This window comes from Callithrix jacchus, chromosome 11 (genome assembly GCF_049354715.1).
Source record: "Callithrix jacchus isolate 240 chromosome 11, calJac240_pri, whole genome shotgun sequence".
Classification (NCBI taxonomy): Eukaryota; Metazoa; Chordata; class Mammalia; order Primates; family Cebidae; genus Callithrix; species Callithrix jacchus.
In genome coordinates this window covers 98831935-99110571 of record NC_133512.1, presented here as the reverse complement: position 1 = coordinate 99110571, position 278637 = coordinate 98831935, and the positions used below count along the sequence as shown (strand labels likewise).

Sequence of the window (278637 nt, the reverse complement as noted above, 5' to 3'; positions counted from 1 at the left end):
CTGCACTCCAGCCTAGTGCCTGGCGACAGAGCAAGACTCTGTCTGGAAAAAAAAAAGTAAATGAAAGTAGAAGGGATGAGGAAGTAGCAAGAAAGGGCACAGATCACCCTCACAACAGTAATCTGCATGTCAGCAGGTACAGTGTAGGAGCCCGAAAAACTAGGTGGCCATACATCAGTCCAGGGTACTCTTTAAAAAGAGTTCACTGAAAATAGAGCATAATGAGATTAAATCGAAAGTCAAGGTTATATTCCTGAAGCCTACCCACAATCCATCAGTCTAAGAGCTACTGTATCTTCATTTTTATTTCAGTGCATGTTTTTTTGTTTGGTTTTTGTTTTTCTTTCTTTTTTTTTTTTTTTGAGACATCATTTCACTCTTGTCGCCTAGGCTGGAGTGCACTGGCATGACCTCAGCTCACTGCCACCTCTGTCTCCCAGGTTCAAGTGATTCATGATTCTCCAGCCTCACCTCCAAGGTAGCTGCAGTTACAGGTACAGGCTACCACACCCAGCTAATTTTTGTATTTTTAGTAAAGATGGGGTTTCACAGTGTTGGCCAGGCTAGTCTTGAACTCCTGACCTCAAGTAGTTCAGCTGCCTCAGCCTCCCAAAGTGCTGGGATTACAGGTGTGAGCCACTGGCCCGGTCCAGTGTGGTTTTGATAATGCATTTCTTGGAAAACACTGACTTAAACAGACCCTTTCCCTGACACTCACTCTACTCATAAAAGCACCTTGATTTGACAGAATGAACTCCTCTTTTAGTTTCTTCTTGTTGAACTGGGCACATGACCAGCTTGAAAAGAGAATCACTTGACTGCAGCTGGGACTGTCAGGGACCTTCCCCCTTGAGACACTGCTGTTAGTCAGATGAGAAAGCACTTGTGGAAGGACGTCCTGGCAGGAGTGATGACCTGCACTGTCCCCTCCTGGCCCACACTGTCCCTTCCTGAGCCACACCATTCCTTCCTGGCCCACATTGTCCCAACCAGGGCCCAGATTCACCAAGTCAGGCTGCCTGCTGGGCTCGACCTGCACCTCCTCCCGCTGCGTCCACTTCCTCACGTGGTTGGTGCTCTTCTTTCTAATTCGGCCCCTTTTTTGGAAACTGTCATATTGAGTGCATAGGAGGGGACATCCTGCCAGTTTCAGATGCAGTTTGGCCACTTCTTTACTCTGTGATAATACTGTATTCGTCAGCAAGGGTTGCCCGGCAAGGTACCACAGACTGCGATTGGGGGATGGGCTTAACCAACAGGCGCACATATCCTCACAGTTCCGAAGGATGGGAATCAGAGACCACGGCATGGGCAGAGCCTTCGGAGGCCCTTTGGCTTGTAGAGAGCCATTCTCTCTGCAGCCTCACATGCACGTCCCTCTGTGTATGTCTGTATCCTAATCTCTTCCTCCTATGAAGAGACCAGTCGCACTGGATTAGGGTCTACTCCTATGACCTTGTGTTAACTTAATTACCTTTTTAAAGGCGCTATCTCCAAATACAGTTGCATTTTGAGGTACTAGGGGTCAGGACTTCAGTATATGAATTTTCGGGAGGCAATTCAGCTGATAATAATTGTATTTGTCTGTTTTCACACTACTCTAAAGAAATCCCCGAGACCTGGTAATTTATAAACGAAAGAGGTTTAATTGTCTGGGTGCGGTGGCTGACTCCTATAATCCCAGCACTTTGGGAAGCTGAGGCGGGCAGATCACCCGAAGTCAGGAGTTCTAAACCAGCCTGGCCAACGTGGTGAAACCTGGTCTCACTAAAAATACAAAAATTAGCTGGGCATGGTAGTGGGCATCTGTAATCTCAGCTACTCGGGAGACTGAGACAGGGAGAATTGCTTGAACCCAGAAGGCAGAGGTTTCAGTGAGCCAAGATTGTGCCATTGCACTCCAGCCTGGGCAACAGAGTGAGACTCTGTCTCCAGAAAAAAAAAGGTTTAATTGACTCACAGTTCTGCATGATTGGGAGGCCTCAGGAAACTTACAATCAAGGCGGAAGGGGAAGCAGACACCTTCTTCACAAGGCCACAGGCAAGAGAGAGCATGCAAAATGAGGTTGTGCCATGCTTTAAAACCATCAGCTCTCAGGAGAACTCACTATCATGAGAACAGCACGGGGGAACCGCCCCCATGATCCAATCACCTCCCTCCCTTGACACATGGGAATTACAGGTCCCTCCCTCAACATGTGAGGATTACAATTAGAAGTAAGATTTGGGTGGGGACACAGAGCCAAACCAAATCAACAGTGACTACATTACGGAATAATAACAACGACAGCTTCCAGAGATAGCTGTGTTGCAGGCACTGTCCCAAGTTCTTACATGTATTATTTCATTAATCTTCTAGGACAACAGTTGTAAAAGAGAGGTCCTGTTTTACAGACCATCCAAAACAGCTTAGGGCCACACACAGCTAGAATGTGGGACTTGAACCCAGGCAAGCTCAAGGCTCTTGGTCAATCCATGAAAGGAGAGAAAGGAAAAAGAAGGGAGGAGGGAGGAGGAAAGGAAGGATACCAGGGACCAGAGAAGAGAAAGGCTGGGTTTCCTGCTGCTAAAGTGGGTGGGGCTCAAACTACCAACTCGAATTCTTTTTTAATTCTAACCATACGCACCAACTCTAAATTAGTAAACTGCTATGTATACATGCCCTTTTGTCCTAGAAAATGGGGTCAAACTGGTTTTTGTTGTTGTTGTTGTTGTTGTTGTTGTTTTTGAGACTGACTCTCACTCTGCCATGCAGGCTGGAGTGCAATGGCACCATCTCAGCTCACTATAACCTCCACCTCCCAGGCTCAAGCGATTCTCCTGCTTCAGTCTCCAGGGTAGCTGGGGTTACAGGCACGCACCAGCACACCCAGCTAAGTTTTGTATTTTTAGTAGAGACAGGGTTTTACCATATTGACCTGTCTGGTCTCAAACTCCTGACTTCAGATGATCCACCCACCTCGGCCTCCCAAAGTGCTGGGATTACAGGTGTGAGCCACAACACCTGTCCTACTACAAACTGTTTTATAACTACATTTTCACTTAACAAGATGTCAGTTTACTTCTATGCCTTTCCTTTGAAACACATTATTTAGTGGCTGCATCATACTCTGCTGTATGGGTGCACCATTATTTATGTAGCCAATCCACATTCATTGGACATTTGTGTTCTTTCCAATTGTGTTATCCATTTCCACATTGCTAATAAAGACATACCCAGGACTGAGTAATTTATAAAGGAAAGAGGTTTAATTGACTCACAGTTCAGCATGGCTGGGGAGTCCTCAGGAAACTTACAATCATGGTGAGAGGGGAAGCAAACACGTCCTTCTTCATATGGTGGCAGGAAGAAGTGCCGAGCAAAAGGAGGAAAAGCCCCTTATAAAACCATCAGCTCTCCTAAGACCTCACTCATTACCACAAGAACAGGATGGGGGAAACCACCGTCATGATTCCGTTATCTCCACCTGGTCCCTCCCACAGCACTTTGGGATTATGGGAACTACAATTCAAGATGAGATTTTGGTGGGGACACAGCCAAACCATATCACCAAAGACCATCATTGTATTTCAGATCTTTAAAGTATCTACAATGCTGATTTCCTTTCAATAAGTTTCTAGATGTAGACTTTTGGGATCTCTGAGAATGCAGATGTCTAAGGTTTTTGCTGTTGTTGAAACCCCTACCTACAGTGGATATGATGAACAAAAGATTTTTAGGATGGAAGAAATTTGCATATTTAATCTCTCAAGCCAATAAGGTGAAGAGGCAGAGATGAAAGATACAGGAGGAGGCTGGGCACAACGGCTCACACCTGTAATCCCAGCACTTTGGGAGGCCAAGATGGGCAGATCACTTGAGCTCAGGAGTTGGAGATCAGTCTGGGCAACATGGTAAAACCCTCTCTAGTAAAAATGCAAAAATTAGCTGGGAGTCAGGGAGGGAGCCTGTAGCCCAGCTACTTGGGAAGCTGAGGTGGGAGGATCTCTTGAGCCCAGAAGATCAAGGCGGCAGTAAGCTAAGATTGCACCACTGCACTCCAGCCTCAGCACAGGGAGTGAGACCCTGTCAAAAGAAAGAGAGAGTGAGAGAAAGAAAGGAAGGAAAAAAGGATGGAAGAAAGGAAAAGAAAGGAAAGAAGAAAGAAAGAAAGAAAGAAAGAAAGAAAGAAAGAAAGAAAGAAAGAAGGAAAGAAAGAAAGAAAGAAAGAAGAGAAAGAAAGGAAGGAGGGAAGGAGGGAGTGAGGGAAGGAGGAAGGGAGGGAAGGAAGGAAGAAAAGGAAGGAAGGAAGGAAAGGAAGGGAAGGAAGGGAGAAAGAAAGAACTCATCCCTTCTGGGGCCCCTGAATGTCAGTAAAGTCCACTTCTGTATCATAAACTTGATAATACCTGTCTATTCCATCTCCTAAAGCCTCAGAAAACATACACACCTGTCTTCCTGAAGCCCTTCCTGGACACCAGAATCCTGGAACCCTACATCCTGCAATATAAGAAGCAGCTCCTTTTCTATCCCCTGAACCTGGTGAAAGCTTCTGTTTCTCAGAATCTGCCATTAACAATTTCCCTGAGTCCTACATTTTGCGATCCTCCAGTTCCCTTGATATTTCAATCTAGCAAGAGGTTTGGACAAATAGTACATACTTTTGGTTAAGTATCTGTTGACGGTGCTATAGAATTTTATTCTACCAAAAAAAGAGAACATCGTTGTACCATTCTCAAAGTTTTTCTGTAGGTTTGAAATTTTTCAAAATAAAAACTTAGTAAATGAGTAATCCAAGATTCTGCCCATATTTTTTTCTTTTTCTTTTTCTTTTTTTTTTTTTTTTTTTTTTGAGACAGAGTTTCACTCTTGTTACCCAGGCTGGAGTGCAATGGCACAATCTCGTCTCACCACAACCTCCACCTCCTGGGTTCAGGCAATTATCCTGCCTCAGCCTCCTGAGTAGCTGGGATTACAGGCACACGCCACCATGCCCAGCTAATTTTTTGTATTTTTAGAAGAGACAGGGTTTCACCATGTTGACCAGGATGGTCTCCATCTCTTGACCTTGTGATCCACCCGCCTCAGCCTCCCAAAGTGCTGGGATTACAGGCTTGAGCCACCGCGCCCAGCTCCATATTCTTTTTCAAAACAAATCAGCTTGGGGTACTATTTCCCCAGATGAAGATTCTTGGCATCTCTCAAGGAGAGGGAGACATCCCTTGGAGCCATCAGTGGCACTCAAGAACAAAACCAAACTCACTTAGCTCTAGGATCTCCCTTAGAGAAACAGAAACTGGGCATGCCAGGAGAGAGAAGTTTCCTTGGTGGATGGGCTGTGATCAGCATCCGCCCTTCCAGCTGCCCCTTTGACTCAAGCACAAGCACTCCACCTCTTTGCTGTTTCCCATGAAACCCCACTGCCACAATAGTTGGCTTCTGCTCTTGTAAGACATGTCAGTAGAGGCTTCCTGGCTGGGATGACTAAGTCTATGTGGTGTTCAGCTGGGTGTTGCCCAGTCTCCTTGTCTGGTTCTCACCTCTGTTGTGTGGTCCAGTCTGCTAGCTGTTCACTCACCTTCCTGCTAACTTACTGCTTTGCCTCATCTGGCCTTGCCCTTTAGTTCCTGGAAAGTCCCTGGCTCCTGACTGTTGTTATCTGATCTTCAACCTGATGTGTCTCTTGATTAACCTTCAGCTTTCTGCCTGCCTGATTTCAACCACTTCCTTGAATCACACACATATTCCTGATATTAAAGCACTGACCGTGCCATTCACCCACTCCTTTGGGTCTGACCAACCCTCAGCACCTCCTTGAGTTATGTCCACCCAGTCTCTCTCCAGTTCTGTTAAATGTGGCATTCATAAATTGTCCAGCCCTGCAGAGCTCACTTAAGCTATCATGTATGCTTGTCACAGCATTTGAACAAACTCAACATTCACAGATTTGGTTCTGAAACACTCTCCCTGACCTTTATCTCACACCCAGTTCTATTTACATCTTTTGTGCCTACTTCATGTGCTGTGACATCTGGTATTTTTTTATTGCATTTTTGGTTTTGGGGTACATGTGAAGAACATGCAAGATTGTTGCATAGGTACACACACATGGCAGTGTGACGTGCTGCCTTCCTCCCCATCACCTGTATCTGGCATTTTTATCCTCCTCCTGTTGTTCAGACTTTCCAGCCCCACCTCCTAGGAGGAAAGAGGGGGGTACAAGTTACATTGGTCACTAGAGGCCAATGACTTAATCAATCATGCCTATGTAATGAAGTTTCTATAAAATCCCAAAAGGAGAGAAGGTAAAATAATTTTTTTAAAAGAATTTAAAAAAAGATAGGTTAATTGAGCTTCCAAATGGCCAAACACATGGAGGTTCCTAGGTAACTGCCCAATGGGTTCGCCTTGTCCACTGCCTAGACAGCGCCAATTTCTCAAGACAGGGGAATTGCAATAGAGAAAGTAGCCACACAGAACCCAGCTGTGTGGGAGAACAGCTTTATTATTCTCAAATCAGTTTCCCTGAGCATTTGGGCATCAGAGGTTTTAACGAAAACTTAGTGGGTGGGAGAAGTCAGTGAGCCAAGAGTACTGATTGATCAGTTCAGAGACAAAATCATAGGGAGTCAAAGCTGTCTTCTTGTGCTGAGTCAGTTCCTGGGTGGGGGCCGCAAGATCAGGTAAGCCAGTTTATTGATCTGGGTGTTGCCAGCTGATCCATCAAGAGCAAGGTCTGCAAAATAGCTCGAGCACTGATCTTAGGAGCAGCTTAAGGAGGGTCAGAATCTTGTAGCCTCCAGCTGTGTGACTCCTAAACCATAATTTCTAATCCTGTGGCTAATGTTAGTCCTACAAAGGCAACGTAGTTCCCAGGCAAGAAGGAGGTCTACTTTGGGAAAGGGCTATTATCATGTTTGTTTTAAACTATAAGCTATAAGTTTCTCCCAAGTTGAGCCTGTGCCCAGGAGTGAACAAGTACAGCTTGGAGATTAGAAGCCAGATGGAATCTGTTAAGGTAGATCTCTTTCACTATCTCAGTCATAATATTGCAAAGGTGGTTTTAACTGGACGGTGGCGCACCCGGAGAGGGCATGGAAGCTCCATGCCCCTCCCACATGCCTTGCCTTATGCATCTCTTTATCTGTATCTTTTGTAATATCTTTTATAATAAACCTGTAAACATAAGTCTTTCCGTGAGGGCTGTGAGCCACTTAGCAAATTAGTCAAACCCAAGGAGCAGGTGGTGGGATCCCCAATTTATAGCTGGTGAGTCAGAAGCACAGGTAAAACAGATGGGGCTTGCGGTTGGTATCAGAAATTGGGGGGCATTCCTGTGAGATCTAAGGCTATGTCCTGGTAGATAGCATCAAAAGTGAATTGAATTAGATGACACCCAGCCAGTGTCCACTGCAGAACTGCTTGTTTGCTTGATGTGGGGGGGAAAACCCCAACACATCTGGTGTCAGAAGTGATCTGTGTTGTGAAAGTATAGGGGAGAAACTGCATTTGTTTTCTCCTATGTATTGTCAGGGGTGTGGGAATGGGGTACATTTTCTATTTCCGAGACCAGGGTTTAAGCCCACTAATGTATAATGAGCAGCTACAAATGATTTTTTAAAAATCAACAACCCAGGCTGGGCGCGATGGCTCATGCCTGTAATCCCAGCACTTTGGGAGGCCGAGGTGGGCGGACCACGAGGTCAGGAGCTAGAGACCATCCTGGCCAACTTGGTGAAACCCTGTCTTTATTAAAAATACAAAAATTAGCTGGGCATGGTGGCGGGCGCCTGTAATTCCAGCTACTCAGGAGGCTGAGGCAGGAGAATCACTTAAACCTGGGAGGTGGAGGTTGCAGTGAGCCAAGATTGTGCCACTGCACTCCAGCCTGGGCAACAGAGTGAGACTCTGTTTCAAAAAAAAAAAAAAGTTCAACAACCCAATAAAAAAGTTGGCAAAGTATAGGTAGGAATGAATGATTTACAAAACAACAAAATACAAACATATAAAAGAGATTCAGCCTCATTCATAAGACATGAATGCCAGTTAACCTACACTGAAACATCGCTTTCACCCATCAAATTGGCAAAAATCTGAGAGCTTGGTAACACTTCCTGTCCCTGAGGCCATCAGAAAACACACCCTCTCACACATTGTTGGTAGAAATGTAAATTGGTCAAACCCCTGTGGCAAGGCAGCAGTATCTATCAAAATTATAAAGCATGTTCTCTTCCAGCAGTCCTGTTACTAGAAATTTATTTTATGAATATTCCCACGTAAGTGTGAAGTGATCAGTGATAAGGTTATTTATTCCAATATGTTTATTAGAGAATATTCAATATTTGATCAAATAAATTTTTAAGTAATTTAATAAAAACCGTTGTATTAAATATTTTATTGTAGTAAGAAGACTTAACATAAGCTCTACCCTCTTAACAAATGTTTCAAGTGCATTACACATTATTGTTGACTAGAAGAAAACTCTTGTTTTTGAAATAATAAAGGAAATAAATTATTAGAAATACCCAGGAGATTCTGAGAGTGAATCCTCAAAACTCCAGCTCTCCATCTGGGTCTGCAGTTTTAAAATGCATTCCCCACAAAAGCCTGAGGGCTGAATGGGAAGCTACGTCTCCAAAAACCCTTGTCCCTCAACAAACAGGCTCAGCCCTGTGGCAAAGCACACCCTCTGCTTTTACTACTTATGCGGAGATGTAGCTTAATTGACAGATGGTGCCGCTGTGAAAATACAGCCACATGGGACAGAAATAAATCAATAAGAAAGAAGCCCGAAACACTCTCTCCAGATTCTTCTTTATTCTAGTGAATGTGATTCAGGATTTTCTAATAAAAATCAAGTTAAAAAAAACGTATGGCAGGTGTGCTCCATATGAGTGGTTTTAGGAAAATATCAAAACTGGCTGTGGCTAGAATAAAAAACATTTTACAGGCTGTTCGTCAAAGCTGGTCACCTCCCAGCCTGGCCAACATAGTGCAACCCTCTCTCGACCAAAAAATACAAAAATTAGCCAGGCATGGTGGTGTGCGGCCTGTGATCCCAGCTACTTCAGAGGCTGAGGCAGGAAAATCATGTGAACCTGGGAGGCAGGGGTTGCAGTGAGCTGAGATCGCACCACGGCACTCCAGCCTGGGTGACAAAGTGAGACTCCGTTTTGAAACAGCCTTCATCCCCCTAACTAGCTTATGTTTTTAGTATGCAGTTAATTTGAAAGCTTTATTAAATGTAAATTGAGTGGATCAGTGTGGAAAGGTAAGTCGATACACAGCAGATTAAAGACAACAAAAAGAAGCAAGTGACCTATATTTTCAGAACATTTCGAGAATGAACGTTTGTTTTGTTTGATCAGTGCTAGAGAAAGAAGTGGCTGGAAGTTGGCAAAAGAACCAGTGGGAAACTGTAAAACGGCCTGTCTGAAATCTGTTCTTTTTTGTGGTTATTTGGGCCGGGCTGGCTCCTCCTTGCCAGCACTTCTCATATCAAGCACCTGGTCCACCACAGATATGCGCATCTCATCACATGCCCTCCAGTGGGTAAGCTTTCTTCACTTTGTCTAAATCTTTTGGAATTACAGAAACCAATTGATTGGATGTAACAGTTTCTGTAATTTTTTATCTAGTGACTGAAAAAAACCTCAACAAAAAAAAATCCACTCAAAAAAGTTGTGAACAAGCATGAAGAGCCTCTCCTGTGTCATAAGCTGATTTTTGTTTTGCACAACACGTTCGCTGGAGACTTTCTAAGAAACGACTGTGCTTAATACCATGCTCATTAAAAAGCTAGAAATTAGTCGAATTGTTTAAAAAATGGCCATTTTTCAATCGTCTAAAGCCAGGATTGCTGTAATGTATGAAAATATTTTTGTAAAGCAGTTAAGATATTATAGAATAATATATGAAAAGAATGTATAGTTATAGATATACTAAGCATAACAGTACCATTTCAACAGGCTAGCTCCAAGTCTCCCCCAGACACTGAAGTTTTCCTCTTTTCACCTTCCTTTCCAACAGCTGGAAGTTGGAAAAGAAACTAAAAATACAGCTTTATTTTACTAAAAGGCAACCAAGATTTTACTTACTATTTTTTTCTTCTGGAATATTCCATTTAATATTGGCAAAATGCATATTTCATAACAAAAAGAGAAACGAGAGAAAATTGTCATGAAAACAATGGCTACATAAAGTTAAAATGCTGCTCCCTTCTAAAACACAATGTACCTGTTTCTTCCCTCTCATAATGCAAGCTTTATTTCAGGCAAACCACCCTCAGCTCCATCTCTCTGTGCCTAAAAGGGCTGGGTTGTCAACGTCAGGGAGGAGAAAAAAAAACCCAAGACAGGTTGAGCTGAGGTCAGGTACTTGGAGACGCCAAAGCCTGGTACAAAGTAGAAAAGCAGATTTAAGGATGGCCTGAGGTCAGAAAATGAGTCAAGAGCCAGATACACCAAGTTCAAACCAGGACAAGCCAAAAACCAGAGCCTTTGTGACAAATCTAAGAACAAATGAGACAGGGGTGTATGAATGGGCAAGTTAAACGAGACTAAGAAGCACATCAAATGGGTGTAGCTGAATCTACACAGACGGGGCAGGACCTCTTCCTCTACCAGCAGGCTTTCACTGGTCTTAAAGGAACAGTATTCTGAAAATATTATGGAAGGGATCAAAACAACTGATACAAGATGGGGACTTGGTTGTGCAAAAATGCACTAGCACTTCAATCCCCAAAAGGAAGGTCTGCAGTGAGCACACAAGCGAAAGATTGACATTGCTATTGGTAGAACAAGAAATTATATGTGACTACTATTTAGCGCCCTTGAACACGCAAAATAAGACTGATGTAATGTTTAGCCCGTAATTTATTCATTCAAAATATTTATTGAATACTTACAGCCAAGCGCTGTGCTGAAAGCTGGGGATAAAAAGTTAAACAAAACATAGTGTGTGTTCTCAAGGAATTCACAAAGAGAAAATAAGGGATTTCAGTACAGTGTAATAAGTACATTGCAAGGAAATAATGGGGTGTTAAGATAGACGGACGAGGCTGGGCATGGTGTTTCACGCCTGTAATTCCAGCACTTTCGGAGGCCAAGGTGGGCAGATCGCCTGAGGTCAGGAGTTTGAGACCAGCCTGACCAACATGGAGAAACCCCATCTCTACTAAAAATACAAAAAAATTAGCCGGGCATGGTGGCACCTGCCTGTGGTCCCAGCTACTCGAGAGGCTGGGGCAGAAGAATCGCTGGAACCCAAGAGGGGGAGGTTGCAGTGAGCTGAGGTCGCGCCACTGCACTCCAGCCTGGATCCTGGTGACAGAGTGAGACTCTGTCTCGGAAAAAAAAAATAAATAAATAAGCCAGGCATGGTGGCGCATGCCTGTAATCCCAGCTACTGAGGAGGCAGAGGCAGGAGAATCGCTTGAGCCTGGAGGCGGAGGTTGCAGTGAGCTGAGATGGTGCCATTGCACTCCAGCCTGGGCAAAAAGAGCGAGACTCTCTCTTAAAAAAAAAAAAAAAAGGAGTACAATGAAAGTTTCCGAAGGAGATGAAATCTAAGCTGAGAACTGAAGGTGACGCAGGAGAGTCGGCAGGAGAAATTCTGTCCTTTATGTTTAATTACTGTCCAGAGCCATGGAGAATTTAGAGAGAACACAAAAGAAGACAATTAAATGAATGAAGTCCCCAAAAATACGACCATCTGCGGGGAGTGAAAGCAGTAGCATGGTTTGATCTTGAGTACTGTTAAAAGTAGAATTTCAAAATGTTAAAACAACATACATACATAAGAGCATATGTCAAGGTTATTTTTAGCTCATTAATGAGGGAACAAACAGAATGACAAAATGATTCAAAGGCAGATACAAGAAAAGAATGTACATATTTTCTATCAAAGAGGAGCAAGCTAGAATAAAATGATTAAATACTAAAACATCAATATTCTACAGAGCAATAAACTATAATCTTTAGGGTTTTTTTCTCTAGTGAACAGAAATAATTGGCATTATTATTAGACTAAAATAAATTTTATCATATCAACTTATTACATATTAACATCTAACTTTGGTTGTAAAATCCCTGGGCCCTATTCATTAGCCAATAGAAAGTCAAATCAAATTGTGTTTGCCAAGAGTTAGGTGACCCTTGCACAGCCTCGTTAAACAAAGCCCTTGCCTGACAATAAGTCACACCAGTATCATTTTTGGCCACCTTCTACGTGTTGGATCATTTTGTTTAGTAACCTCCAAAAACGCTTAGCCTCTGAAACTTACCTAATATGAAGACATCCCACAAGGAGGGTTGTGACCCTCCTCAGTCTCCACAAACAAACAGACTAAAGGTTACAGGAAAATCAATTTCTTCTCTCTGATTCTAAGATGTAAGAATGATACGAACCCCCCACATTCCAAGCACTGTTGTTACACATTTTTCCTCCTTTAATCATCTCACCAGGCTTATGAAGTAGGTTTGACTACACTGAATTTGTATACTTGAGGAAACAAAGGATCACAGAAATTAAGTAACTCGTTCAAATATAAATAAAGGAAGCTATTTGAAAGGGCAGCTTGGCAGCGTCAATCCAAATTTAAAGCATGCATATCCTCTAACCCATTAATTCTTTAGAATCTATCCTAAAGAAATGTTTACTGCTGGGCACAGTGGCTCACGCCTGTGGTCCCTCGGCTACCCTCGCCTACCCAGGAGGCTGAGGCCGAAGGATCACTTGAGCCCAGGAGTTCAAGGCTGCAGTGAGCTAAGATGGCGCCACTGCACTCCAGCCTGGGCAATAAGCAAAACCCTGTATTAGCAAAGGAATAGGAAAACAGGAAGGAAGAAAGGACGACAAATCTGAGTCATCATAAGAGGATATGGTTAAATAAATTAGAATATATCCACATTATGGGATATTTAACGATATTAAAAATGAATGAGATAAATCCATACTTACCTCCAAGATATACTGTTCAGCAAAAGAAGCAACTTTCACAGTAATGCGTACATGTAAACAAAAATATGCTCTAAAAGCTGGAACGAATGTAGTTCAACTGTTAAGGATGGTCACCTCAGGCAAGGGAAGTAGGCACAGGGTGAGCAGGGGAAGGGAAGGATGGGAGGAGTATTTGGTATTTCACTCTATAGTTATATATTTCTAGAACCATTTGTGATGACTGTGTATTACTGACGTAATTTTTTAAATAAGGAATGATATGAGTTGTAAAGGACAATTTGCTGGAGATTACCCGAGTAGTAAAAGCAATTTACATTGGGATTCAAACTCAGGTCTGACTAATCTTTTTTTTTTTTTTTTTTTTTTTTTGAGACGGAGTTTTGCTCTTGTTACCCAGGCTGGAGTGCAATGGCGCGATCTCGGCTCACCGCAACCTCCGCATCCTGGGTTCAGGCAATTTTCCTGCCTCAGCCTCCAGAGTAGCTGGGATTACAGGCACGAACCACCATGCCCAGCTAATTTTTTGTATTTTTGGTAGAGACAGGGTTTCACCATGTTGACCAGGATGGTCTCGATCTCTTGACCTCGTGGTCCACCTGCCTGGGCCTCCCAAAGTGCTGGGATTGCAGGTGTGAGCCACCGCACCCGACCCGGTCTGACTAATCTTAAAAGCTGTAGCCTTTGCAAATTATCGCTTACCTCATTAATCATCCAGGATGGCATTTGCTACGGGAACATTATTGAGGACATGTTTGCCACATATGTCAGGATGAAAATTCCTTCAGCACATCATGTAGCACTTGATGTCAAGGTGTATGAAGATAAGGTGGATGAAGACCAGCTTGACGACGACACCTTGCAAGCGTGGGGCATCATCCTACGTGAGATGCTACGCATCTTCTGTGAGGTGCTGCACATCCTAAATCAGCCAGCATTCTATGTTCCTATGGTCTCGGTAGGTAGAATGCATGGTTCTGGGAACCAAGGGGTAAAAATAGGAGTGGCCCCACTTACCATCACCCCCGATCACCCACTTGAGGAATTTGTATTTCCTGCCCTACGACTTGAAGCACTGTGAACCTTGAAGTCCTCATACCAGTGGTGGTAACACTTCTCCCTGGGAACACAGTTAAATTTCACAGAACGTTAAGCCATGGCTGCTGCCTGGTGGCTTTGGAGTCTTCACGCCAAGAGACCAGCAGACAAGGAAAGGAGTCATCGTCTCAGCAGGAAAATTTGCCTCTAATCATCAGTAGAAAGTAAGTAGGTGGGTCTGCTGCTACACACATGTGCCATATGTCTGGTACTTAGGTGAACCACTGGGACAGCTCTTGGCATACCCAGGCCATGTTTTAAAGGTAAATGGACAAGTAGAGAAGACACAGGCTGAGATGAGCAAGGTAAACAGAGGCTTACACTCTTCAGGGTGAGCATAAGAATTACTTAATTGGGCAAGCCTCATAGATTGGCAGGAATGCCATTCAAGGGAAAGAGAAATCTAGAATGAGTAGCAGAGGAGATGAAGGAGGAATATCAGCTCCAGCCTTGAGATCGACTATAACAGCACGTACTGTAGTTCATCCTGCTAACTCTTCCCTTAGAAGTTCTTCAGGTAACAAGACCAACCAGAATCCTAAAGAAGCTGTTTCTGGATAAGACAAACGTCTACTGTATAAGAAGTAAATGGAGCAGAGCGGCTCAAGGGGTGGACTGTAGTGGACACTGTGGAGCTCACCCAGGTTCCACCTGCAGGACCCATGCATCTATCCTCTAGCTGCCTGAAATAGAAGCTGCTGAAGGCTTCCAGCTGTGTTCCTCATTGGGCGTTGCTCTCAGCCACAGGAAACTGCCTTGTTCAAGGTTGCCATCTCTTCTTGGCCCGTGCCAAAAGTGTAACTGGATTATAGCTATCAGTATTTTAAAAACAGAAAGCTTCTCTTCTTTAAACAATTAAAAAAAAAAAAAGGCCAAGCAGGCACAGTGGCTCACACCTGTAATCCCTACACTTTGGGAGGCCAAGGCAGGTGGATCTCCTGAGGTTGGGAGTTCAAGACCAGTCTGACCAATATGGAGAAACCCCATCTCTACTAAAAATACAAAAAATTATCCGGGTGTGGTGGTGCACACCTATAATCCCAGCTACTCAGGAGGATGAGGCAGGAGAATCAGTTGAACCCTGGAGGCAGAGGTTGCGGTGAGCCGAGATCGCACCATTGCACTCCAGCCTGGTCAACAAGAGCAAAACTTAATCTCAAAAATTAATATATATGTTTTAAAAACCCTTTCAAACAGATTTCTGGGTAGACATTCTCAGGGTTTAATAACGAAGTAGGCTAGTTAGTTGTGGTGTAGAGTAGGGGAAGTGGTTATCTCTGTACCCAAGTTTGACTAGAAAGGCCACACAGGCAGATGTTTCCAGCTTTTTAAGATTCCCGGCCGGGCGCGGTGGCTCACACCTATAATCCCAGCACTTTGGGAGGCTGAGGCGGGTGGATCACGAGGTCAAGAGATGGAGACCATCCTGGTCAACAAGGTGAAACCCCGTCTCTACTAAAAATACAAAAATTAGCTGGGCATGGTGGTGCGCGCCTGTAGTCCCAGCTACTCTGGAGGCTGAGGCAGGAGAATTGCTTGAACCCAGGAGGCGGAGGTTGTGGTGAGCTGAGATGGTGCCATTGCACTCCAGTCTGGGTAACAACAGCGAAACTCCGTCTCAAAAAAAAAAAAAAAAAAAAAAAAGATTCCCTCAATCCACCTCCGCAGGTGCACACCCTCCACCCTAGCTCACCAGCCTTGCTAGTTTGGGTCCTCAAAGCAAGACGTTCTGCCCTCCCTTCCCTTTCATCTCCTCATACCCAAATCCTGGCTCTGAGGGATTGTGTTTGTTTGTTTGTTTGTTTTTAAGACGGAGCCTTTGCTCTTGCTTCCCAGTCTGGAGGGCAATGGCACGATCTCGGCTCACCGCAACCTCCGCCTCCTGGGTTCAAGTGATTCTCCTGCCTCAACCTCCCAAGTAGCTGGGATTACAGGCGTGTGCCACCACCCCAGGCTAATTTTTGTATTTTGACTAGAGATAGGGTTTCATTATATTGGTCAGGCTAATCTCGAACTCCTGACCTCAAGAGATCTGCCTGCCTTGGCCTCCCAAGGTGCAGGGATTACAGGCGTGAACCACCTTGCTCAGCCAGCTCTGAGGGATTTTGATCCTGACCTCATCTTTCTCCTTATTTTAAATTTGGTAACTTCTGCAGTTCGTAAAGTTAGAATCTCTGTTTGCTTGCTCTGTCTTCCAATGCCTTTCTTCTCAGGAGTTAAACATCAAGTGGCTTCTAAATACACCTGGAGTTTAGAGTCCTCCTTCCTTGCTGGAAGAGGGGTTTTGATGACAATGGTAAGGGGGCTAGCATAGCTTTTATCGGTGGCTGGGCTTCTTTTCAAAGCATGTGTGTGGTCCAGCTCCCACAGGTGCACAGCCCTGGGTCTCAAAGTGACAGTGCTCACACCCAGTGTCTGATGAGGCCTGACAGTCTCAGAACTCTCTAAATGCCGTTTTCTTTTCCTATGAATGACTGTTGAACTCAATCTACTGGCATAACATAGGAAACTGAAGAGCCTCAACCTCAGAGAGATAATTATTTAAAGGCTAGAGCTCATTCCATCCTTGGGGTATGAGTCCCTTATCTTTATAGCTTAATTAGCTGGAATCCAATGAGCTTGACTGATATATTAGAAACAGAAAAATAATCACTAATATGATTTATTATAGCTTGAATTGAAAGCCTAACACTGTTCCTTCTAAACCGTAATTAATTTGTATTTGTTGTGAAATATGAGTATATTTTGAGTATATCAAAATACATTAGAGGCTGGGCATGGTGGCTTATGCCTGTAATCCCAACATTTTAGAAGGCTGAGGCAGATGGATCATTTGAGATCAGGAGTTCGGGACCAGCCTGGCCAACATGGTGAAACCCCATCTCTACTAAAAAGACAAAAATTAGCCAGGCATGGTGGCACATACCTGTAATCCCAACTACTCAGGAGACTGAGGAAGGAGAATTGCTTGAATCCAGGAGGTAGAGGTTGCAGTGAGCCTAGATTGTGCCATTGCACTCCAGCCTGGGTGACAGAGTGAGACTCCATCTCAAAAACAAACAAATGGGCCAGGCATGGTGGCTCATGCCTGTAATCCTAGCACTTTGGGAGGCCAAGGAGGGCAGATCAAGAAGTCAGGAGATTGAGACCATTCTGGCCAATGTGGTGAAACCCCGTCTCTACTAAAAATACAAAAATTAGCTGGGTGTGGTGGTGCATGCCTGTAGTCCCAGCTACTCAGGAGGCTGAGGCAGGAGAATTACTTGAACCCAGGAGGCAAAGTTTGCAGTGAGCCGAAATTGTGCCATTATACTCCAGCCTGCGCAACAGAGTGAGACTCCATGTCAAAAACGCACACACACACACACACACTACATTAGCCATCTGAAGACTGCCAGGGGACGCTATTACTTCTGGCTTTGGACAAAACTTTAAATAAATTTTTTTACAGCATAACATCCTGTCTTTTAAGGGTTTTATATTGTATTTGCAGACTTCCCATTTTTTTCTCTTCATCTTCTGTTCATCATTGCCCCATCTTTTCCCACTCCTCTTCACTCTAGAGTACTTCTCTCTTTTTTTAATGTTTATCTTCCTCCTTCCTTAGTAGTTTCTCTCCTCATTTAACCTTTCCCTAAAGCCAGGATGAAACTTGTCCTTTTTGAAATGACATCTGTATTAATTACTGTAAGGTAAGATATACCCAAGGTATCAAGAGAGTACACATGCTGAAGATGATATCCAGCAACATGTACAGAAACCACATTTTCTGGGCCAAAAGTTGGCATATGTGTTCTCATGAGTATGAGGATGCTTTTGAGAGCAGCAGAATAAAATTTTTAAACTGAGACTTAATGCAATAAAAATTCATGTCTCCTAGTCTCGGATGAAGACTATGAAGAAGATCTTAAAGGCACCAGCTCATACACTTAAGAGACTCCTCATATAGCCTGTCATGGTGTTTCTTCACTTCTTGGACCTATGCCTCCTAACATTATGTCCTTCCTCTACGTTATACAATGAAAATAGGTGCATTTTATCTGCAAAGCCCTTATTAAATTGAATACATTTACCTTGGCGAGAAGGGACCTCTCTTGGTTTCCTTATTGGTTCGTTGGCATAAATTGGTTTACAGTGCTCTCTTGGGAGGCTCAGTGAGCATATATAGAGCATGAAACTAATATCTATTAATGGAGGGAACAGAGAAGATGGGGGTACTCAATAGCAGAGAACAAGGCAAGGCCAGGGGGGTGCCTAACCATGAAACCAGGACAGAGGAAAGAAAGATGATGGTGGAGGGGACTGCCCTGGCCCCAGAGACCATGTCAGTGTTTGACTGGCCAAGTAGCAGGAAGAAAGCTATTTGTTTTTCTTTTTTGACCTCTCCATCTCTACCCTCATGTCTTCATCATCCTTCTGTCCGTCTGTCTCTTCTCTCTCTGCCAGATTTGTGTCTTAAAAAATGATGTCATAGATTTAAAGAATGATAAAGATGGAAAGAGAACTCCAGAGTTATCTCCTCCAACCTCTTAAATGAACAAACAATTAAGGAGCCTGGAGCCCAGAGAAGTTCCATAAGTCACCCTGCTCTAAAACAGTAGAGGCACATCTCGAATGTAATCAAACAGTCAAGGCATTTTCATCAACACTGTGCTGCCTCTCTCTGGAATAATTTTTAGGACAGTGAGAAAATAGAAACAAAATATACCCTGTCAGGATTGAGAAAAGGGAAGAAAATGAGTGGCTTATAGAAAAAAAGAAGAGGAAGCCGGGCACGGTGGCTCACACCTGTAATCCCAGCACTCTGGGAGACCGAGGCAGGTGGGTCACAAGGTCAGGAGTTCAAGATGGTGAAACCCCATCACTACTAAAAATATTAAAAAATTAGCTGGGCATGGTAGGGGGGCACCTATAATCCCAGCTACTCAGGATGCTGAGGCAAAGAATCACTTGAACCCGGGAGATGGAGGTTGCAGTGAGCAAAGATCACACTACTGCACTCCAACCTGGATGACAGAGCAAGACTCCATCTCAAAAAAAAAAAAAAGAAGGTAATAGAAGAAAATAGAATAAGAGAAAAGGAGAAAAACAAGATAGAGAGATAGAGGTATGATGCCACCTTCTAGTAAGCCTCTGCTAAACTCTTTAAAATAATGCTATGTAGTCCACTCCTTAGGTATTTACCCCAGAGAAATGAAAACAATATACACAAAAAATATTTGTACAGTTAGGCCAATAACAATTTCATATGTAATATTTAAAAACTGTAAACTGACCAAATGTCCACTAAAAAGAAAATGAACAAATTATATATAATACATCCATACCATGGAATCCTGGCCAGAAATCATACTGATATACCCATGAACATGGATGAATCTCATAGACATTATGCTAAGCAAAGAAAATCAGACCCCAAAGAGTGCATACTCTATGGTTCTATTTATGTGAAGTTCTAGAACAGATGAAGGTAATCTGTAGTGGAAAACAATCAGAGAACAGTAATTGTCTAGAGTAGGTGGAGGATGGTGATCCTGATAGGGTTTAACTGGGAAGAGGCATGAGGAGAACTTTCTGGTGTGATGATAGTGTCCTGTATCTTGATATGGGTTTGGGTGATACACCTGGGTACATTTGTCAAAACTCATGGAAAAATACACTTAAGATCTGTGTATTTCATTGTGTATAAATTTTGTCTCAAGAGAAAAAAAACACAAAAAAACTAAACTCTAGTTAATGGAATGTGTGTTCGCATGTTTAGGGCTGAAGCAACTTACTTTGAAATGCATCCAAAAAATAAGATGGACTGATGGATAGCGAGATGGAAGATATGAGATCAATCAGGCACATAAATTAAAATGTTAGTTTTTTAGTCTAAGTGGTGGCTATGTGGGCATTCATTATAAAATTCTCTCCACTTATCTGTATGTTTGAAATTTTTTATTTTTTATTTTAAAATGACTTTCAGTGCTAAAAAAAAAAAAAAACTTACTGAAGAACACAGTACATGACATGGTTTGGATCTGTGTCCCCACCCAAATCTCACGTTGAATTGTAATCCCTGATGTTGAAGCTGGGGCCTGGTGCGAGGTGATTGGATCATGGGGGCAGTTCCTCATGAATGGCTTAGCGCCATCCACAGTGCTGTTCTCATGATAAAGTTCTCACACCATCTGGTTGTTAAAAGTGTGTGGCACCTCTCCCTTTTCTCTCTCTCTCTCTTTTTTTTTTTTTTTTGAGACAAAGTCTCACTCTTGCCCAGGCTGAAGTACAGTGGTGCAGTCTTGGCTCACTGCAGCCTGCACGTCCTGGTGCTCAAGCAATTCTCATGCCTCAGCCTCCCAAGTAGCTGAGACTACAGGTATGTGCCACCATACCCAGCTAATTTTTGTATTTTTAATAGAGACAGGGTTTCACCATGTTGGCCAAATCGGTCTCAAACTCCTAACTTCAAGTGATCTGCCTCCCTCGGCCTCCCAAAGTGCTGGGATTACAGGCATGAGCCACTGCTCCTGGCCCCACTTTTCTCTTGCTCCTGCTTCTGCTATGTAAGATGTACTTGCTTCCCTTTCACCTTCTGCCATGATTCCAAGTTTCCTGGGGCCTCCCCAGAAGCCGCTATGTTTCCTGTACAGTCTGCAGAACCATGAGCCAATGAAACCTCTTTTCTTCATAAATTACCCAAACTCAGGCATTTATAGCAACGCAAGAACTGACTAATACAACATATAAGATGGAAAAAGAGGTTAAAATGTCATGCATGAGGATTTTTAACTGGAATTGTCCTTAAGATAGATGTGGAGAGAGATAATGAGGATAAGGAAGGGTGGGGCGTCAGAAGATCAGACGCTTCCATCTCACCATTTTATTTCAGCCTGCTCTGTCTGTCTTTTACAAATACACAAACAGCTGGTATTTCCAGAGGAAGCTCTAGAGTTGTCAAGTCAAGCCTCCTAAGCTCCTCCTCCAGTCTTTTTTGCATACCTTCCTGCCCGCCTTTTCTGCCTTTCTCACATTCTCCACTACTCATGGTCACACTGTGATTGGTACGACCTTAATATTTTATCAGTTGTCATAACCATGGATCAGTCACTTTCCAAGCAATCTGTATGCTCTGTTAACTTCTGCTCCAGTCACTGAGTTCTAACAGCTGGTGTAAGAAACAGCTCAGCATGTGGATCTGATCCCGAGCTGGCCCTCGTTGAGTTCTGATGGGCAGAATTACTGTGGTTTGAGCCCTGGGACGTGGGACTTTCAGTGCTAAAACCGCAATGAGTTAGTCATCCTATCATTGGCAGCTGACAACTCACATTCATAACAGTTCAAGTATATTTCTAAATCACGATAGTGAATTAATTCCATGTATTTTACATTTTACTTAGTATTGTATATGATTGTTTTTAATGTGTAAATGTCTGATGATGTTTAAATCCAATTCTGTAGCTAAAATGCCCTGAAACACAGAGTGTCTTACCAAAAATTGGCTGAAAAGCTATAGACATTTATGATATAGTTCACGAGAACTAACACACGTAAATGAAGCAAAAGAATGTGGTCTGGCCTCAGGCATGTGGTCTTCACTTGTGGGAGGCCCCAGGCCCCCACCTGGGATGCCTCAGAGTATGAGCCAAGACTCTATCCTTGGGCTGTTACTGTCCTGCACAGCTCTGCTAAAAAAGAAAATATACCTTTCCTTTAATTGGTAGTTTTCTTTTTCATTGTGAATTAAGGCTGCAATACTGATTTCTAGGAATCAAACGTTTTTCTTTTATTTAAAATCAAAATTTCTGTTATTTAAAATCAAATTTTTTAATTTAAATTTCTTTTATTCAAATTTATTTTATTTAAAATCAAACTCATATAGCTAGTTATGTGTATTGCAAATATTCAATAAATAGTCGCAGGAATGACAACATTCAATGTAAATGGATAGTAGATCTCCCCATTAAATTCCTCTGTCACCCAGGCTGGAGTGCAGTAGTGCGATCTCAGCTCACTGCAACCTCCGCCCCCGGGTTCCAGCAATTCTCCTGCCTCAGCCTCCTGAGTAGCTGAGATTATAGGTTCCCGCCACCACACCCAGAGGATTTTTGTATTTTTAGATGAAACAGGGTTTTGCCATGTTGGCCAGGCTGATCTCAAACTCCTGACCTCAGGTGATCTGCCTGCCTCAGCCTCCCAAAATGCTGGGATTACTGGTGTGAGCCACAGTGCCCGGCCAAAATTCCTATTTGAAACACACCCTACCATCTAATGAAAAAGAATTACTAACTCCATACTAATATAAGACACTTTTTCTATGGCTTATGGTAGCAAGTAGTATTCACATAAAAATATCTGGTCTCCTGGCTTTATTTATTTATTTTTAAGATGACTCTGTCATCCAGGCTGGAATGCAGTGGTGCAATCATGGCTCACTGCAGCCTTGACCTCCTGAGCTCAAGTGATCCTCCCACCTCAGCCTTCCAAGTAGCTGGGACTATAAGCACAGATCAGCACACTCCGCTAATTTTGTATTATTTATAGAGACAAGGTCTTGCCGTGTTGCCCAGGCTGGTCTGAAAATTCTGGGCTCAAGCGATCCACCTGCTTTGGCCTCCCAGAGTGCTGGGATTACAGTGTGAGCTACCATGCCTGCCCAGCCATCTCCTGGCTTTAAATATGGGAAGTGAAATACACTTTGAAGGAATTTGTAGATGCTTTTGTACTTTCCCCAAGCCTGGATGACAGGGATGATTTTTTCCAGTAGAAGACCAATAAAATACTCGGGTATAGAGGACATAAGGCAAATGCCCCAGTACCTGAATGCCGGGTGTGCCTAAGACATCCACCTGCCCTGACTCATTTCACATGGGACAACAGGACTGGAATGTAAATGAGAATCACACAGCGCTTGGCTTGTCGCTCTCCTGAGGAACTTCCCACATTTGGTTTCTCATCCATCACACCCTGAATGTGAGATGTTCCTTTGTGTCTCAGAGTTTGTACATGCTGCACCTTCTTCCTAGAAACCCTGGCCACCCTGCATCTGCTGTGCAAATCCCTACTCATCCTAAAGACTTATCTGGCCAGGCATGGTGGCTCACTCCTGTAATCCCAGCACTTTGGGAGGCTGAAGCAGGCAGATCACAAGGTCAAGAGATTGACCATCCTGGCCAACAGAGTGAAACCCCATCTGTACTGAAATATAAAAAGTACCTGTGTGTGGTCGTGCATGTCTCTGTTCCCAGCTACTCGGGAAGCTGGGGCAAGAGAACTGCTTGAACCCGGGAGGCAGAGGTTGCAGTGAGCCGAGATCGCACCACTGCACTCCAGCCTGGTGCCTGGCAACAGAGCAAGACTGTCTCAAAAAAAAAAAAAAAAAAAGACTTATCTTAAACGTCCTACCTCCTCAGTGAACCCTCCCTAAAGTTTTCAGCTCACACAAGCAGAACGAGGTGCTTTCTCTTCTGCTCCTCTAAGTTTCTTGATCATTCTATTATAGCACATCAATAACACCAAAATTACTGCATACATGCCTTTCTCTGCACTAAACTGTGACTTCATGAATGTGCACGTGGTAGACATCGCGGTCAGAAGCTGCAGGAATGAATGATTATATCTATATCTGTGGGTCCTTTTTCTCCAGTTCCTATTTACAAGCCTCTAGAAGATGGGTAAAAGTTGTTCTTACTCATTTCCTACACCTTGCAAGGTGTAACACACTGTCATGTACATAGGCAAGAATAAAGATTTGAATGAACGAGATGTCGTAGCAATAACCATATCTGCAAAACTGACAAAACCTTATTTCAACTTCTGTGCTATTTTAATCCAGAATTCACAGTATTTTTCACTCCAGGAAGGAAAGTACCAAAGTTCTCAAAATAGAAGGAAAGAATAAAGAAAATAATTATAATAATATAATAAAAGAAATAAAACAAAAAGAAGTAAATGGCAATCACTAAAGAATTTTCCAGATGTGTGTAAGATAAGAGGAGACTAAGATCCAGGCCCCTGATGGCTTTAAAAGTCACACACTCTGTACTGACATACTAGAAGTGTTCGGATGTTCAGGACTTCAGGAACAATTTCGACACCCGGGCTTCTGGCCAGATGAACAGTAGGTGGAGCTTCTCTATGTTATCTCTTCTCCACATCCTGGCCTTCTTTCCCCCACCTCCACTCCCCAGATACAGAGGTGAGGTCAGAAACTGGCAGCCCCACCCACAAACCTGTTTACTTACACAGGGCTTTTATGTTTTTATATTAGCTGCCAATATGGAAAGAGTGAGGGAGTTCGCAAAAACATTCCCAACTTCGATTCCCAACTTCCCTTAGAAAAATCACATCTGGTCACTTCTAGGTCCCCTTTCCCATGTGGCAGTGATCAGCTGAGCTGAGGAACAGTCGTCCCATTCAGTGAGGATGGCCCTTCCAGGGCCCTGGTTGCCTGCTTCGTTAATTCCCTTCATCACCCTCCTCACCCGCTTAGGCAGCTGAGTACGTGCCTTCGTGCATGCAAACCTCAGGCAGACGCCCAGCGTGCAGGGCTAGGGTTGCATATTGATGCAGACTCTGGGCTGCTGTTGACCATCCTAGTCTTCCAGGCCCCATAGGGAACTTGTATAAGTCATTGTCCCTCTCTGGGCCTCAGTTTCCTCATAAGCCAACTGCAGATACACAAAAGAGTGCACCATCATTTATTTATTAAAGTACCAATAAAGTCAAACATTCTGAGCCTCATCCAAATATCTCACCTTGCCCATAAATAAACTTCATGGCTGATGATGCCCCTAAAAGTGTAGGTTTTTAAAAATGTAATCATTATTAATGACATTGACCCTTGTCCCCAAAGCCATGAGGAGGTCACCAGTGATCTCCTAAGTATCTAATGATCCCATTTTTTCTCAATTCTCACCTCTGAAAGCTACCAACATTCTGTACTCCTCTTTTTTTTTTTTTTTTTTTTTTGAGACAGAGTCTTGCTCTGTGGCCCAGGCTGGAGTCTAGTGATGAGATTTTGGCTCACAGCGACCTCCGCCTCCAGGGTTCAAGCAATTCTTCTGCATCAGCCTCCTGAGTAGCTGGGACTACAGGTGTGTGCCACCACAACCCACTAATTTTTGTATGTTTAATAGGGACAAGGTCTGACCTCGTGATCCACCCGCGTCGGCCTACCAAAGTGCAGGATTACAAACGTGAGCCAACACACCCGGCTGATTCCATCCTTCTTGAAACCTTCTCCTTCGCTGGCTTCCATAAATTTCCATTTTCTGGATGGCGTGCCCCTCCCTGACTGCTTCTGTATTTTCTTCCTTTTTTCTTTACCAAATATAGAAATTCCCTAATGTTCAGTCTGTCCTCAAACCTCTTTCCCATGGCTATTTGCTTCTTCAGAAAACGTATCCACCACCATGGCTCTAGTCACAGCCTCTTTGTGAGTAACTTCTCTCTCTTGAGCTCTAAATCCGCATTATCAATGAACTCACACCATTTCCTCCCTGAACTCCATCCTTTACTCAATACTGGCATGTCCAAAAGTACGAGGATGGTGCGAAAGTAATTGCAGTTTTTGCCATTCAGAGTAATTACCTTTGCACCAGCCTAATAAAATATCCAAATCCAAACCCATTGGGGTGAATATCAACTGTTTCTGTCTGCGCAGCATTTCCGTTTTCACTGGAGATCTACCAGACTGTCAATCAGTATTTCCTATTTGGCCTAAATGGGAGAGAACATGAACCAAGCCTTCACCGTCAGTGGTACCCCATCTTCCTGTCCCCAGTGATAGGGTCAAGGAGTAAGCACCTCCCCTAAGTGAGATTTGGCATATGGAGATGAGGGAGTCGTCTTAGATCATGAACTGTGAAGACGATGCTGCGGCCCTCTTCCCTGGCCACATGGAAGCTGCAGAGGGAAGGCACGGTACCCAAAGAAAAGCAAACCGGAGCCCTCGTATGCGCAGGACCAGGAGTATCCAAAGACAGGTGCACGACCCTGGGTCTCATAGTTAGACCAGTACTCAATTCCTTTTGTCCATAAGCGAGTTCAATTGCATGTTTGTCAGTCATCAAGAGCCCTCTTGACCAGGTACAGTAGTTCGCGCTGGTAATCCCAGCATTTTGTGAGGCTGAGGCAGGAAGATTGCTTAAGCCCAGGAGTTTGAGACCAGCCTGAGCAACATAGTGAGACCTGTCTCTACAAAAAATTTAAAAATTAGCCAGGTGTGGTGGTGCACATCTGTAGTCCCAGCTGCTCAGGAAGCTGAGGCAGGAGGATCGCTTGAGCCCAGGAGGTCAAAGCGGCAGGGAGCTATGACTGTGCCACTGCACCCCAGCCTGGGTGACAGAGCAGGGCCCTGTCTCAAAAACTAAAAACAAACAACAAAAAAGAGCCTTCTTTTATTACCCCATTCTCCCCATGTATTAGTCCATTTCGTGCTGCTGTTAAAGACATACCCAAGACTGGGAAGAAAAAGAGGCTTCATGAGATTTACAGTTCCACCCGACTGGGGAGGCCTCAGAATCGTGGTGGGAGGCAAAAGGCACTTCTTACATGGCAGCAGGAAGAGAGAAAGTGAGGAAGAAGCAAAAACAGAAACCCCTGATAAACCCATCAGATCTCATGAGCCTTATTCACCATCACGAGACTAGCATGGGAAAGACAACCAGCCCCCATGATTCACTCACCTCCCGCTGGGCCCCTCCCACAACAAGTGGGAATTCTGGAAGATACAATTCAAGTCGAGATTTGGGTGGGGACACAGCCAAACCGTATCACCGAGTTAACAGGTTATAAAAATCTAAGAAGACTTTAACTCTCTCCTCTCCTTTCCTCCAATATTCAATTTGCAACCGAGCCTTGGAATTCCATTTCTATAATCATTGCCACAATCCTAGTCTCTTCTCAGTCTCATTCCTACTATCCAAGCTAAGAGCCTCATATACCTTTCTAAAGACTTCTGCAGTAGTCTACTAACTGGTCTCCCACCTCCAGACTCTACCCACCCCTGAGACCACTGTTAGACCCATTTTCCTAAATTGTAAGTCTAGTTACCTAATCCCCACTTTAAAAAAGTTTCTATGGGTATCCATTGCATCCAAAATAAGAAAAAAATGCCTGTCTTCATTTGCTGGGGCTGCCATAACAAAGTTCCAAAGACTGGATGACTTAAACAACAGAAACGGATTTTCTCACGTTTCTGGAGGCTAAGGCCAAGGGGTCTGCCGGCTGGTTTCTTCTGTGGCCTCCATCCTTGGCCTGCAGATGGCTGTCTTCTCCCTGTGTGTTTTCACGGCCTTCCTTCTGTATCTGCCTGCGTCCCACTTTCCTCTTCTTAGAAAGATACCGGTCACATGGAATGATAGCCTACCTTAACAACCTCATTTTAACTTAATTACCTCCTTAAAGACCCCATCTCCCAGTGCAGTCTCATTCTGCGGAATTGGGAGCTACAACTTTGGCACATGAATTTGGTGGGGCACTGGGCGTGGCAGAGAGACACAATTAGACCCATAACAATTCCTCGTTCAGATTTTTTTTGTGTGTGTGATGGAGTTTCACTCTGTTTCTCAGGCTGGAGTGCAGTGGTGCAATCTTGGCTCACTGCAACCTCCGCCTCCTGGGTTCAAGCGATTCTCCCTCCCCAGTCTCCATAGTAGCTGGGATTACAGGCACCCACCATCATGCCCGGCTAATTTTTGTATTTTTAGTAGAGATGGGGTTTCACCATGTTGGCCAAGCTGGTCTTGAACTCCTGAACTCAGGTGATCAACCCGCCTCAACCTCCCAAAGTCCTGGGATTACAGGCATGAGCCATTACACCCAGCCTTCTCAGATTTCTTAATATGACTCCAAATCAACATTTTTCAACCCTACCAAATTTATCTGCTTGGAATATGCATTCCCTTCCTATCTCCATCTCATATCTCTGTTCATTCCTATCCTTCAAAGTCCTTGACAAATGCCCTGTCCTCTAAGCTGTCCTGCTTTCTGATGGGACTTTCTCTCCCATTGCTTTTGAGCAGACCATCAGTTGCTTTGTTCAGCCCACATCCCCAAACTGTTGCCTTCCCCTGCCTTGGGAGTACGAATTCTCTCCACTATAGGTCTGGTGAAGCTTCCAGGTAAAAAACCCCTGACCACAAGTGTGAACAAGCTTAGCCAATCATATCCAATCTTCTGGGGATTTGCTCCTGAGTGGAAACACACCAGACAGAAGGTGGCTGTGACTGAGTCATTTGATCATGGCACCCCTGATGGCTCTTGAGCTCTTCTTGCTGCAATCCTTAGTGCTGCCTGGTTCCTGTCATTCTCAAAGCATCTGTTAAGCTTTTTTGCTACTCAGTGAGTTACCCCGAAAGCTTTCAATAAACCCATTATTTTTTTCTGGCTTGAGTTAACCAGTATTCATTTCTTTCACGTACAACGGAAGAGCCCTATTAATATACTGTGAAGCCCCAGAGTGCAATGTTTATTCATCTCATAACACACCCTGTTTCTGCCTTGTGTGGAATCGCTTCCACGATTTTCCCCCACATTACTTCTTTCCCCCTTGCTTTTCTAAAACTGCATTCAGGCAGCTGGTCCACTTTGTTCTCATCGCCTTAGAGGGACGTGAAAGAGCAGAAAAGAGAGAAAAAGAAGTTTCCTAGTAACAGAAATAGCTCACAGCATAGACAACAGATTTGGAAGCAAACATTATTTGTTAATAGTAAGATTCTCTATCTCACCTGCCCAATCTTCCCGGAACAGAGGATTCTCAGAGTTAGAAGTAAGAAGGAAAGATGGAAGCAGATTCAGAGAGCGAAATGCTCGTTGGTCCTTGAAAGAAGCAGCATTTTCTCCTGTGCCCCTGGTAGAACCTTACGGAGGTAGCAAGACTCCATGAGGAAAATTGATGAGGGCTGTGTTTATGCATACTGCAAAGAGACACACTGGTGACATGTAACCCAGAAAGGCCTAGAAGTAGCAGAGAGAATCAAAAGGTAGGTGAAGAGACCTTGCAGAGGGAATCAGTGTGTCCCCACGGCTGCCTGCACGAACAGATAATGCTGAACCACAGGGGCAGTGATGGTTCAGCAGATCGTGCTAACAGATGACATTGAGGACCAAAAAGCACCCCCTGCTGATGGCTTCAGATTATGTAAGCCCCTAGAATTAGTCATGACCCAAAAAATGGCGAGGACCCCAGCTGAGCTTATTCCAACCTGGTAAAAAGTAGAACTCAAAACAGATATTAAGTTGTTAAATAAATAGAGAGAGAAATTGTTCTTTCTTACCTGGGTTGAATACTTAGATGTTTTCCCCCAACATACTTATTTCTGTACCAGTCTTGCCCTTTCTGTTAGACTGTAACCCAGCAAGGACTGTCGCTTTCTTGTCTTTGTATCCCCAATGACTGCTGTCACAGTAATTTATGCAAAGTACACACTCAATGACTGCGTCGTTAAGTCGAGTTTAGTTGAATCAAGTAAAGATTCAAACTTGAAGTTTACAGCAGAGGTGGATTACCAATATCAATGGGATGTTTGTTCTTGGTTTATGGGAAAAGTACTGAATATTTTGCATATTTTTATGAGAAAATGAAAGAGTTGTACCCATGATCTGGAAGCATCAGTGGAATTTGCTTCTCCAGCATAACGGGGATTGCTCGGCCCTAGTATTAGGAGTCGGCGATGTCCCTCACTCATGGTCAGAGAGTGCTTACACATGGCAAAATAGAACCACAGAATTTGAAAACTGGGCAGGATAGTAGCCATCATGTAGCCAACACCTTCACTTATAAGTGGGGAAAAAACTGAAGCCCAAAGGTATAGCAGTTTAGCCAAAGTAACACTCAGTGAGAGAGGTGGGGCAAGTATCCTCCTCACTCCCCACTTTCCCCATCTAGCTGAGAGTCCATGTCCTACCATTCACCCAGTCTCTTGCAGACCCCCAGCTTATTCTTGCTTCATTGTTTTCATTGTCCATCCTCCCAGTCACCTGGCAACACAACTCAGATCCAGCCAAGGTCTCTGATCTCTTTATACACCCGAGCTGCTGGGCTCTGCTTGAGAGTATCAAACAACCTCAGAGACTGTTTCACTAGAAATTCATGAGTGCCAGACTTGACTGGGCCCTAGATGCTGCCAGCAATCTGTGAATCTTTCCCTGTCCACTCTCTCTCAGGGTTTCCACTCTAATTATTTCACAAATTTGTCTACTGTCCTCAAAGTTCCAGCCCCACTCCATCTCCCCTCTTCACTCATTCCTACAAAAATGAAGTCCTCTGATGGGAAAACACTCAGATCCCCGCCACCAAGCCTACATACATATCTGCATTCACACTCACGAGGAACACACCTCCCCTTGCAGTCTGACGGCAGTCCTTCACTGGCACTCTGAATTCCATCTCTGCCCAAAAACCCTTGTCTTGCTTTGTCCCTCTCTCTGCTCCATCTTTCACTTCTGAAGCATTTGCTTATCTTCAGACTTGAGTCAGTGCACACAGATGGTTCCTATTTTAAAAATCAAACACACTTCCGCAGCCCTGTGTTCCCTGCTGTTCTCTTCCACAGCCACCTCACTTCTCCCTCTGGGTTATCCACGCTCATCATCTCCATTGCCCACTACAGCCTGGAGGGTGCCCCTGGTCAGTTGCAGTTGCTCTCACCTGGGACCTCACTGTTGTCTATGGTGAGTGTGTCAGTCCTCACTCTGCTGACAGCACTTGACCCTGTTCAGCAGTCCTCTCACTCTTTTATTTTATTTATTTAGAGATAGAGTCTCACTCTGTTGCCCAGGCTGGAGTACAGTGACATGAACACAGCTCATTGCAGCCTCTCTCTCTCAGGCTTAAGCAGTCTTCCTGTCTCAGCCTCCCCAAGAGCTGGGAGCCGTCGTCCTCTTCTCGTAAATATTCTCCTATTGACTTCTGTGACTCTGCATTCCTCTGATTTTCTCAGACTTCTCCAGCCACATTCTGTCAGCCTCTTTTCAAGTTAGTTTTCTTATATCCATTCCTTAATGGTGTCCCTTGGTGTTCTGTCTTCTCTGATCACCCCAAATACTATACCCAGGCAATTTCATCCACTTCTTGGCTTCGATTACATTCATATTGATAATGTAATCCACACCTGCCAGTCCTGGCCTGGGTCCTGAGTCCTACATCTGTAACACTACTGGACATCTTCAGGTGGCATCTCCAATCCAACAATGCCTAAAACTAGACTCATTTCCATGTCCCTCCACCAAGAAAAACCCCAAATCTTCCCTGTTTTCCTCCCAAAGGCAACATCACCCACTCAGTCATCCTCCTGAACACTTTCTACCCTCATGACTCCCAAATGTGGTCAATCGCTGCATGCTTTCAAGTCAACGCTAAATCTTCCTCAAATCAGCCTGCCCCTGGAGAAAAAACTGTAGTGAAATGGTTAAACATTAAGTTAGACAACAGTGCTTCAAATCCCAGATCTGGCCAGGCACAGTGGCTCACGCCTATAATCCAAATACTTTGGGAGGCCGAGGTGGGAGGATCGCTTCAGCCCAGAAGGTCAAGACCAGCCTGGGTAACATAGTGAGACCTAAATTAGCTTGGCATGGTGCATGCATCTGTAGTCGCAGCTACTCAAGAGGCTGAGGTAGGAGGATCATCTGAGCCCAGGAGGTTGAGGCTGCAGTGAGCCATGTTCATGCCACTGCACTCCAGCCTGGACAACAGAATGAGAACCTGCCAAAACAAACAAAAAAATCCCATATCTCCTTACCTGATGATGCAAGCAACTTAGGCTCTCTATAGCTTCTCTATTTTTAAGACATAGGTGGTGATAATAGAGCCTTCTTCATGTGGATACTACAAGGATTAACTGAGCTTGTGCATAGAAAGCACTTAGAAGAAGGCCAGGCACAGTGGCTGAAGCCTGTAATCCCAGAACTTTGGGAGGCTGAGGCAGGTGGATCACCTGAGGTCAGGAGTTCGAGACCAGCCTGGCCAACATGGCAAAACCCCCTCTCTACTAAAAATACTAAAATTAGCAGGGTGTGGTAGTCGGCACCTTAATCCCAGCTACTCAGGAGGCTGAGACAGGAGAATTGCTTGAACTCGGGAGGAGGTTACAGTGAGCTCAGATCGTGCCATTGCACTCCAGCCTGGGTGACAAGAACAAAACTCTGTCTCACAAAGGAAAAAAAAAAGCAAGCATTTAGAAGAGCACCTGGCACGTGGTCAGTGTTACCTCTCCATATAAGCCTCACTGCCACCCATTAGTAGCAGCCATCCCAGCATCTCTTTCATGGATGACGGAAGCAGCCTGCTGATGGACTTTCTGTCCATGACCTTGCTCCCCTTCCAATCTGATCTTCACACTACCTTCAAAATGTCACTTCCCTACTAGAAACAACACTGACTGCCTATTGCCCTCAAAACAAATTTCAGATTTCTGACGATGCCTTACAAGATTCAGCCTCTGCATGCTTTTCCAGGCTGATCTTCCACCATTTCTCCCAAATTCCTTTTCCAACCACACAGTCATAGTGTGCCCCTTCACACCTGGGCCTTCTTACTTGTGGGTTTTCGCAATGCTGGTCACTCTGCTGCGAACACCGTTTGTTTACCTCATCTCCATCCCTCACCTACCTGGGCTGTGCCAACCCCTCCTTATCCTTCAGGGCTCAGCTAAACACTTGTTTGAGGAAGATAGGCTTTTGCGATGGTTAATATTAAGTGTCAACTTGACTGGACTGAAGGATGCAAAGTATTGTTTCTGAGTGTATCTGGGTGTTTGTGGGTGTTGCCTCTCCACCCTCCATCTGGGTGGGCACTATCCAATCAGCTGCCAGTGCGTCTAGAAAAAAGCAGGCGGAAAGGAGGTAGAAGAACCTGACTTGCTGAGTCTTCCGGCCTTCGTCTTTCTTCCATGCTGGATGCTTCCTGCCCTTGAACATCAGACTCAGATTATTTGGATTTTGGACTCTTGGACTCACACCAGTGGTTTGCCAGGGGCTCTTGGGCCTTTGGGCACAGATTAAAGGCTGCACTGTCCACTTCCCCACTTTTGAGGTTTTGGGACTCGAACTGAGCCACTACTGGCTTCCTTGCTCCTCAGCTTGCAAATGACTTAACGGGGACTTCACCTTGTGGTCGTGTGAGTTCTGTTTCATATCTTCATATATCCTATTAGTTCTGTCCCTCTAGAGAACCCTAACTAATACAGATTTATCCTCCTACTTGGAGAATGCCCCATCCGCTCCCTGTCCATAAAATGTACCACTGGGCTTTGTCATTGTATATTTGTCTGTTTCTCGCTGCACGTGATGAGTTCTGCTATCTTTTATAATTTTTTTATTGCCTGTCTCTACACTAGAGTCTGAGCTATTTGGGAGCAGGGACTTAATTTGGTCCCATCCCCCATTGCATCCCAAGAACCTAGAAGCATGCCTGGCGTAATGAGGACCCGCTCAGTTCATACTTGTTAAATGAACTAAATGATGCCTAGGCTATTATTTTCCCAACGTAGATGTCGGGTTTTTAGGTAGAAACAAATATATTACAATTCATTTTGGAAATTGAACGCCCAGCAAATCTTCTTAAAATAATATCATCTGTTCTTGTTCAGAGACCTCTCACCTTGAGAAACCTTGTACAATCTTCGCAGATGACTTCTCCACACTTGATAATCTCTACTGTAATACATCTTCATGGAATGGGCTCCAGAGACCCTTAACCTTGAAGAAACCTTAGTTCATCTCTCCATAGGAAGATTTTTATATCAGAAAGCCTGTGGGCTACTTTAACATGAAATAATGACCTTAATCACATTTGACAGCCCTTTCCACTTGAAATTATTTATGAGATTCAAGCGAGTCGTTAGGAAATTAATGACAGATCTCACTTTAAATGGTCCTTCCTTCCTAATGGTTTTACTATAATGACTTGCAACATAAGGTTGCCTTTGTTGGTTCTAGAAAGTAAGAAAAAGGCTTTCCTTCAGTTAAAAATGTTATTTTAAAATTTTCTTTCCTTGAGCTAAAACAGATGAGATTCTAAAAGGGCCTATGTCCCTTATTATTATGATCAAGCATTTGTTCTTTTCACATTAATATCTGGGCATCTTTTGGTCACCCAATCCTGATCTCTCTTCTCTTTTTTCTCTTTCCTGCCTGCCACATTTCCTGATGGCAAAGAAAAACAAATAATTCACAAGATAAGGGTCCATAATATACACAGATATACATATGTAGTGAGAGGGATCTTGCAATATAATCATATATGGAGAAAGAAGAATTTGCAGCAATGCAAATATAGCCTATTAGTGTATATGTGCATATATGTATGTTTGTATGTATATGTGTGCATGCACGTGTTTATATGTATATATACTCAGTTTCGACATGCTTTTCAATTTCCAGGCTCATCTTCATAAATGAGTCAAATGTTAACAGATGCACCTGAACACATATGTGTATGTATATATACACACATATATACATGTATAAATATACATATATTGCATATTATGTGTATATAATGCATGTATATATACATATGTATATCATGTGATATATATAATACACATATATTTTATATACATATGTATACTGTGTAATATATGTACAGAAAATACATTTATTTCATATACATATGTACACTATGTATTATATACACATAAAATACATATATACATACGTATATGTATACTATATACATATATTTTATAATACACATATATTTATATATGTGCATTTTATATATGTATATTACATAGTGTACACATGTATATACATGTATTTTATATATACATTTATAAATAATATATACACATTAATACATATTTATATACACACATACATATGTAAACACAATACATATATTAATATATTCATATTATTTTTATATAGATGTTTTTGTTTGTTATCTGTGTATATTATATATATAGAATATGAATATGTGTGTATATATACTCATGTTCACATGCCTCTACAACAATTTTATCCACTTATGAAAATGACCCTATATATTAATAGATGTGCTGAGTAGTTATGCCCTTACCAAACTATACCACCATACACATTAGTTTGAATTTTTAACTCTCAATAACTCCAACCTTTCGGGAAATGTTAGTAAGCTTTTTGTTCGGCCTAAATGTGATACTTTTCCTTTCTTCCCCGAAACTCTCATATTAAGCCAAATCAAATGCCCTCTAGATTTGGGACTAATTCCTTAAAGTCACCTGAAAAACCTGGAGACACCCCGGTATGTTTTTTGTTTGTTTGTTTTATATATTTATTTTTTGAGACAGAGTCTCACTCTGTGGCCCAGGCTGGACTATGGGGACGCAATCTCAGCTCACTGCAACGTCTGCCTCCCAGGTTCGAGTGATTCTCCTGTGTCAGCCTCCTGAGTAGCTGAGACTACAGGCACACACCACCAGCCCAGCTAATTTTTGTATTTTTAGTAGAGAGAGGGTTTCGCCATGTTAGCCAGACCTGTCTCAAACTCCTGACCTCAGGTGATCCACCCGCCTCGGCCTCCCACAGTGCTTTGATTGTCGGCATGAGCCACCCCAGCATGTTTTAAACAGCCCAGAAACCCTGCCGCAGTACATCTTGCGCTTCTTACACTATGTGCTCTCCACTGGTCTGGACAGGTCTCCCTGCGACACTACACTTTGTCCTTGTCCCAGAGGACATATGGCCTGTTCAGAAGCAGCCAAGGTCCTCCTTATTTACCACTGTTGCACAAAGAATTTGAGAGCTTTCTTCTCTGTGAACTTCTGGGCTCCCCTGCTCTTCCAAAGAGTGTGTTTTCACCAAGTCCAAAAGCTGGCAAACTGTCTACTGTGAGTTGTGAGACACAGAATCTGCAGGAGGTGAGGATGGCCATGGCCAAGGCTCTCTGTCATTTTGCTAGAGTTTTCTCTGCTATTCTTGGGAAAGTGATGTGTGAAATGAAAGCAGAACAGCGTATCAGCCAAGCAGGCACTCTACACAGGGTTTTGACAGCCCCTTAGTAGATAATGGAACAAAACCATGGCTCACACTTGTAATTCCCAGCAATTTGGGAGGCCAAGGTGGGAGGATCGCTTGAGTTCAAGATTAACCTGGGCAATATGGCAAGACCCTGTCTCTAGAAAAAATACAAAAATTGGTCGTGTGTGGTGGTGTTCACCTGTGGTCCCAGCTACTCAGGAAGCTGAGGTGAGAGAGTCACCTGAGTCTGGGGGTAGAGGCTGTGGTGAGCCAAGATCATGCCACTGTACTCCAAAGCAAGACACTCTCTCTCTTAAAAAAAAAAAAAAAAAAAAACTATAGCTCTGCTAAGCATAGAAAATGCTCCAGGGAGCACTCGGAGTCAATGTCAACAGAATGTCCATGCCACCTACAAAAACAGTAGATACAGTGATTACAGCACACAGCATATATTCTAAAGCAAGAAAAGCACTTACATATGCCTCTGTGGAAGTGAGCAACAAGGCCATAGGACAATGAATAGCACAAGGCACACACACAAAACCCTTGGGAAACTGATAGAGCAGCAGAATGAACTAAAGAAACCCAGGCCAGGCACGGTGGCTCACTCCTGTAATCCCAGCACTTCGGGAGGCCGATGCAGGTGGATCACGAGGTCAGAAGTTCAAGACCAGCCTGGCCAAGATGGTGAAACCCCATCTCTACTAAAAATACAAAAATTTGCCGGGTGTGGTGGTGCATACCTATAATCCCAGCTACCTGGCAGGCTGAGGTAGAGAACTGCTTGAACTGGAAGGCAGAGGTTGCAGTGAGCTGAGATTGCACCACTGCATTCCAGCCTGGCGACAAAGCAAGACTCTGTCTCAAAAAAATAAAACAAAATAAAGATAAAAAAAGAAATCCAACAATGAATATCGTGTTAATTTGACTTGAACAATGTAATTTTTAAATAAATTAGTAAAACCAGAAAGAGAAAACAAGAAGAAATGGAAAAGTCAGACATCTTATCCTTCCACTTCCTGACGCCCAACTGTCAACAGGCGGCCATCCCGCCACTCCCGTTTCCTGTAAGGGATGCTCTCCCACTGAGTCCAGCTCTTCAGGAGGGAGAGTGGAGGTTTCAAGTGTTTCTGCAAACAGAAGATCTGAGTTTCAACCACATTTTATTATTCATTAGGCATGCTAATTAATCCTAGGCTCATTATTTTCCCTCCCTGTACCTCAATTCCTCTCTGTCGACTAAGAAATTTGGACTAAATTATCTCTCAGCTTCTTTTAACTTGACTGTGGCATGCTAACTTTATGAGTCACCTTTCATAAATGTGGAACTCTAAAGCCACTATTGTTCCAGTTTTGAATCCATTTAGTAAAAACGTTTGACCAGTTTAATTAAAGTATCTTTTCTACTGAATACAAAATGGGAGATGCTAAAAGTAGATTTACCAGTAGTCAATACTGTGGAAGGGGAAGATCTGGCATGTTAATATCCTACTAACTAGATCTTAAGTGGATCTTAAGAAAAAGGAGGCCAGGTATGGTGGCTCACGTCTGTAATCCCAGAACTTGGGATAATCCCAGGGGTCAGGAATTCAAAACAATCCTGGCCAAGATAGTGAAGCCCCGTCTCTACTAAAAATACAAAAATTAGCTGGGCGTGGTGGTAGGCGCCTGTAATCCCAGCTACTTGAGAGGCTGAGGCAGGGAATTGCTCGAACCTGTAAGGAGGAGGTTGCAGTGAGCCAAGATTGCGCCACTGCGCTCCAGGCTGGGAGAAAGAGTGAGACTTGGTCTCAAAAGGAAAAATGAAAAAGGAACCAGGAAGGAAGTTTTCAGAGCAGCTTATTTCACTTTAAGAGTTCTGGAAGCACCAGAAATCACTGTTGACAATTCCTCTTTTCTGGCACAGTGTTTGACTGTTGGGACATTTTGGGAGAGACTAGGAAGGATGAATTATGGAAGACTCTTAATTCTACATTTGTGTGTGTGTGTGTGTGTGTGTGTCTGTGTGTCTGTGTGTGTGTGTGTACTTTTTTTTTTTTAATTTTGAGGTGGAGTCTCATTCTATCACCAAGGCTAGAGTACAGTGCTGTGATTTCGGCTCACTGCAACCTCCATTTCCCAGAATCACGTGATTTTCCTGCCTCAGCCTCCTGAGTAGCTAAGATTACAGGTGTACACCACCACATCCAGCTAATTTTTGTATTTTTAGTAGAGATGGGGTTTCACTATGTTGGCCAGGCTGGTCCCGAACTCCTGACCTCGGGTGATCTGCCGACCGCGGCCTCCCAAAGTGCTGGGATTACAGGTGTGAGCTACCACAACTGGCCTGTGTATCTATATGTGACTTAAGTCACATGTTATCACTGGATTCATTAAAATAAGTTAAATAAAACTGATGAAAGGTAAAATTTACACAACAAATGTTTATCAAACTTCTTGTGGGTTTATTTTACTCAAGGGGGAGCTCTCTAGGGTAATCCTACACCTCTTCTCCCCTGTCCACCCAGAAGAAAGACAAGATCTTAAAGAGATATAATTAAATAAAATATCACAGCTCTATCCCACTCTGCCAAAAAAGAGGGGAAAACCATAATTGTTCCCTCAGGGAGTTTTCTGAGTGTCTCCTCTGCGTTTCCTTCAGTCAGCTTGCTTACTCCATGGAAATTTGCACCTTCCAATAGTGGTCCAGAAAATAGCCATCATCTTACTAAGGTCAGAAATATGACAGAAATTTTCACCTAAGCAAAGTAAGAGTCAGAATGATAAACAAAAGGCATAATTGAAATTCACTAGCTAGCCTTTCAGAGAGCCTTAAACAAACGTGTCCTCCTCTGCCATCTCGCTGATTTTTATAAATTGTTGGCAATCTTGCTTGCCACCAACTGTACTAAAGAGGAAGAGGGGAGGGAAGGACTTGCCAGAGTTAATAGTACTAATATTTCTACTACCTAGCCTAGCAGAAGTTACTAGAGATCTCTATTTTCTTTTTTCTATTATTACCCATTTTCTATAACAGAGGTCAGCCTGTGGGCCAAATCCAGCCCACCACCTGCTTTTGTAAATAAAGTTTTATTGACACTGATATGGGTTGGCTGTATACCCACCCAAATCTCATCTTGAATTGTAGCTCCCATAATTCCTATGGGTTGTGGGAGGAACCTGGTGGGAGATAATTGAATCATGGGGGCAGTTCCCCCACATTGTTCTCATAGTAGTGAATAAGTCTCATGAGATCTGATGGTTTTATAAGGGGAAACTCCTTTTACTTCGCTCTCATTCTCTCATCTGCCACCATGTACGACGTGCCTTTCCCCTTCCACCATGATTGTGCAGCCTCCCCAGCCATGTGGAACTGTGAATCCATTAAACCTTTTTCTTTATAAATGACCCAGTCTCGGGTATTACTTTATCAGCAGCGTGAAAACGCACTCATACAGACACACAACCACAAACATTCATCTGTGTAGGTTCTATGGCTGCCATGTATAGTAACAGCAGGGTTAATACAGAGGCCATGTGCCTCACAAAGCCTAAAATATTTAGTAACTGGCCTTTTACAGGAAAATGATTGCCAACCCTTATTCTTTTTTTTTTTTTTTTTTTTTTTGAGACGGAGTTTCGTTCTTGTTACCCAGGCTGGAATGCAATGGTGCGATCTCGGCTCACCACAACCTCCGCCTCCTGGGTTCAGGCAATTCTCCTGCCTCAGCCTCCTGAGTAGCTGGGATTACAGGCACGTGCCACCATGCCCAGCTAATTTTTTGTATTTTTAGTAGAGACGGGGTTTCACCATGTTGACCAGGATGGTCTCGATATTTTGACCTCGTGATCCACCCGCCTCGGCCTCCCAAAGTGCTGGGATTACAGGCGTGAGCCACCGCGCCCGGCCGCCAACCCTTATTCTATAACCACAGAACACACAACTTTAAGCAAGGCACATAGCTGCCTAGAAGAGAGGACTTACTTCTCCAGCCTCCTTGAAGCCCTGTCTTGTGTCTAAGGATTGCCAATAAGATGTTAGTGGAAACTGTGGGCCAGGCTTGGTGGCTCACACCTGTAATACCAGCACTTTGGGAGGCCGAGGTGGGCGGATCACCTGAGGTCAGGAGTTTAAGACCAGCCTGACCAACATGGAGAAACCCCATCTCTACTAAAAATACAAAAATTAGCCAGGTGTGGTGGTGGGCACCTGTAATCCCAGCTACCTGGGTGGCTGAGGCAGGAAAATCGCTTGAACCTGGGAGGCAGAGGTTGCAGTGAGCCAAGATTGTGCTATTGCACTCCAGCCTGGGTAACAAGAGTGAAACTCTATCTCGAAAAAATAAAAAATAAAAGTAAGTGGAAATTGTGTACAACTTCACCTTGAACCAAAAGATGAGCTTGAGAATTTCAGTCATGCACAGCAGAGAAAGGGGTCGGAGCTGCTTGGTCCCTGACACCGTGGAGCACCGTGTTAAACTTGGACATCCTGCCAGGATTTCTACATGGAGGAAAATAAACTCTTATTTTGGATTTTAAGTCTCTCACAACTAAATAGAATCCTAATATGTTGGGATATGTCCATTTTTAACATAAAATGTAGCTTAAGCTAAAAATATTTTTCATGTATCTTCCTCAAACAAAAACACATAGCATCTGCATTCAAGTCAAAGAGACGTTACCAAGCTGTTTAAAATAATTCCAGCCGGGCGCGGTGGCTCAAGTCTGTAATCCCAGCACTTTGGGAGGTGGAAGCGGGTGGATCACGAGGTCAAAAGATCGAGACCATCCTGGTCAACATGGTGAAACCCCGTCTCTACTAAAAATACAAATATTAGCTGGGCATGGTGGCGTGTACCTGTAATCCCAGCTACTCAGGAGGCTGAGGCAGGAGAATTGCCTGAACCCAGGAGGCAGAGGTTGCGGTGAGCCGAGATCGTGCCATTGCACTCCAGCCTGGGTAACAAAAGCGAAACTCTGTCTCAAAAAAATAAATAAATAAAATAAGATAATTCCAAATAAGTGACCCCCAGACCATTCAGTAAAAGTGTCATTATAGAGAGATGGGTGTGCTCTTCATTTGCATCTAAAATTATGTTTCTACGTGCTATAATTTCTCAGTTTATCAACCTCATCCTTAACTGGGTGAGGACAGCATGTTATTTCTGGGAAGTATAATAACTATTAAACAAAGTTGTCACGCCCTACGTAATTGGGAATGTCAAATTCAGAATGTGTGCTTTCCCAATGTGTCAGGACAAATTAATAGGCATTTGTCAGGGGAGAATCAGGGTCATGTTGGCTATAGTTTGACTTTTCCTTCTTGCTGTTCTTTTCTTTCCGCCTTCATTGTTGATTGGTAAAAACTGTTCCATCACAACAGGCAAGAAACCTGTGCCTGGTGACACAGCAGGTGTGGAGCACGTGTCTTAACAAAATGCCTTTTTATTAACTTAATTAGCACCTGTGATCACAGGCTTGTGATGCAAGAGCTAGAAGCCAAAGCATGCACTCTGCAAAGGCTGCCTTCCCCACAGTAGACATCACTCCAGGACCCATTCTTCTCTGTCTCCCTCCAGTGCAAAGTCATTTGTCACTCACTCCCATTGCCTAATTTCTGTTACATTAAAAAGGTGAAAATATGAGCCTTTCTGGAAACGTGACAATTTGTCGAAATATTTTGTTTTTACTTGATGAGAAAATGTTAGAGAATTCAAGAATAAATAGTAATATAAATGTTTAGAGTAGCATCATAGAATTTAGAATGGTGGAAGATACCCTTGAAATCATTTAGCTTTAGCTCCTCACTCTCTGGAAGAAAACAATGAGGCTCAGAAAGGTGAGGTGTTTGCCCAAAGTTACGGAAAGATCTGGACTAGCAAACTCATTTTTTATTTATAATCTAAGACTCTTTCCTTGAATTGGGCATATTCTCTCTCTCTCTGCTTTTTTTTTTTTTTTTTTTTTTTTTTTGAGACAAGGTCTCACTCTGTCATCCAGGCTACAGTACAGTGGTGTGCTCTTGGCTCACTGCAACCTTCTGAGCTCAAATGATTCTCCTGCCTCAGCCTCCCAAGTAGCTGGGATTACAGGCATGTACCACCATACCTGGTTAATTTTTGTATTTTTAGTAGACACAGGGTTTTTGTCATGTTGACCAGGCTGGTCTTCAATTCCTGATCTCAACTGATCCACCTGCCTCAGCTTCCCAAAGTGCTGGGATTACAAGCATGAGCCATCCCACCTGGCCAAGGCATATTCTTTTAGTGTTGAGCTTTTTCACTTTTTGAGGAAGTGTGACATTGAGTTTGACTAGGTGTGTAATGGGTTTTGCACCGCAAGGAGTGTTTCCCAGGAAACATGGACTTCCTCCTCTTGTGGCATGTTGGGCAAGTTAGGATAGCCACAGTCAAAGCATGGTTGTCAGTGAACAGGTTAAATGTCCAAAGGTCAGCCTATCCAAAGGTAATCAGAAAGACCTAAAAATTTTCCTAACACATGAATGTGGCTCTGCCAAATTCAAAATCTCTTGGATTACCATCACCCCGAGTAATCAACCCATTATCAAACATAGCTTTGCTATTCTTTTCTTGTAATTCAGTGCTAAGTAACAACCCTAAAGAGATTTTTAAAAACCATTTTTATTGGCCAGGTGCAGTGGCTCACGCCTGTAATTCCAACACTTTGGGAAGTTGAAGTGGGTGGATCACCTAAGGTGATGACCTGGCACTTTCCCAGGGGACCCTGGGCTAGAAGTAGAGCTGGGCATCCAGGGCCCAGCACCAGAGGAGGTGCTGCAGGCCTGTAAGCCTGGTTGGCCCAATTACTGCCCTAAGACAGTACAACCACTTGAGGCCAGGAGCTGGAGACCAGGGCAACAAAATAAGACCCCATCTCTGTACAAAAAAATGTTAAACTAGCTGGGTGTGGTGGTGCCCAGCAGTTGTCCCAACTACTCAGGAGGCAGGAGGATTGCTTGGGCCCAGGAAGTGGAAGCTGCGGTGAGCTATAATTATACCACTGCACTCTGGCCTGAGCAACAGAGTGAGACCTTGTCTCAAAAAACAGAAGTTTGTAGAATTTAATGTTAAATAATGACTATGGGTCAGATGTGGTGGCTCACACCTGTAATCTCAGCACTTTGGGAGGCCGAGGCGGGCAGATCACCTGAGCTCAAGAGTTCAAGACCAGCCTGGCCAATATAGTGAAACCTCATCACTACTAAAAATACAAAAAAAATTAGCTGGGCATGGTGGTGCACACCTATAGTCCCAGCTACTTGGGGGGGCTGAGGCAGGAGGATCACTTGAACCCAGGAGGCGGAGGTTGCAGTGAGCCAAGACAGCACCACTGGACTCCAACCTGGGCAACATAGGGAGACTGCATCTCAATAAATAAACAAACAAACAAACAAATAAATCAAATGACAATGTACAGCCAAATTCCTGAAATCTTAACGATTGGCTGTATGAGCTGGTGTGAGCAGAGCTCTCATACTACTGGCAAATGCTGCACAAGGTTTCTGTTGTCAGAAAAAGGGAAAATCAATGCCGAGTAGGCAAAGATAATGGATGTCCCTTATAAGTGAGAGGTATGGTTTCCATGGAAGTTGAAAATTAATACTATTGTAGCATGAGGATATGCAAAAGAAAATTTTAAGTCTTGCCCAAAATCTTTGAGAATAAGGGAGGCATGAAGGCCTCACGTGTGTTTACCCCTTGCAGTGTCAAGAGTAACAGCAGCTCCTGAGCCAGTACTTCTGCTACCTCAGCCCTAAGGGTTGGTGGTTTGGTATGGGACAGCCCCAGCAACCATACCTGAGACACTCAACAGTTACAGAGATGGGGGTAAACACGGAGGACAGCTGGAAACAGAGCTTCTCATATACTGCTCTCGCAGCCTCCAAAAAGTCAATATTAATCATTTAAATTAAATGCAGAAAAGTTCTTGGTATACTGACAGAAGTCTGAGCTGTCATCTTTTGGAAATAACCAAAGTTGCCTTTCTATCCATAGGGCAAACATCCTCTATCAAGGCTGCCCCTCAATAATCCAGAGTTCCTTGATCTCTACCTCTCTGAATTTCTGTAATACTTTTTCTTTTTTTGAGGCAGAGTCTGGCCCTGTCACCCAGGCTGGAGTGCAGTGGCGCAATCTTGGCTCACTACAACCTCTGCCTCCTGGGTTTAAGTGATTCTCCTGCCTCAGCCTCCCTAGTAACTGGGATTACTGGAGCCCACCACCACGCCTGGCTAATTTTTGGTATAAAAATACCAAAGATGGGCCGGGCGCGGTGGCTCACGCCTGTAATCCCAGCACTTTGGGAGGCCGAGGCGGGTGGATCACGAGGTCGAGAGATCGAGACCATCCTGGTCAACATGGTGAAACCCCGTCTCTACTAAAAATACAAAAAATTAGCTGGGCATGGTGGCGCGTGCCTGTAATCCCAGCTACTCGGGAGGCTGAGGCAGGAGAATTGCCTGAACCCAGGAGGCGGAGGTTGCGGTGAGCCGAGATCGCGCCATTGCACTCCAGCCTGGGTAACAAGAGTGAAACTCCGTCTCAAAAAAAAAAAAAAAAAAAAAAATACCAAAGATGGAGTTTCTCCATGTTAGACAGGTTGGTCTTGAACTCCTGACCTCAGGTCATCCACCCACCTTAGCCTCCCAAAGTGCTGAGATTACAGGTTTGAGCCACGATGCCCAGTCTTGAATTTCTGTAATACTTAATCATGACACATGTTAACCCATGGTTATACAGTCAGCCCTCCGTCATCTGTAGGTTTGGTACCAGCAAATTTAACTAAACTCAGATCAAAAATATTTGAAAAAAATAAATAGTAATAATAATAAAACAATAAAAAAATTTTAAAGCACAGTATAAAAACTATTTACATGACATTTACATTGTATTAGGTATGATAAGTAATCTAGAAATGATTTAAAGTATATGGGAGGATACAGCATAGGTTATATTCAAATATCACAAAATTTTATATAAAGGACTTGAGCATTCATGGATTTTAGTATCCGTGGGGGTCTGGAACCAACCCACTGCAGATACTAAGGGATTACTGTATACTCTCATTTAGTTATAAAAATATTTGTGGGCGAAAGTTTTATCCTGCGAAATGCATTATTGGCTCCTTGGTATTTATTTTTAGCTCCAGAAATACTGAATATTGCATTAAGCACATAGAATTTATTCAATGAAAACATGTATTGAGATGAAAGACTGGATGTAGGGTAACACATTACTAGCTACTAACAGAACTTATTTTGTGAAAAGACAATGGTGATTTGGCAACCAGGATAATAAGTTACATTTAAATAGTATTTCTAAATCCTTCAGGGTGCCTGAAAGTTGTTTAATCATTTTGAAATTTCTTTTTTTGAGATAGAGTCTCATTCTGTTGCCCAGGTTGGATTGTAGCAGCTCAATCTCAGCTCACTGCAAACTCCGCCTCCCAGGTTCAAGCAATTCTCCTGCCTCAGCCTCCCGAGTAGCTAGTATTACAGGCACCCACCAACATGCCGACTAATTTTTGTATTTTTAGTAGAGACGGGGTTTTGCCATGTTGGCCAGGTTGGTCTTGAACTCCTAACCTCAGGTGATCTGCCTGCCTCAGCCTCCCAAAGTGCTGGGATTACAGGTATGAGCCACCACACATAGCCTGAAATCTTATTGATAAGGCAGATTTAATTTTTAAATGTTTTTTTACAAAGATAGTATAATGGTAAGATGTAAGTTAGGCCCTGTCCAAATTAACTCAAATTTCATATTAATCAGGGCCAATATATGAGATTTCACTATAAATAAGACTTTACAGTAACATCTGGCTTCATCAGTCCGTTAGTACCATTACCCACAGCAGGAAAGCTGACCAAACTTGAAAAATTCACAGAATTATTAAAAGGACAACTTCAAATTACATGGTCTGACTGAGCCAATGCCTTATGTTGGCTGTTGGAAGACAGATCACCTGTTTCTCAGGACAGAGCCTAAGGTTGGACCTTAATTCCAAGTGGCATTTCCAAGTTGGACGTGGAGGTCAGCACTGAAACTGCTGCAACCATTTTACTTACCTTTAGAAGCAAAGTCATTTTCCTGATAAGAAAATGGAGACAATTATCACTTAATCATCTTAATTGTTCATACCACACGTTAGAAAAAGTCGTAGAGTCTCAAATGCTATAATTACAGTGTCTTATTCAGCCTTTCTACTACAGCTGTTCCATAAACAGCCCCCATCCCTCACTAAAATAGCTTCATGAAATTATGCTGTTCAGCTTTTGGTAAGAGTTCCCTAGTTTAAAGGAGATTTATACCATGTATCTGAAGCCATCTCCTTTTGATTTTTGTTTCTCAGTCTTGTTGGGCCAGCTGCCTTACACAGATGGAAATTTGGTCCCTTAAATAGGCTGTGTCTGTCATGGTACCTGCTGGCACCATTCCTTCCTGTTTCGTGTTGAATTGCATACGTTTTTGCCTCTGGGCCTCTCCAGCCACACTCTATATTATACCTAAATTTAATTTTAATTCCAAAACACAGTCTTTCAGAGCAGCAAATAAAAGCAAGTCATTAGAAGTTTGCAAGTTTGCGATATAACAATAACATAGAGGAACAGAAAAATGATGTAAATGTGGAATTTAAGAACGACCGTGCCAAATTCGCAAATGCTAAATCTCCCTCCCGCCACCACCCAAGAGAGAAACAATATTTTTAATCCGCAGTCAGATTGCCCTGATATCCCAAGGACTTACAGAATGTGATTTAGCATAGCTAACTTTCCAAACCAATTAAACTACTATGCCTTTAAGAATCAAACCTTAATAGCATAACCACTCTCATTTGAATACTTTCCATGATGTAGTGTATTACGTTTTTGTTTGTTTGTTTGACTTTTTTTTTTTTTCTGGTGAGATGGAATCTCGCTCTGTTGCCCAGGCCTGAGAGCAATGGCACAATCTCAGCTCACTGCAACCTCCGCCTGCCAGGTTCAAGCCATTCTCCTGCCTCAGCCTCCCCAATAGCTGGGATTACAGGGCCTGCTACCATACCCAGCTAATTTTTGTATGTTTAGTAGAGATGGGGTTTCACCATGTTAGCCAGGCTGGTCTCGAACTCCTTACCTCACCCAGCTAATTTTTGTATGTTTAGTAGAGATGGGGTTTCACCATGTTAGCCAGGCTGGTCTCGAACTCCTTACCTCAGGTGATCCACCAGTCTCAGCCTCCCAAAGTGCTGGTATTACAGGCATGAGCCACTGCACCTGGCCTGTGTTAAGTTTATAAATATAATTTAATCCACTTCTTAATGACTTGCAGTCATCCTTATGAACATTGTTCCTTGAACTGCATTGTAACAGCACGGAGAGACAAAAATAAGTCTTATGCATTTCCATTCAATTCCACAAACATTTGTTTGCCCTCTCTGTGCCAGATATGATCCTGGGTTCTAAAAATAGACATGAATAAAACCTGGGCCCTGCATCCGGGGTTTCTTATTCTCACTAAGGGAACCTGAGAGCACAGGAAATGTACTGTGAGAGGTGGCAGACAAGTGGCCTTGGACCAGTAAGCAAGAATCAGATCATGAGTGACTTTAGATTTGACCCCGATCAAGTGCAAAGGATCACCCTAAGGCATCAGGAAGAATAAACAGGGTAAGGGCAAAACTGGGGACAATGGGGTAAGTTTGGGGAAGGTTGTTCTAGTACAGACAAGAAAGGCCGCCAACCCGAGTGAAAGTTAAGAAGTGAAACTGACAGGATCTGTGTCCATCTTAATGGGAAAAAAAGAAGGAAGAATATAGAGTGGTTTCTAAGACTCTCACTAAGGCAACATGATGCCATTAGCCAAAATGGGAAATTCAGAAAGAATAGGCCTGGCAGGAAAGATACTGAGTTTGGTTTTTCATTTATTTACTCAACAAGTATTGATTGGACACCTGCTATGAGCCCATCACAAAGGTTAGCAAAAAGAGAGACAATCCCCAATCTCCTGGAGCTCACAGGAGAGAACTGACTGAGTAATCACATAACTATATGTATACATGTCCCCTGTGATGACCACTAGAGAGAAGAACGTGGTGCCATGAGGTTTTGTCATTGCGGGATTTCACCTCCTTGAGGGTTAAGGGAGCTTCCTGAGGAATTAGTGTTAGAGGATTAGTGTCAGATGGGAAAGATGAGTAGGCGTTAGCTAAGTGAAAGAGGGAAGAAAGACATTCACGAAGGAAGCAGAATGTCCAAGGGCCCCTGTAGCGAGTGTGTGGCATTTTCAAGGAACTCAAAGAAAACCAGTGTGGCTGAGCAGGGAGGCCAGGAGACAACACTGGAGAAGTGGACAGATGCCAGACCACAGAAGGCCTTGGAAGCAGGCCTGAGGGGCAGCCCATCTGCACCAGCACGGCCGTCCTGTTTAGACATCACACACGTCCCGCCTGTGGATGAAAAGCTGCTGCCCAGAGCTACCCAAGTGTTCCTCCCAGTACTCCACACACAAATCTAGCTGCCCGATCCCTGTGTGGACTACCCCACAATCTGGCAAATAGAAGAGTAATATCTGGCATGATACGGAGGGAGCAGGTTTTAAATGCTGCTCCAAGATGCTAGTGTGTGTTCTGATGGATCAGTACCCGTGCAATATTGCTTGTTCACTAATTTAACAGGAATAATGAGACATCCTTGAAGTAGGTGACATGATCAGATAAATATTTTGAAAATACCACTTCAGAGGCCAGGCATGGTGGCTCATGCCTGTAATCCCAGTGCTTTGGGAGGCTAAGGCAGATGGATCACCTGACATCAGGAGTTCGAGACCAGCCTGGCCAAAATGGTGAACCCCCATTGCTATTAAATATTTTCTAAAAAAACTAGCTGGGCATGGTGGTGCATGCCTGTAATCCCAGCTACTCAGGAGGCTGAGGCAGAAGAATTGCTTGGACCCAGGAGAGAGCCATGTCAGTGAGCCTAGATGGCACCACTGCGCTCCAGCCTGAGCGACAGAGTGAGACTCCACCTTAAAAAAAAAAAAGAAAGAAAATACCACTTCAATTTACAGGTGAAGAACAGATGAGGGGCCAAAATGAAGACAGATGGACCAGTCAGTGGGCTAGTGGGCTATTGTTCATCTTGGTTTCTATTAGGGTGGTAACTGTGATAAAGACAGAGAGAAACAAACAGATCTAAGAGATAATTCGGGAGAATAAATCTCGATTTTTTGCTTGTTTGTTTTAGAGATGGAGTCTCACTGTGTTGCCCAGGCTAGTTTCAAACTCCTGACCACAAGTGACCCTCCTGCCTCAGCCTCTTGAGTAGCTGGGAATTACAGACGCAAGCTACTGCACCCGGCCCCTAGCAGACTTCCTTAGAGAAATTGGCAAGGTGATTCTGAAATGTATAAAGAAATACAAAAGGTCTAGAATAGCCAAAGTTATTTTTAAAAGGAAAAACAACATTGAAGGACTTATGCTGCCTGATTGCAAAGATCAGTGTCTGCCAGGGGTTAGTGGGCAGGGAAGGATGAATAGGAGTGGGACAGAGGATTTTTGGGGCAGTGAAGCTACTCTGTATGACACTCTAATGGTGGATATGTGTTGTTACATATTTGTCCAAACCCATAGAATGTATGGCACAAGAGTGAGCCTGAATGTAAACTATGGACTTTGGGTGATAATGATGTATCGCAGGGAGTATATGGAAACTCTCTGTACTTTCTGCTCAATTTTTCCGTGAACCTAAGACTCTTCTAAAAATTGTCTATTAAAAATAATAATGATAGAGTCTCTGTGTAGAAAAAGAAAACAGTTTAGGTCATGTAAGACTATCCAAAATAAACGGAAATTCTCCTGCCCCAGCCTGGTCTCCAGAGAGAAGCAGTGTTTGCGGTCAAGTAGCCTCCTTTCCCAAGCCTGTTACTGCAGAAACCAGTCCTGGCCACAGCACACAGAGCTTTGGTTCTTGTAAAAATGCTCTCATACCACGTGCATTGCTCTGCAATTTGCTTTTCTTTCTCCATTTTGGACTGCCTACTTCCTCTTGCTCAGTCTTCTGAATCTCTGTCCAGGGTTTACACGCCTAGGGTGGGTTCCAAGGCCCCTGCCCAGGCTCACGTTCCAGCCCTGCAGTGTTAGGGGCTGAACCTCATCTCTAGGAACAGGGTAGATGCAATAATCAGGGGTAGAGGGTGGGGTCCAGATTTCAGTTTTCTCTTCTACAAATAATGGTAGTGTGTGTGCATTTCTGTAGGAGTATTTTTGTAAAATAAATTCGTTAAAACAGAAAAAAAGTGATAAACTGAATTCCATTTTTTTCTTCAATTGCCATTTTTAAGAAAATGAAATAAAACAAACCGTATACTCAGAAAATACTTGCAAAACATACAGTATCTGATACTTGTATCTTGAATACAGAAGAACTTTTACAGCTCAATAGCAAAAAGACAAACCAATTTTTTAAATAGGCAAGATATCTGAACAGATACTTTGCCTCAGAAGATATACAAATGGCAAATAAGCAAATGAAAGATGCTCAATGCCATTTGTCATTAGGGAAATGCTATCCAAAACCATAATGAGATTCCATGGCACAACTATCAGGATGCTAACATTTAAAAGACTGACCACATCAAGTGCTGGTAAGGACACAGAACAGCTGGGACTCTCACACATTGTCCATGGGAATGCAGAATGGTACAACTGCGTTGGAAAACAGTTTGGCAGTTTTACATACTCTTACCATAAGACCCAGCAATTTCACTCAGAAGATTCACTCAAGAGAAATGAAAATGTATGTCCACACAAAGACTTGGGTTAGCTTTATTTACAAAGCTAACAGACTAAAAGCCACAGACTGAAAACTATCCAAATGTCCAACACCTAGTGAATAGATAAGCAAACTGTGGTATATCTCCACAACAGAACACCACTCAGCAATAAAAAGGAATGAATGGAAAAGTGCAACAACGCAAATTTCGAAAGCATTATGCCAAGTGAAAGAAGCCAGCCATGAAAGACTAATACCATATCATTCTGTTAATTTGGAAATTCTACAAAAAAAAAAAAAAATCAATGGTTGCCAGAAACAGCTGGGATGGGGGAGGAGAATGACTGAAAAGGGGGCACAAGGGAACTTTTTGGAGTGATGGAAAGAAGGAAAGATTATATATATGTGTGTGTTTTTGTTTCTTGTTTTTTGTTTTTTTTTTGAGATGGAGTTTTGCTCTGTCACCCAGGCTGGAGTGCAGTGGTGCAATCTCGGCTCACTACAACCTCCACCTCCTGGGTTCAAGTGATTCTCCTGCCTCAGCCTCTGGAGTAGCTGGGATTACAGATGTGTGCCACCATGCCTGGCTAATTCTTTTTGTATTTTTAGTAGAGACAGGGTTTCACCACGTTGGCCAGGCTGGTCTCAGACTCCTGACTTCAAGTGATCCACCCACCTTGGCCTCCAAAAGTGCTGGGATTATAGGCATGAGCCACCACTCCTGGCCCAGATTCTATATCTTGACTGTAGTAGTGGCTATGTAACTGTGTACATTTATCAAACTTCATTCAACTGTACACTTAAAATTGCCAAATTTTATTGTACCTAAATTATACTCCAATAAAGTTGTTTTTTAAAGGTAAATAGTACTTACAAGTAAAACTTATGGAAGTTGATAAATTCCTACAAAGTGACCTTATGGAGGGAAAGGAACAGGAGTTGTTAAGCAGCTGACTGAATGGCAAAACCAGTGGTTCAAATAATGAATTCTGAAGAACAGAATTTGTAGGGTGAAATCATGAGTCTACTCTGTGTCTGCTGAGTTTAGGAGCCTTTGAGATACCTAAGAAGAACAATCAAGAAAATTGCTTGGTATAGTGGTCTACAGCAAGCTTGCCCAATCCACAGCTCACAGGCCACATGTGGCCCAGGACAGCTTTGAATGCAGCCCTGCACAAATTGGTAAACTTTCTTAAAACATTATGAGATATTGGTCTGGGTGTGGTGGCTCACTCTTATAATCCCAGCAGTTCAGGAGGTAGAGGTGGGTGGACCACCTGAGGTCAGGAGTTTGAGAGCAGCCTGACCAGCATCGAGAAACCCCATCTCTACTAAAAATACAAAATTAGCTGGGTGTGGTGGCGCATGCCTGTAATCCCAGCTATTTGGGAGACTGAGGCAAGAGAATCACTTGAACCCAGGAGACAGAGGTTGCGGTGAGCTGAGATTGCACCATTGCACTCCAGCCTGGGCAACAAAAGTGAAACTCCATCTCCAAAAAACAATTATGAGATATTATTTCTTTTTTTTCCAGCTATTGTTATTGTTAGTGTATTTTATGTGTGACCCAAGACAATTCTTCTTCTTCCAATGTGGCGGCCTGGGGAAGTCAAAAGATGGAACACCCCTGTTCCAGAGCTTTGAAAAAGTCTTAGATTAAGGATATAAGTTTGTGAGTCATCTGCATGTAATTGAAAAAATGTAGGGTGAGAAAAGGGAAAGTCAAGGCCAAGCCTTCTGAGAAACACCAACATTTAAAAGTCAGGGAAAGAAAGATGAGGCTACAAAAGAATCAAAGTGGCTGGCCCTTCCATCAGGTAGCAAAGGGAGAGAGCTTGATGCCCTTGGGGAACAACTGGGTGGAAATGCCAAGAAGACATTTAGAAATGTGAGTAGGAACTTGGAAGAGAGGCCAGTGGAAGAAAAGGAGATTGAGGACTCATTCACACACAGGTAGTGAGCTAAAGCCATGCTGGGAGCCCCTCAACTTGAGGGCGAACAGAGAGACAAGCCTGGAAAACACTAAGTTGTTTTTTGGGTTTTTGTTTATTTGTTTGTTTGTTTGTTTGTTTGTTTTGTTTTGTTTTGAGATGGTGTTTCACTCTTGCTGCCCAGGCTGGAGAGCAACGGCGCCATCTGGGCTCACTGCCACCTCCATCTTTCGGTATCAAGGAGTTTTCCCACCTCAGCTTCCTGAGTAGCTAGGATAACAGGCATGCGCCACTATGCCCTGGCTAATTTTTGTATTTTCAGTAGAAACAGGGTTTCACTGTCTTGGCTAGGGTGGTCTCGAATTGACCTCAGGTCTTCTGCCTGCCTCGGCCTCCCAAAGTGCTCAGATTACAGGTGTGAGCCACCGCACCCTGCAGAAAACACTAAGTGTTAAGGAGTAGTTGGAGGATATAGAGATTTGGAAAAGAATGGTGTTACCAAGATGAAAGGAAGAGATAATTTAAAGAAGGAGGCAAAGGGAAACTGAAAATCTTGAAAAGATCAGCTAGTGTTTAACTGAGAAGTCTCCTCTAGGTAATTAAAATATCATGTTTATATGTTATAGTGTGTTATGTTATATATGTTATGTCATTGATATGATTTGGCTCTGTGGCCCCACCCAAATCTCATCTCAAATTGTAATCCCCAAGTGCATGGGGGGAACCTGGTAGGAGGTGATTGGATCATGAGTGCAGTTTTCCCCATGCTGTTCATGCTGTTCTCATGATAGTGAGGGAGTTCTCACGAGATCTAGTGGTTTTAAAAGGGGCTTCCCCTTTGCTGGCTCTCTCTCCTTCTGCCTTGTGAAGAAGCTGCTTGCTTCCCCTTCTGCCACAATTATAAGTTTCCTGAGGCCTCCACAGCCATGAGGACTGTGAGTCAATTAAACCTCTTTATAAATTACCCAGCCTTGGGTTTTTCTTTACAGCAGGGTAAAAATGGACTAATGCAGTTACGTTATTATTTGGGCGGACATTAGGAGGACAAGTTTTAGTGAAGTGATAGGGTAGAAACTGAACTGAGGAAGGTTGAGGAGTAAATGAGAGACAAGAAGGCGAAGACTTGTAAGGAAGCTCTGAAGTAGACAATAGCTAGGGAGAACACAGGGCAAAGGTTGGTTTTTCTACTTGTCTTTTTGGGTTTTTGACTTTTTGTTTGTTTGTTTATCTATTTATTTATTTATTTTTGAGACAGCATCATACTCCATCACCCAGGCTGGAGTACAGTAGCACAATCTAGGCCTCTGCCTCCTGGGTTCAAGCAATTCTCCTACCTCAGCCTCCTGAGTAGCTGGTATTACAGGAATACACCACTACACCCGGCTAATTTTTTTATTTTTAGTAGAGACAGACTTTCACCATATTGGCCAGGCTAGTCTCGAACTCCTGACCTCAAATGATCCACCTGCCTTGGCCTCCCAAAGTGCTGGGATTACAGGCATGAGCCACCATGCCTGGCCAACTTTTTATTTGTTTTTAAGATGGGGTACATTTACACACATTTCCAAAAAGGCAGAAACAACAGATAGCAAAAGGTTGACCATAGAAAATAGAGAGGGGGACCGTGGGTGGAATGGGAGCCACATGGAGATGAGAGGGAATGAGAGCTGGAGCCCAGATGGATGAATTATCAGTGGTCAGGAAGACGGATGTGCCTGAGGCAAGCCTGGAAGCTGCAGTTTTCCCAAGAAAGTAGAAGACCATCTGCTGAGAGAATAGTGGCAGGAGAGGAAGGCTGCTTTCAGAAGTGTGGCGAGGTTTGGACAGGCCGCCCTGGAAAGGGGAAACTAGAGCGGTCCAAAGACGCACAGGCAGGACAGGTGCCCACAGTGCTCTGCCAAGTCCCCCAGACCCTTCACCATTTCAGTGTTCACAGCCCACAGCCAGCACCTGTGTCTATGAGCCCTAGGGCTGACCCCAGGCTATAGAAGCCCATTTGCCTGGAAAGCTGGAAATGTGGGGGTATTTAAGAATCCCCAGGGGCAGAGGCAGACTGGAAAGGTGGTGATAGGCTGAGGAACAAGTGAGAGTCAGAGCTTTGGTCATTCTTAATGGGATAGTGATTAAGAGTGGGAGCTCAGGAGTCAACTGCTCAGGTCCAAATCCTGGCTCCAACATTGAGCCTGGCAAAGTGGATGACCGTCACTGGCTCTTGGGCAAGATATTTAACCTCTCTGAGTCTTGATTTCCTCACCTGAAAGATGGGGAGAATTTTTTATTGTGGTAAAATATATATAACATAAAATTTACCATTCTTGTTATTTTTAGATACATATTTCAGTGGCATTAAGCACATTCACACTGTTGTTCAACCATCACCACCCTCCATGTCCAGAACTTTTGCATATTCCCAAACTAAAACTCTGTACTCATTAAATACTAACTCCCAATTCTCCCCTTTTCCCCAACCCCTGCCAACCACCATTCTATTATCCCCTCCTCCCTTTTTTTTTGAGACAGTCTCACTCTGTTGCCCAGGCTGGAGTGCAGTAGTGCCATCTCAGCTTAATGCAACCCCCACTTCCCAGGTTTAAGCTATCTTCCCACCTCAGCCTTCCAAGAAGCTTGGATTACAGGCATGCACCACTATACCTGGCTAATTTTTGTATTTTTAGTAGAGACAGGGTTTCACCATCTCGGCCAGGCTGGTCTTGAACTCCTGACCTCAAGTGATCTGCCTGCCTTAGCCTCCCAAAATGCTGGGATTAAAGGTATGAGCCACCCTGCCTGGCCCTCTATTTTCTGTTTCTATAAATTTGCCTATTCTAGATACCTCGTATAAGTGAAATCATACTGTTTTTGTCCTTTTTTATCCGGCTTATTTCATTTAACAAAATATCCTAAACCTAAGATTCCTCTATGTTGTAGCACACATCAGAATTTCCTTCCTTTTTTAAGGTTGACTCATATTCCATTGTATGCATCGGCTGCATTTTGTTCATCGATTCAGCTGTTGACAGACACTTGGGTTGCTTCTTCTGTTGGCTGCTGTGAATCATGCTGCCATAAACTTGGGTGTACAAATGTCTATTCAAATCCCAGCTTTCAATGCTTGTGAGTATGTGCCTGGAAGTAGAATTGCTGGATCATATGGTTATTCTATGCTTAACTTTTTTGTGGAGGGAATAATTTTTTAAACTATTACAAACATATTAAGGACTAGAGCCACTGCTAGTGGTGATGGGGTGTTGTGGGCATGAGGAATGGAATGGCTGGAATGATAGGAAAGTTGTGATGAGCGAGTGGAATCTTGTCCTTTAAACTTTCAGAGGAGGAAGAGTTTTAGACAGTGATGAAGAAAGGTTCAGAGTATGATTATGAGCATGGAGGCAAAGTCACTGGAGTTGAGGCTGAGGGGAGCTCGGGACACTGCATGAGATAAGTCATCTTCCTACACTCTTCAGTTCCCTAGGAAAATAGCAGGATGAAGAGAAATGTTGAGTTTTGGAAAGAAACAAAAAAAAAATAGATGTAGTTGATAAATGTCAGTGATAAGCGAGGAAGGCAGCATAATTATTAAATGAAGAAGACATTGAATGAAGGGCAAAGATAAATGTCTTGGAAATGACAACCCAGAACTAGGATGATACAGAAACCCTTCCTCTCCTGTGGCCAGCACAGCATAGGAGTTTGAAAACTCTGCTCTCAGAGAACTGTAGTGGAAGCAGTGTTCTTAGGGAAGACTCAGGTTTGGTAAAACAAGGAAGTATGAAGGGCCCTCGCCCAACAAGACAAACATGTGGGAAGAGAGGAAATCAGAAGGCCCCTCAGATAGAATAAAGTGGGGTTGGTGGCGTGGTGCTGCTCTGCAAATGGAAGAGACCAGAGAGCCACTTGGATCTGCATTTTGAACCGTGAGCATGGTAGCAGAAAAGTGGCCACTCTGAGATGTCCATGGCTGATCCCTGGACCCAGGAATATGTTACCTTACATGGCAAAGGGGACTTTGCAAATGTGATTAAGCTAAAGATCTTCACTCTTGAGAAGATTATTCCAGATTGCCTGGGTGGGCCCAAGTAATCATAAAATTTCTTCTAAGTGGGAGGCAGGAGGGTGAGAGTCAAAGAAGATGTGATGCCAGAAGGAGAGGTCAGAGTGATGTACGGCAGTGAGCCAAGGAGTGTGGGCCGCCTCCAGAAGCTGGTAAAGACAAGAAAGTGGATTCTCCCACAAAGCCCCCAGAAAGATCATAGCCCTGCAGATAGTGTGTGGACTTCTGACCTCCAAAGCAATAAGATATTACAGTTGTGTTGTCTAAAGTCACTACATTTGTGGCAATTTGTTACAGTAGCAGTAGAACACTGATACAATGGGGAAAGGAATGAGAGCCTTTCTTGGATTGGCTGGCCTCGAGTGCTCCCTCCAGCCCTGACCCAATTCCATGTGGTATTAGAAGTCTGATGAATTCTATAGTCCTGTCATATATTCAAGTAGCATATTAATGAAAAGGCACTTTACCTCAGATGATCTTCTCCTGGTGGACACAGAAAAGGTATTTGTTACTTCCGAGACTGTATCAGTTATCTATTGCTGTGTAACAAATTACCCCAAAGCTTGGCAGCTTAAAACAGCAAACATTTATGATCTTATTTTCTGTGGGTTGGGAATTTCAACACGGCTGATATGAGTGGTTTTGGCTCAGGGTCTTTCTTACAGTTTTGGGCAGGAGGTTAGCAGAGGCTGTAGTCATCTGAAGGCTTGACTGGGGCTGGAGGATTCACTTCTAAGATGGAACCCTTGATGCAGGATTTTTTGCTCCTTAGTTCAGCTAAAATCAGGATTTTTGTCTCACAACCAGGAAAAATTAGTGGAACATCAAAGGTTAAGGAGGCAGATTTATTAGGTGAAAAGAAAGCTCTCGGCAAAGAAAGAGGGGATCCTGCCAATAGGCTGCCACATCACAGATTGAATATCAGGCCACCACATACAAGTTTGAGAGGCCAGGCTCCTCCCTCTGCATAAAGCATGAATTCCTGGTGTGCCACCCCATTCCCCCAGGGCAAGTGGGCCTCCAGTCTGTTGTGGACATGCCCAGGCAAGACCCTGTTCAGGTTCCCTTGTCTGCCTCCTGCATCTATCATCCTCACTTGATAGGCCTTGGTTTCTTACCACACAGGGATCTCCTCACAGTATGGCAGCTAACTTCCCTCAGAGCAAGAAATCCAAGGGTGAGTAAGCAAAGAAGAAACCATACTGCCTTGTGGCAGTATGGTTTCCCAAGTGTCCCAAGACTCACATTCCTACTTCCATTTTATCCTGCTTATTTGAAGCAAGTCACGAATCTAGTGTACTTTCAAGGTAAGAGAAATTTGGTCACATCCGGTAAACGGAGGAGTATAAAAATATTGTGCAACCTGGGCAACATGGCAAAATCCCATCTGCACAAAATATATATATATTTATATAATATATAACATACATTATATAACATACATACAGATATGTATATATTATACATAATACAAAATACAAATACATTTGTGTGCATATGTATTATATATAGTATATAAATATATATATTTGTGTGTGTGTGTGTGTGTGTATATATATATATATACAAAAAATTAGCTGGACATGGTGGCATGTGCCTGTGGTCCCAGCTACTTGGGAGACTGAGGTAGGAGAATTGCTTCTTGAGCCCAAGAGGTGGAGGTTGCAGTGAGTCAAGATCACACCACTGTACTCCAGCCTGGGAGGCAGAATGAGACCCTGTTTTAATAAAGAAAATTACTGTGTACATATATTAAAGCCATAATAAAGAACATTAATTCAAAGGGCTGCTATAATTCAAAGATTGAGGTCTCCATTGACTGGATGAAAGTGATATGCGGCAGATACAATATTATATAATTTTGCATCTACAAATAATGTTTTTAAATGATAACACCTGATTTTGGCAGAGCCCAGATCATTGCTGACATTAAAACTAGACAAATAAGCAAAACTCTTAGTGTTCTTAGTTTCTTTGTCAATACAAATCACAATTTAAAAAATTGATAGGTTTTGAAAATTCATCTCTTGGCTGGGCACAGTGGCTCATGCCTGTAATTCCAGCATTTTGGAAGACCGAGGCAGGCAGATCACCTGAGGTCAGGAGTTTGAGATCAGCCTGGCCAACATGGCAAAACCCTGACTCTACTAAAAATACAAAATTAGCCAGGCATGGCGGCACATGCCTGTAATCCCAGCTACTTGGGAGGCTGAGGCAGGAGAATCGTTTAAACTCAGTAGCTGGAGGTTGCAGTGAGCCAAGATTACACCGCTGTACTCCAGCCTGGACAAAAAGAACAAAACTCTATCTCAAAAAAAAAAAAATCATTTTATAACAAAGTACTATTTTCAAGTAATCCTGTTGAAAATACTTTTAATCTACCTTATATAATGATTGTTAAATTAATCCTAAAGTATTGACTATCACATGATATTTTATATGATACCATATGAATATCATATCCTCCCCAAAGGAATATCATATGGTATCATATAAAATCTGGAGGGTTTTTTTACATTGTTCACTAGCACTTGAACATCCTGCCTATTAAATTGTGCAAAATATAAATATTGGGAACTTTAAAGCTGGGCAAAATTCTCCTCAGAAACTCAGAAATTCTTGAGAAATCTTTCCTGTAACTTTCTTTCATTTTTTTCATTCTTCTTTGACATTAATATGAACCATCAGTTGCAAAGACTGCTTGCTGAGCTCTCACTTGACATCATGCTTTTATTACAATAATTATTCTATACTAGAATGTTTTGGCTAAAAACACTTGATTTGACCCTGTTCTTTCACACACCTACATCCTTAACTATTTCCGTCTAGCTAAACAGCTAGAAATCGTAATTAGATCATGTGAACACAGCAGTTTTTCTTCTATTATATGTAACTTCCCTTTGCTTGTCTTTAAAATAAGGTAGAGAGCAATTATTTTACTGCTCTTGGGAGTATACATGCTAAGGTCTTTTTATGCGCCTGGGTCCAGCATTGTGCCAAGGGGACGGCCTCTGTGGTTTGATTTCAGAAGAAATTCTCCACTGTTCTAAATATTTGAAACGTAATCAGCAGGAGTCATGGTCTTGCATTCCGTAATTTGTCTTAAGGTTAAATAAAACTAGTGACTCTTTTTTGGAACATAATACTGGTCCAAAACATTTGCCATGCATTATCTCATTTTGATCAGCACATCAAAACTGTGAGGTAAGATCATCACAATCATTCTCTTTTGAGGGCTCAATGGATAGTGACTGGACCATGATGGCCCTGACAGTGTTGAAAATATCACTCAACAGTAAAGGCCAAAAATATCCTCTGGGCTTTTTATTCCAAAGTCCTAGATCTTTCCACTGTAACAGGATAATATAATTCATACCAACATGTCAATCACAGTTCTGATATGTGCCTTAGAGCATTGCTGCAGAGGTGAAGAAAGGAGACCAAATATCCCAGGGACACTGACAGATAGATAACTGTGGGGGCTAACCAAGCCTAGAATTTTGGGTCCACTCAAAAGACAGAAGCCACACAATGGAGAGGAAGTGGAGCAAAATAGCCAAATAGAAACTTCTACTGATCATCCTCCCCACAGGAGCACCAAATCAAACAACTATCCACACACAAAAAAGCATCTTTATAAGAACCAAAAATCAGGTGAGTGATCACAGTACCGGGTTTGAACTTCACACCACTGAAAGAGGCACTGAAGAGGGTAGAAAAGAGTCTTGGATTTCTGACACCACCCCTCCCCCACCCCTGGCAGTGGCCACAGGGCAGGGAGACACAATTCTCTGTGCTTGGGGAAGGGAGAGCACAATGATTGTGGGACTTTGCATTGGAACTCATGCAGCAGAAAGCAACACTCAGGACTCAGCTGTTGCTCACAGAGGGAGCAGTTAGGCCAGCCCTACCAAGAGGGGAAATGCACATCCCAGCATCTGGAAACCAAGTTCTGGCAAGCCCTACCACTGCAGGCAAAAGTGATCTGGGGTTCTAAATAAACTTGAAAGCCAGTCTAGGTCACAAGAACCGCAATTCCTCGAGAAGTCCTGGTGCTGTGCGGGGCTTGGAGCCAGTAGACTTGGGGGGCTCTGGGCAGATCGACACCAAGTAGATCCCTGTTTCTGATACCAGTTGGGACAAGTCAAGGGAGTGCTTGCATCACCCCTCCCCCAACCCCAGGCAGCGTAACTCACAGCTCCGAGAGGGACTCCTTCCTTCTGATTGAGGAGAGGGAAGAGTAAAGAAGACTTTGTCTTGCAACTTGGAGACCAGCTCAGCAGGACAGGGCACTGGGTAGAGTCCTGAGGCCTCCATTCCAGGTCCTAACTCCTGGATGACATTTCTAGACACACCCTGGGCCAGAAGGGAACCCACTGCCTTGAAGAATCACCTCAGAAGAACAAAGCTAAGAGTTATTGGTCTTAAAGAGGAAGTAGAAAGATAGGGCTAGAAAGTTTATTCAAAGGGATAATATCAAAGAACTTCCCAAACCTAGAATCCTGCTCAGTCCTGGGAGGATTCACCAATTACTGATCAAAGAGCTCTTGGACCTCAAATAATCAGCAGTGAGGGTGAGACTCAGAGCTATGCCGGCTTCAGGTGTGATCCAGCTTACACACAGCTTTGGTGGCTACGGGGAGTCCTCATGCCTGAGAAGGGAGAGGGAAGAGTAAACGGGCCTTGTCTTACAGTTTAGCCACCAGCTCAGCCACAGTGGGGTAGAGCACCAAGTGAGCTCTTGGGATCCCCGATTCCAGGTGTTGGCTCTTAGACGGCATTTGAGGAAGACCATCGTCCTGAAGGGAGAGTCCCATGCCGGACAGCAGTCACCAAAGGCTGACTGAAGAGACCCTGGACTTTGAGTAAATATCGATAGTAGCCAGGCAGTACTTACCACGGGCCTCAGACAGGGGTGCCCACAAGGAGACACTCCTCTGCTCGTGTAAAGAGGAGGGAAGAGTAGGAAGGACCTTGTCTTGTGGCTTCAGTGCCAGCTCAGCCACAGTAGAATAGAACGCCAAGTAGATTCCCATTTCTGATGCCAGGCCCTGGCTCTAAGATGGCATCTCTGGACTCACCCAGGACTGAGAGGAACTTGCCACCTTGAAGGGAAGGACGCAAGCCTGGCTGGCTTCACCACCTACTGAGTGTAGCACCATAGGGCCTTGGGCAAGCATAGTTGGTAGCCAGGCAGTGATTATTGCAGACCTTGGGCAAGACCCAGTTTGACCCAGCACAGTTCTGGTTTTTGAACACTGCAGCTATATCTGTATTAGGCTGGCCACAGGGGCACTTGTGTCACTCATCTGCCAGCTCCAGCAATTCAGCACGGAGAGAGGGACTCTTATTTGTTTGGGATAAAGTAAGGCAAAAGAACAAGAGTCTCTGCCTGATAATCCAGAGAATTTTTCCTGATCTTACCCAAGACCACCAAGGTGGTAGGTACCCCTATAAATCTGCAAGGGCCTCAGCATTACTGGGCTTGGGGTGCCCCCTAATGCAGATATGGCTGCAGTGACCAAAAACTTACATCACAATACCCAAGTCCCTTCGAATGTCTGGAAAACCTTCCCAATAAGGACAGGTACAAACAAGCCAAGACTGCAAATAAATACCTAACTTTTCAATGCCCAGACACCGATGATCATCCACAAGAATTAAGACCATCCAGGAAAACATGACCTCACCAAATGAACTCAACAAGGCACCAGTGACCAATCATGGAGAGACAGATATGTGACCTTTCAGACAGAGAATTCAAAAGAGCTGTTTTGAGGACACTTAATGAGATTCAAGATAACACAAAGAAGAAATTCAGAATCCTATCAGATAAATTTAACAAAGAGGTTGAAATAATTGAAAAGGATCAAGCAGAAATTCTAGAGTTGAAAAATGCAACTGACATATAAAGAATGCATCAGAGACTCCTAGCAGCAGAATTGATCATGCAGAAGAAAGAGGCAGTGATCTTGAAGACAGGCTAATTGAAAATACAGTCTAGGGCTGGGCAGGGTGGCTCACACCTGTAATCCCAGCACTTTGGGAGGCTGAGGTAGGTCAATCCCTGAGGTCAGATGTTCAAGACCAGCCTGATCAACATGGTAAAACCCCATCTCTACTAAAAATACACAAAAATTAGCCAGGCATGGTGGCACATGCCTGTAATCCCAACTACTTTGGAGACTGAGGCAGGAGAATTGCTTGAACCTGGAAGAGGTTGCAGTGAGCCAAGATCTCACCATTGTACTCCAGCCTGGGCAACAAGAGTGAAAATCTGTCTCAAAAAAAAAAGAAAAGAAAGAAGATACAGTCAAAGAAGTCAAAAGAAAAAGAATGAAGCATGCCTAGAAGATATAGAACATCACCTTAAAAAAGCAAATCTAAGAGTTATTGGCCTTAAAGAGGAAGCAGAGAGACAGATAGGGGTAGAAAGTTTATTTAAAGGGGTAATATCAGAGAACTTCCCAAACCTAGAGGAAGATATCAATATTTAAGTATAAGAAGGTTATAGAACATCAAGAAGATTTAACCCAAATAAGACTACCTCAAGGCACTTAATAATCAAACTCCCAAAAGTCAAGGATAAAGAAAAGAACCTGAGGCTGTGCGTGGTGGCTCACACCTGTAATCCCATACTTTGGGAGGCTGAGGCAGTGGATCACCTGAGGTCAGGAATTCAAGACCAGCCTGGCCAACAGGGTAAAATCCCGTCTCTACTAAAAATACAAAAAATTAGCCAAGCATGCTGGCAGGTGCCTGTAATTCCAGCTACTTGGGAGGCTGAGGCAGCAGAATTACTTGAGCCCAGAAGGCAGAGGTTACAGTGAGCCGAGATCACGCCATTGCACTCCAGCCTGGGTAACAAGAGCAAAACACAGTCTCAAGAAGAAGAAGAAGAAGGAGGAGGAGGAGGAGGAGGAGGAGGAGGAGGAGGAGAAGGAGAAGGAGAGGGAGAGGGAGAGTGGGACGGGGAGTGGGAGGGGGAGGGGGAGGGGGAGGGGGAGGGGGGAGGGGGGGGAGGGGGAGGGGGAGAGGGAGAGGGAGAGGGAGAAGAAGAAGAGAGAGAAAGAAAGAAAAGAAAAGAAAGGAAGGAACCTAAGAGCATCAAGAGAAAAGAAACAAATAACATATGGCCAGCAGCAGACTTCTCCGTGGAAACTTACAGGCCAGGAGAGAGTGGTGTGACTTATTTAAAGTGCTGAAAAAATAAAACTTTCATCCTAGAATAGTATATTGAGTGAAAATATCCTTCAAACATGAAGGAGAAATAAAGATCTTCCTAGACAAACAAAAGCCAAGGAGTTTCATCAACACCAGACTTGTCCTACCAGAAATGCTGAAGGAAGTGTTTTGTTTTTGTTTGTTTGCTGTGTTTTTGTTTTTGTTTTTAGCAAAACAAAAGCTGAGGAATTTTGTCAACATCAGACATGTCCTACAAGAAATGCTGAAGTAAGTTTTTTGTTCTTGTTTGTTGTGTTTTTGCTTTTGTCTTTGTTCTTGTTTGTTGTGTTTTTGTTTTTCCTTTGTTTTTCTCTGTCACCCAGGCTGGAGTGGTGTGATCTCAGCTCACTGGAACCTCCACCTCCCAGGTTCAAGCAATTCTCCTGCCTCAGCCTCCCAAGTAGCTGGGATTACAGGTGCCTGCCACCCTGCCCAGCTAATTTTTTTATTTTTAGTAGAGACAGGGTTTCACCATGTTGGCCAGGCTTGTCTCAAACTCCTGACTTCACGTGATCTGCCCATCTCGGTCTCCCAAAGTGTTGGGATTACAGGCATGAACCACCGCACCCAGGCAAGAAATGCTGAAGGAAGTTTTTCAGTCTGAAAAAACAGGACATTAATGAGCCATGAGAAATCATGTGAAGGTACAAAACTCACTGGTAATAGCAAATACACGGAAGAACACAGAATATTATAAAGAACACAGAATATTATAAAGCTGTAATTACAGTATATAAACTGCATATCTTGAGTAGAAAAACTAAAAGATGAACTGATAAAAAATAACGAAAACATAGGACAAGCTATAAACAGAAACAACAAAAAGTTAAAAAGCAGAAGAGCAAAGTTAGAGTTTTTATTAGCTTTCTCTTTGCTTGTTTTTTTGTTTATGTAATCAGTGTTAAGCCGTTACCAGTTTAATATAATATGTTATGTTATTTGCAAGCCTCATGGTAAGGTAACCTCAAATCAAAAATATACAACAGATACACAAAAAATAAAAAGCAAGAAATTAATATATACCACCAGAGAAAATTACCTTCACTAACAGGAAAACAGGAAGGAAGGAGAGAAGGAGGAGAAGACCAGAAAACAAATTAAAAATAGGTAACATTGAATGTGAATGAATTAAACTGTCTAATCAAAGGACATAGAGTAGTTGAATGGATAAAAAACAAGACCTAACAATCTGTTGCCTACAAGAAACACACTTCACCTATAAAGACACAAAGACTGAAAATAAAGTGATGGAAAAAGATATTCCATGCAAATGGAAACCAAAAAAGACCAAGAGTAGCTATTATGTCAGACAAAATAGACTTCAAGACAAAAACTATAGGACAAGACAAAGAAAGTCACTATATAATGATAAAAGTGTCAAATCAGCAAGAGGATATAACAATTGCAAATATATATGCACCCAATACTGGAACATCCAGATGTATAAGCAAATATTATTAAAGCTAAAGAGATAGACTTCAATACAATAATAGCTGGAGACGTCCAGAGAGAAAATCGACAAAGAACATCAGGCATAATCTACATTACAGACAAATGAACCTAACAGATATTTACAGAACACTTCAGCCAACAGCTGCAGAATACACCTCCTTCACCTCAGCACATGGATCATTCTCAAGGATAGACCATATGTGAGGCCACAAAACAAGTCTTTAAAAATTCAAAAAGACTGACATTATATCAAGTATGTTCTCTAACCTCACACAATGTAATAAAACTAAAATTCAATCACAAGAGGAATTTTTGAAACTATACAAACACATGGAAATTAAACAATATGTTCCTGAATGACCAGTGGCTCAATTAAGAAATTAAGAAGGAAATAAAAAAATTTCTTGAAATCAATGAAAACAGATACACAACATACCAAAACCTATAGGATATAGTGAAAGAAGTACTAAGAAAGAGCTTTATAGCAATCAGCACTACATCTAAATTGTAGAATATTAAATAAACAAGGTAACAATACCTCTAAAATAATTAGAGGCTAGACATGCGGCTTATGCCTGTAATCCCAGCATTTTGGGAGGCTGAGACAGGAGGATCACTTGAGGCCAGGACTTCAAGACCAGCCTGGCCAACATGGTGAAACCTTGTTTCTACTAAAAATACAAAAATTTTACAGGCATGATGGTACACGCCAGTAATCCCAGCAACTCAGGAGGCTGGGGTGGGAGGATGGCTTGAGCCTGGGAGGCAGAGGTCACAGTGAGCCGAGATAGTGCCACTGCACTCCAGCCTGGGCAACAGAGAAAGACTCTGTCTCAAAAAAAAAAGAAAGAAAGAAAGAAAAGAAAAGAAAAAGAACTAGAAAAACAAGAAATTAGAAGAAGAAAAAAATAATAAAGGTTAGAGCAGAAATAAAGAAAATAATACAAAAGATCAATGAACAAAAAGTTGGTTTTTCGAAAAGATAAACAAAATCAACAAGTTTTAGCCCAATTATCAAAGAAGATCTAAATAAATAAACTCAGAGATGAAAAAGGAGACATTACAACTGGTACTACAGAAATTGCAAGGATCATTAGAGACTACTGTGAGCAACTATACACTAATACATTGAACACCTCAAAGAAATGAATAAATTCCTAGATACATACAACCTACAAAGATTGAACCATGAAGAAATTCAAAATCGAAACAGACCAATAACAAGTAACAAGATCAAAGTCATAATAAAAAGTCTCCCAGCAAAGAAAACCTTGGGACCTGATCGCTTCACTACTGAATTTTACCAAACATTTATAAAAACTAAAACCAATCCTACTCAAACTATTCCAGAGAAGGGAGGGAGATAGAATACTTCCAAAGTCATTCTACGAGGCCAGTATTACCCTGATACCAAAACCAAAGACACTTCAAAATAAGAAAACTCCAGGCCAATACCCCTGATGAGTATTGATGCAAAAATCCTGACAAAATACCAGCAAACCAAATTCAACAACACATTAAAAAGATCATCATGACCAAGGGGAATTTATCCCAGGGATGAAAGGATGACTCTATATATGCAAATCAATCAATATGATACCTCGCATCAATAGAATGAAGGACAAAAACCGTAAGATCATTTCAACTGATACTGAAAAAGCACTTTGTAAAATTCAACATTCCTTCATGATAAAAACCCTAAAGAAAACTGGGTATCGAAAGAACATACCTCAACACAGTAAAAGCCATATATGACAAACCCACAGCTAGTATCATATTGAATTGGGAAATACTGAAAGCTTTTCCTCCAAGATCTATAACATGACAAGGATGCCCATTTTCACCTGTTATTCAAAATAATACTGGAAGTCCTAGCTAAAGCAATCAGACAGGAGAAAGAAAGAAAAGGTATTCAAATTAGAAAGGAAGAAGTCAAATTATTCTTGTTATAATCTTATATTTGGAAAAAAACTAAAGACTCCACCAAAAAACTATTGGAACTGATAAACAAATTCAGTAAAGTTGAGGATACAAAATCAACATACAAAAATCAGTAGCATTTCTATATACCAGCAATGAACAAAATGAGAAAGAAATCCCATTTACAATAGCTACAAATAAAATACTTAGGCATTAACATAATCAGAGAAGTAAAAGAGCTCTACAATGAAAACTATAAAACATTGATGAAATAAATTGAAGATGACACCAAAAAAAAAAATGGAAAGATATTCTGTGTTCATGGATTGGAAGAATCAATATTGTTAAAATGTTCATACCACCCAAAGCAACTTATAGATTCAATGTAATCCCTATCAAAATACCAATGTCATTCTTCACAGAAATAGAAAACAACAACCCTAAAATTTATATGGAACTGCAAAAGACTAGCCAAACTATCCTGAGAAAAAAGTAAAACTAGAGGAATCACATTGCCTGCCTTCCAATTATACTACAGAGCTATAGTAACCAAAACAGCATGGTACTGGCATAAAAACAGACACATAGACCAACGGAGCAGAATAGAGAATCCAGAAACAAATCCATACATCTACAATCAACTCATTTTTGACAAAAGTGCCAAGAACATACTTCAGGGGAAAAGGCAGTCTCTTCAATAAATGATGCTGTGAAAACTGGATATCCATATGCAGAAGAATAAAACTAGAACTACCTCTTGCCATATGTAAGCATCAAACCAAAATGGATTAAAAACTTAAATCTAAGACTTCAAACTATGAAATTACTAAAAGAAAACATTGGAGAAACTCTCCAGGAAAATGGACTGAGCAAGGATTTATTGAGTAATACCCCATAAACACAGGCAATCAAAGCAAAAATGGACAAATGAGATCACATCAAGTTAAAAAGCTTCTGCACAGCAAAGGAACCAATCAACAAAGTGAAGGGACAATTCACAGAATGGGAGAAAATATTTGCAAACTACTACCTCACAAGGGCTCAATAACCAGCATATATAAGAAACTCAAACAACTCAATAAAAAAAATCCAATAATCCAACTTAAAAATTGGTAAAAGATCTGAATAGACATTTCTCAAAAGAAGACATACGAATGGCAGATAGATCAATTAAAAGATGCCAACACAATTGATCATCAGAAAAATACAAATCAAAACTACAATGAGATATCATCTCACCCTAGTTAAAATGTCTTTTATCCAAAAGACAGGCAGTAACAAATCCTGGTGAGGATGTAGAGAAAAGGGAACCCTCATATACTGTTGGTGGGAATGTAAATTAGTATAGCCACTATGGAAAACAGTTTGGAGGTTCCTCAAAAAACTAAAAATTGAGCTGCCATAGGATCTAACAATCCCACTGCTAGGTATAATACTCAAAAGAAAAGAAATCAGTATATCAAAGAGATATCTTCATTCCCGTATATTGCAGTAGTATTCACAAGAGCCAAAATTTGGAACCAACTGATCTGTCCATTAGCAGACAAATGGATAAATAAAATGTGGTACATATAAATGATTGGGTACTATTCAGCCACAAAAAAAGAATAAGATCCTGTCATTTGCAACATGATGGAACATGGATGGTCATTATGTTAAGTAAAATAATCCAGGCACAAAAAGACAGACTTTGCATGTTCTCACTTATTTGTGAGAGCTAAAAATTAAAACAACTGAATTCATGGAGGTAGAGTAGAACAGTGGCTCCCAGGGGTTGGGAAGGGTGGTAAGCGTAGAGGAAGCAGGGACGCTTAATGGGTACAAACATATAATTAGGTAGAACAAATAAGATCTAGCACTTGATAGCAAAGCAGGGTGACTATAGTCGACAATAATTTATTGTACATTTTTAAGTAACTAAAAGAGGGCTGGGCAGGGTGGCTCATGCCTGTAATCCCAGCACTTTGGGAATCTGAGGCAGGCAGATCACTTGAGGTCAGGAGTTCAAGACCAGCGTGGCCAACATGGTGAAACCCCCATTTCTACTGAAAATACAAAAATTAACCAGGGGTGGTGGTGCGTGCCTATAATCCCAGCCACTTAGGAGGTTGAGGCAGGAGAATTGCTTGAACCTGGGAGGTGGAGGCTGCAGTGAGCCAAGATCACACCACTGCACTCCGGTTTGGGTGACAGAGAGGCTCCATCTCAAAAAATAAAATAACTAAAAGAGTATAATTGGATTGTCTGTAAAAGAAAGAAAGGAGGTGATAAATATTCCATTACCCAGATGTGATTATTACGCATTGCACGCCCGCATCAAAGCATTCCATGTACCCTATAAATATATACACCTACTATGTACCTACAAGAATTAAAAATTTAAAACACCAATAAAAAAGAAACCACAGGGTAGGTTAAGAAGGAAGCTGAATATAAAGAATTATTAATTATGATGAAAGAGGCTAGGAACAGTGGCTCACACATATAATCCCAGTGCTTTGGGAGGCCGAGGAGAGGATCACTTGAGGCCAGGAGTTCAAGACCAGCCAGGGAAATGTAGCAGGACCCTGTCTCTACAAAAATTTTAAAAATTAGCCAGGCATGGTGGTGCACTCTTGTAATCCCAGCTTCTCGGGAGGCCGAGGTGGGAGGATCACGTGAGCCCAGGAGTTCGAAACTGCAGTGAGCCGTGATCGCGCCACTGCACTACAGTCTTGGCAACTAAGAATCTGTCTGTAAAAAAACTTAAAAATTAAAATGATTTTTAATTTAAAAAATTAAATTCAAGGTTTACTCTAAGTCAGAAGCAAACTCTATTTGTTACCATAGGGCGAGGGAGAGTACCCAAGGAAGGGTAGATCGTGAAGGAGTTCAGAGCTCACTGGCGAAGGTGTGGTTTGGCCTGCAGGAGAGCAGAGAAGTTCGCTGTTTTGGCCAAGCCAGAGCTGCTCGGGAGTTGCTGCACCAGCACTAAGCCACCCTCCAGAACACAAGAGGGCAGCGGGGAATCAACAAGCCATGGTGTGGGTGTGCAGCGGGACTTGGGGCATCAGCAGGCCAGAAGGCCTTGGGAGTGCAGGCTGTGTGAGGGACGGTGAGACTTGCAGAGGGAGCTGCTGCTGAGTGTATGACCCTCCTGGAGGGCAAGAGGCCTCCAGAGTGTGCAGGACGTGTGAGGCTCTAGTTTCTGTGTCAAGAGGCCCAGGGAAAGCTTATCGCCAGTCTGAGGCTACACAGACACAGAGGTCTGACTCTCAAAATTTTAAGAATTAATTCATCAATAATTTAACTCAACATTTATATTTATATTTGTTATTGACTTTTTCTTTCAACAAAAATTTACTGAACACTGACTATGGACCAGCCACTGAGTTAGATGGTGCTATTTGCAAGGCAATATACCAAAAGCACTGTAAAAAGGAAGGCATATGTCTAGTCCTCAAGGCACCTAGAATGTAAACATATAAATCAATGGAATAGAACAGCAAATCCAGAAATAGAAGCCCACAAATATGCTGCACTACATTTTTTTTTTTTTTTTTTTTTTTTTGAGATGGAGTCTCACTCTGTCTCCCAGGCTGGAGTGCAGTGCTGCAATCTCGGCTCACTACAACCTCCACCTCCTGGGTTCAAGCGATCCTCCTGTCTCAGTCTCCCGAGTAGCTAGGATTACAGGTACCTACCACCATGCCTGGATAATTTTTGTATTTTTAGTAGAGATAGGGTTTCACTATGTTGGCCAGGCTGGTCTCAAACTCCTGACCTCAAGTGATCAGCCTGCTTTGGCCTCCCAAAGTGCTGGGATTACAGGTGTGAGCCACCACACCCAGCCTTATGCGGCACTATTTTTTGACAAAATTACAAAAAAGAACCCAATGAAAGAAAGCCTTTTCAGCAAACATTGTTGGAGCAATCAGATGTCCATAAGGAAAAAAAAAAAAATGAACCTAGACCTAAACCTCATACCTCACAGAAAAACTAACTCAAAATGGATCCCACAGTTAAATGCAAACCATAAAACTCTAAAACATTTAGAGAAACACATAGAAGAACATTTTCAGGGCCTACCTAGAGCCAGGTGTAGAGTTCTCAGACTTGACAGCAAAAGCACACAAAAAGAAACACTGATGAATTGCACATGGTCAAAATTAAAACCTTTCACTCTGCGAAAGACCGTATTAACAGGATGAAAAGACAAGGAGCTTAGATTCTGGCACGGTAGAAATACAAACAAGAAGCCATGTGTCTCAAAGAAGCCCAGGCAAACAACCATGAGAACACAAAGGAGAACGAGATGTATTTTAGCCCAAGGACTCTGCAAAGTCTGATGAGATGAGAACTGAAGTGGGATTTGAAAGCTAAATAGGATTGCAATGGATGAACCCGGGAATAAGAAGCACATCCAGTGGAGAATTAGCAAAAGCACCATAGAAGGAAAGTGTAAGGAACACAACGTATGCAGTACATAGGACGTATGCAGATAAAGGAGTGAGAGAGGGCAGGATGGGACATGAGCCTGGAAAGGTGACTGGGGACAATGCGTGGGGACACAGCCCTGCTCCCAAATAGCTTGCAGGTACAAAATGATAAGTACAGTAAGAGATGCAGGTAACTCTGGCAGATATGAACTCTGGGGTTTCAGAAGAATCAGATTGTTTGTTTAGCCAGAGGCTGTCCTGAAAGATGTCCATCCACTCCTTTGGAAGAGCCTAGAGACAGCAGCAGGGAAAAAGCTGGGCTGCCTCTGAGCCTGTGTTTTCCCTCCGCTGCCACTTGTCCAGGCACAGGCTGGGATACCTGAGTCAGTCTTTTCCCGTGGGAGCCTCTCCCTGGCTTCTTCCCACAGTCTTTCTCAGACTGAGGGCAGAACCAGAAAAAGCTCACCTGTAGCACAAATCAAATGGGATTACATCCCGCTCTGTGCAAGGGAAGAGCCAACTTTCCTTCCCTTGTCTGAGAGTAGCTTTTTAGTTACAGAGAAGCTAAAAAGCTTTTTTTCTCGCTACAGGGAAGAAAAACAAAAAGTAGGTCAGTTAGCAAGTGGTTATGAAGTGCTTACTCAAGAAACACCTCGGTAAATGCTTGACTATTTTTCAAACATGTGTGTACCCTGGGATTTAAAAAATCACTTTATTTTGACCATTAGAGTTTTATATTCACTCTTTACATCAACTCACCTTATTCTATCAGGAAAACTTAAGTGTCTTAAGTGTCTGTAGCTCCACATAAATTTCTGTCTATTACATTACCAGCTTCTTCCAGGCTGTCTTGCTGGTACCTACAGAATACAAGTGCCTTTGTCCTGTCCAAGTAGCATTTATTATAAAGGCAATTAAGTTGGCTGTCATAAAATAACCAGGAACTAGATTACTGAATATTTATCCATTTCTAATCCTTCAGTAAAAGGTTAGAGCTGTTGGAAGGAGAGGTAGGGAAAAATAAAAGGAAATATCATTGACAAAAGAATGGGGAGCCGAGCACGATGGCTCATGCCTGTAATCCCAGCACTTTGGGAAGCTGAGGCCAGGAGATTATGAGGTCAGGAGATTGAGACCATCCTGGCCAACATGGTGAAACCCCGTCTCTACTAAAAATACAAAAATTAGCTGGGTGTGGTGGTGCATGCCTGTAATCCCAGCTGCTCAGGAGGCTGAGGCAGGAGAATCACTTGAACCCAGGAGGCGAAGATTGCAGTGAGCCGAGATCACACCACTGCACTCCAGCCTGGCAACAGAGAGAGACTCCCTCTCAAAAAAAAAAAAAAAAAAAAAATGGGGAAAATGGTTGGCTTCTCGAATGGGAGGAAAATATGAGTATTTATCTTGAATATTTAGTTGCCAGCCTCCCACCTATCTTGTCTCTCCTGCTCCGCTACTTAATCATGCAAGAGGAATCTTAGAAATTCTTGTTTTCATGTTGTTATTTCTCCTTGATTTACTGTTAATGTCACAGAAACAGACTTGTAGGCTGATGGAGTCCTCAGAAGAGTCAAAAACCTGGAGTATGAAGCTGTGGTTAATAGCACTAAGTTTCTGGGACATTACCAGCAAAAATAACATACTGCTCTCATTGTTCAGTGAGAGTTTGGTTTCTGAACTTACTCTGTCAGCAGAACTAGCCAGGAGCTGTTAATCCAGGTTTCAACTATAAATTAAACATATATTCTTTAAGGTTGGGCATGGTGGCTCACACCTATGATCCCAGAACTTTGGGAGGCCGAGGTGGGCAGATCACCTGAGGTCAGGAGTTCAAGACCAGCCTGGCCAACATGGCAAAACACCATCACTACTAAAAGCACAAAAACTAGCTGGGTATGGTAGTGTCACCTGTAGTCCCAGCTACTTGGGAGACTGAGGCAGGAGAATCACTTGAACCTGGGAGGCAGAGGTTGCAGTGAGCCGAGATCCCTCCATTGCACTCCAGCCTGGTGACAGAGCGAGACTCCATCTCAAACAGACAAACAAACAAACACATTTATTCTTTTAAAATGGTCAGAAAAATTAGGCAAATTCTTAAGAGGTCTCTTCCCTTGCCATTTCATAGAAAAATTAATAGGTGAAAAAGTAACTTTTCCCATAAAATGGCAGTATAAAATCTTTTCTAAGTTGTTATCTGTTGATTGATGATCCTGGCCTGCTAGTACCTTTAGTTCCATTTTTCCATTCCCAGAGTGAATATCGAGTCAAAAGCAACTGACTCTACAGATCAAGAAAATCAAGCTCTAAGATCACTGAAATATCTTCTCTGTGCACATTCTCTAAATATTATAATTGTTCTTTAAAATGTAACATATAAACAAATGGTGTTGATGGGCTATGCCACGTCCCTGGCATGAATGTAGTATGACCTGGAAAACATACTTCGTCATTCATGACTAGAATGATCTCTCTGATTTACGCCAGTAAAAACCTGGAATTATCCAAGATGTACTTTACAAGTATTACACGAGAGAATGCATGCAAGAATCGTGGCTTAAACATTTAAACCCCATTTTTGGCAATTGAAAAAGAAAGTTCGGGAGGAGGAGTTTGTCAGAGGCCTTTTGCTCAGTGTTTATTAAGAAACACCAGGATACAGCGAGGACAAAGAGTTTGAGGAAGCTTCAGAGAGAAGATGACATTGGATCAGGACCTGGGGAATGACTGAGATTTCTCCAGAGAAAGAAAAAGGAAGGAGGACATTTCCAACAAAGGAAAAACCAGGAGTACCCAAAAGGCCTGGGGAGCATCCGCCTGCTTTCAAGTGTGTCTGCAGCACAAGGTCTAGGAAGAGACTTGGTAAGAACAGACACTGGGAAGAGGGACTGAGGTCTCAACGTGAAGATGATGATATATATTATTTTTTGAGATGGAGTTTTGCTCTTGTTTCTGAGGCTGGAGTGCAATGGCACAATCTTAGCTCACCACAACCGCCGCCTCCCGGGTTCAAGCGATTCTCCTGCCTCAGCCTCCCAAGTAGCTGGGATTACTAACATGTGCCACCAGGCCTGGCTAGCTTTGTATTTTTAGTAGAGACAGGGTTTCTCCATGCTGGTCATGCTGATCTCAAACTCCCAACCTCAGGTGATCCATACACCTCAGCCTCCCAAACTGCTGGGATTACAGGCATAAAAATTATTATTGAATGTCTTGTTCCAATATGTGAAACAACCAAAAGTTTCTTTTCATTTTTTTTTTTTTTTTTTTTTTAAACAGAGTCTCACTCTGTCACCCAGGCTGGGGTGTAGTAATCTCAGATCACTGCAACCTCCACCTCCCGGGTTCAAGCAATTCTCCTGCCTCATGCTCCTGAGTAGCTGGGATTACAGGTGTGCGCCACCACACCTGGCTAGTTTTTGTATTTTTAGAAGAGAGGGGGTTTCACCATGTTGTCCAGGCTGGTCTCGAACTCCTAACCTCAGGTGGTCCACCTGCCTTGGCCTCCCAAAGTGCTGGAATTACAGACATGAGACAACACCCTGGCCCCATCAAAAGTTTTTATAGGAAAGCTATATTAATGCTGATAATAACATACTAATGCTTTCTATGTATCAAATACTCAACACCATGAAATGCTATAATTTATTTGTTAAAATCTCCTGTGAAGTATGAACTATTCCCTATTTTTTCATTTTGTTTTGTTTTGTTGAGACAGAGTCTCACTTTGTCACCCAAGCTGAAGCGCAGTGGCACAATCTCAGCTTACTGCAACCTCCGCCTCTCAGGTTCAAGTGATTCTCGTGCCTCAGCCTCCCATTACGGGTACCCACGACCATGCCCAGCTAGTTTTTTTATATTTTTAGTAGAGATAGTTTTTGCCATGTTGCCCAGGCTGGTCTGAAACTCCTGAGCTCAGGCAATCTGTCCTCTTCTGCCTCCCAAAGTGCTAGGATTACAGTGTGAGCTACCTTGCCTGGCCAGTATTCCCATTTTATAAGTAGGAAATTAAGGCATAGACAGATTAGATAATTTGTCTGAAGTCAAACAGGTAGTAAACAGTAGAGCCAAGATTTAAACCTGGGTGCTAGCTCCAGAGCCCATGCTGTCTTGCTTCTTTTTTTTTTTGAGACGGAGTTTCGCTCTTGTTGCCCAGGCTGGAGTGCAATGGCCTGATCTTGGCTCACTGCAACCTCCGCTTCCTGGGTTCAGGCAATTCTCCTGCCTCAGCCTCCTGAGTAGCTGGGATTACAGGCATGCGCCACCATGCCCAGCTAATTTTTTGTATTTTTAGTAGAGATGGGGTTTCACCATGTTGACCAGGATGGTCTCAATCTCTTTTTTTTTTTAATTTTTTATTGCATTTTAGGTTTTGGGGTACATGGGCAGAACATGCAAGACAGTTGCCTAGGTACACACATGGCAGTGTGTTTTGCTTCCTTTCTCCCCTTCACCCACATTTGGCATTTCTCTCCAGGCTATCCCTCCCCACCTCCCCCTCCCACTGGCCCTCCCCTTTTCCCCCCAATAGACCCCAGTGTTTAGTACTCCCCTCCCTGTGTCCATGTGTTCTCATTTTTCATTACCCACCTATGAGTGAGAATATGCGGTGTTTCATTTCTATTCTTGTGTCAGTTTGCTGAGGATGATGTTCTCCAGATTCATCCATGTCCCTACAAACGACACAAACTCATCATTTCTGATTGCTGCATAATATTCCATGGTATATATGTGCCACATTTTAACCTCGTGATCCACCCGCCTCGGCCTCCCAAAGTGCTGGGATTACAGGCTTGAGCCACCGCGCCCGGCGCTATCTTGCTTCTTGAGGAAGTCATTACCATATTTTAGAAAGACAGCTCCACGGCTGTGTGGGGGATGAATTCGAGGAGACCAGAGGCAGGGAGACAGCAAGGAGGCCCTTGCGGCAGTCCAAATGGAAGCAAATACAGGTACAAACTCAATCAGATCTAATAAATCCAGTGGATATGGAGCAGGGAAAGGACAGAACAGGAAATAACTAAAGCTGCTAACTTAAATAACTGGGTGGATGGTGATGCCAACATCAGAGACAGAAAAACAGAGGAAAAGATATGGGATGGGTCAGGAGAAGAATAAGGTCTTTGAGGCCAAATGGTTTGAAATATGAGAGACGTTCAAGTAGAGGGGTCTGCAAGCAGCTAGAAAATCAGACCTCAAGTGTGGAAGAGGTCAGGCTGAAGACAGAGATGGAGGCAATACTCTTGAAGGTAGCAAACTTTAGCTTCAGCTCTCCTCACCTGCATGGGGTCTTCCAAGCACCTGGCAGGGGCCTTAGCAATGTGTTCGTGTTGTCATGTTTCTTTTTTGCAGAAATTTCAAAAGTAGGTTATTTTTGCTGTGATTGATTAAAACTAAGGCTGTCACCTCTTTCCACCCTAAGTCTCCTGAGTAGCTGGGATTACAGGTGCCTGCCACCCTGCCTGGCTAATTTTTGTATTTTTAGTAGAGACTGCGTTTCACCATGTTGCCCAGTCTGGTCTCAAACTCCTGACTCAAGTGATCTGCCCACTTCAGCCTCCCAAACTGCTGAGATTACAGGTGTGAGCCACGGCGCCCAGCCAAGTATAGATTACTTCTTAAAGAAATAAAATGCATTTGTTATGTCCAGGGTATCCCACTTAGTCTTTGTGGTGTTTAATTTTATGCGTCAACTTGGTTGGATCATGGTGCCTGAATATTTGGTCAAACATCATCCTGGATGTTTCTATGAAGGTGTTTTTTGGATGACATTAATAGTCATTGGTGGACTTTGTTTTATTTTATTTATTTATTTATTTATTTATTTTGAGACAGAATCTCACATCCAGTGAGCATCGGTACCGTCTCAGCTCACTGCAACCTCTGCCTCTCGAGTTCAAGTGATTCTCTTGTCTCAGCCTCCCAAGTAGCTGGGATTACAGGGCTGCACCATCATGCCTGGCTAACTTTTGTATTTTTATAGAGACACGGTTTCACTCTGTTGGCCAGGCTGGTCTCAAAACTCCTGACCTCAAGTGATTCACCCGCCTCCGCCTCCCAAAGTACTGGGATTTCAGCCAAGAGCCACTGTGCCTGGCCTCATTGGTGGACTTTGAATAAAGCAACTTGCTATCCATATGTGGGTGGGCCTCATCAAATCACTTGAAGGCCTTAATAGAGCGAAAGACTGACATTCCCTAAGCAAGCAGAAATTCTGCCAGCCTAATGGCCTTCACACTTGAACTTCAGCACTGAGTCTTCTGTGACTGTCCAGCTTGCCGACCTACCCTGCAGATTTTGGACTTGCCAGTTTCTGTAATTTAATACACTCCTATAAGGATACAAACTTGTTCAAGAATGTCTTTAAGAAGCTTACTCAGTGTGAAAGGAGAAGTGGAATTCACATCAGGTAGAAGAGCAGGAAAGGTGCTGGGCGCGGTGGCTCAATCCTGTAACCCCAGCACTTTGGGAGGCCAAGAAGGGCAGATCACAAGGTCAAGAGATCAAGACCATCCTGGCCAATATGGTGAAACCCCATCTCTACTGAAAAACACAAAAATTAGCTGGGTGTGGTGGCGTGCACCTGTAGTACCAGCTACTCGGGAGGCTAAGGCAGAAGAATTGCTTGAACCTGGGAGGCAGAGGTCGCAGTGAGCCGAGACAGTGCCACTGACAACAGAGCAAGATTCCATCTCAAAAAAAAAAAAAGAAGGTTTTACTAAAGAGATTGCATGTAAGGTAGGCCCAGAAGGATGGGTTACATTTGGGTAAACAGTGACTGGAGAAGAGCAATTTCTGTGGGAGTTACAGCTAGATGAGGAAATGCATGGAGCCCAATTGGGCATTCATAGGAATCTAGTTTGAATCTGGTATGATATGTATAAGAAACCAGAGGGACTGATCCACTAGAGCGAAAGCATAGAGGATGCTTCAATATTAGGAATGAAGTGTTTGAGATTGTTTTAGGAAGCAGAGAACTATGAACATTCTTTGAGGAAGAAAGTGGAATGACTGAATTTCTTAGTACAAACAATTCCAGTTAGTGCATGAGTTAGGTTCCAACCACTTTTAGTATACTATGTGCCACGCACTGTGTTAAATATTGTAGATACAGTGACAAAAGATACAGTGTCTGAATTCGAGGAGCTCAGAATCTCAGAAAGTAGGAGATACAGAGGGAAAATTGTAATGCAATATAATGACTACATAGTACAAAAAAATTACACAAGAAGGACGCCTAATCCAGATGTAGACATGGGGTGGGTTGCTATATGGAGGGTCATAGAAGGCTTCCTGGAAAAAGCAATTCTAGGCCAGGCTCAGGGTAGACAGGGCTCAGGGGTGTATGCCTGTAGTCCCTGCTACTCAGGAGGCTGAAGCAGGGGAGTCACTTGAGCCAAGGAGTTCCAGACCAGCCTGAGCAACATAGCAAGTGTTGGTCTCAAAAAAACAAAAACAAACAACAACAACAAAAAAACCCCACAGAAATAAACAACAACAACAAAGGGAAAAAGAGTAGCTTGAGCAACATTGCATAGAAAAAAAAAGCTGGGCATGGTGGCACATACCTGTGGTCCCAGCTACACAGGAGGCTGAGGTGCGAGGATTACCTGAGCCCAGATGTCAGGGCAGCAGGCTGGGATCAGACCACTGCACTTTCAGCCTGGATGCAAGAGAGAGGGGGGCAGTGGGGACGGAGGAGAGAAGCAAGGAAGGAAGGAAGGGGAAAGGAAAGAAAAGAAACAGAGGAAGGAGGGAAAGAAGAAAGGAAGAAAGGAAGGAAGGAAGGAAGATTTTAGGACACTCTACTTTCTGTGAATAATACCTCATAGAAACTAGGTTGAATCATTGGAGAATACACCGCTATTTCAGGCCAGGTGCAGTGTAATCCCAGCACTTTGGGAGGCCAAGGTGGGTGGATCATGAGGTCAGTAGTTAGAGACCAGCCTGGCCAATATGGTGAAACCCCATCTCTACTACAAATACAAAAATTAGCCAGGTGTGGTGGCATGTGCCTATAGTCCCAACTACTTGGGAAGCTGAGACAGGAGAATCGCTTGAATCCAGGAGGCAGAGGTTGCAGTAAGCCGAGATCGTGCCACTGCACTCCAGTCTGGGCAACAGAGGGAGACTCCATCTCAAAAAAAAAAATTGCTATTTCATGTGATCGAAACTGATACAATGTTATGATGGTGTTTAGGTCTCCCAGGCCAGACTCAAAAGATTCATGACTGTCTTACAGCAGTATTTTCTGGATTCCAAAATAAGAGGCCTAGAACTGGCAATATGCAAGATCTGAAGTTGAACAGGTTAAATTTTTAAATCCTTCCGTCTCCTTTTCTTCATTTTCTTCTTTTGCTTAAGGCTGCTCCTCCCAGAACCTCTGGCCTAAGGTCTAAGGCCTTCCCTGAGGCACTCAGTGTTTTTCTTAAACATAATTTGCCCAAAACTTTCAGAGTTTAGGTGCTACTGATCTGTGTCAAAAAGAAGGCGACCTGGCCAGATGAAGTATGGTAATCGCAGCACATTGGGAGGTCAAGGCAGGAGGATTGCTTGAGCCCAGGAGTTCAAGATCAGCCTGGGCAACATAGCAAGATCCCATTACTACGAAAAATAAAAAAGTTAGCCAGGGATGGTGGCAGGTGCTACTCAGGAGGCTAAGGTGGGAGGATTGTTTGTGTCCAGGAGGTCGAGACTGTAGTGAGCTGTGATCATGTCACTGCATTCCAGCCTAGGCAATAAGAGTGAAACTCTGTATTTAAAAAAAAAAAAATGCAAACTGACTGAAATAGTTAATGCCAATGTGTGAACGACTATCAAGCCCTCCTATCTCTCAGAGCTATTTGAGTCTTTAAGAGATGATACCCAAGAATCTCAGGTGGGGGCAGTGGCTCAAGTCTGTAATCCCAGCACTTTGGGAGGCCGAGCCGGGTGGATCACGAGGTCAAGAGATTGAGACCAACATGGTGAAACTCCGTCTCTACTAAAAATACAAAAAAAATTAGCTGAGCATGGTGGTGCGCGCCTGTAATCCCAGCTACTCAGGAGGCTGAGGCAGGAGGTTCAGTTGCCTGAACCCAGAAGGTGGAGGTTGCGGTGAGCCGAGATCATGCCATTGCACTCCAGCCTGGGTAACAAGAGAGAAACTCAGTCTCAAAAAAAAAAAAAAAAAAAAAAAAATCTTAGGTGGAATAGCAGGCAATAAAAACAAGGCTGTTGTGTATTTGTTTAGATAGGCAAATTACAAGTCAAGAGTTGAGAAGATGAGGTCTACCAATACTGTATTTCCCGTTCAGACAGCTGTGACTTTTGTAAGTAAATTTCTGCATCATATTTTACATCTAGTTACCTCTATTACTAAAATCTTGTTTATTTGGCATTTGATGGACCAAAATTAGCTACAAAATCCTTTCTAGTAAAACCAAAGCAGGGGATTAGGCCAGGTACGACGGCTCATGCCTGTAATCTCAGAACTTTGGGAGGCTGCGGTGGGAGGATCGATTGAGCCCAGGAATCGAAGAACAGCCTGGGAAACAAAGTGAGACTTCATCTCTAGAACCAAAAAAATTAAGAAATTACCTGGTTATGGTGGCACACGCCTGTAGTCCCAGCTACTCAGGAGGCAGGAGAATCACTTGAACCTGGGAGTTGAAGTTTGCAGTGAGCCAAAATCAAGCCATTGCACTCTAGCCTGGGCAAGAGTGAAACTCTGTCTCAAAAAAAAGAAAAAAAAATCTTATTCTGAGGTAAGGTAGAAAAAAAATCATTAAATTACTTCATCTCTTTCCTGGTTCCTTTGAACACTAATCTAGTTTAATTACTCTGCATAGTTATAGCATATTTGTAGCTGCTTTTGTAAACAGAACTAGTTTTTTTTTTTAATAACAAATAATGTATATTTCATGATTTGGATTAAATAAGGTTTACTTTAAAAATTATCACTGTCAGCATAGGTAATATTTATTTAGGATTTAACTTACAACAACCTTATATGAGATACTATTATTATTAATTTATTTATTTTTTGAGACAGAGTCTCATTCTGTCACCTAGGCTGGAGTGCAGTGGTGCAATCTTAGCTCACTGCAACCTTTGCCTCCTGGGTTCAAATGATTCTCTTGCCTCAGCCTCCTGAGTAGCTGGGATTATAGGCATGCCACCACACCAGGCTAATTTTTGTATATTTTGTAGAGACAGGGTTTCACTTTGTTGGCCAGGCTGGTCTCAAACTCCTGATCCCAAGTGATCCACCTGCCTTGGCCTCCCAAAGTGCTGGGATTACAGGTGTGAGCCACTACACATGGCTGAGCTATTATTATTATAATCCCCATGTCACCGATGAAGAACCTGAGGCACAAAGAGGTTAACTTGCTCAAAGTTCCCCAGATAACAAGTAGCGGTGCCAGGAAAGAAACTCTGGCAGTTTCAAGTTCCCTCCCTGCCACTTCCCAGCCAGCTACTTTTGATTCAGTAGATCTGGAATGGGGCCCTTGGAATTAGAAGTTAAGTCCCCGGGTGATTCTGAAGCAAAACCAGGTTTGAGAACCATCCTGTTAATTCACTTTGCACTGGATGGCTAGTTACTTACCTGTGTCTTAGAAATAATCGTTCATATAGTTAGTCAAGTAACACCATACCCTTTCATTTCAGTAGTAAGCAAATTTGCTCGGAATCCGCTTCAGCGTTCTTCAGGCACAGTGCTGAGGGGGCAGATGAACATTACGAAATTGTCTCTGACCCCACAGCACAGACCACCTAGTTTAAAGGCACATGTGAGAAGGCAATCAGGGAGAGGTCACAAAGCTTGAGTAGAAGGTGTAAGGTGGCGGGCTTCCTGGGAGGGGGGTGTGAGCTGGATCTTGAAAAGTGAGCATGAAAAAAAAAAAAAAAGAAAAGTGAGCATGATTTGGAGTTGGAGGAGAGAAGGGGGAACAGTACCTGTTAGAGGAACAACTGAATGGCATTGAGAGTTCCTTTTGGGAAGTAGCAGGAAATAAATTTGGAAAAGCAAGTTAGGACAAGATATGGTAAACCTTAAGTGCCAGGTCCAAATTTGGATTGAACCCTACACACAATATGGAACTACTGAAGTTTGGAAGGACAAAATTATAATGATGAAGGTATCAATTTACAAGGAATAATCTGCCATCAGTCATGACACAAGCGGAAGGATAAAGAAGAGGTAAGAACCAGGAAGAGCATTTAGAAGGTTAAAGAACCAACAAAAGTGTGGGAGAATATCTTAGTAAAGGAGTGGATATATACAGAAGTGAGTCACCGGGTCACATTATGCACTGATCAGGCTGAGCGATTTCACGCAAATTGCCTAACATCTCTGAGCCTTAAGTTTTTTTTAAATGAAAAATGGGTATGATGATAATGACTGACTCAAAACAGGCAAAGGATTTCTCTAGGATGGTGACAGCTCTGGGATACAAGGTGAATGGGCCAGGATTTTGAGTTTGTTTCCAGGTCTGCATGAATTAAAGAATGTGCTATGAATGGCAACAGGCACATTCACTTTGTGGAAGATGAGGGGGGACTAATGGCTGGTGAATGTTCCACGAATTATGAAGAAATTACTCTTTACACTCTTATGATGTAGGTATTTTTATCCCAAATTAACAGTTGACTTAACTAGAGCAAAAATTAGTAATTTGAGTTACTGGATATGACTCAAATTTGAGTAACTGAATATAAACCAAAGCCCACTAAAATCTAAAACTTGGGCTTTTCCAACTAGTACATCATATTGTCGAGTTGAAAGTTGTATTTTATGTCACTGCTTTTGGCCTAATGTTCTAGTCTGTTCAGACTATTTTGAATTTTGATTCTGACATCCATCAAATTAATTATCCCTCCAAACTTTGGGTCATCTGAGAGGGACATCGATTTTGCTGAGCTGGGGGAGAAAGATGGAGGAAGGAGGTTTTAAAGTAGAAAGGGAGCAGCAGGTGGCCTTGACCTGTTAGGCAGGAGGCAAGGTTATCTGCCCAAAGTAAATGCAAATCTGGTTGTTAAGTGGACATAAAAGTCAATGGAATAAATTTGCTGCTAAGAATGATCGTGTAGGCAGGTGAGGGTAAAGAATAGAAAGGAGTTAAGAACCAGGAATCTCGGAGGCAGTGAGAAGAGGGAGGGTGGTGTAGGTGAACCAAATACTCCTATTAAGAAAAAACAGAGGGCAAAGGAAACATACAATAAAGGGAAGGCTGACCCACTCAGCCTTTCTATTAGCTGGAGGAAGTCACAGAATAGGAGGCCAAGAATATTTCCCACCCCAACACCCTGCACAAATGAAAGGATTATGACATACCTAAGTGACAAATGCATTACTATTACAGATACTTAGATGTAGACAAAATACATTTTTTTTTTTGAGACAGTCTTGCCCTGTTGCCCAGGCTGGAGTGCAATGGCATGATCTCGGCTCACTGCAACCTCTGCCTCCCAGGTTTAAGCAATTCTCCTGCCTCAGCCTCCCAAATAGCTGGGACTACAGGTGTCTGCCACCACACCTGGCTAATTTTTTTTATCTTTAGTAGAAACTGGGGGGGGGGGTCACCATGTTGGCCAGGCTGGTCTCGAACTCCTGACCTACGTGATTCGCCCACCTTGGCCTCCCAAAGTGCCGGGATTACAGGCATGAGCCACCGCGCCCGGCCAAGACATTTCGATAGAGGGGATCACATAGACCAGTGGGATGTTTCTTCTGAGACAAACCCATGTTATGCAGTAAACTGTGGACTCTGGGGACAGCCCTCTGCTCTGACTGAGGCCTTCTGTCCCGAGTGGTACTGGAATCTGTGTAGCATTTTAGTTTGGAGGAAACAAAATTACACTCATCACATCTTTTGCCCAGATGACAGAATTCGAAATCCCCCGGGGGTTGTTCGTGGAATGAGCCGCTCGGTGACGTTGTGAGCCGTGCTATTAATCAGCCATCCCTCACTAGGTGCGGGGGGGCCACCACGCTTCCTCCAGCCCGTCACCATAGCAGCAGGTGGCTATTTGTGCTGCCAAAATTAGTATTTAGTGTGAATATTCCAAATAGCCAATTATGACAGTTAATTTCAAATGAGATGACTTCGAACTACACGTGAAAATACTATTTTACATCATGCCTCATGCCATCCCTATATGTAATCAAAGCCTTCTAGTTTTGATTTGTCCTTCCAAAGACCAAGGGTAGAGTAAATGTCAAAATCTGCCAAACAGCAGTTAGTGAAAGAGTCTGAAGAGGGAAAGCCTAGTTAGGTTTGACCTTAGAAGTGATTTTTAAAAAGAGACACATAGATAAAATGTGTCTGGAGCCAAATCCTAAGGCCTGCAGGTGTTAAGGGGGGGGTCGAGAATCAGCTGCACGTTCCTTGGAAGTCCGCGCCGATTCTGGGAGGCACCTGGCCACCTCTGACTTTCTGATCTGTGGTGCATCCCCCAGTCCCGGTCGACAAAAGTGGGGAGTCGAGTTCCAGGCCAGCGGGGGACGGGGGTTGTGCGCACAGGGGAGGGGCAGGAGGACTGCGAGCCCCTCTCCTTTGGGGTGCTTCGGGCCCTTTCTTCAGAGGCTGGTGGTGTCCCCGACCCAAGCAGCTCATTCTCGCTGGCGAGGTCCGAAGTGGCGGGAACGGGTCCTCCGCGGCGGCCCCAAGGCGAGGGAGGCTGTAAAACCTGGCGGAGGATCCAGCGCGCCGGGTCGGGGATGGCTCGGGTGTCAGGGGGCAGGGGCCGTGGGCTCGCAGGTAAAGAGCCCCACGTGAGCGGGGGCCACGGCCACAGAAGGGGCGCCCCCGGGGCGGCGGGCGGGCGGGAGCTTTCCGGGCCCCTCCCGCGTCTCGGGCTGGCGGGGCGATGGCGACGACGGTTTCCCGGCTCCCCCGCCCCGGACGCCGATGGCGGTGCGTTCCGGCCCTCCCCCAACAGCTTCTCCCCCGCGGTCGCCGGAGCCGGTGAGGCCGGGAGGGCGGGGAGCCGTGGAGAGAAGGCGAGAGGGCGGAGGTTGCGTGGTGCAGGCGGCGGCGGCGGCGGCGGGAGGAGGAGGGCCGGGCGGGCAGGGGAGGAGGAGGAGGCGGGCTCCGTGTCGCACGCAGCTCCAGGCGGGGCAGCCCGGGTGGCTGAGGGACGCAGCCAGACCTTGGCGGGACGGGGCTTTCGCCGGGGCCCAGGCCCAGCGACCAGGCGGAGGCGTCGCGGGAGCCTTTTGGGCACTACGGAGATGCGGGTGAGTGTCGGCCGCCGCAGGGCCGAAAGGAGGTGGTGGCGGCGGCGCAGGCCCGGCCCCGAGCCGCGGTGTCGCAGTGACTCGGGCCGCGGTTGCCGAGCCCAGGCGCCGGGCGAGGCCTGAGCCGCCGAAACGCGGCCGGGCAGAATGGCGGCCGGGCCCGGGGGCTCGTGGGCGGAGGACGCCGGGGGCGGCAGGGGAGCGAGCGGGGCTGGGCCCTGAGTCACCCCGGACGGGCCGGGGCGGCCAGGCCCGGACTACGCACTGGGAAAAAGCCCGATTCATCGCGCCCAGAGGCGGCGGCCTGGTGGCGCCGGCCCCTTTCCCCGTCGGGACCGGGCTGGGTCCGCGGAGGCTGGGCCGGCGTATGGCCCCGGGCGACTTGGGCGTTCGCGCCTCGCCTCGTGAGGCGATCTCCGCGGGACACCGGGACCCCATGCCCTTGCCCCTTCTCGCCCTCACGACCACGCTTCTCCTCGGCGCCGCTTTCCGGCCGACGCGTGCCCTCCTGTGAGCCCCGGGCTCGCGCGCGCAACCAGCCGCCAAGCCGGGCTCTCTCGCTTTCCGGTTCCCTGCCCGCGGCTCTCGGGTTCCGCGCCTGCATTATTGCGACCGTGCAGGACGCTATTATTGGCTAACAGCCGTCCTTTTGCCCAGTTGTCCTCGGGGAGCGGGCTGGGCTGGCGCTCAGAGATGGGAGCCCGGCGGCAAAACCGAACGGAGCCCCACGGCGCCCGCCTAGCGCTCGCGAGTCTGGCCGGGCCCTGCGCCGCGGCCTCGGCGCGCCCCCGGCCCCAACGGGAGCGCGCGCCATGACCCTGGAGGTAACCGGGCGAGCGCAAGCTGCGGGGACTTGGGGTCCCCAGGCTCGGGGTTCGTGCGATTTTTGCCCCAAGATCTGAAAGACCCCTGTTTCTGCCACCGGTGCAATATTGTGTAGCGCAGACGTAAGATAATTAAGAAAGAGAGGAATGCTTGTAGACACTGCTTGAAATGAATCCCCAAAGTTAAGGTTTTCTGCCTGGCTGGCTTTGCCAAAAAGAGGATTCTCTTTTCCGACTGGGTCACTCTCGGTTGCTTCTGGTTCGTAGTAGGCGTTCGTGGTAAGTGCACAAATGCTGAATTGCAGTCTTCTTAAATATTTATTTGCTCAGTGTAATTGCTCTTTCCTGTAGTAGCATTAAAATCGTCAAAAGTTCTGAGTGGAGTAAACGATCACACTTTTTGGAATAATCTTAACGAAGCGGCAGAAGAGAAACTAGATTCCTTTTTTACTTCAAGCCAGGAGCTTCTAGGACCTAACGCCTCGCGGAAGTGTGTGCAGTTTTAAGTTTAACACTTCATTTCATGGTGCACCCGAAAATGTACCCAGTTTTTTGAAATCCTGGAGAGTGGATTATGTAGTAAAATATGTAATGACATTTAAAATGTAAAACCAGTCATTTTGTTTGAAAACAATATTTGGCGATGAGATTTTTCTTTGTTTAAAGGAGGTTTTTGGATATTGGAAAATGTTTTACTTCGAGGTTCTATTTGTTGTTTTCCATGGTGAGTCGAAATAGTTGCATTGCATTTCAAATTCCAAAGCATGCAAACACAAGACTGGCTCGCTTTAACTCTATTATGCCCATTTTTGGAGGTTTCAGGAGAGTGTTCCTTAAGCTTGAGAGGGATGGCTGAATTGCTTTCTAAATATGTTAAACTTCTTTCCTCATTGGCTTCATCTTTTAAAAACTGTTTTGTCAGACAACAAACCAACTTTAAATATGCTAGGGTTTTTCACCAATTTGTAAAAGCTTCCTTCCTTGAGAGCCACATGCTCAGGTCCTTCCCCACCCCCCACTCCCAATGTGTGTACCACATCAGAAGACAGACACGCATGCCTGAGCTGATTCTGCATGGTTTCCTTAGATATTATAGTTCATTAGACTCTTGCCACTTACTGAATGTTATCTTCTAGCTGTAATTAACTACAATACAGCCTTATTTCCCATACATTTCCGATTCTGAATTCCTTCAGCGCAGGGGATATTCCCTGTTTATTTTTGCGTCTCCAGAGTAACAACTTGGTTATGGTGGTGCCTCAATTGCTTATTTTTGAATGAGTGAGTTTTCTGGAATAATTCTAACTTAGTGTTTGAAAACATGCCCTGATTGTTGGCTGCAGAAAACACAGTCGTTGCACTTAAGCCGGTTAAGAATGCAAGCTTTATTATACACTTAAGTAAAATCGATTCTCTCATCTCTCCTTTGCCACTCTCCCTTCCCATTTCTCCACTTCGCACCTCCCCACAGCCCCCCAGTATCTAGTACAGGGCCCCAACAGAAAAATGCCCAGGTTTTCTATACCTGTGAAGTCCAGGAAAGTGCCAAGAGAGAACAAGTTGTGAAACTTTAGCTTTCTTTCCCATTAAAACTAGTTTTAAGATGCGGAATTTTTTTTTACTTTTTTTGGAAACACAATCAAACGCGATCAGGATCAGGTCCTCCCACCCCCGGTTGAGTATCCAGCTTTGCCTTTGAAATGAAGCAGTTTGGTAGTTGAGGCGTCTCCTTGTTGGAAAGGTGAGGCCAGCCCCTTGGTTCTGCTGAAGTGGGATAGGAAGTTGCTGTGGGAGGAACCATCCCTGGGTCACTGAGGCCCTTTCATCAGAATATCATTCCTAGTATACCCAGAGGCATTGTGTCTGTCTTTCAGCATGGAAAATTAAAATGAATGTACTTTAAATTGAGGAGTTGTTACTTGCCATTCTTCAAATTAAAAACATTAGGACCATAAGAACTTATGAAGGTGTTTTGGTTTGTTTTGTTTTGCTGTTTCAGCCCTTTGTAGGTCCCAAAGCCATGACCTTGAGTCACTCTGGAATAAAGTGTCTTTGGGGGACTGTCAGGTTCATTTTGAACTTGTTTTAGGTATGTCTGGAGAAAAGAGTTAACCATTTGAAGGGCCAATTCTAAGTTTGTCTTGCTTTTTAAAAATATCTGGGAGTTTATCCGTGTGTTTGCTTTGCAAATGAAGAAATGAACATTAAATGGGAAGTAGATCCAATTTGGGTAAAAGTCTTGTGTTTGCCGAGGACATAATTTCCTCTTTATAGAAGTTTCTTGTTTATAAAATGAACATTGAGTAAGCACACTATAAACAGGATGATAACATTTAATGACTTAAGTTTTTTATTCATGCATGGAGGTATTTCACTTCTAAAAATTCTGTGATGGAGAGATGTAGTCATTTATTTTTGCTTAGGTATAGAGCGTCTTGATTTGGGAGAGAGGACTTGAGTCTAGTTAAAGCTTACCTTTGCAGGGCCAGTATTTGCTCATTTGTGAAATGAGATGGTTTTTTAATTGACATTGTTGATTTCCTTAGGCCCTCAAAGTATGTGGATTCCATGGGAATGCCACAGCTTTGAACATTAACAGCATTTTGGGAAAAACGGTCTCAAAGAACATCAAGTATTGTATTCATGTTTGAAAAGCAGGGTTGTGAAGCCTAAGTTTGATGTATATTTTTTCCCTTGGGAAACATGGACCAAGTAAGCACTGTTCTGCCCTTCCTAGTGTTCCCTGCACGCTTCAGTGCTGTTGCAGTTCCATTCAAGATGTGACTCTTTGCCTTTTCTTTCACTGACGGCTCAGGGAGCCTTCCCTGGGTTCCCGTGGTGTCCTGCCTGTGTCACTATCACAATATTTAACCTTTTGATTGTACTTGGTGGTTTCTCCCACCAAACTGCCCTCCTTTGGGACAGGGAGGCTGTGATAGCATCTGTCCCCAGTGACTAGCGTACTGCATGCGTCAACATTCACGTACAGCCTTCCACTGGAAATCCTTACAGTGCCCACTGAAGTGTAGTCACTATGGTTTAACCCACTTTACAGAATACAGGTGAAGGAGCTGAGACTTTGAGCGGTGAAGGTCAGGGCTAGGAAGGTGGTTAAGCCTGGCTAACTCCAGAGCTCAAGCTTTTAACCAAATGTTCCCTGAGGGTTTGACTGGTTTATAAAAGGTGGAAGAAGACTAGAAGAGACTAAAATGAAAAGCTTTAAAGACTGATATCTGATCATTATGGCAGAATTCATTATGCAGAACTGTGATCTGCTACCAAGAATGAGCTTATTCTTCCTGGTCTTTTTGTAACATTGTGGGAGAGTAATTGGGCACTGATAGCATAGACATGAACAGTTCTGGAACTTTGGGGCTATTGTTAAATTGGGTGTGATGTTATGACTCATTGGCCTTGCAAAAATTTGTAAAACCATTCAAGACAGTTCAAATCTAACAAGCTTGCAATGTTTTTTAAAGGCCTGTGTCAGAAAATACTTTGGAAAAGAGATTGTATGAAATGGATGCAGCCATTTAAAATACACTGTGTATTTTAAATGTATTTTAAAATACATTTAAAATAAAGTGTGTATGTACTAATGAAGATATTTAAAGTAGTAAAAATGGCTGTCATTTTAGGGGGTGAACTTGGGTGCTTTTAAAATATTTTTTTCAAGAAAAAATTTAAAAACCAAAAAACAGCAACATGGTAATCTCAAGATGAAGACCTAGATATAGGAACTATAAAGGAAAAGATTTTATTTAGAATAATACAACTTCTCTGTTAAAATTCCATAAACAGAATTAATAGGTAAATGGCAAACAGAAAAATAATGTAACTTACAAGCAAATGTACTTTCCTTACTGTAAAAAGAGGGCATGTGAACAGCAACAACCCAAGAGGACCCCTCACCCCCATGGAAAAAAATGGGCAAACTGGTAATTTATAAAAAGAGGAGCAGGAAACATGAAAAAACTTTGAACTTCACTAGCAGTACTTGCAGAAATGCAAATCAGTGAGATACTGTTTGTTTAAATTGGCATAGATTACAAATAAGCCACTTATGGCGAGGGTATGGACAAATGAGCTCATACCTTACTAGAAAGTGTAATTTAATATGAATTTTAAAGAGCAAAATATGTAACAAAAGCTTATAAAATATGTATACTTCGCAATAGCCATTCCATTTCTAAGAATTTAGTCTAAGAAAATACAAAAAAAAATGGCTAACAGATTAATATTCTGTCCAGGGTATGCTTTTATTTAATAGCCTCTTAACAAGCATTTGTTTTCTGTTTTTTTTTTTTGTTTTTGCTGTTATTAAGGATGATTATTTTAGCATTTATTTATTATTATTATTATTTTGAGACTGAATCCTCCTGTCACCCAGGCCAGAGTGCAGTGGCACTATCTTGGCTGACTGAAATCGCCCCCTCCTGGGTTCAAGCAGCTCTGCGCCTCAGCCTCTCAAGTAGCTGGGACTACAGGCACAAGCCACCACACCCGGCTAATTTTTGTATTTTTAGTAGAGACGGAGTTTCACCATCTTGGCCAGACTGCTCTTGAACTCCTGACTTTGTAATCCACCTTCTTCGACCTCCCAAAGTGTTGGGATTAAAGGCGCGAGCCATCTTACCTGGCCCTATTTCAGCATTTAGATCAATCTTTCAACTTCCATAATACTGTATTTAATTAACATTAGTCAGTATTAATGATAAAAATATATATAACTTTATAAAACATATGTAAGTAATATCTAAAATTTTGTTTGGTGTGTAAGTATATGTATTTTTTAAAAGGATGAAAACCAAAATATTAACACTTGATTATCTCTGAGCAGTGGGATTATTTTTAATTTCTCTGAGCAGTGGGTTATTTTTAGTTTTGTTTTTTATTTTTTCCTTCAACTTTCTACAGTGCACATGTATTTATAATTCAGTGGATTAATTTATAAAATCAAGAAATCTCAAAACAGTAGAAGCAGGGGAGCTACTTGCAAGAAAGACGTTTCTGCTCAGTTTAATGCTGAAAGCACATCGTATTTGCTGTGTGTTGGTGCACAGGGTTAAATATCTGACTTTTTTTGATCTCTGTTTTCAGCTGTCAGGTTCTCCTTTGCTGGACTAATATTCCCATTTATTTCCTCATATCTTATTCCTTCAAATACTTTAGTCCCCTCATTTAATGTCCTCCATGAAACTGTCCTGATCTCATGAAACTGATTTATGTTTTGATTGTTTATTATAACACTACATTAGGTACTAATGAATTGTCTTTAATGTGGAAGTTTCTTTTTCTTAGTACTAATGTGAACTTTCTATCCGTTTTTGCTTAGTTCACAACTCCTGATGATAGTAGATGCATTTTCAATTAATGTTTAAAGTTAATGTCATTATGCTTAAGAATAAGAATCTGCTAAAAATCAGAAAAAATATTTTGGTTCAGTGGGTACTGTAGCTTGGAAAATTCACAAAGGCTACTATCAATTATTTAAGAAATGTATGCTAAATAATACAAATGCTGGAGGGGGTTCTGGGGTGCCTTTTACTATGTCAAAATTAATTAAACACTAACTAAAATAGTTACGTGTGCCTGATAAGCATCCAAAAGTCGAAAGGAAGGTGGAGGGGAGGAGGCAGAGAGCTCAGACCTTTTCCCAGGGAAGGAAGGAGGCTTTGGTGAGACTGGAAGGAAAGGTTTGAAATTAAAGATGATGTCGATAAACCGACTCTTTGATCCCAGGTGGAATTCAGGGAATAGACATGGGAAATAGTCATTTCCCCCTCCCCAAACTCCAAGTTTATCTTTAGGAACTTGGAGACTTTAGTGTGGGGGATGGTGGAGAAGGAAAATTCCAGACCGATTCTTCTGACTTCTACCATCTTAAATGTTTAAAAGGTTTACTTGCCGTTTTATTTTACATGCAATAATAACCCTTAGTCCAAGTTGAACATCGCTAATTTGAAAATCCTAAATCCTCCAAAATCAAGAACTTTCTGAGTTACCAACATGAGGTGACAAGTGGAACATTTCACCCCGACCTCATGTGATGGGTCACGGTCAACTTGCGAGTGCACAACAGTTCATTCAGCGTCCCCAAGGGGAAAGTAAAATTACCTTCAGCCTATGTGTCTAAGGTGTATACAGAACACCTGAATTCCCCTTTTAGATTTGGATCCCATCCCCAAAGTACCTCAAATCTTCCAAAAGATGAGACAATCCAAAATTCAAATGACTTCTGGACCCAAGCATTTCAGATAAGGGATACTCAACTTGTGTTCAGTGCTTGGTGTGAGCCAAAGACTTTGCCAAGCATGCTCTGTGACTCCGTCGCTGCTTGCCCTCAGCTTCCTGCTGCTTGCAGATGCCTCACATGGGACAGAAGGCTGTCTAATGCAGTCCTGGTTGAGGGTGGACTTTGACACACAGCATAAGAATGTATTATGTCAATCATCAAGTAGAGACTACTGAAATTAGAGTGTCTCCTATTTGATGTGTTGATGAAAGGCTACTTGGGCCCCTATGTAGAGTAGGTCCTACCAACAGGGATCCAAAACACACAGAGGGAAGAAGGGTTCGGAATGCCGAGGACACATACTGTAATTGGCTCTTCAGTGATGCCTTTGTTACATGTTCTGTGTATAGGGGACTTTGCCCTTTGCAGGGATGGGGGTGTGTGTGTGTGTGTGTGTGTGTGTGTGTGTGTGTGTTTGTGTGTTTAATGTCAGCAGTTTAGCAGGGGCTTTACAGGTGAAACATTGTATGTGTGCTCACTTATGACACTATGAAGGTTTTGTTTGTTTTGGTCACTGTTATTTTTATAATGGAGCTCTGCTTTACCACTCTGCTTGTTACCGCATTTTCAGGATTTTTTTTTATTTAGACCAGTATTTTCCTATCTGTGTTCTGTGACTTGTAACGTATGGGAATGGGAGGGAAGCTCTGTGAATAAACCCAGGAGATGCCAGGTGGCATACTGAAGGGCCTGTACAATCTTAATGTGCTTTACTGCTCTTACAGGGAGATATATGTATATATACATACATTCATATGTATTAAAAGGTACACCCCTAATTTAATAAGAAATTACCTTTGAAGGAAGAAAACTCTCCTACCATATTAAAAAACATGTTTTGTAGAACACATACTGATTTTAAAATCATAGAATGTGGTAAATAAGGTGCCTTGCAGTAGAGATTTGATACGGAGTGAATGGATGTGTTTATTTTTTTCTCTTTGGAGAGCACTGATGAGCACCTGGAAATACTTGTGGTTCTTTGTAGTACAGTGTGAGACATGCCATAGAGGCAGGATCCTAATGAGTGTGGTTATAAGTTTAGTGTGTAGGAATAATTTTTGCTTCATTCTAGTCCTTGTTTAAATCCTAAATATTATTAGAGGAATTACATTTAAAAAAATTTTAAGGCAGGCTGGGCGAGGTGGCTCATGCCTGTAATCCCAGCACTTTGGGAGGCTGAGGTGGGTGGATCACGAGGTCAGGAGATCGAGACCATCCTGGCCATCCTGGCTAACACAGTGAAACCCTGTCTCTACTAAAAATACAAACAATTAGCTGGGCATGATGGCGCATACCTGTAATCCCAGCTACTCAGGAGGCTGAGGCAGGAGAATTGCTTGAACCGGGGAGGTGGAGGTTGCATTGAGCCGAGATTGCACCATTGCACTCCAGCCTGGTTTAACTCTGTCTCAAAAAAAAAAAAAAAAAATTTAAGGCATATGGGAGACAACAAAATCAAAGCCTGTGTCATTTATATCTTATTGGTGGTGTCATATGTTGAAAACAGTTTTTTATTATTTTTTTTAATTATTATTTTTTAAGTTCCAGGGTTACATATGCAGGTTTGTTGCGTAGGTAAATGTGTGCCATGGTGGTTCGCTGCACCCGTCAACTCATCACCCAGGTATTAAGCCCCGCATGCATTAGCTCTTTTGCCTGATGCTATGCCCCACACCTTCCCCGACACCCCCAGTGGGTGTTGTTCCCCTTGCTGTGTCCACGGAGAATGCTTCTTAAACCTGTACAATAATGGTTTAACTACAAAGTTGTTTCACATTTTTTCCTTGAGAATCTAAAACTTTCTGGTTTTAAAAGTATCTCAGTACTTCTCTTGAAGGCTCTAGATTTGTGCTTGATTTATTAGATTGGTTCTCTTGCATTTTGAATTCATGATTTCCAGAGGGTGAACGCTGTTTTCATGATGGTCTTGCGTTAGATTAATTTGGGAAACATCACCAGGCCTGTTCTCCAGAGTGTTTGGCCCCTTCTGACCAGAGGCCACGTTACCCATTTCCAAGACTTGTGGACCAGGTTACCCTTCTTTTTTCTTGGGTGACCTCTTGAAGTTAGGGTTCCATGCAGAATATTTGGTGTTCTAGTTCATCTTATCTTCTCTAGCTCTTCATGAGCATTCAGGAGATAGCTTTAACTTGATCCTCTCTTCTGGTGTGTTTTGCTGTGGGGATTCTCAGTTTTATTCAGGTAAGCAATTCTCAGCAACTTCAGCTGAGCGCCTTCCAGTCCTGCTAACAGCCTTCAGGGCTTTTCCACTTGACTAACCTGCCCCTACTTCCGACTTGGCTTGCCCCATCCTCATCTCTTTTTTAGCTCCCTAGACCATATCCGGCGTCTCTATTTCTAGCATTATATCAGAGACAAGTAAAATATTTGTGCGTCTGACTTTACTTTTTTTGTTTGTCCATATTCAGCGATCTACCAAATCTTACTAGTTACTCCCCCATAAACACATGCTGTGTGTTTATACCTTCCTCTTTGGCCCTGCAGTCACCAGCTTCATTCTGCCCTCACACCTGGGGATCCAGCGCGCTGCTGATTGCTGCCTTGTTCAAGACTTGCCGGGCTTCCTCCTGGACAGAGGCTCTCCAGGGCAGGTATTGGGCCGCCAGCATTTGGTAGAGGGAACTTGGCTCCTCGTCTTTGTCAAGCCTTCATCACAGCCTTCCTATCTCATCTTCAAAAGCTTTCAAAAAATCCTGAAGGTCTAGCTCTATGTATAATGCTAACAGGCTTTTTAAAAACACTGGCTCTGCTGCATTTCGCACTTGAAAGTAGCTGGATGTTGGTTCTGGGTACATGTCTCTATTTCAGCTCTTCAAACTGGGAATATAAGTTCTAGTAACAGTGTTTAGCAAAATTTCAACAAAGCAACCAATTTGTGGAAGTTCTGTTAACTTTGAGGTTTTGCCAAAATAAATTATAAATGTTGGAATTTTTCTATTGATAAGGCTAGTTTATGGAAAACTGATTAAAGAATTCACTGCTGATAACAAGCAAACCATATATTACACTAAAGTTTTGTTTCGAAGGTATGGATATTGTGGAAGATGAGTGTCCACATTGCTTTTTATAGTGAACATATAGGTGAGTGTGTATGTATGTAGCTAGGATAGTGATTCCCTTAATAGTTGTAGGAAAAGTGATTCTAAAAAGCGTTCTGATGCCTCTCTTGGTGACAGTGAATGAAACTACAGTTTCACATTAAAAAGAGTACTTTCCCATCAAAAATACAGAGGGGGATTTGCTTTACTGACAATTGAGTACAGGCTAACGTGAGTATGTGCGCATACATACTCTGTGTTCTGTGTGTGTGTGATCTGGCCAAACAAAAAAGGTCCTAAAATGTGCATCTCTTTATTCCGTAGTATTTATATTTTTCAGAAGTTGATTTATTTGCTGTTCTGATGTGTACATTTTATTTCAGGAAACTGAATCAAGTTTGTGGGCTTCATGTCCTTTAAAGTGTTATATGGGGAAAATCTGGATTTTGTAATGTTAGTGTTAGTTCTTTACCTTTTAAAAAATATTAACTGTATTTCCAACTGGGAACATGGATTTATGGTTTTCAAAATAAGCTACTTGAAGTGTAAGCTTAAAAAGCTTGCTTGAGAAAATACACAGGTTAATGAGGTCAATTATCTGAGGTAAAAAATATGGACAACCTAAGTTTAGGGTGGAAAGTCTCAACAGTAGTCTGTCCATATTTTTTATCTCAGATAATTTACCTCATTAACTTGTGTATTTTCTCAAGCAAGTTTTTAAGTTTATACAGCTAGGTTTGTGACAGAAATGAGTAAATCAGTAGCAGTCTTAACATGCAGGATATTCTTTATACTTACTTAAGGTCTGGATTTTGCCAGGCACGGCTGCTTGCACCTGTAATCTTAGCACTTTGGAGGCCAACGCGGCTGGATCACTTGATCTCATGCATTTGAGACTAGCCTGGGTAACATAGCAAAACCCCATCTCTACAAAAAATTAAGATTAGCCGAATGTGGTGGCTCCCACCTGTGGTCCCAGCCACTTGGGAGGATGCAGTGGGAGGATTGCCTAAGCACCAAGAGGGGAATATTGCAGTGAGCCGAGATAGCACATTTCATTCCAGCCTGGGTGACAGAGTAAAAGCCTGTGTCAAAAATAAGTAAAATATAGGTTTAAATTATTGTTGATGCTTTTATGTTTCTGCCCTTTAACAATAACCCCCAAAACCCACCACTCTTATGGTAACAAATAAATACAAGTTGTACAGACCATGAGGGAAATTGACTAGAAACTTTTGTAACTACACAGAAAGGCGAGTCTTGACTAGGGGCATTTCTGTAAAAACTACGAGCAAATGCAAATGTCTAGAGGCTTACCACTGTTTCAGAATAATAAGCAAAGCTGATGCTACAAGTTTTACCACATTTTTTTTTTTTTTTGGATGGGGTTTCACTGTTGTCGCTCAGGCTGGAGTGCAATGGTGCAGCCTCAGCTCACTACAGCATCTACCTCCTGGTTGGTTTTCAAGCAATTCTTCTGCTTCAGCCTCTCCAGTAGCTGGGATTACAGGCACCTGTCACCATGCCTGGCTAATTTTTTTTTTTTTTTTTTTTTTTGTATTTTTAGTAGAGACAGGATTTCACCATGTTGGTCAGGCCAGTCTTGAACTCCTGATCTTGGGTGATCCGCTCACCTTGCCTTCCCAAAGTACTTAGATTACAGGCATGAGCTATGACATCCAGCCCACATTTTCTCCTTTATTATAGGTATGGCCAGACTGTTTTGAGACAGAGTGGGAAGCAAAATTTTAAAAGTACCCTCTGCAAAAGAACCCTGTCTCTTATTGAAAGTTATCGAGTGACAGATTTCTGTGAGCTCAGAAGACATACTCAAATGATTGAGAAACCGTTTTTCCAAATTATTTATTCTTGACTGATTTAAAGCCTGGGTTTAAATATACACTTCTCTGCATATATGTTTCTCCACATACCCTCTTCCCAGTGTTTATAATTTTGGAAAATACTAAAGAGTTCTTAGTACTTGATGTTGTAATAGCTAGTAAGGACATTTTCAACAAGATGCTTTTTAGCAAATGCAACATTGAACATATATGCAGAGAACAGGGGTGCAAATCTGACAGGTGGAATCACAGGTGCAGTGGGTGACATCGATCACTGTGAGCCTTGAGTGGCTCAGGGACCACTGGGGCCGTGTGTCAGGAGCATCTTACCTGAAAGAGGTATCACTTAACTGTGCCCAGTTCCTTTAGCAGGGTGGATAAAGTGGTTGTCTTTAAAACACCAAACATAAAAGCCCTAAATCAAATAAACAGCACGGTAGCACCCTTTGTCCTTTTGAACCAGTTTTTAGTGAAATGGGAGTGTATTTGAAGGTTTGCTCAGCTAGGGAAAGTTGCTGATCAGAATTTTCGACTCAGAGTTAAATTATCTTAGTCGAAAGAAAAATAATGAAAAGCGGTGTTCTTATTGGCGAAAAGATTCATGTTCATTAGTGATAACACTAGCTTCCAAAATCTGCTTATTGAGCAGATACGTATTCAACTGCAGGGCACACCATTCACCACACATGAGAAAAATTTGAAAATTAGTTGAATAGGATTGTGGGAGCTGTGAGTTGGGATTTTTCATTTGACTGGGAGATAATAGCATTTGTAAGTGCATCCTTTACGGAAGTGGTCCTTGTGTGCACGGCTCACTGGAAGAGGGAAAGACCCTCCAGGAGGTACACATCTGGCCTTCTGTGCTTGGTGGCCTGGAGCACCCCTAAAAGGGCAGAATGGCTTGCTCTTTGTATCATTGTATTTGTGTTGGGCTGGCTTCTGAAAATACCATAGTGTCAAGACAGAAGAGAAACTTCTTGGATGCTGATGTGCAGTGAAAGCTCTTCAGTAGGGGCTTTTCCAAAGTCAGTGGATTTCATACTATAGCAGCCCATTCATTCACTAGAAAGAGAGCTAGGAAGCCCTGTCAAGCTGGTGTTTTAAAGTATTCTCTTAGGTATTTCATGTTAGAGTGAAAGATTCATGTGAGTTTTAAGACAGAGTGATATTTCAAGGAAATTTTGAACTCTGTCACAGCTTAGGCTGGATCCCCAGGTCTGTCTCAATACAAAGAAATCCTCCACCCTCTGCTGAAAGATACATTTTGGTGGTAATTTTAGAGAAGCACCACCTCTGTGTCATCAGTTATCAAAGGTATTGTGGACTTTTTAGACAACGTTAATGTACATCATTTTGACTTTAAAAATAAGCATGACTGGTTTAACTTTTAAGGACTATCTTAGGAATTTCATAGATATTAGAAACCCTTTGTAGTAGTGTTAACATGAATAGTAAGTAGCAAATGCTTACCGTGTGTCAGGGACTCTGCTAAGCATTTTATTTTCATGACTCACTTATTCCCCACAGCCACTTTATACAACAGGTACTACAATATTATCCCTAGTACAAATGATGAAATATAGGCCCAGAAGTGAAGGAATCTGACCAAGCTCACACGGCCAGTGACTTGTCCAGCCAGAACTGTGAAGTTTGAGAGACATCACACACATTTCTATATTAGCTGTTTGAAATTTGTCACTGTGCACTGCCAGTCAGTGCCTTTTGAATTGTTTCTTTAGTAAAATGTTTTTTTGTGGGATAACCCGGAACCCATGCAGACATAACTAAAAAAAAAAAATGCACTGAGTCATTTTTCTATTTCATTTTTTAAAAAGTTCCCTTCCCTTTTACTAAGTTAGTTTCGTGATCTACACAATAATGAATTGCAGCCCTCGGTTTGAAATGCATGTGTGATGTAGATGATTATGATCAAATGCAGTACCATTTTTTCTTCTCTTAAAGTGAATGAAAATACATGGAAACAAAATACATGAAAGTACCCATCTAGACCATTGAGTAATTAGGATTCCATGTAGGTAACTGAATAAAAGCGTTGTGCCGAAACTGAGAACTGGAATTCAGTCCTTAGCAGTTCAAACTGGGCAGTCTTTATAACACCTGACAAATATAATGTGATTGTGGCTTTCTGTAAGTTTTCAGGTTTTCTGGAGCAGTTTATGTCAGTGATGTTTGTGGCATCCTACTTGGAAGTCATGTAGTAAAATAGGAAGAATATAGATGTTGACTAAGATTCATTTGTGAATTGAACAATATTTAAGGCATTTAGTGATTGCGTTTGGACTTTTTAGGATTTAAAAGGACCCTCCTCTGTTACTTATTCAAATATCAACTGTAAGAGAACAAAAATTGTTTTCCAATTCCTAAGATGTTTGTAGGAGAAAAATGCTGTACTTAATGGTATCTGAGAATTCTCATAATTATGAAATTGTATGTGTGTGTGTGAGGGAATTAATTAAATTAGCATGTGTGTATATTTTATTTTATATGTGTTTTTTTTTTTGAGACGGAATCTCTGTCACCCAGGCCAGAGTGCAGTGGCGAGATCTCCGCTCACTGCAACCTGCACTCCTGCATTCAAGCGATTCTCCTGCCTCAGCCTCCCAAGTAGCTGGAACTGTCGTAAAACTTTGAGGCTCTACTAATTTATTCTTTATAGCAATTCAAGAAGGTGGTATTTTTGTGTTTAATTTCTACTCCCCACTTTATTAAGGTATAATTGACAAAACATGTATTTACGGTATACAACCTGATTTTTTTATATGTACACTGCACATCATGAAATGATTAAATCAGGTTAATTATATCCGCCACTTCACATACTTAACATTTTTTTAAGATGTACTATAAGCATTTTTTCTCTTTTGTTTTGCTTTTAAGCAATTTTCACATCTGCAGTACATTATTATTAACTGTAGTCACCATGCTGGGTGCTGGATCTCCTGAGCTTATTCCTCCTATCTAACGAAAACTTCATACTTTTGGCCAGTTTCTCCCCATCCCACTCCTTGGTGCTTCATTTTTTAGAGGAAAACTTAAAAACAAATGAACAGAATTAGAATTGGCTTTATAGAAGGAACCAATGTCCCCTTGTGAGAGAATCTGAACAGCAGTACTGGCTGGTTTGGAGTCTGTCTCCTCTGCAGGGATTGGTGTGGTATTTTCTCAGTGCCCTCTGGTGGTGATCTGAGTGGGGGTCATCTTGTTGAGGTTGCCGTTTTAGAGGGCAGTGGAAAGCATGAACACACCTGGGCAGAACATGGTTGTCTTTATGCCAGACTTTGAATCCAGGATTCCATATATCCAGCTGAGAGATGGGCACGGAAGTTCTGTTGTGAGAATGCTGCTGTATTAGAGGTTGTACTTTGTTGTTTTTGTGTGTATTGAGACAGGATCTTGCCTTGTCCCTCAGGATGGAATATGGTCACATGATCACGGTCCACTGCAGCCCGGAACTCCTGGGCACAAGCGTTCCTCCTGCCTCAGCCTCCTGAGTTGTACCTTATTTTTGAATAAGTTGTGTGGTTTTGGAAGACATGATATTTGTCGTGTCCGTTCATTTGCAAGTTTGTTGTAATTATGAGTGTATACTGGCTTTAGAATTTAAAAGGAAATTTTATGTCTCACTCTTATCAGTCATTGTATCATGGTGAATGGGGTAATAAGTCTTCACGCTCTCAGAGTCAGTACTGAGGATCCTCTTGTGACAGCGATGTCTGGAGAGGCAGGTATCTGGTGGTTTCTGCTAGTGACAGAGTCCACCATCCTTTTCTCACCATCATTTTGAGCAAGTCATTTCCATTTCTACTTGGCTGTGACCAGGCCTCATTGCTTTCTACTCTTTCGGAGTTACGTTCTTTTTCTTTTTTGAGATGGAGTTTCGCTCTTGTTATCCAGGCTGGAGTGCAATGGTGCGATCTCGGCTCACTGCAACCTCCGCCTCCTGAGTTCAGGTAATTCTCCTGCCTCAGCCTCCTGAGTAGCTGGGATTACAGGCACGTGCCACCATGCCCAGCTAATTTTTTGTATTTTTAGTAGAGATGGGGTTTCACCATGTTGACCAGGATGGTCTCGATCTGTTGACCTCGTGATCCACCCGCCTCGGCCTCCCAAAGTGTTTCTTTGTTTGTTTGTTTGTTTTTGTTTTTTATGAGAAGGAGTTTCGCTCTTGTTACCCAGGCTGGAGTGCAATGGCGCGATCTCGGCTCACCGCAACCTCTGCCTCCTGGGTTCAGGCAATTCTCCTGCCTCAGCCTCCTGAGTAGCTGGGATTACAGGCACGCGCCACCATGCCCAGCTAACTTTTTTGTATTTTTAGTAGAGACGGCGTTTCACCATGTTGACCAGGATGGTCTCGATCTCTTGACCTCGTGATCCACCTGCCTCGGCCTCCCAAAGTGCTGGGATTGCAGGTGTGAGCCACCGCGCCCAGCCTGGAGTTACGTTCTTGAAGGCTGCATCTCCTGGTACTTACCACGGTGAGTGACTTTTTCATAACAGACCTTTGATTTATCTTCAACTTACACTGTCGGACTAGAAGTTTCATGGCTGAGCCTCCTTTGCCTTGTTTTCTGGCCTCCTTGTTCTCCTGCTTACATATTCTGTCTCTTGCAAGCATTCTCTCTCCTTTTTTTGGGAGGGGTGTGAGGCAAGGGACTACTTTCTTCATGCTTTGAAGATTTTTGTTTGCACTGATGCCAACAATTTTACTTGTCTATTACTAAATTTATTTCTTCAGGTGTGATTCCCTTTGAGCTACAATTTTTAACTGCCTGCTTTTAAAAAAAAATCACTTCACATTCAACTTACCTAAAATTAAGCTCTTCATCTTCTTTCTGGTTTCAGGCTTCTTCTCATAACTTCCCTATTTCTGTTAATCCTCACTTTCTTATATAGGGTTTTTTCTCTCTAAGTTCCTTTACTCCTGGGCTTTTGCCAGCCTGAGAATTTTTAAACCGAGTGTTGAATTTAGTGATATAAAGAATTTCATATAAATATATTTATATGTCTGGATAATCATCCTGTAACCTAGAACTGCCATGATATTTCCTATTTGTGAGTTCATATTTATTTACAATTATATTGTTGCCAGATAATTACCTAAGGCAGAGGCTAGAATTGCTTGAGATCCTGCAGGCCACATATGACTCCAAGATGTTCTAGCTTTTACAGGATAACTTTTTTGCTTTTTTTAAATCATAAAAAGTATCAAAAGTGTAGCAAACATGTCCATTCCTGATAATTACACAGGCTAACACATGGAGACATCTTCCTAGATCTGGTAGTTACAGACTTCATATGTAACTACTATGATTTCAAGGTGTTGATGAGCATAAATGATACTGGCAGTGGCTGGCATGCAGTAATGAAAATCTTTGTGATTTCTCGCTGACAATGTTAGGCATTTTGTTAAACGTACTGCGTCTGTTGCCTGCATTCATAACCAAAGGAATTGTCAAATTTCCATCAGAAGTTAGTAGAAATAAAGACATAATTTTTTTTGCCCCATCTACATTCAGAAGCCCCCTGAAATTCATCCATGGACCCCACTGTAGCCTCACTTCCACCCACCTCCCCCACTGTTTTCTCCTTCCCTCGTGGGTAACCATTTTTTATTAGTGTTCATTTTAGCTTCCCAATTTTTCTTCTGGAAAAAAAAATATATATATCTACACTTTTGTGTTAGTATTTACTCCCCTCACACATAAACAGTGCCTGTTTTCAGTTAAGTATCCACTAAGAATTTACTTTCTTATTAGCATGTGGAGGTCCTTTCTTTCTTAATAGTTTCTTTCTATCTTTGCACAGTGCTCCATTGTCTTAACTTAGTCTTCCTGTCCCCTACTCATGGGTTTGGGGTTGATTTCAAGTCTTTTGCAGCCACACAACTTGAATTTGCCACTTCCTGTGGTTTTGGCTGGCATATTCTGGGAATAGATTACTAGAAGTGGATTGCCAGGTCAAAGGAGAAAGGCATCTGTCATGTTGTTAGACCTAGCAAATTCCTGTTTTTATCATGGAACATTTCTTCAGCAATAGCTATGTTGTTTTCAACTTCGTTTTTTCTTTCGTTTTTTTGAGTTGGAGTCTTGCTCTGTCGCCCAGGCTGGAGTGCAGTGGGGTGATCTCTGCTCACTGCAGCCTCCACTTCCCGGGTTCCAGCAATTCTCCTGCCTCAGCCTCCAAGGTAGCTGGGATTACAGGCACACACCACCACACCTGGCTAATTTTTATATTTTTAGTAGAGATGGGGTTTTACCATGTTAGCCAGGCTGGGTCTCGAACTCCTGACCTCAGGTGATCTGCCCGCCTCAGCCTCCCAAAGTGCTAGGATTACAGGCCACCACATAGGCCTTGTTTTGAATTTTGAAAGCAGTGTCTGTCAAGTTCTGGAATCCAGAAATGAATTGTTGGAAGTTGGAAAGTATAAATTAGAGTCTTTGTCATCCTGAATTCTTTCTTACCTGTCCCACCGCATCCAGTCAGACCAGTTACCATGATAAGTGCTTTGTGTCGCCCATGTCTTGGGCCTCTCCTTTTCCATTGCTGTTGGTCTAAGTTGAGCTGTTATCTTAGTGTAACTTGTCTTCTCTGAAACCTTCCATATCTCTGTCACCTCATGGAATAAAGGCCTTGCATCCTGTTGCCACCAACCCAGCCGCTACCTCTCATGACTCTCACAGATCCTTTACCGGGCTCCTTCGATTGGTTTTCTGCATCATGCTTGCCTTCCGTGGACATCACCGTCCCTGTCCCTCTACTGCTGTTCAATTCCTGCTCGTGCTCTGGGAAACACTCAAAGCACACATTCTGTAAAAGCTTCCTGATAATTGTAGCCTGAAATGACTTCTTTTGCCTATTAACTGGAATTGCAACTTTTGCCTTTATCTTTAATATGGCAGCAAATCATGCGTGCCATATGGCATCTCTTCCAATACCTGCAGGCAAAGCTTTGACATTTGTGTTTTCACCTGGTGATATATTGTTGCGGGAGTGTAAACCCCTCTGTTGGTAATGTTTTACATAGCATTTCTTAAAGCTGATTTTCTGGTAGAATACTCAGTAATGTTGCTAAATTTTAGTGCTGATGCCAAGACCCATATGTACACAGAACCTGGTCGTCTTGCAGAGATGCATTCCTTTCTGGGAATGAACTAAATCTGACCCACAAGATTTACAGCTAGCATGCTTTAAGTTTCTTCTTTTTTTTTCCCTTAACAGCTTTATTGAAGTTTAATTCATGTCCTATAAAATTCACTCATTTAACATGTATAATTCAGTGATTTTTTAGTAAAGTTAGAGTTGTGCAGCCATCACTACAATGCAATTTTAGAACATTTCCATCACACTGAAAAGATCCCTTGTGTCTATTTGCAGTCATTCCCCGTTCCCACCCTCCCGCCCAACCCCAGGCAACTACTAACCTACTTTGTCGCGATAGATTTGCCTATTCTGGACATTTCACGTAATAAATGGAGTCATATGATATGTGGTCTTCTGCATCTGGCATTCACTTCATGTTAATATTTTTGAGGTTCATCTATGCTGCATCAGTCCTTGATTTTTTTTTTTAATTGCCAAATAGTATGACTACGTGGTATTATTGTGTGACTGCCTCACATTTTGCTGATCCTCTCCCTGTTGGTGGACATTTGGGTTGTTCCACTTTGGGGTTATTATAAAGTGCTGTGAATATTCATGGACAAGTCTTTGGGTAGATGGATGTCTTTTTGTTTTTAGGGGGTTGATATCTGGTAGAATTAATAGAGCATGTAACAGATTTATGTTGACTGTACACGGTCTTTTAATGCCCCAGATGTTTAATTATTAGCTTTGAGTAACCACACGAACAAGGCAATGCAAGCATATGTGATAAATTCATGTCTGAGAATTTGACTTGGAATTAGCAAAAGAGCAGAACCCATTTCTTATTTGAGTATGTGTTTATTTCTCTGTCTTTATAGCCAGTGGATTTAAAGGTTTAGAATGGCTTTAAATAAGTAGAGATAAAACTTAGTGCCTCTAGGAAGCCATCTACTAGGGTGTTTATTGAAATTTATTTATGCTACTTGTCAATTTCAGTTGTTTGAATGGGAGTTTCCATAGTTTTATATCGAAAGGGATAGTATACATCTTATAAATGAAGTGCAAATTTTTCAAGCCTTGAATTTCAGTAATGAACTCAATGTAGTCTTATCTAATGTAGTAAATGTCCTTCTTGGTAGATGTGCAGATATTGAATGCACAAGTTCTTGGTCTGTATTTTAGTCCCTGTCCTGGTATCTTTGTTCAAATTTCTTCTTGATTAAAAAACATAAAATAACATTCAAATACTAATGAGTGAAGATCCAAACAAAGTATAATTTTAAATAGTTTTGGGAATGTAAATATAAATAAAAGTCAAGGTCATGAATTTGCTAGTTCTTTCCTGACCTATTCGTTGGCAGCAATTTGGACTTGTCATTACATATTCATATCACAAAGCTTTCACTTGTCTTTTCATGCTTCCTTTTGAAGCCAGGTTGTAACGTCAAATGCAGGAGAGACTCTTGGTAGCACACTTCTTAAGGAGGTGGAATGAGACACTCCTGCCTTCCTAAGGAAATGGCATGGGTAACACCTCTGAGCCTGAGCTTCCTCATTTGTGAAATGTAGCTCGTACATGCAGAGAATATACTTACTCTGAGGAGTAAATCAATTAAAGCTTTTGCAGAGTCTACCGTAGCAGCCTACAGTAAATATTGGTTCCTTTCTTTATGTAGTTAGTAACCTGACATGGAACAGTTCTACTCAGTGGACATTCTGGAGGTGCCATGGGTGTGGGTAAATAAAACATAGCGGATAGAAGAAGGTCCTTGGAGTTCATTTGGTTACAGAGTGAGTGTCTGTGTTTTAGAAATTGTGGGGCAACAATATGGAGGCTGGATTGGAGGGGGTGAGACCAGTGAAGACCCTTTAGTTAGTGAGCCAGATGAGAGGTAATAGTGCCTAGACTCTAGCAGTTGGGAGTGTAAAGAGAAGTAGGATAAGGAGATGGAAATCATAGAACTGAGTTTTCATCAGGGATGAGCATAGAGAGGAATCAAAACCACTGGGAAATACAGAAGGGAAAGTGAGTTTGAAGGGAGAGACACCAGTCGGGAGACTAAGCGTAACTGACCCTCATTTGAAACTCTTGGTAGAGGGAATGGGGAGGAAACATGAGGAAAATAGATAGGATTTGACGTTTGGGCAATTAGAAGAGAAGGTGGTGCTTTCGTAACTCCTAGGATTCCGAGTTGAGCAGCTGAGGCTTCTGTTAACTAAGTTGGGACGAAAGGCAGGGAGAGGGGTTCGATGTTGAACGTGAGTCTGTGGCCTTTGGAAGATCCAGTGGAAGGAGGAGGAAGAGCTGGAGTGAGGAGCCCTTTGGAGCGGTTGTTGAGGGTTGGGCAAAGTAGAAGATGCCACAGCAAATCCAGTGGCTTGTTGCTGATTTTCTTATTCCTGAAATTAACTTGAAACTGTAGAAATGTATTATTAAAATCCTCAACAGAGCTTTTTGTGAAGTGTATATATAACCTGAAGCTTCAGTTTTCTTGCCTACGCAGTTTTACCTAATCTTGGTCGTACACTTAAAACTCAGGTTGGCTGTATTATTACCGTCTTTTTCAGGAATTCCATTTATTTAAAACTTAAAGAGGATTTAATAATTTCTTATGGAATTCAAGAATTTCTGAGCTTGAGCTTTCTAGTCTCAGTTCTGAGTGGCATAGAGTATCCTTCAACCTGCTCAATTGTTTTCTAATGTATGTAGCAAATAGATTACAAGAGAACATAGCATGTTCCATGTTAAGAAGCAAGCTTCCTATGGCAGTGAACACTAGCAAACCCATTTCCCCTCTAAGACAGAATATTTCCAGTACTGCGGAAGCTCCCTGAGTGCTTCTTCCCAAACCCATCGTTACCCCACATTTTAATTGTCTGCCCTTTCCCCAAATGTTTTTGCTTCTGTTTTTACTTATGTTATATGAGTTTGCTGAGTTTTTTGTTAGCTTTTTATTATGGAAAGTAGAAACTTCAGTGTACCTGTCTCTCAGCTGTTTTTCTCTGCAAAATTTTAAAGTAAATCACAGCCATCACAACATTTTAATCACAAAAGTATGTATCTCTAGCTAGTGCTTTTTTTTTTTACATAAGTACAATGAAACCACAGTAGCCAGTGTTTTAAGCAGGTAAATGTGTGTGGTTCATGATGGTGCCTTCCGTTCATGTGAGGGAGAGCTAATCTCTCTTTTCATAGAAGTACTCTTTTAAAATTAATCTTAGATATAAAAGTGATATACTGTTTATATTTCTTTGTTACCTTTATTTCCCACTCAAGACTCCTGAACTTCATCCATGTTGAAGCGTGTAGCTGAAGTTGGCTCATTTTGTGAGGTCTGTTGACTAGTCCCACTGCTTCGTTGGGAATTCTCCTGTGGACATGTGGGTTGTGTCCAGGTTTGTTTGTTTTGCTCTTATAAACAGAGCAGCAAATGCATGTGCTTGCATATTTTGTGGTGTTCATATACAAGAGTTTCTCTAGGTCTAAATTGTTTTACTGTCAGTTTCACACCTTATGTGCCACACTGCAAGTAAAGCTTAAAATTCTTAAAGTTTTAATTTTAAGAAGTTATATTCTGCTCTATTGTATATTTAGGAATTGTCAAAGTAATAATAGATTAGGAGAATACATAAGGTGTAATTGGTTAGATAGGTGGTGAAGAAATGCTTGGCCCTGTCCAATGTTGGGGCCATGGCTGAAAACTGTAAAGCAGAAGCTCCCTGCTCCTGAAGCTGGAGGTTTGAATCCCCAGTGGATCTCCCTATGGTCACTGACTGATGCGGGCCGTCAGGTCGTCTCTCTGTCTTCTGCACTAACAAACACCCTCAGCTGCCTGCTACATCCTCTGACTGGAGCTCCCCACTCCACTCCCCTCACTTCTTTACCCATCTCAGTTCTGCCTGGACCTCCCTAGAGTCCTCATCCATAATGGGAAACTCCTCCATAGCCGCTTCCCATACTACTTCAACCCCATTGCTATTCCATAAAGACTAAGACTCCTTAAAGCCCTCTCTAGGTGTGGCTGTTCCTGTCCTGACATCCTGCAGGCCTCCAGGCGGCAGGTAAGGGTCCACTGCCTCCTTGTGGGCGTTGACAGCCACAGACCCAGAGAAAGACTGGAGTTCCTCTGCTGCACTAGCCATTTCTCTCCCTGCAGTGGTCATCTGCTAACCACCAGAGTTCAGAAATTAATTGGATACTCTGGCACAGCCCAGAAACTTCCTGTCTACTGCTGACACCTATTACCAAAGATGGTTGCAGGCCACCCCAGGCTTCAGCCTCTCGTTTCCTTGAGCTCTGTTTTGTTGCAGTCATTTGCAGGTGGGGCCCTGCTGAGCCTTCTCACCTGGACTGCAGTGCTCCCACAGTCTGCCTTGACTGAGAGCCCCCCACTTCCTAGCCAGAGGCAGGAAGAGGGCAAGGCACGGGAGCCTGTTGGCATCATGCCCTTTCCAGCTTTCTTACTCCTTCACAGCCCACATGCTTAAGGTGGTCTGTCTTGTCCTACCCACCGATTCCAGTTAGGTTTCTGCTCAAGTAATAGTTAGCATCTTTGAAACAGTGTTGCCTTATTTAATCTGTACCACAAACCCGTGAGGCGGGTTAAGAGAGATGAAACACTTACAAGGTCATGGTTTTGTGCAATCACTGCCTTTTCTTCTCCTGGCTTCCAGGCTTGGTTCCTCCTCTTTGTTTTTGGCTATAACTTTGCAGTTACAAACTCTGGGTTTTCCATCATCTAGTCAGTTTTTAAATGTTACTCAGGACTCAGCTTGGGCTGTCTCTCTGCCGCATTCCCCTGAGGAACTGTGGTTCCCAGGATCAGGTGGTAATACACGCCAGAGATCAGCTTTCTGTAGGCCTCCCTTCTCTTCTGTGCTGTGGCCTGTGTCTCCAACTGCCTGGGATGATTAACAGGACCTCAGGTTCACACATCCAAGGGCAGCTGCCCTCCCATAGATATGTTCCTCTCTAATGTTTCCTGTCTCGGTAGATGTTATCATAGTCAATATCGTATTTATCAGATGGGTACATAAAGGTATTAATCACTCACTCGAGTAAGTAAAAAGTAAATACTTATAAGGCTGCTTGTTGCAGTATTATAATTGTTAAGTAAATACTTGAAAGCTTTTTGTAAGGTACTATTATTGATGAATAATGGAATATTATATGACTCACAAAAGAAAATGAGGTATATTTCATTAGTGAAGTGAGGTAATATCATTCTTAAGTGAAAAAAGTTGTCAAACCAATGTATGATTGATCCCCAAAGAGCTGGAAGTCAGTAGGGGTCAGCACAGATTCTTTTTTTTTTTTTTTCATTTTAAAGTCATGTTCCTTGAAATACTGGGATTTTCTTGAAACACTACTGGTCTCGAGATGTATTCACGAAAAAATATTTCGTGGCCAAGTAAGTTTGAGAGAAGATGCTTTATACTGCTTTTCTGATGGAAATGTATAAGATGTTCACTTATCAAGACCTCTGAAGTCTTGTGGCAAAGTATTTAACTTCACTAAAGCTAGTACTTCCCGAATTCCCTTGATGTTCAGTTCAGTTGATGTTCCAATTAGTGTTTAGTGGAAGACTTGTACGTGCTCTTTTTCAGAAGCTCTTTCAGTATGCATGGATGAAACTGAATTACTAATATCAAAGAAGACATATTTTTCAGGATTTTTGCAGGTCGTTTAGTTAGTTCACACTTCTACTCAATGAAGGAATCATATGCACCATTAATCTTGAGAAACAGGCTGTCTGATTAGTTCACAGTTGGGATTGTTAGGGAGCTTGTTTAATATTGATTCTGTTGGCTTTCATCTTCCTTTGGAATCACAGTCTTTTCTGTGAGACAAGTGCTTAAATATATGACTGCCCTTCTTCTGTTAGACCTGTTTATTTTGACTGTTGTGTTCCATTATCTTCTAAGGGTTAGATGAAAGTAAAGTAAAACTGTGGCACGTGTGTGTCTGCGGTAAAAACTCATGTGGGCTCTGTGAGCCAGCAGCTAAGTGAGTGGAGGCACAGCTGGCTCTGCCGTTGCTTCTTGTCCTTGACTAATTGCATTTTGTGCCTTGTTTTCCTGTCAAGAAAATGATAATCCCTCTCTGGGGATTAGCAAGAGTTTGTGAGCATGGTTTGGGCTGGCCACCTAGAGAACACTGAAGTTGTGAGGGGCCCTGTGGCTGCCCCTGCTGTTGGCCTGCTTCACTCACCAGCCAGCTGTGTGTCCAAGCCAGGAGGTGGCACATCAGCAGGTTACACGCCTGAAACTCCTGGATATTCATAACCCCGATGATCTCCTATCCCAGAGTACTTTTGAAAACTACCTGATTTCCTAAGTATATGTATATTTTTTGTTTGTTTCTAATGTCTTTAGGTTTGGGGACCTCCTAAGTTTTCTAGCTATGAGATGTGATTTATGAGGAAATACTTTTACCCCTTACCTAAAAACCATTGGAACCTCTCAGACTTTTATAAAATCTGATTAAGATTGACAGTTTTTGATGGCCTGATTATGAGATGGTGGATATATCCTCACCACCATTTTAATTTAGTTTGTAAATTAAAATTCAACATTAACAGAGAAGCAAGTGTTTTGTAGGCACCTATATTCTATGTTATTGTTCCAGGCAGTTTTACAGTCAGTTTCATTCACCAGACACTTAAGTGATGCTTCAGCAGATTAAGTATGGGCATTCACACTCACATACACACGCACACACACCCTCTAAACTGGAAAACCACTACCTGAGCCTCTTGTATCCATTGGAGCAGGCTGGTAGATACAGAGGTGGCCCACCCAGATGCCCCTTCAAGGAAAGACTTGACTCCCAGCATTAGTGCCATTGAGCCTCAGCTGCAGAGCTGCCTGGTCCGGGCTGTGCCCTTCTCAGCCCAGTGGGAGTTAAAGGCTTGGCCTGCAGCCCATGTGAGACCCACTGGCAATACTTGTTAAAAAGTTCCCTGCCAGGTTGGTGCTGGCTCTATAGGGCCTACATCACAGTTCATCTTTTCAGTGCCCTGTCTGCTTCCTCTGTCATCTCGTGGGTGCCCATCTCTAAGAAGCACCTTCCAACCAAGCTGGGTCTCAGCATCTGCTCCAGAGAGCCCCACCTGGGACCTGCTCACAGTCTCTGTTACTGCCCAGCATGTGTTTAACCTATCTGTCCTTTAAGACAGTTACATGATGTGCTTACTTCTAACATTTCCCTTTAGACTTTGTTTTAGGTTTCTTTGCCGTATTAGTTATTAATGTTTTAAGTACATAGGTGAGGCTCTGTAGGGGATATTGAAAATGTAAGATTAGGTCATCGTCTTTAAACCTGCCCACTTAAGTATGAATTTTTGAAAACCTCAGATCAACTCTGCATGAATTTTAGATACTCAGAGGGAACAACTAGAAGAGGGGAATGGATAGAGAAGAATAAATCACATAACAGCAGGAATAGAAGATTTTGCTAGTTTTTCAGCATATTTGGAATATAAACAGGTGTGATGTGGCATAAAGTTACCATGTGTAGACCTGGACACAGAAAGTGTACAGCAAGTAAACTTGACAGTGTGACAGGAAAAGTTGTATATGATCTCATACATTTATCAGTGAGTGGTTTTTTGTTTGTTTTCGTTTTAGACAGAGTCTCACTTTGTTGCCAGTCTAGAGTTCAGTGGCCCAATATCTCCCAGGTTCAAGTGATTCTCCTGCCTCAGCCTTCCAAGTAGCTGGGATTACAGGTGCATGCTACCACACCCAGCTAATTTTTGTATTATTAGTAGAGACAGGGTTTCACCATTTTGGCTAGGATGGTCTCAGTCTCTGGACCTCATGATCCACCCATCTGGGCCTCGCAAAGTGCTGGGATTACAGACGTGAGCCACCATGCCTGGCCATCAGTGAGTTTTAATAGAGTAAGATCCGTAATTGGAATCAAATGTGATACAAAGAATAGGGAATATGAAACAAACATATTTGATGTGCTTACGCTGAGACAGGAGAATGGAGGTATTAGGGAGAAAAATTCACACTGACACTTTATTTGCTATATTTTAACTTTGCTGGAGGATAACTGGTGTCTCGACTTTATCTTTTATATTGTCCTCAGAGTTGCAGTGTTTATCTTAGTTTTTCAAAAGTCAAACTTTAGGAAAAAAATCGGAGTTTCTTAAATTTCAAAATATTTGAATAGATTTAATACTGCTACCATTAGGACTGACTTGTTAACTCTTTAAAACTATGGGCTCTTTTAATTGGAGATGTTGAGGTTTCCTCATTTAACAAATAGGCAATTGATGGTTGTTTTTTCCTTTGACTCTTTCAGTGGTTTCACTGTTTTGACACCTTGAAAATGGAAGAACCTAGACTGGAGTGTACTAGTTTGTGGTCCTGCTACTTTGTAGCATTAGAATCTTGCCAAGTTTGATTGCTTCTTTGAATTAGTTTCTTCGTCTGAAAAGGAAGGGTCAGAACTATCTTTAAGGTTAACCTTAAAGGGACTATATTTGGCTCTTAAGAACAAATGCTTTTGGTACACAAATGCACAGCACGTAAAGTTTCTGATTTTACAAGTAGGTTACATACCAAAAGTTATGTGTCAGTGTCTTAGATGCACACTTGGCCGGGTGCCCTGTGGCTCACGCCTATAATGCCAACACTTTGGGAGGCTGAGGCTAGACGATTGCTTGAGCTCACGAGTTCAAGACCAGCCTGGGCAACATGGTAAAACCCCATCTCTACACACACACACACACACAAAAATTAAAATTAGCCAGGCGTGGTTGTGCCAACGTGTAGTTCCACTTACTTGGGAGGCTGAGGTGGGAGGATCACCTGAGCCCAGGGGTCGAGGCTGCAGAGAGCTGTGATCCTGCCACTGCACTCCAGCCTGGGTGACAGAGTGTTGCCATATTTAAAAATAAATAAGCACACTTTATTCTATAGCTGTAGCATTATGAAAGTAGACCATGTCTGTTTTGGTTTACTATTAACAGTCAATAATACCTAAGATGGTGCCTGGCATATGGTAGTTTCCTACTAAATATTTGTTAAAACTAAGTAGTCACTAAAATTCTGTAATTTTCAGAAACCTGTTTAAACACTGTTTTGGGGTATGTATACATTTGCAGTGACCAAAATAATATAAAACATGACTAAATGAAACAGGAAGACATAAAGTTTAGCCTAAAATCCAATATTTGAAGGAAAAAGTTTAGACAACAGAAGTTATCATTTTGTAGAGATTCTCAAGAGGGATTTTGAGCAAGTTCAGATGCTTGATGATACTGGTATTTTATTTCTAAATCTTTGAAAAACGTACAGCTTTTCAGTTTCTTAATTTATTCCCTCAATTATTTGTGTGACATATTTGTTGACCTGCATGCCAGGCTCTGTATGAGATTGTTACGAGCCAGTGGTGCTTGCATTCCAGTGAAGTGAGGGAGTTACAATACAGAAACAAGTGCGGGATTACAGCCTAGAGTAAGTGTTAAGAAGGGAAAATCCCACTTAAAGGCAAACCTGAACAGCTTCTGGGACTTCCTAGTAAGTTTCCTTTGAAAGTATGACTGGAAGGCAACTTGAAGTGGGGGTACTCTGCAGGCAGAAGCAGCAGCAGATGCAGAGATCCTCTGGCTGGGAAAGGAGACTGGCATGGCCAGGGAAGGGGACATCCATGCGGCTGAACCCGAGAGGAGGAAGAGGGAGAGTTGAGGTTTTGTTAAGAGGCCAATGAAGAGAGAGAAAAGGATCCGATAGTGCCCTATTCAGGATTTCCCTTCTACAAACACTGCCTTGGCTCTTGGGGTGACAGCCTATTCAGAATCACGATGACACCATTTTAAGATGACAGCAATTTTATGCAGCAAATTGCTATGTCAAGACTGACACAAGCAGATGCAAGGTACTGGAATCTAGTTTAAACAACTAAAATAGTGGCCCAGGTAAGAGATGATGACGATGATGTTTACTAGAGGAGGAAATGGAGGTGAGTGAATGAATTTGAAGTCACTTTAAAAGTGAAAGTCCGGGCCGGGCGTGGTGGCTCAAGCCTGTAATCCCAGCACTTTGGGAGGCCGAGGCGGGTGGATCACGAGGTCAAGATATCGAGACCATCCTGGTCAACATGGTGAAACCCCATCTCTACTAAAGATACAAAAAAATTAGCTGGGCATGGTGGCGCATGCCTGTAATCCCAGGTACTTGGGAGGCTGAGGCAGGAGAATTGCCTGATCCCAGGAGGCGGAGGTTGCGGTGAGCCGAGATCGCGCCATTGCACTCCAGCCTGGGTAACAAGAGCGAAACTCCGTCTCAAAAAAAAAAAAAGTGAAAGTCCGTAGCCCTTGAATATGAAAGATGAGGGCTGTGGCATCAGGCTCGTTCCCAGGTTTCTGACTTGTGGATACATGGGGTGGTGCCACTCACTGACATGGACAACACTGATGGGGAAAGGCATTTGAGGGGCAGAGTAGAACATTTTTTCAGTTGCTGATAGAAATTAGAAGAGAAGGAAAAGTAGTAAAAGAGCATCTAGAGGGATATGAGAAAGCTCATCCAAGATAGAATTAACTGAACTGCAAGTTTAGGGAATTTAAGTGATAATTTCTCCCTAGGGAAAAGTTGAGTAAGTGACGGAAAGTAGGGTGGGTCCAAACAGTCGATCCTATCAGATGGCACCACCAATCCAAACACACTTATTAATATTAAGTGTGCTGTTGACCTTCCCAAAGTAGATGATGAAAGGAAAGCACATGGACACTACACACAGGAAACGTTTGCAGAGTGGTTGCTGAGTTGTTAGTTTCTTAAAACTTGAGTAAGTCCTTGTTTTAAATATTTATATATTCCACATTTGAACGTACCTATTTGAATGTAAGACATAAAATATTTTAGGTTCCGGAATGATGTGGATCCATAAAATACTAAGTTCCGTAGCCCGGAATATAAATACATATTGGAGAATAGGTTTCAGTGGCTCTGATTTACTCCATAGGCGTGGCCTCACAGGGTCCCTAAATGTGCCTTAGATGGCCGGGCGCAGTGACTCACACCTGTAATCCCAGCACTTTGGAAGGCCGAGGCAGGCAGATCACGAGGTCAAGAGATCGAAACCATCATGGCCAACATGGTGAAATCCCATCTCTACTAAAAAATACAAAAAATTAGCTGGGCGTGGTAGCACACGCCTGTAGTCCCAGCTACTTGGGAGGCTGAGACAGAAGAACTGCTTGAACCCGGGATTGCAGTGAGCTGAGATTGCATCACTGCACTCCAATCTGGCGACAGAGCAAGACTCTGTCTAAAAAAAAAAAAGTTTGCCTTAGATTACACAGAACTCTGTAATGCCATTGAGGATAAAGGATGAGCTGACTTACATGACAGGGTAGCTTGGACGTGGGTTTGCAGACCTTGATAACCTAGCCTCCTTGTTCCAGGTCTCGTTTACTTCCCAACAACATTTTACGAAGCCATTAAAATTACTCAATGTTTCTTGATTTGCACTAGAAATACCTATTTAAAACCTTTACGTTTTGATGTGATATACATAGGTAGTCCTTAAATTATGTCTGTGATACTATACATTGAGAAGTACTGATTTGATACAATATTGAATACCTGAGTTACTTTATGGGTCAAGATGCTGAAGCATTATGAATTGTATTTGGCACTAGTTTTATATTCTTAGAAATAATAGCCACTACCATGTATTAAGCATTTGCTGTATGTTAAGTATTTTCTTATACATTATCTTATTTAAACTCTACAACCACCATTGAAGGACAGTGATTGGCCTCCATTTTTAAGACTAGGAAATTAAAGCTTCACGAGGTTCAGAAACTCACCCAGTACCGAATGTACCTGCCTAGTAGGTGTGGCATTGAGCTTCAAACTCAGGTATCTCTAAATTCAGAGTACGTTTCAAATCTTGATAATTCTTGCCAGAATCCTTTCTTAAAAAGAGTGCCTATTTCCTTTCATTTTCAGCCTCACCAACATTTGCATTCTTGCTGAGCTTAAAAGTCATAGGTAACTTGTGAGAGTGAAATGATTTTTCCTATTTATTAGCTGTTTGTGTTTCTGGGATATTCCTGAGCATATCCTTTGCCCTTTTTTCTTTGCACTTGTCTTTCTAATTGTCACCTAAGTCAAGTGATACATATTTTTGATAACTTTAAAAGGCAAAGGCCATAGAGTTAGTTGTGCTTGTGTGAACTTTTACCCAGCCTTTCTCTTGAGTGCTAATACTATCATGATTTTGAACTAAATGTCTAACTAAGCATTTTTTTTTGTACACAGACCATATGATTAATGAGAGTGTTTTTACATAGAGAAATGGTCTCTGGACTACAGTGGGCCCTGCTGATGCCTGGAGACTCAGTGTTTCTATGAGTGTGTGTCACCCTATTATAGCACCCCAGAGAGAATTCACTAATTCTCCTTATTTCTTCCTCAGGTTGCCTGCAATGAGATTGCATTCTCTACATTTAAAGGACATCCTTTCTGAGCCGCTGTGAATAAATTCGGAATGGTACTGTATATTTTCATCTAATGGAGAACTAGCTGTACTTTGAATAAGGATTGCTGCACTGGACGACTTGAGAACATCCCTCACAATGTCATCAACCCGGAGCCAGAACCCCCATGGCCTGAAGCAGATTGGCCTGGACCAGATCTGGGACGACCTCAGAGCCGGCATCCAGCAGGTGTACACACGGCAGAGCATGGCCAAGTCCAGATACATGGAGCTCTACACGTATCCTCCTGCCTAGCGCAGGTTGATTTGATTAGAGTTTTGTTTATTTACTAGTATGACCTATGAATTAGTGTGATTTTATGTCATTTTTCTCCTCCCAATTCATCATGTAAAATAATTGCAGTTCATTTTTAGCCTTAAGTTTTTGAACAGAGTAGAACTGGTTCATTAGTAGTCAAATGCAGTGCTGGTCAGTACAGTCACCACTAGACCCATGTAACTATTTACATTTGAAATATTTTGAAGGTTCCGTTCCTTAGGCGCACTAGCTGTGTTTCCAGTGCTCAGGAGTCAGATAATAAAATATTTCTGTCATTGTAGAAGGTTCCATTGGGCAGCACTGGTCTAAAGCAAGGTCCTGAAGTTCTCAGTAGATCATTTGTTTTACTGTCCATTTGTTTACATATTGTCTATGACTGCCTTGTGTTATGGAAACAGCTGAGTAGTTGTGTTAGAAACAGTTTGGTGTATGAAGCCTGAAATATTTACTGCCTGCCCTTTCACAGGAAAAGTTCTTTGACCTGATCTAAAGGGACAGAACATTGAGCGAAGGTTTTCCTGTTATGGCCCTATTTTTTTGTGTGTTCAAGACAAGGTCCTGCTCTGTCACCCAGGCTGGAGTGCAGTGGCGTGGTCACAGCTCACTGCAGCCTCAACTGCCTGGGCTCAAGCAACCCTCCCATCTCAGCCTCCCAAGTAGCTGGGACCGCAGACACGTGCCGCCACACCTGGCCATTTTTTTTTGTTTGTAGAGACAGAGTCTTGCTATGTTACCCAGGCTATGGCCCTATTTTTTTAAATAACAGTATTTAAAAGGTATTTTATTCCTTTAGTATTTGGTCTGTGATGTGCATGGGGGACTGTGCCGTGTGCTGCAAAGGCAATGAGGGTGGAAAAGAGGCGGCTGCTGCTATTCATGTGGTTGTAGACACGCTGCCTAATTTGGAGGGTTTCTTGATTCCGTACACATACAACGTTGAAATTAGAGTTAAGCTCACTCAGGAGAGAGGAGATTGCTACTGATTCTAGGACTTTAAAGCTGCTGATTCAACAGAGCTTCAGGTTTAAATTTTTAGAATATATCAGTTATGATCAAACTAGGTTTTGTCATATTCTAGTATATTCTTACATAGGTTAATATTTTAGAATCCTAAAAAAAAATTAAGTAGATATAAAACTGTGTCCATCTCTGAATTCACTTAAAATGTATTGTGTGTGTTTGCATTTTTACATATGTATATGCACTTACATATAGGATACTCTTTTAAAATAATAGCTTTATTGAGATATAATTACATACCATAAAATTCACCCTTTTAAAAAGTATACAATGCAGTGGTTTTTAGTAGATTTACAGGTTTACAACTGTCACCACTGTCTAATTTTCGAACATTTTAATCACCCCAGAACGACACCTTGTACCCATTAGCAGTCACTCCTCATGCCCTCTTTCCCCCAAGCCCTGGCAACCACTCATTTACTTGGTCTTTCTGAATTTGCTCATTTGTACACTTTACATAAATAGAATCATATGATGTGTGGGCTGCATGTGTGGCTCTTTGACTTAGCATGCTCACAGGCTTCATCCCCATAGCACGCATCACTGTACATCATTCATTTTTATGACTCAGTTGTATGTCTAGTCTACATTTTGTTTACCCATTGATTAGTGATGGGTATTTGGGTTACTTCTACCTTTTACCTGTTATTAATACCATTGTACACATTGTGTGCGAGTTTTTGAGTGGCTCTATGACTTCTGTTCTCTAGGGTGTGTACCTGGAGTGGGATTGCAGGGTCCTGTGACAGGTAGGATGTTCTTGAAAAAATAGCGTCTTTGCCAACTGAGAGGATATTATGTCACCCAACAGGGTCCTGGCTGCTTAGGTATGACAATTTCTTAATTCATGTAAGAAAGCTGAAGATGGTGGTTCCACTGGTGAGGCAAGACAAGACATTGGTTGGATTTCTGATAAACAGAAAGCAGGAGACACTGCTCCAGAGCCCAGGGAGGTATCATTGCTGATCTATCTCTGGAGAATTTCTTTTTAAAATCCACATTACTGAGTTAGAATTAATATGCCTTGTAAGTCATGCTTTTTTTTCTTTTTGAGATGGTGTCTTGCTCTGTTGCCCAGACTGGAATGCAGTGGCACAATGTCAGCTCACTGCAATCTCCACCTCCAGGGTTCAAGCGATTCATTCCCTGCTTCCGCCTCCTGAGTAGCTGGGACTATAGGCACGTGCTAATTTTTTTGTGTTTTAGTAGAGAAAGGGTTTCACCTCGTAATCCACCCTCTTTGGCCTCCCAAAGTGCTGGGATTGTAGGCATGAGCCACCATGTCCAGCCTTGGGAATTTCTTAATGTGTTCTTTCTTTTTTTTTTTTTTTGAGACAGAGTTTCTCTCTTGTTACCCAGGCTGGAGTGCAATGGCGCGATCTCCGCTCACTGCAACTTCCGCCTCCTGGGTTCAGGCAATTCTCCTGCCTCAGCCTCCTGAGTAGCTGGGATTACAGGCACGCGCCACCATGCCCAGCTAATTTTTTGTATTTTTAATAGAGGCGGGGTTTCACCATGTTGACCAGGGTGGTCTCGATCTCTTGACCTCGTGATCCACCCGCCTTGGCCTCCCAAAGTGCTGGGATTACAGGCGTGAGCCACCACGCCCAGCCCCCTTTTTTTTTTTTTTTCTTTTGAGACGGAGTTTTGCTGTTGTTACCCAGACTGGAGTGCAATGGCACGATCTCGGCTCACCGCAACCTCTGCCTCCTGGGTTCAAGCAATTCTCCTGGCTCGGCCTCCCAAGTAGCTGGGACTACAGGCACGCACCACCATGCCCAGCTAATTTTTGTATTTTTAGTAGAGACGGGGTTTCACCTCATTGACCAGGATAATCTCGATCTCTTGACCTCGTGACCCACCCGCCTCGGCCTCCCAAATTGCTGGGATTATAGGCATGAGTCCAAGCCCGGCCAATGTGTTCTTTCTAACTAAATCCAGTTGGTCCTTTTTCTGATGGATTATTTTTGCTCATAACACAATGAGACTTTGTATGCTAGCAGAAATTTTCGAAATCTTGTTTATACAAATAATTAAATTCATATAATTTGTAGTTGTTCTAATACCTGCAACTTTTTTTTTTCAGGACTACCACTCAAATTCGGTATTTTTTTCCCCCAGTTTTGTCTGAGAATAGATTTCTAAAAATTGGAGAACCTAAACTGAGTCTAAAATAGCTTATTCGAATTCTTTAGACATTATTTATGAAACAACAGCTACAGTTTGAGTTCTCTGTGTCAGGCGTTGTGCGTGGAACTGTCCACGCTTCATTAAGCCTCATCTTGGCAGTTACCTTCCTCTGTGGATAAGCTTCAGGAATCCGGTTGTATAGCAGCCAGTGGTGTTGGTGAGGCGGGTACTAAGGTTCTCAGCGGTCTGAATCTGGAATCGCCTTTAGCCACTCTATAGCATTCAGCTACTGTATTTGAATGAATCATATTTCTCAGAGTATTAAATTTCTGTATTTTCTTTGAGAAGTTGTGGAGATGTATTTTGATTAACTCTTCCATATATTAGAATTGAAGTGAAAGCAGTAGAGTGTATACTTACATTTATTAATTATTGAAAATCATAAAATATGATGTTACCCCCCAACTCTTCACATATATTTTCAGTATCTTTGTGAGAACTGGAAGAATTCTGAGTCGTCTGTTAACATTTTTGTAGCGCCATCTTCACTGTAAGCCATTTACGCATGGTACTTTTTGGAATTGCATATATATTGCCATTACTGCTGTTTTATTCCAGCCCCAGGTTGTATAACAGCAGTTTTTCAAGAAGGTTTCTCTTACTAGTATATATTTGGTCATTTAAAAATAATCTCCTAAAGGCCTGTTCACCGTGACATATAACACTTGCAGTTGTAAGGTTACGTTTCAGGGTAGGAGGTCCTTTGGATCGGGAAAGAAGGAGCTGGCAGTGCATCTCACTGTTCTAGTATCACAGTATCACTTTGCAAAATTAGACATGCCTCATCAGCAGTTGGCAAAGGAAGTGGGTTAGAAAGGAAAACTTGTTGAGAGAAAAAAAGGGATTCTTTTCCTTCGCATAACTCTGGCTAGTACCTAACAGCTAGATTTTTACCCATTGTGTATCCTGGTGGAGCAAATGGACTTGTTTTAGAAAAATAACCTTCTTGGTCTAAAACAAATACTCGGAGCCTTTAGGAACCTGTGACATTTGTGGTTGCAGTAGCAGGGAGGTGGGTCATCATATAGCATAAATATTTATCTCGACTTTCAACTCAAAGTCGTGAAAGAGAGAAGGGAATTTTGGAAAAGCCAAAAAAAAAAAAGAAAAGAAAATGACCAGAAAGAAAGAGCCACTTTAGTTAACTTGGTTTTCAGCCGTTTCACAAAGATTTCATTTTTTTCCTAAACCTTCAGCCTTGAGCCATCACCCTTTACTGTGTGTCTGTCTGGGTTTTGTGGTGGTGGTTTTTTGTTTTTTTTTTTTTTTTTAAGAGACGGGGTCTTGCTATGTTGCCCAGGCTTGAGTGTAGTGGCTATTCACAGGCACAGTCCCACTACTGATCAGCATGGGAGTTTTGACCTGCTCCATTTCAGACCTGGGCTGGTTCACCCCTCCTTAGGCAACCTGGTGGTCCCCCACTCCTGCTCCCGGGAGGTCACCATATTGATGCCAAACTTAGTGTGGACACCTGATCGGCATAGTGCAATACAGCCCAGAACTCCTGGAATCAAGAGATCCTCCAGCCTCAGCCTCCCAAGTAGCTGACACTACAGGCTTGCACCACCACGCCCAGTAAGTCTGACTGTTAAGCACTTCCAAATATTCACTTCTAGTTCTCTATGGTGTCTTACATGTGTATAGTTACAATGCAGCAGTGTGTGTGTGTGTGTGTGTGTGTGTGCGCGCGCGCGCCAGAAATACTCTCTATCACCAAGGTTGGATTGCAGTGGTGTTTTTTTGGTTCACTACAGCCTTCAGCTGGGGTCAAGTGATCATCTTGCCTCAGTCTCCAAGTAGCTGGGATCATAGGCACACAACACTACATCTGTCTTAATTTTTATAGAGACAGGGTTTCACCATGTTGCCCAGGCTGGTGTCGAACTTCTGGACTCAAGTTCTCCACCTGCCTGGGCTTCCCAAAATGCTGGGATTACAGGCATGAAGCCACCATACCTGGCCTCATTTTCTTTTGCAATAAAATACATAGAATAAAGTTCTATGCAGGTGGGTAAATAATACTAGGGTTTTCTTCCTTTTGAATTTGAAGTAGATATTGACATTCCTTAATCAATTTATCGACACCACTATATTTTGCTTGTGCTTAGCTTAGAACACAAACATGAGTCCTGGCTACAGGAGAGGCATTTAAGGGGATGCAGTGAAGTACGAGGGTCTGGTCCAGCTAGTGCAGGTGTCAGGTCACTTGTGGGAGGTTTCTGTTCATTTTTCTGGGCCCTAGACCTTCCTGTGTCTTGTTTCCAGGTCGGGAATCTCAGATTCATAATTTCAGTGTACACTTTCATGTTGATGTCTTTCTCTCTTTTTCTCCCTACCTGAATAAATTCTCATAAACTTTGAAGTTTCTATTTGTTGTCCTGTACAGTGCTGTGGCCTGAATTAGTTTTGTTCTTTAACCGTTTTTTCCCCATCTTCTTTCCCCTCACTAGTACCGTAAGGATCTCATTCATATTTCATGGCCTTGGTTGCTCTCAGTAAGTCATAACATAAGCACATTCAGAATTCACATTTAATTTTCTGTTTTGATGTTTTACGATAAGATTCGTGATTGTTGGGGGTCAGGGCACTTTTTCACCCGAGTCAATCTGCTGAGCCCTTGGAGCCTGCGGCTGTGCTTTGCAGGAACACTGTGCCAGGACATGCTGGTCCCTGCTGCAGCTCAGCACCTGCCCATTGAGCAGTGCCCTTTTCAGGTCCACACTGACCGTCGCCTTCCGTTCCGTAGGAGCTGCAGCAGCAGGAGAGTGCTCAGGTGGCAGCCTTCCTACTTCGCCGGCTTACTGCAAAATTCTCTCCTTTATCAACCAAAATTTCAAAGAACAGCAGATCAAACAGAAGAAATAACAAATCGTCTTCTAAGTAGATTAATGATGATCCATGTCTGTTTTAGAATAACCAGCCAGCCCAACAAATGTGTTTAGACACTTTTCATCTTGCACTCTTCATTTAGGAGTCTTACATTAATCTGATTCTGCTCACCTAGTGAGCATGGCTTACAGCAAATGAACCTAAATACAGAAAGTTTTTCATATTTTTCGGATGTAATCCTTCCTTCTCTTACGTATATATATGTTTATCCATACTTTTAGCTTAAGTCTGTAAAAGGACAGACTGGTTCACAAAAAAGAAGAAATGCAAATAGTAAGCATATGGGGAAATGTTCAATCTTGTAACTGTCAAAGAAATGAAGAATTAGGCCACGCCTTTAATTCCCAGAATTTGGGAGTTTTCAAACTCCTGAGATCAAGTAATCTACCCACCTTGGATCACTTGATCTCAGGAGTTTGAAACCAGTCTGGGCAACATAGCAAAACCTTATCTGTAATTAAAAAAAAAAAAATTAGCCAAGGGTGGTGGTGCGTGCCTGTAGTCCGAACTACTCAGGAGGCTGAGGCAGGAGAATCACTTGCACGTGGGAGGTCAAGGCTGCAGTGAGTTGTGATTGCACTGCTGCACTCCAGCCTGGGCAACAGTGGATCTGTTTTTACCTGTCAGATTGCAAAACCTTGTAAAGAAATGACTACTACAGCCAGTGTTAGCAAGGAGACCAAGCTCTGCAGTGCAGGCAGAAATATTAGTTTGCTATGATCTTTCTGGAGGGAAATTTAGAAATGTATTCTTTTGTTTTGAGATTGGGTCTTGCTCTTTCACTAGGCTGGAGCGCAATGGCATGATCGTAGCTCAGTGCAACCTTCAACTCCTGGACTCAACTGATTCCACCCCGGCCCCCCACCCCACCTCAACCTCCTAAGTAGCTGGGACTGCAGGCGCACACCACCATACCTAACATTTTATTTTTTGCAAACGTGGGTCTTGCTAGGATGCCCAGGCTGGTCTTGAGCTCCTGGGGCCTCAAGCAGTCCTCCCATCTTGGCCTCCCAAAGTTGTGGGGTTATAGGCATGAACCACACAACCCTGGCCTATATATTTCTAGAGACATAAAAATGTACTTTGGTTCAGCAGTTTGTTTATTTTTAAACCAGTTGAGCCACTGCACCCGGCCTAGGAAGTACTGTATTTTTAATACCACTTTTAGTGCAGTCTTTCCACGTGATTTTTATACAAGTTACTTGTTTAAATTTCCATTTTGTAAGTCACATTTGGGAAACAAATGGTAGTACGAGATAATTCTGATATATCCTAAGGAAACAGTTGTATTCACAATTGTGTGCGCAAGGCTCTTCTGCATATTTTGATAATAGGAAACAACCTCAGTCTTCAATATTAAGGATTTGGTATAACTGTAAACGGCCATTAAACATTAAAAATGCAATGAAGACTATTGACATGGAATCATGTTCATGACATATTGCTGTGTGAATTGTGAACCGCCAGCACATGCTCCTGCTTCTGAAAAAGTTTATGTACACCATATTGAAAGGAACTGTCCCTTATAAGGTGGTGGGTTTATAGGTGATTTTTTTTAAATTGCTCTACTTTGCCTTCTAGATTTTCAGTAGAGAGCATGCATTTAAAAGTACAGTTTATTAGTTTGCCTTTTGCAGATGCTAAGTCATTGTTTGCAAAATTCTCTTTACCTTTTATTACTGACCTGGTACTATTAAAATCATTTTTAGGATTGAGAAATTGTTTATCTGTCTTAAAGTAAGACCCTATAGAAATTACCAGATAGCATACTTTGTCACAAGTGATTTTTTCCTTTTTTTGGTTAGTATGACTATGGCACACTCTTCGGCTATTTTTTGAAGTTAGGTATTCATGGTATACATACTCTGAGTACTTTGAACATTATATGACACATTCTTTAGTTCATCATGATCAATTGCAAGTAGTTTTGCTTTTGAAGTATGCTATTAGATATAAATTTATTTGAAATTTATTTGCTTCATATGGGATTTTTTTTTCAGAAATGCATCTACCCACAGACTGGACAGGACTTTATTCTTTTATGACTGCACATGGATTATGCAGCATAGTATAACTTTGCCGTTTGGTACAGATAAACTTGTTAGCATGTGAAGATAGGAAGTACTATCTAGCTATCTAGATATAGATATAGATAGATAGAGATTTTTTTTTTTGAGACGGAGTTTTGCTATTGTTAACCAGGCTGGAGTGCAATGGCGCAATTTCGGCTCACCGCAACCTCCGCCTCCTGGGTTCAGGCAATTCTCCTGCCTCAGCCTCCCGAGTAGCTGGGATTACAGGCACATGCCACCATGCCCAGCTAATTTTCTGTATTTTAAGTAGAGATAGGGTTTCACCATGTTGACCAGGATGGTCTCGATCTCTTGACCTCATGAGCCACTGCGCCTGGCCTATATATTTTTTTAGTTAATTAATTTTATTTGTTTGTTGAGAGGGCACCTTGCTCTGTTGCCCCAGCTGGAGTGCAGTGGTGCAATCTTGGCTCACTGCAACCTCCGCCTCCTGGGTTCAAGGGATTCTCATACCTCAGCTTCCTGAGTGGCTGGGATTACCGGCGCATACCACCATGCCCAGCTAATTTTTGTATTTTTAGTAGACACAGGGTTTCACCATGTTAGCCAGGCTGGTCTTGAGCTCCTGACCTCAAGCAATCTGCCCACCTCAGCTTCCCAAAGTATTGGGATTATAGGGTTGAGCCACTACACCCGGCCTAGGAAGTACTGTATTTTTAATACCACTTTTAGTGCAGTCTTTCCATGTGATTTTTTATAGAAGTTACTTGTTTAAATTTCCACATTTTAAGTCATATTTGGGAAGCAAATGGTAGTAAGAGATAATTCTGTTTAGTTTTGCTGCTTTGATTGAATTGGCTTTTCTTTTAGGTAATGACAGTGTTGGAGTTTGGCAATAACTGAAAGTCAAGGATTGATTCCCCAGATGTGTTTGCTTCAGAAATAAGGCATGGTGCTGTGAGTAACAGAGACATTTGAGAATACGGGCTCTGTCACCCCGCTGCTCACTTTTGATATCACATTAGTGGTAGATGATGAACTCCGGGAAGGCAGTCTGTCAGTGAGGCCTAAGTGGCACACACGATGACTGGCACCGGACAGGTGCCCAGAGAGCGTCTGCCTGCTGAAAGGTGAGGTGCGAAGCTTTGCATCTACTAGGACCCTTTCACGGCGGCTTGCCCCTGCGCATCAGTAGGAAAGCATGCCTTGGCAGACAGCATTTCTAGGATAACAGAAGAGTTGTAGGACCTATTTTGGAGGCTGAACCAGGCTTGGCTCTTGAACATAAACTCCTGTACCACCTTACACCCTTTCCTCACCTGTCTGTGGAGGAGGCCCCAGATACCTGCTTACCTTTTCACCTGCTTTCTGGCCAAGGAAACTCTCAGAGAACCTTCAGAAAAGAACCCCAGAGTTTTAAAAGTCAAGTGTATGGGTTTGTTAGAGTCTATAGCTGCCTTAGTATAAAATAACCTATTGTCTGTTGAATTGTGGATTTTTAATTTTTTATCTCATGTTTTTGCTTGTTCTTATTTCACTTAATTCCTATGTTTAACTTTTCCTTGTGCTGTTTTTTTCTTTGAGAATAACTTTAGATGTGACCATTTTTCTTCTAAAGATTAGTCAAAGTTCGTTTTTCTACTTACTCTTCTAAAGTAAATGATTTATGAACACTAAATTTGTGTGCATGTTGGGGGAACAGGTGGTGAGTGTGGCATTGGTGGGGGTGAGGGGAGTGGGGAGCAGCAGGAACCCAGGCCATAGAGAGCAGCCCGGAGACTCCAGCCCTGTCCTTCACACAGGAGCCATTCAGGGCTCATTCTTTAGGAAAGTGTCACGCCTCATAATTCAGGAATACATCCACTTTACAGTCGTTCCTTGAATATGGGGAATTCTCCCCTTCCAGATAATACACTGGAATTATCCCAATAGCGCTCTTTCCTCCTGTCTCATACCAGTGAGGTATGAGGAGGGGGGCTGGTGCCCTGGACAGAGCTCCCTCACGCAGCTTCTGATCACATGAAGAGTCTGCTCGTTCTGTTTCTGATAACGTTTCTCCATATAGTTCAGTTGATTTAAAGCTGAGATAAAAATACTATGAAGCTAAGACTGTGTGTCATCAGAGCTATATAAGATCTGCTTTCACTCCTGCCTTCGATGACTCAGCCTGGATTTGAAGCACAGTTGATCCTGTTCTTTAGGCAAAGGTGCCCTAAACCAGGAACACCTCTCGGGCTCCATGTCAACTTCGTGTCCATTGAGCACCTTTTTACATGTCCATTAACCATTCGTATGTCATCCATTGTAAAATGTCCGAGTCTTTCACCTGCTTTTTTTTTCCATTTTTGGGATATTTTACTTTTTGTTATTTAGTTTTAGTTCTTTATATGTCAAGGATACCAGTGTTTTGTCTAATATATTTTGCTGATATTTTCTCCAAGTCTGAGGCTTCCTAATCATTTTTCTTAATGGTGTCTTCGGGTGAGCAAATGTTTATTTTGAGGAAACCTACTTTAATTGGTTTTAGTTATTTTTTTTGAAGTTATTGCCTCTGTGATAGAAGAAACCTTTGCCTAGATCTCAAAGATATTTTTGTTTCCCTCTTAAGACTTTATGGATTGGGTAGTTACTCTTAGACCTATGATCCACCTGGAGTTAACCTCTGTATATGGTGTGCAGTAGGGCTTGAGGTTAAATTTCCTGTGTCCAGTTATTCCAGTGTCATTTGTTGAAAAACCTTTTCCTCAATGGACTATCAACTTCTTATCAATTTCTACCCTAAAAGTTGATTGATTGGAATGATACTGAATTTTTTTAAAGGCGGTTTTTTTTTTTGTTTTTTTTTTTTTTTTTGAGATACAGTTTCACTCTTTTTGCCCAGGCCGGAGTGCAGTGGTGCAATCTCGGCTCACTGCAACCTCTACCTCCCAGGTTCAAGTGATTCTTCTGCCTCAGCCACCCAAGTAGCTGAGATTACGGTGCCCGCCACTGTGCCCAGCTAACATTTTTGTATTTTTAATAAAGATAGGGTTTCACCATGTTAACCAGGCTGGTCTTAAACTTCTGACCTCCACTAATCCATCAAGCTTGGCATCCCAAAGTTCTGGGAATATAAACATGAGCCACTGCACCCGGCCTTAATGGCTTTATTGAGATATAATTCGCATGGCATACAGTGTACTCATTTAAAGTGTACATTTCAGTAGTTGTTGGTATATTTACAGATAATGTTCAACTGTCACATCCAATTTTAGAAGATTTTCATCTCAAAAAGAAACCGTGTCCCCTTTAGTTGTTGCTTTCTTCTTACCCCCACCTTCTGTGTTCTTTCTGTCCCTCTAAATTCGCCTATTCTGAATATTTTGTATAAATATAGCTATGTAATACGTGGTGTTATGGATTTAACTGTGCCCTGCTTCCATTCATATCTTGAAACTCTAATGCCTGTGTATTTGGATGGCATTTGGAGGTGAGGCTCTTTGGGGAAATAATTAAGGTTAAATGAGAACATGAGGGTGGGGCCTTACCCTGATAAGATTGGTGTCCTTATAAGAAGAGGAAGAGATACCAGAGAACTCTCTCCCGACATACACACAGAGGAAAGGTGGCCGCCTGCAAGCCCAGAAGAGAACCCTCACCAGAAACCAACCCTGACAGCAGCTTGAGCTCGGACCTCTAGTCTCCAGAACTAAGAGAAAATAAAGTCCTGTTGTCTAAGCTGTCTAGTCTGTGGTATTTTGTTATGGCAGACTAGTACATGTGGTCTTTTGTGACTGGCTTTCTTCTGCTTAGCATAATGCTTTCAAACTTCATCCATGTTGTAGCATGTATCAGTATTTTATGGGTAAAATAAGATTCCATTCTGTGGCTATACCACATTTTGTTTATCCATTTATCAGCTGATGGACAGTTGGGTTGTTTCCACCTTTGACTGTTATGAATAGTGCTGCCGTAAATACTTGTTTGCAGGTCTCTATGTAGACACATGCTTTCATTTCTCTTAGATGCCTACAAGTGTACTTTCTGGGTAAGATGGTAATTCTGTTTAACCATTTGCAGAACTGCCAAATTATTTTCCAAAGTGGCTGCATTATTTTACTTTCCCACCAGCAGTGTATTGTCTCATTGTGGTTTTGATGTGCACCCTTGTTGACAATCAGGTGTCCATAGACTCATGGGTTTATTACTATCATTTTGCAGTAGGTTTTGAAATTGTGATGTTTGAATCCTCCAACATTGTTCTTTCTGAAGATTATTTTGGCTGTTTTGAGTCTCTTGAAATTCCGTATGAATTTTGGAATCAGCTTGTTACTTCCTACAAAAAAGCCAGATAGGGATTACATTGAGTCTGTGGATCAACTTGGGGAGTGTATCTGACTGTTCTCACAAGGCTAATAGAGACATAAACTTGAGACTGGGCAATTTATAAAGGAAAGAGGCTTAATGGACTCACAGTTCCACATGGCTGGGGAGACCTCACAATCATGGTAGAGGGCAAAGGAGAAGCAAAGACAGTCTTACATGGCAGTAGGCAGGGAGCATATGCAGGGAAACTCTCATTTAAAACATCCGATTCTGTGAGACTTATTCACTACCTCAAGAACAATATGGGGGAAACCGCCACCGTGATTCAGTTATCTCCACCTGGCCCTGCTCTTCACACGTGAGGGTTATTAGAATTTAAGGTGCTATGTGGGTGGGGATACAGCCAAACCATGACAGGGAGTATTGCCATTTTAATAAATAATTGTTAAATCTTTCTACCTTTTTTTTTTTTTTTTTTTTTGAGAAGGAGTCTCACTCTGTTGCTCAGGCTGGAGTACAGTGGCACGTTGTTGGCTCACTGTAGTTTCTGCCTCCCAAATATAAGCGATTCTCCTGCCTTAGCCTCTGGGCATGTGCCACCATGGCCAGCTAATTTTTGTATTTTTAGTAGAGACTGGGTGTTTCACCATGTTGGCCAGGCTGGTCTCAAACTCCTGACCTCAAGTGATCCGCCTGCCTCGGCCTCCCAAAGTTCTGGGATTACAGGTATCAGCCACTACACCCAACCCTTCCTACCTTTTCTGATACAAGTATTTAAAAGTATAAATTTCCCTGTAAGGATTTTTAGCCTCATTCTATAAATTTTGATATATTGCATATCTTCATTATCATTTAGTTCAAAACATTTTTTGACCTTTGAATTATATGGAAAGATTTTTTTTTTAAATATTGGATTTTCTCACATTGTTTATTGTTACTAATTCCTAATTGTAATTCTGTTTTGATCAGAGAACGTGCTGTATAATTTCAGTCCTTTTAAATGTATTGAAACATGTTTAATGGCCCAGAAAATAGCCTGTCTTGGTGAACATACCGAGTACTCTTGAACCAAAGAACGTGGCTCTGCAGCTGTTGGCTGTTGGCAGTGACGTGCTGGAGCTGCATCAGATCAGGTTGCGGGAGGTGATTGTGCACGTCTCTCCCCAGCTCCTTGAGTGATGACGTCCTGTTGGTAGCTTGCGTCTGCCATGGTGGGAGCCTTATACAGCGGACATCTACAGAGTCTACAAATTAGGGGTTTTTTTTCTTTTCTCTTTTTTTCCCACAGAAGCCAGTTTATCAGTCTACCACTGGGTGTAGAATGTTATTACTGCCCATTAAGTTGTGACCTAAGGTGATTGATGGTCTTAACAGATCATCCAAGTCATGATTGATATTTTTCCCTTTGGTCTAGTTGCTGAGAGGAATGTTGAATCTCATCCTATGATTGTGAAATTTCCTCCCTTACCCTTTAATTCTGTCAAATTTTCATATATTTTTGGCTGAGGCGTGCAGATCACCTGAGGCTAGGAGTTTGAGACCAGCCTGGCCAACATGGTGAAACTCCATCTCTACTAAAAATGCAAAAATTAGCCAGGTGTGGTGGCAGACGCCTGTAGTCCCAGCTACTCTGGAGACTGAGGCAGGAGAATCGCTCACACCCGGGAGGTGGAGGTTGCAGTGAGCTGAGATCACGCCACTGAACTCCAACCTAGGTGACAGAGCAAGACTTGTCTCAAAAAAAAAAAATGTTTTAAAATATTTTTTGACGCTCTTGACACGTGGGAATTACTTGCAATTTTGTCTTTTAAGTAAACTGACATTTATTATGAAACGTGTCCCTTTTTATCCCTGGTGATAATTTGTTGTCTGATAGTTACAGTTTCTTTAGCCTCTTCTTATGTTTAGTGTTTGTATGATTATCATTTTTCATCCATTTGCTTTCAACCTATGTGTATTTTTATATTTAAATTGTATCCCTCATGCCAACATATAGAGCAGTCTTACTGCTCTGCCTCTTCTGACCATCTCTGTCTTTTAATTGTAGTGTTAGCCTATTAACATTTGTTATAGATTAATTTTAGGCCTACCATTTTGGTTTTTTCTCCCCTTAAAAATTTTCTTTGTTCCTGCTTTCCACCCTTCTTTAGAATTATTTGAAATTTTTTTATAGTTCCTTTTTAATATGTCTGTTGGTTGTTTATGCCTCTGCAGAGAGGATGTGTGTTTGTGTGAGAAAGAGAGAGGAGGAGGAATAAAGAGATTGCTCTAGGGATATAATACACATTTTTCTTGAACATTCTACTTAGAGGTAAGATTGTTTGACATCATAGAAAATGTAGAGGAATTGTTCTTCCATTTATTGTCCCTATCCCTCTCCTTTTATTACCTCTGCACACGTTTTTAAACCCACAAGATGATTCTATACATTTTTGTTTTAAACCATCCTTTGTATTTTAAAGAATTAAGGAAAAAAAGGTATATGTACCCAGATATTTACTGTTTATACTGCTCTTCATGCCCTCCTAAAGATGCAAGATTCTATTTTAGTGTCAGTTTGTTTCCACCCATAATGCAGGTCTGTACTCTTGAATTCCCTTAGTTTTATTTTGCCTGAAAATAGCATTATTTTGCCTTCATTTTTTAAGGTATTTTTACTGGCTATAGAATTACATTGATTTCTGTTTTCTCTTTCAGCCCCCCATACCCACTTTCTTTCCCCCCACCACTAAACATGTTATTGCACTATATTCTGGCCTTTGTAGCTTTTTTTTTTTTTTTTTTGAGACGGAGTTTTGCTCTTGTTACCCAGGTTGGAGTGCAATGGTGCCATATCGGCTCACCGCAACCTCTGCCTCCTGGGTTCAGGCAATTCTCCTGCCTCAGCCTCCCGAGTCGCTGGGACTACAGGTGCGCGCCACCATGCCCAGCTAATTTTTGTATTTTTTAGTAGAGACAGGGTTTCACCATATTGACCAGGATGGTCTCGATCTCTTGACCTCGTGATCCACCCGCCTCGGCCTCCCAAAGTGCTGGGATTACAGGCGTGAGCCACCGCGCCCGGCTTGGCCTTTGTAGCTTTTGATGAGAAGTTACTGGTCATTCGAATTCTTTTTCTGTTACGTTATTTTTCCCTGTCTGCTTTCAGGATTTCCCCCGCTTTGGTGGTTTTCTAGCTGTTTTTATCTTTTTTTCCCTCTCAAAAGGTGATCATTTTTGTTGGTCTATCTTCAAACCCATGACTCTTGTCTTTATTTTGTTGTCAAGACCATCCAATAAGTAATTCATTCTAGATTTCCTGGTATTTCAGTTCCAGTTTTTTTATTTTGTTCTTGTTTTCATGGTTTCTATTTTTGTGCTGCATTGCTGCAACTTTCATTGATTATGAACATATTTTTCTATATCTTTGATTATAATAGTTGCTTTAGAGTCTTTGTCTCCTAATTCCAACATTTGGGTCATCTCCAGCTGGTCTCTGTTACAGATTGTCTTTTGTCTTGAGAGTGGGTGTCACTTTTCTGTTTCTTTAAATCAGCAATGTTGAATTGTGCCATTCCCCTCTTCCAACACTAGGCCACCTTTCAGTATACACCTCCTTGTGGTTGTTCTCTGATACCTTCAAGATCGTCGTTTTAAGATTTTTTCCAGAGTTTATCATTATTTGCCAGAAATGTGGTTAGATGCTTTGGTACTAAAATTGGACTCGTGGTTTAAGTACTTTTAAAGTTTCAAGGGCTCCACAGTGACTATTAGGATGAAGATGGACTGGAGGTAGGGTTAGAAAGGAGATGTGTTCTCTGTTCACAGGAAAGCAGCAATTTACACGAAAGTTGATTGGTCAAAGAACAAAACAAGCATATGATTTAAAGACGTACATATCCAGCTAAAAATGAAGAACTAAGTCTAGAAACAGTTAAAGATGGTTCTCACTGTGGGTGGGGAAGGTTGGATCATAACACTCTGGCTTGTTCTTCAGTTGTTTCGCATTGTTTCATCTCTTTGATTTTGATATAAGTTGAACCTAAATTGTCATAAGCAGGAAATCTCCTAACCGCTGTCATCTAATGCTTTCCATTCCTGATTAGATAACGGTGAGAAGTGGTGCTAATTTGGGAATGAATGTGGTGATAAACTCAATAGAAACTTTAAAACAGCTTTTAAGAGGTGTTCATTTTGTGTAAGTTGTGCCTTTCAATCTGTTTTGTGAGGCCCCTTGCCCGTGTGTGAGTGAAGTCATCTCTGAGGCGTGGGCTTGGAGGAGGAAGTAATGGTGGGGAGGGACGGTGTTCTGGGCACTGAGCTTTCCTCCAAAGGAATACTACTAGGTAAGAAGAAAGGATTCTGTGGCCAAAAGTTTAAAACCCCTAGACGTGCTCTCTAAAAGCAACTGCTACATTGATTCAAGTGCATCCCAAAGTCAGTGCACATAGTACAGTAGCTGACCAGGTACCCGTGATGACCCATCATCATCATTGCATCAGTGCACACTTGCGTGCAGCCTTGTTCTTTCTGTCAGCAAGTCGTTTAAGGACCATTGCAAGAATCTGTCCTAAAGAACAAACCTTTTGATAGCAAGAAAGCTCAGGATCAGACTTACAAAATGGATGGGTGCAGATTAGGAGAAAATCCCGGAATTAGTCTTGGACGACTACTAAGAAGTGTTAACACACTTAATGGCTCAGAAGACAACGTTGTCTGGAAAACACAGACATCCTTAGTAAGAATCATAATGATCCAGAATGGACTCTATGTGAAAACATTTTGGCAATATCCTAGCCAATCTATGTAGCTTTTCTGTATCTACTTACAAGAATGTTAGGATAAATTTGTTAAGTCTGAAACAGATGATTCTTTAGTAAGTAAAAATAAAAATCCCATCTGATAAAATGCATTCTAATTGGCAGCATTGTCTTGTTTTAGTGATACCTAAAGTAGTGTTACATGTTACGATTGATGTCCTTGCTGAAATTTCATAAATGTATTGCAGTCTTTTTAACCACCATCTATTCCGTGACATTGTTAAAAGCTGCATCTCTTATCTTCAGATGGATCGGACAGTGGATTTAACTAATTCCCTTTGTTTGACAAATAGCTTGTTACAAGTTTTTTTTACCGTTAGGAGCAATGCTATGATAGTTTGCTAGCTAAGTATTTGTACACTTCCATGATGATTTCCGTGTGACAAATGCTTATGATATAATTGCTGTATCAAAAGGAATGCACTGTTGAAGGCTTTTGAATGTTTCCAGGTTTTACTCCTTAAACAGTGTCATTGTGTACACTCTTACCTCAAGCATGTGGAAGCTCCCATTTTCCTTTACTTTAGCTATCGTCAGGTTTGTTTTTAAAAAAAACCTTCATTAATTTAGTAGCTGGGAAGCAGTAGATTGCCAAGGAACAGTCAGGTTGAACTAAATAACCTAAAACATCCTGGAACCAAGCACGTAAAATTGAGTGCTGTGGGAAATACAGTGAAGTGTGGAATGCTCTGCACAAAAGTGAGAGGGAATCCCCAGGCATCTGAAGAAGAGAAGAGAGCTAACAGTGAAGGCGCTAACCACTGTGAGCCTCTGTGTGGCAGCATACGGATGTGAGTGAGGTGGGCTGGCAGGTGGGGTCACACAGAAAAGGAAACAAAACCGTGTTCCTGGCTGGGAGCGTGTTGGGAGCTGACATTTCCATGGAAGTATAGAAGACAGAAACCTAAATAGCCTTTAGTGTATAGGCGAAAAAACACCATCATCAACCAGGAAAGCAGCTAGTGAAGTAAGCTGAGCTCCAGATATAAGGAGAGTGGGGAAAGTCTGTCTGTAGAATAAAAGAACAAAACACTGGAAAACAAGTTTTTAAAAGAAAAATTCTGTAAATGTCATATGAAGTCATTAAAATTAAACAGTTAAGTTGGCACAGCTGAAAGAATCACTTAACCCATGGAAGATCCGGAAAAATTAGGAAGTTTGAACAAAGATAAAGTGATAGAAGATGATTGAAGACTTTTAACTGAGATATAGAAGGTAACATGAAAATATCCCACATAACATAATAGAAGAGCTAGCAGAAAATAGAAAGGGGACCAGAAATACTTGAAAAGGTAATAGAATCTTCCAGAATTGTTGTAAGGCAAAGTAGGCCTGTCATATTTTAAGGTAATTATTTAACCATGACAAGAATGTGTAACTCCAAAATAAAATGAGCCATAATGGAACAAGTAAACTACCATTCCAGTAGAAGGGGGAAAAGAGGAAAACCAGAAACAGAAAAAGAATTAAAATAGAAAATACAAAATAGGATGGTAGAAATTAATCCAGATATGTTATTTATGCAAGCGTGTAAAAAATTTATACAAATACGTATTTATACAAATATGTATAAAACAGTTTACCTAAAACCAAACTTGCCTATCAAATAATATTAGACTCCGTTTTTTTTTTTAAGTGAATAAAAAGATGTAGACCAATGGAACAGAACAGAGGCCTCAGAGGCAACACAACATATCTACAAACCCGATCTTTGACAAACCTGACAAAAACAAGCAATGGGGAAAGGATTCCCTGTTTAATAAATGGTGTTGGGAAAACTGGCTAGCCATGTGCAGAAAGCAGAAACTGGATCCCTTCCTGACACCTTACACTAAAATTAACTCCAGATGGATTAAAGACTTAAACATAAGACCTGGCACGATAAAAACCCTAGAAGAAAATCTAGGCAAAACCATTCAGGACATAGGAGTAGGCAAGGACTTCATGACCAAAACACCAAAAGCATTGGCAACAAAAGCCAAAATAGACAAATGGGACCTAATCTAACTCCACAGCTTCTGCACAGCAAAAGAAACAGTCATTAGAGTGAATCAGCAACCAACAGAATGGGAAAAAAATTTTGCAGTTTACCCATCTGACAAAGGGCTGATAGCCAGATTCTACAAAGAACTAAAACAGATTCACAAGAAAAAAACAAGCCCATTCAAAAGTGGGCGAAGGATATGAACAGACACTTTACAAAAGAAGACATACATGAGGCCAAGAAACATGAAAAAAATGCTCATCACTGGTCAGAGAAATGCAAATCAAAACTACATTGAGATACCATCTCACGCCAGTTAGAATGGCAATCATTAAAAAATCTGGAGACAACAGATGCTGGAGAGGATGTGGAGAAATAGGAACACTTAAACAAAAAAAATGAAGTATGCTGTGGTGGTTGACAGTAGACACACCAAGACACAGAAACAAAGGTTGAAAATAAAGGACTGGAACAAAAACATTTAAGGAAAATTCTCACCAAATGGTAGGTGTAATCAGATCAGATATAATAAGTTTCTAAGGCAATATTGTTAGGAATAAACATGGTTACTTCCTAATGATAAAAGGTACAAGTTACCAGGAATATAATTTCAGATATGTGTATTAGTTAACACTGCCTCAAAATATGACAAGTATTTTAGACAATTAGAAATTGGTAAAACCATTATTGGGAGATTTCACTAAAAATTGCTTGGTAATTAATGAGCAGACAAATCAGAAACAATATTGAAGATCTGAAAAATAGAGCTGGCCAGCAGTAACGGGTCCCTGTATCCAACAGTGAGAGATGGGCATTCTTCTTAGGCACATGCGAAATGATGGCCCACCCTGTTCTGGCCCAGGAGAAATTACATACTCAGCAACGAGTCTCATCACATTTTAAAGCAACAGTCAAAAAGATAACATTCTCATGTTTCTGCAATTTAATTTTGAAATGAAATTTTTGAAGGTCGAAAAATACATTTTGGAAATCTGAACTGTTTAACTTTTAGAACGAACAGTGGAAAAGAGAAGATAAAACTGAACGAGAAGGAAAATATAAACACATCAGATTGATGTGATGCAGCCAAAGTGGCATGTAGAAGAAACAGTATATCATATACCTTCTATGTAGTATGGACATTTTAGGAGTATTCAAATGCTTATTTAAAAAAAAAACTACAAAGTTAACCAAAACAAGGATTTATCCAGAGAAAGCATATGTAAGGAAAAAAGTAAATGAAAAGGAACAAATGAAGTAAAGATACAGTAATGAAAATTATTAAAACCCAAAGTAGTTCTTTAAGAAACTAAGAGACAGCCTCTGGCAAAATTAATGGTAAAAAAAATGGTTTTGAGGCGCCACACACTGCACGCACTTAAAACAGCAAATTTAATCGGTTAATGCATGTGTCTGCTCCACCGACTGGCCTTTACCCCGTCTCTCTTTGGCCTCCCCACTCCCTGAGACACACCAATACTGAATTGAACCCCACAATGGCTTCGAAGTGTTCAAGTAAAAGGAAGAGTCGCATGTCTCTCACTTTAAATCAAAAGCTAGCAACGATTAAGCTGAATGAGGAAGGCATATTGAAAGCTGAGCTAGGCCAAAAGCTAGGCCTCTTGTGCTAAACAGCCAAGTTGTAAATGCAAAGGAAACGTTCTTGAAGGAAATTAAAAGCACTGCTCTGGTAAAATGCATAAATGATAAGAAAGCGAAACAGCCATATAGCTGGTAAGTAGAAAGTTTGAGTGGTCTGGGTAGAAGACGAACCAGCCACAGCATTCCCTTAAGCCAGTGCCTAATCCAGAGCAAGGCCCTAACTCTGCAATTCTGTGAAGGCTGAGAGAAGTGAGGAAGCTACAGAAGAAAAGCTGGAAGCTAGCAGAGGTTGGTTCATGCGAGTAAAGGAAAGAAGCCATCTTTTATAACAGTAGTGCAAGGTGAACAGCAAGTCCTGATGGAGAAGCTGCCGCAAGTTAGCCAGAAAATCTAGCTAGGATCATTGATGAAGGTGGCTGCATAAACAACAGATACTCAGTTGAGTCAAAACAGCCTTCTCCTGGAAGGCTGACACCTAGGACTTTCATAGCTAGAGAGGAGAAGTTGATGCCTGGTGTCAAAGCTTCAAAGGACAGGCTGACTCTTTTAGGGATGGATGTAGCTGGTGACTTTGTTGAAGCCAGTGCTCACTTACCCTTCTGAAATCCTAAGGCCCTTAAGAATTATACTGAGTCCAGCCAGTGTGGTGGCATGTGCCTGTATTCTCAGCTTTCCAGGAGCCTAAGGTAGGAGGAGCCCTACAGACCAAGAGTTTGTGGCAGTATTGTACTATGATCATGTCTGTGAACAGCCACTGCACTCCAGCCTGGGCAACATCGTGAGATCCTATCTCTTTACTTAAAAAAACAAAACTGCCTGTTCTGTAGAAAGGGATATTAAAACCATGGTAAACCACAGTACACATGCATGGCCAAGTTGTGGGCAGTGAAAATTCATGCACTACAGGGTGCTGGACAGACACTTTGTAGCACTAAGATGGCAACTGGTAATAAGTTGAAACCATGACTTTGGAAGGCCAGTGCGGGAGGATTGCTTGAGCCCAGGAGTTTGGGACCAGCCTGTGTAATATAGCAAGACCCCATCTCTGCAAAAAAAATTTTTTAAAGGGCCTGGCACAGTGGCTCATATCTGTAATCCTAGCAACTTTGGAAGGTTGAGGCAGGCGGATTACCTGAGATGGAGTTCAAGATCAGCCTGACCAACGTGGTGAAACCCTGAATTTCAGTATTGTCTCTACTGAAAATACAAAAATTAGCCAGGCATGGTGGCAGGCACCTGCAATCCCAGCTACTCTGAAGGCTGAGGCAGGAGAATCATTTGAACCCAGGAGGCAGAGGTTGCAATGAGCCAAGATGACACCACTGTACTCCAGCCTGGGCGACAGAGTAAGACTGTCTCCAAAAAAAAAGTCTTACTCTCTTGTCACCCAGTATTTCTGTGCTCCAGGAAACTTGTACATGTGTGCAAGGAGAACTGCTAGTTTTATTCTTTGCAGCTTTGTTTGTAAATACAAAAAAAAAAAAATGGCACCTGCTAAAAGAATCATTAGCAAGGTCCACCCCCAAGAGAGTTGCTAAAGTACTCTAAATGTGTGCTACACAGTATATTACAGCTGTAGCTATGTCAAACATCATCAAAAACAAATGGTAGCGCAAATGTACATGTTAGTTTGTGTAATTTAACAATGTAGAACATGTGAAATGTATTTGATACATATTTATCCAGTAAAATATAAAAACATTCATAGGAATGATGTGTACCAAATCATGGTGGTATTGCTAGGGTAAGAGGAAGGAGTGTGATTCCAGAGAAGACCACAATGCTTCACTTACAGCCTGTAATATTTTCTCCAAAGTTGGGGGGGCTGTAGGTGGAATATGAGAAGTGTGGGAATGCAAAACTGGGTCATTTATTTTACCTTTCAGATTTTCTGTTGTATGTTTTGTTCATGTTTCCAGAGATTCATTTTTTCATATTGCTTCAAATCACTTTAATTTATTAAAGATAAGGATATTTCTTCTTAATCTACAATTTTGAATTCATTTGTTCGTATGGCCTTACTTAAAAAGGGCCACTCCAACCTGAGAACAGGTAAGTGTTCAAATATAGATTCTGGTTTTGCTGTTTCAGCTTGTATATTTTAAATCTTAATCCATTTACAATATATTTTGGAATTTAATATGGAATATTTAGAAATATCTTGCCCTCATGCCATTTATTAAATAATCTTTTACCCATTGTCTCGAAGTATCTTTGTATAGTAAATTCTTCATTACGCCAGAACATTGTTTTGTTGATCTTTGTGAGTATAAGTGTCTTTCTGTTCATTTTAGTCAAATAATAATACCTGCAGATAAGCTCATCATATTTATAAGGGTAAAACAGAAGCTGGTGGTTCTCTGCCCTGCCCTTCCCCATCTCGTCCTCTGCACTTTCCCTGCAGATGCGGCTGTTGTGCACTCAGCTGTCTGCTGTGATTTACACATCTCTGTATTTCTCAGTAGTGTGCGGATACTGCTGCCGTTGACTGATAAGTTTTAGATGTCTATGACTATTGTAATATAAGGACTTGGCTCTTTAAGTCATTTTAAAATAAAGTGTGTGTGATTTCAGTGTTTAGAATGTGTGCTTCTGAAAAAGTTACAGCTGAGCATCATCATAGACAGTGCTTATTGTTAGCTTTTGGTTTCTCCTGGAGTCGGTAATTGCATTTTTCTTCCGGGACAGTTTTCCACAAGGTCAGTCACATTAGAAAACCCAAAAGGTCTCGATTTGTTTATGGGTAACTTCCCTCCTGGAATGTTCCGTTCTCCTTGGCGGTGTTGCTCTCTAGGCAGTCTTGTGAATGGGGCTTGTCAACTTTTAGCTTTGTGGATAATGTGAATGGGATCTTCGTCCCGCTCGAGTTTTTAACAGGTTTTGGTTGATGTATTGGGAACGTATTGGTAATGAAATGTCAGAAAATATGTTTGTGTTAATGACTTTTAGTGTCTATGATATATGTTGGTTTCCTTAACTTTCCTCCAAGTCATGTGTATAACTACTGTACTAGTGTTCACCAGTCAAACCAAGCACGAGGAGCTGGAGTTCCTCCTTCTAAGTCAAAAAAGGGGCAGACGCCTGGAGGAGCTCAGTTTGTTGGCCTGGAATTATACAAACGACTTAAGGAATTTTTGAAGAATTACTTGACAAATCTTCTTAAGGTAAGATGTTTTACATATGTACTGAGTATTTACAACAGGATGTAAAAAGGGAGTGAAATAATGGTTCTAACTTACTTGTTAAATTTTCACTGTCATCTGTTCATTGTTTTAGACACTAACGTGGGTGACAATGTTTTGCATAGTCTTTTACCTGCTGTGAATATGAAACCATCATAAACTATATTCTGGGGGTTTTGTTCTTTCGAGGCAGAGGTCTCACTATGTTGCCCAGGCTCAATTTGATCTCCTGGGCTCAAGTGATCCTTCCTCTTCCGCCTCCTGAGTAGCTGGGACTCTGCAAATGCTCACCACCGTGCCCAGCTCATTTTGGTTTTTTTTTTTAATTAGAAAGCTTTGATAACCTTTTAGCATAATAGTACTTTCCTTAAATTACCACCATGTTAGATTTGGTTGTTAGAAATGTTGAACTTTTTCATTTAAAGCAAATATGTATTCAAATTACCTGCATTTTATTGTGAACCCAGTGTGTGGTGTTCCCTATCAAAGCGTTATCAACAACTGTAAGGTTATTCCGTGGAAATCATGGTTTTCAAATGTGATCTTGCTTTTTACACATGGTTGTGAAGTACCTTTTTTTTTTTGTTTTAAGACAGGGTCTTGTTCTGTCGCCTAGGCTGGAGTGCAGTGGTGCAATCATAGGTCATTGCAGCCTCTCACTCCTGGGCTCAAACAATCCTCCCGCCTTAACCTTCTGAGTAGCTAGGACTACTGGTGTACACCACCATACCCAGCTCCCAGCTAATTTTTAAATCATTTGTAGAAGCAGGGTCTCTCTGTGTTGCCCAGGGTGGTCTCCCAACTCCTGGGCTCAAGCAGTCCTTCTGCCTCAGCCTCCCAAGTGTTGGGATTACAGGTGTGAGCCACTGTGCCTGGCCATGATGTGTATTTCAAAACTGCTGTGAAATTGTGCTGGTGGCTAGGATGAGTTTCTCTGTGAATATCCATTTCCTTCTAGCATAGGTCTCTCCCACTCCAAGCCTTTGCTTGGGCAGTGGTGGAGGCTTTTCCCCTCATCTCCTGCCTTTTTCTTCCTTGATCTTCATCCTTTGTAGCGAAGGCAGTGTGACTCCTTGTATCCAGCCACAGGATGAGCAACTGGCTCCTTCTTCTGGTTCTATACTGTCATTGAGGGAAGACAGCTGTATTCTCAACCCAGGGAAATTTGCAGGAACCTTCTGTGTATATATTTTAAACATTTTTGATTTATACAGTGTTTCAGAAATGTCCTCGTCGTGCAAAAGTGTTTTACCTAATTTATTTTTACACGCTAATTGAAAACTTAAACATCATGCTAATGACTATACATAGTTGATTGGCCACAAGTTGCATCTAGTGTATTATTTTCATCTTCCCCAAATGGTGTGTTTAAGGTCTGACTGAAGCCACTGTTCTTTTTATTCACAACACATTGTAAAGTGAATGTTGTAATTAATAATTCTTTAGTACTAAAGTAAGAAACAGTGTATTGTGCTATATAAAAATGTTGATGGCCATGCCATCAGTGATACTTTTGCATTTTAAAAAGGTCAAGTACCATCATCCAGAATAGCTTAGCTTTACATTTTAAAGTTCATTTCATATTATTTAAATGTAAATGAACAAAAAGTTGGTTATATCAAGAGATGATCCAGTTTTTCCATGGATTGTTCTGTCACTCGTGTACCTTAAGTGTGTGGAGCTTCAAGTCTGTCGTAGCCATTTAGTTTTCATTGAAGACACTGAGGCTCAGAGAACCCAGTGGGCTCAGCCTAGCCCTTCCTGCAGGGAGGAGCCCCCACCTTTCTCTTTGTGCTTCTCTGCTGCACACAGCTAAACGGCAGTGCCATTAATGTTTTTAAAGGGTAAGGCTTACTTGGTAGATGCCATTAATTCCTAAGAAAAAATTTCAAGTTAGTCTCCTTCAGATAAAAATTTGTGGCTTAAGTTGTGGAAATCTGGATAAAAATTTTGGTAAATGAACATTTTCTTTATGAGGTCTTGTTAAGAAATATTGTTATACCATTGTACCTTATTTTTTACAGATTACCACAAAAAAGTGTTTTCATTATTTTTAAGTAAATTTAAAGAAGGAAGAAGATGCATTTAAAAATTGAATAGTATTAGCCTTGTGGTCGAAATTGCTAATTAGGACATGTTGATTTGATTTTTTTTTTTTTTTTTTTTTTTTGAGGCGGAGTCTGACTCTGTTGCCCAGGCTAGAGTGCAGTGGTGCAATCTTGCCTCACTGCAACCTCTGTCTCCTGGGCTCAAGCGATTGTCCTGCCTCAGTCTCCTGAGTAGCTGGGACTACAGGCATGCACCACCACACCCGGCTAATTTTTGTATTAGCAGAGATGTGGTTTCACCATGTTGGCCAGGCTAGTCTCAAACTCCTGACCTCAAGAGATCTGCCCACCTCCGCTTCCCAAAGTGCTGAGATTATAAGTTTGAGTCACAGCACCCAACCAATTTTTTTTAAACAAAATATCAAAAATACAGATGATTTTGAGGTAAATTTCTTAATAAAAAGGAATTACCTGTATATCCTAATTGTTCAGGGTACTTTTATTTGAGTGTGTGTGCATATTTAATACCATGAAAAATGTTCCAGTTTAATTTGAGATGAAAGAATTCTTTTACTATATTCTTGAGAGAGTTTATTAGCATATTTTATATACAGAATAATTTAAAGAAGCTGTCTAAAATCACATGTATCAATGTATTTTAATGCAGTAGATGTTATTAACTTTTATTTTTAATTTATGATGTGACAAATTAGTCATCTTAAAGCTTTAGTTACCTTGTTTTTAGGATGGAGAAGATTTGATGGATGAGAGTGTACTGAAATTCTACACCCAACAATGGGAAGATTATCGATTTTCAAGCAAAGTGCTGAATGGAATTTGTGCCTACCTCAATAGACATTGGGTTCGCCGTGAATGTGACGAAGGACGAAAAGGAATATATGAAATCTATTCAGTAAGATTTTTATTTTAAAACCTTTTAAATGTATTTTTTAAATGATAAATTATCTTTCAGTAAGAATCTAGGCAAATATTAAGCTTTTTTTTAAATAGTAAACTAATTTTCATTGTTTTATCAATAAATGTCCCTTAAATATTTCTTAGCAAGAAAGAAGAAGAATGGGTAAATTGGAGTTATAAAATGTAGTTTGCCCATTTCTGCATTTGCTTTTTAAATTTTTCTTCTTTAGTTATTTGACCCTATCACCCCAGTTCGCCTGGGACTGCCTGAGTTTTCGCACAGAAAGCCCCGAGTCCTGGCAGCCCCAGGCAGGTCAGGTGCCGAGCGTGAGGCAAGCCCTAAGGATCAATGCTCGTGTGCTTTATAGTCTGAGAAACCCCACTTCAGGGAGAGGACCCTGAATTAATTAATTCCCAAATCACCCTCATTACTATATGTTTCTTCAGTCAGTCAACTGAAGGGTTTTTGTTTTTGTTTTTGTTTTCCCATTGGTTTTCAAAATATGTTCCTGTATTGGTCTGTTTTCATACTGCTGATAAAGACATATTTGAGACTGGGTAATTTATAAAGAAAAAGCAGTTTAATGGGCTCAACAGTTCCATGTGGCTGGGAAGGCCTCACAATCATGGAAGAAGGCACATCATAGATGGCAGCAGCCAAGGCAGAATGAGAGTCAGGTGGAAGCGGACACCCCTTGTAAAGTCATCAGATCTCATGAGACTTACTCATTGCCATGAGAACAGTATGGGGCAACCACCCCCATGATTCAGTTGTCTCCCACTGGTTCTCTCTCACGCCATGTGGGAATTATGGGACCTATAGTTCAAGATGAAATTTGGGTGGGGACACAGCCAAACCACATCAGGTCCCCAAACCTGCTGTGTCAGAATCACTTGGGGACTTGTTAGAAATGCAGAATCTCAGGCCTCATCCTAGACTTGAAGAGAAACTCTGGAGATGGGGCCCAGCAATGTTTTACCAGGCTCTCCAGACAATTCTGATGTATGCTGCAGTTTGAGAACCAGTGTTCTAGAGCAAGTAAGGGAGGACTCATAACAGTCTGTTCATAGGCTGTCAGCTCAACTCAGGCAATGCCCTTTAAAACTAGTTTTGTTAAAATGTCAGATTCTGCATAAAGGAGTTAATCACCATATCCAAGAATGTTGCTATAAAATAGCAATACTTTGTAGCTTCACTTTTGACAAATTTAAAAGAAAAACATAATGCTGTGTGCAGTGGCTCATGCTTGTAATCCTAGCACTTTGGGAGACCAAGGCAGGAGGAGACCAGCCTGGACAACAAAATGAGACCTCTGCAAAGAAAATATCCAGGCATGGTGACTCACCTATAGTCCCAGCCACACAGGAGGCTGCGGTGGGAGGATCGCTTGAGCCCAGGAGGTGGAGGGTGCAGTGAGCCACGATCATACCACTGGACTCTACCTTGACTGACAGAGTGAGATCCTGTCTCAAGGAAAAAAGAAAAGCATAATGTATCCCAGATGCACGACCAGTTTTTATTGTTTGTGTAGCTCCAGTTTCTATACCATACCAAGATTGTGGCTGCTTTATAATGATACTTTGTTATGTAGTTAATCTAGTTCTAACAGAAACTTTCTAGGTTTACTTGTTTGATTTGGGGTTTTTGTACTTCCCCTTTTCTTTAATATTTCACTTTTTTTAACTGACAAAAATATGTACAGCATACGTTTTTAAAATATATGTATATTGTGGGATGGCTCATGGGACTTTTTCTTTTTACATATAAATGCTTTCTTGAGACTGAGTTGTTAGTGTAGGAATCAGGATGATCTTAGTTCGTTTCCTTTTGGAAACCTGCTAGACCTGAAGTGCCATGTGTACAGTAACATCACAGACCCCTAAAAATCATTACGTTTTTCAAACTTATTCCGTACTGTTTTCAACAACAGTTAAAGCGAATATAAATAAAGAAGTTGAGATGACAGGTGTCTGTACTTGGATACTACTTGAAGTCGTTGACACTCTATAGTGGCGGCTTTCTGATTTCATCGTGATAGCATGTTTTGACCAACTTGTAATCTAGAGATTTTGATAAAATAATTTGAAATTTAGGTTATTTCCTATGACTTGAATCTTGGAAAACCACAGTAAAAGTATAAACATTTTGTTCTTTTTTTTCTCCAGCTTGCATTGGTGACTTGGAGAGACTGTCTCTTCAGGCCACTGAATAAACAGGTACCTACTGGTATGAGCGTGTGCGTGTTCCTTTTAAAATCCCTTCGCAGATTCATTGCTTGGTCTTTGTCTCTTCACTCTTTTGGATTTTCCCATCTTACATTGTTAATGGTTGTGAATGTTTAAGGGATATGTAGTAATATGTATCATATTCTGTAACCTGTATCTTATTTTCTACATCCTTTCTAAAGGTAACAAATGCTGTTTTAAAGCTGATTGAAAAGGAAAGAAATGGTGAAACCATCAATACAAGATTGATTAGTGGAGTTGTACAGTCTTACGGTAAATAATTTCCCTTTAGTTTATTCAAAGTTTTCACACCAAATGGCAATTACAACAGTGCTCTAACAGATTTCATTTTTAAAATGGTTTAATATTATAAAGGACATTGTTAGCATTTACAAAGGTACTTATATTTCTTTTTAAGTCAATGTGACTTTGTTTGATTTTACTCATAAAAGCTGTTTGATCCGTGTGCCTTAAGGAAATTTTGATGAAATAGACATTTTAATTATTTTCTTTTCTGGTCTCAGTGAATTCACTGGATATGTTAGAGTGTCAATAATTGAGCTCAATGATAACCAGAAATCTATATCAGCTTGAAAAATTGAGATTGAGAAACTGATGAAGTAATACAATGTCTTAAAAACTTGGGTAGCATTGTATTTCTTTGCAAATTTAAAATTATTTTTATTGCTTTTGGAAGTATAAAAGTTCTCTAAAGGAACTTCATCATGATTTTGAAGCATACCTGGCCATGGGTCAGAATTACTTGCTTTTTATACATCTTGGATTTTTTTCCTTTTTTATTTTATTAAAATAGTGTATTTTAATACTAGTGAGTAAGAGTTACTTATGTCCTGCCATTTCACATTTACCTTTTAAACATATCTTAAACTGAATGCTACACCTAAGTATATTCTGTGAAATATAACCAAAAAAATAGGGTAATTGAAATATAGCTCATATTCGTTTCTAGTGGAATTGGGGCTGAATGAAGATGATGCATTTGCAAAGGGCCCTACGTTAACAGTGTATAAAGAATCCTTTGAATCTCAATTTTTGGCTGACACAGAGAGATTTTATACCAGAGAGAGTACTGAATTCTTGCAGCAGAACCCAGTTACTGAATATATGAAAAAGGTAAGCTTAAATATAGTACTTTAAGTAGACTTAAGTTAAAATCATTGCAACTCAAGTGAATTCTTTTTAGCACATAGAGCTTTCTTTACAAGTCATTTGTTGGGCATTGTTTTCCTAGAGTGTCTTTATCAGGTGCAAGTGCTTCTCCTAATTCTCCAGGAGAAATTGGTAATCATGACTAAGAGTTCTCATTGCTGTTCTAAAGATGTAGCCATAATAGCTATAGGACTTTTTTTTAACTGTTTCTCCTAGAATGTGGATTTATATAATGGACATCACAATCATGTCAATGAGAAAATTTTAAGAAACAAATGTTCTCAGATTTGCAAACTTGAAGTTTTTGCTTTTTTGCTTCTAAAATGCCCCTAAGAATCTATTACATAGCTTTCAGGATTATATAGAGGAGAGGTTCTTCTGCAAGTAGGATTTAAATTCTAATATGAGAGGGTATTCTCCCACTTCAGCCTCCAGAAGTAATGGGACTCAGCTAATTGTTTTTTTTGTTGTTGTTGTTGTGTTGTGGTTTTTTTTTTTTTTTTTGTAGATAGGATCTTGCTATGTTGCCCAGGCTGGTCTCAAACTCTTGGGCTCAAGTGATCCTCCTACCTCAGCCTCCCAGAGTGCTGGGATTACAGATGTGAGTCACCACGCCCAGCTGATAATCAAGATCTAGTGGAATTGCTCTTTGTTTCTCTTTCTTAGAAACATAGATGTCTGGATTTAGGCTCTAAGGAATGACCTAGGTCTGGAGTCAGAGTCAGCAAACTTATCCTGTAAAGGACCGGATAGGAAATACTTTAGGCTTTGTGAGCTATGTGATCTCTTTTGCAGCAGTTCAGCTCTGCCATTGCAGCACTAAAGCAGCCAGTGGGATATGTCCACAAATGAGTGTGGCTGGGTTCCAGTAAAACTTAATTTACAGAAAAAGGCAGGCAGCATTTGGCCTACAGGCTATAGTTTGCTGACCCTTGAGCTAGCTGTGGTAGGACAGCGGTCCCCAACCCTTTTGGCACCACAGACGGCAGGGGAGCGGGGTGTGGAGAAAAGGGGGATGGTTTTGGGAGGAAACTCTTCCACCTCAGATCAAAGGAGCATGCACACAGATCCCTCGCATGTGCAGCTCACAATAGGGTTCGAACTCCTATGAGAATCTAATGCTGCCCCTGATCTGATGGGAGGCAGAGCTTAGGTGTAATGCTCACTCATCTGCTGATCACCTCCTGTTGTGCGGCTTGGTTCCTAACAGGCCACAGACCCATACTGGCCCACAGCCCAGGGGTTGAGGACCCTTACACTAGGAGATCTCCAGGGAATCTGGATCTTTCCAAGCATGACACCTGCTTCCCCTTTATTCCCTGTTTACTTGGAGCATAAATGGACTGCGGAATCCCTTTTCCAAATGCTGAGATGGAAAGTCAATTAAAAGTAACAACTCTGCTCTAACCTCATAGAGAAAGTCATATCTGGCTTGTTTGTGGTGACCTGAATACATTTTCCTATGGGAGATAGTGGTTATAAATGGGCTTAGAAGTTGGAAGTTGAAAGTCCTTGACAAATTTCTGATATCTCAAAATCTAACAAAAATGGAACTATTCAGAGTATTATACTTGGAATATTAATAGTTCCTTGTGTATAATGCTGGGCCAAATTGACTTTTGTATGCTGATCTGGAACCTAACCAGCTCACCCAGAGTTTCAAACAACTGCCTAACAAATGAACTTTTGAAACATCGTCTGTTTTGAATGTTAGCATTGCCTGTTATTTCATTGTTTAATATGACAGTGCTGTTTGCCTAAACATACCTCTTTATTAAACTCTGCTATATATGGTGATTCTTTAGAAACTAGATGTCCCTAAAGACCTCTTATCTAAATGCACATCCACGACAGTGGTACCTATTCTTTTTGAACAGGGTTTATTAGAGAATTGTGGTCATCTCCTTTTGTCCACCGTGATGAATTAGCAGTGGGCTAGGGCAAGGAAACGAGTGTTTTAGGGCAGAGCTACACAAGCACTCCCAGAACAGGTAAATCTGTTTTTAAAACCAGGCCTGACACCAAAGACAGTTGAGGAGCAGGGATTTCCAGTGGCCTGGATGCTTTCAATCTAGCATGAGCCCTGTCTTCAAGGAAGCAGTGTGCTTCCTATATCCTGGTTCCCATAGAGGGGATTCATTTCTAGAGGAGTTAAAGGTTTGGCCCAAATCCACTTAGATCTCACCAAACATGACTTCCATCACATTCTGAAAATTGATAATGCAGAGTCTTTAAGCATAAAATTGGCATTTGACCATGTAATTCTGCTCTCATCCTATAGCCTTGCATCTCAGACTGAGCTATGAGTCCAGTTTTAAATCCCCACCCTGCCACTTACTAGGGGGATGACCTTAAGGCTTCTCTTCCTCAATTTCCCTATCTGCAAAATGAGAATAATAATAGGTAATAGTGAAGATTAAGTGGGCTTTAGTATTTAAAAAGTTTAACATGAGATATTTATTAGTAAAAAGGTGCTTAGAGTAGTGTGTGGCAAAGAGCAAGGCTGATATATTTGGTATTACAAATATGTGTCCCACAGAACCTCCAGTGTATGCCTGGGAGGATGTAAAACCACAGGATAAAGGGTGGCAAATCTTAGTAACTTAGGGAGCATTTATGTTTACATCAAAACAAACATTCTATTAGGAAGTAGAACAGTATTGAGATAAAACATGACCCTTGAAAATATTCTGCAAATTTTAGCCAGTTCAAATTCCCTGGGTCTGTGTTCACTTTTCTCTATTAGGAGTTTTAGTGGAAACATTTGAGAATGTTTGGCTTGTGTTTCCATGGATGGCTTTGAAGAGTGAACCACCTTAGTGTTTCTAAAATATTTTACTGTCTCATGTGATTGAGACTGATCTGAGCTACAGAAACTGTACGACTACTCTAGGTTTCTAATGTCATTTTTTTTTAACTTTAAAAATACACCATAGTTGATTAATTTGCTTGTCTTTTTTGGTTTTTATTTTCCTTTTGTTTTTATTGAGAACCAATCCTAGTTAAATTAGTAAAGACAGTCTTCAATTGCATGCTTTTATGTAGTCATTGGAATTTGACCTTGGTGTTCTAATACAACAGTCTGCCAAATACAGTGATGATCAGGAGCCTATTTGACTTGGAATCAATAGAGAACCTAGCTGGCTGTCCATTCTGAAGCCTGATGACAATGCCTACAACCTTGGTTTCCTTGCCAATATATACAATAAGCTAGTGTTGAGGTCCCTCAGCCATGAATGTTTCTGTAATCACCTAGGTACCTGTTCACTCTTCCTGCCCCCTCAGCCCCTGCAGGAAGGGTCTGTAGAATGCTAAAAGGTGGAGAGCTGTGCCCCTCAGAGGATGAATCAGCAATGGCATCAAAGCCTAATCTTTCAACTGGGAAGGGGTAAAAGTATGTTTTGCTGCCTGAGGTGATTATGTTCTTCCAAGAAAGAGTTAGAACTTAAAACAGAAAAAGTGGTGCTGTTTGGTTTGCATGTTCTGTATTCCACCAGCTCTAGGTTCTTGAGGTATCAGTCTTAGTGAAGCATTAGATATAAAGCAGCATTTATTGTTTTAAAATAGCTTTATAATCAGAAAAACAAAATTACACGTTAACTGTAGACTTTTTGGAAAATACAAATAACATAAACTTACACACCTGGGGCACTGTTCCTGATTATATAAACCAAATTGAGATCATGATATAGATATTTGTAACTTATTCACTAATGATTTTTATTAATAGTTCATGTTTGATATTTCATTAACTGAACATACTATAATTTACCTCTTGTTGGAAATGTAGTAGCTTCAAGCTTTTTTCTGTTTCTTCATTTATGAATTGTCCTTTCTTCCTTGTGTTTTTATTTGTATGTACCCACGGCTTTGATGGCGACAATTACGTGTATTAAGAATATTGATCTTTTGATACATACTACAGATATTTTCCAAGTTTTTTTTTTACATTTAGCTACTTAGAATGTGTAATAAGGTTCTGACTTACATGGTTTAAACAATTGTCCCATTATTATTAGTTCTTGATAGTACCAAATCCTGCCCGATCATTTTTTATTTTGCGTTTTCTTGGCTCTTGATGATTCATTACCAGTTGAATTTTTCCAGATTTCTCCAAAATTATACCAAATTTGAAAATCTGGGCAAGGCAGGGTAGCTGACAGCCTGTAATCCCAGCACTTTGGGAAGCCGAGGCAGAATTGCTTGAAGCCAGGAGTTCAAGACCAGCCTGAGCAACATAGTGAGAACTTGTCTTTAGAAAAAAATTAAAAAGTTAGCCAGGTATGGCTGTGTGCACCTGTAGTCCCAGCTACACAGGAGGCTGAGGCGGGAGGATCACTTGAGCCCAGTAGTTTGAGGCTGCAGTGAGCTGATTATGCCCTTGCACTCTTTCCTAGGAGACAGAGCAAGATCCTGTCTCTGAAAAAAGTATTTTTTTTTTTAAATCATTTTGGAGAGTATTTGGATTTTTATAATTCAAAATATAATTCTCTTTATTTAGATCACCTGAATAATTTACTGAAATGTCTTCCTTGCTTTGATAAGTTAGTAGTATCTCAGTGACACTTTATACCACGTGTATTTCTGGTGATGGTCTGTAAAATATTCTGAATTCTCCTAATTTTGCTGCATTGTTATATTGCATCTTTGCTCTCCCCTCTTCCTCAGGAGGAAATGCAAGAAATTGGGATACATAAATAACTCAGTAGGTTTCAGAGGTGCATATTCAGTGTTTGAAAGAGAAGGCCATGTTTTCCTTTAGATTTTTTAAAAGTCTGATTTCTGATGATTATTTTCATGTGATCAGGGCTTATATTTGTGTGACTCTTGGCTTCAGGTAGTTTTTAATCTAAAGTAGTGCATCTTAGTATCTGCACAGAAGATCCATTCATTTCTTAGAGTGGCAGAGACATTACCTCAAAAAGATAAAATAACCACTCTCTGAGGGATAAAAATGGTGCAAAGACATTTGAACTCTTAATGATGATGATGTTAGGGCACTTAGAAAGGAATTCTGAAATGGAAATAGATCTTACTGAGAAAATGGCACACATCAGTGGCTGTTTAAATATGGTTGTCAATTACCCTAAGAGAAAATAACTTTTTCCTTTCTTTTTTTGAGAGATGGAGTCTTGCTCTGTTGCCCAGGCTGAATGAAATGCAGTGGCAAGATCATAGCTCACCATATCCTTTAACTCCCAGGCTCAAGCCGTCCTCCCGCCTCAGTCTCCTGAGTAGCTAGGAAGGACTACAGGTGCATGCCACACCTGGCTAAATTTTTTTTAGAGACAGGGTCTCTGTGTTGCCCAGGCTAGTCTCAAAATCCTGGCCTCAAGCAATCCTCCTGTCTCCGCCTCCCAAAGTGTTGGGATAATAGGCGTGAGCCATCCTGCGGAGCCCTCCCTTATTTTCTTAATCTAATTTTCTTAGAGCTGGCTTGTGAATTTAATTTGCCATTATTCAACTTCCTTTAATTTACATATTAAAGAATTGCAGCAATTCTTTACCAATGAAACAAAACCATTCACTTGAATTCATTTTCTCCAGGCAGAGGCTCGTCTGCTTGAGGAACAACGAAGAGTTCAGGTTTACCTTCACGAAAGCACACAAGATGAGTTAGCAAGGAAATGTGAGCAAGTCCTCATTGAAAAACACTTGGAAATTTTCCACACAGAATTTCAGAATTTATTGGATGCTGACAAAAATGAAGGTAAGCCACAAGACTCAAAAAATGTAGGTATTTATTATTATCTGCAGTTTTGACATTGCTTGAGATGCTAGACTCTCCGAGTCAACAGCATTACTTGCCCGTGTCAGTCATTTTTAAAAAGATGCATGTGTTTGTACATTGTTATGTACTGATGTCAGATTTCTACAGGGCATTTTGGTATGACTTAGGGCGAAGAGTATTTTTTCAGTTTAATTTAGAATGTGATTTTCTTCTTTTTTTTTTTTTTTTTTTTTTTGAGACGGAGTTTTTGCTTTTTTGTTACCCAGGCTGGAGTGCAATGGCGCGGTCTCGGCTCACCGCAACCTCCACCTCCTGGATTCAGGCAATTCTCCTGCCTCAGCCTCCTGAGTAGCTGGGATTACGGGCACGCACCACCATGCCCAGCTAATTTTTTGTATTTTTAGTAGAGATGGGGTTTTACCATGTTGACCAGGATGGTCTCGATCTCTTGACCTCGTGATCCACCCACCTCAGCCTCCCAAAGTGCTGGGATTACAGGCTTGAGCCACTGTACCCGGCCTAGAATGTGACTTTCTACATACACTTTAGCATTAAATGATGCTACCCTTAAGTTTTTTCTTGACTGTTCTTCCTTTGAAAATTCTCTGAGATGAGAAGACTGTCATCTTAGATTTCCCGTAGCCACTGCCTTGTTTTACTGGGGCATGTTAGGAGCTCAGTAAAAGATTGATGTTTGGATTTTTCTTCTGTGGTCCTCCTAAAGTAACCATATGCCATACATGTCTTAAATGAAGAATTTGGGAGACCTTTTCTCAACTCATTTGTTTTTATAGTTGAGATGGAAATCCATATTCTCCTTAAATATAGTCATTTTATTGATTGATTGATTGATTGATGGAGTTTTGCTCTTGTTGCCCAGGCTGGAATGGAGCAATCGTGGCTCATTGCAACCTTCACCTCCCAGGTTCAAGCGATTCTCCTGCCCCAGCCTTCGGAGTAGCTGGGATTACAGGCATGCGCCACAACGCCTAGCTAATTTTTTGTATTTTTTAGTAGAGACGCGGTTTCACGATGTTGACCAGGCTGGTCTTGAGCTCTTGACCTCAGGTGATCCACCTGTCTCAGCCTCCCAAAGTACTGGGATTATAGGAGTGAGCCGCCGTTCCTGGCCAATATATTAATTATTTTTAAACAAATACTTGAGTGCCTATTATGGCTCAGGCATAAATATTATTTAAATCTTGAGAATTTTTGGAAGCATTAGAATCATTTCTGATAATTTTTTTTTTTTTTGCTTATTCATATGTTAGTGGTTTCTCATAGTAAAGGGAAAAATAAACTTATAAACTCAAAATAGCATAATTTCATTGTTACTTTTAGCTAAACATACATATACCAAATTGGGAGTATTTGGTTATAATTAAATGCTATTGATTATTAAAGTCTAAAAACATGGTTATTTATTGCAGAGTATTTTTCATCTCAGTAGAAATACATAATTAGTAGAATGATAGGCAGAGTTTGTTTCAGTGCATAAAGGGATTTCTTCCTCTTTCAGATTTGGGACGCATGTATAATCTTGTATCTAGAATCCAGGATGGCCTAGGAGAATTGAAAAAACTGTTGGAGACACACATTCATAATCAGGGTCTTGCAGCCATTGAAAAATGTGGAGAAGCTGCTTTAAATGTAAGTAGATTTCATTGACAATCAGTCGGGCTAATCATTTCCACTTGTGAACAGCAAACCTGTGTTATGCATCTCTACTTCCAAATCTAAGTGGTAACATTTTCATTAGAACTCTGAGAACCTTGTTTTGGCTTTTTGAAGTAGATTCACAAACATCTTTGTTTAGTAAATACCTCTGGAAGTTATTCCCTTGCACTTTTTAGGTGTTAATGATGTCATTCTTTTTCCCCTTTCTTCCCTCTGTGAAATTCTTGTACTAAAAGAGAAAAGATGCTTCCATAGAAACAACAGTCTCCTGGAAACTGTTACTGTGCCACCCACAGTCCACAGTTGTGCCTTTCAGGAGCTTTGATCTGGATAGTAGCCTCTGGCTGAAGACCATAGGGCTGTCCTCTGGAGAGGCCCTGCAGTTTATAGCATTTTCCCACAGCCCTCTCCTTCCCCAGGGCTACATAGAGAATTCCTGCTAGGTCATCTGTAATTCAGGTGATAATTTCACATTGGAAATACTCAGTTTCTAAGACACAGATGAGTTACCTTCAGTTTTGCTCCAGTTGTGAACTTCAGTTGTAACTGGGAGAACAATAGAGAAGAATAGCTTCTTTTTTTTGAGGCGGAGTCTTGCTCTGTTGCCCAGGCTGGAGTGCAGTGGTGCCATCTCGGCTCTCTGCAACCTCCACCTCCTAGGTTCAAGCAATTCTCCTGCCTCAGCCTCTTAAGTAGCTGGGATTACAGCCATCTGTCACCATGCCTGGCTAATTTTTGTATTTTTAGTAGAGATGGGGTTTTACCATGTTAGCCAGTCTGGTCTCAAACTTCTGTCCTCAGGTGATTTGCCCGTGTCAGCCTCCCAAAATGCTGGGATTACTGGTGTGAGCCACCGCCCCGGACTGAGAAGAAAAGCTTCTCAAACACATTGGTTCTTATGTCTGAATGCAGAAAACTTCTCTTGCTTTGACTTTATTGCATTTAATGATAAATTACTTTTGATAACTATTTTCAGTAGAATTATCAAAAATAGTATATTTTTCTCCTTATTTTTCTGTTATCTTTGGAGGGCTTCTTTTCCATGTTTAATTTGGGGATTTGCTGCTGGCACTCTGCCACCTCTATGAATTATTAAAGGGTTGAGCATAAAGCCTTCCTTTAAGAAGGCTTCCTTTAGGCTTCCTGTTTTTAGGGGATTGGGAGCGGTTGGTTTTTTGTTTGTTTTGAGACAGAGTCTTGCTCTGTCGCCAGGCTGGAGTAGAGTGCCGTGATCTAGGCTTACTGCACCTCCACCTCCTGGGTTGGAGTGATTCTCCTGCTTCAGCCTCCTGAGTAGCTGGGACTACAGGTACACGCCACTACACTCAGCTAATTTTTGTATTTTTAGTAGAGGCAGCGTTTCACCACATTGGCCAGGATGGTCTCGATCTCTTGACCTCATGATCTGCCCAAGTTGGCCTCCCAAAGTGCTGGGGTTACAGGTGTGAGTCCCCATGCCTGGCCCTCCTTTAGGTTTCTAAGACAATTTTATGCTCACAAGATGGAAGTGAACTGGCTTAGCCATGGATTTTTTGAAAAAGACCTCTAGGTTTTAGTAAAAATGTAAGTATGAAGTCCTCAGTGTCGGCGCATACAGTGTCTTTACCGTGTGGTGATGACGGAGCCTGGCCCAGCTGTCTGCACTCAGATCTCAGCCCCACCGCTCACAGCTGTCTGACCCTCAGCGAGTTACTTCTGTCTCTGTCAGTTGTTATTTATTTATTTTTAGTAGAATGATAGTGCCTATCTCATAGGATATTTGTGAATAAACAGTACACGTGAAGTGCTTAAATCAGGGCACATAAGTGCTCAGCAGTGATGACTGCTTCATATTCTTAGGAGTACAAACAGTTTTTCTAATTTAAAAAAGTCATTTAAAAATTACCCTTCAGTTTTTATGACTTTATTTCCAAGCTGAATGTTCTCTTAAAGGGCCTGATGCACACACACACACCCGCTCACCCCTCTGTGTTTTAGAAGGGGCCAACTTGGTGAAGACATTTTTTCAGTAACATAAGGTGCTTTCCCAGTTGTTGGTTCAAAACTCAATTTACCTATATGGGCAGCAGAGCCAAGTAAATGAGTTAAGTGGGAAGTCTATTATTTCATTAGATATGAATTAGAGTAGGTTAATGAAGCAGCTTTTGCTTTTTTATGTAAACTATTATATACTAGGTATGAGATTGGCCTTAGGGAACTCGTGTTCTATGTGAATGTAGTTAGATTTAAAATAAACATGATAGCTGGATATAGTGGTGTGTACCTACAGTCCCAGCTACTCAGAAGCTTAAGGCAGGAGGGTCACTTGAGCCCAGGGGTTCGGGACCAGCTAGGGCAATGTAGTGAGACCCTGTCTCTTTTTTTTTTTTTTTTTTTAAAGCATTATAAATTACTTTGTCAGTTTTACAGGAAAGAAGGGATACTAATTCTAATGACTATCTTTTCCAAACCAAAGTAAGATTCTACATTGGAGAGCTACTCCGCTATGATTCTCATGTCCCATTGTTTTCTTTCTTTTGGATACAGTCAGCTGCCTCATATTTTGGGCACTGAATAAATGCTGCCTGATTGACTTTGTCATTGAGTCTTGAATCTGATTTTACTGATCTCTTGATCAGTTAAAGCAAAAGTACACCTTCTATGTAAAATCATTTCTCTGAGGAAGCTTCATCTATCAGCTACAGGTGGCACAAATAAACTGTCTTTACCAGCAGTTATATTTTATGAGAAATCAAACTTTTGAACACTGCTCGTGTTACTTAAATCTAAGCCACTCATTAACCTGAATTTAAGAACCAAAGCAAGACTTTTCCCCCATGAAGAATTACAGCTCAGTAAACCCATGTTGCATCTGCCTTCACTCGCAAAAGTCAAATACTAGTTTTTTTAGTAAGTTATTGATTCTATTTGTTATTTACATAAGAACTGTTTCTACATTGAACTCATGAAACTCTGGGTTTTTTTAATTGTTGTGCTTATGAAATAAAATGTTCAGGAAAGCAAATACTTTTCCTGTTTTCTGCAAAAGGAATGTCTTCTAAATTCGAGTTTATTCTTATTTCTAAGCTTGCCATTGGCTCCTTCTGTCGGAATGCTATCCGACTGGTGCATGGGTACCTCGTGCCCTTCCCTGCTCTGGGCTCAACAGTTGCTACATCCATTTGCCAACACTGGGAAAGCCCACAGAATTGAAGCTTAGGGGAAGCATAGGTGCCCCGGCCATAGCCTGGCACACAGTAGGTGCTTGATTACTTATTGCAAGAAAGAATAAACACAGCTGCTAAAAGACAATTCCTTTTTTTTGAGACAGTTTCGATTTTGTTGCCCAGGCTTTAGTGCAGTGGTGCAATCTCGACTCACTGCAACCTCTGCCTCCTGGGTTCAAGCAGATCTCCTGCCTCAGCCTCCCGAGTAGCTGGGATCACAAGCATGTGCCACCACGCCCGAGTAGCTGGGATGACAAACATGTGCCACCACGCCCGGTTAATTTTGTATTTTTAGTAGAGATGGGGTTTCTCCATGTTGATCAGGCTGGTCTCAAACTCCTGACCTCAGGTGATCTGCCCGCGTGGGCCTCCCAAAGTGCTGGGATTACAGGTGTGAGCCACCCTGCTGGCCAAAACAAATACTTTTAAATAGGTTTTAGTTTTTGTCATTTATGTGGTAAATATAAAAGACCCGTTGTAACCCAAACCATAATTGTTTTAAAAAACCCACTGATTATGAAAAATCAGGAGAATAAAAGGTCATTAGTGAAAGTTAAGAATTATTGTACATGACTTTAAGTGGGATTTAATTACCTTGAGAACACAGTTTTTAAAGTTTAAAAATTTATGCCTAATTGAGTTGAATCATAGTGTACTAGAATCATTTATAATTAGCATATGAAATGCCCTAACGGCACTACCTAAGTGATTTAAGTGCAAAAAAGTGTAATAGATGAGTTCTGTGTCTTCCTCTAGACTACAACACTATATATGTTACATTTAAGCTGTTCTTGATAAAATAAACTCATTTGAGAAGCCAAAAGAAAAATGGTTTTTTATCTGGCTAGTCTTTTTATAACACTAATTTGGTTAGAAAACCAGCTTTTCTGCTAATATCTGGCCTGGACTGAAATTCTTAGAGGTTTCCAATTCATCATGTAAGTCAAATATTTTTTGTATTCGATGTTTTAGAACCTACTTGCCAATTTTTATTAAGGCATTTTTCCCCCTAGTTAAAACCAGTTTAAAAAGTAAAGGCTATTTCTAGAAAACTGGCTCAAGGGAAATTTCCCTCATGGCCTCTCCCTCCTACCACCTAAATAAAAGCTGACAGCCCTCAGTGAAGTGAAACTGAAAAGAGAACCCTCTGAATCTGGGACTGGGGAGGGGACTGTTTTCAAGACTACTCTGGAAGCGTTCTCTCCAGCCTTCAGAGTGCCTCATGATCAAGGGCGTTTGTGCTCGACTGATAAGCGAGGGGATAAATTAGCCTATTGCACTGAGGCAGCAGGAGGACTTTGGGAACCTTGCACACAAAGAAATATTCCAGGATGGGATTTAAAACTGGTTTTGAGCTGTGCAAGGGATTGGAGAAATGGCTTGTTTAATAGGCAGGTGACCCCATGCAGGAACAGGTTGGGAATTTATAAAAAAATAATCTATATTAAAATATCGGAGGTGATGGCCCCCATCCACTTAGTGAGGCTTTAAGGGGAGGCTCTTGAAAGCAGAGATCGTTCCTTCACGTGGCCATTTTAAAAAGAATCGAATGCCCACTCTGGGTGCCTGGCCCTGTGCTAGGCTCTTCATTTTTCTTAGTTGACCAAAGCAGCTGCAAAGAGTCTCCTACTTAGTATGGCTCACCTTAATGATTTTTCAAGTTTAAAATGGTATGAAAGTGATAGGCATTTATGATACTCTCAGTAAGCCCATTGTACATTGAAAATATTGTCACACATTACACATGCAGGGCCAGGCACAGTAGCTCACGCCTGTAATCCCAGAACTTTGGGAGGCCAAGGTGGGTGGATCATCTGAGGTCAGGAGTTTGAGACCAGCCTGACCAACATGGTGAAATCCTGTCTCTACTAAAAATACAAAAATTAGCCGGGTGTGGTAGCAGGCACTTGTATTCCCAGTTACTCGGGATGCTGAGGCAGGAGAATCGCTTGAACCCGGGAGGCGGAGGTTGCAATGAGCCGAGATGGTGCCAGTGCAGTCTAGCCTGGGTGATGGAATAAGACTCCATCTCAGAAAGAAAAACAACAGCAACAAACACACATTCAGTATATGATGGGTTTATTGAAACATAATCCCCAGTTGAGGAGTGTTCTTAGATGCATGCTGTAGTCATTGTTTCAACTCAAAGGGCAAACACATTTTGCAGATCAAACAAATCGTTGTTTCATTTATTCAGCAAGGATTTAGGGCATTCCTCTAGCAGACATGATGTCAAGAATTCTGAATTAGAATACCTTGCCTTTGTCCTTGTCACATCTCCATGACCTCATCTCCTAGTTTAGTGCCTACCTTGCAGGTCCATTTGAAACTCACCTCTTCCGCCATTCCTTAGCATAGAGGTGGCAGCTGTGTAGCATGAGTCACTTGCCCTCATCCTTTGTTCATTGTAGGCATTAGTAATCTAATAGGGTATAATTTCCCACAGGGTCTGAACGTGGCCTCAGAATCCTTCTCAAACCAGTAAGCAGCCTGCCTGTCTAACTAGTGAGTTGTTGCCTCTTGAGTCTTCTGGGATGAGTCAGTGGAGCATGGGAATTCCTCCTCCTTCAGCTCCCACTATTTTCTTTGTGTTTTCTCTGCAGTCCCAAGGCTACCAGCTTAATCTTGGCTTCAGGCATCACTTTGCCTCCCAAAGGCCCCCCACACCTCTCCCATTCCCATTCATCCTTCATGATAATTAGTGGTTTCATCTTTCAAAAATACCACTTAATACATTCATAGTTTTACTGTGCGTTCTTTTCATCCTTTGTTTTAAACAAAACAGAATAAAGCTCTTACCTGTGATAATTTAAATCATAATATTATACTAAATCAAAATCCTCTAATTGGCCCAGATTTTCAGGAATCCCATCTTCCAAACCCTGGCTAATGTCTACTTGTAACACAGTCATCCTTGCCTTCTGCTTGTCTTAGTCCTGCTTTTAAGGCTAGCTCAAATCCTCCCTTCTAGAAAGAACTGACCATAACTCTTCCATCCTAAGCCCTATAACATTTGTGAAACTCTAATTACCAGGCCGGGCGCGGTGGCTCACGCTTATGATCCCAGTACTTTGGGAGGCCGAGGCGGGTGGATCACGAGGTCAAGAGATCGAGACCATCCTGGTCAACATGGTGAAACCCCGTCTCTACTAAAAATACAAAAATTAGCTGGGTATGGTGGCGCGCGCCTAAAGTCCCAGCTGCTCTGGAGACTGAGGCAGGAGAATTGCCTGAACCCAGGAGGTAGAAGTTGCGGTGAGCCGAGATCGCCGCCATTGCACTCCAGCCTGGGTAACAAGAGCGAAACTCCGTCTCAAAAAAAAAAACTCTCTCATTATCAGCGTACAGGTGTTTATAACTCCCTGCGCTTCCTGTCACTGCACCATAGGTTATACATCCCTTGAGAGTGAAGCTCACACCTCATTGTAGTTTTACGACCTGTGGTTTTGGACCTGGCCTCTTACCCAGCAAGGACCTGTGGATGATAATGGTGAAGGCCATCTGCTGCAGGGCTGCTGTGTCGGCTTCCTGACTCTTGACCCCGCTGCTGGCGTCATCCCAGCTGGAACTCACCATTGCATAAATTTGCCTCACTCTGTTTTCCTAGTTCTTCTCTCATCTCTTCTTAGATACATTCCTTCTTTTTTCTACCTGTGAAATACCTATTTATGTTTCAAAACCCAGCTCAAAAGTTTTCTCAATCACCTTACAATTGTAGAATCTCCTCCTTGAAATAATAGCTCTTTGGACTGCTAATGTGACATGTGCACTACTTTATGTTTTAGATGTCCGCGTGAGTGTCCATCTCTTCCAGCAGAGATGGCTCTATCAGTTTTGTGTTCTCAGAGCTTAGCATGACACCTTGTACAGAATAGGGTTTCAGTATACTTAGGTCTTAGTTATTACGTCCCATTGCCCCTAAAAGGACTTGGGGCTGCTTACACAATATGTGAAATAGATCAGAGAGTAGTAAAGTGAGGATATGAAACACATCATAAAGCTTAATATACTTCTCAAAGTGTGTGTAATGCAGTCCAGTACTCTTGTTAGAGTTAGGTCATAATATGCCTTGAAATTTTTGTAGTCAGTACGGGGAGCTTGCACTCAAGATAGTGCAGTGAAGCACAATCAGCTGGTAACTCAGAAGAATGATTTGTCTTGGTGGTCAGAGCTGAGGATACTTTCTCCAGTGGCTCATCCTCAAAAGCACGGTAGTGTTGTGGACAGCGTCATCAGCAGTGCACTTACAGCGAAGTAGGATGTCAAGTCCTTGGGTAGTTTGATAATTTTCCTTGGCACCAGCTTATCTCAAAATGCCAAAATAAAGTTCAGGAGAAGAGTCAAATAATGCAGACTTACAAGTTCTTGGTAACTAATGCTTGACTGTACAATTGGTTCCATTTTGAATGTTGAATTAACACATAATTCCTCAGCAATCTAGATGTTACTATATTCCCCTACAAAGACAGTTATGTAAATGAGCATAAATCAGGCTATAAGAGAATCTTACGGTCTTCAGGGCAGAAGTGGCAACAAAAAAAGCACAAGTCCTCTTTGAAACGGTATCTTGATTTGGTGTTCTCAGCCCAGCCTCAGTGTGGCCCAGCTGAGGTGGGTCTGTTAGACCCTGCGACACCTGGCAGGGCTGCCGGCTCTAACGTGGGGTGTTGGGCTGCAGGCACTGACTGGGGAGCAATGCTGTGAAAGTTATTTCAGTTCTGAGAGAAGTTGTGCGTTGAAACAGAAATTTTCAGAAGCTGCTCTCGGTAGCTGGCCCCAGGACTGGGGTGATAGTATACTTAAAAAGGCAGCGCGTTAGTCAGAGAATTTGATAAGCAGAAATAAAATTAGGTGTTCCTGGTAAGCTATTTTTCAATGGAAAACTAGGTAGGGTAGATCCTAGTACCTTCGCAGAAAAAGTTCTGTGATTTGGATTGGGAAGTTTAGTTAGAAATAACTATAAAAGCCCAATCATGCATGAACGCAGACACAGTGAACAGACTAACGTACTACCGGCTACTTCTGGTAGGTTTGAGTTTGGGTTTGTTTATACATCTGAGATTCCCTTTCTTTTCTGTAGTGAAGTGCATGATTAAACAACTGAGTCTTGGGCCAGGCGTGGTGGCTCAAGCCTGTAATGCCAGCACTTTGGGAGGCCAAGGCGGGTGGATCACAAGGTCAAGAGATCGAGACCATCCTGGTCAACATAGTGAAACCCCATCTCTACTAAAAATACAAAAAATTAGCTGGGCATGGTGGTTCGTGCCTGTAATCCCAGCTACTCAGGAGGCTGAGGCAGGAGAATTGCCTGAACCCAGGAGGCGGAGGTTGCAGTGAGCCGAGATCGCGCCATTGCACTCCAGCCTGGGTAACAAGAGCAAAACTCCGTCTCAAAAAAAAAAAAAAAACACTGAGTCTTGAGGCAAACATTCTATGGATGGTAAGAAAAAAAAACTATCCAGTCTGATAAAATTAGCTACAGAACCTTACATTTCAAGCGTAACTTGGCTTGGTTTGGTTAAAGGAGACAGGATACGCACTCATAAAATCTGCTTACATACCTAGGAAGAGGGTCAGATGAGAAACTCCTAGACTCTTAGAGGCATAGCTGTTCCTTAAAGCTGGCTCATGCGTTTATGGGGGTTGATTTGACTATGCTTTTCTTGTTTTGAACATGTTTGAAAATTTTCTATGTTAAACATTTTTTAAGGAACCAAAGAAATGTGCAGGTTTTGATTAAGTGGATATTGGAAAGGAGAAATAGTTGCTTTACAACAAAAGGAAGAATGCTTTTTTGTACAGTAAGATTTAATTACACAAACAACTGATATATGCTGAAAATATAAATTGATTCAGATAGCATGTCGCTACATTTGTGAATTACAGGTATATAACTTCAGAGCAACAAGGGATGGTTTGGATTTATTTTGTCTTGCCATGAGATGAAGAGAATAATCATTTCTCCTAAAAGAAATGTACACTGTTGTCATTTTGGAGCCTAAGATAACCAGGCTGTCTTTTGTTTTGTTTTTAGATGGAGTCTCACTCTGTTGCCCAGGCTGGAGGGCAGTGGCGCCATCTTGGCTCACTGCAACCTCCACCTCCCAGGTTCAAGTGATTCTCTTCCCTCAGCCTCCCAAGTAGCTGAGACTACAGGTGCACGCTATCATGTCCAGCTAATTTTTAAAATATTTTTAGTAGAGATGGGGCCAGGATGGTCTTTATCTCTTGATCTTGTGATCTGCCTGCCTCAGCCCATTTTTTTTTTTTTTTTTTTTTTGAGATGCAGTCTTGCTCTGTCACCCAGGCTGGAATGCAATGACACAATCTTAGCTCAGTGCGACGTCTGCCTCCTGAGTAGCTGGGATTATAGGCATGCACTACCATGCCTGGCTAATTTTTGTGTTTTTAGTAGAGACAGGGTTTTGTCTTGTTGGCGTTGGCCAGGATGATCTCAAACTCCTGACGTTGGGTGATCCACCCGCCTTGGTCTCCCAAAGTGCTGGAATTACTCCCAAAGTGCTGGAATTACAAGTATAAGCCACCATGCCCAGCCCAGGCTGTCATTTTTATATCCAGTATACACCTTTCTTTTAATTGTAGGGAAGACTAATAATTTCACCAGCAAATCCATTATGGACGCACATCCCTACCTCAATTTAACTTTATAACCACATCAATTAAATTGTATTTTAAAGTGACCCCTGATTGGTTCAAGACTAATTAGAGATCATGCCCATGAACTTCTCCTTTCTGTCCATCCTCACTGAGTCAGACAGCCCTGCCTCTCATCTTCTGTACACTACTTCTGTTTCTGAACTAACTTAATTATTCCTTTCTGAAACATCATTCTACCTGGGGAATTTTTCATTCTCTTCAGAGAAGTCAGTCTTTCTGGGCAAGTCTTAGTTCTGCTTTCAAAGTTTATCATTTTCATCTCTGATCACTCAGTTCCTGAATCTCACTCAGACCCTAAATCTAGTCCACTTAGAGCCTAGGCATTACAGGGTAGTTCATTCCGAAAGGCTGAAAACAAGGACTTCAGCCTCACCTTGAAATAAAGGAAAATGTAGGTGTCAGCCAGAGCTAGGGGAACAACCCGGGGACGTAACAAAGGCCAGAATAAAAATGAAACCCACACAGTTAATGGTGCTGGGATCAGGAATATGACAATGAGATTAAACATTTATAACTGTGGTCTGAGGCTCAGAGCCATGACTCCAGGATAAATATAAATGGTTGAAGCAAAGAGTAGCAGCAGGTAGGCCAGTTAAAGTAAAGAGAAAAGGCTGGGCCCAGTGGCTTACCCCTGTAATCCCAGCACTTTGCGAGGTTGAGGCAGCTGGATTTGAGAAAGTATATTCTGCTGTTGCTGGATGAAATCGTCTATAGATGTCAACCAATGGCTTATTATTAATCATGCGAGTCCTGGGGAACCCAAAGGAACTCCCTCTTCAAACAAGTGTTTTAGCTGAGTCTGCACATGCCTTTGAGAGTTCTCCAAATTAACTCTCGTGGAATGTGATGTGTTGTAAAGGGAAGACTTAAAACGTGCTCATTCCAGTCCTACATGTGTATTACTGAACTCTAGGAGCAACTGCAGCAGCATTTTAGAACTTAGACCAGTATCAGCTTTGAGGGAGGAGCATTTTCTTGTTGGCACTGTTTAACATTGCCAGGGCATGACCATGAAAATAAAGTCAGGCACAGTGGCTGACACCTGTAATCCCAGCACTGGGAGGCTGAGGCGGGTGGATCACCTGCGGTCAGGAGTTCGAGACCAACCTGGCCAACAAGATAAAAACCCCATTTCTATTAAAGATTTAAAAATTTGACAGGCGTCATGGCACGCACCTGTAATCCCAGCTACTTGGGAGGCTGAGGTGGAAGAATCGTTTGAACATGGGAGGCAGAGGTTGCAGTGAGCCGACATCATGCCACTGCACTGTAGACAAGGCACCTGAACAAAACCCTGTCTCAAAAAAGAAAAAGAATGAAAAAAGAGAGCACTTACTAAATTATTAGTGTTTTTGTTTCAATATTTTAAACTACTGTTGGTTTCCACTTATTGAAAGAGGTTAGAAAAAACCTATTAAGAAAATGCAAATTATTTCTAAATGATTTTTGAGGTCTAACATGTATCTCCCTTCTTTTGCCTATTAATATTGAAATTAATATTTTCCCCTGAGCACACACATACTGGCAGTGGCAGGCAGCTCAGAACCCTGTGGGCGCCTCTCAGCACCTTCCCAGATAACGGTCAGACTGTGTGGTCTGCATACATACTCTCTGTGGTTTGTTTCTGAAACCTTTGCTTCTCTATGTTTTGCATGGAGATAATGTTCCTCCCAGACCAAGTGCTGATGCTAATGGGAAGAATGACATGGCCCCCAAACAACTGTACCATATGTTTTTGTTACTTAATGGGGCCTCATTTCTCTCCCCTTCTTAAGGAAAAATTACCTAGCGGTAAGACTGGACAGTGTGGAGCCAGGTCCTGGTGTCCTGAGGTTGATCTGTTGTTGTCAACTCTCAATCCTCAGGGAACTCTCCTAAAGCTCTTGTAATCGATCCCTGGCTGAATGAAAAATGTGGAGGCTAAATGTACCCTCAGAGGTAGTATAGGCAAGAGCAGCTTTCTGCAGAAGATCAGACCTGTCCCTCAGCCTGGAGAGCACCAGTTTGTGTACACGAAATGGTGAAGGATGCTACCCTCATTCTTGTAGCACCCCAGTATTCCTCTTTGGCAGTATTCTTGAATGGTACTGGGTCATTAGGAAGTGTTTGAGTGTTAAAGTGTCACTTAGGATCACAACTGATCCCCAGAAATTACGTCTAAATATATGTCAGCTCTCCATAAAGCTATGCCCTCTCACCTCGTATGCCGTATTTGGTTTACCTTTTTAAGAAAGAGTAAGATAAAAGTTGTGTGTATTTTCTCTGTGAAATTGGCCTTTAGAATTATCTTTTTAGTGGAAATATATGGAACAAAAGGTCATAATTCAGTTATGATTGTTATTATGTTCCTGGTTTAGCCATTTAGGAGATTATTTGGTGAATGTCGCCTCACTAGGTACTTAGAAGTGCGGCAGTGGTAGCAGGCAGACACGGTCCCAGTGGGCAACACTGAGATGTGCCCAGCAAGAAAGGCCGATAGCAAGGAATTCCTTGCCATAGGCCCGGCTAATTTTTTAATTTTTAGTAGAGATGGGGTTTCACCATATTGCCCAGGCTGGTCTTGAACTCCTGACCTCACATGATCCACCCACCATTATCGAGGAGTTGGCAGGTGTGATTAGAATTGCGATGGGGTTTGGGCAGTCTGTAACAGGGCAAACTCGGCCTGTCTTGGACATTCAGAGAAAGTGTCACTGAAAAAAGTGTTTACGATGGAGAAAACAGAGCTAACTAGGCAAAGGGGGATCCCAGAGAGAACAAAGCCCCTCAGTGGGTCTACACACAGCCCATCTTAAGAACTAAGAAGCCAGGTGTGACCTGAGGTAGAAGGTAAGCGTGAAGGCAGGCATGGGCTGGCCAGACCAGGGGAGACCTTGAAAGCCACGTTGATGAAATTAGCTTAAGCCTAAGGGCACGAGGTAACAAATGGAGAGTGTTACAGTCATGGGATTGATGGGATGTATGTGCTTGTTGCCACGTAGAAAGTGGGTTAAAAGGAGAAGAGTTACAGGTTGTGATGGTTAACACTGCCAACTTGATTGGATTGAAGGATGCAAAGTCTTATTCTGGGGCATCTGTGAGGGCGTTGCCAAAGGAGATTAACGTTTGAGTCAGTGGGCTGGGAAGGCAGACCCACCCTCAATCTGGTAGGCACCATCTAATCAGCTGCCAGCAAATATAAAGCAGTCAAGAAAATGAGAAAAGGAGAGACGGGCCTAGCCTCCCAGCCCACACTTTCTCCTGTGTTGGAGACTGCCTGTCCTCAAACATCAGACTCCAGGTTCTTCAGTTTTGAGACACAGACTGGCTCTCCTTGCTCTTCAGGCTTGCAGATAGCCTATTGTGGGACGTTGTGATTGTGTAAGTTAATACTTAATATAATAGTTCATATATATATATATCTCCTATTAGTCTGTCCCTCTAGGGAACCGTGACTAATACACAAGTGTACCAGCTAGATTTGTCGTCGTGGTTCAGGTAGTGATAGTGGCCCGCTGGAGACTGGGCTGGGCATGGGGGGAATGGGGAGAAGAATGAGGCAGAGACCCTGGCTTTGTAACGGACAGGTTTTGCATTTTGACAGTTGTTGAAACTGAATGATGAGTACATGGGGTAAGTTTTACTACCCTTTCTAATTGTTAATATCTTTGAATTTTTTCCGCAATAAAACATTGAAAAGAAATGGGAGTTGTGAGTCCTGGGTGTCTGGCTGGAGCCGCTGGGTGAGTGGTGGCACTTGTCGAGAAAAGCTCCAGAGAACGCAGGACTGGGGAGCGGCGGCCCATTCATGACAAAGGGGTTTGGGAATCCCGTGATGGCCAAGGGCAGGCCGTGGGAGCTCACCTGGGGGAAGCGTGGTCTAGACTGAATGTGTTCGTTATGGGCATCGCAACAACTGAAATCAGGTAGGAGTTGAATGAGCCCTCGGGACGGGCCCTAAGAGATGTCCCATTTCTTACATGTGAAAAGCTCTCGTGAGTACATGGAAGGTCCTGAATCAAACCAGTTACTACTTTTGTTTATATTTTTAAGCCTCAAACATTCATTCTTAATTTTCTTGAAAAAACGTGCATTTGATCGCACAGATCTGTCTCCTTCCAGTTTCATAGCCTGTCTCCGTCATTTACCTCTGGAATGCTAAATCTACTCCCCTCTTGAAAATCTTTTCTGTTTGCTGACTGCTTCCTTAACATTCTCTCCCCTATATTATTCTAGTGTGTTCTTCGTCTGCCCCTTGACCAGTTCCTGAATTCACATTTTCAAGGCCAGATTTTTGTTTGTTTTTATGGAGTCTCGCACTATCACCCAGGCTGGAGTGCAGTGGCATAATCTCGGCTCACTGCAACCGCCACCTCATGGGTTCAAGTGATTCGCCTGCCCCAGACTCCTGAGTAGCTGGGATTACAGATGCCCGTCACCACGCCCAGCTAATTTTTTATATTTTTAGTAAAGACAGGGTTTCACCGTGTTGGTCAGGCTGGTCTTGAACTCCTGACCTCGTGATTCGCCCACCTCAGCCTCCCAAAGTACTGGGATTACAGGTGTGAGCCACTATGCCCAGCCAAGGCCAGTGTTTTGACATTCTTCTCTTAGTGAGTCCTGTGCAAGTCCTTCCATTTCGCCAGCCAGACTGCTGTAGTTGAAAGAATCTTGGAATTGGAGTCTGAAGACTTCTTTACTCCGGGAGATGTGGGTTTATGTGTGAGAAGTTGTTCCTGTCATTCCTTGGGAAATTTATATTTTTCCAAATTCCACATCTGAGGAAAAATGGCCCAAAAATTTTGAGAAAATAGGGAAAAGTATAATTCTGAAACGTTACAGTCAACTAGAGACATCACTGGTTCAAAGGAGTCCATCAGTGACAAGTCGCAAGCAGGAGTGTGGAGTAAGTCAGTCAAGGCTGGCATTTTCCGAAGTGTGGAGTAAGTCAAGGCTGGCATTTTCCGAAGTGTGGAGTAAGTCAGTCAAGGCTGGCATTTTCCGAAGTGTGGAGTAAGTCAGTCAAGGCTGGCATTTTCTGGAGTGTGGAGTAAGTCAGTCAAGGCTGGCATTTTCCGAAGTGTGGAGTAAGTCAGTCAAGGCTGGCATTTTCTGGAGTGTGGAGTAAGTCAGTCAAGGCTGGCATTTTCCAGAGTGTGGAGTAAGTCAGTCAAGACTGGCATTTCCCGGAGTGTGGAGTAAGTCAAGGCTGGCATTTTCCGAAGTGTGGAGTAAGTCAGTCAAGGCTGGCATTTTCCGAAGTGTGGAGTAAGTCAGTCAAGGCTGGCATTTTCTGGAGTGTGGAGTAAGTCAGTCAAGGCTGGCATTTTCCAGAGTGTGGAGTAAGTCAAGGCTGGCATTTTCCGGAGTGTGGAGTAAGTCAAGGCTGGCATTTTCCAGAGTGTGGAGTAAGTCAAGGCTGGCATTTTCCAGAGTGTGGAGTAAGTCAAGGCTGGCATTTTCCAGAGTGTGGAGTAAGTCAAGGCTGGCATTTTCCAGAGTGTGGAGTAAGTCAAGGCTGGCATTTTCCGGAGTGTGGAGTAAGTCAAGGCTGGCATTTTCCGGAGTGTGGAGTAAGTCAAGGCTGGCATTTTCCGGAGTGTGGAGTAAGTCAAGGCTGGCATTTTCCAGAGTGTGGAGTAAGTCAAGGCTGGCATTTTCCGGAGTGTGGAGTAAGTCAAGGCTGGCATTTTCCGGAGTGTGGAGTAAGTCAGTCAAGACTGGCATTTTCCGGAGTGCGGAGTAAGTCAGTCAAGGCTGGCATTTTCCAGAGTGTGGAGTAAGTCAGTCAAGACTGGCATTTCCCGGAGTGTGGAGTAAGTCAAGGCTGGCATTTTCCGGAGTGTGGAGTAAGTCAGTCAAGGCTGGCATTTTCCGGAGTGTGGAGTAAGTCAGTCAAGGCTGGCATTTTCCGAAGTGTGGAGTAAGTCAGTCAAGGCTGGCATTTTCCGGAGTGTGGAGTAAGTCAAGGCTGGCATTTTCCGGAGTGTGGAGTAAGTCAGTCAAGGCTGGCATTTTCCGGAGTGTGGAGTAAGTCAGTCAAGGCTGGCATTTTCCGAAGTGTGGAGTAAGTCAGTCAAGGCTGGCATTTTCCAGAGTGTGGAGTAAGTCAAGGCTGGCATTTTCCGGAGTGTGGAGTAAGTCAAGGCTGGCATTTTCCAGAGTGTGGAGTAAGTCAGTCAAGACTGGCATTTCCCGGAGTGTGGAGTAAGTCAAGGCTGGCATTTTCCGGAGTGTGGAGTAAGTCAAGGCTGGCATTTTCCAGAGTGTGGAGTAAGTCAGTCAAGACTGGCATTTCCCGGAGTGTGGAGTAAGTCAAGGCTGGCATTTTCCGAAGTGTGGAGTAAGTCAGTCAAGGCTGGCATTTTCCGGAGTGTGGAGTAAGTCAAGGCTGGCATTTTCCGGAGTGTGGAGTAAGTCAGTCAAGGCTGGCATTTTCCGGAGTGTGGAGTAAGTCAAGGCTGGCATTTTCCGGAGTGTGGAGTAAGTCAAGGCTGGCATTTTCCAGAGTGTGGAGTAAGTCAGTCAAGGCTGGCATTTTCCAGAGTGTGGAGTAAGTCAGTCAAGGCTGGCATTTTCCAGAGTGTGGAGTAAGTCAGTCAAGACTGGCATTTCCCGGAGTGTGGAGTAAGTCAGTCAAGACTGGCATTTTCCGGAGTGTGGAGTAAGTCAGTCAAGGCTGGCATTTTCCGGAGTGTGGAGTAAGTCAAGGCTGGCATTTTCCAGAGTGTGGAGTAAGTCAGTCAAGGCTGGCATTTTCCAGAGTGTGGAGTAAGTCAGTCAAGGCTGGCATTTTCCAGAGTGTGGAGTAAGTCAGTCAAGGCTGGCATTTTCCGGAGTGCGGAGTAAGTCAGTCAAGGCTGGCATTTTCCGAAGTGTGGAGTAAGTCAGTCAAGGCTGGCATTTTCCAGAGTGTGGAGTAAGTCAGTCAAGACTAGCATTTCCCGGAGTGTGGAGTAAGTCAGTCAAGACTGGCATTTTCCGGAGTGTGGAGTAAGTCGGTCAAGGCTGGCATTTTCCGGAGTGTGGAGTAAGTCAAGGCTGGCATTTTCCGGAGTGTGGAGTAAGTCAGTCAAGGCTGGCATTTTCCGGAGTGTGGAGTAAGTCAAGGCTGGCATTTTCCGGAGTGTGGAGTAAGTCAAGGCTGGCATTTTCCGGAGTGTGGAGTAAGTCAGTCAAGGCTGGCATTTTCCGGAGTGCGGAGTAAGTCAGTCATCGCTGGCATTTTCCAGAGTGTGGAGTAAGTCAGTCAAGGCTGGCATTTTCCAGAGTGTGGAGTAAGTCAGTCAAGGCTGGCATTTTCCAGAGTGCGGAGTAAGTCAAGGCTGGCATTTTCCGGAGTGTGGAGTAAGTCAGGGCTGGCGTTTTCTGGAAGGAGGGTGAGGGAGTGTGGCAGGGAAGCCATGCAGGCTGAGGGGTCAGGCCGCCAGGTGGGTGAAGCCTTGTACATGTGGGTCTGTAGCCCCTCTGCTGCTGAGAGTGAGTCATTCTTGCAAATAAAATAAGTATTAATGCTTATATGCATAACATACTTTACATAAATACTGTGAGTCGTTTTCCAAAAAAAGTAGTAAGTTTTGGTTCACGCCTGTAATCCCAACACTTTGGGTGGCTAAGGCAGGTGGATCACAAGGTCAGGAGATCCAGACCATCCTGGCCAACATGGTGAAACCCGTCTCTGCTAAAAATACAAAAATTAGCTGGGCGTAGTGGCATCACCTGTAGCCCCAGCTACTTGGGAGGCTGAGGCAGGAGAATCGCTTGAACCCAGGAGGCCGAGGTTGCAGTGAGCCGAGACTGCGCCACTGCACTCCAGCAGGGGCAACGGAGCGAGACAATGTCTCAAAAACATAAAACAAAAAACCAGCAAGTTTTGGAAGCAAATTGAGTCCTTAAAGTGGCAGTTTTGACACGCAATTCTTTGTAGGGCTGTTAACTTGTTAAGAGATCCTGCATGTTACCTTCTTTGAAAACCACCCAATAACGATTCTAGCGTTTTCCCGTGTTTGAATCCTTGCTGTAGGCTGAGCACTTTGTAAATACTGTAACAGAAGGAAGGCAGAGAGAAGAATATATGAATGTTGTGGAATAATTTGACACGAAATCTGAAGGTGATCTAAAATCTGAATTGGCAGAAGCAGTATCTATTTCAGTAGCAAAATCACAATTAGGTCAAGCAGAAAATGTTTTCATTGTTTAAAAGAAGCAAGCTTATATGAAGTAAGGTGTGGCCTAACGTGGAGGTGCTTTTGTTTCACTCTGAAGATTAAGACCATCCAGGTGAAGTAGAAGAAGGGTCCCTACGTCTGGGGTAGCCGTGGAACAGAGCAAGGCTGTCTGGTAGTGCAGTTAACGCTCTATGTGTTTCAACCTTTTTAAGATGGTAATTTTGAAATATTAAATATCTGCAGTATTGCCTTTCAATATTAATTATTTGGCAATTATTTTGCATTAAGTTCCCTTTTAATCTTTCCTCTTATCAAATGTTCATGTCAGGAAAAGACCATATTTATATATTATTGGACTTATAATCTTATCACAATATGTTCATAATAATAAACCTTGCATTTATTAATTATATAGCTCTTTTTTTAGAAAACGGGAAGCCTCTGATACTCTTTTATTTTTGTTTTTGAGATGGCGTCTCGCTCTGTTGCCCAGGCTGGAGTGCAGCGGCCTGGAGATTGCACAACTGCACTCCAGTCTGGGGACAGAGCAAGACTCATCTCAGAATCAGTCAGTCAATCAGAGTGAGACTCTGTCTCAAAATATGTAAATATATAATAAAAACAAGCAAATCAATCAAATGTCACTTAATAATGCTGAATAGGTAGACTTGGGGGGGTGTTGGTTTCTGGCACCTGAGTGTATCAGTGATGGAAACAGGCTTGCCCCTGCGCCTGGGTCTGTGCTTGGCTAGGGGTGGCCCAGAGCTCCCTCCCACCAGCCTTCCCAGCCCGGCTCCCACAGAGCCTAGAGCGAAGCCTGACTCTGCCGCCATTTCCTGGCAGTGTACTTAGCTCTGACAGTTCTTCATCTGTAGAATGGGGATGAAAACAGCACCTGCTTCCCAGTGTGGGCTGTCTCGGTCCCATGAAGGATGGTGGGGGCCTGCACTGTTCCCAGCAGCAGCACTGTTTTTCACATGAGCACTTAGCTCGGTCTCCTTTGCCTTCCATTCTTGCTGCCTTCCTTTGGCCACAGAAGCCCCCGGGCTGGCCTGTTGCATTTCCATATTGTTCCTTGGTCCAGGGATGCCCCATTGCTGCCCCACGCCACGCTCTACCCCTCTTCCTGCCCTGCTATCAGGCCCTGGCCCCAGCAGCACCACACAGATCTGAGTCTCCGGTTTGCAGGGGATGGGGGCCGCAGTCAGACTCCCTCCCTGAACCCCACTTTCCCTCTCGTTGCTGATGACACACCTCGCTGGCTGAATGCTCTTCTCCAGCTCAAACAGTCCAGAATTGCACTGGTTAACAAGGAGAAATTGGCAAAGCAGAGCTGTCACTTAGAAAATGCTGTTTTCATGATCTCTTTGAGTTTTCACTGTTTGTAATACAAGATCGAAATCAGTATTTAGAGTGTGGAGAATATATTGGTCTTTATTTTATATGTATAATCAGAATGTTCTGTGTGTTTCAATGATGGTACCAAAAGTATGTCTTAATCTTATTTCTTAACTTCGTAAAGGTATGTATAGCTTTTAGAATATTTTATATGCAGTAAACAACTTTTGTTTCTATTTCTGCCCCCGTTTAAGGACCCCAAAATGTATGTACAGACAGTGCTTGATGTTCATAAAAAATACAATGCCCTGGTAATGTCTGCATTCAACAATGACGCGGGTTTTGTGGCTGCTCTTGATAAGGTAGGCGTGTGGCGGTTGTGACTTGCTGTAGTATATCTGGATGGGGCGTTTGTCCCTAACTGTGCTCTGTGTAACACAGGCTTGTGGTCGCTTCATAAACAACAATGCGGTTACCAAGATGGCCCAGTCATCCAGTAAATCCCCTGAGTTGCTGGCTCGATACTGTGACTCCTTGTTGAAGAAAAGGTATTAAATGACCCTGTGTTTTCTTAGTATGCCTGTTTAAAATGTCAGCTTTAAAATTTACATTTTACATACATTAAATTGCAAGTTTTGTCCCTTATGAGAAAATGCTTAAACATCGTCATCTTCCCAGTTGAAAATCTGCTTTCCCTCCCCCTGGCTGTTTTTAAAACAGAAGCATCTCATTATATTGTGGGACCTTGGTTATTCTTCATCCAGTACTAACCAGTGTCACTTGAGCATGTAGTTGCAGAAATCTGAAGTAAAATATTAGCAAGCCAGCGTTGTCAGTTCATAATAATTCTTCAAAACATAGTGCAGCTTCCTGGGAACCCAGCAGTACCAAGTCTGATGTGATTTACTGTATTAACAGAGAACCGTGTAAAAACGATGTGGCCTTTTGGGTAAATGATGGGAAGACATTTGATGAAGGTCTGTTACAGCTTTCTCTTAACCCAGTTTACCCAAGGCCAGCGAGAAACTGAGTATTTTATGGTTTTTTTCCTGTTTATTGCAGTAAACAGAAATATTTATTCTGGTTTAATGTTAATTTAACAACTGTGGTGAGATCCTCTCCAGAAATGAAAAGGGACTTTAAATTGGAATGCCTCTCATGACTTGGTTTCATTTTTGGGGGGCCACATATTATGACTAAGGAGATATTCTATTGGGTCTTCAGTTTGTTTGACAGAACACTTAGTGTCCTTTTTTTTTTTTTTTTTTTTTAAGACAGTCTTACTCTGTTGCTCAGGCTGGAGCGCAGTGGCACGATCTCGGCTCACTGCAACCTTGCAGCGTCCACCTCCTGTGTTTAAGCAATTCTCGTGCCTTAGTCTCCAGAGTAGCTGGGACTACAGGCATGCCACCATGCCCGGCCAAATTTTTTGTTTGTTTTTGAAAAGGAGTCTTGCTCTGTCACTCAGGCTTGTGTGCAGTGGCGTGATCTCAGCTCACTGCAGCCTCAGCCTCCCGAGTAGCTTTTTTTTTTTATAATTATTTTTTTATTTTTAGTAGAGACGAAGTTTCACCACGTTGGCCAGACTGGTCTCGAACTCCTGACCTCAAGTGATCCACCCACCTCAGCCTCTGAAAGTGCTGGGATTATAGGCATGAGCCACTGTGCCTGGCCTTAGAGTCCTTTTTATCTGTTGTCTTTTCATGAATGGCCCTCATCAAGCCTTCTGCTTATTAGTTAAGGTCACTGGCGCAGACAGAATGGCAGAGACATTTCCACAGCATCTCTTGAACAGCATGCGTTGTACGAGTGGAATCCAGGCAGCACTAAGTTGAACTGCTCCAAGGGAAGAGGAACCCACTTGACCTAAGAGTGTGCAGAATAGGGGTGGGCTTTCTGAACCAACTGTTCTCAAGTTGGAGACACCTCTTCAGAGGTTGTGTGGTGGCTGATTCATTTTATATGAATTAGGGGGTCTTGTTCATAAAGCAGTCTTGTAGAAAGGCCTGTACAAAAATTCATCTACCTGTAAGTCACCTTTGAATTATCATTTGTTCATAGGATGACTCAGTTGTTAGAGAACAGTCATCTCTTTTGTAGATAAAACTACAAACAGCACTTTGGTAGGAACTGAAACCCCTTCATTACTTTAAATGATCGGGTCATGGAAAGGAATCTGTGCGCCTTTTTGTTTCTTCAAAGTTAAGTTACAGCAGACTAGAAAGCAGTTGGAAAAGTGAATTTCCTTAAATTTTCTTTTTCTTTTTTTTTTTTTTTTTGAGATGGAGTTTCGCTCTTGTTACCCAGGCTGGAGTGCAATGGCACGATCTCGGCTCACCGCAACCTCCGCCTCCTGGGTTCAGGCAGTTCTCCTGCCTCAGCCTCCCGAGTAGCTGGGATTACAGGCACACGCCACCTTGCCCAGCTAATTTTTTGTATTTTTAGTAGAGATGGGGTTTCACCATGTTGACCAGGATGGTCTCGATCTCTTGACCTCGTGATCCACCCACCTCGGCCTCCCAAAGTGCTGGGATTATAGGTGTGAGCCACCGTGCCTGACCAAATTTTCTTTAAGTGGATGATCTTAAAGGAAAACTTCCTTCAGAATGTTTTTGGAAATGTTTTATAAATATCTCCTGTTGGTTTCCATCTTGGATATTCTAAATGATTATTTCATAACCTGTTCTTCAGTCATGAGGTTATAGTATGAGATTGCCAGTTTGCTATAGGTAAGGAAAGTCAGCCTTCCCTCTTCCTCCTTACTAATCTGATGAGAACTGATCTTTTGAATGCTTGAACTTGCAGTCTGACTAAGGGGTGCTTGTTTAAATGTCCTGACGTTTTAAAACACCGTACCTTTTTAAAATTTCCAGTTCCAAGAACCCAGAGGAGGCAGAACTAGAAGACACACTCAATCAAGTGGTAAGGTGCTTCATAATCGTTCCTGTTCTTAATGGCTGTATTTTTCACAAGTTGTTTGTGATGTTATTTATAGAGGGCCTCTGAAATGTGAAACGTGATAGTCATTGATTTTATTCTGAATCTATGGTTTCACTCCCTGAATTGAGTTACTACTTTTAGCATTTGTACTTTCGTCATTAATAGTCAGTCCAGCTCACTGTGAATTCAGAGATTCACAAAACTTTGAAGACTCTGGGCAGAGTTTTTGCCATCATAAACGTTGCCGTACAGACCTGCCTAAAGCCAGGGGCACATCTTGGCTCCTGGCTTGTGGCCGGTGACAGTCAGCTCTGTACTGTCGGCTTGTGAGTGGCCGGTGACAGTCAGCTCTGCACTGTCGGCTTGTGAGTGGCCGGTGACAGTCAGCTCTGCACTGTCGGCTTGTGAGTGGCCGGTGACAGTCAGCTCTGCACTGTCGGCTTGTGAGTGGCCGGTGACAGTCGTCTCTGCACTGTCGGCTTGTGAGTGGCCGGTGACAGTCAGCTCTGCACTGTCGGCTTGTGAGTGTGCTGCTTAAGTGTGTTGTCTCGGTGACTTTGCCAGATGGTTGTCTTCAAGTACATAGAGGACAAAGACGTGTTTCAGAAGTTCTATGCGAAGATGCTGGCCAAGAGGCTCGTCCATCAGAACAGTGCAAGTGACGATGCCGAAGCCAGCATGATCTCCAAGTTAAAGGTGAGTTCATCTTTTCCTGAAAAATCGCAGCTTCTGAGTCAGTATTAAAACAGTTCTTAGTCTCTACAGGTTATGAGGCAGGCAGAGGAGTTTGTGCAGGAGTTTGTACAAGAAGCTCTGCCACTGCTCTTCTGAAAACCTCCCACACCTCTCGCTCTACTCTCTTGGGCCCCAGTGCCTTCCTGACTCCTTCCCCACCCTGCTATGGGGCTTCCACGCTACCCAGGCCTGGCTGGGCTCTGTTCACCATCTGTGCAGCCTCTCCTGCCTCCCGCACCTTTGGCCTTAGACCACATACACGTTGTGCTGGCCCAGAGCTGAGCGGAGGTTTCGTTTGCTCTGGGCTCGGTTACTTTGCTATCGCACAGTTCTTAAAGCTCGCCCCTGTGTGTTGGTGCTGTCAAGTGCTCTTATTTGACTTGGAGCATATTTTACTTTAACCAGAAATTATGTGGGTATCTTTGTCAGCTTGGGCTGCCATCACAGAATACCATAGACCAGGTGGCTTAAACAACAGAAATAGTTTCTCACAGTTCTGGAAGCTGCAAGTCCAAGACCAAGGTGCCAGCTGATTTGGCTCCTGGGGCAGGCCCTCTTCCTGCTTTGCAGGCAGCCACCCACCTTCTTGCTGTGCCTTCACGTGTAGAGAGTGCAGAGCTCTTGTGCATCTCTTACAGCCACACCCATCCCATCGTGAGGGCCCACCCTCAAGACCTCATCACCTCCAAATAGCATCGCATTGGAGGTTTGGGCTTCAACATAGGGATTTTGGGGGGACACAGTTCAGTTTCTGGTAAGAGATAGTGACAAATTATTTCATCGTTGTATTCTACCATAGTGTCAGAATACCTTGGTCTTACATGCCCAGAAATCGCGTGTGTATGAACTTCACTGTACAACATAGATCTGTGGGGTTTTTTGAGAGTGTGTTAATTTTAATCCATGCATATTTATACTGTAACATAGAACAAAATGTGGCTAGCTTTGCTAGTAGTTCCGTATAGTTAAGTATATGTGGTGTACTGTGATTTCTCTAAGATTCCCTTGTGTACATTTGTATTTTTGTACAAATTAAGACAGTTACCTGGGTTCTTTTCAGCAAGCTTGTGGTTTCGAGTATACCTCTAAACTTCAGCGGATGTTCCAAGACATTGGCGTGAGCAAAGATCTGAACGAGCAATTCAAAAAGCACCTGACAAATTCCGAACCCCTGGACTGTGAGTACCTGCGTGTCTGTGCCTTGCTCTCACAGGCAGAGTTCTTTGTAGCAAACGAAGAAATGACAAAGTATTAAGTAAAGACGGGAGGGGCTTTGTCAGAAATTCAAGAACTGAGAAACAGGAGATTCCTCCCAAAGGCGCTTCCCACCTCCCCCAACTCCTGTGTGACAGTAGGAGATGGCGATTCCTGAAGCACTGTCAGCTCTCCTGCGGCAAGGCCACCACCTGTTGGGATCTAGGGGAGGACCCACAAGCTGGGTTTCCTGTTGAAAACCTTAGCTTGGATCTATTCTAGCACTCACTTGGCCTGCGTAGGTAACAGTCAAGCTGAAGACTTGTGGCTTCAGATTGGGATTAGGGATCAGTAGAGGCAGGGTGTCGGGGTTCATTTCTCCAGGAGTGGCAGCTGGGCTGGTTTTTAAGGTCTTGCGATAGCAGTAGGATAGCAGATTTCTGCTTACATCATCTTTTGATAATCTTTGTCTTTTTAAATGAAAAATGGAGAACTTTATTTTTTCCAAACCAGAAATACAATTCCATTGTTAAACTGGACAGTTCTGTCAGTTGGCTTTTTAACTATCTGCAAAGATGAAATTACTGTTATAATTTATAGATCACGTCTGTCTTTTCACAGTAATAAGTGATATACGCACTGTAATGAAGTTCGCGGTCTTCTGCTTGTGAGTTTCTGTGAGCTTGGGGCTGTGATGATGCTGGGCCTGGCAGGCACAGGCATGGCTCGAGTGGACTGAGTGATTCAGGACAGAAAAGCAAAGGAGGGGAAGCAGGGCAGGCATGTGACAGCAGAATTCCAAGATGGAAGCAAAATGAAGACTGTCACTCTTTGGAATAAAAGAATATCTGGCTTTTGCACCTTTTGCTAATTTTAATTGAATAAAATATTCAATTCTTAATTTTATATTCAAGGAGGATTTTTATTTAATGTGCTTTTTAATAAAGAGCAACACATTTGAAATGATTGATTTTTTTCAATTTATAAACCAATTAATGGATTCCAGAATGTTCACTCTCCCCTCTCTTCCACTCCCCAGTGGATTTCAGCATTCAAGTCCTGAGCTCCGGGTCCTGGCCCTTCCAGCAGTCTTGTACATTCGCCTTGCCATCAGAGGTAAGGACGGGTTTGTCTGCCGTCCCATTAGTGCTCAGTGGAGGGTGGGGCAGGGCGGCCTTCGCTGTCTCGCTGTGGAAGGGGACAGGCCTGCAGCTGTCCTTCCTGCCCGCTGGTTGTGTCACAGTGAACCGCAGGGGCAGCACTCAGGGAAGAGCCCTGTGTGGTGGGGCAGGTCTGGGTGTCTAAAGGTGGGCTGTCTGTTCCAACCCTACAGACCTGTCTTTATCTTGTAAAGTAGAACGTAATTCGTTCTGTAATGAACACCTTGATGAACCTGCTGGTCTTGAAGCACAAACCTTTTTTAAGATTGTACCTTCCAGTGCTTAAAGTGCTTTACAAGAGAGGCAGACACCACCTGGGTTTGTATTTTACTTTCATGTAAGCGTTGACTTTGCACTGTAAGCTTGGAACAGTGCATTTCACTTAGAAAGGCTGCCTGTAGGACGTCGTGAGGGCTGTATTCCATATAACGCTGTCCTTTCCTCTAGCTGGAACGCAGTTACCAGCGATTCACAGCTTTCTACGCCAGCCGCCACAGTGGCCGAAAACTGACATGGTTATATCAGTTGTCTAAAGGAGAACTGGTAACTAACTGCTTCAAAAACAGATACACTTTGCAGGTAAGATCACCTTTATATCTCAAAATTGTTTTCCATTCTAAGTGATCATAAGGCAGATTATAGAAATCATTATCAGCCAACCCAGCAGCAGAATCTAGAGTGCAGCTTCTGGAGGAATAGTGGCGAGTTTCAAGCATGGAGTTGTAAGAGTCAGATGAGCCAAATTCCAGTTCTTTCTGCCTGGGGAGCAAGTTATTTAATGATTGTGAGCCTCAGTTTTCTCCTCCACTAATGGGGGTGTTAATGCTTATACTTGGGAGTTGACATGACAATTAAATGATGTATTTAGGAAGTGTTTGGCACGGCTCCTTCCTGACACATCAGGTGTTGGGTAGTGGCTTAAAAAGCTGGAGTCGCGTGCATTGCACTATAACAGCTTTGACAGAGCAGTCTCACATTAATAACACTCAGTGCTTACAGCAATATTGAGTACAAACTAATTGAAAACTATGAAACCAAGGATATGTCCATTTTGTAGATGAGAAGACTGAGGCTTGGGTTAATTTCAGTGAACTTCTCTGAATCCTAGCTTGTATGTTTCTGAGCCAGAATTTCAGTTAAGGTCTTTTCTCTTAAAGCCTAGGCTTGGCTGGTGTGGTGGCTCATACTTGTAATCCTAACACTTTGGGAGGCTGAGGCCAGAGGATTGCTTGAGGCTAGGCATTTGAGATGAGCCTGGGCAGCATAGCAAGACGCTATCTCTAGATATTTTTTAAAGTAAAAAGAAAAAAAAAAAAGTCCAGGTTCTTTGTGCTTCCACTTTTGTGCAGAGTGGGCTTTGCAAGTAATGGCATATTTTAATCTCTGGTTTCACCGGTCAACTTCTAAGAACAATCGCAGGTCTATGTTTAAATATTAAGAAACTTCACAGTGGGTTCTACAGACTCAAGCTGCTCATTAATTTAAACTTTTGGTAACTCTACTCTGATTTAAAATTGTTAAAATGCATAGTATTGTTATGCTGGCTCCAGAGGTCTTTATCAACTTGAATGTTTCTTAACTATACAATTGAAATTTTGTTTTATATATCCCAAATATACAAAGAAGAATCTGTGTGATCTACTGTAGTACCTGGAATTTCAGTGCCTGGTTTTTGACATGGCGGAGGCTTTAGCCTAGGGTGTGTCTGCCATGTTAAGGCAGCCAAGAGCTAGCCCACTAGAAAACATTAGCAACACACTCGTTGCCTTGTATCTCTGTTCACGGCCCTGGAAGCACCACTGTCTGTGGGCCTCCCCGAAACAGGCATGTGATGTTTTTTGTTTGTTCTCTTCACTGCCCAAGGTCTTGCCTAGGCAAGCAATGATTGACGGTCATGGGTCACGACTTGTTGCTGTCGATTATGCAAGAAAAGAGGGAGAAGACAGGAAGGAGTCCTCAGGGGTGTTTATTCGCAGGCACACACTCAGCAATCAGGAACCAATACGTGCTACCTGTCTTTTAGAAGATAATGTAGGGCCAGGCGCCATAGCTCATGCCTGTAATCCCAGCACTTTGGGAGGCTGAGGCAGGCAGATCACAAGGTCAAGGGTTCAAGACCAGCTTGACCAACACGGTGAAACCCCATCTCTACTAAAAATACAAAACTTAGCTGGGCATGGTGGCAGGCATCTATAATCCCAGCTACTTGGGAGGCTGAGGCAAGAGAATCACTTGAACTTGGGAAGCAGAGGCTGCAGTGAACCAAGAAAAATTAAAAAAAGATACTTTAATGCACTTATCATTTCATACTTTAACAGTAAAGTACTTAGGATTAATAAACCAAATATAGTTTGATATTTGTGTTGTTACATCAATAATGTGCCATAAAACAATTTTCCTTAGCCCGTGTGCCAAAAACAGATTTGGAGATTGATGCTTAACATGTCCATATAGCCAGGCGTGGTGGCTCACACCTGTAATCCCAGCACTTTGGGAGGCCGAGGCGGGTGGATCACAAGGTCAAGAGATCGAGACCATCATGGTCAACATGGTGAAACCCCATCTCTACTAAGAATACAAAAAATTAGCTGGGCATGGTGGCACGTGCCTGTAATCCCAGCTACTCGGGAGGCTGAGGCAGGAGAATTGCCTGAACCCAGGAGGCGGAGGTTGCAGTGAGCCGAGATCGCGCCATTGCACTCCAGCCTGGGTAACAAGAGTGAAACTCCGTCTCAAAAAAGAAAACAAAAAAACAAAAACACATGTCCATATATAGCAGGTGTGTGAATATGTGATCTTTTCTGTAAATGAGTGAGGACATATCTGCAGTATGTATCCACATAGACAATACATTTTTTAAAAATTCAAATTATTTTAATGTTTGAAAACATGGAAAATGACTTCACTTTGGGAAATGTTGCATTGCAGTGGCATCGCCACATCTCATATTCCCTTTTAAATAGATCTGCTTTTTTTTTGTACTTGTTTAAAGAATTTGTTTCATAAATAAGTTCTTCAAACTTAGGCTGTATATTTTTGGAGGTGTTTCCATGTATTTAAACGTTCCTCCTTTTCCTTTTACATGGGGGGCCTCGAAGGCATCCACATTCCAGATGGCCATCCTGCTTCAGTACAACACGGAGGATGCCTACACCGTGCAGCAGCTGACGGACAGCACGCAGATTAAAATGGTATCTTACTGCAGCCTCTTCGTCGCATCAAGTTGCCATTTCCTCGTTCTCATGGATATTGTTAGGAACGATAAGGGCATCGCTAATTTGAAATAGATGTTTTACCTCATGAATATAAATATGCTCTTATTCCGGGATTTTAATACGCATTACAAAAAGCTTAATTTTAGAACTCAGCGTTGAGCCAGGCATGGTGGCACATGCCTGTAGTCCCAGCTTCTCAGGAGGCTGAGGCGGGAGGATCACTTGAGCCTGGGAGGTCAAGGCTGCCATGAGCTATGAGCATGCCACTGTACTCCAGCCTGGGTGACAGAGAGAGACCCTGTCTCCTAAAAGTAAAACTCAGTGTAACACACACCCATATGCTTTTCTCTCATTCATTTAACCAGTTCTTAACTGTTTCTCCAGCTAGGCTCTTTAACTAAGCTTAACTTTAGTGTTATTTTTCCTGCTACTCATATTTTTTATTGAGGTATATTTCAGATAACACAATTTCACATAACATAAAAGTCGCTGTTTTAAAAGTGTACAAAGTGGTTTTTAGGATATTCACTAGCTTATGCGACTACCACCATTATCCAATTCCAGAATGTTTTATCACCCCAGAAAGAAACCCGCACCCATTAGCAGTAACTACCCGTTAACCCCCAGCCCCAGCAACCATTAATTTACTATCAACTTGCCTACTCCAGAAATTTCATATAAAACAAGTCATGTAACATGTGACTTTCTGGCCCTACTTTTTTCCATTTGGTGTGTACTGTTTTCAAGGTTTGCCCATGTTACAGCATGTGTTAGCACTTTGTTTCTTTTTGTGGCCAAACTCAGTGTGTAGATGGACCACATTTTATTTGTTCATCAGTTGATGTACAATGGAGTTGTTTCCACCTTTTGGTTATTATGAACAGTATGGTTATGAATACATGTTTTCAGTTTTCTTGGATATAGAATTGCTGAGTCATGTAATAACTGAATTTTTGGAGAAACTGCCAGACTTCCATATTGGCTGTTTCCATTCATATTCTCACCAACAGCATATGAACAGCTTTCAGTTTCTCCATGTCCTCACCAACATTTGTTATTTTCCTTTTTTAAAAAAATTATAGCCATCCCAGTGGATATGAAGTAGTATCTTGTGGTTTTTGACTTGAGTTTCTCTTAAGAGCTAATGGTGTTTAGAGTCTTTTTTGTGTTTATTGGTCATTTATATATCTTCTTTGGAGAAATGTTTGATCAAATTCTTTGCCCATTTTTCAATTGGGTTATTTGTTTTTTTGTTATTGTAAGAATTCTTTTTTTATTCTACATACTAGATCCTTATCAAATATGTAATTTATAATTACTTTCTTCCATTCTATGGATTGTCTTATAGACACACGTTTTTAATTTTGATGAAGCCTGTTTTATCTAAGTTTTCTTTTTGTTGTTTGGGATTTTGGGTCATTTCTAAAGAATCATTGCCTAGTCTGAGGCCAAGAACTCTTCTTTCCCTTTTGTTTGGTGCTGGCAAACTTGTCAAAAGTCAATTGGTCATAAGTATATGGGTTTATTTCTGGATTCTCAGTCCTTTTCCAGTGATCTATATAACTGTACTATGCCAGTATCACACTATTTACTATTGTTTTGCAGTAAATCTTGAAATTGAGACCCCTAGCTTTGGTTTTTTCCCCCCCCCAAGATTATATTGTCTATTATGGGTCCCTTAGGTTACCTTACGAATTTTAAGATCAGCTTGTCCATTTCTGCAAAAAGTACAGTTGAGATTTTGATAAGGATTGCACTGCATCTATAGATTGCTTTGGGGGAGTATTGCCATCTCAATAGTATTTTAAGTCTCCCACTCCATGAACATGGGATGTCTTTTCATTTATTTAGGTTGTCTTTTGTTTTAACTGTTTCTCATGGTTTTTAGTGTATGCATCTTGTACTAGTTTAAATTTATTCCTAGTTTATGATATTTTTATGTTATTGTAAATGAAATTGTTTTTTTGTTTTTTAATTGAGACAGAATCTTGCTCTGTCTCCCAGGCTGGAGTGCAGTGGTGCCTGCCGAGTTCCAGCAATTCTCCCACCTCAACCTCCTGAGTAGTGTGCCACCATGCCTGGCTATTTTTTTTTTATATTTTTAGTAGAGTCAGGTTTTCACCATGTTGGCCAGGCTGGTCTTGAACTCCAGACCTCAAGTGACCCGCCTGCCTCGGCCTCCCAAAGTGCTGGGATTATAGGCATGAGCCACCGTGCCTGGCAGAATTGTTTTCTTAATTTCACTTTTTTTTTTTTTTTTTTTTCTGTTTTTTGAGATGTGGTCTCTTCTCACATTTGCTCAGGCTGGAGTGCAATGGTGCAGTCATAGCTCACTGTGGTATCAAACGATCCTCTCTCCTCAGCCTCCTGAGTGGCTGGGACTACAGGTGCTTGCCACCATGCCCAGCTAATTTTTGTGGTTTTTTTAGAGATGGATCTCACTGTGTTGCCCAGATTGGTCTTGAACTCCTGGGCTCAAGTGATACTCTGACCTTGGCCTCCCAAATTGGTGGGATTACACAGGCATGAGCCACTGTGCCAGCCTCTTTCCCCTTTCTGATTGCTCATTGCTAATGTGTAGAAATAAAACTGATTATTGTATTTTGATTGTGTACCCTATAACATTGCTAAAGCTTTATTAGCTCTAATTTATTAGCTCAAATAGTTTTGGGGGGATTCTTTAGAGTTTTTTGATACACAGTCATCATCTACAAATGCAGTTTTACTTCTTCCTTTTCTGTTTGGCTGCCTTTGATTCCTCTTTTGTTTGTTTTTGTTTCTGCCTGATCCTTCTGGCTAAAATTTGTGGTGCACTGTTGAATGGATGTGGTAAGGGCAGTCATCCTCGTCTCGTTGCTGCTTAGTGGGAAAGCTTCCAGTCCTTCACTGTCTTACTGCAGTGCTAAACAGTGATGGTGTTAGCTGTTTTTCCTAGATGTCTTTCATGAGTCTAAAGAGGTTCCTTTATTCTTAGTTTATTGCCGTTTTAATCAAGATAAAGTGTTGCATCAAAATTTCTTTTCTGCTCTCTCGAGATACCTGTGCCTCTTGTCTGGTAATATGGGGTATTGCACTGATGTTGAACTGTGTTCTTTGGGTGAATCCCACTTGGTCGTGGTATATATACCACGGTTGTTGGGTTTAGCGTGTGGTATTTTCTCGAGTTTTGTGTTTATATTCATAAGGGATAATGATCTGTTGTTTTCTCATGGTGTTCGTTTGGTTTTGGTGTCCGGCTAATACTGGTCTTACGGACCATGAGTTAGGAAAGTCATTTTGGATGACTTTCATAGTCATTCTTCTTTTATGATTATCAGTGTCCAAGATGAGCTGTCATGAACTTAAGAAGTGAATAGGTTCCTGAAGATTTCATTGAAGAAATAAGTTGTGCATGGTTTCCAGTACAGGTTCAAAGTCCCAAATCCAAAAACCCAAATTCCAGAATGCTCCAGAATCTGAAAATTTTTGATTACCAACATTGTTGCAAAAAAAAAAAAAAAGCTTATCTGAGCAGTTCAAATTTTGGACTTTCTAATCCAGGCTGCTGAATCAGTAAATACAGTGCAGTATTCTGAAATCCAAATATTTCAAACAAGGGTTACTCAACCTGATTTAAGTGTAACAGAATTGTTCATTTTTGTTATTGGGTGGTCAAGGCCAGAGTTGATTTCACTTCTAGACGTCAGGGTGGAAGGAAGCAGTAAATTTAGCGAACCTCTAAGAAGTACCAACTTTTCAGCATATTCTTCTTTTGGGGTGATTTTATTTTTTAATGGAAAAATGGACTGTGAGGTTGCCTGTGGTGGTTATTGCAAAGAAAAATGCATTTTCCCTTTAATTTCCTCTTTTTCTCGTTAACTGCAGGACATTTTGGCGCAAGTCCTACAGATTTTATTAAAGTCGAAGTTATTGGTAGGTTTGTGCACTTTTTTATCCTACACTAGAGGAAGGCCTTTTCCTCAGATTATATAGTAACAGTTGTTTTCTTATAGGTCTTGGAAGATGAAAATGCAAATGTTGATGAGGTGGAATTGAAGCCAGATACCTTAATAAAATTATACCTTGGTTATAAAAAGTAAGAAAAATCTAATAAATAGATGAACCTAGACCATAGACATATCCCCTGGGAGCCCGAGTACATCTCTCAGTGTTGTTACGAACCGGGGGAGGTCAGAGACTCAGTATGAAGCTGTGTGGGTGCCCTCAGGCTGATGCCCTTGGATTCCTGGGGTCCTAAAGCTGTGAGGCTGAAGGAGGGCTGAGGTGTTGAGAACACTTCTCGGGAGTGTGAGATGGGCCTTCGCTTCTGTTCAGCCTCGATGTTTCTCCAGCTCTGGACTTCCGGGCCTTTTCTTTGTTTGGCAAGTAGTTCCTTAAAGGACGCACCAAGAAAGTTTGGACCTTGATGTCCAAGTGGCTTGATTTTATTTCACTTGACAAAATTTGGGAGAGCAAATTATTGAGGACCTGGATTTTCTGTAACATGGATGTCGCTGTTAATGGCAAAGTAGGAAACTGCCCTATGATGGGACTCTGCCCAGTGCTGGGTAGAGGAGATTTTCACAGTTAGTGGAAATCAACACTCTACCCTCTGTCTAGGGAAGCAGAACACTTCTTGAAGGCTGAGAAATAGAAAACAGCCTTCATTGCCTGCCTTTTAACATAATAGTGATTGGTTTCCTCAATTTTCTTGATAGTAAGAAATTAAGGGTTAACATCAATGTACCAATGAAAACCGAACAGAAGCAGGAACAAGAAACCACACACAAAAATATCGAGGAAGACCGCAAACTTCTGATTCAGGTGACTTCACCTGCGTACCTGTGCCACGCATGGGGGCGATTGGAGTGGTTGCCGCATGAATGCGTCTGTGGTGACAGAAGGTGGCAAGGTGGAGAGCCAGGGCCTTGTTATCTGAATTAGTACTTCATGTCACCAGGCAAACGAGGGCAGTCCTCTTGCTGTAAATGTTGGACAGCAAACATTGTGGCAGGTTAAACTGAAATGAGGGGGAAGGAGAGTCGTTCAGTGGGGAGGGTGGGCAGCTTCTATGGCCTGGAAGATTTCATTTTTTCTCCTTTTTTAAATCCTTTATGGTTGAGTTAAATTATGTGAGTTAAAATAGCTCAAAAGACAGAGAGAGACGTTTTAGTGTTTGCCACATTCGGGTTGAAACCTGGGCAGGTAGAATTGGTTCCCGCTCCTCTCACCTGCAGGGCGCTTGTCACCTGTGAGGAAATTGTGGTCCTGTGCAGAGAGACAGACGTTGGCAGCCTCTGCGTGGCTGTCCTTAACAGTGCTAAGTAGTTACAGCTCTAACCACCTCTTCTTCCTTGTCTGGTTGCATAGGCGGCCATCGTGAGAATCATGAAGATGAGGAAGGTTCTCAAACACCAGCAGTTACTTGGCGAGGTCCTCACTCAGCTGTCCTCCAGGTTCAAACCTCGGGTCCCTGTGATCAAGGTACAGGACTTATGTAGCAGTCACATGCCTTCCTTAATTTAGAAGATAAAAGATGTAGCAAAAAGTGGATTGGTTGCTGTAGCATGAAGAAGGGAGCTGGCTCCTTTGTATGTAGAGGATTTCTACAAAAGAAAATTGGCTTCAGTTTAACTCTGTTGAAACACACATACAAAGAAGTGCACAGATGATAAAGCACCAGCTTGATGACTTTGACAAAGTCAGTGCACTGTGCAATCGGCACCCAGGTAAGAATTAAAACATGACCAGCATCCCGGAAGCCCGCCCGCCCCAGCCAGTACCTGTGGTCCCGTAGAAAATCGCTGTCTGTCTTCTGACACCGCCAAGCAGTTTTGCCTGCTTTTCCTGATACGTAAATAGATTCTAGAGCGCACACTCCCGTGCCCGGTAGGAATTTCCTCACATTATCTCGGGAGATTCCCGTGTTGCGGTATCGTGAAGCCCCAGTTCGGTGTTACTTCTCCTATGGTGCTCTGTTGTGGGAACATGCCTCCCTTTGTGTAGCCCACTGATGATTGACATTTGGCTTATTTCTGGTGGGGCTTGTTTAAAATGGTAACTAAGCAGGACTTTCCTTTCTGAAACCACTTGGGTAAGTCACAGCCAGTGGAGAGCTTCAGGGGTGGCACTGGCAGTGACTCCACAACAGACAGCCCAGTGTCACTCCTGGATTACATTCGCACAGGTGCCAGTTTGTTCATGCTGTTCAGGGGGTTCTCTGCAGTCTCCTGTTCCCTGTTCATGGCCTCTTGTGAGACGGAGTCGTGCCCAGAGGCAGAGCAGACTTGGGTAGAAAGGGAGACTGTGGCCCCCATGGCTCACATAGCCCCTGACTCCAGTTCCTGGGGTGGGTGCTGGAGGGATGTAAGTCACTCTCAGCAAGTGTTAAGGAAATGGAAATTGAAGGAACTCCATGCACAAAGGCTTAGCTGCCCAGGATGTAAACTCAATGCTAACAGATCTGGGGTGGGGGGGACTGCTCCCCACTGAGCTCTGAGTGTGGGGAGATCCCATCGGCCTCTCTCTGTTCTGATGATAATTTGTGTTTTTCTTTTCTTTCATTACCTCTTCCTTTTTAAAAATAACACCCAGAAATGCATTGACATTCTAATTGAGAAGGAATATTTGGAGCGAGTTGATGGTGAAAAGGACACCTACAGTTACTTGGCTTAACCCTTCTGGAGAGGTCTGGGTGACCCTCAGCAAATAGTTCATGTTGGAAAGAATGGAAACAACTCAAGCTCATAGCAGCCAGCCTGCCGCCATGGACCTCCCTTTTTAAAACCGAGACCAAGACTCCATCAGCTGGTCTCGGATTTACATCGGAACTGCTCAGGATTGATACATTTCAAGTCTGTAAATACGGACACCAATGCCATTTACCCTAATTTAAGAAGAGCGGGGACTGACCCTCCTGCCGAGGGCTGCATGCTACCGCGTCTCAGTCAGTACAGGGGCTCCCCGGGTCACCGCTGTCACCTTGGCAGCACCTGTCACGTTGGCAGCACTTTGAGAGCAAGTCTGAACGGACCCACGTGTAATCTGCTATGGAAAACCATTTGTATAGTGTGTTTCATTTTTTAATGTGTGAAAAGAAAGAAAATTAAAGGATTTCTGTACAAGTCGCATTTGGTTTTGTTTTAAGTTTTACTAATTTCTATATGTAAATAAAAGATATAACGATTGTGCACATTTATATTCCCAGTGTCTTCCTATAGTTTAAAAGGCTGTATTCTTTGCATGGAAAATTTTTAAGATCTTCAAAATTAAGGCCCTGTGTAATCTTTTTTAAAAATCATGCTTATTTTTGTGACTTCCTGTGGTGACTTGAATGCAGTGTGTCACTGTGTTCAGTGAGTCAGTGACCATACATTGACTCGACAAACTAGGCAGGAAATAGTATCCTCCTGTTTGCAGGTGGGGAAACAGGCAAGGTGAGAGAAGCTGCCTTCTAGGGGGTAGAGGAGGTAGGACTGAAGGTGAGTGTCTGGGCTCCAGGATCCCTGATCACCGTCAGCCTCTAGTGCCCGAGTTTGGGTTGGCGTGGAGCAGTATGGATACAGGATGGTATCAGCCTGCTGGTTCACGCTTCCATTCCAGTCCTAGCAGGTGGTTGTGAGGAGCTGACAGACTGAAACGTCAGCTTTGACTGGTGAAGCTCCCTGGACTCACCCTCGTGCCAGCACTACATCAGGGAGTCGAGGTTCTCTTGCTTTTCAGGCGCCTGCTGGCAAATTGGACCCTGTTCTTGGCTTGTTAGAAAAGTTATTCCTCCCTGAGAATGAACTGTTTCCCCAGTATGTCCCCAGGAGAGGAGATCCTGGGCCGTGGGGATGCACACGCCATCCCCTCCTGGCACAGATGTGACCACATCCTGGGCATCCTGGGAGCAGTCCTCCCCCCTCACCCCACTGGGAGCCCTACATGTTGCCTGCCTGCGCCTCAGTGTTGCTTCTGCCTTCTGTCTCACTTCCCAGCCAAAGGGCAGAAGACATGGAGAAGTGGTAGCAGAGACTTTTCCCAGCCAGGCTCAGGGATGCCACTCTGCTCACAGTAACTGTTTTCCTCGTAGAAGCTTCAGGTACCTCACAGGTTTCGCAAAGTGATGTATCTTGAACATCTTAGCACACCATCCCTGTGCCCGAATGCAGGTTATTCGGGTGGAGAAAGGAAGGTATTGCTAACAAAATAAGCCCAAGTTCTGGGTTTTCTCAGGACACTCAGACACCTGACGGGTTAGTTTCAAAAGGTACATAGGGCCAGGTACAGTGGCTCACACCAGTCAGCCCAGCACCTGGAGAGAGCCCAGCCTGTGCAACATAGGGAGCCCCCATCTCTACAGATGGTGGTACACGTATTTGTCGTCCCAGCCGCTCATGAGGTGGGAGGATCGCTTGAGCCCAGGAGGTTGGGGCTGCAGAGAGCCAAGACCACTGCACTCCAGCCTGGGCAACAAAGCAATCTTGTCACAAAGGTTACATAGGTTAAAAAGTAACCGTAATAAACGGCATTGAATGGATTCCACACTTCTTTGAGTATATCTTCTTTTTCAAAGAATCTAGTGAAGAGTTCCAGTATGAAAGCCAGGCAGGAGCAGGTGGTATTCTGAACTCCACAAAACCGACTGGGAGTGAAGCTCACCTGTTGCTTTTCCTCAAACCAGGCCATTTTTCTGCCTGTGAGAACACAGACCCACCTTCAGAGTCTGCGTATTGCAGTCCTGCAAATGATGGGAAACGTCGCAATGAGTTTGCTGGTCTCTTCAGTTCCTCCAGGATCAAGCAGGCACTTGGGTAAGTGTCTTGGTCCCATGGAAATTCCCCCTGGTAAGTGAAGGTGAGCTGAGGGATGGGTGAGTCCGGAGTTCATCCCACACCTTCAGGTTCCCGGCCTTTACCTGCTCCCCTTTGCACTGGGTAAGTACTGTGCTGACTGGCTTTTCAAGACCTGTTTAGGTCCACATGTCCCTTATATGTAGGTTGACTGCATTTCCCTTGGTAAGAAACGTTAAGGGAGACATTCTCTAAGGAATTTTTTTAGGACAGTCTAATAAGCGGTAGTCTTCCATAGTCGCTTAGAGGCAGAGAGTCACAGGCTTCTGGAAACCCTCTGGTGTTCAGTCCCTACACGGGAGCATAGTTAGAACCCAGAAGGAAGGCCACATTCCTCCCAGTTCTCAAGCCCCTCTTCTCCTTGGAGAAAATACTTGTAAATTACCATGGTATTACACATACAATTGACTTTTTGTTACTAGCTAAAATTGTGAAAATTGTGGCCAGGCGTAGCACTTTGGGAGTCCAGGGCAGGCAGATCATTTGAGGTCAGGAGTTGGAGACCAGCCAACATGGTGAAACCCCATCCCTACTAAAAATACAAAAATTGGCTGGTTGTGATGGTGCACTCCTATAGTCCCAGCCACTTGGGAGGCTGAGGCAGGGGGATCACTTGATCTCGGGAGGCAGAGGTTGCAGTGAGCTGAGATGGTGCCACTGCACTTCATTCAGCCTGGGCTACAGAGCAAGACTCTCCATCTCAAAGAAAAAAAAATTGTTTACAAAGAATCACCAAGGCCGGTATCACTGAACTAATCCAACGCCAGAAGTGCTCACATTATCACTCTTGATTTTACCCTTTTTTGAGGTATGGGGGAGCCTCTTTCCAACACCAAAAATATGGGGCTGCCGAATCCTAGTGGGGGTCTACACAGTGTGGTTGTTACCCGCTGGGACCAAGGCTTATTATCTTGGAATGATGGCCAAAAAGGTTGGAAATAGCATCACAGCAATCAAGGTTTAATCTATTGACAACTTTAACTCATTTTATGAAATGAATATTTTACCCCTTGGGTTGTAGAAACATTCAGTGTGGTTTAATCAGAGCTAGGCTGTGCACTAAGACCAGATGCACAGGCTACAGATGTATCCCTGTGGCCTGAGGGAACAAGGCAAGGGAGGACCTTGATCTCAGCGCCCAGAGGGTAAGTCTGGTTGGGCTCTGTTAAGCATGGGGTATATACTTGGGCTGCTGGCCAGGCAGCTACAAGACAGGAATCTGAAGATCAGCCCCACATAATAGGGTAAGAGAACAGTTGTTACAGGACCAACAGGTGCCTGTAAACTATCTTTACTGACAGCATTTTAAGATGCTGCTCCTTGATGAATACTGGTACCTAATTTTCCTTTGAAATTTAGAATTACCATCCCCAGTTGGAAAACAGGCTTGCTGGCCTTCAGCTATTTGAATTGAATGCCCCCGCCACTTCTGATGAAGACAATTTCCTGTTTTCTAGGAATCAGTCACTTGGCTGCCCAGGTTCATTTTATACCCTCATCACTCATCTGTCCAGTTCATGACCCTGTGCAGGGGCAGCCCCAACACTGCGCTCACCAAAACACGTGAGTGTGGACCACTTCTAAAATACCAAGCATCCATGTGTAGCCCTCACTGGAATTGTAATAGGCAATTATTTCAACTAGTTCCATTAAGAATTATTTAACAGAATATGGTTTTCAAAATGTTAACATTTTGGATCCAGTCTTGATAACCTATCTATAAGCTTAAAATGTGTGGGTTACATTGGGTTGACTTTTGGTAGAGTTGCCGAACACCCTGGGCAGAACTGGAAGTCAGGACCTGGGATGGATACAGTGAAGACTGGAGATGGGATGAACCAGGGCATGATGGAAACCTAGCATAGCTTCTAGGTGCCTTTGGCTTTATCCATGGAAGTCAGTCTGGGTGAGGTGCTGCCTATGTGTGTATCAAACAATAGCTAATGAGCTGGGGAAAAAAAATGCCAGGAGCAGTGTCACACCTGCGGAGGCGGGGTTGGGGCGTTCAAGATCAGCCTGGCCAACATAGCTAAACCCCATCTCTACCAAAAACACAACAATCTGACGGGTAGGGTGGCCTGTGCCTGTAATCCCAGCTACTCGGAAGGCTGAGAAACAAGAATCACTTCAACACAGGAGGTGGAGGTTGTAGTAAGCCAAGATCGCACCACTGAACTCCAGCCTCAGTAATAGAGCCAGACCCTGTCTGAAAAAAAGAAAGAAAAGCCTCAATGTTTTTAAGTTTACAAATTTGTATTAGACTGCATGCAGCTGGCTCTCCACAGACCAGACAAGCCTGACATAGGTTAAATGGGTTATTAACTCACAGATTTCTGTTCAGAAAATCTGTGTTCATGGGAGTCACTGAATAGTCATTTAGAGAAGTACAATTCAAATCATGGTATAAGAAGTTGGCTGTGCGTTGAAAATACACCAGACAGTACTCAAAAACTGCTTTCCACCAGTGCCACTTTCCAGCGCATTTGGGACTCTGGTACACTGAGCTCACGGCAGGCCTCAAAGATCCACTTCCCAGTGTTCCTCTGCGGATAGACTGGGGGCTGTGGCTGGAATGAGCCATGTCAGCAGGAACTTTTGGGCCGAGTCATCTTTGGGGTCTCATGAACAGGCCTACATGCAATGATGAACAGATGGGCTCCGTTTGCCTGTGCCTAGGCAAAGCCATTGAGGCGTCTAGAGAATGACCTAACCCAAATAACGAAGTAACTGCCTCGGGAGCTTGACAGCTGCCCACTTTGCCTAGGGTCCTGCTGAGTCCCGAGGGTGGAACATGAGGGCATCCAGGGCAACAAGCTCTTAAGTGGATGGTACCGTTTTTTTTGGCTGGAGAGTGGATAGTTATTTAGACATAAAATAGATAAGCACTATCATTAAGATGATGTGCACGAGACTAAAAGCAACACATAGGACAAGGCTGAGGCAGGATCTCCTCAATCCCAAATCAAGTGACAGATTCACTGGAGGACTCAGTTGCTGCGCCTGTGCACTGATGTGATGGAGACCTGATCTTGCAAATGCTGTGGAATTGGAAAGCAAGGTGAGTCACCTTAATTAGGTTTCACATTAAGTAAATAGAGTATTGTAAGTTACTATCTGATCTAACTATAGAAAAGGCAACTGCCAAGTAACGGTGTGGACTGGTTTGCAGCAGCTGTGAGGGTCCCACGATGATGTTGGTGAATGTACTTGGAGAAAGGAGAGGGGAAGTGACCTCAGATTCTGAAACCAACCACACTATCACAAGGCATGCAAGGTAAATGTCGTTTCCTTGACACTTTTAGAGTTTTGTGTTTTTTACCTCCTCTTTGAGAAGATATAAAACTACAGTTTGGTTTTATACCTGTCACCTTTTGTAGGTAGGTAAGGAATCCCAACTTATCTTGTATTTCTGAAAAACTCTAGTGTAATGGAGTTTAGAACTAGGAAGGTTCTTAAAAATCCCTGAAGTCTACTCGGTCAGTCAGTTTATACATGGGGAACAGACTTGGAGGTTACATCACTTTCTTCAGGTTGCACAGCTGACTGGAACGTACCCACCCTGGTCTTGCCTGTAAGATCCAGCCCTTTACCGGGTAAGCCCTTAGGGTGCACGGTAGTGCTCTTCATATATGGCCATCCTCCACGTATCCACAAGCAGTATCTGTTAAATCAAGATTCATATGAAGACAAAAAACCCGAGTTAAATTTAAAAGTGTTTTGTTTGTTACAGTCCTGAAAGCAGTGAGAGATGACTCAACAAAGACAAGTTCAAGTATTTCTTTATTCAAAGTTGAAAAATGTACCATACTGCATTATTGCAAAAATTCACTGGTACAAAACACTTTGCAGCTGGTGAGAAGGCAATAAAAAGTTGATTTTTAAACTCATTACTATAAATTATTCTTACAGTACTTTGCAAATTCAGAATTTCAAACTGCATTTTTGTTTTCTAAATTGCCCACAGTACTCGAGGTTCCTGAAGCTAAGGCAGCTGTTTCAGAGAGGAGGGGGAGGAGGTAGCAGATGTCAAGGGATTTCCATTTCTCTTTCGATGCCAACATACTTCAGGGCATCAGCCTGACTGTATCTGAAACAACAGGAAAAAGCACGTCTGGTGGATGACCCCCATCCAACATGTGCTGAGACTTAACAAAGCCTGCTCAATACAGTGAGTGCATTCAAATGTCTTTAAAAAAAAAACATATACACATACATCCAACAATTACATGGCTGCCTGCATAAGGGCATTCATAGAAGCAATGCATTGGTCTATGTTGCTGGCCATCTACTTGAGACTCCGCCAAGTTCCGAAGTGAACAAACCTGGCCAGAGCTCTGCCCAGCCTTCCCCTAAGCCTCTGAAGCAAGTGGCCCCAGGAAAGCGGGTGCACGCAATGATGGGCCTGACGCTGAACGGCAAAACAGAACCATGGTCTGGAAAGCACGATGACCACAGCAAAGAGGGCCCAAGAACAGCTGTCAGTCACTCCCCCAGTGAAAAAAGAACTAGAGTGCAGCAGACACCCAGGAAGAAGCACAAGAAGCCCATCTGCGGGGTGGGACCACCGGGCCAACCCAAGGAAGCTGGATAGCTTTACCTCCAACCCCAGCTCCACCCCCCACTCTTCATTCACAGCAGGCCTGGAATGAAGTGGCCTTTTGGTAAAGGGGGCCTTTCACTCAGACCTCATCTGCCTCACTGAGAGCTCTCGGCCGTGCAGCAGACATTAAACGCCAATCCGAATACGCAAGAACTCAGTACTGACAAAGAGCTTCTGGATGGGATGTATACGGGGCCAAAGGAGTTCATGAACTAGACAGTCACCTGATTGCACTTAAATCTGTATTAAGTTTATCCCACAGAGCTTGACAGCATCAACTGGCAACCTAATGCCTAACCATACAGTTAGAAACCATCGGTGGCTCACAAGTGCCAGCACCTCCCCCCCAGAAACAACCCACGGTGACCAAGCAGCAGTTTGCCACCAGCACCTTTTAAAATAATAACCTGTGTAGTAAGTATCGTAGCAAGCAATAAAGTAAGTAGATCTAATCAGTAAAGATATACATAGTATACTGTCAAGTAAAACCATGTTGCAGAAAAATCTACAGGACAGTGTGATCACATTTACTCTGGAAAATGTTCCACAAGCAAGCATGCAGCATGATATGAAAAGGTCTACGACTCACCCACCTGTCAATAGCAGGGTGAGAAATGGGGCTTTCTGCATGGATTTTATTCTGTTTTTAAAATAAGCATGACTTGTATAACAAATAAATGGATAATGAATACTTAAGAGGAAAGTGTAACCTAATTCCCTACTAATGGCCATGGCAAATACTGACCTGTCAAAGAATTCACCCCACACCTCAGAGACAGCACATCTAAAAAATATTCTTTGTCCAGAGTTCAAAATCCAGTAGAAAAAGCCCTTAGAGATCATGCTAGAAATTTACTTTACCAACCTGTAATCAAAAAACAGCTCTTCACCAGTCTGGATGGCTCTCTTGGCAAAAATACCTATCCTGTGATCGCCGTTAACCATCATAACTGGAAAGAGAGACACCGGTGTTAGTGAGCATGAAGAGCAACGAGTGGTTACCGACTTGTTCACATAACAAAGTATCCCGGAAGTACTCAAGTCCATCATCACAGGATGGAAAAGGGAGCTCCAATTCTGACTTCAAAGGTACCTACCTTTTGCATAGCAGTTTGGATTTACCGAATGATTTGCAAAACGAATTTTGTTACCCTTGCGGGTTGCATCCACCACAAAATCTAAAAAAAAAAAAAAATATGCACAACCCAGTGAATTTCAGTTTTAAGTCAATCAAGTTATTATGATTCTGTAAATGCAACTGGTTATAGTTCTTTAGGGTTTGCCTGCAAAAAACAAATAAACCATTCAACCAACTTCATTATGTAAGAAATGACATTTGGAAGAACATACTATTTATTGTTCCAGGTTAAATTTAATCACCTGTAATTCAAGATGGTTATCTGATTCAAAAGCTATTACTTATCAACTATAAACATATCTGACTGAGCAAAACATGGCCAAAAAACCAGAATCTAAATTCTTCCAAATTTCAAGAATAGGCATTTTCACATTTAAAATTAATTTTAATGTCTATGAAGCATTCTTAGAAAAAAACCTACTACTTCCAACTAACAGTTTCTCTGAGTATCTTACATGTTAAGCCTACCTCCATTTTCATATAATCCCACCAAAACACTCCCTATAGCCTTACATTCTACCCTAGAACATATATCAGCTATGCAAGAAGCTGCCTTTCCTCTCAGTCCTTTGAGAATATCCAGGGAAGTCTGGAAGATGCTTTCAAATGCAGTGCTCCCTCCTGGTCAGAAGCACTGACTGGAGGAGGTGTGCTGAGCTTCTGGAACACAAGAGGTGAGCAGCAACAGAGCACAATGTCCCCTTCACAGCCAGAGACTGGTGCAGCCCCATCCACAGATGGCTGGGACTCTAGAGGCGGTTTCCTAGTATTTGCTACCTGAGGAATTCCTTGCTCCAGTTCCTTTCCAGCAAGCAGCCCCAATGCCTTTGTGGAGATCTTCCTTCCGGTCACCTCACTGACCTCTACCTTCATTTCTGAAGCAGAAATTGCATGCAGCAAAAGGCTGCCACATGCAATTCAGAGGAACTCACTGCCTCCCAGCTCAAAAACATACCATTGTTCAAGTTGAACAGAAAGCTGCACATGTATTTATCATACACTTTCCCTCTTCTGTCAGCTTCATCTTGAGAAATAATCTAAAGAGAAAGACACAGGAGAAAATTCTTTTGGATAAAGGTGATCAAGCCTGACAGAACACACAAAAGTTCACAGAGTGAATACTGGACCTTCTGGAGAATATTCAACAAAAAGGGTCACTACTGCCAAGTTCTCTTTCCCATTCAGTCTGCACACTGGACCCTCAACTCAGAAATATTTCCACATCCCAAAGTAATTATCCTTGGAGAAAGTAAGAAACAAAAGTCTTTTTGCTGAGTTACACACACACACACACACACACACACACACACACACACACACACACAGAGTTTGGCTCATGCGTGTAATTCCAGCACTTTGGGAGGCAGAGGCAAGTGGATCACTTGAGGTCGGGAGTTCAAGACCAGCCTGTCCAACATGGAGAAACCCCATCTCTACTAAAAATATGAAATTAGCCATGTGGTGTGCATGCCTATAATCTCAGCTACTTGGGGAAACTGAGGCAGAATCGCTTGAACCGTGGAGATGGAGGCAGAGGTTGCAGTGAGAAGAGATCATGCCACTGCACTCTAGCCTGGGCAGTAAGAGCTTCACCTCAAAAACAAAGGCCAGGGGGTGAAACACAAAAATTGGGTGAGTTGGTTCCAAACTGAAGCTAGCCCTATGATTTTTCTTTAACGCAACAATTTAAAAGGTGAGTAACTAATGACACTGTTGTTTCTAGGTCCTTATCAACTAGGTTGTGGATTAAGCAGGACACTATGATAAAGCTCTTGTTCTCCCTGTTGTCCCTCAATGAGAAAAGCTGTATTTGGCTAGAATCAAAGCAATCCAGTTATTTTTTTTCCCTTTGAGACAGGGTCTTACTTTGTCACCCAGGATGGAATGCAATGACACAAATATGGCTCACTGCAGCCTCAACCTCCCAGGCTCAAGTGATCCTCCTGCCTCAGCTTCCAAGTGGCTGAGACTACAGGTATGCACCACCCTACCCAGCTAATTTTTGCATTTTTTTGTAGCAATGGGGTCTCACCATGTTGCCCATGCTGGTCTCCAACTCCTGAGCTCAAGCAATCCACCTGCCTCAACCTCCCAAAGTTCTAGGATTGAAGGAGTGAGCCACCGCACCCAGCACCATCCAGTTGTTACTAAGCATGCAAATCCACAACCTGCAGAAGTCCAGGCTGAAAAGGCAGTTTATGGCAATTCATTTCCAATCAAACCCACAGACCTACCAAATGAAATCAATCTAAAATAAAGAAAAGTTGTTATATACAATGCCACCTGAATATAGGTGATCAGTGCTTACCTCTCCACAGTATTCTGAGATGAATTCATTTTTCTGCACAGGATCTTTGATAAAAATTCCCCAGCCTGCCACATCAGATGGTGCAAGCAATAAATGCTAGAGAAGAAAACACAATCATATAATCAAAGAAGAGGGTAAAGATGGACTAGGGACAAATTAGACTACAGAATAAAAACAAGGCTATTGCTGTCAATCTTCAGACCTGTTCTAAGGCAGTAATGGACACATACCTTCAGTCAGTGTGAAAGCTGCTGAGAATGGCTGGCTAAGTATGAAAATTATGTTTTTCTTACAGAGCAGAGAAGTATCACTGTCTTACAGAAAAAACTTTTGGTGCTGTTGGTTGTTTGCATTACTGCTGCACTTTGGCTGCCTGGTCTCCTCAGCCCTTGATTTTCTTAAGTAATTTACTTTCATCCTGAATTTAATATAAGGGCACCTCCAAATCACCTTCCTCTTCATAACTTTCCCTCTACTTCCGTCAAGTGACATCTATTACCAGTTCTAGATGCCCCCAAGGACACCCCGATTCTTCACTGGCATTTGTTCCCTCTGAAGCCCACAGCAGCTTTCTTTTAAATTTGTTCTTCCACCCTACTTCCTCAGGAAAATCTACCAAGAGGTGGCATCATGATCTTGTCAGTCCAGTAGTCTATTTTCAGCAGAAAGGCCAAGATGATCACTGCAGTAAATTATAGAGTTAGGGATGTGTTCCCAAACACATGCCAATTTTTCAACATGGCTCATTATTATGCTTTCATTCAAAATTTTCTTATGACCTTTACAAAGGCTTCCTGATCACTCAAGCTTCCAATCTATTCCTATTCTGGAACATCCTACCACTCACCTGTGAGGTGAACTTCCCAAATACTCTTCTGTGCAGAAACTAAATTATAGCTAAATATTGCTATGCAAATGAAACCTAATTGGTAAAAAAGTATCTACATAGTTTAACATTTTTAAGAGCTAAAAAATGTCTTACAAAGAGGACATGTCAGTATCAATAGTATTACCCTCTTTCTGAACAAACTGAGGAAGCAGTGCAATGGCAAGTTGTTTGGGGGAGAAATGGAGATTTTTAGGTCTGAATGGGTATTGCCATCAGAAACTGAACCAGCATCACCATGACCCAATGACCTAAATGGATATATAACTGCCTAGAGTAAAATGATTTAAATGCCTAAGAGAAAAAAATCACAGCTAAAAACAAAAACAAAAAACCTGCCACCCTGTACAGCTATCTGCCATAAACACAGACTTTGGTTTAAAGACACAAGGGAACAAAACAAAGAGAAGTTCAGTGTTTTGCCTGGAGCAGAACTGCTGGTTGAAGGGGACTTGTTGGTAAAAAGTGTGATCTCAATCATAAATAAATGGTCCAACAATCAAAGATATGTCTACTCCACACCCCCCAACACACACACACACACACACACACACACACACACACACACGCAGCATAAGAGCAGGTTAATGGGAGTGAGTGCCTGGGGGATTTGATCTCCTGCTCCTTTACAAATCTTGTGACTTTGGGTTTGCTGTACCGGTAAAATGGGGTTAACATTTATTCCTCACTCACAGAGTTATCAAGATCAATGAACAAATCCACTAAAGCACTTAGAACAGTGCCTGCTATTTTTACATGCTTAATAAATGTCAGTTATTATTATAAGAAGAACTGACTGAAGAGAAAAACCTATCATCTACCCTAAAAAAAAAAAAAAAAGACAAATTTCCCAAATACATGTTGTTGCAGTTTCTTTTGCTCAATAATTACTTCCTGACTGATACAGTTAAAATTACCTACATACAATTCCCAGAATTCAAATATATAATTCCTGGCTGGGTTTTTTCCAAGGTTATTAAACAGGAACTAAGTAAATAAAAACCTGCCGTGGGAAATTTCATCTTTTACCCTACATAGTAAGGAACCTATAAATACTATCTGATGAGAATGACTCTGTGTTTTGATAGAAATCACCATTTATTTGCATTAAGGATACTAGATAAAGAGAAATTCAAATCTCTATTAAACAGCTCCTATTTCAAATCTGATACCATGAATGGCTACTTCTCAGAATTTGCTGGTTTCTCCCACCAACACAGTACGGTGTTCTCTAGAATGAAGAGACTGCCCCAGAGTGCATTACCCAGAGAAAATTATCAACGCTTTCTCTCTTATCAGTTGTACCTTTCAAGGATCACTTTTACTTTTTGCCCCAGTGAAATCATCTAAGACAATCCTGAGATTAGCATCACTAAAAACAACCTTCCAGAAGCAACTTGTTGCTCACCTTTTTGGAGCCCCGCTGAATACTGCAGTTCTTACAAGACACATTTTTACTGTCCCAATGGTCAGCAGCTCCACAAGTAAGACAGAGGTCAGGGTCGCACTCTCGGACAGCCAGATAGCATGGGCACTGCTTGGTGTTGCACTGTGCTTTGCAGCGGCATCCCGGAAAGCGGTTTTGACCTTCAGAGAGAGGTGTGGAGGTTCTTCACTCATCATCAACACCATGACTATCACAATCATCACCATATGCAAGAACTTGCAGAAAGATATGTGGCAAGGGCTGTACTGAGCATCTGACTGACTCAACCCTCACAACCGCCTTATTACTCTACTGTATAGACAAGGAAATGGAAGTATTAACAGCGAAGTTAAAGCTGTTTGTACTGAAAAAGACCACCATTGAGTTGTTCTTCCATTTTTCATTTGTTAAATAATGTATATATTTAAAGTAAGTGTGAATAAAGGGTTTGGATGAAACAATATCCATGGTCCTTGACCATTCTAATAGCTCCTGGTTCTAAACACTCCCTTAGTATTCAAGCTTAATGTGCAGTTTCATTAAACAATTATTATAATCCCCTACATTTGTGCTACATTCCTTTATTCTGAAGACTAAAACCTTCCTAAACTCTGACAACTTCTGGTGCCCAAAAATTATGTGGGTAGCTCCTTCTAGATTTCTCTTACAATCTGTGCCGACTTTAATATGACTTAATTTAAATGATCAAAGAAGAAAAAAATAAAATTCGGATTCCTTTAATACAACTTTGCCTGCCTCACACACATAGACACACAACACCCAGGCAACTGACTGGTCACTGGCAGGGGCCAGGTATGGGGCTCAATCAATACCTGTAGAATCGATGAATTTCCTAAAGTAAACAAGGGAGTGCTCCTGTGTTCTCACTTTTTGATTTTTTAAATTGCTGACCAAAGGCCTATTTAGTTCTCATGCAATTGCATCAAAGCAACAAATACTTACACTCTGAACTACATTGACAAAACTTTTCACAAAAATTTTGTGCTATCACACAAGGGCACGAACTGTCACAAGGCTGCCGTGGATGATCACAGGGTTGATAGTTGTAAACATGGTTAGAGGAGCCGTCTGAATAAAGATAACATCATGCAGGCCAATGAATCCAGGGAGATGGGAAACGATCATACACAATTAACAAGAGTACATTCTTCCCTACTACCTGTGGAGTGCAGCTGGCCTTCCTTTACTGAATGCATAATGTTATACATATTCCTGTTTACAGAATGATGGAAAAAATACTCTCCCACCCCCAAGTGCTTGTGAGCTCCATCTAGAGCAGGGCTACATCTCAGTCCCATCCCAAAGCACTTCTCCTTCAACTGACTAGGACTCGCACCTTCCAGTCAGCCTCCACTTCACAGAAGAGAACCGACTGGGGATTCATCAACAGACATCCTCCATTCAAATTGATTTAATGTACAGAAGTCAATTATATTAGAATAACCCAAGCCCTAATCCAGTTACTATTCTAAAACAAATGAGAACAAAGCAGACATTGTTAAGCCGATGACAAGGGGAATGGAAAGATGCTAACCCTTTTTCAGCTGTATTTTTCTGCAGTGTGCAGCCCACAACCTGCAAAAACACAAACAAAATCAAACATAAACTTCTGCAGGGAAGCTACAAATACAAGAGAGAGCTGCCTGACTGGATCTCTCTGTGCCATGAACACATAGTGCATTGAAGCCAAGAGTCATGCCCTCCCCCAGCTAATTCTTGCCATCAGTTTGGAGCAATTCAAACAGCTTGATAGCTCAGGCTGCCCCAGGTGTGGCAAGACGTCATTTCTTGTGTTTATCCATGACTCCTGGTCAAGACCTCTGAGCTCCCAATGCTGCACAAAGCAGCAGGTGTGTCTGTCTGTTGATTTATTCTGATGTGGATGGTACTGATCACTTTCTCTAATTTCAGGCATCATTAACCAATCAAGTAAACTACATGGTCAGAAATAATTCAACCAAAAATTCAGAAGCATCTCCTAAAGCCTAAATTCTTATGGGGGAGAAAAAACATTTGATTTTTAAAAATTCTAAATTGGGTTGACCCTACATTTTCTTTAAAGTAACAAAATGTAACACGAGCCTGTACATAATTTGTGAAGCATAATCTAACTGCACCCTTACCTACCCAATTGTTTCTTGTTTTTAAAAATGTGAGGTGGAGGTATGGGGAGATTAGAGCAGATATAAATCAAACCAGCCTGAAAACATTCCCACAGGCCTTATTGAGAGTATCGGAATGCAGTGCCACACAATGTAGAAATTCAAGCTCCTAGAATAAAAGATACTTCTAAAAACTGGCCCAGAGCTCACATCAGAAAGACAGAACATTTCATGTTGTTAAAATAATTATTTATGTAGCCTTCACAGCAAAAACTACTAAGTAAGTTTTTCTTAACTCAAATGCAGTCTGGTAACCATAATTTTAAGGACTCTTAACATGCAAAATATACTGAAGGCTGCTGTATTCTTATAGAAAAATACTAGCAATTCCCAGTGGAAATAAGATTCCACAGTTCTGTTTTTGATGGCAGTTTAAGGTTTTTAAAAACAGACTAAGTAGAAACCAACAGCAGCCCTTAGGAAGGGCCTCGCGGGCAGTGTCTATCTGTGTTGACTTCTCTAAGAGGTTCCTGGCAGACTCACCTGTGTTTCCTCTTCTTTTTCCTTGGAGGAGTGTCCACATCCTCAGCGGGAGCTGGAGCTATGATGCTAGATTCTTTGACTCTAAACTCATACACCTGACAAGAGGCACAGTTACAGAGCCATGAGGACAGTCTTATTAAGGCAAACCATTCTTATACTCATGCATACCAGATAAATGTTTTTGTCCCTTCTGTGACACTGCTAGATGCTCAGGATATAACAGACATCACTGTCTCTACCCTCACATTGGGGGTGGCTGTAATTATATTCCGGTCAAGAACTGTGATGCTAAATTTAAATTCTTATTAGCTTTTAAAATCTAACCTTAAATGTCTACAGTGGGAAAATTCTGTAACGTACATGAAGAATAATTTTCATTCAATTCCCTCTTGAGAAGAAAAAATAATTTTTAGGAGATGAAGAGGAACTTAGTAATAACCAAGAATTTTCTTTGTTTGGACAATGAGTACATTTTTATCCCTATGTTTGAGGCTCTTTTAAGAACATTTTTATCGGATATCTTACCTGTCTACATGTTTTGGTCCCAATTAACCTAGCAATGGCACAGAAATTGTCATAGTAAGTGCCAATGAGGACTCTAAACATTGAGGCTTCAGCACCACTCCACTCCACATTCTCAGGAGGCTCAATATTTGGCTTCATCTTTATTGGTGTTTGACACCGAGAATTTGCTTCTACAAAACCAAATGTAAGCACTGGTTAATAAATGATGAAATAATATTAAGATGTAAAATTCAGGATGTGCTTAAAGAAAAAAACAAGACAAGGACAACTAAAATCCAATCCATAAAATACTAACTTATCAGTAGTTCACATTTTCTCTCTAACCAAAACTACTGATAGAACATCAAGAATATTAAACCAAATGATCCAAATTCCATTATTCCCTATCTAAGAAAGATCGAAAAAGAAAAATGGCACAAAGAATGAGAATAAACTGCATCAACTTTCCAACAACCAAGCAGGGCAAACATCACAAGCTACGGTAGGGCCACATGGAGGCAGGAAACAGAAGCAATGCAGCTACACATTCTTGAGATAGCACTGGTCTTAGATTTCTCATTATACTGAAAACTAAGAAAATTATTCAGTGCATTATATATCCTTAATCCTCACATTATGAGACTTCACAGAACAGTAAAACCCAATTATTAGACGTGTCTTACCAGAGGAGCTCGAAGTTTCATCTTTCTTCTCTTCTTCTTCTTTATCATTGTTCTCACCCCCTGTTTCAGTCCCTGCTTCCCTATCACTGTCCGTATCCTTTGATTCCAGCACATTAATGGTGGGGGTGCTGGGCCTGCTACTGTTATTGGGAAGCCGTCCTCTTCTGCGGCCTCCTGGGCGTTTTGGTGGGGTCTTTATCCGCTCAGCAGTGAGAGCAGCAGCAAACTCTTTTGCTCCCTCCTACGAAATGAAAAATGTCGACATCAGGGCAAAGTTCTAAAACTGATTTTGATGGAAGAGAAAAAAAAATACTGTATAAGCAAAGTTAGTCAAAAAATTTATCACATTATCCATTTATCACAAATAATCATTTGCATGTCTAATATACTTTTGATCTGCTTTTAAATAGTCTGAAAATTTCAGAAAGAGAAACATGGGTCCTATATATTCCTAGGATGGTACAAAAATCAGGCAAGATAGTTTTAAATGGTGAATTTGTAAAATATATTAACAGGCTATAATTAAGTTAAAATATAAGAAGATAAAGTATGAAATACACTTCATGTAATAAAGTTAATTATTTCTATGGACATACAGTCTATGTAAAAGTGAATCTTTACAGAAGAATCATCTATATAATGTGCACGGAGTCAGAATACCTACGTAGAGTTTAAGATATTGCATACATCTTCATATTAATATTTAAAGTATACAAGAACACAAAACACAAACATGCTTGACTTTATCACTTCCTGTCTTACTATTAAAACATCCAACCTTTTTTTTTCCTGTGAAGGATACAGAGCCACAGGAAGACATAAAAGGAACTTCAGAAACAAGACTGTGAGGGTTACATTTGGCATTATGAAGTACAGTAATCCAGTCTCAAAGTATAAAACAATGGTAAGAGCATGGTTTATAGAGACCACAGAAACATTTCAGATGAGCCAAACAAAATTCTGCCTTGTAAAGAATATCATAAAACAGTGCTCAAGAATTCCATTTTTTTTCTTTTTAATGGAAATAGAAGGGAGAAGTTTGACAGCAGCCAACAGTCTTATACTTCATTCTACAAAAACCAAATTGCTTAAAAATAGGATACCTTCTGCAGGTGCCATTCAATGAATCTTCTGTCCAAAATCCAACAGGCAATATATACCCATTTAGTTCCTAGGTAGGAGTGGCTTGGTTCAAAGAGGGGAAATGGTAAAAATAAGAGAGTACCCGTAAAAAAAACAACTTTTCTACCTCATATTTTCCTAACCCCTTACCTTTTCTCCATCATTAAAAAAAAAAAAAATCTGTGGGATCTATCATATACCTGAAATGACAGTGCATCTAAAACTCAAGCAGAGGGATGGCTATGAGAAGGGCTTGGGATCTACTACCGTACATGGTTACTGACTGCCTGGTTTCTAAGTGGACTATCTATGTCACACTCTCATAGACTTTGTGGAAGGCATAAGAGTCCTTGATCCTAAAGACCTTGAAATGTTGCTGAAGAGATAACACAGATTTTAAAAAGAATAATACCACATTAATGAAAGACTAAAATGTGTAGTACATGAGCTATGGAAGAAACAACATGGGTGAGAAAACTGTCTATCATATGGCCCATAACAGCATGGGTGCAAACAACATTAACACTGACTTGATCACCTCCACCAAAGTGCAAAATTAAGTCCTTTCAAGTACCCTCTGGAATAATAAGGCACTAAGTCTTACCAAATGCTGGTAACACTGTGGTCCACAAGGTTTGTTGTCTAGAGCTGCTTCTGTGTTCTTCCGCTTGTAAGTGTTGGGTGTTGCATGAAAAGCTGCGAAATAAATGAAACATAATGACTCTAATATAACTATAAAATACTTTTTCATTATTTTTAACATTAAGATTAATAGATTATAATCTTGCTAATATGTGGTTTACATTACTTTACACAACTTTCCTTCAAGCTCTTACTGAACGATCACAATGCATTCTCCATTCCTCTTCCTCCAGCCATTTAGCAGGAAGGAAAAACAGTAAATTCTGGAATCATTTGTGATTTCTCATTTTTTCTCCTTGCAAGTATAATTGATGCACATAACTATGGTTATAAACATTTACTTAAATTGAATCTTTCTCCATTTAAGCGGTTGATATTCCCTCTACAATTAAATCAGATTTCCTATTTTTAATCAAAAGAATTCTGACATACAATTTCTTATTTCAAAAGAAAGGTCAGCAATCAGCTTGTCAAATGGGAAGCAGAAAGAGATACCAATTGTAAAAACTCATTTTTAAAGATAAAGACGACAGTCCTAATTACTAATATTCAGTTCCTCGGAATCATACCCAATCCAAGAACCTGGTGAGAGCTTACAGTGTCTTTCCACAGAAAATTATGTCAATACACAGGTTTTAAAAAGATACACCACTTGAAACCTAAAATTCCAAAATAACGTAAAGATTCAAATGGTGATGTACTGCTTCATGAAAATGGTGTGAACACTAACAGCTACACAAACTTCAGACCAATTTCTTGCAAAAAACTTGCTTCCCCCATGTACAAAAGGCAAATGCTGGAAATGGACTATTCAGAATTATACAAGAGGAAAATTAATTTGAATTAAAAACAAGTTACATTTCCACAAAACAAATTTTTTAGTTATAAAAAGCCATACTTAAAGACTGATGAGAAAAGAAAGAAAAAAAAAATAGGACAAAGTTTTTAAAGAAGAAAATTCAAGGCTCAGATTCTGTTTCAAATGTGTGATCAACTAGACTCCAGACAGCCTAACACCATGACTAATTTGGTGCTAAATTGCATTCACTTAGGAACCTGAATACAATTATTTTTGTTTATGAGTTAAACTAACACTGTAGCTGGTTCTCTAAAGAAAAAAATACATAATTTAAATAAAATATATAAACCAATTAACAAAAAAGTGACAATGAAATACATAGGAAACAAGAATATTCACAAAAATAAAACGATCATTAGAGAACACAAACGTTATACAAGTCTCAAAACCTAAATGTAAAGAATAATTTTCCAAAACTCATCTAGAAGAGACAGAACATTTATCTTTACCAGCACTACTAGTTTTTAAACTGTACTGAAAATACAAGCTAAAGTACGTAGAAAAGACAGTTACAGCTCTTTGAGAATTTGTCTAGCAGGCTTTCCAGGTTTTTGTGTTTTTTTTTTTTTTTTTTTTCTAAATCAGAAAGTCCCCTGGACCAAAAGTCCCCCCGCCCAATCAAACAATAAATAAGGAGGTAGAAAAGAGAAAGAAGCTTCAGTTATAAAGACCAGAAAGATGGCAAAACCATAAATAACTACAGATAGTATAATTAAACAGCTGGAAAACTCCTAAGAATGCACTGAGAAACTGATAAACATGATGATGATGCAGTGAGGTAGCAGCAGGGTACAAAACAGAAGACAGAATGCAAAAAAAGCCCAACAACAGCAACAAGTTTTAATACCTAGAAATACTCAACAAAAAAATTACAAGAGTTATATAAAGAAAACTAAAGAAGTAATTAAAAAACACAGAGAGGTGATCATATGGTCAGACCCTTAAATTTTAAAAAAAGTTAGGTCATTTATAAATTTAATGAAATTCCAACAAGCATACAAATAATTTAAAAAAAAAAAAAAAACTAGACAGACTTTGAAATGTATATAGGCTAGGTGCAGTGGCTCATGTCTGTAATCCCAGCACTTTGGGAGGCCAAGGCAGGAGGATCACTTGAGGCCAGGAGTTCAAGACCAGACTGGGCAACACAGTGAGACCTGAAAAGAAAAAGAAAAGAGAAGAAAGGAGGGAGGGGGAGACGAAGGGGTAGGGGAAAGGGAAAGGAAGAAGGAAGGAGCCAACAGTGTAGTCCCAGCTAGGCAGGAGCCTGGGGTGGGAGAATTGGTTGAGCTCAGGAAATCAAGGCTGCAGTGAGCCATGACTGTGCCACTGCACCACTCCAGCCTCAGTGACAGAGCAAGACACTGTCTAAAAATAAATTTGTACAGAAAAACAAGGATTGCCAGGAGATCTCTGAATGGTGCTTCATAAATAGACAGACTATAAGAACACAATGTTGAGAAAACCAAATACATATGCTAAAGAGGCAATGAAGAAAATATCTCAAAGCAGTGAAAGTTGAACTTTTCAGTAAGTGAAACAACTAGGCAACTTTGGAGATAAGAAGGAGGAATCAGATTTATAATCTACATCATATTAAACTCCAAATGGATCAAAGATTTGTATGTTTAAAAAATGAAGCCTAAAACATACTAGAAAAAATAGTGAAAATCCTTTATAATCTTAGAATGAGAAAGCTAACTGATAAATTCAACTACTTTTCAAAAAATGTTTAAACTGAAAGGGCACGGTGGTTCACGCCTGTAATCCCAGCCCTTTGAGAGGCCAAAGCAGGCGGATCACGTGGGGTCAGGAGTTTGAGACCAGCCTAGTCAACATGATGAAATGCCGTCTCTACTAAAAATACAAAAATTAGCTGGGTGTGGTAGCACATGCCTATAGTCCCAGCTACTCCGGAGGCTGAGGCACAAGAATCGCTTGAAACCAGAAGGTGAAGGCTGCAGTGAGCCAAGATCAATCACACCACTGCACTCCAGCCCGGGTGACAAAGGAAGACTCTGTCTCCAAAAAAAAGAAAAGGCTAAACTTTGCTTATGGAACTTTTACCAAATAAACTGGAAAAAAATACAACTCAGATTTCAAAAAACCTAATTTCCTGATTATACAAAAAAGCTCCTAAGATATCAAAAAGACCTATGAGCAAAAGAATAAAAATAGGCCAGACACAGTGACTCATACCTGTAATCCTAGCACTATGGGAGGCCGAGGTGGGCAGATCACCTGAGGTCAGAAGTTTGAGACCAGCCTGGCCAATATGGCAAAACCCTGTCTCTACTAAAAGTACAAAAATGAGCCAGGCGAGGTGGTGAGCACCTGTAATCCCAGCTACTCAGGAGGCTGGGGCAAGAGAATCACTTAAACCCAGGAGGCAGAAATTGCAGTGAGCCAAGATCATGCCACTGCACTCCAGCCCGGGTGACAGAGCAAGACCCCGTCTCACAAAAACAAAAAACAAAACAAAAAAAAAAACAAAGAAAAATAGTTCACTCTTCAACATATAGGAGGATCCTACCCTCATTCAAAGGGGGAAAAAAAACAGGTATTAAAACAAGGCTTATCACCTGTGGGAAGCAGAGATTTAAAAAACAAAGAAAAACCAGAACTTAAAATCAATGCTAAAAGCCGTTTTTCACTTATAAAATCAATTTTAAAATCAAAATCAGTTTGGTAACACCTTCTATGGGTAGGTCTGTCTGACTTTGCTAGTCAGGCTTTAAACTGCTGTGGCCCCATAGGGAGGTCATTTGGCAATACCTAAACAGAGTTTTTCACGAAAACTCGAACTTGTGTGAAATGGGTACAAATTTGCAAGGTGATTTCACTGTGGCACCATTACAGCATAAAGCTCCAAACAATCCAAATGGTCACTATTAGAGACAAGTCCAGTAAGTTCTGGAACCTCCTATAGCACAGACCATGCAGCTATACAGATAAGGCTAGTATCTACAATGTTAAATCCTATCCTTATCCCAAAAAAGGGAAAAGCCTGAATGCTATGGCACCATTTCAATAAGATGGTCAGAAAAAAAAAAAGAATATCTTTATACTTGCCAATGAAACTGTAAAAAATACAAGAGACCTAATAAAAGTGATTAACTACTAATAAAAGTGGGAGGAGTGAAGTAAAAATTTGATGCATGGGAACAGAAAGTCATTGGGAGACTTCATTGTACACATTTTCATACCCCTTCTTTTTTTTTTAAAGAGATGGGGTCTCACTGTTGCCTGGCTGGGGTACAACGGCACAATCATAGCTCACTGCAGCCTCAAAGTTCTGGGCTCATTTCCAAACAGAACAATAAAAAAAACTGTTACAATATTTAAAAGTAGTGTCCTACTTCTATGATTCATTTTTATAGCAAAAAACTTTATTAAATGCTACATCTATAAACAAATTGGAAGGACCTTTCAATGACTCTAAAACAGAGCTCCTACTCTATTCTTTTGCTACAGCGATACATGCATGCAATTTACAATATTTGGTTTTTTGTTGTTGTTATTGTTGTTGTTGTTTTGAGATGGAGTCTCACTCTGTACCAGTCTGGAGTGCAGTGGCGCGATCTCAGCTCACTGCAACCTCCACCTCCTGGGTCCCGGTTCAAGCAATTCTCCTACCTCAGCCTCCCAAGTAGCTGGGATTACAGGCACGAACTACCATGCCCAGCTAATTTTTGTATGTTTTAATAGAGACGAGGTTTCACCATGTTGGGCAGTCTGGTTTTAAACTCCTGACCTTGTAGTCCGCCCATCCCGGCCTCCCAAAGTGCTGAGATTACAGGCATGAGCCACCGAACCCAGCTGCAATTTACAATATTTTGATTAAAAACTGGATGTAATTCATAAATTGATGGTGTGAATAGGAATTAAAATGAAATTTAAGACAACTATTTCAAGGGCTTAACTGTCCACTGGCTGAACCAACAAACATATGACCTACTACAGATTATTAAAACCACTAAATCAGTTTAAACTAGATGAGGAGTTCAGACAAGAAGGAGATGAAGATGTAATGATAATTCTAAAAACCTACTTCAAGTTTTTTCCATTTTAAGATAACTAAACCACTGTGTCACATACAAAAACAAAACATTTTCAGACCAATGTATACATCACTCAACAAATTATTAGCTGCAGCAAAAATAAGCAGACACAGCAAAAACTTAGGAGGAAGTGAGAACAGCTGCTTAGCAAGCTTAAAAAGATGTACCACTGGTGAATGAGGAGAAATCAATCTGTAAATGGCAGGCACAGGAACTGAGACCAGCAAAGCAATGTAGGACCATTTAGTACAGGGGAAAGTGATTTTACATGGGGTCAAAGCTCCGAAAGAAATTACCATGCCATAGACAGACACAGTAAAATACAACATAGGAAAGACTAAACTATAATAAGCGAATTACTCTACGAAAATAAGGAACTATGAAATACATTTTCAAAATATGTGCCTCAAAAGTAGTTGATGCTTTTAAACTGCACTTACTAGTTTCAATTACCAATTACAATTCAATTACCAAATTTACTAAGAAACCACATTGTCTAGAAATGTCACGGAGAAAAAGTATTATTGTATACACCATCCTTTAATTTCACTAAGAACGTTTTGTTTTACTTGTATTCAAATGCAGGTATTTTTCAAAACTTACCTAAGACAGCAAAAAACAAAAAAAATTACCCTAAATTGACAAGCACTTACCTGAACATTTCTTTGGCCAATTTCTTATTCAACACAATTTGTTCATCAATATCAACAATGTTGCTCTGGGCTATCAGTACATAATAACAGTTTTATCATAAAACAACTGCTTAGTTAGCACTTTCGATTGGGGGGAAAAATCACTGACCTGAATTCTGTATTAGTGGAAAATAGTAGTACAAATGAAATACGTGCAAAAGATTTCAGAGCAATCCTCAAGCAACAACGTAAAAATAATAATACTGAGGTCTAAATATATTTTTCAAATACAAGGTTAAACAATAAATTCTAGTTGTAATAAATGATAGCACTCTCCAAGCTGCTTTAAAACATAATTCCACAACAAAGATAGAAAATGAAAACGTACAATAATTGCACTTACGATGTAGGAAGCAGTCATATTTAAAACATCGCCTACAGAAAAGCGTATGAAAGGAGTGTAAGCTTTGCTCTCTCTGAACAGATTTAGCATTTGGTCCATCTATGTTGGGGGTACATTCAGGAGGAAGCGCGCCTGGGAGCTGCTGTTCGGTGAGTTCTTTATATCTGACATTAACCAAGAAAAATTTAAGTAAACATGAAACAAAAATCACTTTTTTGAAAACAAGTTTCTAAAGGTTTCCATGTGATACTTTTGATGTTTATCTTGCCTAAAACACAAAGGAATGCCTCTAACCTACAACAATCTTTATTTAAAGAGCCAACTAAACATTATGCATGGTGTTATCAAGAATCAAATTCATTGATTTATTCAAATATATCATTGAAAAGGATATATTAGTTTTAATTAAACACCAACTGTACTAAAATTTCTACCGGTATCCAGATAATTTTCCTGTAAATGTACTACTGTAAATTATGTATATATGGGTTTATGTGTCTATATAAGTTATACACATGTATTTATTCTATCTACAGTAAATATTTTGTAGTGCAGAGTACCACAGGAATATATGTTGCTTCAAGTATCTTGCAAACATTGTCAACAAAGTGTAGTGGCTCATCCGCTACACTGATTCCATTTGTAATAAACCAAAATGGTGAGTTACATACCAAACAGGGCAAGATTGCCTCAAAGGAACAAATCTTACTTTTCCTTTAGTTCTTCTGCTGTGCCCTTATCTGGAAACATTGAGGAAATGGCTTCAAAAATTTTATCGGAAGGAAATTTTCGAGGTGGGCGACTTTCTTTATCTAAACAGGAGAATATGAAAGAAAAAAAAAAGGGAAATAAGTTTTCGATCTTTGATTTTCTCCACCCAACTATGTCTCTATAAAAAGCTGATTTTCTAAGAAATCATCAACTTTGTATTTTGCTTACTTCCCGTATTTTACATGTGTCTGTGGAATACCAGTCAGTCAAAAACAAAATTCAAACTCAAATATGAAAAGCTTTAAGAGCACTGTCAAGCAGAAAACCTAAGTTCTACTCCCAGCTCTGCTACTAACTGATTTTGTAACCAAGAGTGATCACTTTACCTCTTGAGTCTGTTAACTCATCTGTAAAATGAAGGAACTGACTCAACTAGATGTTCACTAAGGTGCCTTTTTAAATTCTCTTTCTGAAATATGCTTCTTAGAAATTGCTATTTCCAGCCGGGCACAGTCTCTCGTGCCTGTAATCTCAGGACTTTGGGAGACCAAGGCAGGTGGATCACAAGGTCAGAAGTTTGAGACCAGCCTGACCAACATGGTAAAACTCCATCCCTACTAAAAACACAAAAAATTAGCCAGGCATGGTGGTGGACGCCTGTAATCCCAGCTACTTGGAATAGGTTCACGCAGGAGAATTACTTGAACCCAGGAGGCAGACTGTAATGAGCGGGTATCTCACCATTGCACTCCAGCCTGAGCAACAGAGCAAGAGTCCATCTCCAAAAAAAAAATTGCTATTTCCCAGCCGGACCCGGTGGCTCATGCCTATAATCCCAGCACTTTGGGAGGCCAAGGTGGGCGGATCATGAAATCAAGAGATAGAGCCCATCCTGGCCAACATGGTAAAACCCCGTCTCTACTAAAAATACAAAAATTAGCTGGGCATGGTGGCGTGCGCCTGTAGTCCCAGCTACTTGAGAGGCTGAGGCAGGACAATCACTTGAATCAGGGAGGCGGAGAGGCTGCAGTGAGCTGAGATCACGCCACTGCACTCCAGCCTGGCAACAGAGCAAGACTCTGTATCAAAAAAAAAAACAAAACTGCTATTTCCCTCACCAAATTCTTCTTTGTTGCCTTAACATAAGCTTTGCCAAGTAGAGAACAGCAACTATTGGCTCTGTTTCTTCCCAGTAGTGTAATCTTGTAAGTTACTTAACCTCTCTAAATCTATCCCCTCAACTATAAAATGGATATAATAAAAACATCCATCTCATGAAGCCATCATGAGGATTAAGTGAGCTGGTGCATATGAACCTGATTAGTACACAACTTGTACATAGTGAATATCATAATAAAACAATGCCCAGTGAAGCACACAAAAAATTATGTTTTTCCCTAGCCAAAGGAAACAAAGGTACTAAACTGAAAATAATGTTGCAAGTAATACGCTTTTTTTCTTTTTCATTTGCTTTTTTTGTTTTGAGACAGAGTTTCGTTCTGTCAGGCTGGAGTGCAGTGGCGCAGTCTCAGCTCACTGCAACCTCTGCCTCCTGGGTTCAAGCGATTCTCCTGCCTCAGCCTCCCGAGTAGCTGGGACTACAGGTGAGCACCACCACACCCAGCTAATTTTTGTGTTTTTAGTAGAGACGGGGTTTCACTCTGCTGGCCAGGATGGTCTTGATCTCTTGACCTTGTCGTGATACACCCACCTCGGCCTCCCAAAGTGCTAGGATTACAGGTGTGGGCCACCACACCCAGCCTTCTTTTTCTTTTTTAAGGCAGGGTCTCACTCTATTGCCCAGCCAGATTGTACAGTGGCACAATCACAGCTCAGTGCAGCCTATACCTCCTGGGTTCAAGCAATCTCCCTGCCTCATTTTTTCGTTTTTTAGTAGAGATGGGTGGGGGTCTTGCTATGTTGCCCAGGCTGGTCTTGAACTCCTGGGTTCAAGCAATCTGCCTACCCTGGTCTCCCAAAATGCTAGGATTACAATGTTAGCCACCCTGACCAGCCATAATATGCAATTTTAATTATACTGCTATCAATGTGATATTTAACAAAGAAAGAAAAAAAAGAGAAAGAAACTAAGCCCTCCTTCTACTCTTTCTACTGTTTTCAAAAGAAAGCTGTATTGGCTACACAGAATCCTAATCATCAGGCATACCATCTCGGTGATCTTCCAGATCTTTCTGCTTTTCTTCTCTATCTTCAGGATCATCTCCATCATCATCATCATCATCATCATTATATTGACCAAGGGCATTCACCAACTCCACAAAAATTTCATCATTTATAAACCCACATTCTGAAATTCATCAAATGTCAGAATCACACAGGAGAAGTAGTAATGACAAAAGTTTATGGATCCTTTTTCTACTTTGGACATAACAGGCATAGCCCAGTCACTAGCACTAAAACATTATTATTGACATGAGGGGAGGAAAATGTAAGATTTTCAAGACTGGCCTTAGACAAAGTTAGAAAGCAGAATTATCTTTAATATCTGCTATTTTCTGTTGAATAGCCCCTCCCCAAAAGTTTCTACTATAAAACCACATCCTCTAGGTACTGATCGTGGCTTTAGCCTCTTACCATTCTTTAACTGATCACTTCAGAGCCCGCTTTCTATTGATAATGACAATGGATGATGATATTACAAATATTACCCTTTCAGACACTTTAACAGGGCCTCCTGGACATTAAAAAAAAAAAACTGAACCCATAACTCTAATGATTGAATTTGAAGTACTGTAGTTCCTAGAGGACAGGTATTTTTGAGCAGTAGGGGTGCTAGAGCCCCCATATGCCACATAAGCAGAGCCCCAATCCTAACTAACTTTACTACTAAAGAATCTTAAAATCTACATATGCTCAATTTCTATTTAATTTACATGTAATTGCGATTATAATTTATGTCATAACCAACCATGTGTAATTATCAGGTGGCCAACCATGAGCCTCCTAACTAATTTTCCCAAAAATAGGGAAAATGCTAAAAATTTTAGGCCTGGGCCCAGATCAGTCCCTTATAGTTCAGTGCAAAACTTAATTTTAACACTAAAATTTTTCTCAAGCCCTATGCTTAATAAACAAAAGTATCCATGTTAGCCCCTTTTCCCAAGAGGAGCATATGGCTCACCTCTATCCCCATGTACTTTTCCATCATAATTTTTTATTAGTTCTTCAATGAAAGTACCATCCTGGTCTAACACTTCATCTCCCATATAAGGAATGTTATGTAAAACAGTTTCATCTTCCACCTAAAAGGAAAAAGAAATATTTAAAAAGCAGCTTTATTCTAACTATCAAATGTGAAATAACTAAAATACAACCTTTTTTCATATGAAGATGTCTTTACTCAGTTCTCCAGATTTAAAATACTAGTCAGAGAGCAAACTCTAAAAGCTACCAAAGAATAATATCAGAGAATAAAAGCAAAGAATAAGCATATCTGCGAAAACTGCTGAAAGAAAAAGAATTTAATTCAAGAAAAAATACTGTACTTTGTCATCAATCATTAAAACTTACTATAATTTTACATACCTCTAAGAAAGAAAAATATGCTCTACATTACGAAAAGACATAACCAGTTCATTTTCTTGTTTCATTTTTTATTGAGATGAGCGTCTCAGTATCCTGCCCAGGCTGGTCCCAAAGTGCTGGGATTACAGGTATCTGGCACCATAAGCCACCATGCCCAGCCATCATCAGTTTTAAGGCACTCTCTTATTTCATACGTTAATACAAGGAGGGGAGTTGTCTTAATGAAATATAGTATATCAAGATCAACTGTAAAAACCCATACCAAAAAACTATCATAAGGCTCCTACATTCCACTTGATGATCCAGTTATTAAGATATCTGTTAATTCATAATAGTTCAAGGTAAAAAGAAAAAAAAAATTTAAGATAACCAAGATAATAAAATTCTAGGGACATAAGAGTATTGATGGTCCAATCAAGTTTATGCCCAAAGGATATGTGCTTATATGTAAAATAAGAACATTCTATAAAAACATATTTCAATATTTAGATGAATGAGATTAGTATCAAAGTTGACAGTGCTAGTAAAGATGATAGATGAGTTTATATCAAGCTTTGGAAGACAAGAGAGAAGAAAGAAGAGCCAATCAAAAGTTAAGAGAATGGAGTACTTAAGATTTCAAGGTAAAGAAAGCTGACATTCATGGGAGGAAGAGAATTTTCAATGAAGAATAAAAATGACAGTAATTATAGATAAAGACTGCACAGTTCTGAAGTACATGCTTAAAGAGACTAATTCCAAGTGAAGACAAGTCTAAGTCTTAAGAGGACTTTGAAAAAGATATTTGCTAAAAATGGAATTTTAGAAAGATAGTTCTGATAAGCAGAATGAACTGGCTGAGACTGACTGGGAGTACACAGCAGCTCTTAAAAGGGTGAGATGGTATAGGCTTGGCCCTCCACTGTGACCATGGCCCACAGGGAATAACACGCTGGGAAAGCCCACACAAACTAGTAGCAAGCAGGAAGTGTGGACAAAATCTCAAATAATCCCTAGGTAACAAATTTAGGACAACTGGAGAGTTCATAAAGATAACAGGACCTTAGACAAGGAAAAGAACAATTGGGATAAATGGGGCATTATAATTAAAATGTAGATTTTAATATATTCATATATTCAAATTCAAGATGATGTACACACTAGAGGCCTGTTTTCATCTCATTTCACTTGCACTAATCCTTTTTTTTTTTTTTGAGACGAAGTTTCATTCTTGTTGCCCAGGATGGAGCTCAATGGCACGATTTCAGTTCACTGTAACCTCCACCTCCCAGGTTCAAGCAATTCTCCTGCCTCAGCCTCCTGAGTAGCTGGGATTAAAGGCATGTGCCACCACACCCGGCTAATTTTTTGTATTTTTAGTAGAGATTGGGTTTCACCATGTTGGCCAGGCTGGTTTCCAACACCTGACCTCAGGTGATCCACTCACCTTGGCCTCCCAAAGTGCTAGGATTACAGCACTAATCTCATTTAAACTAGGAGCTGATTTCTTTATATCTAAGCCAAAATTAAGTGACACTTAGCTATTTTGTCTTCCCAATTATATCCACATAATCCTGTTCTCCAAAACATATCCTAGTTATAATAAAAATTGTGTGCCTAATCTGCTTCGGTCAGCAAAATCAGACAGAGTCTGGTTCTGTCACCCACGATGGGCCAGCAAAATCCATGGATGATTCACAAATTATATTTATTGATAAATGTAAATACTATATTCTAGAATTTCAGTCTGTGAAAACATAAAACTTCCCTTAAGGTCTTGCAATGTAATTCTCAAAGTACATTCAAATTTACACAATTATGGAAGAGTAATTGAAGTGGATACTCTACTGTACAAAGTATAAAACTTACTAAAAATATTGGAAATATCTATTTTTTTAATCTAATAAGCAATTTCCTAAAGCAGGTCCACCAAGGACTTCCGTCAACATTTTATTAGCCTTCCCACTTTATATATCAATTAAGCAATGAAACAATGTATTTTTTATTTAGCAATACAAGTCAAGAACACATGCTTCGGTTTCTCTTTAGCATGTTATTACAAAAGCTACTGGGTCATAGTTAGCTATGGAAATATGTTTAAGTTTGTGTTTTATAAGCCCTATGTATATTATCACAATAAAATGCTACCTAAAATTATTTTAAATAGTTCTCAATTAACAAAAACTCAAAGACTGAGATTATAGGACACTGGCTTTTTTAAGGATAAGAACTATAAGCTTCATTACCTTTTTTTTTTTTCTGAGATAGGTCTGGCTGTCACCCAGGCTGGAGTGCAGTGACATAATATCAGCTCACTACAATCTCCGCCTCCCTGAAGCCATCCTTCCACCTCAGCCTCCTGAAGTGCTGGGATTATAGGCATGAGTCACAATGCCCAGCCCAACTTCTAAGTATTTGTAATCCTAGGTATGGTTACTGCTTAACATTTTTCCTTTGGAGAGTATAAAGAGTAATACTGCAAACGTCTTAAAAAGACTATATTAATCCATTTTTTAAATTACTTTTTATTATTATGTTAGCTTTTTAAAATTTATACTGTCTTGATTGAGTCACCTTGACAATAAAATTATCTATGCTTTTTTATTTCAAATAAGTTATTATCAAACAAGCAGAAGATGTCTTATTTACATACCATAAAATTCTGCTGTAGGGGAGACCAAGAATACATTATGGGTACTGAAGCAACTGCATTCAGAGTCTTTAATGGGATGACTTGTGTTGGAAAATCCAAGTCACTGGTCACCGAACACTAAAACAGAAAAAATAAAATTGACTCTTAAGAATAGAAGGACAACCTTAAGCTGTAGCCATCATATTGTAAAGAGATGCTGCCTACCTATTTAATTTTGAAAAAAAATGTCCTTACCTAGGACAGTTACGTTCATATAAACCAAATAGGATTCTCTTTTCTCTCTTTTACTTAAGGTGAAAAATTCTTCAAATTTTGTAAATTTTCAAAACCTCCAACCCTTCCCATACTTACCAATATCAGTAAGAATCAAAAACTGTACTTATGTGAGCTTCAGCAATCTGATTAACTGATCCATGCTTTCACTATACATTTCCTATCTCATCCTTCGTGTCTCTTACATTCCAACCACAAAGAGTAATATATATATATACACCAAATATGCCACTTCAATCTTACTTAACAAGAATAAGAAAACTTGTTAGGTTAATCTTCCTTATCTTTATCTTCCTTTTTAAAAATCCAAGTGTTAACTGCTGATATTATCAGATGATATATAAATATTAAGGGTAATGGGTTTGAGTTTCAAACACAACAAAGTAAATTCTAATCTATTCTGCAAAACTGTAATGTCTGAATTCGTAGTATTCGCTAATATGACTACTTTCTATGTGCTAGGCTATTTTAAACACATTACATGTCTTATATTTAATCCTCATAACACTGTAAGATGGGTTACTGTTCTTAGCCCCCATTTTACAGGTGAGAAAACTATGGTAATGAAAGGAAAAATAAGTTGCCCAAGGTTGCACATGGTTATAGGGCTAGAATTTAAAACCCCAAAGTCTGACTCTGAAGCCCCTGCTCTTACTACTCCTTATATTGCCATGATATCATATTTTTAAAATGTGTCATTGCACACAGTCCCTTGAAATACCATATTCCATACAATCTAAAATGATAGTGATTTCAAGGCACACCATTATCTTCTGTTTTACTAAGAAAAAAAATGTTGCCAACTAAACAAAGATATGTGTTCTTATCACAGTGATTCTAAGATGCATGTTAGTTTCAGATGTTAAAATGTCAAAAATTTTGCATCTTTGATTCTCTGAAGTATGGTGAAAATCTGTGCCCAAATAACCACAGCACTTTCCACCCTGTCAATGAATCCATGATTTCTTAAAGAGTACCACTGCCGAAGTGTAAGTCCTCCAGAGCCTTCTCCAAAATATCCTAGACATACATTCATAATTCACAATCAATGAAAATAGAGCAAAAAAGAAGTGTAATAAAATGAAACCAAAAAAATCATATATATATGTATATATATATATACACACATACATATTAAAGGTTTAAATTTTTTATTTAAAATGTCTTAAAAATAGCAGAGGTAGGTGTGGTGAAATTCAGAGTAGAAATCTGGCATACGGGCCACACCTGACCCTCAGCACTGGGTTGCATCAGGCCAGTGGGATAATCTTTCAATCATCACAGTCACTGCAGCACAAAACAATTCCTTCCTTAGTGGAAGTGAAGGTTTAAGGATAGAGTAGTTAGGAAGAACTGTGACAGTGATTCATCCATTAATTTGCTTTCTAAAAAGGCAAAGATAAAGATAATAATACTAATAAGGCTCATAACTCCAGTAACTAAGATGGTGTGAACAGGTTACTAACACTCCAGAACCTGCAATCTTTCCCCTTCCTGTTATTTAGCCTCTGATACAATCCTTCATCCATCCATCCAATAATCCAATTTAAAAAGCAGTTAACATTTATTGAGCACGTACTATGTTGCAGGCACTGTGCTAAGTGCTTATATACTTATCTTAATTATTCCTCATTACAACCTTATGTAGTTTTAGCAACAAAACTTCACAAATGAGGACACTGAGGTTCAGAGAAGTTATATAATTTGTCTAGTCAGAAAGGAAGCAAATTACAAAACCAGGATTAAAACCTGGATTTAAAGTCTGACTACAACACCCATGAGCTTAATTACTGCACTGTAGTTCTTGCCCTTACCGTACTCAAGGGGTAAAATAACAACTACAGCCATGCAGTTTTTACTATATAAAACAGAGGCATGGCCAAGCACAGTGGCTCAAGCCTATAGTCTCACCACTTTGGCATGCCAAGACAGGCAGATCACTTAAGCCCAGAAGTTCAAGAACAGCCTGGGCAACATGGGGAAACCCTGTCTCTACTAAAAACACAAAAAACTTAGCTGGGCAAGGTGGCACGTGCCTGTAGTCCCAGCTACTTAAGGGGCTGAGGTGAGAGGATCACTTGAGCCCAGGAGGCAAAGGCTGCAGTGAGCTGTGATCCACACCACTGCATTCCAGCCTGGGTGACAGGAGTGAGACCCTGTCTCAAAAGAAATAAAAAATAAAAATGAAAAAATAAAATAGAGACATATGACAATGTAATAGGAGTATCTCCTCCAATAACAACTTATTACTACTGCCAAGTCTTCTTTCCTTCTTTCTACTTAACTGGGTAAATTTGGGGGTGGAGGTGGTTATAATTATGGAATACAAGCATCAAATACTATCCAGTGACTTCAAGTACAAAACAATTTTGTTTTCTTATAAAAAAGGTTTCTGATTTTTTTTTACCTTTGGTGGCAATAAATTAATTCTGTGGCTTCTGAAGGAAGAGGTGCTTTTAAAGCTTAAGGGAGAGTGGGCTGCCTCTCCAATTCTGACTTACTCACCTGCTTTAATTCCTAACTCCCAAAGTCACACATAAGGTTAGAGAGTGAATATTCCTTTCAACTACGAGAAAGAAGGAGCATTGGCTTTGCTTCATTTATGGCTGCTCTAGTGATATACCAAATACTCTGCAAATCCTGAATGAAGTCAGCTGATTTTTCCCATTAACAGAAAGAACTTATCGAAGCACAGAAAATATTAAAGCACAGGCTGTAACACTAAGTACTACTTCTAATCCCATACCTCTGTCATACCCCAGTATCCCATCGCCTCAGTTCTGAGTCACGCAAGAGTCACTAAGACAAAGGAAATAAGCTCTCTGAGGGAAAAGCAGCTGAGCCAAGTGTGGCTTCACCTCTGTCTTGAAACAGTACTCAGCACAGTGTCTCAAAAAAAAAAAAAAGTAGGCACTCAAAAAATGTTTCTGGAATGAACAGACTACATTTGCTGATTTTTCTCTAATGGAGACTTCAATTTCTGTTGAAAGCAAAGAGATCACCTATTTAGAAAACTGACAGTCTATCCCCACCTCATTATATTTCTAGTATCTCTAGAAACCTATCCCATTCTTTAACTATCAACTGTAACTAATAACCATATTCCTTTCATTTATGAAGTAATATTCAAATGCAAAAGCATTTGTTGGTGAAAACAAATGTGGGATTCTTATTTATCAACTTACAGAAAAATTACTCAAAAATCCCAGTTACTTACCAGCAACTTAGATTTCTTTGAAAATGTATCATTCTTGACAGTTTACATAATTAAATCTCATGTCACTCAGAGTAGAGAAAAGAATTTTGACCTCATGGGTCTCCGCATTTCACCTGATCAGAGCATTTGTCTTGGACTCAGGAACTCACTAGGAGACCGTTAACAACAAATTAAATTCTCTAAGTCTAGTTCCAATTTGAGGATCACATAAGGAAGTTAGAGATAATTCATCATTAATGGTTTTTTAAAAAAGAAAAAACCTAGTTTCGTTATCAAGGATGCTACATTTTCAGAGAAACACAGCTTACTGGTAAGTAACTAGGTTCCTCTGAGGATGGATAGACTTACATCAACCAGCTGGTACAATAGGCGACTGTGTGGCTGGACCACTGGGAGCTGGAGAGGGAAGTCAAGCCAAAAATAGTAGTTGTAGGAGTACACAACCAAACTGAGACTCTTTGCAGAAGGCTGGTTCCAAGTAAAAACTGTGTTATGGAAAATCGTAGAGGGAAGAGCAGGTGAATGGCCTGCAGGGAAGGGAAAGAAATTAACACACCCTACTATGTGCCAAGCACTGTGCTAGAGACTTTACCAAAGTTAACTTCTTTAAATTTCACAACTACCCTGTGAGGTAGGTATGACTCCCGATTTTATAGCAGGACATCCCAAGGACAACAGCCATGGCTGTCCTGCCTCTGAATAATCTTTAACATGAGAAGGGCTAAGTCCAAATTCCATATAGTAGGGAAAAATATACAATCAATTAGCCAAGCAAAAATATTCTTGGATACTGGTTGGTCCATTTATTTCATGCCAGAGACACAGTGAACTGTTGACATTGTCTAACATCCTGTAGCCTTTCCATGTGACAACAGCGAGGAAGGTCGGCACTCCAGGAGAGGAAGAGTCAGAAGAAAGCATCAGTTGCCACCAACTCTGGAGAAAAGCTGGGAGTGATTTCTGAAACTATCCTATATTCTTCAGGATTTGAGGAAAGAAAAGATAACACGCCCAAGTTTTAAATTAGCTAGCCCTTCTGGTGAAAATGACAGTGTATATAATTTAAGTTCAGGCTACTTTTATGCAAAGGAAGTACTGAAGAAAAACTGCAATGAGATAAATAGCAAATTTGGATAAAGTTAAGAGAAGCTCAATAATAGAAGTGAATTCATAACCAGGTTTAGAAGGCAAAATAGAAGGGTGACTGAAGAAGACATACTTGAAAAGAAATGATTTGTTCAAACAGAAGAGAGGCATAAATAAAAATGGAAGAAAAAACCCCTGTTAAGATATTGACACAGATGTATTTAATGAACACAACTAATCAAGGGTGTTGGAGTTAAGGAATAAAAAAGAGTACTTCTTATCAGACTGTAAATTATTTCAGTTTGTGTCATTAAATATTTGTTACAGACCCATTCCTGATTGTGTGAAGAACCTCTACCCTACAGCACAAGGGTATTTGCTTCTGAGTTCACTTTTATCCTGTAAGTAACAGTTTCTACATCCTGAGGGGAGGGGGAGGATATATAGCATTTCTATAGGATATATAACACAGAACTTGGCCATTTATAATAAAATTTCACCCCACTTTTTTTTTTTTTTTTTTTTTTTTTTTTTTTTTTTTTGAGACAGAGTCTTACTCCGCCGCCAGGCTGGAGTGCAGTGGTGCAATCTCAGCTCACTGCAACCTCCGCCTCCTGGGTTCAAGTGATTCTCCTGCCTCAGCCTCCAGAGCAGCTGGGACTATACCACGCTCAGCTAATATTTCTACTTTTCATAGAGATGGGTTTTACCACTTCCTGACCTCATGATCTACCCACCTCAGCCTGCCAAAGTGCCAGGATTACAGGGGTGACCCACCGCACCCGGCCCTAGACCCTCTTTTTTTCAGATAGGTCTAGCTCTGCTGCCAAGGCTAGAGTGCAGTGGAGCAATCATGGCTCACTGAAGCCTCAAACTCCTGGGCTCAACTGATTATCTTACCTCAGCCTCCCGAGTAACTGGGACTACAGGTACATATCACCACAACTGGCTAATGTTTATATATATTTTTAATAGAGATGGAATCTCACTATGTTGCCCAGGCTCAGAGGAAATTTAGATCCTTTAAGCTCTTCCTTGTATCCTACCTTCAGAAGCTGGGCGTTGAATGAAAGGAATCGCAAATATGCAAACCTAGTTAATCCTAGGTTAAAACCCTGAAGGACTGTTAAGGTAAATCATTCCCTCATTATCTGCAGCTTTGCAAAAAAACTCCAGTTTTGCTAAACACTGGAGATCAGAAACAATAATCATCACAGGACATAAGAACTCTAAAAAGCACATGAAGCAGGTAACAAGAGTGATGTTCGTCCATCACATGTAAACGCAAATTCCTAATTCACTAACAGTCCTGTGAGTAGAAAATAAAATAATTTCTGTCATTAGGGGGGGAGAAAAGGAACCGAGTATTATATAAATCTATAGTTTCTATAGGCCATGGCAGTAAAATTGTTTTGAAGCCTTGCTTAAATCAGTGGATCTCGGCTTAATACTATAAAAAGTAGTAGAGGTTCAAGTTAAAGTGAGTGGGCAAGGCCAGGCATGGTGGCTCAGGCCTGTAATCCCAGCACTTTGGGAGACCAAGGTGGGCGAATCACTTGAGCTCAGGTGTTCAAGACCAGCCTGGCCAACATGGTGAAACCCTGTGTCTACTAAATATACAAAAATTAGCCAAGTGTGGTGGTACATGCCTGTAATCCCAGCTACCCCGGAGGCTGAGGCACAAGAACAGCTTGAACCTGGGAGGCAGAGGTTGAGCTGAGCCAAGATGACACCACTGCACTCCAACATGGGTAACAGAGCAAGACTTTGTCAAATTAAAAAAGAAAGAAAGTGGGTAAGACACAGGCTGTGGTCTCTGAAGGGAAACACTCCAGGTCTTGCTGGAGTGGCAGAACTGTCCAGGGAACTGCCAACTAAGAAGGCTGATTCTGCTGATCTTCAAAAACAGGTTTACAAGACTGCCCCTCACTATTCATTAATTACTCAGTAAACAGTGTTCAAACAACCAGGAAACTAAAAAGAACAAAATTAAAACCAAATCTCCTACTCATTCTTTACACCAAAAAAAATTTCTGATGGGTTAAATAACATTAGAATATAAAAATGAAACGAGAACTAAAGGAAGAGAACTAAAGATGGGTAGATAATTTATATTCTTGAAGTGAAGAAAGATTTTGGAGCCTTTCAGAAACACAAAAAGAACTATATAACCAAAATATACTAGAAATAACATTACAATGCAGGAAAAATCTGTAAAACATACAACAAAAAACTAGTATTTATTTACTTATTTTTGGGGACAGAGTCTCGCTCTGTTGTCCGGGCTGGAGTACAGTGGCGTGATTTTGGCTCACTACAACCTCCGCCTCCCGGGTTCAAGGGATTTTCCTGCCTCAGCCCCCCAAGTAGCTGGGACTACAGGCATGCACCACCATGCCCAGCTAAATATTTTGTATTTTTAGTAGAGATAGGCTTTCACCATGTTGGTCAGGCTGGTGTAAAATTTCTGACCTCAAATGATCTGCCCGCCTCAGTCTCCCAAAGTGCTGGGATTACAGGTGTGAGCCACTGTACCCAGCCAAAAACTAGTATTTGTAATATATCAAAAGTCCTTATAAATCATAAGACAAAGTCCAACCTAATTTTAAAAGATCCAACACTATACACTCAATTCATTTAAAAAAACAAACAAACAAAAGAACAAACAGCAATTGACATTTAACTTCACGGAATAATTAAGACACATATAACAAATCCTTATAATACTTTACCTATTGGACTGAAGATTAAGATTGATAATATTTTGTGTTGAGAATATAGGTAAACAGACATTCCATAAACAGCTGGTGAGAGTGTAATGTAAAACTTCTGAGGGTGCATTTGGTAATATCTGTTCAATTTTTAAATACGCATATCATTTTGATCTATTAATTCTATTTCTATGAGCTTCTACCGAGTCATTCAAAAGATGCAAAGATCTATATGAAGTTCACTGCAGCACTGACTGCAAAAGCAAAAATTTTAAATCTAAATGTTCATCAATTAAGAATGGGGCAATAAGTTATGGTTTATCCATAATGTCAAACACTACACATTTTTAAAAAGAATGAAAATTTGGACAGAGGTTGTAAAATGATGGCCCAAAATGCCAGGGACGTATTATCTGGCCAGTAATTTTTAAAAATAAAATACATTATTAACAACCTGCTAGTATATATAGAAAATGAAATCTAAAAGAATAAAAAGCCAGAGCAGTTGGACTCCAGGGACTTTTGCTTTGTTTTATCTACTGCTGTGTTATCTAAATTTTTATAATAATCATTTTACAATGATTTGTTCAGTGGAGAAAAAAAGATAAAACTTTTAAACTAGTTTCATTAACCCAACAGTTAGTCACATTAGCTAGTACAAAACTGCCTTGTCAAGGTAGTTTGTGAAATCTGCCCAACCTTCCCAAAATGTGACTTAAGTGATATTCTTTTATAAAATCTACTAAGAGAAGGTAAGACAGAATCCTAAGGAGTAAATTTAAGTCAATCCATATTTTAAAGCTAAATTATGACAAAAGTCCTGAGTCTAATGCAATTTTGTTTCTTCAGTGGATAAAACAATTTCTAACATTCCATATTAAGCAACCATTTTTGTTCATTTGGATTTGTTGTTTTATTTTTAAATAGATATCAGAATTTGGTTTTGCATTTGGGAAAGATACATGATCTTTGTAACCACAATAATTTATAAAACACAAACTATATACACAACATTCTAGGAGGAAAACAACAAACGAAAAGCAACTTCTGCTAGTTTTATTGGTTACCTAAATATGACTTTTAAAAATTCACTTTTTAAACTGAAGATAATCAAATTTAAAATATAAAAATAATAAATTATATCTATTTAACATATGACAACACTATAAACTCAAATATCACAAATGACCTTTCGTTTTTTTAATCTACCCCTTTGGACAAAGAATAAAATGGGGGGGAAAAAAGCATAGAAGGAAAAAAAACTCTCATATGATCATCTAAGAACTGTTACATCTATTTCAACCTAAATAAGGCCAGAAATAAAGTAAAGACTACATAGATTTAAAAGTTACACAGGTGGGAAGGACCAACAGTTAACCTAAGAAGACTCAACTATCCAAGTAAATACCAAAAGAGTTAAAGAGAGGCAAGGAACCACAGAAAGCAACTCAGAGACCACTACCTTGAGGCAGTAAGAATGAGTGCCTATGTTCAGACTAAGAGTTAAGACAGAAACTTGGAGAGCCATTCACTTAATTCAAAGACATGAGAAAAATGACCAGCTTTCTGCCGTATCTGCTCAAAAGACTCATGAGAATCTAAACCTATAGGTCCTACAATCCTGAAATGTATAAAGAAACCATCTTACTATACTCAAAGAATGTATCTGAGTAAAGTACACTAAATTATATATGAAATACACTAGGATATAATTTTTTCTTTGTAAATAGTAACTAAATTTTCATTCACAATTAACTGAGGCAATTTCATCACTAAGTCAATGAAAAATGCAACCAAGTGTTTACATGTAAACCAGGTATTTTCCTTCTCCTTCAACAAAAATATTAAGTCCAAAATGCCAACATATAAAAGGATTTACACATTATTTTGACAGAAGCTTCTCCAAAAAAATAAATCATCTGCTAATATCAAATGCTAAGCAATAAACTTACAATCATTTCAAATATTACTATAAAGAGCAAATCTGTAAATATTTAAAAATTCAAACATTTTAAAATTCTTCATATGAGGACCATGATGCCCTTCTGATGCTGCGTCTATTTTAGACATTCTGAAGCCCCAAGAATAAATATACACCAATTATCTGTTTTCATTAAACAAAGACACAGAACTCTTACAGGAACATTATATTCTCCTGGAAATCTAGAAAAGCATATTGGCAGGATGGATTAAATTACTAATCATACCATTTGCCCAGAAGACATGCATTATCTAAGCAAACCTCTCTTTTAGTCATAACACATATATATAGGAAGGAGAAATGTTTTGTGATTGGGTCCAGCGCAGTGGCTCACACCTGTAATCCCAGCACTTTGGGAGGGCAAGTTGAGTGAATCACGAGGTCAGGAGTTCAAGACCAGCCTGGCCAACATGGTAAAACCCCATCTCTACTAAAAAAATACAAAAATTAGCTGGGCGTGGTGGTAGATGCCTGTAATCCCAGCTACTCAGGAGGCTGAGGCAAGACAATCGCTTGAAACTGGAAGGCGGAGGTTGCAGTGAGCTGAGATCACGCCAATGCACTCCAGTCTGGGCGAAAGAGCAAAACTCCATCTCTAAATAAATAAAAAATGTGAACAAATTCTGTATTAAAATTCTATGAACAATACTGCTTAGGTTCTGTAATCTCAATAATAAAAAGAATTACCCCCAACGTATCTTAAAAACACATTAAGGGATGGGTACGGTGGCTCACATCTATAATCTCAGCATTCTGGCAGGTCAAGGCAGGTGGATTGCTTGCGCCCAGGAGTTTGAGACCAGCCTGGGCAACATGGCGATACCCCATCTCTACAAATAAAGACAAAAAATTAGCCTGGTGTGGTGGCATGTGACTGTAGTCACAGCTACCCAGGAGGCTGAGGTGGGAGGATCGCCTGAGCCCAGGAGGTCAAGGCTACAGAGAGCCGTGATTGTACCACCACACTCCAGCCTAGGCAACAGAATAAGAAGACCCTGTCACAACACCACACTCCAGCCTAGGCAACAGAATAAGAAGACCCTGTCACAAAAACGAAACAAAACAAAACCACAAACAGTAAGAAAACAACATACTAGAGATGTGGTCTCTGGGTTCAAACGCAGAGCTCTCTGACCTGACATCAGCATCTAAAGCACTCACTTCATTAGATCAGACAGTAAACGTTTGTCATTCTTTACCAAAATAACTTGGAGAAAATCAGTCATTTTCAAACTGAGTTCATCCACTTCTACAACTACAAACAGGAGTGTAAGTTTAAGACCTGACAAAAGAACTAAAAATTGTCAATGATTTGTCATGCTACAGAGGATTTAAATGGAAGACACCAGCACTTACATACAATTAGCTTATAAAAAAGCAAGCAGTTAATTAAAACAATGCTATAATGGTACTTCAAACGTTGAATGCTATAGACTTTACGTGTCTGAATCAATACGGCAGTGTGAAATTCTGCCAAGCCTACCACTAAGGAAAGTCTTTGCCAAACAAGACTCACTTTTATTTTCTCCTCCTGCCTGACCTACTTCAGACTAGAATCTCTCAAACATATAAAAGAAATTAATATGTAGATGAAAACACTTAAACCAAAGAAAAAAATAAACAGGGACATATTCTCATCTTAAAAGTCAGGAGGTTGGACCATGAGACCACTAAGGTCCTTTTTAGCCCTAAAACTATAATTTATTGTGATAACGCCAAGAAGCTTATCACAAACCATATAAAACTTCGGCTTCTAAAAGTCAGTGATGATGGTCTGAAAAGGGGGTAGGGGAAATAAAAGATGAATAATTTGAAGCAGGATCAGCTACCAACACTGGCGCCAAAAAAAACTAATGACCTTAATCAGGTCAGAGTTCTATACAACAAAAACTGAATTCCTAAGGCTGGGGATTCTTTTCCTCCTTTCCCTCCGATATTTTGTGAAAATGTTTATTCTCAATCTGTGTGTGTGTGGGGGAGGGGGAAGTACTGTGGAAGTACTAAGTTTAGAAAATAATTTTGTTTTACTAAAATGCTGATTTCGTCTCACAATGTTTCACATAAACTCAAAAAAATTAGGTATCATTATATTCAATGGCATGTCTCCATTTTACGAAATTAAAAGAAAATTTCCATTAGTAAACATCCACTTGAACAAACAATAGTCTTAAATTTAATGCCAAATATTATACATGCAACTCAAGTTCAATGTAAATAATGTACTTCACTAATCCTTCATGTGTCTGAGCAAAGTGCATTCCTCTGGGCGCACATCAGATCATTAGAGAGGGCAAATTGACGTAACTCTTCTAAGGCTGTTTCCTTGCCTGGATTTTTTTTTTTAAGGGTATAATATTCCTTCCTTATCATGAAAATTCAATGAGGTAATGTGTACAAAGTACCTAGAACAGTGACATAATTCATTATTGCTGTTAACTCTTACTATAAGCCTAAGTTAGGCTTTCAGAAGCATTTTGAGATTCAAAATGGTGGCAAAAATAAGTATTCAACATAAATCTACCTAACTTCTCCAAATTTCTAAGATTTATTCCTCCAGGGAGAAAATGAGGTTTTTCCTTCATTTCAACATTTTGAAAAGATCACCAGATAAAACTTTCAAGACAATTACTTAAAAGCCACATCCTTATTTCCTTTAAGAACATTCTGATGGGCATAGAAAAAAATCCCTTTCCCCCAAGCCACTGACCTCTAACATCTAGGCTCTGGCTTGTACCAGATGAGGAGGAAAGGGTCAGTGTATAATAAATATTTATACGATTATAAGTCAGAGCTTTACAGAGGTGTCACCTAACAAAATGCATAAATGACTAAGAATCATTCCATATGTCACTATCAAGACCACCAGAATATCCCTGAAATCATCATTAGGATTATGGCTGTTGCTACTGGGATATCACTGACAAGTCTTTGAAGCCTGTATGTCACATAATTTCCAAAAGGCCTCATAGAATAGCAAATTGTTGTTTGTTACAATAATGTTATATTGAAAATGACTACTCATTGAAAAATTACTTTAAAACAAATTCAATTGTTTAGGTGTCTCATATTTAGACATTCAGATAAACAATCTACTACACAGTGTAATTTTAATTCCAAATCACTCTCTCCCCTTTTGCTTCAACTCCCCTTTAAATATCCTATGCCATATCTTTCTATACAACACAGGCACTTAAACAAAAATGCCTAAGCTATTTAGGCTTTTGCCATTTTCTTTTCATCTTGCTGCAAGCATGTTTTAGTGGGATATTTAATTATAGATTCTACCATAGATTTACTGCCTTTCTTTGAAAATAGGAAACTCTTAGAGTAATTATGAGCTACCTCATTCAAAAAATACTATAGAAATAGAAATTCTAATCTCTCAACATGAAATTTTAAAATTCTTATAGAGAGGCTTACCCTTTGAACAACATATACAATAAATAGCTTTCTGGTATATGAATATGAAAACATTTCTGACCACATGGCTAATTCAAATTAGCATTACAACAGTGAGTCAGAAAACCTTGCTCTAAATAGTGATCTGATGAGAACATTAAAGAGTCTTTGATTTAAAAGTTTTTTTATATCAACAGTCTTACAAAATCTGGCATCTACCTAGTTCAAAGTATATTCCAAACAATTAGAACTCTGTTATAGGAATAGCTAGTAGTGGGATCTATAGCAGCCATTAACAGTTGTACAGTAAAAAGAAATAGCAATAAAAAAATGGTCACCCTGAGTTCAATGATTTCCTCCCAATAACCAAACAAATTGTTCCAACAGCAAAAACCAAAAGGTGATGATAATTACTACAACATGTTATGTTAACCAACCTCCCTAGTCCCGCGCAATGAGCTCACAGAAGTCAGGATGTGCACAGGCTGTATCCTTCGCTGTTTCCATTCTTGGTTTAAGATTTCCGTTCTTTCCAAAATTTTCTGACGATTGGAACTAAACATACTCTTTAAAAAAAAAAATGAAGGAAAGGAAAGGAAAAATTGTTCATTGTTAGAAAATGTGTAACACCTTTAAAGCAGGTTAAAAATCTAGTGTTTTCTCAATATCAAGAACATTTTCTCAGGTGCATGTGGATTTTACAATATAGTTTTCCACATTCAAATAATACAAAAACACCACATCTATTATTTTATTGCAAGTGGTTAAGGAACAGGAAATCATTTCCATCCTTTCTTTGTTGACTGCATGTGTGTGTGTTTGTATGTGTGTGTATATATTTTTTTAATCACAATGACTTTAAAAATATAAAATTATGAAATACATCCCTTTATATTTAGGCCCTCAGTCTGCACATGCAAATAAAAGTATACTAAACAACAACTGATTAATGTGCATATTGTAATGTTAAGACAGATCAAGAACCTAACCTTCCAAGTATTCACTTATCTTACTGTAAATACAAACTTGGCTAGAAATATATTATTGCAAATAAAAACTTAGGGGGAAAAATGAACCTATCCTTAATTGTATATTCATTTTCACAAAAGATAAAAGTATACCTTTACTTCATCAGCTCGTCTGAACCTCTTGAGCTGTCTCAGTCGCATGTACTCTGATTTTACACGCTTCCGCCAACAAACTGGTCCCTTCTCAGATTTCTTCCCAGTCTGGCCCATGATTATTCTAAAAGCAATGGTTTCATATTAAAATCACTAATCTAACCAGCCTGAATATGATCACCTGTGTTTTAATCTGCAGCAAGCAATCAGTGAAGAAATGACACATATTACACTGTTGGTATTTGCAGAAAGGGGCTCATTTGTCCTGTATGGTTAAATCCTTAAAACATTTCATTGAAAGTGTGAGTTTTTATTTAATATATTTTTTAAATATACTTTTATTTACAAAAATTCTACACTAAATTGCAGCCATATTACTGAAACATGATCCCATTACAGGAATTCAGTATACTATGCCACAACCTAGTTTTTAACTCTGTGAGATCCACATTTGCGGAGGGAAGAAAATATAAAGACATACTAAGTTTTTCATCATTAAATCAGCTGTTACAGAAGGCATAATGGAATAACTGAAAAAGGTAAATCCAAGAAGAAGGAATATTTACAAACAGTTCAACATGTAATAAATGCACAAACAAAGGTACTCTCTCCCCACACGCTGAACCATGCACCTCTCCTTAAACACTGTGATAAAGTCTGTATTTTTGCCTCTTGTGCCACCTTTACTAACATGAGGAGTTTGTTATCAAGTGAAAAGAGGAATGCAGGAAATGCAAAGTAAATTCTTCTGCCTTATCTTTAGTTGCATGCTCTAAGAACCAATTATGTTTAAATGCGGGGACAGTTTATAGTTCACCAGATGTCTAATTCATACTGCAGAGACCTCACCTTAAGTCTAAACAAATGTCTTTTCCTAGAACATTTTCTTCTAAAGTATTAAAATCATACTGTATCTTCAAATTATTAGGAGGACATTCTCTGTCAGGCTGTGCAAAGCTTTGCAGACCAAACTAACAATTTGTGCTTTATCTTAAGAACAATGGGAAGCCCCTTTTACTGTTTTAAGTAAAAGGGTGTGGGGTGAAGGAGTAAAAGAATAACTGCAACTAGGTTAAGATGCTGCTCCAGCACAGCATCCAGACAAGGGGTGACAGAGGCTTCTATTCAATACTGGTGGTGACATGAAAAAGCACATGAATTCAAGAGTTATTTAGGCCAGAAGTTTAACCAAATGACGATTTAAATATGGAAAATGAAGAAAAAGGTGACTTTCTGGCTTAAACAAATAAATGAGTAGGGCAGGCTTCATCTATTTGTTTATAAAAAATATCATGCACAGAGAAAACTGCCTAAGGAGAAGATTTAGAAGAGTTCTGAGGTCAGTGGGTAACTTTCTACAGAAATACTCAACCACCAACAGTGACAGAGAAAGCAGATGGCTGTTTACTCAGAACTGAAACCAAGGGGCAAAGAAATTCATTTTCTCAAGCATGTAATAAATATTATGACCCAGGCAATGTATATGAACTTGAATAAAATGAATATACTAATATGATTAAATCCTTGTCCCTGATATTCTACCTAAGATAGGGAGAAAAATACAGTATGAGACAGACAGTCCTACTTCAGCATCCCTGGGGAATTGGTTCCAGGACACCCCTCATATACCAAAATCACGAATACTCAAGTCCCTGATATAAAGTGGTATAATATTTGCATATCACCTATGCACAGCCTCCCATATACTTTTTTTTAATTTGGCTTCCTGGGATATGAGAAATTCCCATATACTTTAAATCATCTCTAGATTACTTATAATCCCTAATACAATATAAATACTATGTAAATAGTTGTTGTATTGTTCAGAAAATAAGGACAAGAAAAAAAGTATAGACATGTTCAGTACAGAGGCAACCATCCTTCACTTTTTTCTGAATATTTTTTATCTGCAGTTCGTTGAACCCACGAATTCGGAATGCATGGATCTGAAATTCACAGATACAGAAGGCTGTTCATACAAAAGCACTTTGGGGGAAAGAAAAGAGTATTAGGAACTGCAGAAGGATGGCAAAAGAGGTAACAAGTGAACTCAACCTTAAAACTTGAGCTGGATTTCAAAAGGCAAAGGAAGAACCTAAAGAAATCTTACGTCTGAGCAAGAGAAAGCTAGACTGGGGGCAACTAAAGTCTGGCTGGGTAGACATTTAACAAGGATGGACCTGGAGAGTGAAAGTCACAAATTAAAAGGACTGAGAACTTAAAGGGAGTAAACAGATAAGAATGGGCAGGAATTTGAGTGAGAACTTCACATAAAGAAGGCTGATGAAATCACCGAGATAGAACTATTCCAAGTGAAAAGGTTCCAAGTGTGGCCTTGCCTGAGAGTTGCTCAAGTGGAGTAAAGCTGACAGTCACTCGGATTGAGAAGACTAAACTCAAGATAACCCCAGCTTTGAGGTAAAGCAGAAAACGGTGTTAGGAAGGCAGTGCGGTGGGACCAAAAGACATCAAAGATGGGAAGAAACTGGAGCATTATTTTTAAAAATAATTTCATGACAACAATTTTCTTCCTGCTAGTCGGTTAACAGATGAACTTAACTAATTCTATGAAAATTACTTAAGACAACTTGACACTTTAAAGACCTAGGAACTAGAAGGAAAAGGAATCAAATAAAAAGGAAAGATCTGTAGCCTCATTAGCTCATAGGCTAATCACCTCCAAGTCCATCTGCTGCCTAGACAAACATTCTCCTTGGAGGTAGCACCCCTGTACAATAAAGCCTAGGGCAGTAACTGTTTAGTTTTCACTGATGTACAATGTGGGTATTGTTACAATTCATTTTTTAAGATGTATATTTTATGTCTTGGTGAAGACATTAGTTGGCATTTTATGTTTTGGTACTACAACTGTCCCTGTCTGATATTCTATAAGACTTTCCGTGCTGTTTCTACCATTAATAACATAACTAATAAGGTATATCATGACAGATCTACAGGGTCCAGATAGTTCTTTCAAAGTGTAGGACCAGCCAGGTGCGGTGGCTCAAGCCTGTAATCCCAACACTTTGGGAGGCCGAGGTGGGTGGAACACGAGGTCAAGAGATCGAGACCATCCTGGTCAACATGGTGAAACCCCGTCTCTACTAAAAATACAAAAAATTCGCTGGGCATGGTGGTGTGCGCCTGTAATCCCAGCTACTTGAGAGGCTGAGGTAGGAGAATTGCCTGAACCCAGGAGGCGGAGGTTGTGGTGAGCCGAGATCGCACCATTGCACTCCAGCCTGGGTAACGAGCAAAACTCTTTCTCAAAAAAAAAGAAAAAGAAAGCGTAGGACCAAAGCAGATCTGTGGAAAAAAATATCAAAATTTAAGGTACCAATTAAAAGGATGTTTTACACAAAACTCCCACCATCAAAGCATTTCAACATATTAAAATCACATTTCCATGTTTTTCACTCTACTCCCACTGTAAGTGCTTCAATAGCAAGAACCACTTTTACTCATTTGTAAAATCCCAGAGCCTACATGTGCCTGGTAATTGTACAGCAGTCCCTCCGTATAACCCAAGACCCCCCCGCCGCAACCACACAGTGGATGCCTAAAGCTGCAGATAGGATTGAACTCTACACATATCATGTTTTTTCCTATCAATACATATGCATGAAGTTTAATTCATAAATAAGGCACAGTAAGAGATTAACAGCGATAACTAATGGTAAAATGAACAATTACAACAATATATTGTAACAAAAGTTATGTAGCTATAGTCTTCTCTCTCTCAGAATATTTAATATTTTTGGACTGTAGTTTGACTGAGTAACTAAAACCTCAGAAGGTGAAATTGTTGATTGGGGGTGGGGCTGCTATAAACTTAAAAACAAGCAAACAAACAGGTCTATTAACCACACTGACAAAGAGTAGCTTGTATCTTATCAGCATATCATTTGTAAAGTTTAGCTACAGGTATGAAAAGAAAAGGGTGGCCTATCCACCCTTGAGCCAAAAAGTGAGGTAAAGTGCACCCTATTATCAAGATACCCCCAAAAGGAGATAAATCGCAGGACAGTTAGGACCCTGTGGTTTAGCTGTCCCTACCAATGAGATATCTTGAACCTAAAACTCAGTTTCTGGAATTTCTTTTTAAAAAGGAAGCTGGTGTTGCCTTAAAGACCTTATCCATAAAATCTACCTCAAAATCTGGTGACGAAAACCAAATATGCATGCAAACACAGTTCTGTGCCTAGCATACAGTGAGCCTTTAGATGTTAGCTCCCCTGACCTCCTTGCCCCACAACAAATGACAGGCTCAAATCACACCTCTGACTCCATTTTCAGTGATGTCTTCACAACACCACAGCCAAGTAAGCATACTATTAAAATACAGATTCAAGGCCAGGCACAGTGGCTCAAGCCCATAAACCCAATACTTTGGGAGGCCGAGGTTAGAGGATTGTTTAAGCCCAGGAGTTCAAGACCAGCCTAGGCAACATAGTGAGACTCCCATCTCAAATCAATAAATAAATAAGTAAGCAAGCTGGGTATAGTGGTGCACACCCATGGCCCCAACTCCTCGGGAGGCTGAGGTGGGAGATCTCGAGCCCGCGAGAAGGAGGCTGCAGTAAGCCATCCTCACACCACAGCACTCCAGCCTAGGTGACAGAACAAGACCCTCTCAAAAAAGTAAAATAATAAATTACAGTTCTAAATATTGATGTACTGGCAGAAGCCTTTATTTAAACGACTTCTACTAAATGGACATTGTATAAATACATATGGTTTTTAAATTTTTTTAAAGATTTGTTTAGTTTCATAAGTGAAATCCCACTAGCATGAACTTTATCCAGAATACGAAGATAGCTTTTCCTGTTCAAAACAGATTATAGCTCTAGTCGTTAAAACAAGAGTCTACCTGTATACAGTGAAACCAAAATAAAAATGGTTCTTTAATACAAAAGCCAAACCAGAATATGGCAGGGGACCATCAAAGCTTTAGTAAGAAGGTAGTAACATTTCACAGATTTACATTTACATAGATTAACTAAAATTAAGGGAAATTACATTGTTCACAATATATTTTATGAATTGAACCAAACTCAGAAATACCCCGAACACCATGTCTTTCCATCTTACTTTATCCCACTAGAGTAGATGCTATGTTGTTTTTGCCACCCAGGGTCAATTCACCCTTCTCTTGGGAGCTTCACACCAACTCTTCTGAGACCTACCAAGTACAGTGGAGGAAGGTGACTCAAGCTGCTTGTGACCCAGACCTGACCAAGGTGTATCTCCCTAGACACAGTGACCAGTACAGGGTTAGCCACATGGCCATGATCACTGTGCAGTCACAGTGAAAATCTCAGTTTCCTGCAATGCTAGGACAAGAATGCTCATTCTTCTCCCCCAAGATTTAAACCTAAAAAAATGTTTGCCCAAGGACTTGTTGGAAGCCATTTTGCAACCATGAGAGAAGAGCTTACAAAGAACAGAATCAACAACAAAAAACAAAAGTCAAAGCCAAGAAGAACCTTAGTCTCATCACCTGAGCCCTAAGTCAGGCAGACCTTCCCAAGCCAATTCCAGAACTATTCAGTTATATATGAGCCAAGAAATTCCCATCTTTTTTTTTCTTTAAACCAGTTTAGATTAGGCTTTCTGCCACATGAACTACAGAGGGTATATGAGATACAAACTTATCATTGAGACCAGACACACACTTGTTCCTCCATATCCATGGGGGATTATTTCCAGAACCCCCCGACAGACACCAAAATTCACAAAGGCTCAAGTCCCTGATATAAAATGGTATGTTACTGTGTAACTATACATATTCTTGCATATACTTTAAACCAGCAGTCTCCAACTTTTTTGGCACCAGGGACTGGTTTCATGGAACACAATTTTTCCACAGACAAAGTTGGGGGATAGTGGATGGTTTCAGGATGAAACTGTTCCACCTCAGATCATTAGGCATTACTTAGATTCTCATAAGGATAGCCAGGCACAGTGGCTCACACCTGTAATCCCAGCACTTTGGCAGGCCGAGGCGAGCAGATCATTTGAGGTCAGGAATTCAAGACCAGCCTGACCAACATGGTAAAACCCTACTAAAAATACAAAAATTAGCTGGGTGTGGAGGCAGATGCCTGTAATCCCAGCTTCTTGGGAGGCTATGGCAGGAGAATCACTTGAACCTGGGAAGCACGGTTGAGCTGGAATCATACCACTGTACTCCAGCCTAGGCAAGAGAGTGAGACTCTGTCTCAGAAATAAAGAAAAAAAAACGAGCATCTTAAGGAGCCCACAACCTAGATCCCTTACATGTGTACACAATAGGGTTTGTGCTCCTATAAGAATCTAATGCTGCCGCTGATCTGACAGGAGATGAAGCTTACCTCCTGATGTGCAGCCCAGTTCCTAACAGGCCATGGACCAGTACCCGTCCATGGCCTGAGGATTGGGGAACTCTGCTTTAAAACCATCTCTAGATTACTAAATACCTAATACAATATAAATACTATGTAAACAGTTGTTAAACTATTATGTTTAGGGAATAATGGCAAGAAAAAAGTATGTACAAGTTCAGTACAGACACTTTTGTTTCTTTTCAAATGTTTTTGACCCACAGTTGGCTGAATCTTCAAATGCAGAACCCCATTTACAGAGGGCCAACTGTACAGGAATGTCTGAATTAATGGAAGATGGGCTCTCGTAGCGTACTTTATTATCATCAACAGCATCAGCAGAAAAAGTAGAGCTTCTTCCATCCCCTCAGATTTACAGAGGTCCCAGGACCGCCAAGACACATCTTCCTACCTACCTCTCATCTCAGGTGGCCAGGCCACACAAATCCAAGGAAATCAGCACTGTTCTCTAACAGGTATGTCCCTACTCTACTTGTGAAAGGACTTACCTAAATCAGACATTCCTGCCCCTCCTTACCCAGCTGCCAAAAACTGAGTAATTTGAAAAAAGAAAACAGTCCCATAGGTACTGTTAGAGCTCTTAATACTTCTTTAAAAGTTCTTCCTAAAGATTTGCTAAATCAAGAGAATAACTACCTACTTGGTCTGCCCAAATACATGTTTCTGTTTCCATTTGCCTAAAGAAAAAGCTGAACTACATGTACTATGTATCCCTCTCAACTAAATTAATAGCATCAACTTTGACTCTTAACTGAATACCAGGCCACATAAAGTCAAACACAAACCCAACAAGATGTAAGTAATGTAATTACAATATTTTCAATGTCCTTCCCTTTAAAAAATGTTTACTTCACAGCAAGACTGCCAAAAAATTGCCTATTTTGAAAACTATCCAGTCTTCAAATATCCAGTGCCTGTTTGTATGTTTAAATGATTTGAAGGCAGCTGCTAGTCTCATATGACATTTTCATTTGTTTTAAAGTTACAATCCATTGATTCAACACGCTGAAATTTAAATTAATGGTGAGATTTTATAGGTAAGGACAAGAAAAGCAATATATAAAGAGAACTTAGACATACAGATGTTAAACTGTTGTTAAGTGATAAAAATTAATTACCTAAAAATAAATAAATAAATAAAAAATAATTACCTAAGAAAAACAGATCCTATGCCTGAGGGGGAATACAAAAAACCTGCCCCGTGAAAAGGAAGACCACGAGAGAGGAATCCAGGAGAAGCACTGGGCACTAGAATCAGGATTGAAACAGACAAGATCAGAGATGGCAAGGAGACTTCATGTCTCACATCCACTTTGAGGGTGGTGTCCATAAGGATTCTTGGCCTTGGGCCAGGCCATGTCCTAGCTCAGCAGAAAGTGCTATCAGGATTAACAATGCCTGTTACGGACATGGGGCAAAAAATTGGGGTAGCAGCACTCTCCACTTCAAACCAAATTCAAATAATAAACTAAACTAACAAGGGAACATTTAGTCCTATTAATTCTAAGTCCTACACACAGTCTTAAAAAGCAAGAGCTTGGACTCCAAAGCTCATTACCTGGGTTCACATCAGAGTTCTCCCACTTAGCAGCTGTGCGTGAACTTGGCCAAGTTACTGAACATCTTTGTGCCTCACTCTCCTCATGAAAAAAGGCTAATTCAAGAGTGTTTACCTCACAGAGTCATTATGAGAAGTAAACCTATGTATGGTGCATAGACAGTGCCTGGCAGAGGGTAAGCACTATATCGGCACTACTAAGGTATTGGCTATTGACTACATAACTGGCAGATAAGTGATATCAGAAACTACAACATTTCTATTACAAAGTTAAGTTAAACAACAACTCAATGTGAAGACTTTTTTTAAATGATAAATTGAATGCAAATAAAAACAAAACAGGATGTCAGGGATCTCAGCATAGAATGCAACCTATATAAGAGTATTATAATTTTATGAGATAATCTCATGGAAGGGGCAGGAGGTCAGGGGAAGCTAACCTACAGAACTTTGGACAATCTGTTGTAACTAGATACAGGAAGGCTAAATACCAAAAGAAAAACAGGTAAACACTATACCCTAGCTGGTAAATTTGTGCCTCATAAGGGTACCAGTCTGTAATTCTGAAAATACTCCACATGTACACTAGGGCTAAACAAACAAGTAAACAAAGTATAGATAATATAAGCCAGGTTTCTGAATGTCACAGAAAGAAGTTACAAATAAGCAAGAGGTGGTGATGAATTAGTCAGATATATCAAAATGAACTCACATTTATTTTTAAATATATACAGATAGATACAGAAACATAGATATGTATGCACATGTAGGTTACCTGATATATGTGCATTTCCAGGGCCTGTGCAACAGAGGGCCTGAAAGCAGTCATACCCCAGGAGCAATAAGTATAGCCAGCACCCAAGAATTTTGTTTCTAAATACCACCCTCCAATAAATACAAGGAAGCAGAGTCTGGAGAAACAGCTGATTCTAAGGCTGGGACAGGGAAAATACAAGGCAAGCCAGCAGCAGAAGGGAGATGTTCAAGACAGGGATAGGTCAAAGACAGGAACCAAACAGAAGAAACTCCCAGTGGCCAAAGCTGGAATAATTTGAGCAGCAGATTAATCATAACAGTATTATAACAGAATAAAATAATTATTCATGAGACTATGATATAAATAAGTGATTAAATAAACAAATGAGGGAGAAGGAACAACTCTTCCTGACAAGAATTCCAAATGATATCTAAGTGTATACCCCCATTCTAGGAGGTAGAATTCAATTTCCTTCCCCAAGTATGAGCTAGACTCAGTGATTATCACTTACAAAGAAGAGTTTAGAAAGGGAAACAGTAATGTTTCTGTGAAAAAACCATAACCATGAACATCAGCAATGATAAGTCCTACTGTCATTACATACTCCATGATGAGGAAATGAGATAGGGATTTCCCCTCTGTAGTATCCTTCCCCCAAACCTCAATATAATCATAAGAAAACATCCAATAAGCCAAAATCACAGGACATTCTTACAAAACATCTGACCAATACACTTTAAAACATTTAAGAGATCATGAAAAATAAGGAAAGGCTGAGAACCACCACAGGTCAGAAAAACTTAGGAGACATGACAACTAAATGAACTGTGGTATCCTGGATTGGATTCTGAAACCAACCACCCAACCAAAGAAGGACACTAGTGAAATAACCAGCAAAATCCAAATAAGGTCTTGAGTTTAGTTAAATGACAATATAATGATACTGATTTCTTAGTTTTGACAAATGTACCATGGCTATACAAATCTAAAATTATTCCAAAATAGCCCAGGCCCAGTGGCTCACACTTATAATCCCAGAACTTTGGAAGGCCAAAAGCAGGTAGATCACTTGAAGTCAGAAGTTCAAGAGCAGCATGGCCAACACGGTGACACCCAGTCTCTACAAAAAATACAAAAATTAGCTGGGCATGATGGCAGGCACCTGTAATCCCAGCTACTTGGGAGGCTGAGGCAGGAGAATCACTTGAACCTGGGAGGCAGAGGTTGCAATGAGCCAAGATGGCACCTCTGCACCCCAGCCTGAGTGACAGAGGGAGACTCTGTCACTTATAAATAAATAAATTCCAAAATAAAGGGTTTTTTTTGTTTTGAGAGGGAGTCTCACTTTGTAGACTCTGAAATAAATAAATAAATTCAAAATAAAGTTGTTGGGTTTTATTTTATTTTATTTTGAGATGGAGTCTCACTCTGTTTCCCATACTGGAATGCAGTGGCACAATCTCAGCTCACTACAAACTCTGCCTCCCGGGTACAAATGATTCTCCTGCCTCAGCCTCCCGAGCTGAGTAGCTGGGACTACAGGCACGTGGCACCATGCCTGGCTAGTTTTTTGTTTTTTTGTATTTTTAGTAGAGACAGGGTTTCACCATGCTAGCCAGGATGGTCTCAATCTCCTGACTTCGTAATCTGCCCACCCTGGCCTCCCAAAGTGCTAGGATTACAGGCGTGAGCCACCGTACCTAGCCACTAAAGTTATTTAAAGCGAACCTGGTTACATAACAACCCAATGTAAAGGCATTCATTTTTTTAAATGGCATTCACTTTTAAAAGTGGTAAGAGAAACAAATTTAAAAATCTAAAAATGTTACATAAAATGTTAAACAGGAAGAACAAAAAATATGAACAGACTATTAGAATTATTTAAAAACATACGAGGTTAAAAAAACAAGACAGGTAGCAATTAAAAGAGCTTGTACTTAATTTTTCTTTTTTTTTGGGGGGGGGGAGGAAGGCAGGAAGGAAGGGAAGAAGGACGGTAGGGAGGAAGGAAGGGATGAAGGAAGGAAGGAAGGGAGGAAGCGGGGAGGGAGGGAGGGAGGGAGGGAAGGGAAGAAAGGAAATCAAGCAATGAAAGAGACATTGCCGACCTGGATCTAGAGGTTTACAAGTTGATTTCTTTTTTTTTGAGAGAAGGAAAGAAAAAAAAAAATAAGTAAAGGAGAGGAAGAAAGAGGAAGAGAAAGAGGGAGAGTAAATGGAAATATTGCTTTATTTTGAAAAAAACTGGGTATTAATAATGGCCAATCAATGTTTTATTTAAACTAATGGGTAGGTGTGATATGGTATTGACAAGAATGTATATTTTGTGTATTTGAAGTGGAGAGCTCTATAAAAAGTTTACTTGTTCTGGATCTGAGTTCGAGTCCTTGATATCCTTATTAATTTTCTGTCTCATTGAATCTAAGTCTCCTATCTGGGTGTTAGGATCGTTAGCTCTTGTTGCTGCATTGATCCTTTTACCACTATATCTTTGTTGCTTTAAAATCTATTTTATCCGATACAAGAATTGCAACTCCTGCTTTTTATTTATTTATTATTTATTTTTGCTCTCCATTTGGTTGGTAAATCTTTCTCCATCCCTTTGAGTCTTTGTGTATCCTTGCATGTGAAACAGGTCTGGATGTAACATGCCATTGGGTTTTGGCTGTGTCTTTTGATTGGGAATTTAGTCAATTTAAATTTAGGGTTACTGCCATTTGATGTTGACTGGCTGTTTTATCCATTTGTTGGTGTAAATTCTTCTTTATGTTGGTGCTCTTTACTTTTTGGTGTATTTTTAGAAAGGCTAATACTGGTTGTTTCTTTCTGTGTGTAATGCTTCTTTCAGAAGCTCTTGTAAAGCAGGCCTGGTGGTAATAAAATCTCTGAGTTCTTGCTTGTTCATAAAAGATTTTATTTTTCCTTCAGTTGTGAAGCTTAGTTTGGCTGGATATGAAATTCTGGGCTGAAGGTTCTGTTCTTCGAGGATGTTGAATATTGGCCCCCACTCTCTTCTGGCCTGTAGAGTTTCTGCCGAGAGATCTGCTGTAAGTCTGATAGGCTTGCCTTTGTGGGTAACATGACCTTTCTCTCTGGCTGCCCTTAGTATCCTCTCCTTCGTTTCAACCCTGGTGAATCTAACGATTATGTGCCTTGGGGTTGCTCTTCTTGAGGAATATCTTTGTGGTGTTCTCTGTATTACCTGGGGTTGAATGTTGACCTGCTTTGCTAGTTTAGGAAAATTTTCCTGAATAATATCCTGAAGGGTATTTTCCAGCTTGAATTCATTCTCTCCGTCACATTCAGGTACACCTATCAAACGTAAATTTGGTCTTTTCACATAGTCCCACATTTCTTGGAGACTTTGCTCATTCCTTTTTATCCTTTTTTCTCTAATCTTTTCTTCACGTTTTATTTCATTAAGTTGGACTTTGACCTCTGATATCCCTTCTTCTGCTTGAACAATTCGAGTGTTTAAACCTGTGCATACTTCTGGGAGTTCCTGTATTGTATTCTTCAGTTCCATTAATTCACTCATACTCCTCTCTAAGTTGTCTATTCTCAATAGGATTTCATCAAACCTTTTTTCAAAGTTCCTAGTTTCTTTACGTTGGGCTACAACATGTTCTTTTAACTCCCCGAAGTTTGTTATTATCCATTCCCTGAAGAGTGATTCTGTCATCAGGAGGCGCTCGTTCTCCATCAAGCCTTGTTCCATTGTTGATGTGGAACTGTGATCATCTTTAGAGGGAGAGGCGTTCTGACTTTTGAGTATTCTCAGCTTTTTTACGCTGGTTTCTTCCCGTCATTGTAAATTTATCCTCCTCTTGTCTTTGAAATTACCAACTTTCAGATTAGGTCTCTTGAGTGGACGTCCAGGTTGTTAGTTCCCAGGGCCAGAGCAGCGGCGTTAAAACTGATGGTGCTTTTCTGCCCAGGATTCTCCTGTCGGGCTTCCTTCTTGTTTCCGTAGTAGGCGACTCTGCCTTCCCGGGGCTCCAAACCTCGGTCAGAAGGGGAAGCGGTCCCATTTACTCTGCTCCGAGAGCTGCCGCGCCGAGGTACCAGCGGAACCGCTGCGCTGACCACGAGAGTCGCGCTGGCGACCGGTGTGTTTCCACCACTGGGGGATCTTCTGCTCTGTGAGCGACCAGACTTCGTCTGAAAGTGTGGCGTCCTCTAGTTCTCCGCGCCTTCCCTGAGAGCTGCAATCCCGGAATGTTAGCGATCGGCCATCTTCGATCGTTCTCCTAATTTTTCTTTTTAAGGCACGGTCTTACTCTGTTGCCCAGGCTGGAGTTCAGTGCCCTGACCGTAGCTCACCGCAGCCTGAAACATCTGGGCCCAAATGATAATCCCACCTTGGCCTTTCATACTTTTACAAATCTTAACTTCAAAGGAATCTGAGGCAAAAACTCCCAAATATAATTCTACTTTTTGAATTTTGGGGCAGGGAGGACAAGGTCTCACTCTGTCTTCCAGGCTGGAGTGCAGTGATACAATCACAACTCAATGAAGCCTCATTCCCGGGCTCAAGCAATCCTGCCTCAGCCTCGAGTAGCAGGTGCAGTCCACCACTCCCAGCTAGTTTTATTATTTTTTTAATTTTTTTTGTAAAGTGTCTCACTACAGTCCCCAGACTGATAATTCCACTGTTTTAAAACAGAAAATGTTAAATAAACAATTTAAAAGGAAAAAAATAAGATCTCCATAGAAGCCTATATGATGACATATCTACTTGAAGAGATAATAGTTTTAGGCTTCTACACAATGTCAATCAAGGGAAGTAATTGTGCCACTGATTGAACATGTATGGATCAAACCACAAACCAAAAGGATTCTATACAATTCAAGGCCAATTCAGTTACTTTTAAGATGAACAGAAAAACAGAGGTCTTTGCCCACAGTGGGAGCACACAACTCAGAAAAGAGCATTTGAGTTTGCAGTTGAATAAAGAAAAGAAGGGTTAATACATATTCATTAAGTCAACAATATTTATGGAGCATCTAATACAAGCCAGGCACTACAATAGAAACTAAAGACTTAGAAATTAACGTAACAGACAAAAATCTGTGACTTTATACAGTTTAAAATCTAGTTGGATAGAAACGGTCAAAAAGAAAGTACCAGATGCAAGTAGCTCACGCCTGTGATCCTAGCACTTTGGGAGGCTGAGGCGGGAAGATCACCTGAGGTCAGGAGCTAGAGATCAGCCTGGCCAACATGGCGAAACCCTGTCTCTACTAAAAATACAAAACTTAGCCGGGGGTGGTATCGCGCACCTGTAGTGCACCTCCAGCTACTCAGGAGGCGAAGGCATGAAAATCACTTGAGCCCGGGAGGTAGAGGTTGCAATGAGCCAAGAATGTGCCACTGCACCAGCCTGGGTAACAAAGCAAGATTGTCTCAAAACAACAACAACAAAAAAAAAAAAAAAAAAAAAAAAACAGTAAAATGTTTAGCATGTAAGATGATGTTGAATGCTACTGGAGAAAAAACAATACACGTAAGTGAGTTAAAACAAGGGTGGCAAACAAAGAAACGTGAGCTGAAGCACTCAGAGCCCCAGCTGTGTGGCAAAGCCAATGAGACAGATATCCCACCAATCAACAGCAACTCACCAACAGCAAAGGCAGGAGAAAATTAGGCAATAACACTTTTTCTAGTAAAGATTCCAGAAATAAATTAAATATCCACTTAATGCAGATTTCAGTAAATCCACAACACCTCAGTGATCAACACAGCTTTACAGAATTTTGATCAGGCATTAAAACTGGCATTCAAGAGTTGCTTACTGGCCCTGTTCTGGTTAACTGGTAGGTCTCATTATCCTGAACAAAGACTAAAAGTTGACACCATTTTATAAAACCTATTTATGCAAACAGCCATTCTCTGTATTAGTACTATCAAGCCAAATTTTAAAAAACTGATTTATTATAAAAGCTGATCCTGAGGCTATGTCATTCTATAAGATCTAACACTGACTATTTGGTCTAACAAAATCACATCTTTAAATATGTGCAGCTAATTTGATGGTCTATATTTAATTTATAAATGTGCTTTGGTTCTATCATAAAGAGCTTATATGAAATCATATTAATAAAATTAAAGTCTTTTAACTCTGGGATTCCAATCAACACTCAAGTTTGAAAAACACCACATGGGGGGAGGGGGAAGAAAAGGAGAACTGAAGTAATTCAAGAATAAAGTGATAAGGGCCCTGACTGGGTTGACAGCAGTGGGCACAGAAAGAAAAAGATTTTTAATTTTAAAATTAAAAATTAACTCTAAAATTAAAAATCCAGATGCAATCATATGAGGAGACAGAACAGATCAAAAGATAACTGAGCCCTAAATGAGCCACTGCTACAACAGAGAATACAGAACTTCACTGAGGTTAATTATTCATTCACACAGTAATTAGCTAGCAAAGAAAAACAAAAACGGCAGTTCAAACAAAGAACACCATTAACACCATTCTTCAGCATTTTGCTCTCATAACCTATTTAGTTTATATGTGTTATAGCTATTAACATTTAACATAACAAATGAAAAACTAAGAGATTTTTACCATTCACTGGTAGTAGTGGTTGTTTTGATACAAGGTCTCACTCTGGCCCAGGCTGAAGTGCAGTGGTGCAATCACAGCTCACAGTAGCCTTGCCCTCCCAGGCTTATGTGATCCTCCCACCTCAACTTCCCACGTAGCAGAGACCACAGGTGCACACTACCACATCTGGCTAATTTTTTCTAATTTTAGCAGAGACATGGTTTCACCATGTTGCCCAAGCTGGTCCTGAATTCCTTGGCTCGAACAATCAGCCTATCTTGGCCTCACAAAGTGCTAGGATTCCAGGTATGAGCCACCACACCTGGCCTATTTTTTATTTTTATTAAAAATTGTAATAGCAAGCCCTCGGTATCCATGGGAGTCTAGAGGGACCGGTTCCAGGAACATCCTGGATACCAAAATCCACAGATGTTCGTCTCTTATATAAAATGGCGTAGTATTTGCATATAACCTATGTACATTCTCCCTTATACTTTAAATCATCTGGATCTAGATTACTTATGATCATCTAATACGATGTAAATCATTATTCTGTATCTTCATTGGGTTTTTTTTTTTTTTTTTTTTTTTTTTGAGACTTAGCTCACTGCAACCTCCACCTTCCGAGTAGCTGGGATTACAGGCACGTGCCACCATGCCCAGCTAATTTTTGTATTTTTAGTAGATACGAGGTTTCATCATGTTGGCCAGGCTGGTCTCGAACTCCAGACCTCAAATGACCCGCCCACCTCCCAAAGTGCTAGGATTACAGCTGTGAGCCACAACATGTAGCCTGTTGTATTATTTTATTGGCTTTTTTTCACAAGTATTCTTGATCTGCAGTTGTTGAATCTGCAGAAGCTAAACCTGCAAATATGGAGGACCAACTGTACCTACTAATATAAATAACACTTTTAAAAATAAACTATTTGTCTTTAAAAAAAAAAACTTAGTGATTGAGGGCAAGCATGGCTGCTCATGCCTGTAATCCTAGCACTTTAGGAGGCCGAGGCAGGAGGATCACCTGAGCCCAGGAGTTTGAGGCCAGCCTGAGCAACAGAGCCTTCTTTTATTTTTTTAAAAAAATTGTTTTAATTAGTAAATGGTGTTGTTTTACACTTTTGCCAATTTCTTTAATATCTGTCTAATAGGAGACAGATTCTCATAACTGTTTCTGCATTCAATCTGTTCCAATATGTTGTTTTGGTTCAAGTATACGAAGAAAATCCAATCTCAAACTTAGCTTAGAAGAGGGAGAGTGTTTGAATAGCCTTCTGAGGTCACTGTGGATCTGGTGCTTTGATATTGCACCAAAATTGTTCTAGTGAAAAGTGGCTAGTTGAGCTGACAATTCAATCTCATAGGTGCTTTTCCTTAAAATAACCACCACGAACTTCAGTTAGCAGTGGTAATTTCTTAAAAGATTAGATGCAACATAGAATCTGATATTGTATTGGTGAACTTATCCTACTCTGCCACATTAACATTCATTAGCCTATTCACTTTAAATTAATCTTTAACCCATGCATGATGTTATAAATCATCATTCCCAATCTAAAAAGTACTCGTCCACTGAGTTGTGCAGATTTTCCAGAAGTTGGCATATTTCAAAAAAATCGTATTTGTTAAACCCTTAATCTCATCAGAAAGTCTTCAAGTACTGCAAAGCTGTCATGCTCAGTTACAAACAAGAGTTTTCCAAAAATTTTAATTTTTGCTTGAAAGCCCAAATGTTCTCTTTGCCAACAAATATGGTCAGTTGTTTTCCTTGAAGTGACAGTCTCACTTCGTTGATTTGAAAAAATGTCTGCCAAATACCTAAGTCTGAATAATCACGGTTTGTCAGCCCCTCTTAAATAAAAATGGAATTTCCATGAAAAAAAGTGGCTAGTGCAGCTCACAACTTAATCACGTAAGTGCTTTTCCTCAAAACCCAATACACCTCAACATGCAGCAGAAGCGCTTTACACACATTCCGATCCTGTTGCACATGTTACAATTGTGTGCATGCAAGGATCAAAATTTAATAAAATTTATCATTTCTAGTACTTCATCCAGGACATTCTCAAACAAAACTGGTTTTTTTATATGCAAGTGCTAAGGTGCCAACAGTTTTCACTCATTGCTTTTGCACCATGCATACAAATGTCCAACACGGTTTTAAAAAACAAACGTAAGTAACATCTCAGTATTATTATGAAAATCGTTCTGAGCAGTTGAAACACAAGAATCTCTTGAACCTAAGAGGCTAAGGCTGCAGTGAGCCAAGATGTCGCCACAGCACTCCAGCCTGGGTGACTAAGTGAGACCCTATCTCAAAAAAAAAAAAAAGTAGTTTTGATCCCACAAATCCCCAGAGATCTAGGGCCACACTTTGAGAACAGCTGACTTAAATATAGCCAGACACCATATGAATCAGAAGTCATAATACTCTGCCTTTTCTTGCCTCACAGAGAACCTAGAACATATAATGTATTTAAATTATGTATCTGTAAAATTTATAATGAAACCTAGAAAGCACTACTCTTGTAACTAAAAAAAGGCAGGTTAACCATCCTGGCCAACATAGCAAAACCCATCTCAACTAAAAAATACAAAAATTAGCTGGGTGTGGTGGCGTACACCTGTAGTCCCAGCTACTCAGGAGGCTGAGGCAGGAGAATTGCTTGAACCCAGGAGGAGGAGACTGCAGTGAGCCAAGCTTGCGCCATTGCACTCCAGCCTGGCGCCTGGCAACAGAGCAACACTCTGACTCCAAAAAAAAAAGGGCAAGTAAAAGTATATGTAAGAATATCTAGGCTGGGCGCAGTGGCTCACACCTATAATCCCAGCACTTTCGGAGGCCAAAGCAGACAGATCACAAGATCAGGAGTTTGAGACTAGCCTGGCCAATATGGTGAAACCCCATCTGTACTAACCGGGAGTGGAGGTGGGTGCCTTTAGTCCCAGCTACTTGGGAGGCTGAGGCAGGAGCATCACTTGAACCCAGGAGGCGGAGGTTGCAGTGAGCCAATATCGCCCCCACTGCACTCCAGCCTGGGGGACAGAGTGAGACGCCAACTCAAAAAAAATAATATTTAATGAAGGGTACTTTATTATACCTGTGAAACTACAGAATCTAAATGATACTGTCATATGTCAGTGCCAAATTAAGAGACTAATACCTACTAAAATTTGTTTTAAACGAGTTGCTTCTGTTTTCACTTCTCCTTCACCACTGTAAGATATCATCAGTAGTTACAGTCATCCTTCTAACCCTCCTGCAACCCTAAAACAACAACCCCCATCTATGCCCCAACTCCCCATATATTCACTCCTCATCCCATCACCATAAAAGAAAGATAAAATGAAATCTTGATCCAGGGATCTTTTTGCTTCCTTAAATGCCTCTATTGTCTTTTCAAAAAAAAGAATGACAAAAACACACAAGCTCATTACTGTGGGGGACCCAAATATTCCACTCAATTGACCTGCAAAATGCTAGAAGAAACTTCTGTTGAAGGACTTGGGAAAGGCAGGAACAAAGAGGTATTATCAACCAGTCAATAATAATTTATTGAGCATTCCAAAAGTGTTAAATCCTATGAGAGATCCATCCAAATGCAGAAAATACAACAGGTTTTAGTGTCTGTACTGTAGTGAATTACATGTACGTGCAACCATAGATGAGAAAGTATAATGAGCAGCATTTGTGTGCAAGAAGTCTAGGAAAAAAATAAGCCAGTGACTCACGATTGGGGAAAATAACAGAAAAAAGTAAAGAACGTATTTGTAGTCCTGGTTTTTGTAGTGCTAAAAAGTTAAGAGGCACAGGAAAGTTATATTAATTTAGCAATCTTAGATTAATGATAGAAAACATTAACTTGATTGTTACAGTAAAAGTGAGTAGATTCTGCAGTAATGTATTTTCCACAACAATAAGATCATTTTCCTCCTTCCAGAAAGAGAGTAAACTAATGATTTCAAACTGAAGTCTACAGACCAGCATTCTGGTGTTTATCTGAAAGTATTGCTTAGAAAAGAAATGGCCATACAAATTTCAACCAACTGGAGAACTGCACTATTTTAAGTGTTTTAAAGATTTGCTTGAACAACAGATAAAACAGACTCATCTAAAGGTTAAAGTTTTGAGCTGGGGGCCATGGCTCACACCTGTAATCCCAGCACTATGGGAGACTAAGGCCTGAGTCCAGGAGTTCGAGACCAGCCTGGGCAATATGGTGAAACCCTGTCTCTACTAAAAATACAAAACAAATTAGCCAGGCATGATGGCATGTACCTATAGTCCCAAATACTCTGGAGGCTAAGGTAGGAGAATCAATCACCTGAGCCCAGAAGGCAGAGGCTGCAGTGAGCCAAGACTGTGCCACTGTACACCAGCCTGGGAAACCACAGTGAGACTGTCCCAAAAAAAAAAAGTTTAAATTTTTCTTAAAAACGACACTAAATCAATTTTATAAGTTAAATCTTCTCATTTTGTTAAGTATATACTCAATTTACTGAAACACTGTTGGAAGGAAAACGGAAAAAAATTTTGAACTAGAGGCCGAGCAAGATGGCTCATGCCTATAATCCTAGAACTTTGGGAGGCCGAGGCGGGTGGATCACCTGATGTCAGGAGCTAAGATCAGCCTGGCCAACATGGCGAAATCTCATCTCTACCAAAATTAGTTGGACGTGGTGGCAGGCGCCTGTAACCCCAGCTACTTGGGAGGCAGAGGCAGGAGAATCACTTGAACCTGGGAGGCAGAGATGGCACCACAGCACTCTAGCCTGGGCAATTGAACGGGAGGGAGCGGGAGCAAGCAAGGGAGCGAAGAGGGAGGGAGGGGGGGAAGGGGGGAGGGAGGGAGGGGGGAGGGGGGAGGGGGGGAGGGAGGGAAGGAAAATATACCAGAAACTAAAGCTATGAACGAAATTCATTATAATTCAAAGATGAGACTTGAGATACCTGTTATTTCAACACTCCACTGAATATACGCAAACAGAATGAAAGGGTAAGTCAATCTGAACCAGATGTTATTTTTGCTAAGAAGTCTATTTTAAATCTTATACCGCATGTAAGCCAACATCTAATTTAACTTACACAAATCTAACATACATTGAGAAAAATTTCAAAGAAAGCTCAATTTAGGTAAATACAAGGGTTCTAACCCACCAGACAATTTGGATGCCTAAGTGAGCATGAGAGGCAAAATTAATCTGCTCTTCCCATAACCTGATGGGCAAGTCTCTCGGACTGAGGGTATTCAGCCACTCAGGAGTGATTCTAGGACTGCCCCTAGGTAAAAATCAACAACTCTGCTCAACAGAAGAGTAATCATGTTCTCATCCTGAAGGAAAAATGGGCTGGTCTTGAACCTAAAAGGAAGATACTGGTTTGTGGTAAGGCATCTTCCCACAAACTGGATGGGTCACTTTGCCTACATGCTATTTTGCCTTGTACAATGACTTTATATCCTAATCCCCAAATAAGATGCAATTCCTTCTACATTCAGAAGATAGAATCGTAAAATGGACTACGTGGTTCAAACTACAAATCCCAAAGGATTTACAGAACCTCTCATAATTTCCAGGCAACCCAAACCACATAACCATCACCTAGCAATTTCAATATTTGAGTTCTGTATATGCCACAGCCAGTTCATTCGAGAAGTACCAATGTCTGCAAGTGTCACTTCTTTATTCTATGGCTACCAACAGAACCCCTCGCTGAAGCTGACTCTTCAGAAACTCCTCTGGTTTATGTTGGCCCCAAAGGTCACGATCTTGCTAAGAATAGTAGTAGTTTAGGGAAAGATGGAAGTAAAGGAGGTAGGGCAGTTATGAGCAGTAAGTCTTTCCATGATTTTCCTATACTTAAAACTTATCACAAATATAAACACACTGCTGGGGTACTACAAAATTTCAAACTCCTTAACAACATATGAGATTTGTCCGTATTTGTACTATCGTCTGAAGGTGTCCCTCAAAAATTCAGGTGTCGCCAACGTAACAGTATTAATAGGTGGGTTCTTTCAGAGGTGATTAGACCATGACAGTTCCTGCCTTGTGAATACCCTTATACAAGAGTTTGACTGAGGAAGTTGTTCCCTACTTGCCCTTCCATCTTCTGCCATATGAGGACCAAGTAAGAAGGCTCTCATGAGATGCAGGCACCTTGATCTTAAACTTCCCAGCCCCCAAAAATGTGAGAAATAAATTTCTGGCCGGGTGCAGTGGCTCACGCCTATAATCCCAGCACTTTGAGAGGCCGAGGTGGGTGGATCACGAGGTCAAGAGATCGAGATCATCCTGGTCAACAAGGTGAAACCCCGTCTCTACTAAAAATACAAAAATTAGCTGGGCATGGTGGTGCGTGCCTGTAGTACCAGCTACTTGGGAGGCTGAGGCAGGAGAATTGCTTGAACCCAGGAGGCGGAGGTTGCGGTGAGCCGAGATCATACCATTGCACTCCAGTCTCAAAAATAAATAAATAGATAGATAGATATTCTGCGCCCTTTTTTTTTTTCTTTTCCCTTTTTTGAGACAGGGTCTCACTCTGGTTCCTGGACTGGAGGGCAGTGGCATGATCCTGGCTCACTGCAACCGCTACCTCCACTGACTTTATATAAGGTTCAAGCGATCCTCCCACCTCAGCCTCCCAAGTAGCTAGGACTATAAGTGTACATTACCACACCCGACTAATCTTTGTATTTTTTGGTAGAGATGGGGTTTCACCATGTTGGCCAGGCTGGTCTCGAACTCCTGACCTCAAGTGATCCACCTGACTCAGCCTCCCAAAGTGCTGAGATTATAAGCGTGAGCCACCATGCCTGGACCACTTTTAATTCTTTATAAATTACCCAATCTTGGCTGGGCACGGTGGCTCACGTCTGTAATCCCAACACTTTGGGAAGTGGAGGTAGGCAGATAACCTGTGGTCAGGAGTTCGAGACCAGCCCAGCCAACATGGTGAAACCCTGTCTCTACTAAAAATACAAAATTAGCTTGGCATGGTGGTGGGCACCTCTAATACCAGCTACTTGGGAGGCTGAAGCAGGAGAATCACTTGAACCTGGGAGGTGAAGGCTGCAGGGAGCTGAGATTGTGCCATTGCAGTCCAGCCCGGGGAAAAAGAATGAAACTCCATCTCAAAAATAAATAAATAAATACATACACACATACATACATACACACACACACACATACCCAGTCTTGGGTATTCTGTTACAGCAGCACAAAACACATGAAGACAATTTGTTTTACCAAAAGTATCATCTGTCAATCACTATAACTTTACTTATCAAAAGCCCAGGGAAACTGGTTTTTTGAGTCTTCATTGACCTATGGAAATGATACAAAGAAATGACCAAGCACAGGGAAACCCGTTATGTAATTCCTAGTTACCTTCCTTCTATTTCCAGATTAATATCAAGGCATTTAGGAGAGGAAAAATGTTACCCCATGTATCAGTCCTCTTTACTTACATAAATTTCTGCAGCCAGCTTGAACTTCTTCTCCCCAGAAAATGAGATTTTCTTTTCTGCCATATGGCAGACTGCAAATTTTCTAAACTTTTATGTTCCGGTTCCCTTTTAAATATAAGCTCCAGTTTCAAGTCATTTATTTGTTTACGCAAATAAGCATAGGCTTTTAAAAGCAGCCAGGCCACATCTTGAACACTTGGCTGCTTTTAGAAATTTCTTCCAGCAGATACCCTAAACAGCAAGTTCAAAGTTCAGCAGATCCCTAGAGCAGGAGCACAATGCTGCCAGTCTCTTTGCTAATGCATAGCAAGAGTGACCTTTACTCCAGTTCCCCAATAAGTTCCTCATCTGAGACCTCATCAGCCTGGTCATCTCTTTCCGTATCACTAACAACATTTTGGTCAAAACTATGCAACAAGTTTCTAGGAACTTCCAAACATTCCCTCATCTTCCTGTCTTGTTCTGAGCCCTCCAAACTGTTCCAACCTCTCCCCATTACTCAGTCCAAAAGCTGCATCCACATTTTCAGGTATCTTTATAGTAATGCCCCACTTCTCTGGCACTAATTTTCTGTATTAGTCCCTTCTCAGATTGCTATTAAGAGCTGAAGCTCAGTAATTTATAAAGAGGTTTAATTTGCTCACAGTTCAGCAGGCTGTACAGGAAGCACAACTGGGGGAGGAAACTTAAAATCATGGTGGAAAGCAAAGGGGAAGCCAGTACATTATACATAGCTGGTGCAGGAGGGAGAGAGAGTGAAGGGAGAGGTGTATTTTTAAATGCACTTCTCACACTTTTAAACAAGCATGAGAAGCCTGAGAACTGTCTCGAGAACAAGGGAAAAGTCTGCCTCCATGATTCAATCACTTCCCACCAGGCCCCTCCTCCAACTTTAAGGATTACAATTTGACATGTAATTTGGGTGGGGACACAGAGCCAAACCATATCAGTCTACACTTCCACATGGGAAAAGAAGAAAATGAGAGGACTAGGATGAGTGGCTGACATTAAGAATCTATAGACTCTAGGGTAGAAAAACATGATTTTTTTCTTTGGTACTATAGATTTAAAAGTTGGTATTTTCATTAGTATAAAATGTCTCTTTCTAGAGAATAAGAAAATATCTCATCCTTTATTTGAATGTCCCTAACGGGTAAGACTAAGGAACCCAGTAAGAAGTTTGAAGACATTTTCAAACAGCTAGTTACATGCTGTTTGAAAAAACAAGTGCCACCAGACAAATAGTAAAAAATAATTATTTTATTTAACTACAAGAGTAAATTCTATAAGAAAAATTGAGCAAATTTTCAGATTTTATTGTTTATAAAGCTAGTTTAGTCAGATACATAATAGTCCATTATAGCAAAAGCTTTTAGGTGCGAATGTGCCCATAATGCAGAGACACAAATGAGATAATAGGCTTATAATCAGCATTAGATGTTTCATGAACTAACTGATAAATAACTTGGGAGAGATGCATATAATCACTGGATTAAATGACAGCTAGGGAGAATCATACCATCGCCTGTGATGGTAATCAAACTCTCCAGAGAAATAATTTTACCTGGATAACAGAAATCAAATGTTTAGAATCCCAGTATTTGCACTAAAAAGGACCCTATAGGCAGCAAAAGCCCATTTTTATTTTTATTTTTATTTTTTTGGAGACACAGTCTCACTCTGTCACACAGGCTGGAGTGCAGTGGTACAAACACGGCTCACTGCAGCCTCTACCTTCTGGGCTCAAATGATCCTCTCACCTCACCCTCCCATGTAGCTGGGACTACAGCAGGCCCTCGTCACCATATGTGGCTAATTTTTTGTAGAAATGGGGACTCACTTTGTTGTCCAGGCTGGTCTTGAACTCCTGGGCTCAAGCAATCTTTCCACCTCAGCCTCTCAAAGTGCTGGGATTACTGGCATGAGCCAATGCACTTGGCCATAAAAGCCTATTTTTTAAAGGCCTACTAGCTGCAGAAACCCGTGCAAGTTATTTACTAACTACTTCATCTGCAAAATGAAGATATCCTCTCTTCAGGCACATACATGGTAGGTACTCAACAAATACAAGCTGTTGCATTATTTGTTCACCTCATTCGTCTTACAATAAGGAGGAGATCCACAAAAGCAACTTCCCAAGGAAATACAACCAGTGTAATGGCAGAGCCTCACCCAGAGCCTACCAGTCTTTGCACAACATCAAACTATTGGTGGGAAGGAGCCCTTAAAAATATCTTCGGGGTCTGGTATGATGACTCATGCCTGTAATCCCAGCACTTTGGGAGGCCAAGGTGAAAGGATCACTTGAGCCCAGGAGTTTGAGACCAGCATGGGCAAGATAATGAGTCCTTGTCTCTATTTTTTAAAAAGAATCTTTATAGCATAACTTGAGCTCTCTATTTCAGGCAAATATACGTCAGAGACAAAATTACTTAAGGGGTTAAGTGGCACAACTCAACACTTTCTTCCTCTGTGCCAGTTCAAGCAACATTTCTGCCATCTACAGGGCCTCCTCTATTACTCTAGAAAAGTATTTCCCAACTTTTTCTGACCCATAAATAATTTTCAAAGTAGCCCAATTACAAATAATTTGCCAATTTTGCTTACACTATTAAATGACTTTAATATAACACATTTTAGATCAGAACTTTATGAATAAGGATAGCACAGTTTCTTCCTATCTAACGGTAGATCAAAATACTGTTTAAAAAGTATAAAGTTCTAGCCAGATGCAGTGGCTCATGCCTGTAATCCCAGCACTTTGGGACTCCAAGATGGGAGATCACTTGAACCTAGGACTTCTAGACCACCCCCAGCAACATGACAAAACCACATCTCCACAAAAAATACAAAAATTAGCTGAGGGTGGTGGTGCACACCTGTAATCCCAGCTACTTGGGAGGCTGAGGTGGGAGGATCACTTGAGTCCAGAAGGTCAAGGCTGCAGTCAGTCCTCATCGTGCCACTGCACTCCAGCCTAGATGAGAGTGAGACTCTGTCTCAAAAAAAAAAAAAGTACAAAGTTCATCTTATTACCAGCCTGCCCAACTTGGTGAAACCCCATCTCTACTACAAATACAAAAATTAGCCGGATGTGGTGGCACATGCCTGTAATACCAGCTACTTGGGAGGCTGAGGTGGGAGAATCACTTGAACCCAGGAGGCAGAGGCTGCAATAAGCTGAGACTATGCCACTGCACTCCAGCCTGGGTAAGAGAGTGAGACCCTGTCTCAAAAGAAAAAAAAGTTCACCTTATTAGAATCTTTTGTAATATTCATAAGGACAAATTTTACTTTTCCCATGTAAAAAATTATGCATAGTATTGACTTTTACATCATTAAAAAGCACAATTTTCAAAAGATTCAAAAGTAAAATATTTGGGGCCAATAAACATGGAGAATACTCAACATTGCTAATGCAAACCAAAATCACAATTAGATGGCACCTCACACCCATTATGTTGTCCACTACCAAAAAACCAAGTTTTGGCAAAGACGCAGAGAAAATAACAAGTGTTGGCAAGAATGCAGAGACACTGAAACCCTTGTGTACTGTGGGTGGGGCTATAAAACTTTCACTGCCATTATGGAAAACAATACTGAGGTTACTCAAAAAATTAAAAACAGCATACCATATGACCCAGCAATCACACTTCTGCATACACTCAAACCCCAAAATCTGACCTGTGGAACCCAAATATACAAAAAAATCCACCCACCCTATACACAAGTTTCACACTCCACAAATAGTGTATTTTCTCTCTCTTTTTTAAGATGGGTTCTGGTTCTGTTGCCCTGGCTGGACTGCAGTGGCATGAGTAACAGCTCACTGTGGCCTTGATCTCCCAGGTTCAAGCAATCCTCCAGCCTCAGCCTCCCGAGTAGCTGAAACTACAGGCACACATCACCACACCTAGCTAATTTTTGTATTTTTTGTAGAGATAAGGTCTCACTATGTTGTCCAGGCTGGTCCTCCAACTCCTGGCCTCAAATGATCCTTCCACCCCAGCCTCCCAAGTGCTGAAATTACAGGCATCAGCCACCGCACCCAGCCAAATAGTATATTTTCTATCTGTGGTTGGTTGAAAAACTCCACTTACAGATGGATCCACATAGTTCAAACCTGTGTTGTTTAATGGGCAACTGTATATCCAAAAGAATTCAAAGTAAGATCTCAAAGAGACATTTGTACACCAGCATTTACTGCATATTACTCTTGGCTAACCGTGAATAGTGAATCACCAAATCACCAAGCAACCCAAATGTCCACCAACAGATAGATGGATTTTAAAATGTGGTCTATACATACAATGAAATAGTATACAACCTTTAAAGAAAAACGTGTCACATGCTACAAGGATGGACCTTAATGACATTATGCTAAGCAAAATAAGCTTATCACAAAGGGGCAAATACTGTTTAATACCATGCATGTAAGTATCTAAAATAGTCAAAAATCACAGAAACCGAAAGTAGAAAGGTGGTTGCCAAGAATTTTGGGTGAAGGAAAAGTAGGAATTAATGCTCAATGGGTACAGAATTTCAGTTCTGCAAGATGAAAAAGTTCTAGATATCTGCTGTGCAACAATGCGAATGTATTTAACACTACTGATATATTTTACATTTTAAATGGTAAAAGTGATAAATTTAACATTGTGCTGTTTACAATTTTTTAAAAAGGTAAAATGAGTATATTAGGCACAAGGCAGGTTCTCAGCAAATAGTAGTTAGTTCTATTACGTGCAGGCATTTGGTAGGGAGGTACTCGTATATATACAAATAGAATATATGAAATTTCACTATAGGCTATGACATCAAAAAATAGAAAAGCTCCTTTAATTATGACTGAAATTCTTTCACTGTTTAAAAACAATTAACTCTCTAGTTGTCTTAGATTTTTGTTATTTGCTTAAAGCACTTCTGTAGTCTTTAGTATCAAAAACTAAGGCACTAAAATAAATAAAGCAGTCATGCCCTATTATCTGATACCTTTTTTTTTTTAACTTCCTGGAGACATCTTGATATATACTACGAATTTAGCCCATATGAATGCAGCTGAGAGATAAAGATCACTGGGATCTGATTCAAGCCTATAATCCCACAGCTCTGGGACAGAGTGGCAGGCCACCCTGGGCAACATACAAGACCCCATCTCTACAAAAAATAAGAAATAAAAAAATTAGCCCCACATCATGTCTCATGTCTATAGTCCCAGCTACTTGGGAGACTGAGACGGGGAAGATCCCTTGAACCCAAGAGTTTGAGAATACAGTAAGCTATGATCACGCCACTCCACTCCACTCTGGGCAAGAGAGTGAAATCCTGTGTACCATTTAAAAAAAAAAAAAAGAAACATCATTGTAAGATCAATTTGCAGAATCATCATTTCATGTTTTTTGGTGTTTTTGCCTCAGTTTCTCAAGCTTTCTGACTTCGATCAACAGTCTACCAAGGATATACATTAAAATTTTATAGTGATCAATATCATGACAGCAGCTAACATAGTACAAAAATTAGCCAGGCATGGTGGCACATGCCTGTAATCCCAGCTACTCAAGAGGCTGGAGCAGGAGAATCTCTGGAACGAGGGAGTCGGAGGTTGCAGTAAGCTGAGATGGAGCCACCTCACTCCAGCCTGGCAACAAAATAAGACTCCGTCTCACGAATAAAAAAGGGAAAAAGGAGAGAAAAAGACAAAAGAGTAATACACATGTTATGGTATTTCTTTCTAAGCAGGAAAGAAACTGCCTAATTTGATTGGGATGGGAGAGGGGTGGTTTTTCAAGCCACAAGCTAAACAGCATCTTGAGATGCTAAAATAAGGAAGATATTCCAGAAACAGGACAGGCACAGAATCTCCATGTGAAATTTCCTGTAGTAAAAAACAAAGTGAGATCAACAGGAGAAAGGTATAAGAAAACTACCAGAGCACACAGCAGCTCAGGCCTGTAATCCCAGTACTTTGGGAGGCCAAGGTGGGAGGATCACTCGAGCTTAGTAATCTGAGACCAGCCTGGGAAACATGGTGAAACTCCATCTCTACAAAAATACAAAAAATTAGCTGGGCACAGTTGCGTGTGCCTGTGGTTCCAGCTACTCAGGAGACAGGTGTGAGGACTGCTTCAGCCCAGGAGGTGGGGGTTGTAGTGAGCCAAGACTGTGTCACTGGTGACAGAGCAAAACCCCGTCTGAAAGAAAGAAAGAAAACTACCAGAGATAATACTAATTCAGAGAGTTTGGGCTGTTCTATGGACTACTTGGAATGCTACCTTTAGGAGTTTCTCAAACTTGAATCCACAGGCATGAGAAGATTGAAGTGGGCAATGCCACGACCACCTACAGAGGCGGTAAACACCACCCAATGGAAGTCACGGCTTGCTTTACATAGTTTTTCTTTGTTAAACAGGGAAAAGGAAACGTTATGTATTACTTGTATATTGAAAAAAAACTAAAAATTTATTGTTGGGGCAAATTAGGTGTTGAGCAGAAGAAGGAACTGGTACTTTACAAAAATAAAATAGTGTATAGAAATCAAGTATACATGCTCTGAAAGGCCATCCATTTCTATAATAAAAACATTTACTCGATTGTCAAAATGGGCTGTTTGGCAGTCATCATCTCTACATGCCATATTCTAAGACTGAGGTTACTTTTTACAGTTAATATTCTCATTTATCCTTTGAAGAAAAAATTTAAGGTTTAACTCACTAATAAATGAAAAGGTTTGAATTATGCAAAATGAAAAGAATTACTAAATGTGGATCATTTTCAAAAATATTCAGCTTAATTAAAAAAAAAATTTCTCATGCCACACCTAACAGTATATGAATAATATCCTTTTAGTTTATGTGTTTCTGCAAACGCATAATATTCTGTTACACTAACTGACTTGAATTAAGAAAAATGTTTTCACGTAATTTATCTGATTATGCTTCCCATATTAAAGTTTTAACTTGATCATTATGTTAAAAATACATAAAATCAAACAAAAATTAAGGATAAAATATTTGCAACACAATCTGAGAGATAATGTGAATATGTACCCAGAGCATATAAAGACCTCTTACCACTCAACCAAACAATCCAATATTTTAAATGAACAAAAGGCTTGAACAAAAAAAAAGTATACACATGACCAATAAGCATATGAAAAGATGTTCCAATATCATTGATCATCTGAGAAACACAAACCCACAATGAGATAGTTAATACTCATTTAATGGCCAAAATTTAAGACTGGCAACATAAAGTGTCAATGAAAATGTGGAGAAACTGTAACTCCTGCACAGTTACAACTGTTTAACTCTCAATGTAAAATGGCACAACTATTTTGGAAAAGAGTTTAAAAGTTTCTTACATGTAAAATCAATATTTACCACTAAAACATGTCCAGGAAAGACATAGAAATAGTCATAGCAGTTTTATCAATAACTGAAAACAGTCCTATGTGTCCATCCCTAGGTACATGAATTTAAAAACTGTAGTATATTCCTACAGTGGAATACTATAAGCGGGGTGCCATGGCTCACACCTACAATCCCAACATTTTAGGCCAGAGCAGAAGAATCGCTTGAGCCCAGGAGTTGGAGACCAGCCTGGGCAACACGGAAGATCCCATCTCTACAAAAAATATTAGTAAGTTAGCGGGGCATGGTGGTACATGCCTGTGGTCCTAGCTACTTAGAGAGGCTGAGGTGACAGGTTCGATTAAGGAGGTCAAGGTTGCAGTGAGCCGATATCTCACCACTGCACTCCAGCCTGGGCAACAAAGTGAGACAAACAGCCTGTCTCAAAAAAAAAAAAAAGTTGAGAGAATGACTGTCAAGGAGCATGAAAAGACTCTGAGATGATGGCAACTGTCATAGATCTTGATCAAGGCAGTGGTGCAGGTGCATACATTTGTCAAAACTCCTCGAATCATACCCTTCAAATGTATGCTTTATACTGTATGTAAATTATACTTCAATACAGTTGTTGTTTTAACTAAAAATATAACTTGACAATACCTATTAAAACTAGAAATGTTCATAATCTTTTTTTTTGATGTTCATAATCTTGAAGCAGCCAACTCTAGAAAATTGTCACACAAATGTTCAGATACAGAAGGATGTTCACTTCTTTTCAGTAGAGAAAGTGTCAATCACAATGGATTGGTTTGTTGTGTAATGCACATTCATAAACTGGAATACTATGCATCCCACTTACAAAAGAGGCACAGCTGGATGGCTTAGAGCAGGGGGCAGCAAACCTTCTCTGAAAAGGGCCACATGCTAATTATCGTAGCCTTCTCAGGCAACATCTAGTCTCCCTTATATATTCTTCAAGGGAGTGGGTTGGTGTTGTTTTACAACCCTTTTTAAAATGTTAACCTTAGCTTGTGGGCCTTACAAAAAATGATCCCTGGCTGAGAGATCAGGACTTTGAAGCTAACGTGCCCAAATTAAAATCCTTCCTCTATCACTAACTACTTGTTACCTAATCTGTTCATCTCTTGATATTACAGTAACTATATAAAATAATGACTTATAATAGTATCAAGCATAGTGAGCCCTAAAGGAACACTATTTTTGAATAAAATAGATCTCTTTGTATTGACCTAAAATAAAAAAAGCTATGTTATAACCAAATAACTTGGTCACATTTTTATAAAATAAATGTAAAAATACATATTCATATATGAATACATTTGGAAATTTGGGGAAGAATATACACCAAACTGTTATAGGTAGGGAATGAGATAATGGGGATCAATAACACCTTCATTTTATAAATGTCTAAATTGTTTCCATAACTTAAATTGAACATGTATTACTTATTAAATCAACAGACATTTCTAAATTGAAATAGATAAAACATGTGTGGTACCATTTTCCTAACTACCAGTCCTAAGCATATAATTTTAACTTGAGAAATGTTTTTGGTTCCATTCATGAGAAAGTATATCAACTCTTTAAAATAATATTGGTACAACAGCAATAACTAAAAATCATTTATCAAACACTTTGTGCCAGGTACAGTTCTAAGGATTTCACACGTACCAATTCCTTTAATCCTCACAACCACCTTATCAGATATTATCATTATCCTTGACATTTTATAGATACGGATGCTCAGCTATCAAGAGGGTAACACCCCAGGCACAAATTGGTAGCTCAGGGATTGGAACCCAACAAACTGTTTCCAAAGACCACAACCCTTAGAACTCTACTCTCCTCCCCTCTCAAATGCATACTATTGTCATTGTGGTTAAGAAAGAAATCCTCAAAGACAGCCTTTCCTCTGTCTAGGGTTTCACACTGAACCTTCCATCAAACTACAATGACTTTTTTTTGAGACGAGTGTCACTCTTATTGCCCAGGCTGGAGTGCAGTGGCACGATCTCAGCTCACTGCAACCTCCACCTCCCAGGTTCAAGCCATTCTCCTGCCTCAACCTCCCCAGTAGCTGGGGAGGCATGTGCCACCACGCCCGACTAATTTTGTACTTTTAGTGGTGACGGGGTTTCTCCATGTTGATCAGGCTGGTCTCAAAACTTCCGACCTCAGGTGATCTACCTACCTCGGCCTCCCAAACTGCTGGGATTACAGGCAAGAGCCACTGCGCCCAGCCAATTACCAACTTTTAAATGTAACTTTCTGAATGATTCAAATAAACCCATTTGGAGCTGAGGTATCTTTAATGAACCAGAAAGCCAGCGGATAACACAGAACAGACAACGGAGTAGATAATATGGGGTCAAACAGAACTAAGTTTAGATCCTGACTACAAATTCCCCGCTGGATAATCCTGGGCAAATTCAAACCCCTCCCCTGTAGACAGTTTCCTTATCTGCAAAGGTTTTCAGGGTATGTTATTAAATTCTGTATTCCGGTAAGATATATTTATGTATAATGTAAAATTTGCCATTTTTTAAGTGTACAATTCTATGGCATTAAGTATATTCAAAATATTGTTCAACCATCACTATTATCCATCTCCAGAATTTTTCACCACTTTAAACAATAATTCTGTATCATTAAATAGTAATTCCCCATTCACCTTTCCCCTCATAGCTCTGGTAACCTCTGTTATATTTTCTGTCTCCATAGAGTTGCCTATTCAAGCTACCTCATACAAATGAAATCATACAATATTGTACTTTTGTACAAAAGGTTGTGTCTGGCTTACTTCACTCAGCATAACACTCTCCAGGTCCATCCATGTATCAGAATTTCTTTTTATGTCTAAAATATTTTGAAATTCTTATTTTATTTTTATTTTGAAATTTCCTTTTCAAATGCTGAAATATCAGAATTTCACTCCTTTCATGTCCTTCTTTCACTCCCTCTATGTTTTCATTGGTATATATACCACATTCTGTTAATTCACCTATTGATAGACACGGGGTGGTTTTTTTTTTTGAGATGGAGTTTCGCTCTTGTTACCCAGGCTGGAGTGCAATGGCGCGATCTCGGCTCACTGCAACCTCCGCCTCCTGGATTCAAGCAATTCTCCTGCCTCAGCCTCCCGAGTAGCTGGGATTACAGGCACGTGCCACCATGCCCCACTAATTTTTGTATTTTTAGTAGAGACGGGGTTTCACCTTGTTTGACCACGATGGTCTCGATCTCTTGACCTCGTGATTCACCCGTCTCGGCCTCCCAAAGTGCTGGGATTACAGGCGTGAGCCACCGCGCCCGGCCCACGGGGTGGTTTTTACAGAAATTAAAAACGAAAGCTGGGTACGGTGGGTCACACCTGTGATTCCAGCACTTTGGGAGGCTGAGGTCGGCGGATCGCTTTAGTTCAGGAGTTTGAGACCAGCCTCAGCAATGTGGCAAAACACTGTCTCTATAAAAAATACAAAAATTGGGCCGGGCACGGTGGCTCACTCCTGTAATCCCAGCACTTTGGGAGGCCGAGGCGGGTGGATCACGAGGTCAAGAAATCAAGACCATCCTGGTCAAACAAGGTGAAACCCCGTCTCTACTAAAATATAAAAAATTAGCTAGGCGTGGTGGCGCGCGTATGTAGTCCCAGCTGCTTGGGAGGCTGAGGCAAGAGAATTGCTTGAACTCGGGAGGCGGAGTTTGCAGTGAGCGGAGATCGCGCCACTGCACTCCAGCCTGGCGCCTGGCGACAGAACGAGACTGTCTCAAAAAAAAAAAAAAAAAAAAAATTACCCAGGTGTGAAAGCATGCACCTGTAGTCCCAGCTACTTGGAAGGCTGCGGCAGGAGGATCGCTTGACCCCAGGATGCAGAGGTTTCAGTGAGCTGAGATCATGCATCTGCACTCCAGCCTGGGAGACAGCCAGAACCCGGTCAGAAAAAAATTTTTTTAATTTAAAAATGTTGGATAACTGCGCAGGCGGGGACCAAAAATGGTCTTTCCTAAGGATCCAGCAAGATGGAAGAGGTAGAGAAGAAGCAGCCAACCTTCCGCAAGTTCACCTACCTCAGCGTGGACCTGGACCAGCTGCTGGACATGTCCCACAAGCAGCTGATGTAGCTATACAGTGCGCGCCAACGGACGCCGCTGAAGCTGGGCCTGCGGCGGCTGAAGCCAGGCCTCTGGCGGAAGCAGCACTAGCTGCCGAGGCCCCTGCCTAAGGCCAAGGAGGCACCGCCCATGGAGAAGCCGGAAGTGGTGAAGACATACCAGCAGGACAAGATCATTCTGTCCAAGATGGTGGGCAGCACGGTGGGCGTCTACAACAGCAAGACCTTCAACCAAGTGGAGATCAAGCCGGAGATGATCGGCCACTACCTGGGCGAGTTCCCCATCACCTACAAGCCTGTGAAGCACGGCCGGCCGGGCATTGGGGCCACCCACTCCTCCCGCTTCATCACCCTCAAGTAGTGGCTCCACTAATAAAGGCACACATTTCTCCCCCCAAAAAAACAAAAATGTTTAAAAAGTATCCAGGCCAGACACACAGAGGCTCATGCCTGTAACCCCAGCACTTTGGGAGGCCAAGGCAGGTGAATCACCTGAGGTCAGGAGTTCAAGACTAGCCTGGCCAATATGGTGAAACCCAGTTTCTACTAATACAAATTAGCTAAGGCCAGGCAGTAACTAACGCCTGTAATGCTAGCACTTTTTGGAGGCCAGGACAGGTAGATCGCCTGAGGTAAGGAGTTTGAGACCAACCTGGCCAACATGTTGAAATCCTATCTCTACTAAAAATATAAAAATTAGCTAGGCATGGTGGTGCAACGCCTGTAATCCCAGTTACTCGGGACACTGAGGCAGGAGAATCGTTTGAACCCAGGAGGCAGAGATTGCAGTGAGCCAAGATGGCACCACTGCACTCCAGACTAGGTGTGAGTGAGATCCGTCTCAAAAAAAAAAAAAAAAATTAGCAGAGGATGGTGGCGCAACGCTTGTAGTCCCAGATACTCAGGAGGTTGAGGCACAGGAATTACTTGCAAGACTCCATCTCAAATAAAATAAGTATCTGGGTCAGTCACAGTGGCTCAGCCTGTAACCCTGCACTCTGGGAGGCCAAGACGGGAGGATTGCTTGGGGCCAAGAGTCTGAGACCAACCTGGGCAGCGAAGCAGGATCCCATCTCCACAAAAAATAAAATTAGCCAGCACGATGTTGTGCACTGTTAGTACCAGTTATTCAGGAGGCTGAGGCAGGAGGATCCCCTGAGCCCAAGAGTTCAAGGCTGCAGTGAGCTATGATCTTGTTCTGCCTTGCTATTGTTAGCAGAAAACAAGACCAACTAATAAGAAACTGTTAACCATAAAATCTATATACACATTTGTCCTACTTTTATACCAAGTAGTGGAACAGTGGCAAGATATGGAATGGTACAGCCATCTTAGAAATTTACCAGCTATAACTGTTGAGGTATCATTGAATTTGCTAATCCATATTTAAATCATTTTAAAAGAATGATGGGGAGCATCCCAATAAACAATCCAATTACATGGTCACTACATCCTTCCGTTTTAGCCCCAAAACCTACCTCAATTTACTCCAATAAAGAACTCATGAATTATAACAAAATGACTTTTCAATTAAAAGATCTACTACCCTCTCACCCTTTCCCTTCCTTTTATTTTTGTAAAGGGATCATCAATATCAACATTTAATCAAATTAAGTAGATACTAAGTATCCAGATGATTCATAAAGTTCTTTCCAGTTGCCTGAGTGTAATAGTTGCACCTAAAAGATACCTAGTTTTCAGAAGTAAATAACTAGGAAAAACTTGGAACTTGTTCACCTTGACAACTAGTTTTCTCTGTAATCATTCCCTCTTAAAGTGGGAGAAAAACACCTTTCAAAGCTGCTCACATGAATATAAATACATCCTGTTCACTTTGCAAATTCCTTTGTCAAATTATTTCCCTACATTTTTCATATTTCCTTAATTCATTTAACCATATTTAAAACCTCTATTCTCTAGCGACTACCAATGTAGGTGCTAGGTATACTTAAAAAAAAAAAAAAAAAAAAAGAAAGAGCCTCAGGGAGGCACTTTGACTGTAGGGAAGAGAGGGATGCATAAACAAGTGATTACAATATAATTGAGTCATGCTACAATAAAATATGATCCAAGCCCTGTGGGAACACAAGAGTGGGAATTCAGGGAAGACCTCCAGAGGGTAAAGTATCATCTGACCATGAACCTTTCTCTGAATTTAATGAATTTCTGCTCTTCACTTATGCTCTACCTAAAAGGTTTCACCTACCCATATAGAATCTATCAGGATTACAGAAAATTTGTCATTTATACTGACATAAAGACTTCAAGGCTAATCCATAAATAATTTCTAATTAATTGCAGAATATATTATATTGGAGGATTTCTTCTTGCTGGTTTCTAAAGAGATCAATTTTCTCAATCATTGTTCATGTAAATGGTAATACTGAAATAAATTCACACTCCTTAAGCATGCTACCTCAAATGAAGAAAGATATCCTGGGAAAATTCCAGTATGACTTGAAGAAATTTGCCTAAAAATTTTAAATGCTAACATAAAGATATTCACTTATATGTATATGTGCAAGGTAAAGCTAGGTAACAAAGTATCAGAACTTTTTCTAACTACACTAGACTAACAGTGTGTTTTTTTTTTTTAAATCACTGCTACTTAAACTGACTAAATACATTCTCAAGTTGTACCAGAAAATAATTTAAAATGAATTTTTAAATCAATTACCCAAAGAGATGTTTTTCAAAATATCTCAAGGCAAGTACAAAGAATAGTAATTATCAAATACAGAATATGCAAGGGCAAAAGTTAGAAATTTTTATCCTAGACCACACGTGGTAGCTCCCATCTGGAATCCCAGCACTCTGGGAGTCTGAGGCAGGCACATCACTTGAGGTCAGGAGTTTGAGACCAGCCTGGCCAACATGGCGAAACTCCCTCTCTGCTAAAAATATAAAAATCAGCTGGGCATGGTGGCACATGCCTGTAGTCCCAGCTACTCCAGAGGCTGGCAGGCAAACATCTTAAACCCAGAAGGCAGAGACTGCAGTGAACACAGATCGGGTCACTGCACTCCAGCCTGGACAACAGAGCAAGGCTCTGTCTCAAAAAAGAAAAAAAAAATTATCCTAAAATATCTGAATCTCTGCCAAAAATCTTCATAACTAGCTCATCTCATAAGGGACAGGAGTGTTAGGATTTTTTAAACACAGAATTATTAGTAGCTAACATAAACATTACTTTTTGGTTATGTCTCAACACTTAGACGAGCACCTAGAATGCCTGTATAGGGGTGTCAACACTCTCCAAAATATATGTAATAAATTTCTACTGCATTTGCCTCCATTTTTGTGAAACCATAAGTAAGTAGATGTACATTAGATCTTTATCAGATAGGACGGTGGAACCAAAAGAACGCCTATGTTTTTCTAACTTCTTTTCTTGGAATATATTCACCTTCCACAAAAATGAGAATTTAAGATGCTATTTCCCTGTTTCCGGGAAACCTCAAATATTACATAATCCAGCACACCTCCAAAAAGAGAAAACAAGATGCTTTATATCTATGACTAGAATCCTAACTATTCCTAACTTTAGAGACCATAAATAGGAAACTAAAATACATCTTAAATACTTTTGTTTTATTGCAAATAAAATTACAAATCAACAAGTTAGGATTACACACTTGATCCATATTCCTAAATATGAATTAGTTGCTAATGCTTATGAAGAGTTAATAGAAAATAAACTCCAAAACCTCTAGAATTATAGGCTACATTCAACTACGACAACATTCGTGTTTTTCAAAGGTTTATCAAATGTTATTTTATGTGACATCAAAAGGCCACAAAATAATGACTTGCTTGAAACATAAAAAACAAGCCTTTAAGTAAATAGCAAAGACACATTTTTATTTCCAAATGAATTTAAATTTTACAGAACCTGAGTGATAAACAAAGGAAGTTGAACTGCGGACAGCACACGTTAAATTTCTTAGGCAACAAACATTTCTGCATCCAGTCTTTTCTGAATCACCAAAGCTATTGTTCACAGAAAACAAGAACAATTAATAAGAAACTGCTAACCATATAATCCAAATGCACATTTGTCATAGGTATTCTATCACCTACTTCCACCTCCTCATACTCATTCAACCCATTGGGATTTGGGGAATAATCGTTGGCTGAATGGCAGTTGATTTCGTTAGCACCTGTCGCCATTCTCAGATGTATCACACAAGTTGGCCAAAACAGCTTGTAATTTTTTTTAAGGATTACGATTCTTTAGAAAGTGGGAACTCATTAAGCGTTCACCGAGTTTTCCAAAAGATCATGCTTCTCGATTCCTCCCGCTTTCAAAAAGTAACCCTGTGGTACAGATTTCTGGGGGCAGTGGAAGGCGATGTACACAATGAAGTGGCAATTCAACAGGAAACATTCCAAAAACACAATCAAGAGACAGCAGAGCAGCTCGACTCTTCCCTCAAACTTAGCATAAAGCCAGACCAGGCGGCGAGGGCAGCCCGCGACCGCCGGAGCTAAGGGGGTTTCGGGCTGCGTTCTGGGGAAAAAACCGAGGCGAAGCTACTCCGAGTTCCCCACCGCGAAAGCCGTCCCGCAGCCGCCGCAGCCCCAGCCGGGGGTCGGCGCGCCCGGGGCCGGGGGCGTGCGCCAGGCGGGGGCCGAGCCCTGCCCACCCTGGCCGCGGCCCGCGCCTCCCCACGCCCCTCTCCCGCCCGCCGGCGGGCCGGGGTGTCATGCCCCTTCCCTCGCGCCGAGCCCTCTGGAGACACAGTCCGTCCTTTGTCTGAGTGCCGGCTCGGCTGCTGGGTCCCACTAACTTGTGTCTGTCCCGTCCCACCCGGGCGCTCCCGCCGCGGCCGCGCCACACAAAGGAGACTTAAAGCTCGAGCTGCCACCCTGGACTGGGTACCGGAACGCCCCGACCCCAGCCCTGGCGCCCCGGTCAGGGCAAGCACCGGGAAAGGAGCCCCCCGCACGCCCCCCCACCCCCGCAGCTCTGGGGGTCCGCGCTGCCCCCCACTCGCGGGGTCCCGCGGGCCAGCCCGAAGCTCACAGCTCCTTCCGGGGGGGTTTCCCCTCACCCTCCAAGCCCCGCACGCCTACAAACGCGGCGCCCCTGTGAGCCCCGCTCTGGCGATACCCCGGACCGGCACAGCGGCGGCTGGGAAGTCTTGGCGCCGCCGCCGCCGCCCGGTTAGCACTCCCGGAGCCCTGCCGGCCGGGCCGCCCGCTGGGGCGCGTTACCTTCTTCCCGCGCGCCGGCTCGCGTCGTTCCCGCGCGTCGCTCTCGCGCGCCGCCGCCGCTGCCGCCGCCGTCGCCGCCGGGGCTCCACTGCCTTCTGTGTCCCACAGGGTGTCCGACGCGACCGGACCGAGCGCCAAACGCGACAGCCCAATCGCCATCGCTTTTATTTGGCCCCCCCAGCCCAATCAAGCGCCGCCCCGATTGGCGGGACGCGAGGCGGGCACCCGTCCAATCACAGGGCCCGCCGAGCTCGAAGGCGCCGAGCCAGCCCCACGCAGAATGCGCTCTGGGCTCGCGGGCGGGCGCTGGTGGCGCGTGCGCGCGCGGGCGGCGGCGGAGCTCGCTCTGAGGGACACGGCTGGCAGTGTGGAAGCGCCGCCGCCAGTCTCTTTGTTCTTTCGCTGAACACACGGCGCCTCTCAGGAAGGCGGTGGGCTGGCAAGCCGGGACGGGGAGACTTCACGGGGATCCGGAGCCCGCTGCGGGCGGGAGGCGGGGACGGTGGGTGGCGGGAACCGGCCGAAGGGCGGGACAACGCGCCCGCGGCTCTTGGCGGGAACCTGCGCCGCGGAGTTCCCGGGCGGGGGCGGGGGCGGGGCGGGGGCTGCAAGCCAAGTTTGAACCAGTTCAAAATTCGGGGGTGGTAACGGTTTTAACCGCCGCGCTTGTTTCCCCGCGCTCGGAGTCGCGGCCCGAGCCAGCCGCTCTTGGTGGTTCCCGGGGAGGGGAGGGAGCGGGTCCTAAAAGTCGACTCCGCTGCGGCGCCGCGTTTGCGGGGAGACCCTCGCCTGGGCCCACGCGCTGCCCCGGCCCCATTACTTCCTTTTTATTTTTTTAAGACGGAGTTTCGCTCTTCTTGCCCAGGCTGAGTGCAATGGCGCGATCTTCTCTTACTGCAACCTCCGCCTTCCGGGTTCAAGCGATTCTCCTGCCTCAGCTTCCCGGGTAGATGGGATTACAGGCATGCGCCACCACTCCCAGCTAATTTTTCATTTTCAGTAGAGACGAGATTTCTCCATTTTGGTCAGGCTGGTCTCGAACTCCCGATCTCATGTGATCCGCCCGCCTGGGCCTCCCAAATTGCTGGGATTACTGGCCTGAACCACTGCGCCGGGGCAGGCCCGGGCCGGTCCGCTGCTGCCTCCTGTTCTGTCCGCTGCTTTCCCCCCCGCCACTGGACTTTGGCTGGCCGAGCTTGCAGTGCTTATCGCCCTAGAAACCTGTGAAAGGACGACGTTACTGCCATTTCAGACCCTTCCAGTATTTGCAGTTCCAAGCACGTGTGTTAAAAATCGTTTATCAAGATGAGCGCGGTTCACTTGCCACCTCTGCAAAGTGTGAGGATGATTGCAGTATTTTTTTAGTGATTAAAAAAATGATCTTGGTTGTGGGGGGTCAACCTGTCTCAACCCAGAGCAATTAGAGATTCTGCTTAGGATATAATCTCTCCTGTTGCTTCATGTGTCAATACAGCTAAGAGTATTCCGAATTTATTTTTACGATGATGTGTATCTATGGGATAAAATACCACTGTCATGTAAACTGAGATTCCTCATATTGAGAGTTCAGTCTGGAATCTGAAAAAAGCTCACCTGTGAACTGTTGGGGTAAAAATCGGAAAAAACGTTTTTTAATGATTATCCAGAATTTTTCATCTGATGAATCAAGCCCATAATTTTCCCACCTTTTCTAAATCACCATGTCATTCCTCACATATATTCTGAACCACTCCAATGTTAGAAAGTATATATGAAGGGAAGCTAACAGATAAGGAGAAATAAGCAATCATGTGCCCAGATAAAAACTTATCTTATGAATCACTGATAGGACTGCAAAAAGTAAAGACGTTATGCAACTGAGATGTGATTGTAAAATAACGAATTACGGCTGTCATTACTTACAGTCACCAGTATATTCATTTTCCAAGATAAAATGTTTCTACATAGGCTGGCAATTTACAATTTTTTTAAACCCGCAATTTAAGTCTCAGAAATTAACTATCAGTCTTATAATACTAAATATTAAAGTGAATTTTTAAAGAGATCAATTACATTAGAGATTAGCATAAATCAAAGCAGTATGTAAATATATGCAACATAGTGTGAAATATATAAATTGTTAGACATTTAGCACCAAGGAATAATGATCAAGATGCTCCAGGCCAGGCTTAGTGGTTCACACCTCTAATCCCAGTACTTGGAAGCCGAGGTGGAAAGCTCCAAGACCAGCCTGGGCAACAGAGCAAGACCCCATCTCTACAAAAAAAAAATTTTAATTACTGGCTGCGGGGGCATGGTCCCAGCTGCCTCCCAAGGCCAAGGTGAGGGGACTGCTTCTGCTCAGGATCTCTAGGTTGCAGTGAGCTATGATTGCATCACTGTACTGCAGCCTGGGCAACAGAGAGAGCCCATCTCTTAAAAGAAAAAAATGGAGTGGTTGGGCAGAATATAATTATTAGTACCAAGTGAATGTTTAAAAACAAAAAAACAGTGGCTCACACCTGGATTCCCAACGCTTTGGGGGCCTGAGGCAGGTGGATCACGAGGACAGGAGATCGAGACAATCCTGGCCAACGTGGTAAAACCCTGTCTGTACTAAAAATACAAAAATTAGCTGGGTGTGGTGGCACACACCTGTAGTCGTAGCTACTCAGGAGGCTGAGGCAGGGGAATCGCTTGAACCCGGGAGGTGGAGGTTGCAGTGAGCCAAGATCTTGCCACTGCACTCCAGCCTGAGTACAGAGCAAGACTCTGTCTCAAAAAAACAAAGAAAAGAAACATAAAAACGTAACTAGAGCAGCCATTTTCACTAGGAAGAGTGTGTGGGTTGGACTCTAACCATTAGAGAGCTAAGTGGAGTGATATTAAATATATTTATAACAGACATTTAATATAAATATAATATGAAGGCTAGATTGAAACAGAAAGCATGCCAGTGGATCACAGTATTTTCTTAATTCAGTGATGATGTCCAGTTAAGCAAGATAGTTTAGGCCACAGTAATGGCAGGAAAAGGGGATAATTTGAAAATATTGCAAAAGGATTTCATTGTATGTGGGGGTCATATGATGTCTTGCGACTCCTTTCTGTATATTGACAAATACAGGAAAATTAGGAGGGGGGAAGAAGTATTTTGCTTTTGCTACCAAAAAAAAAAAAAAAACCTAAAGATGTCTAACCCAGGAAAGCAAGAAAATACTATACAGGGCAATTGTACAGACCTCTATGACTATTTCAATGGGAAAAAAATGTTTAATGTGTGTAATGAATAGTAAACATTATGAACAAGTGTGTGTGTGAATGCCACTTACTCAAGGGGCCTAGATAAAGCAGAAAGCCAGGCTAAACACAAAGGTGGATGTGGAAGGTGAGTGTCACCAAGCTTTTTCATTTCTGTGTAAAGATTGTCCTCTGTGAAGAACAAAGATTCAGTATTAAAGTTGCAAGATGAAACCAAAAACAGAAAGTTAAGCCCCAAAGTCAGGAAGTAGCACTACCTTTTTCGCTGTTGTACCCCAGCACACAGCAGATCCTCAGGGTTGCCCTGGGGGAACTGGAAAAGACTAAGTGCAAAGTTAAGGCT

At 41.5% G+C, this 278637-nt stretch overlaps 2 protein-coding genes, 1 long non-coding RNA gene and 2 pseudogenes across 33 annotated transcripts; 3 read left to right on the top strand and 2 right to left on the bottom strand.

The window, feature by feature from the left end:
- Positions 1-57359: 57359 nt before the first annotated feature.
- LOC128928446 (uncharacterized) lies at positions 57360-81404 on the bottom strand. 2 transcript variants are annotated; one of them, XR_013524177.1, is made up of 3 exons: positions 81284-81404; positions 76295-76377; positions 57360-57470 (listed from the first exon to the last, which is right to left on the bottom strand). It is a non-coding gene; the product is annotated as an uncharacterized LOC128928446 (long non-coding RNA). The 2 variants fall into 2 exon arrangements; XR_013524178.1 differs by lacking the exon at positions 57360-57470 and adding an exon at positions 72459-72567.
- A 3863-nt stretch (positions 81405-85267) lies between these two features.
- CUL1 (cullin 1) lies at positions 85268-191391 on the top strand. 7 transcript variants are annotated; one of them, XM_035254495.3, is made up of 22 exons: positions 85268-85446; positions 117494-117793; positions 141645-141819; positions 144631-144798; positions 146970-147020; positions 147212-147302; positions 148000-148163; positions 153747-153909; positions 155450-155580; positions 175231-175338; positions 175418-175524; positions 177850-177898; positions 178481-178612; positions 179712-179829; positions 180885-180961; positions 181453-181584; positions 184104-184196; positions 188085-188132; positions 188213-188295; positions 188918-189023; positions 189570-189683; positions 190794-191391. In XM_035254495.3, the coding sequence occupies exons 2-22, from the start codon at positions 117654-117656 to the stop codon at positions 190872-190874; spliced, it is 2331 nt and encodes a 776-aa protein (XP_035110386.1). In that variant the 5' UTR covers positions 85268-85446; positions 117494-117653; the 3' UTR covers positions 190875-191391. The 7 variants fall into 7 exon arrangements, 4 of the variants coding, with proteins under 4 accessions (XP_035110386.1, XP_035110384.1, XP_035110383.1 ...); XR_013524174.1 differs by lacking the exon at positions 85268-85446 and adding an exon at positions 85535-85653 and having other exon boundaries at positions 189570-189928; XM_035254493.3 differs by lacking the exon at positions 85268-85446 and adding an exon at positions 85535-85653.
- A 5404-nt stretch (positions 191392-196795) lies between these two features.
- EZH2 (enhancer of zeste 2 polycomb repressive complex 2 subunit) lies at positions 196796-275242 on the bottom strand. 24 transcript variants are annotated; one of them, XM_078343566.1, is made up of 21 exons: positions 275055-275190; positions 235641-235764; positions 234957-235085; positions 225691-225869; positions 221853-221969; positions 218817-218937; positions 217842-217982; positions 215673-215775; positions 214949-215127; positions 208971-209062; positions 207245-207485; positions 206583-206752; positions 206058-206152; positions 204947-204987; positions 204355-204480; positions 203374-203552; positions 201080-201175; positions 199727-199808; positions 198731-198811; positions 198499-198583; positions 196796-197120 (listed from the first exon to the last, which is right to left on the bottom strand). In XM_078343566.1, the coding sequence occupies exons 5-21, from the start codon at positions 221886-221888 to the stop codon at positions 197060-197062; spliced, it is 1929 nt and encodes a 642-aa protein (XP_078199692.1). In that variant the 5' UTR covers positions 221889-221969; positions 225691-225869; positions 234957-235085; positions 235641-235764; positions 275055-275190; the 3' UTR covers positions 196796-197059. The 24 variants fall into 24 exon arrangements, with proteins under 24 accessions (XP_078199692.1, XP_078199693.1, XP_078199683.1 ...); XM_078343567.1 differs by having other exon boundaries at positions 214964-215127; XM_078343557.1 differs by having other exon boundaries at positions 234984-235085.
- LOC118143971 (U7 small nuclear RNA) lies at positions 210372-210461 on the top strand (annotated as a pseudogene).
- Positions 269746-270310, top strand: LOC100395348 (small ribosomal subunit protein uS19 pseudogene; annotated as a pseudogene).
- Positions 275243-278637: the final 3395 nt, after the last annotated feature.

Bases quoted from the DNA above. Each gene is read 5' to 3' on its own strand.
- CUL1 (XM_035254495.3), top strand. From the start codon at position 117,654: ATGTCATCAACCCGGAGCCAGAACCCCCATGGCCTGAAGCAGATTGGC. The intron at 141,820-144,630 runs GTAAGATGTTTT...CCTTGTTTTTAG, and splicing joins ACTTGACAAATCTTCTTAAG to GATGGAGAAGATTTGATGGA. The intron at 180,962-181,452 runs GTAAGGACGGGT...CCTTTCCTCTAG, and splicing joins CATTCGCCTTGCCATCAGAG to CTGGAACGCAGTTACCAGCG.
- EZH2 (XM_078343553.1), bottom strand. From the start codon at position 273,803: ATGCAGAAATGTTTGTTGCCTAAGAAATTTAACGTGTGCTGTCCGCAG. The intron at 207,486-208,970 runs GTAAGACTTAGT...TTCATTTCGTAG, and splicing joins CACAGTGTTACCAGCATTTG to GAGGGAGCAAAAGAGTTTGC. The intron at 206,153-206,582 runs GTAAGATATCCG...GCCTCTTGTCAG, and splicing joins GGACCAAAACATGTAGACAG to GTGTATGAGTTTAGAGTCAA.